This window comes from Poecile atricapillus, chromosome 2 (genome assembly GCF_030490865.1).
Source record: "Poecile atricapillus isolate bPoeAtr1 chromosome 2, bPoeAtr1.hap1, whole genome shotgun sequence".
In the NCBI taxonomy this organism is placed as follows: domain Eukaryota; kingdom Metazoa; phylum Chordata; class Aves; order Passeriformes; family Paridae; genus Poecile; species Poecile atricapillus.
Window position 1 is genome coordinate 27,080,319 of NC_081250.1, and position 256,211 is coordinate 27,336,529.

At 36.0% G+C, this 256,211-nt stretch overlaps 2 protein-coding genes across 5 annotated transcripts; one reads left to right on the forward strand and one right to left on the reverse strand.

Annotated features, from left to right (window-relative positions):
* Window positions 1-58,069: 58,069 nt before the first annotated feature.
* NDUFA4 (NDUFA4 mitochondrial complex associated) lies at window positions 58,070-62,282 on the reverse strand. The gene is made up of 4 exons (XM_058833073.1): window positions 61,871-62,282; window positions 61,135-61,223; window positions 60,749-60,809; window positions 58,070-58,290 (listed from the first exon to the last, which is right to left on the reverse strand). Exons 1-4 carry the CDS (start codon window positions 61,913-61,915, stop codon window positions 58,234-58,236), a joined length of 252 nt encoding a protein of 83 aa, XP_058689056.1. The 5' UTR covers window positions 61,916-62,282; the 3' UTR covers window positions 58,070-58,233.
* A 19,499-nt stretch (window positions 62,283-81,781) lies between these two features.
* Window positions 81,782-243,499, forward strand: PHF14 (PHD finger protein 14). 4 transcript variants are annotated; one of them, XM_058832675.1, is made up of 19 exons: window positions 81,782-81,926; window positions 82,425-82,535; window positions 94,378-95,027; window positions 99,244-99,388; window positions 108,696-108,855; window positions 114,276-114,387; window positions 116,551-116,688; window positions 118,567-118,713; window positions 121,308-121,578; window positions 122,149-122,255; window positions 123,592-123,687; window positions 125,219-125,322; window positions 126,739-126,870; window positions 135,132-135,300; window positions 149,330-149,380; window positions 149,539-149,660; window positions 189,457-189,574; window positions 210,435-210,548; window positions 243,319-243,499. In XM_058832675.1, coding segments are annotated over exons 1-19 (2,823 nt in total). In that variant the 5' UTR covers window positions 81,782-81,925; the 3' UTR covers window positions 243,394-243,499. The 4 variants fall into 4 exon arrangements, with proteins under 4 accessions (XP_058688658.1, XP_058688660.1, XP_058688661.1 ...); XM_058832677.1 differs by lacking the exon at window positions 243,319-243,499 and adding an exon at window positions 212,191-212,275; XM_058832678.1 differs by lacking the exon at window positions 210,435-210,548.
* Window positions 243,500-256,211: the final 12,712 nt, after the last annotated feature.

Below are 256,211 nucleotides of genomic sequence, written 5' to 3' on the forward strand. Positions count from 1 at the left end.
CACCCTTGATTTCATTCCAAAAAGCAAGGAGTGTGCTCTGAAGTTGCCAACCTCTTCATTAATGTTTTTGTATGACATGGTCAGGGCCACACAGCCACTAACCATCTACTCCCATCAAGCTCTGGTATCACTGGGAAAGAGGTGCCTTGTTTTATGTTGGGTCTCACAGATCAGCATGAATTCGTACTGCTGTGGGTACAGCAGCATGCAGAAGTCAGGTAACACAGAGATGAGCTGTGATAGACAATAAAGGAGGTGTTCACACCACAGAGCTGCTATTGGGCACAAATGCTGGGATCTGCCCAACAGGAGACCATGGAACAGTAAAGAATGAGACAGGACAAGGAGGAGAGGGAGAAGAGAAAAAAGAAAATATGGAGGGGAAAAAAAGAAGGGAAAAATATCCAGAAAATAGTCAGGAGATCTGGATGAGACAAACTACCTGGTGCTTAAGCTCACAGAAAATGAGAATAGGTTTCCCTAAAACAGACTTCAGCTTGGAGCTTCTCAGGCCCCTTTATTTAATACTGTTGCTAACTAGTCTGGAACTATACTGAAGAAAATAAACTTAAAGGAATTTATTTTTAATCTTTCCAGAATGAAGTTAACTTTCCCAAATTAATAAGCATGTGTTCTGTTTTGAAAGCTTTCTAAACTGTTCTCTACCTAGGGTGACTTAAACTACAGCACTATAAAATGGAATTTGCAAAGAGATTGGTGAATATAAGTAAAAGTGGAAGGCAGTGTATGTTGCATGGAGTGCTGCCATCTTTTGGTTATAACAAATTAGGATTATTTCAAGAGACCACTGCATATGTCTAAGAAAGATTAATACAGTCAGAACGCATCATATATAAACCAAGTATTATTAAATAAAATTACTATTGTTACTAAAAAGATAAAATTTTTACTACAGACTCAGTCTGAAATGTGAGATTGCACACTAAAAAATGTGTCCTTTCATTTAGACCACTGTTTTAACTTTTTGCTCTTTTAGACAACTGGGTAAGCAGAGCAATTAAGTATTTCTTCTTCTCTTGTTGCAGAAGCTGAAGCATATAACATATCAAGAATATAAAAAACAGTAGTTAACAAAAAACCCCACATCTTTTTGAAGATTTCCATCAGTTTAGTTTTGTCTTTTTCTTTCCATATAAGGATGATTCTTTTTCTTTCTGTGCCTAATTCATTTGAGTTAATGATATGCTCAAATTCCACCTTCATCAGAAACATGTCTGTGAAAATGACTATTATACTGCTCTTTTTCTATCATCTTCATAGTTTAAAAAAATGTACACATAGAGAATTTATTTAGCTTTAGAAGAGCTTAGAATTAGATGTGAGGCTGGGTTTTTTGTTTGGAAGGAAAGGACTCACTGGCCCTTGAGCACAGGATTTTAATTTTGATTTTTCATTCAATGTTTCTTTACAGTCATGTTAAATTTTTGCATTCATGGCTAATAGTAGAAGTTTGAAAATGGGATTTGAAAGGTAGGAAAGTCAAAACTCAAATAAGAGTTAAATAAAGATTATTTTCTCTGGAGCTTTTTGAATACTCAGATTTATAAATTTGCCATTTTAATGGTCTGAAAATGTATATTCTTGCCCTCAGATTTATTTGCTTCCTTGCAGCTACAATGGCAGAACAAAGAAAATTTAACAAAAAAAATTAAAATCCAAACCTACTGCCTGCTGCAGTGGCTTTCTGTGCACTTTTCCCTTTTACAGTGATATTTTCTGTGCAAAAAAGGTGCTTACTGTGTTAATAATTATATTCCCCACTTATTCTAAGTGTTTTGTTTATCTAGTAAGAGTACCAGAGGAACACCTCAGCTAAGGTTGTTTCTTCCATTCCCTTTACAAGATTCCAGCTGATTTAGTTTTCTTTCGCTTACATGAGTGTGTTTGCTTGGTGGAAAGACATTGACATTCACTATTCCACATTGTGTATGTTTTGTCGTTTTCTGGTTCTGCTGATGCAGTAATATGTTTTCTGTCAAAAGCGTTTTATAGGCACATTACCCTGCTTGACAGAAACAGTGAGCTACAAGGATTTCCTGAGGAGAAACTTCCAGATGCAGTGTGTGAGATTGCTCATCTCCCAACCACATTAATTACATTATCTCCCTGAAACAACATTCTAAATGAAATCATTCACTGAAAGTCTTACATACAGTCCAGCTGTCTGGACTTCTCTAATGTTTCTGTCATCTATAAATAATTCACAGAAAGCCAACTGGGAGACTGCATACTCATTTTCTGCTCTCTCGGTATCTGCCAGTCGTGGGTAAGGAAAGAATTTCAACCTGGCAGCTGTGGGGAGATAGAAGTCCACCAATTTCAGGTCTTCAAAAAAACCTCAAGTGTGGTTTTAATAAGAAATGAAATTGGCTTTAAAAAATAAAAGCATTTAAAATAGATTTTTTAAATATTTTATCTCTTTTATTTTGAAGTACACAGAGGTCCTATTTTCACACACTTTACTATAACCAAGAGGACAAGAATTTTAGTTTGAAAGGAAAAAAAAAAAAAAGTGATTTCTACATTGCCTCTCATCTTTGGAAGCTGGAACTTCCAAAAAAAAAAAAGATAAGGAAATCCATGAGAGCTGGAATAAAATCATGAGTATTAACAATGCTACTACAGAAAGGTTCTTAACTTGAAAAGATGGTGCAGTCTATTAGACCACAGTAATGCAATTGCTTCCATAGGCAAAAAGATCATATTGGTATTGCTGCACAGTAGTTAAATAACATGGAGGAAGTGTGATATGTACAAACCCTGAGACTATAGCAAAGAGGATTAGTTATTTTGTTTTATATCAGCTTTCATTGCACATTAATGTTTGTGGGGATGAGAATTAATTATTTCATCACTAATAATTCCAGTCAAAAGATGAGGAAGCTAAACTCGGATATGGCATAATTGAATTTGTACTTACTTTCGCCAGTTACAGGTTTGGCTCATTATTTGTATTTTTATATTGTATCAAGTGGAAAAACTACTTTTTGACCTTGTGATCAAAGGGAAAAATGCTCAAAAGTTGCCTTTGAAAGACAAATGGGACATAGCTTTATGAGTCATCTTTTTTTATAGTTACATCCTACAAACTTTGATTACAATAATGGGAATTTTGTCTGATGATTATAGTATTGGACTAATCATAGGTTTATATTAGCTCAAAATTCATGCAACTCATTGAAAACAGTTGGTTGAATCTGTTTACACCCAAACTGATTTTGCATCAGCTCCTTTGAGAGACTGTATTTCCCTTCAGCTATTAAAAACTTGTCTCCCAAAGGTAGAAACGTTATCATATCATTTGCACAAAGGAACAACATCAAATGCTGCATCCATAAGAACAGAAAATTAAGTTTTAAAAGAGCTGCATGATTCTTTCTTTAAGGACTTTGAGGAAGAAAGCATACAAGAGTGACCTTATACTCCAGTACTTATGGGATGCTCCATGGAATGAGCAGATTCCAGTCTTTCACATCTTTGCTCTCCTTACAGTAGTCAGCCAGCATCTCTTCACAAATTCTCACTTAAAACAGACCAAAAGTTGGTAGCACTTGCAATGATAGTATTGCTTCAACTTGTTCTTAAAATTGCCACAGAAAAAAGGCATCTTAGTGGTCTTTTTGAAAAAAAAAACCTCAGTATTTACTCTGTCATGTCATGGTAGACATTTTTCTGCGTCCTGAAATTGTGTGTTGGTATTTTTTGATTTCTTCTTCATTGTCTTCTGGCAGGTATTGTTTTTCTGTTTCCTGTAGAGCTGAAATGAGTAAAATGTACAAAAGAGGTGGTGGATTAGAGTGAGAATACAGCAATAATAGGAATAATAAAAGCTGAATTTCAGTTCAGAGAAAACAGAAGTTTTTCTTTGTGGTATTCTTGAGAATAGAACTGAAGAAACAAGACTAATTTACACTCTTTAGAGGGTCAATTTGCTAACAAATATCACCTTTTAGCATCTCAATGCTCTTATGGGGTAGTCTGAGAACCAGCAATTTGGTGCTTGACTCAGTGATCAGTTTCTGCATATGCATTATTGTTATTATTATTATTATTATTGGTCTCACATTGTAAAGTCTCACAATCCATTCAAAGCTAAGATTTTAATTTTTTTAATTACCATGATGAAAAGATTATTCTCAGTTAGATACAATATGTTATGAATTTTCCCCCAAATATGCCCTGATGGAACTTGATACTTAGTGGTGCACTCTTTTTAGAATATGAAGTCAGATTTGTATGTTTTATCTCTCCTGAAAGCAGGAGTAATATGTGTATTCATCAGACTTTTGAAGAATGAAGGCCTGAAATTCTTTGTCTAATATTTTTAAAGAGCATATTCAAATGCTTTATTAAGATTTATAAAGGTGAGGTTTTTCTCGAGGAGGGGGGAAAGTAGAATCTTAGTATGACTATCTATAAGTTTAATATATATTTTAGGTACCGTTGCATTTATAGTATAAAGAACATTCCAAATAGAGATTATTTATCTACTCTTTCAAACAATTCTTCCCTCTTCCTTTCTAAAAGGTGACTATAGGGAAAGCAAATTTTCTTAAGATACATGTCTCAGGATTTGGATACTCAGCTGGTCGTTCAGCCAGAGAAAATGATATGTTCTTAGAAATAACCATGTCCTTTATTGTCTCTTAGCCTCTTCTTTTTTAAGATATGTTTACATTCACTGTAGGCAGGGTTCAACAGACAAAATGTAGGTTTTTCTATCTATAAGACTCCTAAAGTAGCTATCCAAAGATAATACTGAAGAATCAGTCATGATCATCTGTCCATAACTAAGTCTGAAGTTTGAAAAGTTGGATAAAAGGAATAAAAATGGTCTCAGAAAATTCTTATCTGCATAGGTGCCATAGATACGCTCCCATCATTTTGATTTGAAGCAGTTACAAAGATTTCCATGAGTGGTGCTCCTCAGTGGCCGGTAATGGGACTGGCACATTTTTGCATTTTTGTTGGTGATATGGATGGTGTCATCCTGAACACCTTTCCTGTAAGGGAAAGGTTCAGAGTGTCAGACCTGTTTTCATCCTGGAGTAGAGAAGGGTTTGGGGACACCTTAGAGCAGCCTTACAGAGCTTAAAAGGGACTTACAAGAAGGGTGGAGAGGGACTATTCACAAGGACATATAGTGACAGGACAGGGGGGAATGGCCTCAAACTGAAAGAGAGTATGCTTAGATTAGATATTAGGGAGAAATTATTTATTATGAGGGTGGTGAGGCACCAAAACAGGTTGCCCAGGGAAGTAGTGGGGGCCCCACCCCTGTAAGTGCTCAAGACTAGGCTGGATGGAGCTCTGAGCAACCAGGTTAAGTGAAAGATTTCCTGCCTATGGCAAGGGGGTTGGAACTAGGTGATCTGTAAGATCCTTTCCAATTCAAAGCATTTATGATTCTTTAATTTTGACCAGAAAATATATTTTATTTCCTTCAGTTACTCTCAATGGCTAAACAAAATACGTTTCATTAAAAAAACCTACAAATACCAATTAAAACCCACAAGATTCTAAGCAGTATTATGACACTTGATTGACAAAATTATTCTTACACATATAATTCTTATTATACAATCCCTCAAACAACAAGTTTTTAGAACGAGCTGTTGAGCACTTGTCAAAGCACCATAGATGCTATATATAGTATTGTCTTTAAAGAATGTAAGTGCTGGGCTTCAGAAGGAAATAAAGATTTCTCTCCCAGTACTGGCAAAGTTAGCGTTTATGTCATACAAGATAAATTGTGGCATTCTTCCTTTCTCTGTCAGCATTTATGGATTTCTTCTTTCTTCTTTTGTCTCTGTTACAGTTAAAATTCTCAAGATCTATAACCAGTTACTGAGAGGAGCGTTTTCCATTCTTTTTGATATATGTTGCATAGTTAAGTATTTAGGTCAACTAGACATGATGCACAGTGATCTCACATACAGAAAGAAATAGCAATCTTAAAAATTTCCATAAAAATTATAGCAAACAAGTCTAGTAAAGCTGTAAAACATAAAATTTCTTTCCTTTTGCTGTCTCATTCTTCATTTCCTTATCATTAAGAAAAAAATTCTTCAAAGAAAGGTTTGTTAGGCATTGGAACAGGATGCCTGGGGAAATGGTTGAGTCATTGTCCCTCTAGGATTTTTTTTAAAAGTGTAGCTGTAGCACTTAGAGAGATGGTTTAGTGGTGGATATGCCAGTGCTCAGTAAATCATTAAAGATCTTTTCAAAACTAAATGATCCTATGATTCCTTGATTCTGTTCTATTATGCTTAAATATCTAAAGCTGGACAATGAAGTCTATCAGATGCAATGTAACAAGAGACACTGGATTAATTTGTTTATAATTACTGAAACAAGTGATCTAAAAAGAAGACTTTGACACCAAAAATAGTCATAACATGATTGCATTCTTGCACCATGTGCCAAAACTATGTTTCTAAAAGCTTTGTGTAATACCTTTGCATCTCACATCATCCCCAAATCTCACTAAGTAACTGGCTAGATTCAAAAGTTCTCTGGACAGTAGGATTCTGCTTTTGCACTTGCATTAAATTATTCTATTGTGGGCATCTAGATCCTGTCCAAAAGTTAAAGCTGGAAGCTTCACAGAAGGGCAGAAAAATACTTAGAGGTTTTGAGCCCATGGAAATATTCAAGGGAAACACACCACATGGTGGGTAACACCTACGCCAAAATGTAACTGTAGTAATGCTTTTGGTTAAAATACCTCTTTAAAAAATAGAGTAAAAATAAAAACACAATTTTTTATTAACAGGCAAGTTTGTTTGAAGTTAGCCTCATGAATTGCATCAGCCCCAAATCTTTCCATCAAGATTTTGAAGTCTAAATGAAACAAAATGCTATTTTTTCATCTATTTCAGTATTCAACTCTTTAATGAATATTGTATAAAAGTCAAACCTCAGACCAAGGGTTAATTCTAGGACAACAGATACTCTCCCATTTTGCTAAAAATGGTCATTGAACCTTATTCTTCTTTCCTGTCTGCCAAAAAAATCAGAATAAGTTCTCTTTTTATCTCATATCAGCAAACACAGTGAATGGCTACATGTCTTCAGTTCTATTTTCTTTTTTGTCTCCAATTTGTAAATTAACACAAATAATTTCATTTACCCTACTCACTCTTTTTCTTTGTATCATTTGCTACTGATTTCTTTATTTCCTCCTCTTTACAAGAGATTAATAAATCTCATTTTGAAAGCTTCAACCAAAGTCTCTGTATCAGATTAGCAGCAGCAGACTTCATAGTTCACATGCAGATAACATAATATGGTGCCCTAACAACACCCAAAACTGAAAATTCATCTCTTCTGCATCAAATATAATCGATTCTGTTCATCCTTTTGATGCACTATGCAAAGACAAATATGACCCATGGATTACCTGGAAATTATCTAATGCTAAACTTTCTGTTGCCACATTAATATTCAAACTTAAAATACCAGGATCTGTTATATACATCAATATGTACACATATTAATTTAAATTAAAATAAATTATGTTGTGAATTAAAAGCCTTACTATGCTGTATTTCTCTCTTTTGAAAGACAAACTTAATAAAATTACCTTATATAAAGTCTTAACTAAAAGAGGTTAATAAATTTCAGAGGTCTCTGAGGTAGCCTTAGAAATACTTTCATTGCTTTTTATCTTTAGAATCTGATTATGTATTTCATGTCTTTTGAATCTTTCTTCTTCCTTTATCTGCCTGTTCATAATTTAGATCTGATGAAATGCAGATCCAGAAAATATATACCTGTGAAATCTATATTTTTCTTCTTTACCTCATCATCACTGACCTATTATATAGATCCCTGCCTTTTCTTCCAATGCCTTCTTTTCCTTTGTTTCCAGCTTTGGATCCTGTGAATGGCTATGCAATTTCCTTGGCTATATTAAAATTTGCCTCTTTTTTCCCCCCTAGTGCAGCACAACTAAACAAAGGACAGTACAAGGACATAGAAACCATCACAAAATGCCTTTTATTTCACAGCTCTTTTCATCTGCTTAACAAATAACAGAAACCACGGTTAATCATTGCATACTTCTGGTTCCCTGGGCACTCATGGAGCTCTCCATATGGTCTGTTCAAAATGGAGGCACTTGCATATATCAGATCTAAATTATGCAAAAAATTGTAATCATGTACTGGAACAGAGTAATAATAGAGAAGATACCTACTCAAGAAAAACAGAAACCTAGCTAATAATCACTCTACATTTCAAACTCCCAGGATAGGAGAACATTGTACTAAATACATAAATCTATAATCTGACATTAATTTCATAATATTTAAAACACATTCACTCTTGAGCTTTACATACTGTTCCTTCATGCAAGAAACCCAATAGCACAATTAATTGTTTTGTTTTTTTCATTCATCTCCTCTTTTTGCCTTTCTTTTCACCTCGCTCTTGATATGACCAAGCTCTTCTAGGTCCTCTTCTTTATATTTACCTTTTGTTTTGCTTTCAATTCTTATCATTCTCTTCCTTTACTATTTTACCACTCTTTACTATTCTATCCTTTAGTATTTTACCACTTTTTTTTAATGATCATGGCCTAAGATAAGCAAGGAGTCTAAGCAAAGAGAATGGTATTTTGAACCAGGGATACTGCTGAGCAAAGAGGGCAGGCCAGGACAAGTCCATTCCTAGCTGGCAGAAGGAGACCAGGCTCATAGCTGGTGTAAAGAAGCATCCAGTCATTCTCAGTGCAACTGCACAGCTGGATACCAGGCATTGTTATCAAGGGCAACTGACAGAAGAAGTCACTGCTATAGATTAAAAAGAAATTACTATTAAAAAAAGGAACATGGAAAAATACTCTGACTGAAAATTCAGAAAGCAAGAAATGGAAAAACTAAGTTTTCTTAGTTCTATTTATTCAGCCTGTGTGTGTTGTAGTTTTGAGGCTTAGTGGTTAGTGTCAGTGCATACTTCAGCAGGTCACTTTGTAAGCTGAAAAGGTGTATAGAAATATTATATGTACCTTAATTTGGAAAGTAGCAGACTGAATTTTCCTACCGAGATAACAGAGAATATGTGTTATTATACAGTCTTAAACTGGGTAAGCACATACTATTTTCCCATGGGACCTAAACGTTATTCAAAACTTGAGATGGACAGTTGCTGTACATGAACCAGAGCTGTACAGTGGTAAGAAAAAATAAGTGAATACAGTAAACCTTGTGCCAAATCCAGCAGATGACCCAGTGTTTTGAGATTTAAAGGTCTAGAAAAAGCAAGGATAAAAACAGCAGTTCTTCAGCTACAGACTTACTGTTGAATACCTACTCTGCACTGACAAAGTGAATGCCAGAGCTGGCTGCTGACAGGATTCATTCTGATACATTTTGAAGATGTTATGTATGTGTTTTAACAGGACAGAATCTCCTATTGTGTTAGAACCAGCAAGGTTCTCACAAGCTTGTCACTTTTATCAGTGGGTTAGACCAACATTGTGCTAAACGAGACAAGGCAAATTCCCTGCTTTTCATTCCTCTGGCCTTGTAGGGAGATGCCAATCACCTGGTGAGTGGTATTAATAGTTTATGCTGCTCTACCCATTTTCAAGAACTGGGAAGGAAGTTTCTGAAATATCTCTCAAATTGGTTTTAATGCTGCTTAATTAGAAAAGATATATTAAATTTTGCATATTTGTTTTGCAATATTCATATAATTCCTTTTGTTTTAAAATTCCATGTTAGAGTTACTTACTTTAGTTTAAGTTGATCTTAGACCTGAAGCTCTAAATTATAGTGTAATTTTTTTCATAACCCAAGTTTTTTGATAATGGAAGACATGAACCTAGGGTTATGTACCATTAAATAGTAGATTTATTAAGTAGATTTATGTAGTAGCTCTGAACCCTTATATAGGCTAGAACCTATATTCAGGAAATACCCAGGTAATTTTCTTTCACTTAGACAGCTTTTAATTTGGTACTGCCTGATAAAAGTTACCTAATTGAATGCATGCATACTTTAGTCTGTGTTTTAATGGGAACTTTTGATTTCAGGAAGCTAAAATCAGTTTTGAGACTTATCTCTCACAGTATCCTATCATCCAATAGAGAGTGGAAGAAATACCCATCCTCCTTTTACATTGGATCCTGAATTTCAGCCTCTTACTGGACAACTCTAGAGCCTTGAAACGCAGATTCACTGCCCTGGAATATATTTTCATCAGCTGCACCTGTATAGTGTGTTATCTGTTTAACATGTCCAAATAATTTTGTACATGTTTAATTTTAAGCTTGACTGTCATTGGCACTAAATAGACAATTCAGTTGAGACTTTAAGAAAGTAGGTCTAAACACAGAAGGGACTTAAATAGAGGTTTTTATTTGGATTTAGCTCTTCAGCATTCAAATGAAGGTTTGAATTTCATATCCTCTGCTTGGTATAATGCACCTTTCCATCTCAGGGAAGTTTGGATTAAGTTAATTAGACAAAAAAATTGTATTCTCATGAACACCAAAGTAATGTTGTCACATTGTTCCAGTCCAAAAGTAACATATAAAGAAAAAGACTGCCTACTAGTATGGCAGGTTCTATCAGGTGTACTATTATTACAGTCTGCTAAATGAAATTATGTCTCTAGGACAAAGGATTATCTGTCTTAACCAGAAGCTAGCCTTTTTGCCTTAGAATATGACTAAAAGAACGGTATCCAGTCCTTTATGAGTTGTTTTCACTCCCATTTTCCCTATGTATGATTATCACCCTTTGTGTGTGAGCAGAGGAACCGTGTTCCATGAGTGTCTGCACACACAGACAGGCACAAGCACACACATGTATGCACACACTCCTCATGTCAACAACAAGAATGTGGAAACAGAGAGGGACCACGGGGCTCCACAGTCATTCCCCAGGTCCTCTCACTGCTGGAGCTGAAGCCCTCTTAGAGCACTATCTGTCCTCTCATCTTCCCTCTTTCTCACTTGCAAGTCTCTATCTGTTTATCTATTTGAGGTTGATTGCTTCTAAACCATTCTAGGAAATTATTTCTTTTCTTTTTCAAAAACTTCCTATTTTTCTAAAACTTCCTATGGGGATGTTCCTCTGTTCCAACACAGTAAAAACGTGGATATTGTTTCCCACCTGGTTTTAACCCTGTGACTCTCTTTTAGGGGCCCAGATGTTTCTCTGCATGAGAATAGTCTTGGAAAGACATTGATTTCCTAATTACTCTATGCATTTTTTTTCAGACTTCTGAACTGGACATGGCAATGCTAAAGTATCAGCATGGAGCTGAATTCATTAGAGATATGCTGATATATACTGACTAGGACTGCAAATTGCTACATTGGAACTGAGCAGGCATTTTAGCCAAAAAATTACTTAGAAAGGATTTTAAAGACCTTTTATTTTTTTTAATATTTTCTTTATTAACAGAACGAAGTGTGCTTTATTAGCAAAAGGAAGATAAGTCTAAGGTTCTCAGATATCTCTGTTTTACGATTGGCTATGGTTTGGAGGGGAGAAAACACAAAGAACTAATTCAAGGTGAAAAAAACCAGGCATATGGAGCCATATGGAGGATGGCCTAGATAAGAACAAGAGAAAAATTCAAAGCAATTAGTTGTGAAGCTCTGGGAGAACAGCATGGATATGAATTTATGAATGTTGCTTGTCTCAATCTCAATTTGAATTCAATTTATCCTTTATCCCCTTCTCTTCCTACTTGCTTCAGTAGTGCAGAATAATAAAAAGAAATAAATCTTCCTACTCTTTTTGTATTTTGAATAGGAATTAATCAAATCGACTGGTTGTTCTGCATAATACATTTTGTTGTGACTATTTTCGCCAACACATGCAGATTTGATGCATTGTGTGATTACTGTTTCTGCAAATCTCAGACACCTAATCATTTCTTTCCTTACATATAGTGAGAAGAGATAAGATTCAACTAGAGTCCTAAGAAAAGTATGTGAACTTGAGTATATTTGGTGCAATGCTTCAATATTATACAAACACATCATATTCATATGTGAGATGCTTCACTGGAAAAGGGACCTGAATCTTCTTGTGCTGTTAAATTGATGTCAGGGAAAGCTTTTGTTGAGCTGAATTTGAAAGAAGTTCCAAAACTTGCCTAGAGGTTATCAAAATACTCTAGTGAAATTATATGTAACCTAAGATTGAAATTCTTCGTATTGGCTTAACAAATTAATTCTGATCTAAAAAAAACCCAAGAAAGTCTATACAGATTCACATTAAAACAATTTAATCAGTTTAAATTCATGACCTTTGCAATTTTCATAATGAGTTTTACAAGCTCTAAATCTAAACACAACAAAAGCCAGGATAAATGAAGTGGAATACTACCAGGAAGAGTACAAGATCAGTTTCCAGGTATCTTAAAAACTGTGTGGTCTCAAAAATATGCATAACTATATGGTACTTTCTCAGTCAGTCCCCTGTTACCCTGAGCAATTGTGTCATTTTGTGCCTATGGCAGACCAGGTGATCAATTTTGCCTTAATTTTTATCTACATACAAACCTAAATAACCCTGTCTACAAACATGTCAAGAGGTTTAAATAATATCTGAAAATGTTTTGAGGGCCAAGATTATGGGTACTAAGAAGTCCAGAATGTTTAGGAGTTGTAATAGTGTTGTATTTATCAGTGTTTTTCTCTTGTACTTTGATCTTCACAGTAACTTTCCATTTCAAAGCAATAAAATATTGAACAATTCCCTCAGATGGTGGTTTCTGCATAAGAATTCTCAGTTCTTTCTGAGACACCCTGCATGACAGCCAGCACTGGAAAAAGAAATGGCAGATGGCTGAATTGTGAACAATCAGAATTGTATAAATGAAATTAAAAATATGACAACAGATTTCCATATGTTCCCTGTATAAAGTCACAGTTAAGAAAATAGCTTGCATTTCTCCTTACCCGAAATGGGATTTGACCAGGGGTATACAACTAAAGAGCTGCTTAATTGCTTGGCTAAGCAAGACATGAGGTATATAGCACAATAAAAGACAATAAAGCTGTACAACAACATGCCTACATTTCCCTTGGTATTTATCAGCCTCCATATAAACTTACAGTTTACCAAAGACCTCTTGTTTTTGATTCCCAGACAATGGTTGTGAAGAATTCACTAAAAGACCAAATGTCACTCGTTGTTATTACCTGTGTAGCTCCATTAATTTAAACGGACACACTTACATATGTAAGGTAGGAAGCATTTGGCCCATAAACTGCTTACATTCATTACTATAAATCTTTAAATTTCTAGGAGTGGCTCTACTAACACAGAGAAAAAAAAAAAGAGTTGTATTCAGATCTAATATTTGCAGACTATGTAATATATTTGTATATGTTCATTTTTAGCTGCATAGATAGCAAAAATGAAGATGCATGTTGCCATAACAGTGGCAGTATTGGAATATTTCTCCAGCTTGCTGCAATGTCTATATTAAAATGCAGAGGAGAAATGTCATAAGTACACTTCTTGAAATAGAATGGCGCATCAGTAACAGTTTTTAAAGAGCCTCTGTTCCAAAAATGAAATGTTCATTTCATTTACACTAAACCTGAGGTGGTTTTTGGTTGGGTTTTTTTGTTTTGTTTTATTTTGTTTTTGTTAAGAGGGAGGGGGAGAGAAGAGGGAATGTTGCCAAGTGAAGGAAGATAGGGATGGTTGCAAAGAAACATTTAGTCAGTAAAACACCATGCTTTCTCATAATGTCATGCATCTCACTCACAATAATTCTTTCTTATTAACTGCTTGGGAACAATTTATTTTCCTCTCAGGCTATGAAGGCAAGTGCAAGTGTAGCAGACTCTGGTTGGAGCTGATAAGCCATCCTATAGAAGCAACACTGCTGGCATGATGAGATTTGTTAAGAGGACAATATCCCATTGGCTCAGACAAACCACGCTGTATATCAAACCTATCAACAATAATATCTGCAAAATAATGCCTTTATGTATGTGCCAAGTGCCACAGAAAGCTCTCTGGCATTCCTTTGGATATGTGGTACGATTTTTAATTTTTTGTTTTGTTTGTGCCACTGACGTGTACAAGAGCTGAAGGCTCACTCAGACTCAAATTTTTCAGTATTTTAAAAACCCATCCTCTAAAGACACTAAGCAGAAAACTGCACTAAATAAACCAGAAAGCGATCAGTCACTGATGTAAAGAAAAATCAGTTTTTATGATAAAAACATAAACAAAAAATCCCAACATATTTGCCTTGCTAAATTATTGCTATATCACTGTTTAGAATGGTTTAACTGAATTGCATGATCTTAAAAGACCATAAATAAAATAAATAACTTTTAACCTCATGATTAAAACTCCATCTCCTTTATCATCATCGGTTTTGAAATATTATTTTTTCTTTTCAAGTGATTCTGTTTGCTATTCATAAATCTGTTTCAGATGTCAGATGTTCAAACATTGTCCTTCTTAGATTTTTTTTTTATAGTAAAGGAACATGTTCAACTGTTTCTAATGAAAATTTGTGTTGGTCAAGGTCAGTGGGGAAATACAGTTTTATTTTGGGAAAACTACTATCAAAGACAGTAGAAGTTTGATCATAGGAAGTAAATTTGCATCTCAAAGAATTATAAAAGACAAAAAAATAAAACTTAAGGTTATCTAAAACTACAGGCAGAAGATTATTTTATGTACTCAATATTCACATTCTGGCAAGAAGAATAAAGATCTCATAAAATTTCTGGGAGATTTTTTTTCTCATTAAATATGTTGGTAAGTCTCGAGTTGAACAGTTTAATAACTGTTTGAGTGGCAATGTCATGAACAATGCAGACATAAATTCTATTTCTCTATCTACTCATTCCATTACAAATATTTATAGATCAGTACTTATCTGAGTGGACTGCTCAACTTAGATCATAAATGCTGGACTCCCTGAAGAGATTAAATTGTGCAAAAATAGAATCCTTACTGCAAATTTTGCTTTCCAGTGTGAAGGGCAGCTTTCATATCTATAAAAGGGGAATAGGAGTGGTTTTGCACTGGAGGAAAGAGAGGGTGGATGTGAGAATTCAAATATTGGATATACAAAGCATTTGTCTCATCTCTTACACCAGGATGGAGTAAGAAGTAGGACTAAACCCCCTCCTAAGCTGAAATCCCATGTTGCTGGCACAACTATATCATAGCACCATCCACATATGGAACTATCTGCTCCCGTTCCTCGTCAGTGATCACTGTGGAAGCCACACTGACAAGGGCTCAGCGAAACAAGGGCTCAGAGACTGTGTGTACAAGCTGCTCTTGCACCACATATGAAGAGTACATGAATACACACATGCACAGGAGAGGAAGATGAATTAGTTCCAGTATACAGACACTGCAGCAATTTTCCTAAAAGAGAAATACTTCTTATATTCTTATTTTCTTATTTTCTTTTTCTTTCTTTCTTTTTCTTTCTTTCTTTTTCTTTCTTTCTCTTTCTTTCTTTCTCTTTCTTTCTTTCTTTCTTTCTTTCTTTCTTTCTTTCTTTCTTTCTTTCTTTCTTTCTTTCTTTCTTTCTTTCTTTCTTTCTTTCTTTCTTTCTTTCTTTCTTTCTTTCTTTCTTTCTTTCTTTCTTTCTTTCTTTCTTTCTTTCTTTCTTTCTTTCTTTCTTTCTTTCTTTCTCTCTTTTTTTTTTTTTTAATTTAATAACTGGTAGGCATCTCCATGGTTACAGTTCACTGTCAGTCATCTACCTTTAGCCTTTTGATGCAAATCCATTCAAACACTGGAAGCACCTCTAGCGCTTCCTTATTTTTCCTCCAGCTCCATGTATGCAGGGCTGTTTTAAGCAGGGAAGAGCAGCAGACATGTCTCAGCCTTGCAGAACATGATGATAGCTGCTCCCATGGAGCTTGCATGCCCACACACCCAAGCAAAATAAAGTCTGTTCTTTCCAGTGGCCCCAGACAACAGGTTTTCACCATTGGCTCAAATGGATATGATCCATTTAATCATGAGGCACTCAGCTACAACCCCATAGTGTGAAAAAGAAAAAAAAAAAAAACAAAAACAGAAGAAACAATGATCCATGAAGTTCAACATTTATGCTGGTGGTTCAAAAGCTGTTTTTTCTTGCTTCTCCGCAGATACCCAACACTCAACACATAATGGAGCATTAGGCAGCTCCACCTCCTCCTAGTGAGATCTACTTGTTGGAAACTGTTATTAAGAAGCTTTTAGCTCCCCTCAATATTTGTGCTGTGATCTGCCATCCTCTTTACATGGGCCACTCAGAGGGAAGAGGGTTTTTTTTTAACTTAATGCAGTCTTTTCCAAAAATGAAGCTTAGCTACTAATTAGCACATTTTGATTAATGCAAGCAATTTATGAAGATTATACTCACAGTGTTTAGTTGAACAAAACACTTAAACTCATGCCAAACTTCAAATTCATCTCTAGTAAAACATCTTAGGAACATAATTTCTTTCCTGTAGCAGAGCTGATACCAAGAAGGAAAAGCAAAACTCCCTCTTTTAAAGAACTCCACACTACAGGAATACTATTGATAGCAAGCAGTTTATGAGCAGATTGAAATTTATCTGTATAAAGAGATAACAAAAAGTTAACCAGCAAAATATTTTTTTTAACAATCACAGCTTGATATCACTCACTGCACTGCAGCCTAAGTTCTTAGCTGCACAAAATGGCATTGGGAGATAATGTGGAATACACATAGCTGAAATCATGTATTGAATTCCTTTCATAAAAGTACAGCCTGAAGAAAATATTATGAATATTTCTGGACCCCAAAGCTTGTCTTTTCCATTTCTTGCACTCCCGAAGAATGTTTTACACTGTCAACAAAATGTGAACTGTCCTTCCTACTGCTCCTAAAATCTTCTTTAGTTTTGACTACTTGTCCATAATACCTTTGGCATTTGTGTCAGTAAACAAAAATCCCAAAAGGCAGGCATTGACAAATTCATAACTTCATTCAAGCAATGACCCCTGCAGAAGAGATAATATTTTAGTGTCATGCTCAAGCTTTCCACCTAAATGTGTCTCCAGTTTATCCCAAGACCCAAAAAATTGGCATTCAGCACTGCTAACAGGCATACTGCCATACTGACAGATGTGTATGAGATTAACCTGCCAAAAGATGGGATATGCTCTCTAACGTTCATTTCAATTGTTGCTTTCCCAGCCAGGAATATCATATCTGCAGCTTGTTCACAGAGTTTGCACCTATGGCTAAGGGCATAAACCAGCACTAGCTCAGCTCTGAGGTATCTTCATTCAGAAAATTAATGTTTGTTGTCCCTGGCATGAGACATGATTTGAGAGATTTAGTGTTGGCTTTGTCTTTGAGTCTCTATCAATGGGTTCTGTTGACTTGTCTGGTAAAACCTATGGTATGTCAACAGCAAGTGTGAAGAAAGGTGTCCAGAAATATTAACATAAAATTGAGCTTTAAAGCAAATGTTGTTATTGATCCAAAACTTTGAATGGTAGGTACAATGCAAAATCCTTAATATGCCATCAAATCACAAGGAACCACACACAACCTTTTAGGATTGGATGGGCTTCTTGAGATCATTTAGTTCAACCTCATTGCCTAAGAAGAGTTAAGTAGAGAAGGTAGCCCAGAACCATGTCCTGACAGCTTATGACTGTCTTCATATTGTGTCTGGGCAAACTGCTCCAATGCTTGACCAGACTCACTCATTTTTTGTGCTCAGATGGAACTTCATGTTTCTTAATTTTGTCCATTGCTTCTTGTCCTGTTACTGAGAAGAGTCTGGCTTTCTCTTCTACTTTGTCTTATATCAGTTATTTTTCATATTCATAATATCCTTGAGCCTTCCCTTCTCTAGGCTAAACAATTCCAGCTTCTTCAGCTTTTCCTCACAGCTCCAGTCCTGTCATCATCTTTGTGGCACTCCACTGGATTCTCTCTAGAATATCCATGTCTCTCTTGTACCAAGGAGACCAGAACAGGAAGCAGAGCTTGGAATGTTTCCTCACCAGTTCTGAGTAAAAGGGAAAGATCGCTTCCCATGACCAGCTGGCAACACTCCTGCTGATGCAGCCCAAGGTGCTGTTGGTTTTCTTTGTCATGGCTACTCAGTGCTGCCTCACAGACAGCTTGTTGTCCACCATGATCCCAAATTCCTTCTCTGCAGAGCTGCTTTCAAGCTGGTGGCCCTAACACACAGTGGTACAGATTCTTCCACAGATGCAGAAATTTGCATTTCTCTCTGTTGAACTTCAAAAGGTTCCTGTCAGCCCATGTCTCTAGCATATTGAGGTCCCTCCAGATTGCAGCACAACTCTCTGCTGCTGCATCATCCCTTCATCCCAGATTTGCTTCTTATACAAACTTGTTCTCCCATCCTCCACATCATTGATGAAAATGTCACACAGCACTGGTCCCAGAACCATTCCCTGTGGTACACCACTAGTGCCTGGCCTCCCTGGGCCTGACCCCATTCAGCCAGGTTTCATATCTAACATCTGCATCTGCATGTTTCCAGGGAAGGATTTTAGAACCAGTTTCCTACAATCTACATAGAAATTTGTATAGTTGGGGGTTTTTCTGACTGCAGTATATGCATCTTCAGAATTTCAGCCTTACTACTGAGTACAAGCAATGCATAATAACATGATTGTGCCAAGATGTATCTTTATAGAAATAATTAATTTAATTCCTAGTTTGTAGTCATGCTAATTTTTGTTTTTTCTTCATATACAGTTGTGCCAAAGTAGGTGGTAACAGGGTGTGATTTAACTTTTCATCCACACATGAGAGTAAGCTAGAGCAACCACTTTCATCCCAGAGAATTTGGATTAGGCTGCCAAACACAAGCAGAAGATTGTGAAATGTGATTTGCTAAAACAATGTCAGTAGAAAAAGATTAATTTTATGCAAAATAAAATGTCTGATGGCTCCCACTAATTAAGTCTCTACCAAAGTGTTATTGTAGCTCCGATTAACTCATCTTTCACTTTCAAATTTAAACTGAAGTAGATAATTTAGGTGAAATTTAAGAAAATAAAATTCTTTTCACCAGGTGAATCACAGTTTAATTATAAGGACAATATGTACTCAGTAATGCTGCCATACATAGCAGTAATTTTCAAGTTACCCACCAAAATGTAAAATTTAACGCTGCTATTCTATGCTTTGGTTATGGGTTGGATTTTTGGGGTTTTTTCCCTGAAGCTGAATTCATGAATGCTCTCTGAAACAACACTGTTTTAAACTCTCTGCAGCTCTGGATCACTAGTTTAATACTCTGCACTGCTTTTATAAGAATCCACATCAAAGTGGTAAGCTTCCTTCTGCTGCACCAGACAATAGAGTTGCTAAACGTTAACAATGCCCCCTGGGAAGGAAAGGAAAACACATTCCTAAACTCTTGTAAGTCAAACCAAAATTGTAACAGTCTCTGTATTTGAAGGTGGAATAACATCAAGAAAAACTATTGGAAAGGGACTTGTCAGATACAAACACAAAATTCAAGTTATCAGGATAAGAAAAAGTTTTATCTCTATTTGTTACAATTTCAAAGTAAATAGCCCCCCAGGGTTAAGAAAAGCAGTAACTTTTAAATGGGAGAAGACCTGTATCTGGCAAGAGAGTGTATTTCTTTTTTTACATTATATTCTGTAGCCAATTTGTATACACAGTGTTACAAACACATCGATTTGTCCAATTGTATATATCAAAGCAGCCAAATAGTCCTCCACATAGGTTTGTAAAATGATAGCACATTGTAGAGTTATAGTATTTCTTAAATGTAGCAAAAGAGACTTTCCAGTATTTTTTTTTTTTCTGCTATACATTTTACTGAATGAACAGCTCTTAAATTTGGAAGAAAACCTTACAAAAGACAAAGCTGCAAGAGAAGCCACAGATTCCCATAACCCTTTGTCCATCTTTAAGCTTTCAACCCTCTATTTCTTTTTTTTTCTCAGATGAAGTGAAATGTATTAAACCCAGTTCAGTTTCTGCCTTTTAAAATACCAAAGGTGAAAAACAGGGAAGCTGTGGATAATGTGGTAAGCAAAAAAAAAAAAAGCTCTGTGAGAAGGGAATCTTTGTTCTGTATCAGCCATTGCCAGAATAGAAAAGAAGGTGTTCAAAAGAGAAATGAGAGACTACATTTTCCTTTCAAATATAAGGGACAATAAGGTCTACAAAGGTATATGTGTGATATGTACATCTGCAGTGAAAAAGGTATTGTAACAGAGGCAGGGAATAGGGATGACGGTGGTTATGGTGATAGAACAAAGGCAGAATATCGCTCAAAGATACACACATCAGTGTCAGTTGATTAGACAGTATCAAGAAAACACTTAGAAATGACATCTGAGGATAAAATATTATAGATACTTTGCTAACAAGTTAGCATTAATTAAGGCACTGGCTAAATTTTTGTTAAAATCAACTCTTCTGTGTTTGGCCACTACACTCATATTCATTTCCTGTCTCAAGGAAGGTCCCTTATTAGAGAAGACTCCCCATATGAATCTTTGCTTTGCAGCATTTGCTGCAGCCCCCTCCCCCATCAGCCTGACCTTTCCTATTGTTGGTTGCTCACATTCACTGCTTTTAGATATTGTCCTGTTCTCCATCCTGCTCTTCACTGAACAATGGGTTCAATTACCACCAGAAGACCCCATCTAAAGGCACTTATTAAACTCTTCAATATTTCAGCTAAGATGGGTTCTGGTTTTTTGGCTGTATGTGGATTTGCATAGATTTCCTATTACCTCTTGAAATAATTTTGTATTCCCTTATTGACTAAGCAGACAAAAAAATCAAGTCCTTTTTTTTTCATGTACTTGCCTGTATTTCTTTTCCTTAGTAAAATGACCAAATCCTGTTCATATTAAATACCTGGCCTGCTATAATTGAAATAGTGTCTTTCTTAGTATTTAAATAGAGCTATAATTCTCTACTGGCAGAGAAATAGAATAATTCTAGGTCTTTAGCTGTGCTTAAACTTCCTTCCTCACCAATTTTTATAAGTAATTAATAGTAATTAATATGAAACTATCTCAGTATTGAAAATGGGGGGTATGATTGTATACCTAGGCTAGCAATTAAATAAAAGAGAAATGTTTTCCCTTGTCTTTGCAGACTTTTTTGAGCCAAAAATACACAACCCCAGCAATTTAATCACTTTATTACTGCTTCTAATTTTTTTTGTAGGTCACAAGTTACTGCATGGAACCTCACTACCTGCTTCTGAGAATTATATAATGATATGTGCATATTCTGGTTATACTTTCTGTACTCAAGTAGTTATTGAATTTGAACAACTTCTGCTGGAATTCAGATTAATTTTACAGTGATATATCATATTGGCTTTCTAGGATAAAACACTCAGTGTAAAAGGACCTCGGAGAATGGCTGTTATTGAGCATAAACAGGAATGGAATACATTCCTACTTCTCCCCTTTTAACTTTCCTTCTTCAAAACTGAGTATATAGCCACTTCTTTTTGAAAAGTCCTCTGGTTTGTTTTCAAACATCCAAAAGGCATAAAATCAATGCGTAGAGAGTTTGTTTGACTTCTCCCTTTGTGTGTTTAATACTTTAGTAGAATTCAGTGGATTGATAACACTTTTTTGTTTGAACATCCCTGCTGCCTCTTGGAATTTGTCAAAATTCAGTTCCTCAACACAGAGCTCAACCAATGGCTGTTTACCCTTACTGAGCTCTTCATTACTACACTTGTCAAAACACTGCACCACCTATCTATTAGAGCATTCTGTGTAAATGTGTATTCTATTCATGTGATAATTATATTTTTGTCCTTTATCAAGCTTTTATATTTTTGATAGTCTTGCCTCCATTCAGTGGCATCCTCGTAGAATGACCTTACCTTATTAGGGTTTCATCTCCATCTGCTTTACCAAGCTAGGCAAGTGCTGTCTTTTGCATTGTTCCATCAGTCTCTTGGCATTTGTTTTATCTTGATCACATTCCTCAGCAGGAATCTGACTCCCATCCTGAACACATGCTGTTCTTACACTGTTGGCAGACAGTGTACATAATTAATCTTTTTGCCATTCAATGTTGCCCACAAAAACAGCTTCAGAAAGCATTTACTCTGCTTCCTTTTACACGTGCCCAGAGCACAGAAACCACGGCCTGGATCTCTCTGTTGACCTTCTCACACTGAGGTACCTGTCACACCGCAATAGACCAAAGTTTCATCCATCAGCCTGATCACAGAGGTTACATGGCCTTCATGAGGCACCCAGAATACAGACAATGCCTAATGTGAGTTTTATCCCTCTTTCTATTTTCAAATTTTAAGCAGAGAAGCAGCTGAGTAATTTTTGGCCAACTGTACCTTCCACAGGTATCCTTCTGCTTAACTGCAGTGCAGTTTAGAGCGGACAATAAACCCTTCATCTGCTCAGCCATAGACCTATTAAGTAACATGTTTTTCTGCTCTTCCCCAGTGTTTCTACCTAATTAGATTCTGGAGCTAAGGATGCAACATGGCTTTCTCTAAATAGAGTGTGATCTTCACACGGGATATTAAAGCAACACAGCTCTGCTGACACCACTTATGTCAGCTGAGAATCTGGCCTCTGATTCTTTATTGAGACATGTGTGTAATCACTGCCATTAATATCTTGCCAGAAGGCATTAAACCTTCTTTTACAGTTTATTGTTTTTGCAATTTTTTTCAATTGTCTTTGCTGCTGATTGGAAGAGGATGTTTGCATTACTGATTTCAATAAGGCTTAAAGGAATAAGGATGTAACAAAACAGGCTCACATGCGAACATGCTTCTGAATTTATAGTAGATTTGTTGGTTCATCTCAACTACATTTGGGAGGGTGAATTGGTCTGTAATTTGGGGTAATTCTGTGAGCCATTTTCTGCCATGCATAATTTTACCATCAGATAGTATTGTTCTATATAAAGGTAGAAAGCATCACACTCTTCTCCATTCATTTAACAGGCACAAGTGAGCAAATGGAGAAAAAATCCAAGTGAAGCAATTTTTTTTAACAGGTTATCACTCAATAAACAAGCTAACAGATTAATATTTTCTAAGCACAAGTATTGTAGAGCAACAGAAATATGCTGCTGAATAGAAAATAGTTGGTTTATGAAGAGAGTTGTATTTTGTGTTGTTCTACAGCCCCCAGCTTTAATTCTCTTTTCTTTCCTGCCTCTAATCTGACTTTCCCTCTGTGAAGGGTGGATAAGCCCCATGTTGCTTCCTTTTTTTTTTCTCTACTTTTTATTTTCTTCCAATGAAACTGAGTATGTAGCTTGATTTATCTTTATTACATGATCAGTTTTCAAGTGTAAGCACTTTTTTAATGCCTACCTTGTATCCGTACAGTGGCATTTTCAGTCTCAAACATACGAGATTGCACTTGCACTGCTATGGTTATAGTGTGAAGTAGGAAACTGATGATGACAACTCCTAAGAGCAAGATAGGAAAACCTGAAGGTTTTCACAGAATCTGTTGTCCTCAGAAGAGCTGAAATATCTGAAATTTACTCAGTTGGTATGAAAACAAGGTCCCGAGCATGCATATTTTCCTCCCCACATCCTACAGCACCCATGTTTAGAAAATATGGTACACATTTGTAATGAAGAGATGCATAAAAAGGCCAACAGTTTCAATCAGTTTGAGCTCTGGATCTCCCAAATTCCATCCACGACATGCAGATAGCTAATCAGTATCAGCAAACCAAATTTCACCACTGTGGACTATACCCAGTAATATCCAGCACAAACCACTGGTCACTGGGCACCTGGTTAAAGTACTAGGGAAAGCAATGTGTTACCTAGTCCACTTTCTTGAGGAATGCTGTGAATTCCTCTCAAAGCCAGGGAGGACTTTCACTTGTATTTAATTAATTTCTCGGTTTGGTGAAATGGGGCAAAAGTTCAATAATTCATCTGTAATTCAGCTGTTTGCAATATAAAATTGTGGAGAACTTTTCTAAAAATCATATACACAAATATATACAACACAGCAAATGACACCTGCCTAATTCATCCTCTGTGTTCTCTGCTAGGAACACCGTGCCTCTCTCCTTTGATTTAGTGGAAATTAGCTTCAGTGACGTACAGTGAAGTGGAGACACCAGGTTCTTTCTTAAATTGGGGAAAATATGAGCCCCGTTACCTTTACATTTTATGGGCTGCTTGCTCTTTAGTGTTTGGCAAGACAAATAGAGTTACATACTGTGAGTGACTCAGAACAGAACTTCACTATCAATCACCTGCCTGACTCTGCACAAATTCTGTAGGGCATTCAGGACATTTTGCTGCCTATGAATATTTCAGACAAGATGAATCCCTAACAGCTTCCTGATGGATTAATACTGGAAAGCAGGATTTTTTCTTGTTTTATAGCAGTTTTTCAAAATACTATTGCCACTAAAGCTCTGCAGCAGCATGTGTCTTTAAATGAAGAAACTAACCCAGGGGAGTATCACTGACTCCCTTTATCACAAGTCATTTGAAGAAATTATATTTAATATTTGAATATTGTATGAACTGCAGCAGCAGAAAATGGACAGTTATGGAGTTTGTTTTAGATTCTAAGCGTTTAATATGGCACTAATGAAAGTGAACTACAGCGGATGCTTTAATAAAGCCACCTCCTAGTCAGAGTCAGTCTCAGTCATCCAAAGGTGCAGGCTATGGGCCTGGATCTGCTGTAAACCTCCAAAGGTTCCCTGGTGCTATGGGAGAAGGATTACAAGAGAAAACAAGAGAAAACAAGAGAAGACTTCTTGACTATCTTTTCGTAATGACGAGCCATCTTTCACTGCCAGAAGCTCTGGATAGTGACTATTGTATATAGAGAGATGATTCTGTTAACTCCAACACACATGCTCATCATTCCAAACAGTATATCATGGAGAATTGCGCTCTGAACACATTTAGCTGCCCAAAAACCTCCAGTCACTACTGCAACAAGGCCACCAAAATATTTAAGATACCTCTACCAGTAGTGATCTTATGATAGGAAATTACCTTTTTTTTAATTGACATCTTATTATTTGAGCACTAAGATGACATCTTTGTTTTAAATACGTGTTTATTCTTTTCCTCCATGCATTCTTAAAGGACTTTTGCAAAAACAATGGAATATATTTATTCTGATTTGTGATTCTTTTCTCACATTAGGGAAGTCATAACTACCTATTAAGTGCACAATTTTTATCGAAGTAAAATTTCATTTGCATTTGATTAATTAATTATATGTCCATCTAAGTACATAGAAGGCATCTATTAGTTGTCTATTTTTCTAATCAATCTACAAAAAAATACAGTTATCATAAACCACACATATGAAATCATAATACAGTCAACAGAGGATTTGACCTAATGTCCACTGTGAACTAACCTTCTTGATTTTAGCTCATCTCCAGCCTTAATACGTGCTTCCACCTCCTGTTAAACAGCTGCTACATGCCAGTCCAAGGACAGCTGCATTTCAATTAGTGTGAAAAAATTATTTTATCTCCCATGACTACTTCTCCAGGTTGTTGTGAGTATTAATTAAATTTTGCAGAAGACTTTGAGGTATTTTGATGCCTGCAAAGTGTCATTTATTACAACCTCATGGTATAAGCAGGTATCTTCAGGCTTACACAAGTCCCAGATAAGGCCATACGTGCCTAAGCATTCTTGAACTTTGCAGTATTCACAAAAAGACATGAAATTCAGAGGTCAGGCTTACTTTCAGTCAGAATCTGAGCCTTTTCAGAACAGAAAGACGATACGCCAACTTTCCTCATTTCAGACTTTGTCAAATGACAGAATATTTTTCTTTATTAGCACAAATACTAAACATGATCTGACTAATATCACTGTACTACATCTGTTGTTGTAACAGATGTGAGTTTGCCAAGCTATTCTCTCATTTTGTTGTAGCAAGACTTAAAAGCCTAGCTCATTAACAAGAATGGGGTAAATGATCACACTTCATCATTTTCAGAGGGACTTATGGAATATGAAATAAGTTTCATGGCAGTAAAGCATCGCAGTACTGCGGGATTGTTTGAAATTGCATAGAAAAATGGACAGATACCTGCAAAGCATTTTCTTGAATTTTTGTAAATATACATATTTATATATGTCTGCATGTATATACAGATGCAAATTCATGTTTACATTTTAATACAGAAAGAGAAGGGTATTGTTTAACTTTTATTATTTATACTCATGGCCCTGTATATGTCCTTACCGGACACATACTCATCCTGTGACAAATCAAGTTGGTATAACTGTTGTTTTCATCTGCCGAGGATCTGGCCCTGCATGTCTGCATATATCTATGTCTATATATAAATACAGTTGATATAGATATAGATGCATCTACAGCTACATCTATGGAAATACATAAGGAAATCTGGAGTGAGAGCAGCTCTCCATTATGAAGTATTCTATATCCTTTTTGTATCTTCAACCTCCTTGGATGCAACATGAAAATGCCAAGAAAGCAAAGAATATTTGGGGGGAAAAAAATTAAAAAAGGAGTTTTTCTTTGAAACAACTTAACATTAATCTTTAGTTGGGTTTATTTCTTTATTTATTGAACATGGTTTAAATCAGGGTTTGTCCTGCAATGGCTGGATTCTTCATAAAACTTCAGGCTATCTTCCTAATAAATGTTCCAGAACTGGTGCCCTCATGATGTATACCAGAGATGCCATGAGCTGCTGGAAGTTGTACAATGCTTCTGGACACAAAACCAGGCTTGTTATCCTTTCAGGAAAAGTTCAGGTTTTTTAGATTTAAAGTGATAAAAGGTGTCAATTAAAGTTCTGGGCATCCTAACATATTTCTTGCAAAATTCTTGCAAAAATACAGTGAAATACTGTGAAAATATACAAAATATACAAAAATATAGTGAAATACTAACTTTCCCTTGGCACATGGTTAAAATGCCGAAACTCAGCCCAAATGGGTCACTGCTTTCAAGCTCACAGCCAAATGAGAAAAAATAGGATTGTGCAGTGCTTTGAAGGCTTTCCTTTTAGAAAACTAAAAAATAATGCTTTAAGTTCTGCTGTAAAAAATGGAGGGTTAATTTTCAAAATCACTGTTTCGTGTTTAAGAAGTGCTGAATGTGCATCTTCTGCTTCTTTATGTAAAAATCTAATGATGGCTTCATCAATTTTACATTATTTTTACATAATACTTTGTCTTTCTTCCATGCACAGCTCAGTCACACAGGAAAGGGGAATGAGGCTAACAGACACAGCTACAGTATCTTAGTGCATCCCAATTTCCATGAGCACGATTTTGCAACCTAATTTAAAATAATTTTCTCCGTAGTCTTATGTGTTCCAAAGCATAAATGCCTCTCATGACTTGCTCCTGGCTCCTCAGGGAGCAGCCAGCCCTTGCTGTGCCCTGGCAAAAGGGTATTGATAGCTGTGAAACTGGGATGGATGCCACTGGCAAAAAATCATGCTGAGCTTTAAAGGTCATCAGGGAAGAATTGCATTCAGATCCTCTTATTTGATAATCAAGGAAAATTACTTGTATTTGAGTAATTAAGGTACTTTTCAGTTAAAACTGTTACCTTTGTTCAACTCAGATTCCCATGGAACTCAATGAAAATATGGAGATTTTCAAGAAATATGGCCAAAGAAAGAAAGGGGAAAAAACTGTTATTAATAACAAATTATAATCAACACTTCAATGTGAAGATAAGAAAATTAGTAAACACCTTCGGACTACTAGAAAATAGTAAATATTTTAGACAAGTATGCATCAATTTTCAAGATGCAGACTATAATCTACCAGGTGTAAATGTGAAATGACCCACTATTTCCTCAAAATAGTAGCTATTCTTGTCTTGCTACAACAAAATGAGAGAATAGCTTGGCAAACTAAATTGCAACATACTTCATGCCCCATAATATATTTTCTAATATTTTACAAAGTAAATGTTCAAATACATATTAGTTGTAGTGTTGAAGGTGTGAAATTACTCCTCTATTCGCACATGGTTTTGATTGTTGGGGATTTAGAATATCCTGAAGCTTAGCTGGGAAAAAATTGCTACAGTTGAATATATTACTGTTCAAGTAATTATTCAACTGAAGTTGAAGTAATCCATACAGAACAAGAATAAAGTAAAATACATTTTTACAAAAATTACCATGTGAAAATAAACAATGATTTTTAAAACATTGTTTTGGGGATTCGATGGATTTTAAAGAAACCTTTGTTTCAGACACTAAACATGGTAGTGTGTTTCAGTTCTCATAGCCTCTGAGCCTCCTTCGCATTGCAAATTCCCTATAATAACAAGATTATTTTGTTTACAAAACCACAGTATTGCAAAACATTTGCATCACTAATGTAATTAAGTACTTGTGCACATGCTAATGTGTTCTACCTAATCTTAGTTTTGCAAATTTTCAATTCTGTGTAAGGGATAGAATTATAATTTTTTCCTTTCAGTAAATGCTTCGGGGTTTAATGACAAAAATTAACAGGATAGCATTAGTATATTCCAAGAGACAAAGAAAACTATGCTGCAGGAAATTATCCTGCCACAAACAAACAAAAAATTTTCCCATGTAAATTTTGTGACTAATGTTAAGCATGCATTGAGCTTTTAAGCAATTAAAATGTTGTGTTATGTTCAACCGTCATTTCATGCCCCGAACCCAGATAAAGAGAATAACTGCTGATCCAATAGTCCTAATCCAAAACTGACTGATGTCACTGGAAGCATTGTACTTATCTGGTGTCCTAGGAAAATGTAAGGAGCTCTCCAAATGCATAGGCTAAAATGTAATTCCGTTTGAAATGTTTTTCTTGAGACTAGGTGCTTTCTGTTAAAGCAAATTACTTTTAGTCATCTGTGCTACACCCTAAGGTGGAATACCTACTCATTGTTATATTAAAAGCTCATAAGTCCTAAATAGATCTTTCATTAATTACCACCTAAGAAAACAATTGGCCTGAGCCAGAGAAAATGCAGATTAATTATCACTGTTCAGTCACTCGTAGGACTGGATCCTCAATCTCAGTGTGGCTATATAATACACTTCTAATGAGGCTTAATTAGAAAACACCCTCTCATAGTCTAAATAATTTCTTTTATCACATTTATTACAAAATAAACTTTGTTTCTTTTATTTTCAGACTAAGTTCTTTCCATATTTTTACCTATGAAAATCCTAAACCTCCCATTTATTTCTGCACATTTATCTACATGTAACACTTAAAATAGCTGTCATTTACCACACACAGTCATTAAGAAGAAATTGATTACTTGTCCATATCTTCTTTGTCTTGTAACCAAGAATTTCTAGAGTAGGGACAGCAGTCATATAACTAAAACATGATAAACATATTAGCAGAAATTAGCAGAAGGGAGAAGTCTCAATTCTTTCATTATTGCCAAGATTTAATCCATGCAAGGAGTGGAGAAATAGGATTTAAAGAACAATAAACAAAACTTCAGGCCACCTCTAGTATTTCTTGTTCAACCCCCTGATCAGAATTAAGTCCCGGCTAGGCTCCTTCCCCAGTGCTTAGCACACCTGGGCTGGAGATCGAATGACTTGATTCACATCTCTAGGATATGCTAACAGAACCCGTGTAGCCAGAAGGTAACTTGGAAATCCTATTTTCTCATGGACTTACAGTCTTTTATTCATGCATTTACAGTGACAATTATTGCCACATTCACTTTTTCTGAAGAATTTTAGTGCCAGGTCCTGGCAAGGGAGCTCCTAATGATTTAATGTTTCTGAAGATGAAAGGGTTATCTGATAGTTAAATTTAGAGACTAAATATTAAAAAGCAATATTCATAAGAATTTTTGAATACTCTCAATGTCCTGAACATAACATTGACCTTTCATTAGTTGCTAGAAGTGAACACTTTGTGAACAGGTTTTTTTCCTGGTGTGTTTTCTTGCTCTTGGTACAAAGCCTCAAATCCACATTCAGATGTCATTCATGAACCAGAATAGTCTCCTAATTACTGAATACTCATTAATTGAATCTATTTTCCTTCTTGTGGTTAAAATGGTACCTGATTCAGGTGCAAAACCACTATCACTTTAGTTGTACAATTGGCTAAATTTCTAGAATGAATATTAGCAGTGTACATTACTGGACCATGTTCCATTTATTAGTAATTACTTTAATCTCCAGCAATAGATCATAATATCACTACTGACTGTTAGAAAAGGTGACTACTCAGTTGCTTAATAAGTGGCTAACAGCTGAAAGGGGGATAAATCCTGCCGCACACTGGAGTGGCTTTACTTGCAAACACTTGGCTTTATGATCTCAGCATTGTTGTCTTAACATCTTTTTTATTTTTTTTTTCTTCCTGTAGAGTTTTACAATGAAGACTCTTATTGAATATTTAGAGCTTGTCATATCCACTTAGAGCATACTTCAGGCCACAGCTATATTCCTTATGTTCTAGAAGTGGAAGATAATTACTTAAGGTTCAGTAAAGGCAAAGCATTATAAAACTGTCACTTTTAAGAAGTCCATATGAAAGGAAAAAAATTCAATATAATTTATATATTAGTTAAAACTGCTGTCATAAAATATGTATCTATTCTCATGATCTTAGTTTAAATAAAAAAATAAATTATATAATAAAATTATTTATTACCAAAGTAGAAAAATAACCCTCAAATAAGACCCAAAAATACACTACTACATCAACATCAGCATTTCACTGTTCCACTTCCCTATGCAGTGATGTTAATAAAGAGTAGATTTGTGTTCATAAAATGAAGTTCAGTATTTCTTTAGTTTCTCTATTGAATGCAGTTAACAATCAGTGCCAAATTAAGATAAGCTTCCAGCCTGGCTTTTTCCTTTGATTGCTGGAAACCAAGTCCCACTGTTATCTTTTACTGCGTCTCACTATTCAGCACAGTAGCAATTTTCCTATTTGTATCTTCACAAAAGCCATATCAAAAAAATGTCATGAAAATTTGTAATGTTTCCAAAATGAAACTCCAGTGCCCAGTTCATATTTGCTCTCCTCCCTCCTGTTGTTTTTGCTTACACTCTTCCCCATCACCCATGACTTTGGCAACTTGGTGAATGGGATCTCAGAAGCCCTTCAGGCTTCTGCCACAGCCCTTGGAAAGGTTTTCATGCCCCTGCAGAAAGGAAAAGATCTGTAAATACAGCAGACAAAAACAGCAGGATCTTGGAGGAAGGAGAGAGAAACCCAGAGAAAATGAAAGGCCACCTAGGAAGGCACTTGCACAGACACAGAGCGGGAGAAGTGTGCGCACACCGAGCGTGGCTGGTGTGGGCTGACCCTGCACCGAGCCTGGGCGTCTACATGAACAGCAACACGATGGGCACTGAAAAGGACAAATCCCCCTAATTAATGCTCTTTGCTTTAAATTTTTTGAGAACAGAAAAATATTAAATAAATGTAGAGCACTTGCTTTATGCCTCAGCTGCTATGTATGGTTTTCATTATTCACTGCAGATTGAAATTCCTGTGTCAGCCTCTTCAGGATTGTCTCTGCCTTTTAGAGAAAGAAAAAGCGACACTAGCTGTAAAAAAACTTTGGTTATTCAGAAATCCGTGTAGAAGTTGATTTATTTTTAATAGAACTGCTGTACTTTAGGTTTAAATCATATTAATGTAAAAGCATGTTTCCTAGCCCATTAAAGCTTAAATTGTGCAGATTAATATACTACATCTACTGCTGCTCTATTTTGGAAAGCAACCAAATTGAAAATGCAGTTCAGTCTGAAGCAAACATATTTTTATTATTATCTTTGATATAACTGGTCTTACTACAAACCATATATATTGCCAATGTAATTTGAGGCAATTGAAACAAATGAGAGTATAGTTATGCCAGATAAAATATAAGACCATTTCATTTCCTCTGTGAAATGTCAAAGTTTATGATTCTGATGTCTTAGAAAAGAATAGAGTTGAGATAACCACAACCCACACACCAGTTTCATTTGTGGATTGCAGACACTTCTTGATCTGTACCAACAGATTACAGTAGTATGTTTTTAGAGAGCTCATCATTTATATAAGAAGACAAGAGTTGAAATGAAAATGTGTAGATGAAAACAGCCTTCATAAAGTGAAAGAAGCCCAAGATAGCTGTAAGGTGACATAACATCTATCAGTGAAATGGAACAGCTGTCTCAGGCAAGACAGATAAAAGTAAATGACTTCAAAGCAGAGGAGGAAAGTCAGGAACAACCCTGGATTCCTCAATCCAAAGAGATATCCATAATGGAGAAGAAGGTTTGAGTATTAAACATAGGATTTTAAAACTACTCCACATCTGGCAGCGGCAGGACAAGTATTGGAGCAGATTGTACATTATTGTGGATTCAGTATGGTAATTTTTGTCATTCTTTGTGGGTTTGGTATGCATATGAAAAATCAGATTTATTAGAGAGAACTTTGAAATTTTTAAACCATCACTCAATCACATTTCAAAAGTCTCTGAAACTGTTTTCACCTAAAAAAACCCTCTGCTGGAGGCAGAACAATATGAAAAAATATTCATTATCTGTCTTAAACAACGTAAGTCATTATGAAAATTTGAAAATTACTGCTGAAATTTGAAATGTTTTAATACTACAGAGTTGTAAATATTGGTATTCCAATTAAATGAAAATTAGTGCCTGTTTCCTTAGAGTTCCCCTTGAAATTAAGCAAGTGAACAAGAACTAATGCAGTCTATTCTAGAAGGAAATACAATTTTTACTATCCTGTAGCTGATCAAGCAAAATATTCCTATTTCAAAGATAATGTCATTAGAGTTGATTGGAATGATGAGTTTTGATTGAGCAAAAAATTGCCTAACACCAAAGTTAATTATCTGTTCCAAAGGAATAAAGGAAAGAGGTTTAAAATTGTTATAGGGTGTTGGGTACTATTTTTAGATGAACTGAAAACTGCACTTACAACCATGTTTTACATTTCTCATTATGTGAAGTCGTGATTCCCTGAATTTGCATGTGAACTTACGTTTCTGACAAAGTTCTGAACACCCACTGATGAAAAGGTCCATCATAGAATGTATAAATAAAATGAAGGTGCTTCAACTCTGCATAACGGTGAGAGAAATACAATTAGAACTGCTGTGTAAAGCCCCAGGAGGAGTCTGATTGTGAGGTAATAACACAAGTATTTTTCCTGTAAACAGGCTACCAGATCATGGAAACAGTAGTTAAAGGTGAAAGATTTTGTTTACTCTCTTCTGTTCTTGCATTTGTGCTGGAGGTGCATTTTGCCAATTAAATTTGCTCACCAGCTATTCATCAATGCAAATGTGATTTGCAATGTTCATGTGGTGTGATATACTCATAAAAAGGAAATTTACTAAAACAACTCCAAGAAAAAGTACTTTAAAAGCAAGCTGCTTCAATAGCACAGCCCATTTTGCTAAACACTGTCTTGCATATGAAGAAATTATTATTTAAGACGACTGACATAGCAGTAGAAAATGGTGTCTACAAACCAAAGGCCCAAGCCAAAGGTGCTTATGTACTAGCACATGCTAGTCCTGTGACATTGCCAGTGAGGTTCAAGGGGCTTCATCTGCGAGACTGGCACCAGACAATCCCTGGGTGTTTTTCCAATCTCCACCCTTGACTGACTTGATTGGACGTTCACTTATCTGAGGAAGATGGTGATGATGATGATCATTAAAACAACTGTTCAAAAGAAGGCATCAAGAGAGCTCACTGTGAAAGGTTTACTTCAGGCAGTATGTTTGATAGACCAAGCAGCTGCTCTGCCTCCATGCTGCCAGAGTCCAAAAAATCTTGTTGGCAATCCTGCTGACGCTCCTCCAACCTCAGCATCTTCTGTGAGGAATACTGTCCCCATCAGATAAAAGACTGTATATTTGCCATCATGTTGTCTGCTAATGTCTTTGATATCCTGAAGGACAATTCATTGTTTTAATGCATGATGTAGTGCAATTCATCATGCAGCAAGAACAATGCTAATCCCTTTTCCTGTTTGCATCAGCCATCACTCTCCAGCCTCTATTGTATCTGAATCAATCTGAGCTCATTTATATTAATCATGAGGTTTTTTATAGAAAAAAGCCAGTTTCAAATTGTATGCATAGGTACCATACAGATGAGAGAGTATTAGAGAAGAAAAAAAGAGGAAATTAAAAGTGTGGTTTATTTTTTATAAAATAAAAAAAATTATAATATGTTTTATTGTTATAAAACAAATAAAAAGGTTAAGCAAAGAACATATAAACAGATATTTACATAAAAATAATATTCAGGAAATAGAACATGAAAATGCAGATAAGCTCATTTAAAGGAGAGTGAAGAAGAACACTTAAACTGCCAGAACACTTAAAATTCCCTTACAGTTTGCACTCCTGAAGAGCTGCAACACTACCACGATGCAGACACCTTCTCAAAGGTATAGTGTCTCAGGTACGGTTCTGTACCAGGTTGAATGCTTTTCACTGAGATTTACCAATCTCCTCTCCTAAATATGCAAGCTGACATTTATTTATTGTCATTTCCATTATTAAGGCTTTCTTAGGTTGTGCATCAGTGCTAGGATGAATGCAGCATGCTATTACTTGTAAAAAAGATTGGCTTTGACTCCAGTTTATAGTTAAGCCTAAATAGAATGACTTTTGCATTTATTTGTTACAAAATGCATGTATTTGTTATAAAATTGTGCCTAATTTTTGTAAAATAATTTTACATCCAAAATAGTAACATTGAAGCTAGATGTACCATCAGAATCAAACTATATTCTTAAGTAATTCTCCAATTCATAGCTATTATGCATTTCCATGGACATAATATGTCACAAGCAAGTGTATTTTAAAGCTGACAGTACAAAATATCCCTCCATAACATCTCATAGTAATATTTCTCAAGGAGTAGGACAAAACCCGGGTGAAAAGATGCTATGTCATTTAGAATTTGCTAAATCAGGATTTTTATTTTTCTCTTTAGCTTTAATGTTTATTAACCTGCCAACTTGAATGCAATTTCCATATTTCTACTAATGATTAAGAAATTTTCTTTTCTAGTCTTAAATCTTAGAATTTAAAAGCTCATACAAAGCAGTTTCAGACAAATAAAGGAATAATCCAAAAGTACATTTAAGCTACAACCATACTTTTCATATTATCAGTCCTGCTCCAAATGATCAGTTACCCCAGAGTATTCATGAAATTCTATGTGAGGTTAATGTCCATTAGATAATAGGTAACTAATGGGGGTACATAAGCAATCTTGATATCCAGGTAATATTTATCAGAAATTTAGTCTAATGTATAGCAGATTAACATTAAAATAACTTCAAAGAACAGAAGAAAGAAAAGGCACTATTTAAGTCATTGGCTCATGTTTTACTAACCAGATCTGGTCGTCGTGTCACTTTGAGTGTCATGAAGATACCTTGACTTTTTGGAGTGTTTTTTTACTAAATGGTCACGAGATACAGGTACTTCAAACATATTAAAATCTTAATTTTTTACCTGCTAATGCTCCAGTATATGATGCAAGTAAGATAAGGACTCAGACTGGGTAAACAACCAGAACCCATTCATACTGAAAAATTCCTGGTACTGCAAGAATTGTATTTTTGTGTAAACTACTTCATTATTTTTTCATTGTTTTTTTGCTTTTGGTGGTTGTTAATACCAAAAAGTAAATAAGAGGCTGTTTCATTACAGTGGTATCTGTGAGCCTGAAGAAATTACATTGTCAACTGCCCTCAAAATGAGAAAAATAAGAGTGATGTCACCAACATTGTGGTTACACTGGACTTCATCTTAGGTTGAAAGTTTCAAGAAAACAGTAATAAAGGCATTTAAGATGCAGCTACAGTCTCATCTACAGGTTTCCAGGCATGACTTATGGTAGGTAGCAGACAGTCAATTCATGCCCTGTACTTCTTCATAAAACCAAAAAATCATAAATGTTCAGGCAAAAAACTGCCTAGTCTGAAAGGTATCAGTATTGATAGGAATTATTGAACACACAGGCAAACCATTAGATTATCACAAGATATGAGAAAGTCTTTAAAGGATTCATCCATCTGAAACAGGGTCAGAAAAATATTGCTGAAGACGTACTTTTTGAGCTGGATATATGTTCTGCCATATGATTTATGGAATAGGAATTCCATCATCCTCTTTATTGTTCTGTTAGCTAAAAAAAAGTACTTTGAAATGGCAGTTTTCTTCTAAAATTAAGATTTATTGGAGAGATAATCAGAAAGATTAGACTTGTCAATGTCTGCTGGATATATGGCCTAAGCAACTCATTTTTCATTTTGCTAAACAATGCTTTAAGCTTATAACAAGTTTTCTAAAAAACACTCTTCTTTACATGAAGCCTTATTTCAGTAACGTTTTTTAAGAGAATAATGAGGCAACCACCAGGTTTCTAAGCCACCAGAAACAATCCAAGACACTTAAGTGTTCCTATGTTTCTTTCAGAATTATAACATGAAAACTTTGTCCTTATTCAGTTTTATTTCTAGTTATTCCTTTATTCAATAGCTTTATGCAAATATATATATATATATATATATATAAGAAGCCTTGATAAAATTACATGTTGTATTTTTCAAGTAGGATGAAATTCTACTGGTATCCCCACTGTTTGATGCATTGTATTAATTAATAAGTCTTGTCAAATTGTAGCAGCCCTGAAACACGACAGGATAGTAAATTCCTCATTGTAATTAGTGGAAGGGTATTTACATATTTATCCCATTTTTTCCTCTCATGTAGAAATATATTAGTGCTTTATATGAATTTTTTAGTTTACAACTTGCACATAGTGTTTCTGCCTGAATATCAGATAAAAGCTTAAAGGAAGGCTTGGTCTTTTAAAGAAAATCTCTTTTCTCACTTAGCAGCCATTCATCATCTAAGCCTAGGGCCTCCTGAAAGCTGCTGCAAAGAAAAGGGTGGATGTTCTGTTTTTTCACTTGCTTTCTGGCTGTCATTTTTTTATTAGCAGCACTATAGGGGACCAATTATATCAAGAATAAACAAGATATCTATTTGGGTTTTTCATTATTTGACTGCTGCAGTTCCTTTTCCTCCATTAGAGATTTTCAGCAGAAAACACCCCATGGTTTTGCTTATAAACAGGATTTGGGGAGCCTGCTTAGGGTAATAGTATTCACTGGTGCAGAATAAACACAATCATAATGTTAAAATTATTAAAATGTCTCTGGGTTTGTGTCTGCACAACTGCAAGCTTCAGTGTGAATTTCATTCTGGCTGCACCTTACACTGCCTTTAAAAGAATAATAGCGATGCTGCCTTGTTTCAAAAACTTTGCCAGAAAAGAACAGCTTTAGGCAGTGGTCCCCTGCAGAGCATTCAGGAGATGTACTTGAGTTAAATAATAGCTGTGCCCATTTGTGTAGGTCAATGCTGTCAAATTTACAACTTCTGTCAAAGGCAAGGCCAAGTTTTGTCTTTGCTGGCCCATATGACTTACGACTTACCTTGTATATCCTTATGGCTTTACAGTATTTGTCCTACTATAACAACCTTGGCAAAGAAGAAAATCACATAATGCACTCAGACAAAGAAAGGAGTTTATGCCACATTAAGCCACTGGCTAGTGATTGCACATGAACATTTGGAGAATGGACCACAAAAACGAGTTGTTTTTTCCTTTGACACTCAAAATACACACTGGATGCAGTCCCAAGGTTTGCTCTTACCAGATATATTTTTTATGGTTGTGCTTTCAGACAAAATTTTGTGTTAAAGCTCAAATATGTAATACCATACAGACAAAAACTGAAAATGAGGGCAACTACTCACACATCTATTCACACTAATTAACACTTACAAGATATGTGACAGCCTTTGAGTAAAACTCTTCATTCTTACTTTCATCTTTATTTTTCTTTTTCTATTAAGTTTTCCTGCTTTTAATGCATATAGGCTTCCTGAGTTCATTTATCTCAGAGCTGCCCTATGTTTCTCTAAGTCTGTGAAATACCTTCCTTGCCTCCATATGTGGATTTCTTCTAGAAGACCAAAAAAAACCACCAGCCTACTTATCATCTGAGTATTAAAAGACAATGACAACATTCATATTAAATGTCAATAACAATATGAGCAGTAGGATAAATTACTGTCCTCATTAAATGTAACTTCTTATCCCTCATGTGTATTTTATGTAGATTATAAATCTTCTGGGCATGAACCCTTACTCTATCCGAAAAAGAGTGCAGAGTTGTAGCTGCATATTTTGAATAAATGTAGGGCAGGGACAACAGTGAGGATGGGGATGTGGTCTGCACATCACATTTTTTGAGTATAACTTGAGAACTGATGGTTTTGTTATGGTGTGTATGTCAGACTGGATATATGCACACACAGAGTTGGATGCCAGAATCTGAGCTAAAAATGGTGCAGTGAGTGATCACCCTTGAGGTATTTTAGCATATTTAGCTGCTATTGAACTCTGCACTTGCTTGAAAATACCTGTTTCTTTCCAATGTATTTTAGACTATTAAAATAATATTTTTTCATAGAAGCTTCAATACAAAGAAGCATTTCTATATTATTTATTTTTTGTTAAGAAGACTTCACATTCATATTGCACAATCTCTACAATCTCTATACTTGAAAAACATGAAGGAATACAATGATTCTGCTTCAAATCCATTTGAAATCAAATCCAGCATTTAATTTTACCCAATATCACTGCCTAAGTTTATGAGTGGACTTAAGGAGTTAAAAACTGCCTGCTCATTTTACTACACGTTTGTTAAGTCTTCTCACTGACTACTTGAAAGGAGATTGTAGTAAGGTGGGTGTCTAATTCCAGATCTAAATTGAACTTTTCCCTGATGTTTTTCATTATTTCTGTAAAGAAGAAGGATCAAAAGCTCTGAGTGTTTTTGAGAATGACATTCTGGAGTCCTTCATCCTGAAAGACGTCACGTTGGGTATGTTTTATAATGTACTTAGAGAGAAGACCTCTGTACAAAAAATTAATCAGTAAATTCCCTGAACAATGACAACAAAAAATCTCTATTTGTAGGTTGGGCAGAAAGTAAACATTGATATTTTGGTAAAGGAATTAAAATAATCAAAAATCAATCATTTCAGTACTACTTTGACATGGAATAGAACACTTGGTAGCAATGATCCATTAGAATACAATAAAGAACATTTTGCTGATGTAGGAACTCTTTTTCTCTGACGAAACTCTTCAAAATATATTGGTCTGATGCCTCACAGATGGTATCATGAGTCAGTTAGAATCAGGGGTCTCCAGGAAAACAGCTAATAGATTATGAGCAGCCTAATGGTACACCAATTCCTGAAAGCTGAACCAGCGACCAGTGACTCCAGGTAAAGCCCCACTGGGACAGAAACTGTGAAATATCAATCTATTCTCCAGTATAACAATTTCCACACAGCAATATGTTTTTATTACTGTTCCTACCTTAAAATCCAAATCTAGTAGACTCTCCCCAGTGCTGAGAAGCAATTTTTTATTTATACAATGCTTAAGAAGTATTATCATGCTTGATTCAATTTAAACTGTGCCTAAATAAATAAAATCCATCTGGTAATCGATTGTGCTTTTTTCTTTCTAATCAACTTCTGAAATGAAATTAAGGTTTCTCATGAAAAATAAATTAGGACTTTGTTCCTGTATCTGCCCATCTCTTCTTCTCTACTAACATGTAGATCTGTTGATCCACTTATACAAGACTGGTTTAAGTTTCTACAATGATTACTACAAACTTCATGAAACCCATCAGCTGGAAGGAGGAGACCCAAACAAGCATCTCTGGCATGAGCGAGACAGGAACTCAGACAGAAGGAAACAGTTATTGACTGTGGCTGGAATCTGACAGACCAGCACACATCTAGGACCCTGACTAGCCACAGCACATTCTTCTGGTGCATGTCATGAGATGATGGAAAACTTAACTTCCCTTTTCTTGGAAGAGATAGGGGACAACATAAATATCTGTAGGGAATGAGTTATTAATAATCCTACAACCCACAAAATGCCTTGCTTTTATTGTGTTTATTCATGCACATGAAAGTTCAAAAATGTTAGGGAGCTTTTTATTTAAATGCTGTATTTGTTACATGTGTTTATTTTGCGTATATGTCACAAGTGAATATTTGTTACAAGTGTATAGCAAACAAAATATTCCTAAAACAAGTGGATTTCAATGGGGTACTTTCAGATTCACAGAAAAAATAATTTCTAACAGTGAGTAGAGAATTGTATTAGAGAAAAGGGATATTATTTTCCAAAAAATGAATTCTCCATCTCCTTACCTAACTGCAGAGCTTCTGACTGTAACCTTTCCCACGCTTCTTTCCCCCTAATTCATTACAAAACTCTTAACAGAGTCAGGTTGATCCTTTTGTTTGGCATAAAAGTCTTTTGAGATAAATACTGAATTAAATTAAAAAAGGGGAAAACTTTTGAGTGGCAGGTTTGCTTGACTATTATTAGTATTGTTACTACTATTACTACTCTTGTAGCTACTTTAAGCTTTCTAAGAGCTAAATAGATAGATAAGCAATTTCTGGGAAGAATACCCTATTAAACAGGGTTTTTTTTCAAATCATTAAATTATTTCTTATATGTAATATAAGAAATGCTTTTATATCACTATATATGGAACATCTGTCTACTCATATTGGACCAGGAAATTCATCTACATGCTTAATCTCTGATTTATTTCCTTTCTTCCTTCCAAAGTGCTGAGACTGGGGATGAAGCTACCACTGTGTCCCTAATGTGTTCCAGTATGATCATCCTCATGATGAGGCTATCTGACATAATTACTGAACTTCCAAGAAGTTTCTTGGGATTTAGAAACTGCTCTCGCTGCTTTTAACAAGATTACTGAGGCTCTGATGCATGCAAAGCTTTGAAAATTTAGGTAAAGCCACTAAACATTGATGGTTAGACTCAAATAAACTAAAACATGCACACAACAGTTAGACTCAAGTAAATTAAAATAATTTAAATAATATTACCATAGTGTATCACCAGAATTTTATGACAGTTTTTCAAAATAGAATGATGAAGAATAATTCATCAAGGAATTTTACTTTGTCTTTCCTTCAAATATTCTTTTTTGATGTCACCTGTCAGCCATGACAAATACACAGTAGTTCTGTTAACTCTATTGGTGCTGTAGAAATGGGTAAGCGTTCTTTTGTTTTATGTTGCTTATAGAGAATTGTGAGTATTTTAGAGCTCTTATAAGCCACTGCTTGAGTGTTTGGCACTGTGGTATTAGAGTGAGTGGTCAGTTCCAGAATATATATGCATGCATATATACACATACATACATCTTGAACTTTGAGAAGAAAGAAAAATAATTAAGGAAAAACGAAAATTAGTGAATTAGTTCTGAGAATACAATATTTGTCTTAATGTTACAATGCATTATAGGGATGGGAGTGGAAAATTGGTGGAGAAAGAGTACAATTTTTTTTTGATAAAAAGAACAAACTGGAGTGAAAAGCCACAGTATAAAAATCTTGAAAAATAAATGTCAGCCTTTACTAGGATAACTGAGAGGAGTGAAGGCCACAGCCACTAGGATGTCAGGAATCAGAGATTATGTGTGCAGGCAATGAGAATTTTGCGGCGAGAAGCACACATCTGACTGCAACATGGAATGAAGTAATGTTGATCCCAACAAAAAGCTAGCAAGGGAAGCATAAAAACAGGCTAAGTATCCATCTCTGCTCATCTCTGCCTGCTCTTTCCCCTAACATCTGTCTCTAATGTGGATACTTCCTGAGAAATCTGTAGCAATCAACTGGAAGTCTTCAGAAGTGGAGAACAGGAAACCTGCTGCAATTCCCCCATGGAAGAGGGGTACGTATGGCACTGAGGAAAACCCAAATACAGGAGAAGACCATGACTTCTATGCTGTTGTTTGGTCAGATGCTCCTCTCTCTGATGAAAGCATCATGAACTCCCATACCCCTACAAAAACTTGCACAGAAAGGACTGACATGTCTAGGATAACAAAGCAATCCAAGCTAGCAGAGTTTCCTGTGCCACTAAGTGACTGAAATGAGAATTTCACATGTAAAATAGTTGGAAGAGATTACAGTCAAACTAAATTTTCTTGGTTGACTCATCAGACATCTGGAAGGAGAAAAAACCCTGAACATCATATTATTACCCAAATATATCCTTTATCCTTCATTTTCTGAGCTCTCCTAGGAAGACATCTTAATAACACCAGTTTTTAAAATAGCTATAGCATGTGACACAGATAAAGTGCTAAAAGTTCATGTCTTGTGAAGGCTGCAATGATAGGCAGTTAGAGAAGACAGTTTTGGGTGAATAGCATGAATGAATTTCAACCATTTCCATGTTTCCATACTCAATAACCTGGTTCCCTAACCTGTAAATAACCACAAACCTCTACAAATACTTGGGGCAATGGTGGTTTGCTGCTGGGATTTATGGACTGAATGATAAATTCAGTGAATGATGGATTCACAGACTACATTGTGCTTCATGGCAAAAGACATTCCTTGTCATATGGTTATATGGAATTTGTAGCTGGAACAAGCTGCACAGAAGCCACACATCGAGAGTTTGATCCTGTGAAGATATACCCGAGCAAATAACTTGCCTATTGATTTAAGGGTGCACATTTTGGTCACAGAGAGGTTAGTCACATAAGCAAAGCTGTCCATGTTGTTTTGTATATATTAACTTGGATCTCATGTCTCAGTTACTTCTCTCTTCATGCAATATACTTAATATTCTTGAACAGTATTACTGGTTATACAAACCAAAGAAGAAGCCATTTTACAAAATAAAGGTCCCCACATATATTTTTATAACTCAGCTAATTTTCAAGTAGCTGGCTTCCCTTCCCCACTTCTGTATTTGTCATTTAAATAAGTAGACAAACTAACAAACAGAAAGCATTGCTTCTGGACTTCATTTTTCTGTAATATTTCATCTTCTAACAAGGGTGCTTATGTAGTTTGGTAGAAGCTTTGGTAAAAAGATGTTCTAATTAGTGCAGACGGATAGCCACAAAATCATCAGTTTAGCTCCAGAGCCGTCACTAAACAAAGGAGTTTATCTATAAACTGTAGTGTTTCCTCCTGAGTTAGTTTCATTCTGACATTTATTTCCATTTGTACTCATTTTGCTTCTCACTGACTAAATTATTTCCCAAATCACCTTATTTTTCCCTCATCATTCCTTATATTTAAGCACTACTACAAAATTGGTTTGTCTCAATTTACATACTAAATGCAGTAAAATGTGTTACCCCAGAAGTACATGCCTCAGAATGTGACAACCTGAAAACATGTAATTTTCTATGTTAAAGTGGGTTAAAAAAATGTGAAATGTTTCTTTTTTCTTTCATTCTTGCTAGGCAGATAAATTTGCTCTATTTCTAGTCCACTCTAGTGGACTAGAAATAGTTCTTAAAGTAATTTGTAAGCATTTATCTCACAGCAAATGTTTAATTTTATGTAAGTTAGGCTTTTAAGTTAAAGTTGTTCATCTTGGCCTAATTATGTTATTCAAAATATTCTCAGAACAAGTCAAACTAGTGAAACTGCACTAAAAAAAAAAGGAATTATGCTTTACTTTGGTAAAAAAAAAAAAATAAGTGAAAACTGTAACTTCAATACTGATTTTAATACGAGCTGCTAAGTAAAACTCCCAATGTTTCAGTACAAGTCAGCTAACTTGAGTTAAGAAAATCCACTTAGAATATATTATTAAAGTTCTTTTGATAGTGTATGTGCATCTAAGATCCTGGAGACCATTGGGCTCATCACCCCAATTTTAGGCTACTCATTCTCAGTCCACTTCATGCCAGAAGGATGTGCCTGCTCCTACTTGGTTTTAAACTGCAAGACAGGAGCCATTTAGGGCTTTAGAGTCCCTCCAAACCTTTAATGCTGGCCCTTCAGAGCACTTGTACTCCTCTAGATCCTCTAGGTCTAGGCTTATCAAAAGAAAGGTCTGAGTGTATCTGGGCAGTGTGGGCATTTGATGTGGTTGGCAGGGGAAGGAAGTTGCACTGAGACAAAACCAAGATGCAGAAGGATGGAAAATTGTCTTATACCAAGTATGAAAGATAAAAAAGAAAAAAATATATATTTCTTATTAAGGAGTTAGCAACTTCTTTTATTTATTTATCTATCCCTTCAGACAAAATTCTACTTGCTCTATCAATTTCAGGAACAGAGGATCACCTGAACCTCAGCTAACTGCACAGGGCCCCAAATGTTATATACACAGTGTATTCATGGATGGCAATATATGTGTAAATTTTTTTATACGGCATTCTGAAGAGAACATTAACAGAATCCATTCACCATTTTCACAAATGCTGTTCCTAATATCAGATGTGAAGTTAATAAAGTGAATTCCTTTCACTGATTGGACTGGCCTTGTAGGTATTGAATAGATCCAAGTTTCAAAATTTTAAGCTGCATAATGTTTTATTGAGCCACACTTAAACACTGTAAAAATACAGTGAACTGGATGGTGCTATGGCATACACACAGAAACTGACCCAGGCAGATAGGGTTCACAGGATATAGTCAAGTAATAAATATCAATAAGTTTTGGAAACCAAAAAGAATCAAAATTATTGAGTTCCTCAATAAATTGACTAATGGTTACATTTTAGTGCAACTACTATTAAAAAAAGAGCACAATTGTTTTTAGGATCTAACTATTTCAGTTTCAATCACACCTGAAACAACATATTTCTGACAATTTTGTATGTTTGTGTGTTAATATTGGCTTATTTCCTGTTTTGCCTTCTGCATGGTATAAAATGGAGTGCTAAAATCCAGCAATAACTTATCAGAAGTCTAAGTTTTAATTGCCTTAAGTTTATCAGGAAGAAGGATACCTAAAATCACTGCTTAATTAGAATTCAATTTACGATTCCTTGGGGTTTCACTTAAAGGAGTAAAAACTCACCATGAAGCTTTCAGCTTTTCCATTTCTCTCACAAAGAGAAAGAGTCATTGAACAGAAATTTATCGCATTTTTCCCCACCTTGACAGCCCCTGGAAATGGAAAGCAAGCCCTTGAGCCTGGCCAGGTATCCAACAGCTCTGCTTATCATGCAGTTTTCTCCTCAGCTCCCTCTTCCAACAGTGGATAAGGGCAAAGACTATCTGCATGCAATTACAAATTTTGGGATGTCTTACAGTGACTTTGGTTCTATGTACCTTCTTTAAGGTACAAAAGGGTGGTGGAAAAATAGTCATCTTCCTATTTCTGTTGGACCCTTGAGAAATAATTCTCAGCTTTACTGACAATTTATTACCTACTCCTGTTTATATTTTGTAAATGGTACAGACACTAGAAGAAATGTTTCGAACACTTTCTTAGCCAGAAGACCTTTTTACAACTTTGTATTCAAGGACTAGGAGTCTTTTCTATTTCTGCAATAGTAACTGGGTTTCTCTGTAATATAACAATGCAGTTCTGGTTATTGCCTGAACATTTTTTACTCAATTAGATATAATAGTTTACTTTTTCCTCACAGAAGGAGTTGCTTGGGATAAGAAATAATGCAGCACTAGAAAAGGAAGTCTGTATGAGCTTTGTACAGGACTTAACATTGTGTGGGGGTAGTACTGAGCATAACCTTCATGCAAAAGTGCTCTTCATAGTCCCAGTTTCTTAAATAGAACGTCTTTTTATTCCTCTGCAGGTCTAGAAACCTTTTTCAACATCTATGCTATCAGCTGGATGTTTGTGGTCTGGTAGTTAAGAAATTGCTTAAAATCAAGTACAAAATAAAAAATATTAATTTCTTCCTTTCCCCCCTGCCCCCACACCTTCCCCTCATTACACTTGCCTCTATATATAAATTATTTAATTTCTTTTTCCTATTCTCTTTATTCACATTATGTTCACAATGCTGAGTTTAGGGCTGAGGTAATTTTATAATGTTTATCAGTTCCAATGTTAAAATAAATTGGACCAACTTGGTGTTTTCAGCTGTCAGAGTTCAAAAGTGAGAATTATAACCATCCATGCTGGGAACCAGAGATTTGGTGAACTCTAAGCTTTTCTTCAGGCAGAGGAAGATACACTCATGCTTGTCAAGGAGATTAAGGAGAAATCTGATTGAGTCTGGAAGACTATTGCTGCACTGGATTACAAGTTTGATCTTCTCTCTTTTCAGGGATAAACAACCTCAAGGGCTAGGACACTGGCACAGAAAAGCAGATAATATCACTGGCTGTGAAGAAAAAGTGTGACCATATGGCAGGCCCAAAAAAGTGAAAGTGAAGCAATCAATTAAATAAAAGTATGGTTTGTGTGCTGTTGTACAAAATTGACACTTTTATTTTTGTATCTGTAGATTAACATGCACTCTTTCTCCAGATCCTTTCTATCTTATTTATTCAGACTGTATACTCTTTTGGAAAGGTCAGTCTAGTATTAGGACTATGCATTGGATCCTGGAGCTGCCATAGTGCAAATGTTTAAAACTGAGTCTTTGAATAATAGATTGAATAAACACAGGGACAAAGATTTATAGCTGCTGGTGAAGGGTGGAATTTCTAAAACTGCCTAGTGCACTATGTAAAAAGGAGGGAAATTAAGGAGAATTTAGTAGTTGACAAAAAATGCATGCCCTCTAACACTCTGATCTCAAGGACCACGAGTGTATTCAAAGCACAATTAACAACCAAAAGAATAATACAAAAATTGAGATTGGGATTGTAAGAACTGGACGTTTCCCTCTAGACTGCATGTGTTATTTTTTCTTTAACAGGTCTTATTTGTGTACATAAAACAAACAAAACCCCTACCAAGCAAACAACAACAAAAAATTAATGATGAAAAAACAGGATTTCAATATTTGCCTTTGTAATATTTATTATATTCAAAAGCTCTTTCAAGATAAAACATCACAAATTCATGTATGTGTACTATATATACTATATAGATACTTATGTGCAAAAATAGGGCTGTCCTAGAACAACCAGTAAGTAAAGTAAGCCACCGTAACAGCCAAGAGCATTAATTTCAGTGATAGCACATCTGCACTAAAAGCAGCTTTCTCCCTTCTCAGTGTATGCTTTCTGAGTAAGATCAAGAAAGGATTCTGATGGTTTTAACTCTATCCTAAAGGAAGATGATCACTAAATCAGATAAACTATTAATCTGTTGAAAGCTTGTTACTCCTGTTTTGCCAAGGCTGAGATGCTTTGCAGCAAAAAAAGCAGCCAGGACTCTTCCTGCCAAGAATCAGACATCTCATGCATGTTTCATAAATGTTTCTCCACTGAAAACGCAAGGATTAAGCAAACAACAGTTCAGTTTGCAAAATCTTCCACTAATGATTTTTAAATAACTCAGAAAGAAATCTTGTCCCCATTTAAAGCAACAGTAAATTTTACCTCTATCTTTTAGCCACAATACAAACGCTTTCAAATTTATATGGCATCCTAGTGCACTAAATATGCTGATAACCACTTTTGCTACACTTGTTAAACTCCTAAGTGCCTATATATATGACTTTTTTACTATTAAGTAAAATCTCCTTTAAATTTATATAGATAAATCCATATTTAGGCCTGCATTGACTGTTCATAGAAAATATTCACTTTAGGAAACTAAGGTTTTGTTATGAAGCTTTGCCATTTACAACGTAACATCACCACACCCTAAAATTTTCTGTGAAATAGACCAGCTCTCAAGTAATCACCTTTTATAGCAAGACGAAAAACATTTCAACAGAATAGCAACATTGTGTCTCAAAGAATGCTGATAAAGAGCTCTCCTTTACTTAGAAAATCATAAACTTCATGCAAGAATGGAGAAATAATAATAAACACCTTCAAGATTTGCTTTTCAAGTATGCTGGAATACCAAGATAGAATATTAAAACATGCTAAGAAATAAGCTTATCGCCTGATATGCATTATGAGCATAATCACTGTCATTGCACCTCACACACCTCGCACAACTGGGAGCTCAGTGAAGATAAAGAGAAATTTTCCTTTCCAGGCAATAAAATGGCAATAGAGCTGCTCAAAAACAGCCACTGGGTGACTGCAGTAGTCTCTGCTGCTCTAATGATGCACAGATGTAGGTGCAGCTGGAAGGGCTTGAAGGGCTGGCGCAGCACAGAGCTTGGTGGAACACTTCCAGCCCCAGCAACACAGAGCTCAGCAGGGAGATCCTGCCTTCTGCTTCCCTAACATGAGGGACTCTCCTTTAAGAACTGGTGACCCTGTAGAGATTCAGCTGCAAAAGGACACATCACTCTCATGAAGGCCGTATACCACCTAACTACCACAGGATATGTAAGCTCTGTAGTGGCTGCATGAATGTCATATTAATGTAGAACATATCACCTAAAGGGCAAATATTAAAATATATTTAATTTGTGTGTACTATATCTATATATAAGACATGCACTGTGTGCATATTTGTGCACACTTTGGCAGAAAGCATTTTATACTCACAGCTGTACAAAAAATAATCACTTACTTGTAATGAATGTTCTTTGTTCTGTTTGCATTTTGTAGTTTGCAAGCACTAAACCACGTAATTCCCATCGTTCTTCTTTCATGAAATGGTCTGAATCCCTCAGTCTTGCCCTTTAAAATCATAAAGTATGCTCCAGACCACATAAATTCACAAGACAGAGTGCACTGCAGTAATTGAGATGGGTCTCAGGAAGCCTGGACACCAGCAGCCATGGCCTTATAGCAGTATGGGGTACTTCTGCTAGCTTGAGCAGATGCCGTGTGCTATGGTCATGGCTGGACTGCTACTAGTGTGAAAACACAGGCTTGTTTGCCCAAAGTCACACACACTGCTGTGGGGCACAGGACTTTGCTGAACAAGTTTCCTTAAGGCTTAGGGAGTACTTGAAAGCAAGCCATGTGGTCCTTAAACTGACAGCATCAGCCAGAACATCCAAGTACACCTCTCACTAGAAATCAGAAGTTAATTTTTCTTCTCTGTTGGAAGTTGCATGCATTAATTAGTCCTAAGAAAATTAATATAGTCAAGATTGCTTAAAAAATGCAAGGTTTATTTGGCTTAGGAAACAGAGATAAAATGCAAAATAGTATGCATTCTACAGAATTGAAGTCACTGAGTCAAAAAATTGTGTGACAACTGAACTTGGTAATGTTAAATGTATTTGTGTGCATGTAAAAAATAGTAAATGTAAGAAGTAGCTCTAAGATTCCTCTCTGACACCTTGGATTTGTAAAGCAGCTTTTATGAACAACTTCTGCCTATCATAGTTTAACCCCAGCCGGCAACCAAGTCCCACACATCTCTCTCATTTTCCTTTGGTGGGATGGAGGAGAGAATCAGAACAAAAAACTCATGGGCTGAGATACAGATAGCTTAATAGGTAGAACAAAAGTCACAAAGAAGGAATTCATTCACTGCTTCCTTGGGCAGGTGTCGTTCTAATTGGGAACGGCAGGAAGAACGACACGGACTCTCAAGGGAGTCAGAACAGGAGAGAATCTCTAGTTTATTGTTACAGCCATGTTATATAGACTAGTTCCTCGAAAGTACAGAAAGGAAACTCTTATTGGTTAGTAAAGTACTACATTACCATCATTGGTCAGTGGGGTTTGCTACCCCCTGACCTTCTCCTGCAAGGAAAACACGGGAATCAGAAAACAGCACCTGCAGGCTGTTTTGTGTCTTTGAGGATTGTTTTGAATCCTCCCATGAATTTCCCAGGCTAGCTTCTCAGGCAGGCCTGGCAGGCCATGGGCCTACAGCCTGCTCCAAAGCTAGCCTCCATAGGCAGGCAAGTATGCCATGAGAGTAGGGCTCCATCACACCTAACCATTACGTGGGAAGATAAACATTATCTCTCCAAACATCCCACTCCTTCTGCTCTTTCCCAAGATTTACATGCTGAGTATGATGCCATATGGTGTCAAATACACCTTTGGTCAGTTCAGAGCAGCTGTCCCAGTTCTGTTCCCTCCCAATTCCTTGTGCACCCTCAGCTCGCTAGTGGGATGAGGAGCAGGAAAGGCCTCAACTGAGCAAGCCCTGCTCAGCCACAGCTAAAACATCCCTTTTATCAACATTGTTTCCAGCACAGATCCAACACACAGCTTCAGACTACCTACTACGAAGAAAATCGACTGTATCCCCACCAAACCGTACTGAAAATCCAGTCCTAAAAGGAAATGATGATCTCATTGTAAGCAATCAAAAAATTTAATTTGACTACAGTGATATGAAAATATTATAATGGTCCTTCCTTCCTTCCTTCCTTCCTTCCTTCCTTCCTTCCTTCCTTCCTTCCTTCCTTCCTTCCTTCCTTCCTTCCTTCCTTCCTTCCTTCCTTCCTTCCTTCCTTCCTTCCTTCCTTCCTTCCTTCCTTCCTTCCTTCCTTCCTTCCTTCCTTCCTTCCTTCCTTCCTTCCTTCCTTCCTTCCTTCCTTCCTTCCTTCCTTCCTTCCTTCCTTCCTTCCTTCCTTCCTTCCTTCCTTCCTTCCTTCCTTCCTTCCTTCCTTCCTTCCTTCCTTCCTTCCTTCCTTCCTTCCTTCCTTCCTTCCTTCCTTCCTTCCTTCCTTCCTTCCTTCCTTCCTTCCTTCCTTCCTTCCTTCCTTCCTTCCTTCCTTCCTTCCTTCCTTCCTTCCTTCCTTCCTTCCTGCCTGCCTTCCTGCCTTTCAGTAGAAAATAAAACAGTACAGAATACAAACACCTTTGTGTTCTTTACAGTTGCATTTTTAGGTTGAATATTTACTATATTCTTTCTCTATATATGGCACTACATTTATTTGGTATTATGTTACCAAATAACATACTCATACCACCTTGAAATAGGTAAAAATATTTTATCTATTTAATGTACAGTGATATTGTTCTGCCCAGGATATTAGATTTCTTCTTTTACAGAGATCAGGCTTCCATCAGATCATCCATTTGTTGGTAAATATTTTGGTGTCAAGTGAGGTTTCTATTTCAAATTCTATAAGTTTTACTTGGATCACTTAACTTTTCTGCTTACTTGGAAATTGGTGACACAGCTATAATGAGATGTTGATGGGGAAAGGTGCTATTTCTTTTTAACACAAAAGTAGCCAGTGATTCCAGCCTGACAGGAAATAGCATAGCCTCACAGAAGGAAAGCTCCTGACAAGAGGAAGATATATGAGTGAAGTGGATTTCTCAGGCTAGTAAGCAGAAACCCTGGCTATCTAGCTGAGGAGAGGATGAGAGAATAAAGACTGAAGACAAGAAAAATGGAGACCTTAAGCAACATACCAATACACATTTATATACTGCTGTCACTGAGCTTTTCTCATTTTCAATAAATGCAACATACAAACAAAAAAATCCATCCAATTTTCTATGTCAGAATTCATGTACAAAAACATTTCCCCGTGACAATAATTTGTAATGGAGAAATTCATTATACTTCCACTGCACATTTTACATCCTCTGCTTTGCTATGCCTGAGTGAGTAGACTGCTTGTTTCTGTCTCTCTGTTCTCCTTGCTTTGGATGTAACAAATCTCTCCTTCTGGGGTCTCCAAAAGCTCATTCTTCTTTCACATAAAAGCTCTCTGTAATGACTGAGAAACAGTAAAACACATCCAAATAGAATTTCAGATACACAACTGGACTCTTTGTTTTGCATTTGATGTGCACACAGGTAGATAATGGAATATTAGGCTTCGTTCAGAAGAGCTCCACTGTTCCTGAAGCAGACTGTTTAAGCTCCATGAGCCAGTAAATGCAGCTACACGACTCATTCAACTGCTGGGGCACCTACCCTTGAGAATTAGGAGGTCTACTGCTATGTACAATATAAATCATGTCTACTGCCTGACCACTGCATACTGTGCTTTGCAGTGGAAATAGTTATTTGGCAAAATGCTCTAAATTTGAAGATCTCATTTTAACTTTGCCCGTGATTCTTTATGCATTACCAGCCCAAGCACAGGTGAATAAACTGTAGAATTTGTAAAAGCTCAACTAATCTTTGCTTCCGCTACCAGGCCAGCTGTGAAAGATTTGCTTTGATATGGGGAACGGGAAAGGTTTGAATCACCTTTTTTATCCTCACTCTGTAAACACTGCTTGGCAGTCTAGATCACTTTTAAGTACTCAGCTGTTGTAGTCTGGGCCATTAGTCAACTCCTGACCTTATTCCCTTCTGCCAGGGATTGACAAAAGCAAACAATTGCCAGGGACCTGGATAAAAAGCAGGTCAGGTAGTTGTTCTTCACAATCCATCCATTCATCCATGAAAAAGAATACTTTCATATTTAGGTGTTCCACCACCAGCATAAAACAGCTCCTGAAAATTTTGTCTTCTTATATCGGGGAGAGTCATACCCAGCTGCCTACTTTATCTGCTACACTTCATTACAGGAAAAGTGACAGGGTATCTGCTCCAATGCTTTGAGTAACAATCTGCTGAAAAACTCTTTCTGGTGATGCAGGTTTTAATTTTCATAGATAAAAATAAAATAAGATTTAAGATGAAAGATCTTCTGAAATACAGAAGAAAAATACAAGTTTTGTTCAGAAACAATAACATAGGGTGAGACATAAAATACTGTGAACTTAAACTAATATAAATGGTTACTGAGAATTAAGTCATTAGGAGAAAGCATAAATCAAAATACATACAGTTCAGACACAATTCACATGTTTATTTTACATTGTTGGAATGTTTTAGAAACTGTGTGCCTCTGAGGCAATGCAGAAAGAAAGAATGCTATTTTCAAAATTACCCATAAAATTGTTTTTATTTTTATTTCACACTATGGCACTAATAAAAACTTGTCATTAGTAATCTAATTTCAGAAGACAGTGCACCAGACCTTCCTGTGCAGTTATTCTGCTACTGCTTCTGTATTTTGTGCAGTAATTTAAACCCATTGGAATATCACGCTTTTGTCTTTACTCAGTCTAATTCTCACTGCATCCTAATAGGGCAAGCAGTCATGGCAGGTGTAATAAACAATTTCTGCATTGCCAAATATATGCAGAAATTGAAGGACACAAACTAAGAAAGTTCCTGCACTAAATCCAAGAACTTACTGTAATTGATGTAAAACCTGATGCAGCTCTGTCTATTCCATCACGTCTGTTGCTTTTTTGTTTTCCTGCTGGAATACTTCCTGAAATTACCTGGGCTTTTATAAAGGGGTAGGAGAGAGATGACATTCATATGAAAAACAAAAGAAAAAAGAAAAAAAAGAGCTCAATGATCTCTGGTCATTTTAAGCACATTATCTTTATTGTTGGGCTGAAATTTCCTCCCCTAAGCTTCCAAGAAAGCTACAAAGCTAAATTTGTTTGACACAACATGTAGATAAGAACATCTGAATCAAATTATCTCCTTAATACTCTAACAAAATCCTAAACTATCATGAAGTGTAAGTGGAACTAGAGCAGGAAGTTTGAAACTGGGATGAAATTCCACTTTCTTCGTGTTAATAATGAGTTCTGCTATCTTCCTGCTCTCAGTGTAGGGGAAAGAAAAAAAGCTATCAGTACTGAGGAAATCTTATTAGATTCAACCCTATTTTTAAACAGCTGGGATCAAAATCTTCATTCAGACACACTGGTGCCACTCCATTAAATTCCAGCAGTGGCACCACTGGTAGAAAGAGAATGGCACTCAGATTTTTCACCATTAAGTAATCTGTTTTCATTACCTTCTCAGCAGTTTGTTTCATTTGCCTGCAGTAGAGAAACTAAAATTAGAAAACATTTCATGTTCATAGTTAGTTTGCTTCCAATGTGAAAAAAAAAAAAACAACTCTATAAATTTGTCTATTGGATTATGGCTTGTGCAGTTCTCTTGTAAAGTTGTCTTTACATTATAGTGATGAACTGTAAATGGCGTAGTGCATTATTTTGTCCAAAATAATTCAAATTAATGACCCTAGAAATATTATTTTAGGTGACTGTTATAAAGCATTGGCAATACCCATGAATATTACGAGCAGAATTTCTTTTCTTCTTTGTAATGTATGCATTGCCATGTGTTAATAAACTATTTTCAGATCATCTTCAGAACTTGCTCTCTCTTGCAGGAGTTCCACTTGCCAGTCTTGTGTCTATTCTAGTAGCAAATGAATGTCAGGTAAATGCTGATAGCAAACTATCAAAAGTTTGAATACATTTTTCTTGCCTTGCATGCTCACATTCACGTTTCACATTACCTAAAGCATCAGTGATTCTGACTGAAAATAGAAAAGAAATTGAAGTGTGGTGATCTCCTAGGTTCTTCACCTTGTAACTGTCAGCTTAGGAAGTCTAAAAATTACTTTATTTTTTCATTTAAATAAAACTTTCAAAAAGGAGAAAAACAAAAATGCAAATTATTTTTCTGATTCAGATAAACATTACTCTGGATGCTAAAAAAGGATTTGCTTCTCAAGAATGGAAGCGGTGTGTATCTTCTTGCACTGGCTCATGTCATCCTAACTACGGAAGTATTAAGCCTTACCAACTACAGATAGTAGCACTTTGAAATTATTGAAAAAAACCCCCAAACCAACCAAATCTCTTCCAAACTGCACAGCACCAGAACTAGCACACATTTGGGAAATATGCCATCATAGCAGTGTCCAGAGACAGTCTTATGAAGTTTAAAGATCAGAGGAGGATATGAAATGATTTGAGCTTCACAGAAACTTCTTATGACTAAATAGCGATGTCAAGACCAGTTCTAAGGAAAAGTGAATGGATCACAATAGGATGAAGTCCACCAACTTCTGAATTTCAAAAGAGAGTACTGATGAGTAAGTTTTCTATTAAGTAATATTAAAAACACCCTACTGTGGCAATGATGCTAGAACACCTGTTTTCTGTAGTTGTCACAGACTTGTTCTGCTTCACCTTGTCCTGAAGAAATGGTTCTGCAGCTCATCCAGCTGTCTCCATAGTAAGGCTGGCCAGTAGTAAAAACAATAACTTTGAACTTACACATCCCTAATTTTTTTCAATTAGCTCATTCAAAATACATACCAAAAATTCCTGTAATAACTTCTCAATCTTTCTCCCTGACAAAGTATTACAAGCGATTCAGCATTAAATATACATTTCTTTATTTTAAAGGTCATTCAATAGTCACGCACCAAACTAACTATAAAGGTACAGCAGAGGCTGAAAACAGACCAGAAATGTATTCCTCAGATGACATTTGCCTATAAATCCCACAAAAAAAAGAAATTATTCTTTTAATATCAGGCACACCCTTTTAATTTCTTAGAAGCAGCTAGATATTTTATACCCACAATGAGCTTTCCTTACTGCAGGCAAATAAAAATTTTTTCCACCATGCTGTATGGAGTATGTGTTCATATGCCAGAACTGCAGAAACCTGTAAATCTTTCTATCCTAGATGGGCAGAATTAATTTCAGATTTAATCACACTGCTGCATAATCAGGACCACTGATAAGGAGACACAGAGTAACTCTCTACAGAAATCTGACGTATGCACAATGCTGTAGCATGCACAATGCTTTAATGCAAAAATAAGAGATGAATCTTTTGTATATGGCTCATGAAAAGGACATGAAGACCAGGTCCACAGTGACCATTCTAAAAAAATGTGCCACAAATGGAAATTGAGCAGCTGTATCCATCTCAATTAAAACCTAAGACAGTAGAATATCAGCTTATTTGAGATAACACAACATCAGCTCAAACAAAATTATAAGCTACGGCATTAATGAAGGATTTCACTTTTCCTACTAATGATGGGAATGCATTGTTTCATAAAAGTTAATAGTCAAAGGTAAATATAAGAAGGAATCCTAAGAATCCAAACTGCAGTCACTTCTTCTTGCTGACCTCAGGGAATACCATCTTTGTCTTCATGAAGAAAGAGGTAGGTGATGGTTTTAAAGAAGCAGCTCTAAAGATCCTTGACTATTTTAATACAGATAAAATATCTGCCAAGCTGCAAAGCTGGCTCTCTTTCAAGAGTATCCTACAAAAACACAAAGAAATGTACAGAAAGAGAGAGAGAGAGAGAAAGAGAGAGAGAGAAAAAGAGAGGAGGAGAGAGAGAGAGAAAAAAGAGAGAAGGGAGAGAGAGAAAGAGAGAAGAAAGGGAGAGAGAGAGAAAGAGAGGAGGAGAGAAAGAGAGAGAGAAAGGAGGAGAGAGAGAGAGAGAGAAAGATAGAAAGATGATAGAAAGAGAGCGAGAGAAAGAGAAAGAGAAAGAGAGAGAGAGAGAAAGAGAGAGAAAGAGAAAGAGAGAGAAAGAGAGAGAGAGAGAAAGAGAGAGAAAGGGGAGGGAGGGAGGGAGGGAGGGAGGGAGGGAGGGAGGGAGGGAGGGAGGGAGGGAGGGAGGGAGGGAGGGAGGGAGGGAGGGAGGGAGGGAGGGAGGGAGGGAGGGAGGGAGGGAGGGAGGGAGGGAAGCTTGGCAAATAAGGGTGACTATTGTCCACTACAATTAACATAGGACAGTATATCCCTAAAAGAAAAAGGAGGAAGTGTCCCCTCAGGGTAATGACTCCTAGAATAATTAAACTTAGAAGACTTATAAATTTTGTGTATTTTTAGGAGCAAGTATGCTGTAATGGGTGGACAAGTAACATTCAATTAATTGCCTTTTTTTTCTAGTCTATCTGTATTTAAAGATTTAAATAGCTTAAGAACTTGTTAAATATATTTAAAATATGCATTGAAGTGCCTTTATTAAGAAAGACATGAGCCTATGCTTTCGTCAGCTGTGCATAAATGGAATAAATTTGTCTCACCCAAGAACTGGGTTTACTTCCTGGATACTGGTCTTAATGTCCAGAGAATCTGTATTTGAAGAGATGAAATCCAAACGAACAGCCAGCTACCAAGTTCTAAAACACACTTCCCCTTTTTACACAACGTACTTTTAAAACTGAAGTATTGCAACAGAATGTTCTATTTGGATCTAGACAGGAACCATTCCCCAAGGACAGCTACAGGCTTTGCCCACCTCTGTAATCGTGTCTCTCATAACACACATTTTCTTATTCAGACTTCATGAGAGCCTTTCAAACAAACAAAACCTGTGAGTGAATCCACTGGTTCAGTATATAATAAAAGGATAATTTGAACTGCTACCAAATAAACGACATCATTTCACCTGCAAGGTTTTTCCATATAAAATATGAAGTCTTTGCAAGTATCTGTTATTTTGTAATTACCACAGAATAGTCTTTCTTCTCCAAGTTCTTGCTGCTTGATTTGACTTTATTACTTGTAATAGTTGTTATAGTTATCTACATTCTTGGAGTCAACTTTAAGCAGAGTATCAAGAAAAGAACAGCTGTACTCTGTCAGATAATCCAGAATTAATACCCCTTATCCAAGGAAGTGCCAGATGTTCACAGTAAAGCACAACGAACCTACCACAAGTTACAGACTTGCAAAGATATTTTCTTTTAGTCTCAGCAAGACTCAGCCAAGTACTAAAGTGTAAGATTTTGCCCTTTCTAAAAGGTGTTTTTGTTCTTACATGAATAGCTAATTATTTTCCAAAACCTGTACCCTCTTCTGCTATGTGCTTCCCTTCTTTAAAACTGGGATTCACGGGAAATCTTGAGAATGTTTGTGGAATTTTGTTTCTTAAATACTAAATGTTGTCTTTCTGTTATTAAAAAAACGTGTTTAACTTGAAGAGAAACAAGAAAGAAAAGAAACAAAATCTTTTGGGGAGCTCAGCCTGTTTTCTTCCCTTCCCTCCAGCAGCATATGGCAACATCTGCTCCCTCCCTGATGGATAATGACTCGTTGGCATTGACTTTTCTGCAACCAAAACATCTTAAAGTGGCAAGTAAATAAATTTAGATGCAATCAAAAAATATATATATATATGCACACATATAAATGCTTTCAAATTCTTGAAGTTTGGTGTAACTGCATAAGCATGCAGTTCTTCTGAGATCAACACACTGAGCATAAAGCCCATCACAACAACTTTGCTTTCTTGTTGAGGAAACATGAATTGGCTTTTGCTTATTGACAAATCATACAGCAGAAACTGTTAATAGGAGAATACTGTCATTTTGCAAAGTGAAAGAGCACACAGTTCCAAGTTTTAAACATTTATTATGCCTCATCAAAACAGTTTTAAACACATAATCTAGTGCTGTGTGAGGCAAATTTTATTGTTTCCTGGATGATTAAGCATGACACTTGTGCGGATGGCTTCCGGAAGACCTTTCTGTGCAGCTTATGGACATGAGGGTGTTCTTAGAAGTCAGGACGGTCCTTTTTGAGTCTACTGTAGTCCATATTAACCGAGTACAACTAGGAAAGAGAAGGGAAAAAATATTAATTAAGAAGCTTGACTACACATTTTCCCTGGTATTTACTAAAAATATGCATCATTGAACTCATGTCAGGAAACTGAAATAGTATTTTGAGTCTGTGAACTGGGCACTAATAAATAAATAAAAACTTTTGATAAACCGTAACTTTTTAATATTAATTCTACACCCAGTATTAAAAGCTCTGCATTTAAAATGAGGCAATGGTTGTGTCTTCCACTGGAGAAAACCCACAATGTCTCTTCTTAATCCCCAGAATTAGAAGTCCATTCAGAGGAACTTTTTACAGTACTGCTGAGTTTATCCATTTTGCTCAAAATCTATGGCTCCTGTATAAGGCAGCAAAAGCTTGGTAAAAGCTAGCTTGCCAAGTGGCACAAAGCACAGTGTCTGTGGACAGACAGACACAAAGGTGTGCCACTTTTAAAGCAGTGCTACAAAATCCAAGTTTGGTTTACATAGCTGAATCTAGAATAGCAAAGGATGACAAGGAGGAATTAAGGTCAGAAGAGATCCTCTCACATGCTCAGTTTATACTATTATAATTGGATCCTGTTACAAGCAATCCAGAACAACCCAAACAGTGCCTGAGGACAATGAGTTTACAGACTAACTGCATAATTTGGCATCCCAGCCTGACTTGACATCAAGCATCTGATGGTACAGTTTTTCTTAAAAAAAAAAAACAGATGAAAACCATGTAATCATTAGACTGATTATTTTTAGTTATACCAAATTTTTTCATTTTTTTAAACTTTCTTATCAAAAACACAACAGCCTACAGCACATTCAAATTACAGCTTTCTGTGCAACTCCTACAGTAATGCTCACGTCTTCAACTCCTTTCTTTGGAAAAAGACTGGGGAAATTAATATGACAAAGAAAATTTACAATAGAAAAAAAAAATCGCATCAAAAGCTAAAACTTGTATAACAAGAACTTTTTACTAAAGAGTCATCCTCAAATTAGAGTGTATGTTCTTTTCACTTCCCACAGGGCAGATTTGGAAAAAAATGTCCCCGATGATACTCACACCCAAATATGGCAAACTGTGAGGCTGTGTTTGCATGTTAAGGCAGAAGGGGAATGCAACACAAGTCATGCACTCTTTAAAAGAATTTGTGCTGTGCAATATGCAGAGTTTAGATATTTACAAACCAGCAACATTCCATAATCGGCAATGAAAACAAAAAATGAAATGTTCTTCTTGTTCTTTAAGGGAACTGCAACCTGTTTTGTTTTGGAAGTGTGGGGTTTTTCTACTTATTTCAATGACTGGAATAGTAGCATACGGTACCAAACAAGACACTAGCTTTGAAAACACAGAAGGTTTGCTTTTTTTGTAGCTTGAAAATAATCTTAAAATATTTTTAACAGCATCTACTAACATAGCACTTCTGTAAAGCATGATTAAAACATGATTCATGTCCAGAGATGGGCAATGAAGCTGGTGAAGGGGACAGACAGTAAGTCAGATGAGGAGTGTCTGAGGGAGCTGTCGCTGTTCAGCCTGGAGAACAGGAAGCTCAGGAGAGGCTGTCACTCTCTACAACTCCCTGAAAAGAGGGTGTAGCCTGGTTGAGGGGTTCTCTCCTCCCAGGCAACCAGCAACAGGATGAGAGGACACAACCTGAAGCTGCATCAAGGGAGATTCAGCTTGGACATCAGGAAGAATTTCTTTACTGGAAGGATTGTCGTACATTGAAACAGATTGCCCTGGGTGGGGGTGGAGTCACCATCTCTGAAGTATGGAAGAAATGAGTGGACATGGTACTTAGTGATGTGGTCTAGTTGACAACATGGTGCTCAGTCAAAAGTTGAACTCAATAATCTTGGAGATCTTTTCCAACATAAATGATTCTATGATTTTATTATTTCCATAAACTACCAAATGTTTTACACATCTTTGCATGCCTCCTCATTAGTTCAATGAAATTAGTTTAATATTAGCTAAAGAACATTTCTATTGCATCCAGTTACTTACAAGACTTTTGTTTTCAAAAAATCAACTGCAGACCTGAACTCATGGTTATGTTAAACACTGATATTTTCGTGCAGTGCTTCTCATGAGTAAAGAGTAAAGGCCAACAGCTTAGAGCTTAAAAAAAAAATAGTAGTTCAGATCTTCTGGAGTTTTGTCCTTCTCCCTGTACTTTATTTCTGAGTATTCTGAGGCAGTAAATTCTTCCTCTCACTTACAGCCACAATAAATACGACTGCTTTCATACAGACTCCTTTCACCCTATCATCAACCATTATTATGAGAGTTTTAAACCTCAAACTCAGCCACCTCTGCTCAGAGTTCTAGAGGAAAACAAATGCTGCACAAAAGGAATACATCATTCAGCCAACTACTTTCCCATATAATCAAACATCCTAAAGCAGTAGGCTACACCTCTAATATGAGGCTTCGTAAAATTCTGTATTTCTCATTTTACCTTGTACTGGTCACTGGGAGACATTTTGTTCCAAGGTTCTGGGTTATTTTTCTTGTCCCAGCTATTGAAAGAAATGCAAGATGTGAGAGAATATTAACACTATCTTCAAAATTTAAAAGAAAAAAAAAATCTTATATGTACTGTGGTAATTAGGTCATGGAATCACCCATCCAAGCAAATTTCCACAGAAAAAGGCAATGTCCTTTGTCAGCAGTCTCTAAATACCACGGTAAACAGAGAGATCTCCAAATCAAGGAAGCCACCACACACTTAATGTCAGATGATACTGGATCAAGACATTAAGGCCTCCAGGAACATAAAAACCAAGGCAGTGGAGTGCAACATATGCAGCAAGAGGATTGGCACTGGGATTACTGAATACATACCTGACGTCAGGGTTGAACATCGCCAAACGCATGAGATACAGGCTTGCACCTACACCGCCAGATCCAATGATCACAAACAGAGGGATCAACTGGAGTAACAACACAAAAAAAGTTAAGTATCATCCTACAATACAGAAAAATAGTATTGATACATAGCACTTCTGACTGCAGCTATAGCAAGTCAAAGAACAAATCTTAAAAGTCAAAAAACAAATCTTAGACTTTGAGCCACAAATATGCGGCCCTCTAAACCCCTGGCTAAGCTCCCTGTTTGGGGGATATCCCTGGGGTCATTGAGGAACCAGCAGCTATGAAGAAGCAGGTATGAAAATAAAACATCCAGAGAAACCAAAACCAAACCAAATATTCCGTCACGTCGCGTTTCTGAGACAGACAATCGTCCTTTTACTGCCAAAAAAAGCCCCTACCGTCTATACTCGGACAACAAAACCAAAAACATGAGAGTGGGGGCGTGGGGGCAAATTGATGGGCAAGAACAACGGAAGGGCCACTTCGATCCTTGCAGCACAAGCAAGGCCGCAGAAATCGGAAGATAAAGGGGACGTGGCCGTGTCTGCTCGACCAGCTCCGGGCGGTCCAGGGGCCCGGCATGCACAGGAATGACACAAGAAATGGATGGGCGAGGAGAAGGCTAGCGGCGCGGCCGGGGGCACCGAGCGGCGGCAGAGAAGGGCGAGAGCGCGGCGGGGCCGGGTACTCGGGCTCAGGTACTCACGGCCGGATGCTTCTTCGCGTGGGTGAGGATAACGCGTAGCACCATGGCGGTGGTGCCGGGGTGGCGGCGGTTCGGCGCGTGCGGGAGAAGATCTCGCTCTCTGCAGCCTCCGCAGCGCTGCCTCCCCCTTCAACAACGGAGCCCCAATGTCACCGAGGCCCCCGCCGCGGCAGGTGCCGCCGCCGCAGCCCGGATGTAGCAGCTCTGGCGTTCGCCTGCTCGCCCTCCGCCGCCCCGCGCCGCCCCGCCGCGCCGCCGCGCCGCCCCGCGCCCGCCCCGCCGCGCTCCCCGGCCCGCGCGGGCCCCGCGGCAGAGCGGCCCCGTCCCGCGGCAGCGCAGGCAGCGCGGGCGGCAGCAGGCACCGGCACGGGCACCCCGGGGCAGCCGGGCAGCGCCGCCCCTCCCCGCCCGCTGCCGTGTGGGCAGCGCCTGCGCCCGGGCTGCCCGCGGCGGGCAAGGCCCGGGAGCCGCGGCCGTACGGCCCAGAGGGCCGCCAGGCTGCCGGCACCCTCACACAACCGACCAGGCTGGAAGGGACCTCAGTGGGTTATCTGGTCCAAACTCCCTGCCAGGCAGGGTCATCCTAGAGCACGTGGCACCAGATTGCATCTCGATGGTTCTGGAATATCTCTAGCGAGAAAGACTCCACAACCTCTCTGGACAATCTGTTCCAGAGTGTGGTCAGCTGCACAGTAAAGAACTTTTCTGTGGAATTTCCTGTGCATCAGTTTTTGCCCGTTGCTTTACATCCCATAGCTTGGCACTTCAAGGAGAGCCTGGCTCCATCCCCTTGACATCCCTTATAGATAGCAATAAAGTTCCCTTTCAGTCGTTCCCTTTCGAGGCTGAACAGGCCCAGCTCTCCCAACGTTTCTTCTTCAGAGAGATACTCCCTTAATTGTTCTCGTTAATTCTCCACAGGACCCGTTCCGGGAGCTACCTGTCTTGTACTGAGGAGCCTGAGCTGGACGCAGCAGTCCAGGTGCAGCCCTCACCAGGCCAGAGCAGAGGGGCAGGATCATCTTCCTCAACCTGTTGGCAATGGTTTTCCTAACGCACCCCAGGATACCGCTAGTCTGCTTGGCTGCATGGGCATGGTGCTGGCTCATGGACATCTTGTTGTCCACCAGGACTTTCCTGGCACTGCCCTCACACCGCCCAAGAGCTGCTGGCACCGAGACATGGGGCAGAGCCCAGCACTGCCTGCTCCCCGTGCCGTCAGGTAGCGGGGAAGGTGTGTGGCAGTGGTGGTACATGCACACCATGTCTGCCTCTCAGCTGGGCTCCCTTCACAGGGCAGGTCTGAGCGCTCACCAACCTGTGTTAGAACTCAAGGGGGTGGTTTAAAGGTGAGGCAAAAGAGTTAGAGTTTCATTGTCCTGAAAGCGACACAAGGAATGAAATTCAGCATAGAACTGCCAGCTCAATTATTTTGCTACAGTCAAGTTGGCAAAAGGTGGGTGAATACAGGGGCTTGAGACAGCCCTCTGATTTTCAAAAGTGGTTTATAATGATATATTACATGTAAGTGATTTTCCCTGTCTTCTCCACCTGGAGCACTGTGTCCAGCTTTGGGGTCTCCATTACAAGATAGACATGGACCTGCTGGAGCAAACCCAGAGGCCACAAAAGTGATCAGAGGGGTGGAGGAAAGGCTGAGAGTTGGGGTTGTTCAGCCTAGAAAAGTGTTATGGGGTGACCCATTTGCAGCCTTCTATTACATGAAGGGAACCTACAAGAAAGCAGGAAAGGGACTTTTTACAAGGACATGTAGGGATAGGACACGAGACAACAGCTCTAAACTTACAGAGGGTAAGAAGAAATTATCTACTTAGCGGGTAGTGAAGTGCTGGAAGCTTGTCCAGAGAAGCTGTAGATGCCCCATCCCTGAAAGTGTTCAAGGCCTGGTTGAATGGGGTTTTGAGCAACCTGGTCTAATGGAAGGTAGCCCTGCCCATGGCAAGAGGTTGGGTCTAAATGACCTTTGAGGTCCCTTCCAACCTGATCTATTCTATGATTCTATTTTATTTGGTCAAGGTTGCTTTAATTATTTAAATATGACTTGAATTTAATTATTTTTTCTTGTTACATAATTTTAAATAAGGAACATGGCTATTTATTGTATGGTACTATGTCCAAGAGATGTCCTATTTTTTCTCCATTACTATATATCTTATACAGAATTGGGAACCTAATGCCTATCTTTGGATAGTATCACCAGCCACTCTGAGGTGTGATTTTTTATTTCACAAAAGGTAGCCCAAAAAGTAAATTTGTCCCTAGGCATTAAAAAATTAATTATTAGGTAAAAGGATTGTTATCATGCTACTAACTTAAGACAGAAGTAGTCCTTTTCTTAGATTAGAAGCAAAAGAACTTTGTATGAATGCTCTTAATTTCTGTAGCTGTATAACAAAGTAAAGTTCTTCAGTAAAAGATAACAGAGTGGCAGAGAATAAATGTATTGAAGCAAATGTATGTCTTCTATTTCACTCCCTAGTTCTACAGACTGGCTTCTGCTTATTTTCAACCATTGTCTCAAATTGTCTTTGTTATGATAAAGTCTAAAAAAAAAAAATCATATTCCTTGCCTATAATTCAAAAAGATTTATTTTTTTTTTTTTTCAGCTTGCCAGAGCCAATTTAACCTGGATAACCGCTAAGTTCAGTAACTTGTACAGAAGTATTTCACAAGTCATTGGGTGGCACAAGAAAAAAATAGTTATAACAATGCTTTTTTTGGAGCAATTCAATCCTATTGCTTGTCTCCTTCATTTGTTTCAGAGTTGATAAACAGAAAAAAAGCATAGTTAGTGTGCTCCAGGAGTCTATTTAAGTACTCATTATGTCATGAAGACATTTTCCATTTTTTTTTTTTTTATTGAAAGAATAATTTGCCTATGTTAAAACTATGAAAAATAATACCATTGCTCTGTGAAAGAGAAATACATGAAACCTCTAAGAGTAACTTGGAAGGTTACAGTGCTCATCTTCTGGTAGAGTAGTTGAACTTTTCACCATACTTGGATTGCAGGAGATGCCAGTTGCTTAAGCAGCTGCAGGAAAACCAGGGAGCAACCAAAGGGTAGATGGATAGCCAGAAGCCATGTGGGGCTCTCCTTGAGTCTGCTCAGACTGAAACAGTCTGCTTCCTTATGGACAGGCAACATAACGACTTAGTGAAAAAAATTGGAGACTACACTGCTAAGGGAAGATCATAAGAGGTACATGATTTCCACTAGGTTATATCCTGAGCACATTTTTTTAGGAAAGACATCATGAGTTTTCACGCTTCTCAGTATAATTTTTTTTTTCACAATGATGTATAGATTTTGATGTCATCTTATGCTTTTATGAATTTAAAGAGGGGTAGTACCTGATCAATTTGCAGAATTCGTCATGCATTTCATGGGCTTTCATAAATTTTTTGTCATTTTGTACATCAGCTTTTATTGCCTGGACCTGTATGGCTCAGCTGTTTTGCTGTTCATATACACGCCTTATTATTTATAACACTTAGAATTTTGTGTATGGGAATGAATTTTGCAGACATAAAAAAAAATTAAAGTTTGAAAATAATCAGATAAAGATTTTTTCATTCTAATTTTGAAAACTGTGAGTTAATATTTTTAAATTTCACACGATGGAGCATTGCTAAAAATGCAACCCCTCACTTGCGTCACTTGGCAAAATTCTGAGTATAAACTCAAGGCACCTCATGGCACCTTGATGATGTATCCATGGTTCTGAGGAACACCTACTTAGCTGCTAAGTTTGAGTGCTTGTACTGTGCTATAATTATATAAATTATATGGGAAATGCTGTCAATATATTGCCCATACTTGAAGACTTAACAATTTTCTGTAACTTATCAACCCATTCCCAGAAAGACAGTGAACACTGGATAAAGGTAGATAATTTTTCCACTCTCTTTTCTGTCACTTAGCTACTCAAGCTGAAAGTAAACACATTTATTCCCTCTTAAGGTTTAGTGCCTTTGTGTTCACACCTGACAATTAAATTTATGATCCTTTAGTTAGACATGTCACTTCCTTTAATATGAGTAAAGTTATTTTTGTGTAGGTTTCTGCTTTTTAAATAAGTGAATGCATAAATCCTTCAGGTATTTTGGCAAGATTTTGTGATGAACTAGTTCATTAAGAACTAAGGGCTAGACTTTCAGTAGTGCTCAGCACTGCTGAAAAATCAAGTCCTCAGGTTATTCTGGTGCTTTGTCATTTATTTTTTCCTCTTGTTTTTTGTTCTCCTGTACAGCTTCACCTCGTGGCTTCTGTCTCTCACTGTCCGTCTTTGATTGTTACTGTACCTTGTTCCTGTCCTTAGGCTCATTTGAGCTTTTGATCTCAGAAACTTTTCTTCTATTCCAGATGCTTTGTTTCAGGTTTTGGTGGCCTTCCTGTTTCTAAAGTCTTTATTCCTCAAACCTTACCTGTCAATATGAATTGATTCATAGAAATCTGCAGATCTCTAATCTTTTCAACATCAGGTATGGTATGCCATACTTTTTTCTTATTTAAAACAACTAATTTTAGCCAAAAATATAATCAGATCTGATCTCATGAAGAACAAGAATCAGAAGTCATAATAAAGTCAGGTTTTTGAAGAATTGCACTCTTAAGGTTTGACAAAGTCAGTTCATAAAAAAAAAAAAAAAAGAGACAGACAAAATTATAGTAAATTTGAAGTTACATATTTTACTTGGAGGAAAATAGGAAGGAAAGATTAGTAGATTTGGAGATGTACCAACTGGTCACTGATCCAGAAACTAAACACATTGTAAATTGTCCTGTAGCATCAGGACATTTCTCTGTTAATCCAAACAGTGTATAAACTGAGGATTTTCTGTTGGTCTCACCAGATTTGGGAAAAAGGCAAGGGCTTTTAAAAACAGTTCTTAGCAGAGAAACGGACTTATAGGATAGCAAAATATATTCAAAAACCTTGAAAAAATATGTAAAAATGTAAAGCATATTTGTTGCATTACCTGCAACAAATACACAGGGATTTTTTGTGATTTTATTTTATTTTACTGTTTTTATTTTATTTCTACTGTCTGTTCTCTCTGTTTCCCTCTGTCCTTGTATTCCTTTCTCTGCACTTAGCAGGGGGCAACGGCAGAACAGGATATATGTGTGCAGACCTCTGCCAAGTCCATTGGAGTAGTTCGCTCATGTCTTCCTTAACATCTGACTTATATTTGGTTCTAACTGTGAAATGGAGTGGCTGCATATTCTATTCTTGTATCACTGGTCTAATGGACTTAAGGAGACATGGGGGACACAAGGTGGATGGATAGGGGCACTAACATTTCAATATAGCAGCTTGTGATAAAATCTGCCATTGTGTAAACATTGCAATTGTTCTGCAAAAAAAAAAAAGCCTTAAGAATTTCATAATGATAGAGTTAGTTAAGCCAAATGCTATGCTTATAGAGAAAAAAAGTAGAAAAAAAGATTAGAAACCAGTTTTGTTTTGTTTTTTAAACTGCAATAAAAATATGTCTAGCATTTAAGAAACTATGGTGAAAAGATGTAAACTACTGGAAATTTGAAATCTAACAGCACAAGGGGTATAACAAAGAAGAAATTAAAAATTAATTGTGCTGAGACATATAGTATGGAAATATTCTACTTCTCATTTATTTCTGTCAAAAATATGCATTGAGAAAGGTTTCTGTCTCTGTATATCCATTAAAAGTGCACAATAAAGGACAGAGCAAAAGCGTAACAGCCAAGAATCAAGTGCTTAAAATGAAATTAATTGTGGTCCCCCTCCCTGCTTACTTTCTGGGTTCAAAATAGTAAATAAAAACAGCTGTTGTTTATATTTAAAATATAGTTTGTTTTAAGTTATATAATCTGCCAAAACTTAGGATGCAGAAATTCAGGCCCCACACAGCTTTCACCCAACTGGATGGCTTTAATCTGACCAGAAGACCGCAAGGAATGATCCCCTTAAAAACTACACTGATCCAGTGCCCTTTTACAGATAATCTCTTTCAAGGGATTGCATCCGTAGGTGATATTTCCCTGTAGGGTGCTCTTGTGTTTGATTTTAAAAGCTATCTGAACTCCATAAATAAAAATTTAATGGATCAATAGAAATTCAAAATCTTCACTAATAATGCAAGTGGGACTGGTACCTGAAACTGTTTTGAACTTGATGCTGCTTCAACTATTCAGCAACAACTTACTGGAGACAAATTAAAGGTGCTCTGTTTCTAATGCCTGTAATTGTCTCAAGGCTTTTGATCTTTCATCTTTATTAATACAGGAGGTTAAAGTATGCTTTTTAGTTTCTACTGTGGAGTAAGGAGAAACATGCTTGAATAATAGCTCAGAACCATTCTGTGTAATTTCTTTTACATACACTGGAGAAGAAATTGATAGTTCTTATGAGTCCTCTGCTCTGATGTTCAAAATTTAAGTTAGCCTTTCACACACACACATAAAAAATATAATTGACTGTGCAACAGGAATGATACATGAGATCTCACGTTCACTAAAAAGAACAATACAGTAATAACAAAGAAACGTGAAAACTGTGCGCATTTATAAGGTATAGTCTAATTGCTGTGGCACCATCTGCAAAACCTATGCCAACAAAGGATTATGCAGTTAGAAAAGTATAAATAGATTTTTGTATTCTAATTGATTTTTCTGTATTTTTAATGCCATGGAGAAAGCCTGTATTTTAAAGGAACCACAATTTGTAAAAAGAATAAGGCTTCCAAATCAACAGTTTCAATAAGCCAAAAGTTGTTCTCATTTACGACAGTGATAGAGCCTTGGGAGTACAGGATGAGACATAATTCTGATCAAGCTATTTTCCCCAAACCTAGGCTGGAGAAAAATCTCATCTGTCTTCCACTAACAAGAGCTGTATGCTTTTGTTTTCTTTATGGAAAGGGTAACAAGGGATTCTTGCGATTTATGAACAGGAAAAATACTGGTTTTTTGGAAATAAGGATGTTATTCATGTACATTATTTGCTTCTCTTATCTGTTGTAGTATTTAGAAGAAAGTTACTATTTCCAAAGTAGAAAGGATTACTGAATAGAAATTGCAAAAGAATGTTTTTCAGGTAGTTGAGAAACTAAACAGTATGTTTTATGCATCACAGCAAGAAGAGATACATTCCAACTGCTAATACCAGATGACAGAATTATTATTGATTACTTTAAGAGACTTTGGATCATGTTGCAGATCCTGGCACTGCTGGCTAACATAGAGCCATCTGAAAAGGATGGGTGTGGAGTGTGTTTTGCACGTGTTTCAGTGAATGACAATGCACTTAGGGTAATACATTCCATAGAAGTCTAGAAATGCAAAGTTAGAAGTTTAGTTTAAGAAAGTCTTGCTTCTGAAATCAGTAGAAAGATATGGGTGGTTCCCAGAGGCAATCTAAGCTAGAGCTAAAATAAATCACTCTTTCAGAATGTCATATTTGGCCTTTGCCAAAGTCACTGGAGATAAAAGCTGATGCACAGGGATAGACTTCAGTTGCATTTGAGAAGGTGTTTCTGCGTAAATCTCATGCTTACATTACCCTTCAGAGAAAAACCAAGGTATCTGCAGTATCCTGATATGAACCTGGGGAGACTTGGAGTGCTTGTGCAGAACATCTAATAATATCTGTTTCTGGCTATTTTCACATGGTTCATGCAGTGCAAAAACGTTCATTTTGGGGTTCCTTCTATGAGGGCTATGACATCAGACACTGCAATGGCTGATGAGTTTTGTAAGTGGCCTGATTTTACAGACTGTGGCATATAACTGGGGATAAGCAATTGGTATGCTAGCAATAGTTTAAACCTTTTTGTGGCATTGCCAGATGAAGTATAATTTGGATATAAGCAAAATTGGTGTGGGAGGGCAGTGACAGGTTCTTGTAAAGAAACTCTAAGCCATTGTCCTTTTTCAGTATCGCAAATTGTCATATTTTTTTTTAATTGTTAGTACTTTATGCAGATAATTTGTAGCATAGTGTCTCCTTTCTGGGTAAATAATAAATAAATATGCTGTACTCTCTATTTGAGAGAAGGGAGATGGACCATGTTTCAGCCTGGATGCAGCTTAAAGTGCAGCATCCACACATTTTGAAGAATGACATTTTTTCTCTATGCTTTTGTCTAGATTAGTACAAAACTCAATGTTCTGATCTTAAGGATACAAAGTATCCCAATATTTCTCCTTAATAAATCACAAAAGCTTTATTAAAAAGTGCATGAAAGTATTTGTTCTGGTTATTCTTGAGTTTTGCTTACTCTTTTTTGAAACTTCTACTTGGTTAAAAGTTGTGTGATATACCACTTATCGAGAAATAGTATTCTCATGCTATCCTTTCTTTAAATACAGATTCATTTCAATGTAGGGAATTGTATTTATTATTATATTTATGGGAAAAGGATAATAACGTGCTTTAATGTGGGACTGAGCTCATCCTTTTCCTTTGAATAATGTATACAGCATATCTGTAGGATTCACATTGTGTGATTGCATGAAATATATAACTGTAATCAGACTTCTGAGCAGGAATTTATTTTATTTGAACAGCAGATTCCTGACTGAAATGAAAATTATGTGGAGGGGAAAACTACAGCATGTCTTGATATTTCTTCTTAAATATACTAAGACATAATTTTTCTTTGAGAACTGGCAGAACATAAGAGCATATTTAATTAAAAAGGAGCTTCATAGCATACTTTCCTTTTTTTTTTTTTTTTTTTTTTCTGTGAAAGGCTGTTTTCTCCTTACATTACATAAGAAATTAGATTAAAGACAACAGAATGTTTTGTTTGTTTACTTGCTGGTTTCAGAACATATGTGGTCCAAAACAGTTGACTCCTGTCTTTTTCTAACCTATTTGTCTGACAAACTTACAATCTTGTATACTTTGAGATGTTACTCCATTGATGCTGTCTTTGCCCATCTGTTTTTCCATTTTGGGACTTGCCCCAAAGAAACACCTCTTTCAGGCTGCCATCCTATTTACAGAGACATAAGCAGAACAGCAGCACTTTGTCTTAACAAACACATGTAGTACTCCTAAGGTATTCAAGCACCCAATACTCTTGTCTTTTCTCTGAGGAATGCAGAACAGATGCAGATGAAACAAATAAATTTTAAAACGGGTATCTTCTGTAAGCATAATTTAAAATGCTGGAGCTTTGAAAAATAATAACCTTGTCAAAAATATAGGGAAATACAACCACTTCACAGCAGAATCATTACTACTTAAAAAAAAAAAAAAAAAAATCATGCAAGAGGCCAAGAGGCCACTGGAGATAAACTGATTTTTTTAATACTAAAATAAATCAGTCCTTACAAGAACAATCTGTCTAATCAAACTTGAATTCAGTGTTTTTGTCTGTTGTGCAAGACAAACTTTCATTAAAAGATGGCCAAATTGAAATAACTTGTGGTTTTAAAATCAGAACATTCTGGTGCAATGAGTCTTAAAAGATCTAATCCACATTGCATTTTTAAAGAAACAAATCAGTATGGTAGGAATTTTTGCTCCTTGTCTCTTCCTCTCTGCTCTCCTATTTAATTTGGACAGGGAGGTAGAATGATTTTCAAGGTTGTATTTTTTTTTTTTTTAGATTGATTTGCTGGTATACAGTTTCATGACTGCAGAATCTGGAAGAGAAAGAAGAGTCACTTGAGGGGCAACAGAAAATACTCTGCACTGTGGATTCCACAAATCATTTTTCTTTAGAGCCACCTTGAGTCACAGAATACAAATAAATAATAGTGAGAACACAGACAGGTCTGCTTTTATTACATGGAACAGTAAAGGATGCAATGAATCGCTTAGGCCAAAGTAACACAGTCGTTTTAATTCACAGTAAGCTGAAAGTGCTGCTTGGAGATAGTTTTATCCATCCTTTGTCCTTGGGTACTCATGTTTCAGGACCAGTTCACATAAGGCTGTGCAAAAGAGATGAACAAAAAGGTTTTATCTGGACCAGTTCCAGGTCAGTGCTAATTTCAAGTGTAAAGGATGTAATTGCAGAAAACATGCAGGAGAACTGAATGGGAGGAGACGATGGGGTCATTTGTGTCACTCCAGGCCCGAGTGGTCTGCCCTTGGAGCTGCCAGCAGCTGTGTCACACCTGCTCTGACATGGGCTGCTCTCGAGCTGGGCACTCATGGCTGCTTCCCTCTCTCCCTCATGTTCCTGCCCCTCTCCCTGGCTTGCACTGGATCACTTGGTCTTAGAACCAAGAACAGGGCTTCTTGGTAGGGTAGGTTTCTGTCAGATCAGAAACTGGCTCAGTATATAGTTTGATAATTGCAAAATTTGGTATAAGTGAATGGGAGGGGGCAATGGGGTCATGTGAGAATGGAAGATGGCTGACTTCATATGAAACTGCACCCTGCTATCATTGGGACTAGGAAGACATTTTTGGCCAGATATTCTCATTTAAAGGGAAAAAAAAAAAAGTATTACTCATGCCAGTGTAATTGAAAATAACCTTTCTATTTTAATTTTTGCTGCATTTCTCAAGTCTGAGAAATAATTAAAGCAATCTGGAAATCAATTCCATTCCCTAGAATTACCACGGTTACTAAATCTGTGTAAGCATAAAAGTGATCTTTGCTATAGGATAATATTTAGTGTACAAATATCTTCATGGAAGAATGGAGTAGAATCTTATTGTTAGTCTTGTCCATGTTTGGAATTGCAGACGTTCAAGCCTCCTCAGGATTTCTGCTTTATAAACTATCATAATTACAGTAGATTTCCCCTCCATTCAACACCACTAAACCCTTTAAAACTGTGTACTGCCAAGTTAATTTCAAAAAAGAAAAAATAAGTCTTATTTTTTACATCAAATGGGTCATCACTCTTAATGTCTGGTTAAAGCAATATGACAGTATGGAAGAAAATCTGGGGTTTTTTTCAGAAGTTCTGCAGCTGCAGGATTTCATCAGAGTTTTCAAGAAAAACTTGGGACCAACCTGTAAAAATATTATTATAATAATATTTATAATAAAACGGTTGCTATTACTATTAGAGTATTATTTATCATATGCATTTATATGCTATTATTTCTTAAAAATTTACACCCTGAGAATTTTATTTCATAGTAGCACATAAAATTACTTAGAGACTTCTGAAGGTCCTGCCCTAGCATGGACTGTTCTGGGGGCTCTGCCATCACTTAGGAGGGTAAAATCTCTTTCTCTTTCACCTTCCCAGATCTGTTTTCAGGAAACTGTGCTTCTTGCCAGGCAGCTGATGGTTGCAGGCCGTAAGAGTGGCCTTCACTGTAATCTATTTTCTCCCCAGCCACAGAATGACATCAGATCTATCAGTTCTTGCTGCGTTTTCCAGGCAAGGTGCCAGTAACTTTGCCATATGCCGCCAGCAGGGAACCTTAACAAAGACATGTCTTGGCGATTGCTTTTCCTTTTTAAAAGACAAAGGGAACTGTATATGTGTCTAGATGAAGGGGCTCTAGCATAACTGAATGTATTTTCTTTTGCAATAAATTGGATCTTAAATCAGCTCAAATTCTTAAAATACAATTTTTCAAGAAAAATCTACACACTTCAGAAAAAACAGATTAAAAACAGATTAGATGCTATAAAATGTTATAGTAAAAGACATCTCCTGTGTTTGCTAAACACTGTGCTAATGAGTGATATAATGAATATTAGAAAAAGCAGCAAATTGATTCCTAAATGTCACAATTACATTTTAACAGAGGACATTAAAAGCAGTTATTTCCCTTCTTGATTGCTTAGAGGTTTTATTATTTCATTATAATTTATCATACAAATACAAACCAATCAGCTTCTTTGTTTGCAGATAATTAATAGAGTTTAAAAGGAAGCTATAGAAACCCCTTCAGTAGAATTTATTTTATAGCAATTCACAAAGATTTTTGTCAGAACAACTGAAGCATTTTTTGTCCTCAGCAAGACCAAAACAAGATTGTATTGGAAAAGCTTTATGTGAGAAGGGCCATTGGCACTCACATTCAAAGTAATTATTCTTGTAAAATTAATTAACTTTTTTTTTTAATCCAAGCCCTTAGAATACTTCCCATTAGTAACAGCAGGTCTGTGCCTTTTATGTTCATTGTGGCAGATGTTCTTTACATCCCAGATTTCCTCAGAACAACAGAATGGTTTGATGGATGAAAGACTACATCTGGAAAAAGTGTATCAGTCAGCGTCATTAAAAGCCTGAGCCAGAGCCCACTGAAATCTGTGGGAATCACTGGCTTATGTTCACATTTTTCATATCTTGTTAAGAGGGAGTAAGTCTTGACTATGAAAAAAGAATGGAATGACATCTTGACTTGCATTGCACGTAATTTCTTTCTCCAACAGTGAGGAAGAGAAAGGTTGTATTGGCAGAAGAATCTGTGATGGCACTTATGGATAGCTAGGCTTGGAATCCCATGAGACTTTGAGGTTTGGACAGTGACTACCAGCTGGCAAACACCCTTGGGGAGTCTGCAAAGGCTCCTAAGACCTGCTGGGAAGGTGTAACTGGCTGTGGTGTACCAGTACTACTGACAAAAGAGAAAAACATTTAAGCAAACAAAGAAGATAGACTCAGGTTTCTATGACAGCATTTTGGCCAGGCCAGGGTTAGTTTTTGAAGTAGCCAGGAAAAGGTATGGCTAGGACCTGAAGGTTATTCTAGAACATCTCACATAATTTTCCAGAGACTGGGAAACTCTCTTCCAGGTTGGGGGACTATGATGTGTAGCTTGGGCTCCGTGGTGAACATTTTGTATGTGAACCACTCATCTCTCTCTTGTACAATTTTATTAATATTGTTGCTGTTACTGTTCATTTTCTAGTTTCATTGTTGTTTCCAGTAAATTGTTCTTATCTCAACCCATGGTCTTTACTTCTTGTGCCTACAATTCCCCTCTCTAAAGATAGTCTCCAAGGAATTAAATTCTGGTGGGCATTTAAGCTACTGGATAACACTATACTGCAAGGACAGCATTAGTGTTATCACCTATGGAAATGGAAGAGGAATTATAAAAGGAAGCTGAAATCACTTTTCAGCAAATTAGGAAGACTACTGTGAACAGGAAGGAATCCTTCAAATTGTATTTAAAACAAGAAAATAAAAAGTATCATAAGCTTTAATTTATTAAACGTCAAAATATGATCAATTTGGCAGAATGGAAAAAGAATTTGAGAATCAACAAGATAAAAGCATCAAAATTAGTAATAAGATATATTTGAAATAGAAAAAAAATAAAAGCCAGCATTCATTGGCTCAGCAGATAGTTTGCATGAAATGTACTCAGAGAGATGAATTTTCTCCATCAGTATTTTCTATGAAAAAGAAATGAAGATGTTCTCATGCTAAAGTGCAGTCCTTTGCAGGGAGAGGGCTCAGTGGACCTCTGAATAACTTCTGAATTTGAAGTTATTGTGGAAGCAGCTACAGATAAAATACTTTAAAAAAAAAAAGATAAAATCGTTTGATAAAATACATAGAAACCAGCCCTATCATAAAAATTCTAAAAGAGTTCAGGTGTAAAATGGTTCAACTACTAATGGTGTAAATTCTTACTTGACTAGACAGTAAATAAAATAGCAGATGAAATTCAATAGAGAGAAAGGCAAAGGAAATGAAATGCAGTATAGATCATGTAAAGAAATCTATGATTCTGAAGACAAGGAATCCTAGGCTTTGCACATAAAACGATGAACTCTGAGTTGACTGTTTTGACTTAGGAGCAAGACCTTGGGATCATGATAGTTTTTTGGAAGTATCATTTCCATGCAGTCAATGTTCACTTCATGCCCTAAGAAAAAAAGAATCTTAAAAATCACATGAAAGAAATAGAGAACAAAAAATAGAGAAAAAAAGAGAAAACATTATTATTAAACTGAATAAATGCACTACTTCCCTGCATTTCAGTGCTGTCCTCTCACTACAAAAGGCTATCTATATAGATGGGAAAAGCTCACTGAAGCAAAGCAATAGTCATTGGAGGAATTGAAATCTATCTCAGATACACTATCAGAATTGACTGTGTCGGCTGGGATTCTTTAGCCTGGGAAACAGATGACTTGGGAGGTATAGTAGAACATGAGCCAGGTTCAAAGCAAACAAAACTCTGTTTTCATAGAGAAGGTAGTAGATCTGTGGAATTCTGTGTAATAATATTGAGGTATTAAAGAACTCTACATGAGTTACAAGGGAGAATGGACAAGTTCTTAGGAGAAAGACCCATTACAGGCCACTGAATGGACAAACCACAAAAGGATCAAGAAGCTCACAACACTGAAAATAACTGGAAGCTGAGAAATGACTGTATAATATCATACAAACTTGCTCTGTTCCTACTTTTCTCTGGCTGTCTACTTAGGCTAGATACATTTTAATCTGAATAAGAAAAACACCTGTATAATCTAAAATTTTCATAATACGTTGTTGTTGTTATTTAATATTCTAATTTCTTTATGCAGTGTTCCAAATTATGTGTATTTTTAAAACAAAAAGAACCTGGCTTACTGGATGAACTCATTGTCTGAAAGACAGATGATAAAATTATTAATATTCCTTTTGTAGCTTTTATGTCTGGGAGCTTTATTCATGACTCAAAATTCTGGCACAACTGATATAAATCATAGACAGAAAAACAGTACAATAATGGAAATACTTAGTCTGCCCCAAATGGTTTGGTAATACACGCGTAGAATGAGAGCTAGAAACAGAGACAGCTATAGCAGCATATACTTGCTATACTGCTACACTTGTATAATAGCTGTACAAATAAACTGAGACAACACAAGAAACAATATTCATTTGGTTGTACAAAATTTTTTGGGAGCATGGTGGTAGAAGGATATCTGCAAGGAAAAATGAAGCCAGATTGTAGGTATTTACATAAAATACATATTAATTGTGAAGAATTACTAGAAAAAAGAACACATATTTGTCTGAAAATTCAACAGCAAACTAGAGGCCAATATGTTTTGTTGAACAAATTTGTATGGCAAATTTCATCTGCTGTAAAGAAATGGTAGATGAAAGAAAGCAAAATCTGTAAAATGTACTGAAATCAAACTCAAGAAGTTTATGACAGAAGTAGCAGAGGCAAATTCACCAGAAAGTTAAAAATGGAAAAGAAACATGGTAGAAGCTGAGGAGAATCATTGCAATAGATATGGCAACATCAGAGCTGCATTTTTGAAAATCAGAGAAAGAGAAAATGGATAGAAATGAGAAGGGAAATGAGCCTAGACAAGAATTTTAGCTGAATGGGCAGATAGGAAAGCTGCATGTGAGGTATGTTTGAATGTTTCAGACATGACTCCAATGGCAGAATCTGCAGTGAGGTTTGACTTGAGGATGATGCTCTCTGTATAGGTACGAGTGACGGGGGCGTCTCATAGTGGCTAAGTAGGTTGGCATATACAGCGAGGGTAATAGTGGGAATATGTATGCAAATATATCCATATAGTTCAGAAAGCTCTTCTGCTGAAGATACTGCTGAAGATACTGATGTTTTTTACTGTTGTTTTCCACTTTTCCTGAACTCTTTTACAACATGTGTACCATGTAATCAAAAAACTCCCAAAATTAATGGACTGAGGCTGGTCATGACCTTAGGAATGTAAGAAAACTCTCAGTATCTGATGGGAACTTTCCCTGGCAGCATTTGACTCCAGTAGACCTTGTAGCAGTCTGCACTTTATTTCAAAGTTTTATTGTTCAGAGACTGTTCATACCGAATATTCTCCCCTTTGTAATTTAAAAAAGCAGGAACATCTGATTCAGTCTTTTTCTCTTTATATTTTACCATATAATACTAGACAAAAGAGATCGCTGAAAGAGTTTCCTGTAATGGCACAGATAAAGTTTAAAAGCTGTAAAATTTCTCTTTGGAAAGATATTTGAAGAGGTCGGTCTCTGTACTAAGAATGGTGATGTTTGGATAGACAAAAAAGGAGTCTGCCATTTGGATTCAGACAGGCAGGTCATGGCTTTAACTGTCTGCTCACTGACAGGAAAAAGAATAGATATAAGATTTCATACTATTATTCTCCATTTACAGTTGCTGGATAAGTTAAAAACAGACTTACTCTTGAGTTTATTCCCTATTTGAGGAAATATTGTACTTTTTATTTCGAAAACTCAGCAATTTCAATAAACTAAGAATAATTTATTTGAGTGTGACTGTATTCTCTTCTGACTTGCTATTGTGTAAGTCCTTCTAAAATGGTCTTTATCGAGCCACAACAAAGATTCCTTTTTTCTTAAGGCAAAAGTACAGGAAGAAAATACTCTTTTCTCTCCTCCAGCAATTGAACAGCAGCACTGTTCAACTGAAATTGAAATGGAGAAATTTCATTGTCTGAAATGGAGATTCTGACACCTACTCTTGCAACAGGCTGCACACTGAAGGCTCAGCCTGAAGAGAACCACTGGAATGCTGAGATAATTCCAAGACCTAAAGTGTTTGACATGACGTGAAATAGTGAAATATTTCTAGGCATTTTTTTAGGTATTATGTTAGTGATGGAGCTGCCATGACATTTTCATACTAGATATACTATTTCAGCTTTTCACAATTTTCCACTAAAAATGACCTTTTAAGATGATTCTTTGTATGTGAATGAGGGTAGTACTAGAAGGTGCTAAACTGACGACTCTTAAAATCTATTTAATGGATATAGCAATGTCAGTAGTGCCCAGCTCCCAGCAGTGTGCCAGCAATACCACATTTCTTCTGCCAAAAAGGCAACTGAACATTTCAACATCCTTGGTTTTCTGCTGAGGCTGGCAAAGGCCTTGCAGAAATAAGGAGATCAGACATTCTGAATGTTTCTTTCATTTGGAGCATGAATTCTCCCTTCTTTTTCCCTTACTTTAAATAATCTGACTCTACTAGCATCTACAAAGGGGGAATTACCTTTTAATAGATGTTTTAATAGCCAGAAACTTCCAAAGAATGATGAACAAATGATAAACTGGTAGCTCTACGTAATTTCTGTGCAGAAGTATGTTTTATTTACTTCTAATTACTACATTTGGAGGATTTGTTGGTAAGCCGTATCTTTGCAGTGCCCAGAAGGTTAGAGAAACAGTGAATAAATTTTAGGCACTTAACAGTTCTTCTAATTTTATTGATGTGGGATTTTTTCCTGTTGGGGAATGATGGAAAAGTATGCAAGCTGACTACAGAAGATAACAAAGAGTGTGTGCATGTTATTTTCAGAAGTTAAAGTGTGAATATTCCTTTGGAGAGGGAAAAAAGGAAAGGGGAAAAAAACTGGGACAAGAAAAAGTAAGAGAAGCACTAAGAGGGCTTGAGTCGTGGGACAGAGTACAAAAGAGAAAAGGAGGAAGGAGTTGTTGAGGAATGTGAGGTGCTAATGAGGAGCAGGGGCAAGTCAGAGATTAATTAACTTCTGCTTGATCACCTACTCCCGCCAGAACTATGTATGTAGAGACTGGAATAATCCTAGTATTGTAGCCTATCCAAGAGGGCTGAACTGAAAGTCAGACAGCCCATACATCTGCTTTGACATTCTTGTTTAAAGGATTCATAAATTCCTCCACTGTTCTACAGGGTGCTCCTCTCCCGTTGTCTGTGCTGAAAGCTCTCAGTCTTCGAAGCTGTCTGTGCTTCTCAGCCTGATTTTCTATTTAGGCCAAATTTGGAGGCAGTTCTTTTTACTGCTCTTTCCTGTTACATGTGATTTGGGCTGTCCTGCCAATCACTGAGTATGGGACAAGAGCACGGGCTTGTCCATTGGCAGGGAGGAGGTTCAGGAGAACTGGCTGCTGCACAAGTTACCATGGATCTGCAGAGTCTCAACGAAGGGATCTGAGCCCTGCTACTTGTCTTTTAAGACTGAAATAGTGTGTGAAGGGAAATTCAAGTAGGAAAAGTAGGATAGGGATTGCCAGTCAAAAGGAAAAAGAACAAAAACAGCCCAGGAATGAAAAGCTGACATACGCAACTCCTCATTGAACATGGAAACTGATCAGGAGCTGGAAGAAAATACTAGAGCTCATGGGCCAATCGCATATTTAGGTAGAGCTGGCAAAACCAGATTGAGGAAAAGAATTCACTTTGCAGTCACACCTCCTACATAGCCAAAGAATTGAGGGAGGAAACAGGAGCAGTCAGTGTGAACACATCAGCTATGGATGTGATAAGACACTAAAAGAACCCCAGGAAATTCAAGTACCAAATTAAAACAGAATTAAAACAGAAAGGTAAGAACACTTACCTTTGGAATTTTCTGTCCTTCCAAAATACATAAAATCAGAAACATAGAAAATTATTGTTGAAAGTATTTCAAGTGCGTAAATATATCATATACCAACCAGCTCTCTCTGTGCTCGATTAAAAAACTTACATACCTCCAACAAGCTACCCATCTTTGCAATGCCAGAAGGAGTTTTGGCTCTGATACATGCGGCGCTGTGCTAAATGTAGCGCAGGTTCTGGCCACAGAATGTATACTTGCCAAACTTTATGTCCCCTCCATTCTTCCCCATGAAAGGGAAGATGTGTGCTAATGTATTTACAAACAATTCCAGGGGTGAAGGTATGGGTGTTAACATCTTTGAAATGGGTCTTAATGTCTCTACTAACTCCAAGGAACAGGTTTGTTAGAGACCTAGACAGCTTGGCTCCTGAAACAGACAAATGGGAATTTCTGAAATTTGGGCAGCAGGTTTGTTACAGAGCCCAGACTCCTGAAACAGACAAGCAGGTCTGCAGAAACCTGGACTTTTGAACTTTGGGGTAAAATGTCAAGTTCAAGGGGGGATATGTGGTAGGTGGTTGGAAAGGCTGTAACTTCATAGTGCCTCAGCCAGCAGGGAAAGGAAGAGGGCAATGTGCAGCTGGGACCGGGAGTTTAGGGTAAAAGGAGCGCCCTCTGAACCCCTGAGAGAGAAAATCCTGCAGTCTTCTGCTCCAGTGGACTCTCTCCCTTTATTTGAATAAAGTTGCAGGACTCCTCTGTCTCCTTTATGGACACTGGATTTTCATAGTGTGATTTTCTGTTCAACCATAGAACGAGTTTGACCCTACATTTATCCATCATTAAACACACATTTGCCAATTTTAAAGCTCTTACAATCCTGTTGGAAGCTTTCCTGTTTAGCACTATTCTCAATCCTCAAGCTCATAAAGTGATACCCGTGTGCCTGAGCATCAGTTCTTTTAAAACTTGTGCAGGTGGCTCATTTTGGTGGTGGGGGAGAAGAGGCGAAGGGAACACTGGAAAAACTCTGTGTACGGAGGGGCCAGGGTCAGTCCTTGCAACCGAGGGAGAGCTGGGACTCTTCCAAAAGCAATGGCCCAGCATTGCTTTCTTTGCGGTCCATCTCTCACCATTAGGTTTTGTGCTTTTGAGCTCCCAGACTCGTGTGATGTGGTCAAGCAATAATCCCTGGGATTTGTACTGTTGTAGAATCCCAGAATGGTTTGGGGCTGAAGGGCACATTGAAGGTCACCTAGTTCCAACCGCGGGCTACACCACCTTCAATTAGACCAGGTTGCTCAGTGCCCCATCCAACCTGGCCTTAAACATTCCTTCCCTTGTTTTTTTTTCTTCCTTCACTATGCAATGGATTACTGTTCTTCAAAAGTGCAAGAATGAGTTTGACAATGCAACAGAGTCCACGAGAAACTCAGCTCTTTCGGCAGGGGTTAAATGAGAACAGCTTTTTAACACTTTCTCGTTTCCACACGGGGAAATGGAAAAGTGCCGAAGAGGTTTTTGGAGTTGTTTTTTACAGCCAGCACCCCGAATACGAGCGGTTCTGCGCTGAGACTTTGCCATCAGCGCCATTGACGGCGGCACCGCCAGGCCCCGCGGGCAGCGCCGCTCCCCGGCTTCCCCTCGCCGTGCGCACGCGCCGGGGCGGCGCCTGCGCGGCGGGGCGGGCGGCGGGGCGGGCGCGGGTCTGCATCCGGGTCGCCGCCGTGCCCATTGTCTGGGGAAGGGGCCCGGGGCTCGGCGGCGCTGCACCCGAGGGCCCCTGCCCGCCCGCCGCCCACCCGCGCAGGCTTTAGTAAGTGATCCGCAGCGGTTCTGCCGGCCCTGCCCCGCGGGGGTGCCGCTGTGCCCGCGGAGCGCTCCCGCCCCCGGGCGAGCGGGTGCATCGCCGTCCCTTGGGCGTCCCGCGGTCCCGGCTGCGGATCCCCCCCCGCGTCTGGTGGCTGGCGGATCACGCTGCGGCGCGTCCTCGGGGGATGCTGGCTGCTCCGGGGGCGTCTGGCGGCCCCAGCGCCCGCCCAGCCCTGCCGGGGCTGCGGGCAGCCCGCGGTGAGCGGTGCCGTGCGGTTCCCGGCGCCTGCAGGGAGCACCAGCGCTCCGCCGGGAGGGCGGACCCTGCCCTGCCTCACCTGTGGGAGCGGGTGTCCCCGGGACCCCGGTGCGCCGCATCTGTCGGCTGCTCTCGGGACTGCCCCTGCCTGTCACTCCCGTGCCGCCTTGTAATTTACATGCCCTTAGCGATGCTGAATTCTCTTTATGCCACCCAGTAACAGCACTGTTTTTTTCCCTGCAGTGGACCGCAGTTCGAAGAGGAGACAGGTGAAGCCTTTGGCAGCTTCGCTGCTGGAAGCTTTAGATTATGATAGCTCTGATGACAGTGATTTTAAAGTTGGAGATGCTTCAGGTAAATATGCTTTCTCATCTCCTCGGTTCAGAATTATCTCATTTTTGGTTTATGGTTGCTCATTTAATATCATATAGGAGGCAGAATGCTTGTAGTGAGTCTGCTGGGACTTGGAGCCCCTTGAAGGGAGTGATTTGATTGGATAACTGGTAATCAATAATTCAGTTGTGATTATTTTTTACAACAGAATGATTGTGAAACAAGTTTTGGTAGAAACATTTGAGTAGCTTTTCTGAAGACTTCATTAACTGTATTTATTGCTTCTGAGTTCTGCAGTGTAGGGATAATTTTTGGAATAGTCCCTGTATTTAGTACTGAAACAAGAATAATCTAAAGCCGTTTGGTTTCAAACAAGTCTAGATAATAGTTTGCTTTGGACTTAGGAACTTGACATTTTCTTGAGGTTAATTCTACTTGGTGAGTAAGAACCTAAAGCAAAAAGATAATCTGTTCTGGTTTTAATTGGTTTTTTTTTTTTACAATATACAAACTTAAGGTGTCCATTCAGATAGAAATATGCAGAAAAGTGTACACATTTCATACTAAAAGGAAGTCCTTACCATAGTCTTTTCTATATGTGCAGATTCTTATATCTGCAGTGAACATTCACAGGAACTGAAAATAGACAAGATGGCCAAAATAAAATTAGTAAATTCAAGTATATTGAAGGAAAGGAGAAGAAGAGATAGGACCATGTTAGTCAATAAACTGCACGTTGGATGTTCTGTGGCATATGCTGAGGGAAATAAACAAGAGGATGCAGGATGTTTAAGATGTGAGGGAAGCATTATGGCAGCTTATCAAATAAATTGACTTTGTTATTTGTGCACTGGGGATGCTGGTGTATGTTTTGTGTGAATGTTTAGTGCAAAAATATTCCCATTTAAAGGCTTATTCTTTTAACATTTAATGTGTTCCCCTGTACTGATGAACTTAAAAATGCTTAATAATAATTCACCCAGTGTCAGGTTTAAGATATGCCCTAGTGCTCCTTGTTTTTAGTTTGTTTTGGTTTGTTTGGTTAGTTTTGTTCTTCTCACCACCTCTTCCCCCTGACAGAGTAGGCTGCACTGGCTTAAGAGAGTAAAACTGATGTTATCAATTTAATTTAAAGACTTTTGGGGGCTTGTTTCATCTACTCTTTTAATAGTGTTCTGAGGCGTTTAGATCCTTTCTTTTGAATAAGGCTATAATTTGCCATAAAAGGAAATTATTTTTAATTACAAAAAAAAATTTCCCTGTTTTGGAGCAGTAATGTAGGCAGGATTTGAGGGAAAAGGGGGATTGGAAAGGGAGTGTGGGTGATGGACACATAATTCAGAGCAGTATATTAGTTGGTCAAAAGACAGTCATTTATTAAAAATAATGCATTCAGCTTCCTGATTCAACAGTGTGTGAGTGCAGGAGATTAATTTGTAATTGCTAACCTTTTTGACTTTTAGGATTTTGTATATATACTAGAGGGGGCTGGTCTGTATCTAGTCCTGAGTGTATTTCAAAATCAATTTAATTTTGAGGAAGTTGAATGGATTTTCCTTGAAATACGCAACACTTAATTGAAACAAGCATATGGGGAAAAATCCAAGTTCTACTTAATTTTTTTTTTTCTAATTGCTGTTTTGTGTTCCTTTATCTCATGAAGTGTTGTTTTAGCATTTCTGAACCTCGGTCTATCATTTGTAGGAGAAATTAATGTTCTGTTTAATGAAACTTAAAAATTGGTGAAAACACTTCGAAACAGCAAGAAAATTTGACATCTTATAATTTATTCAAAAATTTTCAAAAAGAAATTTGTGATGGTTTAGAGAAGTTGGGGAATAGAAAGTTACTAGAAGTGAGAATTTTTAAATATAATACAAGTTTAAATGAATAGTTGCAGGAAATCTGAAGCAGAACATTTGTACTGGTTTAAAATGAAGCTCATCTAACATACTGTTAAATTTGTTTACATTTAGTCCATTTCTGTTTGGCTGGAAGAAGTGATTAAATAAAGGGACTTTCTTATACACGCACACATATATACATATATAGGACTCTCCATTAGTAGCCTGTTGTGAATCGGTATTTAGTATTTACTTGAATTCAAAATAACATTGTATAGTTTGCTTACAAAAGGAAATAAGTGTGTCAGAAGTAAGAATCAGTTTGCATTGAATATGGGCATAAATTCTAGTATGGTAATTCCACAGCTCCATGAGATGTTTATGTTTATTCCATTCACAAATGCACATATATGTGTTTAAAATAACAAAACAAGTTGGAAAATTAGGTTAAAGGATTATTTAAATATGGAGTTAAAATAATTCTGAAGTTGTTTTCTCCCTGATGACTGTGTTGTGGCCATATGTGTGAGCTTTAGGATTTCCAGTGATATGTACTAGTAGATGATACTGTGCAAATATATGGGGACTGAACCCAGAACACCTAAATTTTTATGCAACTTCATTGTCCTGACAGATTTCTGGGAATATGAATTGCAGTAAGGATTTGAGAAGTTGCTATTAAGTGCATTTAGGAAGCAGCTGGCATTTCTGAATTTTTGTTTTCAGAGTCCTGTCACCTTGGTAATTTTTTTCATTATAAAAAATATTTCAGATCACTTTCAAATGATGATGATCCACAGGCAACACGGACTTTTACTCACAGTGTAGTTAATTTCTTTTCTTTTGGATTTAGGTCATACGAGCAGTCAGTTGGCCTTTTCTGCTTAAAAGATCTCAACATTCTGACATCTCTTAGATAAATTGATTCTGGAACAGTTACCTTGTAAATTTACTTAATGTAAATAGTTGTCAGGCCTCTGGGATTTTCATTATGTTTATACTGAACAAAGTAATTTTTAATGGCTTCTCTGTTTCTATTAGTAATGCCATATGCTAAAGTACTGTATTCTTCTGGTTTTTGTAAACATCTTGAAAAAGTTGTTCCATGAGAAAGACTTTCATATGTAATCTTAATGTGGGATCAATCAAAGAAACTGTCCCTTCAGAGTCAGAGTATACAAACATGTGACTTGAAATGATGGTGCTGCAATATACTCAACTTAAGACTTTTAAAAGTATCTTTCACAATACACATCAGTTACCTGAAGTTTTGCTTTTAAGTTAACCGAAGCATGCTTTGGGGAGTCCTTTTGTTTGTTTTATTTTCTCTGCAATGGGAGCAGCTGGAGATGCACTAATGTCAAAAATCAGAGTACGAATGTAGAGTAATTCCCAGCAGGACTCCAAAGCAAGAATTTACTTTTCTTCTCTCTCATTGGTGAACTCAGTTTTGTCAACTGGAAAATTTCAGTTTTTCAATATACTGATATTGAAATCATACAAAGGAATGTACTGGTCCCTGAAAAAGATTCGTGTGAATTTAAGGACTGGTTCCTATCACAGTGTAGCTAAGAAGAAAATAACTGAATGCTGCCTTTGAAGAACTCAATCCTGTCACTGCTGCTACTGGTCTTCTTGACTCAAATTTCTACATACATTCTTTTTAGTTTTTTTTGATGTTGAGTGTGAAGCCTGACTTGCATATATATTATGTACTATTCTTGCAGTTGAAGTCAGTAGAAGATCCGTTTAAAACAAGTAATGATCTACATAAATATCTATTCTTAAAAGCCTGTGTCTTGATCTAGAAATAAAAAGTTGCAAATATCATTATCTTTATGTAACTTGTTTCCTCTTAGCACAATGAAGATTACACTTTTGCTTTCCTGTAAAGGATATTGTAATATGCAGAAATGTTTGTGAAGGATAAAAACACTGTAGTGTTTAACAGTACTGAAATCTTGATGAAGAATCAAATGTGTTTGGTTTTTTAGACTAAACTTAAATGATAGGCAGGAGTAAAGTTGTAAGGTGTTTTAGTAGACAGTGAAGGTAAAAGAAAATATTGACTAATTAATTATTAGTAAATTATTATGTATTTTCATATTACTGTGTAGTTCCTGAGATGGGAATTCACAAGGGTTATTTATAATTGAGAAAATGGGAAATACCTGCATTATGTTCTTTTGGAGTATCTTCATCCCAGGTAAAACTTTTGACTGTACAGATGTCTTCCACCTTAAGTAAAACTTAAGTAAAACTGACAAGATTTTCAACTTCCATTTTCTTTGGTAACACTGGGATTTCTGTTATTCCAGGTGCTTGCTGACAAGCAATTGGTAGGGCACCCAATTTCATCAGTGTTCTGATGTAAATGAGGCACTTCCTAATGACTCAAGTCAAAATTGGTGATCTTTAAGTCTGAGTGGTTTGGCAGCTTGAGTAGACATCTGCTGAAATGTCATATGACATAAATATTGCTGACTTGAAAGTGGGGAAGCTGCTTACTCTATGGCTTTCTTTTGTTCCTTTTCCATCATTTTTTCTATTGAACTAAATACTTGTTTTCTAAGATGTATTATTGGGGATCAGTGGTCAGTTTCACCTCCTGCTCTGCCCAGTCTCCATCTGCAGTTAAAACATATTAGATACTTAGTTTCAAAACATTATTTAAGAAGACAGTTTCTCTCCACAGAGCTGTAGCATCTTAATCTATATTGGTTTGGTTTTGTGTGTTCTTAATAACTTTATTTTGGATAGTTCCATTTTTTTATCTGCCAGCACTGCCAGTGTTGAATTGCCGGTACTCTACCAGTGTTTAATCATCTATGCAACAAAATAGCATAGAAAGCCAGGGGTATATATCTAACTGGTGTGTTAGAGTCTCTTGGAATTATGTTGCAAGGAGGTATTGAGCCTTTAGTTCTTGCTTATAGCTTAATTGACCATAGCATAATGGACCTCTGTGTCTAATAAACAAATGTGGTCACAATTTTACCAGTTACACAACTCTGCCTTTGGTATTTAAAAAAATCTTATTTTCCAAACATGATCTAGGTTTTCCTGCCACTTTTTTTACATTTAGTTATTAAATATTGTAGCTTTCTAATCAGTTTAAGCATTTCCTTAAGGTATTATGGAGTCTTTATATATGATATTTAGATCAGATGTGTAGGAAGTACAGCTGCTGTTGCACGTTTGGTATAGCACATATGCGAAGGACTTTTTGTGGTACTGGAGCTGTTGTTCTGTAAGGAAATTCATGGAGAAAGTCTGCTGACAAACACTTTTAGTAGTGCTTTCCACGTTTCCATCCATCAGGATGCAGGCATCCTGGGTGAGGGATTGTATATGGTGCTTAACATGGTGTTTTAGCAGAGATTGCTAGGTAATTTCACATAATCGTCAAAGGCTAGTTTGCCTTGTGGTGGGGGGAGACAGAGGGTAAAGGATCAATAGATAAGATGCTGGTGGTTGAGTGACATTAACTGCACCTGCATCTCAAAAAGATGGTATTGCGAAAGCCACTCTAGCTAGGCTCTTTGTCACATGATGGGTAGATTATTATTGAATAATATTATTTAGCAATGTTAACTTGGTAGTTGCTTTCTGTGTTGTGTACTTAGCTTTTCAGTTTTCCTGGATCCTTGATTGTAGTTGTAGGTAGATTTCAGCACTTTGGGAAGACTCAACTAGATAGGATATGATGTGAATAGAAGAATTTTCTAAAATGATTCCAAATGCTTCTTGTCTACTATTTGGAATTTGTTAAGCTTTGTTCGTGGAAGAGGCAAGTCCAAAACCAAGTCCATGATTGCCTTTAACCGACTTATCCTTTAGAGTTCACTCAAAACAATCAATAAAGCTGTTTTTTAAAGAGCTGCTTATTAAGCTAAATACTGCATTGAGGAACCAGACTGTCTCCTGTGAGTGGTTGGCCAGGTACTGATGTAGTGCAGCACTTGCTCTCTGTATACATGAATTTTCTTAGAATGTTGAAAAAAAAAATAAAAATTGTGGGGTGTCATATTTAAAATTGTTTGTAAAATGGTCCTGCATAAAACCCTGGGAGGATTTTGTTGTTGTTGTTGACTCATGTAATGATGTCAGTAGGTTTACCCTGAAGTCTGGTGTATCATACATATTATACAAGACTCCACAGCTGACTGGAGTGTTTATTACTCTTTTTTTTTTTTATGTGTTAATTCTGTAGCATAATGTTCTGTACTTTTCAGAATTATCCTCTTTAGATTTGACTGCCACCTGCTGTTGTACTTAGTAGAGCTAAAGATACATGGTGTAGAGGAATAAATGATGTCTTTTTCCCAACTGTTAGCTCTCATATTTGTCCTCAATGGAACTCTGTATTCTTCACTATTTGATGATGTATCTGGCCCCATCTTTCACTTAGAGTAGCTTTACTTCTCTCCTATAGGGAATGACATGATATGGTTGCCAATTTGAAAGAGCCATTCTTTAAGCATTTCTTTCAAGGAGAAAATTGTATACTGCAGCCTCTTCCTCAGTAGAAGTGTAGTTGACAGAAGAAGACCTGCAAAAATTGCTGTTATCACAGAATAGCTCTTTCTAGAAAAACCCCTATCACAGTGGATGCATTCAGTTCAGGGAGAGATATCTCATACTGTAGATATTTGTAGTGTGTATATGAATGTATAAAGGAGAGTAGAAAGCAAAATGTGCAGGCAGAAAGCAAAGAGAAATTGAAGGAAAGAAGTGGATGAAAATAGTGTTTATTTGCTCTTTGCTTAAAATCTTGCATTGTGTAGTATTGATGTACAAGAATCAATGTTACTAAATTAGAGTGCTGTTAGAGATCAAACTATACCAAGACTAAGATCTCCTTCAAAACAAAATGAAAGCTGAAATTGGCAAGAAGTCTAAGACTGTTTAGAAATACATCAGCACAGTTAAAGCATCAAAACAAATGTCTACCATAGAATTATGGTGGGGAAATAATGAAGGCAAAGTTATAAATTTCAGTTAATTTTAACATGGCAAAATCTTGTATTACCTTATTTACAGTAAGACAAATAGTGCACACAGGCACTTGGCACCTGTGAAATGAGATACAAAATGCATTTTGCTTTGAGCATACATATGGCATTTAATCTGCGATATGTCTAGTATGAGAGTATAGCTTTAGGAATTACTTGTAAGATGTTTATGAGAACTGGGAAGTATCACAGAATTTTAGATTTGTGTAGTTTGGAAAAGACCTTTCAAGGTAGAGTCCAACTGTTACCCTAGCACTGCTAAGCCCACCACTAAGTCATGTCCCTAAGTGCCACATCGACACATGTTTTAAATATCTCCAGGGGTGGTGACTCAACTACTTCCCTGAGGAGAAGCCTTTTCTGTCAAGTTTTTCCTAATACCCTACCTAATCCCCCCCTGTTGCAACTCGAAGCTGTTTCATCTTGTTGGAACACTTGTTACATGGGAGGAGAGACTGACCCAACCCTTGCTACACCCTCCTTTCATGCAGTTGTAGTGATAAGGTCTTTCCTAAGCCTCCTTTTCTTCAGACTTCTACTCCAGACCTTTCACCAGCTCCATTGTACTTCTGTGGACACACTCCAATGTCTTTCTTGAAGTGAGGGGCTCAGAACTGGACACAGGATTTCAGGTGTGGCCTCACCAGTACTGAGTACCGGGGGACAGTCACTGCCCTGGTCCAGCTGGCCACACTATTGCTGGTACCAGGATGCCAATGGCCTTCATGGCCACTTGGGCAGATAGTGGGTGTTGTTAAGCCAAATGTCAACCAGCACCCCCCACCCTTTTCCACTGGTCAGCTTTCCAGCCCTTCTGCCCCCAGTCTGTAGTGCTCCATCATCTTGATGGCATTCCAGATGATCTGCTCCAGGGCCTTCCAGGGTTGCCTAGCAGGACTGACTGCGGTTCCCTGCATATTCCTTCTGACCCTTGCAGATGGGTATCACATTTTTTTAAATTTCTAATCTGGGACCTCCCTGGTTAGCCAGGATTGTTGGTAAATGATTGAATGTGGCTCATTTGGGCCCACAGACCTCTGTGTCTGAGATACATAGCAGATCACTGACCATTTCCCCTTGGACTTTGGGTGCTTCATTGTGCTCCCCATGTCTGCCTTCTAGTTTAAAGGGATTGGATACCCAGAGAACAATGGATCTTGCTGTTAAAGACTGAGGCAAAGAAGGCATTAAGTACCTTGGCCTTTTCCTCATTCTTTGGCACTGTTTCCTTCCTCATTCAGTAGAGGGTGGAGATTGTCTTTAGCCTTCCTTTTGTTGATTATATATTTATTATCTTTCATGGCAGTAGTCAGATTCTAAGTTCTGTCTGGTCTTTGGCCCTTATAATTTTCTCCCTGCAAAAAAAGTTTCTCCCTCATCTTGTCCCTGTAGTCCTCTTGAGTTGCCTACCCCTTCTTCCAAAAGCCTTAAATTCTCCTTGTTCTTCTGAGTTCCAGTCAAAACTCTCAGCTGTCTGTTCAGGCACATCAGTCTTTCTCACTGCTGGCTTGTCTTTCAGCACATAGCAGTGGCCTGCTCCTGTGCTTCTAAGATTTCCTTGAAGAATGTCCAGCCTTCCTGGACTACCTCCCAAGAGACTCTGCCAACCAAGCCTCTCAACAGTCCAGGATAGAAGTTCTGCTGACCCCCTTGCTTGCTTCTCTGAGAACTGAAAATTGCCATTTCAAGTTTGTTCTGCCCAAAACATCCTCCAGTCATCACATGACCTGCAACTCCTTCTCTGATCACAAATAACAAGTCCTGTGGGGTGTCTTTGCTAGTAGTTTCCCTCATTGTCTCTGTCAGGCAGTTATCTTTCACACGCTCTGGGAACATTCTGGACCAGTTCTGCTCTGCTGAATTGTGTTTTCAGCAGACATCTGGTAAATTGAAGTCCACTCTGAGAATGAGGGCTAGTGGTTGTGAGACCTGTCCCAGCTGCTCATAGACTATTTTGCTTTCCTCTTCATACTGGTTGGGTGGTCTTTAACAGACTCCCACCAATTTTGCCTTGTTGGACTTTCCCCTGAGTCTTACCCTTAAATGACAGTATTGTCATTACACTCTAGACAATCAAAACACTCCCTAGCACATGGGGCTACCCTACCACCTCTCCTTCTTTGCCTGTTCCTTGTGAAGAGTTTATAGCCATCCAATGCAGCACTTGCTGCCCATGTCTACATGGGTGGCAGCTATGTTGTAGTTTTGCTGCTGCTCAGTGGCTTTCCGCTCCTCCTGTTTGTTGCCTGTGCAGTGTACATTGGTGTAGAGACACTTCAGCTGGGCTACTCATCTCACCAACATTTTGGGGGAGCAAGCCCTAAGTCTTACCATGACTGTTTTCCATCATGTCCATGTTTTCTAACACATAATAACCCTTGTGTCTTTACTGCTGCATGGATCTCCATTCCCTACCTCCACTGAAGCAATGGACCAAAGAACCTTTCTAGCATGTTGTCCCCCATACAATGGTGTGCTGCCCCCAGACATATCTCTAGGGAACCTGGGTTTATTATTTTCCTCCTCCAAATCTAGTTCATTCTTTCAGTGAGCCCTGCTAACTCCTATGCAAAGATCCTTTTTCCCCTCTTGGTATCTGTGGTGCCCTGTCTGTTGCCAGCAGGCCTGATATCCTATAAACTAACCCATGATCAAAAAGCCTTTAAAGATAATCTGAGTCAACCCCTGCCTTAGTCAGAAACTTCTTTCAGTAGACCAGATTGCTTAAAGCTCCATCCCACTCAGCCTTGAATATTTTTGGTGATGGGGCACCAACAGGTTCCCTAAACAACCTGTTCAGTGTCTCACCATGCTCATTGAAAAGTTTCTTGTGTCTAATCTAAACCCTACCCTCTTTCATTTTAAAACTGGTTCCCTGTTTTCTGTCACCATTGGCCTTGGTAAAAAATCTCTCATAAGCTCTGTTCTCCCTGGAGCTTTCTCCAAGCTGAACTACCTCTTTGAGCCTGTCTTCATGGAGTGTTGTAGCCTTCTCACCATTTTTGTGGTCCTTCTGTGGAGGTACTGTCTCTTAACAAGGAAGGGCTGAGAGAACTAAGCCTGTTTATCCTTGAGAAAAGACCACTGAGAGGGGACCTCATCCATGTCTATCAGTATCTGAAAGGAGGGTGTTGAGGATGGACCAGGCTCTTTTCAGTGCCAAGCAATAGGACAAGAGGCAATGGGCAGAAACTGATGCACAGGAGGTTCCACTTGAATCTGAGGAAAAAGGTCTTTAGTGTGCAGGTGACTGAGCACTGGGGTAGATTGTCCAGAGATGTTGTGCAGTCTTCCTCACTGGAGATGTTCAAGAACTGTCTGGATGCAATCCTAGGCAGACCCACTGTGGTCCCTTCCAACCTTACCCATCCTGTGATTCTGTAGGCAAACACATTATTGTAACTTAAAAACGATTTTTTGGATTGCGTGTTAGTTAATACTGGTTTTATTTCTTGCGGATGCCTGACTCATGTTCTACTCTTTCAAAACTTCAGTTAATTATCTTGTACTTTGATTACTACAATTAAGGCTAGTAGGTGTAGAGAAATGACTAAATTATGTTTTTATCAAAGACTGTAAAAAGCTCATGTTTTTTCTGGATCTCTAAATGTTAGAACATATGTTGGAAACCTTTAGTTTCTATTAGCTTGTAAGGGGATGGATAGCTTTGATGTACTCAGTAACAGTAGCATGTCTGTAAAGTATATGCTTTTTTGTCAGCAGCATATAATCTCACTGAATGCTTCCACATGCAGGTATATGCAGAAGGCGGCAAAACTGACTATTTTATTGAAGTAACAACTGGATAATCATTGGCAATGTTCTTTGGGGTGGAAAAAAATGCCATATGAAATGACACACTGCACACCTTCCTCAGTGTCTGTTTATTTGGTTTAATACAGAACTGAGTGTGCAGAGAAATTCTCAGTGTAAGGTGATACTGAGTGGTGGAAATTTTTGTGTTGCAACTAAAGCAATTAAGATTTTTTTTTTTTTTAATTTGTGAGTATTGACATGTTTCATCCTTGTGTCTATATGACAGAACTTGGTGATGGCTTTGAGCAAACTGGAAACTGTAGCCACTGCCTAATTGATCTCTGCATTGGATCAAGAAACTATATATATATTTTTTAATCTTTTAAAAAATATTTTCTGAATTTTTCTTAATTAAAACAATACTATAAATGAAAAGCAGTAGGTGCATATAGGATGAGAGATAGCAAGGTGGATGCTGTTTATAAAGTTTAACAAGTTCACCTGTCATTTCTCAATATTTTTACATGTACTTTATAGTAGGAATGTCTGTTTTTTATGTAAAAATCTTTCTCTGTTCTTTTCTGTTGCTCGTGTTGGCAATTATGTGTTAATTAATGAAACAGTACACACAGGACAGTACCATATGAGTGGTGTAAGGTTAATGCATTGTAGTGCAGCTGCAGTGCTGAAAGAGGCATAGTTTATGTGGGATGAATAGGTGAACTAACCTTGGAAATTAAAAGAGCCCTCAAACCCAGAAAAACAAAGATGTATTAAAAATGATGGTGTGAGATTATCCATATTATTATTAGAACTAGTTATGTAAACTCTTCATTTTGCAATTTCAAACCTCTTCTATTGGATAGATACTTTATTTTGAAGATGTAGAAAACACCTCCAGAAATTAAAAACTGGAATGCTTTCTTTAAGATGTGACTTCACACGGAAATTACTCTGTGCTACTGCTTTTTGTTAATGAGCTGCAGTTCAAAGGAACATATAATGCTCGTTTAATAAGTTCTACCATCTTTTTTTTTTTTGGCATCTTAAAATGCACTCATGTTTAACAGATTCTCAACATAGCACTCGAAATAGCAGTATTTGGACACCAGCTGAAAAAAATAGGTGGAATACCTTATGAGGGAGGAACATGCATCATTCTTTTGTTTAACAACTTGCTTCAAGAAATTTTATTTTTGGGGGTACATTTGTGTCGGAACTTTTTTTAAATTTTCATATGCTCAACAGATTCTGAAGGAAGTGGTCATGGGAGTGAAGATGCATCTAAGGACAGTGGTGAAGGTTCCTGTACTGAGTCAGAAGAAAATATCTTGGAGGAGGAACCGGCAGAAGAGAAAGTAGAAGAGCAACAGGTGAAAACCTCCACTGAAGAAGAAGTGCCAACAGCAGACAAAGAGGTAATTAAAACTGAAAAGAAAGAGCAAGAAGATGAAGAAGAAAAGCCAAAAAAGAAGAAAGAGAAGGAGAAAGCAGCTGAACCTGATGCTGTTGCTGATGAGCAAACAAATGAACCAAAAAAATGGAATTTGCGCAGGAACCGACCTCTGCTGGATTTTGTATCGATGGAAGAACTAAATGATATGGATGACTATGACAGTGAGGATGACAATGACTGGCGGCCTACTGCTGAGAAAAAAAAAGGAAAGAACGCACTGAGAAAAGAGGGGAGTGATGGAGATAATGAAGATGATGAAGATGATGGGAGTGGAAGTGATGAGGATGACAATGATGAGGAAGGTAATGAAGAAGATAATAGCAGCACGGCTAGCGATGGAGGATCCAAGAAGAAGAAGAGTAAAGTTCTTAACAGGAATAATGCAGATGATGAGGAATTGACAAATGATAGCCTGGCTCTTTCACAAAGCAAGAGTAATGAGGTAGTGCAACCAACTTTCTATAATATATCTGTTGACAAGTGGAAACTACTCCCCAGTAGCTATTCTATTAATATTAAAAGTTAAACTGATTGGCTGGACTTGTGTTCACACGATAATAAGTGAAACAGGAAAAATTATGCTAAATAGGCACTGCATATTAAATAACCTTGCTTGGACCGTTTGACCAATCTAATGCCATTAAAGTCATTAGTGGGACTTTTCTTGGCTTTACAGAGATTGGATTAGTACTAAAACAAATAGGAGGTCCAGTATGCAAGCCAACATGTGTTAGCAAGACTCCTAGTCCTGTTTTAGTGTAAATGTTGCATATCTGTAATGTTATGAAAGTTAAAGCATCTGTGACATAATCATAAAATAGCTGAATGAGGCATTATTCTTTGCCCTTCTTTGTGACAAACATCAAAGTCTGAACAAAGTTCATTTACAGAAGAATTTTAAGTAAAAAACCATTCATGCTGGGCTTAAAATCAAATAGAATAATTATGATCATTTATGTTGGATTTGCTTATAATAGTCACAAATGAACTAACTTCTTACCATACTACATACATACACTTGGGTACTATGACTATTATATTAAATACTTTCTGATTGCAGAATGTGAGTATTATATAAGTGTTTAATAAAGTAACCTTTTTTTCCCTATGCACAATTACAGTTGCCTTGAAGATTGTGCCTGTGGAAAATTAAGATACCAGGTTGTCACTGTGGCTGACTTCATGTTCTGCAATACCAAAATTCTCAACAAAATAAAAAGAACTGCTATAAAATATTCATTCAGTTTTCAGTATATAATCACAATGTCAACATAACATTTTAGAAATGGTAGTGATATGAAATTATTTAAAGTTCTACTGTTCCCTTTAAACTTGGTTTAAACGTGGAAAATGACAGGGAACTGAACCATATTTGGATTTGGTCCATTTTAGATACTTTAATAGGTATTTTATATATATATATATATATATATATTATTGCAAGTGACCTCTGCTGTCTTGACTACTAGCAATAATTGGGATTGGAGAAAAAAACTATGATTTGTTTGTGTTTTTTTAGTTTTTTAATTTTTTGTTTAGGCATCTTCTTTCCTTGTCAAGGCTCTGTGATTCAATTACCTGCATTTTCTTGGCTCAGGAGCTGAAAGTGTTCTACCAATACTAGTGAACAGAACTTGAAACAGAGAGAGGCAATTTTCTTTCAGAGTTGCTTCCCATATCAGAATGGAGATACGTGGCTACATTCTTAGTGATCTGTTCTTCAGTTTAATTTGCACTGGCTTGTAAAACAGACCTGTTTCAGAAACCCACAGCTGTCTCTGATGTATCTTCTTCAAAGCTTCTTAGTATGCATAGATATCATATTCTGTTCTTGCCTTAGATTTAGAACAGTGATCAGAACATAAAATCAAAATTCAAAAATTTGAAGTTCAGTTTATAATTTTGTAACTGATAATTTATCTTTATAGCATGTAAAGTGCTGTACTGATCATGAGTAGGTCTTTATCAAGAAGTTTTGCAAAAGTCAGTATCTATAGACTGAATTATAGACTGTAATTTTCAGATTTCTGATACTCAATATACATTGTATTATAACAATATGCTTTCCACTGCTACAATATTTTAAGTTAGTGAAAATGGAAAAAGAGTAAAAGAAGTCTTGTCTACCAGACACATCTGGCAAAAATTTCATCACACTACAGAAATGGAGCTTTTAGAAAATGGAGTTCTTAGATGTTCAAATCCATAACAAATTTAGGAAAGAATGTCCAGGTAATTAGTTCTGAACATATAGTAGTGTCCTTTATATGAATTCTTTCTTACTTTCCTTTGCTTATTTTTGGAGGATTGAAACTGGGGGGTGTTGGGGAGGGGTTGTGTGGTTCTTGTTTCCCTTATTTGTTCACATTTGATGAAAGTACTTTGAGGTTTGCATATACATTATTTTAACATGTGCTGTAGTTATATACTACGTGCTTTTCTCTAGTATTATGCACAGAATGCAAACTGAGCTTTCTTTCCTGAGGTAATGCATCATTAGTAGGTAAATTGTGCTTTTCCGTTTTTATCATTATTACCTCTTTATAGGACTCTTCTATTCTCAGTGAGGTGGTTATTGTATTTTTTATTTTTTTCCCTTTAAAGTTAGAAGTCTGTGGGCATATGGCTTGAAAAGCTCACTTTCTTCATTAACACCGCAGAAATGGGAGTTACACAGTGATCCAGCTGAAATAGTTTCTCCCACTTTAGCAGGGAGCATGACTTGTTCAGGAGTTGCAGCAGTTATGATTATATTTAAAAGTTTCCATGTTTTGGATGAGTCTCTCAAGTGCTTACATAGACTAAAAGCAGAGGAGAGCAGCACACTTTCCAGATCACTCCCTCTCTGTGCCTGCATAAAAATATAAGTTGCTCAGCTGCTTTGTCTGAGCTGGTAGCTGTCTTCACATGAGGTGAACCTTAATGGTTAACATTAGAACAAAAATTTAGTACCCTTTCATTATTGCTTGTTTGTTCCATTTTTTTTTGGTCCATGTTTGCATATTATCTTACTGCCTAGACAGCGAGGCTCTGTATCAGTGTTATTTCGGTGTTTTTACATTTCTGTCTCTTAATTTAAAGTAATACTTTGGTTTTCTTTTTTTTTTTTTTTTAAATTACCAGACCTTGGGCTTCTATAGCAGTAGAGATTACCATTTTAAACTTATCTCAGTGAAGCCAAGTAACAGTTTAAATCAAAGGTACTGTCAGAAAAAGCAGATCTCTGTAGAATTGTGACATACACTGGTGAATTCTGTGCTGTAGCACAGTTAATCTGCCAAAGTTAGGGAGTGTCCACTGTCATTTCCTATCTGTAGGATAAGAATGGTAAGCTAAACATGGGTATTTTGAGTAATGATGGGCTGCAGTAATGTCCAAGTTTATTGCTTTCCTCAAAATGCTTTGTCCTAAAAGGAGGATGTTGGAAGAGATTGTATGTAAGTCTGAACTCTGTATCAGAGAATCTTCTAATTTTCACACTTAGTTATCTTCCTGTAAGCAAAGTGACTGTGAATGTTCTTTTCTACTTCTACATTAGCTCATGTTCCCTTAGACATAGTATTGTTGGTGCTGTATTTGATAAATAGGAGATTGGAATTAGAAAAAAAATGTTTGAGAGAGCATTTTTCACCCTAAAATTTTTTTTTTTGGATGCCACAGCAGTTTTGGAATATTTTCGCATCTTTGACATTTTGAATGGTACCATTAAGCTCTCAGCCTCTGCTTTGAAACTATTGCTGTTTCTTTGTACTGCAGTGGTTATTTTTCACTACTGTGCTTATTTTCATACTTCCTTATATGCCTTCATATTACCAGTAAAGGTAGTTCAAGCTCAAGTATAAAAATGAGTATGTATGGAGGCTGTGAAACTGGAGAAGACACAGTGACTCCATCTCACCATGAGAATAGTAAGAAGGCAGTGTTCATTAAGAAAACTAATTTGACATATAACTTTGTTTGGTTTATGAAGCATTTCTCTGTGTTTTCTTAGAAAAATTCCCCACAAAAACCCGCAATCTATTTAAGAGCCATGGTTCATAGTGTAGGTTGTCAGAACAGAGCAAATCCTTACTCCTGTATATAATCAGAAGAGCATACAGTTTTAATAAATCGTATGATTTTGCACAGATAGACATAAATTTGCATTAAAACAAAACCATACAGAGTTAATAATGTGTTATGTTATGTAAGTGAAAACCTGGCAGGCTTGTATTAGCTGTGTATTCTTGGATTTTTCAGATCCATTTGATTTTTTTAAATTTTAAGAAGATGAAGTAACTTTTCGGAATGTTGGAACATTTGAAAATCACCTTTGGCCTTTTTTTAAATTTTGATTTTAAATGGTTTCTTAGGTATTCCATTTTGTAGAATGTAAGTGGTTCAAAGACATATGTTTCTGCCTTGAGGAAATGACTCTCTGACCTCTGGATCTTAACAGGTCTATAGGCTGCATTGAGATCCATGCATCCCAGCTCTTGTATTCATGGAGGAAGTGTTTGAGCATTTTGACACCAAAGAAGCTTCTAGCCTTTTAAAAATAATGTTCCATGGTTTTTTGATTGTTGTTCAAAAATTGAGCAAATAACAGATCTTTTGCTTGTTTTAAATAAAATTGAAGTTCCTGGCATAATCCATGTGTCTCTGTTTTTCAATATTAGGACTCATTGATCCTTGAGAAGTCTCAGAATTGGAGTTCCCAGAAAATGGACCATATTTTGATTTGTTGTGTTTGTCTTGGAGATAACAGTGAAGATGCTGATGAAATAATCCAGTGTGACAACTGTGGAATAACAGTGCATGAAGGTAATACAACCCTTCATTCTCATTGCAGAGGAAGGCATATGCTTTGCTTTTAATAAAATTTTGACTTGCTTTCTTCAAACAAAACCTTTCAGTGCTGGGTGATACTTTTTTGTTATACTGCATTGATCTTTTTTAGTGGTGTAACACCCATCTTCTACTTTGGCAAGGCAAATACAAGAACCTGTGGGATGGGACATAGTGTACAGATACTGATGCAATGAATGACAGTTTGCAAATATTTGAGCTATATACTGTATTTTCAGTGCTTTAGGATATTCTATTAATGTGTTTTGTCTTATCTATTTCAGTATATGAATTTGATTGCATAATTGAGATATTATATAATGAGAACAGGAGGCCTTCTAAAAAGAAAGGTTATTTCACCTACATTTTTGCTGTACCAAAGCAGCAGAGAGAAGGGGAAGAAGAGAGGTATTCTCCATGGCATTTATTTATAAGTGAAAACAGCTAGTCTTGAGCCTCCCCATAATTTTCACTGACATTTTAAAACAGGGGAATTTTCGAGTTAGAATATACTCAAGTTGTAGTTTTGCTGATTCCTTCAAAACCTGGACTCTGTGTGTGTGTAATAAATGTAGGCAATCTGATTTTAAAGAAATACTCCAGAATAATAATTTAGATGAATGTATTGAATTTTAACAACTTTACATGGAATACGAGATTGTATTGTGTTGCTGCTATTTCTCTGCAGATTGGAAGGTAGGGGAGATACTAACACAGAGAGGCACACCTCTTTTGTTAAAACACAAAACTTTTTTTTCTCATTAATCAGGTTGGGGCTTTTTTACTCATATCCTGTACTATTTTAGGATTTCACCACTTTTTTTAAAAAGTTTTCCCAGGAAAGTGAGATTAAACTACTTCAGTTCTTGAAATAAAAAGAAAATAGGCTTTCATTCTTCATAAGTGTACAAGGCATTTATTTAATGTGACTCCTTTAATTTAATTTTTTTTTTTTTTTTGACGTGTTTAGAATGTCTTTCTAGGTAGGAAGTGTTTTTATAAATCTCTTACACTTCAGTTTTCTCATGCAAGATAGATGAGATGATGATATTCATGCATTGGGATGTAGTTCAGTTCTTTGCTTGACATCACTTAAGAAACCGAGGATGGAATTTCTGTCCTGCTGTTCAGGATGGAATTCCTGTCCTGCTGTTCATGTGCCTTACATTGTGTGGCCATGTGTACTTTTAACTCTTGAACCTGTTGTGGTCTTTTAAAGAGCTAATCCATACTGTCAGCGTTGCTTAGAGAGCAGATTAGTTGGCCTAATTTGTGATGAGCTGGATCACACTCCAAGTGCCTTTGAGGGCATTACTCAGGTCTTACTGGCTTCTAGAAGTGTTAGATTCCTAAATTTATGTGTCTTGCAGAATTCCTTCTTCTCTATCTATGAAGTTTTTTGGAAAGTAATGTGCAGAATATATTTGATTTGAGATGCAGTAACTATCTAAAAGTTAGTTTTATAGAATTGTGATCGATCTTATTTTTCCCCTAGCACTGTCTAATATTAATCCACGAGGAACAAAAAAACCTGTCTTTTGCAGATAGTTATAAATGCATACTTGAGAATTCCCCAAACATTACATCCAGTCAATACATCCAAACTCTAAAGCTGTGGAGCTCCCTGAAAGTTCTTCCATAAGATTTATTTAATGATTATAACGACTGCTAAAGTGAAGAATGATTGTGATAAAAAAATGATCCTCGGCCACTTCAGAATGAAATGATGGCAAATTTGGTTTTTATTCAAGAGGAGTACTTTAAAAATCCCCAAAAGATCAGTTCCTCATTTTACTTAGTTTATTAAACTTCTGTCCTTACAAAAGTATGATTATAGCTGGCTTTCCTCTAGAGGAAAGTAGTTCCATAGTTCAAAAGTCACTTGAATTTTAGTAGTTCAAAATCTGTTTAAAAGTAATAGCTTCTTTTTACAGCATTCCAGGCAAAGATTCCCTGTAGTCCCACTGATGCAGAGTGCAATCTGTGTTTCTTTTGTTGTCATTGCAAGAAAATAAAATAGATTAATTAAAAATATTTAATTTGGTAGTTTGCTCTGATAAGTTGTAAAGGGTGTACCAGATAATTGACTATGGATGTTGGTTAATTTTTCACATTTGTGATTGAATGTTTAGTTAGGTCTTCGCAATTCATTTTAATAACAAATACTTGAAAGTGTATATGAAGCAGTTGTGAAGTTCTGTTTGAATAGGTGAAGTCTTAGAGGAAAATAAGCAAATCATGTATGTGAAAGTAATTGATGACTGTGATAAAAATGCAAATTTCCACAGTATCCATTTGAAGCTGAACAATTTGGAATTTTACTTGACACTTAATGTGTGTGTTTCATTGCTAGATATGTATGAATATAGTTTCAATATAAATGTATATTTATTTTCCTGTGTTTTTCTGTACTTGGATATTTTATAATGGTAAGTAAGGGGAAGTGCTATTTTAAACCTAAGCTTTTTTCAGTAATTTGTTTAAATAATTGCTTGCAACAAATAAAAATATTACTGTTGTGTTTAAACCCGTCAAGCTAAACACAGCCACTCACTCCCACACCAGCAGGATCAGCAGAGAATGGGAAGGGTAAAAGCTGGAAAACTTGTGAGTTGAGTTAAAGTCAGTTTAATAAACTGCAAAAACCATGCCCACAAGTAAAACAAAACAAGGAATTAATTCACTGCATCCTATGGGCAGGTAGGTGTCAGCCATCTCCAGGAGAGCAGGGCTCCATCACACCTAACAATTACTTGGGATGACAAATGCCATCACCTTAAACATCCCCCCTTTCCTTCTCCTTCCCCTCACTTTGTATATCGAGCATGATGTCATACAGCCTGGAATATCGCTGTGGTCAGCTGGGCTCAGCTGTCCTGGCTGTGTCAGTGGGGGAAATAGAAGAGGCTTTGGCTCTGGTCATGTCATGCTCCGCAATAACAAAAACATCTCTGCATTATCATTACTGTGTTCAGTACAAATCGAAAACATAGCTACACATGAGCTGCTGTGAAGAAAATTAATTCCACCCCAGCCGAAAGCAGACAGTTAAAAAAAACAAAACAAAACAGGAACCTTTGAAGCTTTAGTTTGATTCAGTGATCTTATATATACACATATGTTCAATGACGTGGAGGTTTCTGCACTCCTGCCCAGTGGTCACTGACTGACTGTTTACTTCTGAATGCACAAGTAATACATAAAGACAGCCTGTCATTAAGAGCTTGCAGTCAAAACCAAAATGCAGTGCAAGAGTTACTTTTCGGTCCTGTTTGCCTAATCATTCGACTCGGCTGATCTCCAAATTAGATTGAAAGGTAGTTGAAAAGGTAATTACTGTGTAATCATACAAACATGGCTTGAAACCTTGAGAATTATTGTTTAATGTTAATAGAAGCAAGGTTTACTTTTAATATCATTGGCTTTGATCTGTACTTTGGAAATGTATACCCAGAACATAGACATAGACTGTATTCACAGTCATTTGTACTCTTATATGCAGCTTCTTGGTAGTTTGAAAAATAATTTCCAGTACTAAGCGAGTGTGTTTTGTAAACACGTCGAAATCCAAGAACTTGTTTTTATTTTTTCAGGTTTCTTTTACTAGGTAGATTGCTATGGCTGTGGATATCATGCAGTGTCCAGAAATTTGTTCTAATATTTGAGCTTTTGAGTTTTTCAGAGCATGGTATAGAATGAAGAGTCTCCTATTTATGAATTGGATAGAAATCAATGCAGCGATGTTTACCTCCGTTCAGGAAGAGTAATATGCCCATTTATTGCAATGTGATTTATTCTAAAATGCCTAAAGCAAGCTGGTGGAGTACCACAGGGATTTTCTCCATAGTTTTTGTATGCAGTTTCAAGTGGTATTATGAATGAGCCTGTTTTCTTTTCTCTGTAGCATGGTAAATAATTATGTGGAAGGAGTGCACTCCTTTCACATCCTACTGCTGTCCCACCCAGGATCTCACATAAGTATGGTATTGACAATCTCCCAAAGACCTTATTTTCTTCTTGTCCTTGTTGACTCTTGCAAGAACTGTTTTGCTTCATAGGGAATGGGTCTTACACCCTTGTCTTATCCTTGGTGCTCTGTTCATGGGGAAGTTTCTGTCCACCACAGAACCTTTCTGGTGACAGAAAGAGGTTTCTCTATGACAGCCACCTCTTTTAATGTGAAGTTATTCATTAACTGAGAAAATAGCTCTGAGTCAAATCTACTTCTTCTGGACACCAGGGCTCCTTCCTGGGTATTTGGTGCTACCACCTTTTCCTTTTGAGGACCTGGTGCAGCGGCTGCCTGTTCAGTTGTGACTTGTATTCCTGTTGGATTGCTTATTTGCATTAATGAGCTGTTAAATAAGGTCTTCCGTGGAAAAAAAACCCACAATAACTCATCTGGGAACAGCTCTGTCAGAGCTCATATGGAAGCAGCAACATAGTCAAGAGTTAGAGGGGAATTTTCATTCAGACCAAAAATCATGGACCCTTAATAAATACATTTACTTGACTTACTGAAGAGTTTTGAGATTGTGAGAAGTTCAGTTCACTTTCTAATACAACTGTTTACTTTCTGTTCATATCACCTGCATGGCCTGCATCAGTTTTCCAAAAGCTGTCTTTGTGCAGCAGACATGTACCCAAAAATCTGTGCTTAGTGGAGTAAATAACTGGTTTGAATTTTAGCTGCCTTTAAAACTGCATAAGTAGCATATGTGTAATGCTAATTTCATACCCATTCTTACCCAATGCATTCATCTGTTAGTTTGAAAAGCCTGTGGTTAATTCATAAGTCCATCAATTAAAAATGTGTTCTCATTTCACGTATCAGCCTATCCCTGTCATATCCTCCCTCTCCCCCCTAAAAAAAGGGGAAAAAAAAATCTTTCTTACTGAATTTATGCAGTTGCTTTTCAGAATTTTTACTTCTGTATGAAGATAATTGTCATTTCTTTTTATAAAAATCTTCTTTAGACACCAATCTGTCATTTTGGATAAATGTATTTGTTCTAAGATCTTGTAATAGCAGGACACCCCCAACTGTGTTGTCAGTTTTTTTGACATCTTGATTGCAGTGTGTCTGAAGAAGATGTCTGGCACACATCATAGCATGTGCCATACATGTAGGTAGTACACTTGCCAGTTGTTGCCCTTGGGTTAGTTGCTGTGAGTTAAATAAAAGTTCTACATTTTTTGAGCAGTTTATTTTTCACCTCCTTTCTTTGTTTCTTACTGTACTTTGATGTGTATGTCAGAGAATTAAAAATTCTCTTGCTAAAAGCAATAGTGTAGTTGCCATATGCTCTACAGTGTAGTAAAACACTTTTGCATTTTAATTTTGCCCCTTACTGTGGTCTGCTGCTGTCTGGTATAAAAATCCATTTTTCAAAATCATGTACTTTAGTACTCTCCATTTACTAAATAAAAATATTGTTCTGACTTTATGATGCATGAAATTATTAATGTATTTATTTTAAACTGTTGGTCCAATTAAGAATTGAGTGAAATATATTTTTAGTACTGTGATCTCACAGCATTTAATTTTGCTAGCATACTGTTTACCATATAGTTTGTGTTTCAGAGGGTTTATATAGATGTAGTTGGTGTATGCAGATATCCTCTTTGGCAAAAAATTACCTTCCCAGAGAAACAGAGGACCAACTGCAGCCATGACAAGAACTAGGTCTCTGTTTCTCTCAGTGGTATAAATTTCAGAAGAATTGTTTTAATGGTATTATTTTAAAGTGTGTGCAGTTTCTTTTTATTGACAATCACATGAAAATATAAGCTGTTGACAGAGTTAAATGACTTCAAAATCAGGGAACAAAAATGTTATTGTTTTTTGTATTGTCTGTATATAATGGCATACATTCAGCAGACAACTAAGCTGTAATTTTAATGTATAGATGCCATTAATGGAACAGTAAAGTGGTGTGAAAATTTTACCTTCTTGAATTTCATGTGTTTAAATTCATAGGATAGTATTATACTAATCTGGTTTTATTGTTAATGTTGTTAAACAGTGTTAAAAGAGGTGTCAGAAATGGAGTTATGATACAGTAATCTAAGAGTATACAAACATGAGGTTTTAATGAACTTAAGTTCAAAAGTAGCTCTTAGGGGTATTCTGAAGACCCAGACTTCAGAATTTTTGTGAATGTTATGGAAAGGCAGCATGCGTTTTAAGCAAAGTGTTTAAAAGTTATTTTATTTTCTTCAGTGTATTTTCCAGTCAAAGGGGCAGATGGTTGACTTAATGCCAAATAGGTCAGAGGTGCAGTGGTAGTACTTGGAACCAGACATGTCCTTTACAGGTTCTGTATCCTTCCCCCTGTTCTCCTGGGAGACCTGAAGTAGTCACTGTCTGTACAGTTGGGATACTTTTAGAGGGGACATAAAGGTTACCTCCTGATGCTTTTACTAAGTGAGCCCTTAGACTGCATTCTGTTCCAACACCAGCAATTCCCAGTAATTCATTCAGTATGGCTGGACTGAGCAACTTCAAATGGATCTTCGGTGTAGCCACTTAATACAGGATGGAATGATTTACCAAGTAGCATGTTTGTATCTGCATATCTGTGCATTTTGAAATCATGAAAATAATACTTCTTAAAATTTTTGTTAATTGGAACAAAATAATTTTTTCACCATAGCAAAAGAAGGCAGGTAGTAGTAAGTTGAACCTTTGCTATACTCAGCATTTTTAAGGATCCTAAAATGATATATTTCATTTGTATTTATGATTTATTTAGACTTTAAAGTATACTGAAATTGGCCCTTATAACAAGTCTGTCAAGAACAATTACAAAGTATCTCCTTTGAACCCTAGGTTCAGTGCCAACAAGGTTTTGCATTGCAACTTTGATTCAGCAGCTCTATTTGGCAGGGTACAGGTCAGCGGCATATAGGCTGGATTTCCTTTTCTTCAGCTTTGTGGCAGACCAGGTTGTTTTGATGTTTTTATTAGCAAGGATTAATGGTAATCTAGTCTATTTTCTCCAGCTAAAGACCACTCCTTTTGCTGGTTATAAAGGTGTGGTGTTTAGCTTTTGCTAAATGCTGGTAAAAAGAGTAAATGCCTCCTTATCTGTCAGAGATCTTAAACTCTTTAAAGCTGTCACTAAGATTTATATACAAATTAGGGCAAAAAAATGGAGTTAAAAATATGGACTTCCCCCCCCCCTTTGTAAAAGGACATATATTTGTATTGTTATAGAAATAATGTTTAATGCCAACACTCGTGATAAGTATGGAAATAATTGCAGCACATTTATGTCATTTTCTAGGAGGAAGGATAAAAAACAATCAGGTATAAATGACTGATAAGTATAATAAAGCACCTATTTCAGAATGAAGGTAAGACAGTTTGGGGAAGTCATCATTCTAATTTTAGTAGACTGATGGCACTTAGGCTAGAAAACCAACTCTGATTGCTTTCAATTGGTGAAGAAACATCAATGTTTGAAAGAAGCTGATTTTGTTTTGCCATGTGGATTGAGGACAGTATTACTGCATTTGTAATGGTAAGAAATTTTTAGTAAGTACTTTTAAGAAAATGTTAATATGTTTAGAAGTCTGAAGGAATTACTAAAAGGTTAATGATTCATCAGCTCTGAGGTATGTGTTTGCACATTAGTGTTATTGCTGAAAAGGAGATTTTCTGGCATCTATTCAAAATTGTGTTTTGTTAGAGTTAAAAAAATTACTTTGTGGAATGTTGCTTAAAGCTGATACCACATTATAAAGAAGATGGAGTGACCCTGGGCATGAGCTATTTGGTCTTGTATATCCCTAATGAAATTTGTCTGTGAACAGACTTCTGCACATTACTTGCACTTTGATTCTAGGACACTTTTTATTAGGAAAAGAAACACTCTGCCATCTTATTTTAATTCTTATTGATGAGGCTCATTCTGTAATGGAAGACTATGTTTCTTGAGTGGTTTCTGCAGTGTTGCTTATTTGCTGAATGTAGTTTCAGTGTATTATGCAGACCTTTGTTTCTGTCACAAGGGGAGTTGGAGTACTGTTGCTATTTTATTACAGCCAGCAGATAATGAAACAAAGAAAAAAATCATGTTGCTATTTAATTGCAGAATTGAGTAATTTTACTGCTCTGAAAGCACAAATTTTGACTTGATTGCTGCATTTGATAAATAGCTAAATTTAATTTTTTTAGTGAAATCTTTACTGTCTTTTAAGTGTTGACAAATAAATTTTTTTCTCTTATTGAATAGCAGCTAAATGTTCGAAATGTGTGATATGAAAAAAAAGTTTTGTGGTTATTTAGTATTTTTCTTTTTGTCATTTGCAGTAGTACTAATACAACTCCTGCTCTTGTGCAAGATTTAAATAGCAAATCACTTTAAAGGCACTGTTTTCCTAAATTTGTGGTAATAAAGCATACGTAGGCACCTTAGCAATCATAAATAATACCCTAGTTGTACTGAAGAGGAATGGAGAAACTGAATGAATGGTAGAGCCTAGCCATAATTTAAAACCAGGTACAAATGAGAATGCTTAAAATACATATATATATATATATATATATATATATATATATATATATGTTTCATCAGTCGCCAGTGTGGTGTCTCAGAATTATCATTTTGTGCTCCACAAACTTTAGTTTGGTTTTGAAGTTGCACAAGGCTTCTTAAGGCAGTCCTACAACTCATAAAGTAGGTAAATAGTGTTTTTTATTTCATGTATATTTTTTTGTAGCTGATTTGCATGCTGAATGCAAAGTGGGAAAGTGGAGTGCATGTTTGTTGACTGGATTCTATTGACATAATGAACCTCTAGAAGAAAACCCAAACATTCTTCACTTCCCTCCAAAAAATGTTAATTTTCAGGGAGAAAAGCTTGTTGCTTTTATCTTGAAATATATTTCTTTACTAAAAAAAAATGCATTGAGTTTTTTTTCATCTTTGGTTGCTTCAAGTTTTGTTTTCTTACTTTTCTTCCTAATGGATAGTCTGAAAGAGCACCAAGTGTGGCTAGAAGAATAAAGAAAAAAATCTTTTCTTCTTGTTTTTCAGTTGTAATCTAATACAATCACGAAAAACAGGTGACTTTCTAGAATTAAATTGGCTTTAAAATGTAGATTTTGCACTAACCATAATAGTTTCAAAAACGTTGTAAACTTTGAGTATCTCAGTATTTGTCAAATCGTTCCCGTGAATGTGTGTGTATGTTTCCCTCTGAAGTCATAACTGGCAAGTGGCTACTTCTACAATTTTCTCTTCTTGTATTGATCTTCCATTTGTTCTGTGTGTAGGCTGCTATGGTGTTGATGGGGAGAGTGACTCTATCATGAGTTCAGCTTCAGAAAATTCCACAGAGCCTTGGTTTTGTGATGCCTGCAAATGTGGTGTCACACCCAGCTGTGAATTGTGTCCCAACCAGGATGGGATCTTCAAGGAGACTGATGCAGGCAGGTAAGAATAAATAAGTGATGTTTTGAATTTGATGTCATCTATAAAAGGTTGGGTTTTTTTTTCCCTATACCTTGTAGAGAGACTGCTTAAGTCTATTGACTTTCAAGTAGGATGTAAGTGGGAAGAAAACTGCATGTTTTTATTTTAGTGGAGCAAAGGACTGGGTCAGTGATGCCAGGCAGTGATGGGAAAAAGCAGCATTTCAAAATTATATTGAAGGTGTGCTAAAGACAGACCTAGTATCTTATGATTATTTAGAATTATGAAGTTTATATTCTTGATTTTTGAGAATATTCTTTGCTTCTTTTTAGAATTGAATTTGGGTCTAATTTGAGAATTTATGTTCAAATGTGACAGGAATTGAAGACATCATGGGAATTAATCTGCTTATTAAGATGTACATATTAGTGATAACTAATTATCTGTACTAGAGGCAAAAGCTGCATTATCAGTGACGTGTGATTTATGTTTAATGTCATGAGATTTTGCTGCATGGTTTCATAGTTTTGTTTGGTCTTTTTGTTTTATTATTATTAATATACTTTGAAAATTAAGGTTTTTTCCCCATACAATTTATGATTGTATAAATTACAGGTATGTGGTAATAAGCAATGTTTTCAGGTGCTGAGCTTGTCATAAGCTTTTAAAATAAAGTTACACCAATGAGTCAAGGTTTATAGTGAATAATTTTGAACCTTGGAGGTAGTTGTGCTTTTATAGTACTTTTAGGGTTCAGATCCTTGTTTCTGGTCTGTAGTAGGTTCAAGAGTGTATGTGTATCTTCCATATAAAGCTTTTATATAACTAAGCAAATTGTGCTTTTCCAGTTGTTTTCTGTATTAATAAAAATGCTTCTATATGCAAGAAAATTACTTTTAAAGACTGTAAGTCAATTGTGTAACAGGAAATGTGAGAGTTGATAACACTTGGCAAATTTTATTTCAACCTTTTTATTCCTGGGTTCTGCAAACAATTTAAGCCCTATATATATGACTTTCCATATTATCCTAGTAGAAAATATAGTCAGCATTTTAATAATTGCTTAAATTTTGTCTTCTAAAGTGGTGGTATGCTTTTAGTTAAACTGGAAGTATTTTCTTTGGTTGTCTGTGCAGAAGCATGTGCCTGCCTTGCTGACAGTAGGTGTTATCACAATATTTTATTATTGTTATTGTATCTTTATTTGCTGGATAATGTGATATTACTATCCTGGATAAGTTTATTCTCTCAGATGAAGAGGTTATGTAGGAAAAAAAAATGCTGTTTACTAGTATACATTATTAATATGTGAAAATTCCTCTGCTGTCTTTTTATTATGTACTTATAAACTTGAATTCTCAAGGGTAGGTGGGCACTATAGACTAGAGGTAGGGTCCTGGGGCAGTGTCCATTATGTTTCCATTGTAATCAGTTAACTATAATCCAGTTCAGTGCTTTTCTTGATGTGTTAGCAGGAAGAGATTACTGAGTAACAGATTCCTTTAACTCACCATTGCTCTTCATCCCCTTACCACCTTTTAAAAATAAATTCATCATATGCATCAGTGCTGAAAATTACACAAACCAAACCTAGTCAGTTTTTATTCATAATCAAATTGGAATAATTTCTCTCCTTTTACATGAAAGGTGAATCGTTATAATAATGAGGTGCTTAATTTCTCAGCAGAAGCTTTTTCACATTAATTTCTCAGTTTCACAAGTATAAATGTAAATTTATTAAATTTTACTTCTCAAAATGCTATTATCCAAAAATATAAATTCTGTCCTTGTTTCAGTATGGAGTTTTTCTTCCTTCCTAATCAACATCTGTCATCATTGCTCCAAGCTAAATGGATGGTAAAGTAACAAGGAAGATTATTCTTCTTTGATTACCCAATTTGTCTTAATTACAAGCTTCTAAAACATGTGCAGCTAAATAAATGAGCAGGAAAATATTTAGAACTGGTATTAAAAGCAGCTGAAGCTGCTTCAGCTGTGAACTTGACTGACTTGTGTATGTTTTTTAATAAAGATTCAGGTCTGAGTTCACATATAGGTGATTAAAGAAATGAGGCACTTGTGTGCCAATCACACAGAAATGGCAGTTTAAATCTGTAGTACTGCAATACTTGGGTGACACGTACTGAAACATTTCGAGAAGGTCAGTATGAAGCAAGCAGCCAGCTGTTGGGTTTATCATAGATAAACTCCTACAGAGTGCAGCAGCATTAAATACACCAGTGGAGCATGAAAAAACTGTGCAAATTAAATTGAGAAAGCAGCTGCTTGTAGAAGATGTGTATCTTTATATTGAACTTCAGAGAGTATGTTTAGTAGTTTGTATTAAAATTTATTATCAAAAATCTCCAACCAGAACCTTGGGTTTTTGTTAAGAATAATAATTGTGGAGATATTTAACTTCTGTTTATAAAGATTTGTTCTGTATTACACACCTTAAATTAAAAGAAGAGTATAGAAAAGAAGCCCTACAGAATTCAGATATTTTTTATTTACTAACAAGAAGTCTGTTTATCTCAAGGTTACAGGTCTCATTCTGTGTGTCATATTTTGCTTTAAATTTTTTTTTATTTCCTTTTGAAAATAAGTACAATATGCTCATGTCAATGAGATATTTACTTTAATAAATCATTATCTTTGCTAAAATATACATTTAAGCACATACATATGCTTTCTTTAATAGAGGAACATTTCATAGAAGCATGGTAGTGATTTAGGCCAGGCTAATGCCACTCCTGGATACAGCATGGAAGGGCAGAGGTGGTACCCAGTGCTCCACTGCTCCCCTGCAGGGATATGTTGTACCTCCACTGGTTTTGTGGGGACTCAGACAGATTTACTTCTCATATACTAATGAGAAGAATCTTTTTGCATATAACATTGTTTTAAGATAGAGGGCTGTGCTGGCATGCTGGAGTGTTTATTCTGTAGTAAAACCAGGGATGAGGTTTACTCCCTTTCTGAGCAGCAAGGTGTTTGGCAGAATACTTGAGTATCTCAGCTTGTTCTCTGGTAGCTAGCAAGCCATCATATATGTACTACATTGTTTAAAGACAAGGTTGTAACTCATATTTAAATTTTCTTTGCATCTTCCTGTAGTTACAGTGCTGTGACCAAATGATTTTGTGGCTATGAAGAACACTAGTAAAATTTGTGGAGCAAAACAATGCAGTTCTTGCATAAAAATGTGTATTTGGGATATATTTTTTTCTCATTGTTTTAAGTTTACATGTTTTAAAAGGAATTTGCTACTTAGCATCCCAAACCTGAGTGATGTAACCATAGGATAAGTAATTGTTTTCAGTATGCAAGTGAAGAGTCTTGTCAGACATGATACAATGGATCAGTCAGTGTTGTGGCTTCTTCGATTTAGTGGAAAAATTCTTACAAAATTTCTTAGAGTGAAGCAATTTAATGGCTTTTAAGTACTTTCTTACTGTTACTGGGATTTTTCTGTTATCCAGTTAATATCTTTGACTGTTTTGGGGGAAAATGGTGAGTAAATAGTCTGTCCACCACTTATGTGCATTGAAAGATCATTGGTTTTTTTTTTGTAAAGACTGAAATACAGATGAATTTCTGAGCTTGCTACTGAACCTTTCATATTTTGCTTTTTCGGAATTTCTTTTCGGATATATGATTCATAAATAACATGAAACCTGATTAATCTGAGTGTGAAAAATTCCAGTATTGTAGGTTTAAGGACCATTGATGAGAAGTGTGCTGCTTTGGGAAACCAGGGCTACATGGAGCTCCTGAATAGTATAACCATAAACTTCAGTATTTCTCTCATCTCTAAGCAGCTAGTTAATAAAAGGAGCTGTTTTAAGTGCACTTAAACCCGGGATGTTATTGCTCTGTATAACTGAATTTTTTTAAATCAATTTTGTAAATTGATGTACAAAGGAAAGAGGAGGGAGAAGAGTTAGGCTAAACAATAGTAGAAGATGGGAAAAAAGGGCACAGCGGTATGGATTTGGATTTAAGCAGGTGATAACAGGTCTGTACTGAATCCCTGGTAAAAGAGACAAGGGAAGAAGTGTTTCTCACATCATCATGAGTCTTCTTGAATACAAGGAGTAGATTCTATTATTTGATTAGAACAGAAGAGAGTTTTAGTCTTCACTAGTGATACATTTACTGTTAAACAGTAATGACTGGGAAGATTGTAAAGTGCTGAATTAACACACTTGCTGAGGCTCAAACAGGATATTTCAGCTCAGTTATATGTGGAGTCTCTTCTTGTATTATATATCATGTGGGACTTTATAGGTTCAAAGTGTTAGCTACAGTCTCTGCAATTGAAAGGCCATTTTCTTGAATATCTTAAAATAACAAAAAACCAGCAATCTGGGCCCTCTGTCATGGTTTTCTCCCACCTGGTGACATAGCAAGGAGTAGCAAATACTTCCTGAATTTTGATAAAACAGTAAGATTATTTGCAGTAGTTTGTCTCAGTTAATTTGAGTCATGCATGCTATGCTGAAAAAGTTTTGAGTTTGTCAGTAACTGATGGTTTGTGACAGTGAGAGCTGGATCTTTTATTAATTCATTATGAGAACAATGTAAGAAGAGGAAGAAGAGGAGAAAAATCTGTCTTCTGCTGCAAGGCTGTTTTTGAGTAGCTGAGAGCTTCAGAAGGTTAAGAAGATGCCTGTCAAGAGCAGTGTTGAGGTTGAAGCCTTTACCACTGTGTGGCATTTGATTACTATACACTAAGGTCCAGATTAATTTTCTGCCCCTCAGGGCTGAAGATTTAGACCTCTTACTCTCTAGCCATTTTATGGCCAGTAAAGAAGGGAACAACTAAGTAACAGTCTATTTATCTGAGTTTCAGATAGGCCTTTCTTTTATACTACCCTGATATGTTTATTCCTGAATGCAAGTCCTCTCTACACTGGTTAAAACTAGTTAGTTTTGGTGATAATAATAGGTGAAACTAACAGTGCAAAGTCTGACTGATGCTGTGTTGTAAGTGCTGCACAGCGATATGCTCAAGCTCAGTGTCGCTGTGACTACCTGTATAATTTTGTTCTTTCCCTTCCTACCCCCTACCACATCATGAAAATATCTGTCTGCTTTTGCTTTATAAGTAATATCAAAATCTTCTGAACACCTTTCATATTCCTTGAAAAGTGTTTGCAGCCCTTGTGAGAGCTGTCAAAACATGAAGGTGGTGGTAGCCCAGCCCTTGATCCAGGGCAAAGCAATCCCAGTGCCGTGGAAGGATCTTACTCTATGGCTTAGTGTCTGAGCTCCTGAATTCCCAACAGGTGCTCCAACCCTGCTTTTAATGTACTTTGCTTCAAGTCTTTCAGCTAGCATCTGCAACATATACAAGGGACTTTGAAATCTCAAAACTGTAAGTATAATATAGGATCAAAATATTGATAACAGTAACCTAATTTTGTTTGCTGTTTTAGGTGGGTCCACATTGTTTGTGCCCTCTATGTTCCAGGAGTGGCATTTGGAGATATTGACAAGCTGCGGCCAGTAACACTAACAGAAATGAATTACTCCAAGTATGGTGCAAAGGTAAGTTTAGAAGAGATGTAGTGGCAAGGAGTAGCTGTATTTTATGTTTTTGCATGTAATAGAATAAAATGCATCTTCCCAACTTTATTTTTCTTTTTTATAGCAATTTTGTAGTGAGGTTCAGGACCAAAAATGAGATAAAATTTGTTAATGGTTGTTATACCTACAACCTACCTGCTCTTTCCTCCATCTTTCTACCTGTTCCCTTACCACTGTTCTCCATAATTTCTGTCACTGTTTTTGCCCAATTTCCCCGATTTTTTTACAGAGGTGCTAATTTCTTTTGAAGTCAGTGGCAGATTGACAAAATATGAATGGAAAGCTAGGATGATTTATAATATGAGAAATGGGAGGTTAATTTGATTAAAAGAAGGGCAGATGTACATTAGTAAGAATTACTTTCGAGTTTGGATGTAAGGGCTGTTCCAAAACAATGTTTACAAAAATCCACAGGACCCTCAAGTTGAACTGAAAAATAGTTCTAAAGTTAAAAGTGTTTTAGATGTAAATGTTTTCGGTCCTGATGAAAAGTAATCATGAACAAACCTTACAGGAAACCATTGCAGTGGGCAGAGGACAGCACTCATTATTTTGGTAAATATTGTTAGTATTTACAAACGGAGACAGTGTGGAGAAGCCATGTCTGTCAGGCTGTGAGGGAAGGTGGTTGGTTCTAAGTCTGCAGCTCTAAAGCGTCATTTCTGCTGCGTCACTTCTGTTTTCTTTAATGTCAATTTGTTAAATGGAATACTAAGTAAAAAAATGTGCAGTTTTAAAAATGCATACAATAAATACATAAAACAGATTAAACCACTTTGGATTGCCCATGTACAGCATACCTGTATCAGGAGCCTGGGCCTGCTGAGGGATTTAGCCTTGTTTAGAAATGTTTGTAAAAAAAGATTGGAGCAAGCACACCAGACCCTACAAACTGTTGTTGAAATTAATCATGCTCTTTTTTTAAAAAAACACGAGTGATGTATAGGATTAGGGTAAAGAATTTGGGCATCTTTTCTTGCTGTAAGGTGAAAGTGAACTGTACAGGTGAAAAAGACTCATACTGTTGCATAGCTGTAAATGCTGTTTGCTGTATGAAGTGTGGAAGTTATATCTTATTTTGCACATTCCCCCTTGAATAACTAGCTTAATGTAATAGGTTTTTTCATTTAATTTCTTACCTGTTAGGTGATGCAGCTACACAGCTAAAGGGTGCCCTTCTAGTGTAGCATATGTGATGTCTTGAGATTCTTCAGTCACTGAGTTTTCCCTACCATTCCATTCTGTTGTTTATCTTTCTGCATGGAGATATTTTCTCTAGGTGTTAGACAGCTTTGCTCTCTATTAAGCAAGTAGGAGTCTAGGAAATGTATAATTTTAGGTCATCTTTATGCAGTGGATAGCAGCACTGTTTAAGCAGCACGTGTTCCCATTTCCTGCTTATGTGCTCATTGCTCTAGATTGCTGGCACAGGAATTTGGTTTGAAATTGTGGTGAAACAGACTGAGGAATTGATCTGACTGAAAAATAAGTTAATTGTTTTTTTCCAGGTCGTATTAGGGGTTGTCAGTTTGTTGCTTTGCAAGTGACTGTGCCTAGAATGTACATATCTGAAGCCATAGTTCTTTAACTAAGTGAATCGCAACGTTCCTTACTGATGTTTATGATTTTTGAGTATTTGCTTCTGCACTGTCATGTTTACTCCTCAGTCATTGCTTATTGAAAGACATGTACATAATTATCTATGGTTTTCAGTCATTCAGAGCACTTCTCTTTTTTGTTTGTCCTCTAAACTTGTTGAACGTTTGCTGAGGAGTGGTGGTTTTTTTTATGCCATACTTACATTACTAATTGTGCTTGAATTGCTTGGATGGTATTTAGTTCTTTCACTGAAGGGAAATGCAGTACTTGGAGGTTCATATAAAACTCCATCCAACATGCTGTTTAGATTGTTTAAGCACTTCAACATTGTTGAAAATGAAATAGTGGGAGTTGAGAAAGCAGGAAGCTTTAAGTAATGTCAGCCATTGGGAACATACTTGGTTTCTGTACCAGGCAGGAGTAACCTACCAGTTTGGTTTTTATATATATGACATAAATTATCAAATATTAGGCAAAATGCACCTGAAATATTTACTGCAGCATTTTCCATTCTTCTTTATAAAGGAGTGCAGCTTTTGTGAAGATCCTCGTTTTGCCAGAACTGGTGTATGCATTAGTTGTGATGCTGGGATGTGCAGAGCTTATTTCCATGTGACCTGTGCTCAGAAGGAAGGCCTCCTCTCAGAAGCAGCAGCAGAAGAGGTAGCTATGGAAAGGATAGAATAAAAGACCTCTATTGAAAGCTTATGGAGATGACCTGAAATGGTAGTTTTTTTGTTCACAGGTCCTGAACAAAGTTTTTTTTAAGTAGATAACAAGGACTAGGCTGGGTAAAGGAACTGTACAGGGAGACCCCTTCACCAAACTGTCCAACTGAGCATCTTTTGAAACTGACTGGAAAAAAGGGTAGAAAGAGTTAACACAGAAGTTGGCTTAATAGAGTGTCAGTCAATACACACAGGAATTCTATCTCTATTTCCTGAACTTCACATAGGGTGACATACTTATCTAGCTGTTTGTGTACTACAGTAATCTCTGTTTCATACGAAATAGGAGACTTGAGAAATTAAACACACTTCTGATGCCACTTTTTCATGCGTATTTTCCAGTATTTTACTTCAATTTGTGGTACATAGATATGGCTTTCCTTGTGGTAACGTTAATCTTCGGAATCAGAATGAAAAGCAAGTATTTATAACCTCCTGATAACTTCTTAATATCTTAATAGTTTTTCCCTTTTAATATGATCTATAGCAATTCAGATTTGAAGTTACTACTTCCCAGTTAATTTTTATGATATAAGTACTTTTAGGTTGTCCAGTTTCATCCTGATACATATCATTTGGATTAAGCCAGTCATGTTCATAGCTTCACAGTTTAGCTTTTTGCCTTAGGAAGTAGCATAGGTAACACAAAAACTAGCATTACTTTCACTGTTGATCATGACACTTTTGTTTCTGAAAACAATGGACCAACAAGGAATTCATGAAGGAATCACAAAATACTTCTGTTGGACCAATAAATAGGAAGATAATACATTGTCTCATTGTTGTTGTCCTTAATAGATTATGTGTAAGGTTGAGTCTTTAAATGCCCCATGTGAATTCCCTCTGGACATATATATCTGCTGGCCTTTCTATCTTAAAATTTTGTTAGATGTTTTCTTCAGTCAAATTTTTAATCAGGGTCTCACACAATATCATTTTAGGGCACAGCTAATTTCTGAAGTAAGCTGTTGCATACTGTGAAAATCTAAATTAAAATGTGCTTATAAGGAAAGTCAGAGTAAATTTCATTAGTTTATGTTTTATAAGTGGAATAAAGGGAAATTTGATAGGTAATTTATTAATGTTTGTATTACTTTATGTAGGAAGACTGTTTTAAGTTTTTCTTAGTCTATAGATTTATGATGTTGTTGATACACTTTTGAAAATACAAAGGCAACAAAATGTATTTCTCAAACCATGTCTCCTCATGGCTCAGATATTGGTAGTCTGCTTGCAAGGTTTGCGGGTACTAAAAGTTTCTATAAACCTAGCCATGACAGTGTGCAGATATGGTGGAATGAAAAATGGGAAAAAAAGTCATCCTGGAGATGATAAACCATGGGAGAGTATAGCCACCAAAATGGTTGGAGAAACCAAATATATTGCCTTTGATAGTATTCAGAATTATTAAGTAGGATTTGATTTAAAAGGCACAGTTAATCAACAGGAAATTAATACATGTTATATGTCAAAGGGATTTGTACTTAGGAATTTATTTTGCTGGGATTTTTTTACTGGTAATGTAAATACAGTACTGAGATTGACTAGTAGAGAGTTAAATCCTTTTAACATTTTTAAAACATTTAAAAATGTTTAGGATTATGCAATGAAAAAAATGGAAAAACACCTTATATTGTAAATAACATCAACATGACAAAATTGATTTAGAAACATACTTTTTACTTGATTTTGAAAACATGCCCATTCAAACATGTGAACTGATTGCCAGAATGTTTGTGCTGTTCAGAGCCCTTTGGCCTTACTTTGTCTCACTTTATTTTTGTTCCTTCCCCTTTGTTTTTTTCTGAAACAGGATATAGCTGACCCTTTTTTTGCTTATTGTAAACAGCATGCAGACAGGTTAGACAGAAAATGGAAGCGGAAGAACTACTTGGCTTTACAATCTTACTGTAAAATGTCCTTGCAGGAAAGAGAAAAACAGCTTTCACCAGAAGCTCAGGTATTGTATTTGTGACACAAATGCCTGTGTATTAATCATCCATGTTAAACAAGACAAATGAAGAGAAAGTAAAAATGTTATTATAGTAGAGAATTAAATGTGGAATATGTTGATAGTGCATTGTCTTTTAACAGCACACTGAACTATTTATAGGGTTTGGTCACTAAGAACAATTCTGTCTGTATATGATATAGTTATATCTCATATATTATATATTTATTTCAATAAATATAAAATATCTGTGCTTGTGTGAATTGACAAATATTACTTTGGTTTTGAGTTAAAAAGTTGGTAATTACTTTTTCATTGTAATTCATAGATTTTAGTTCACATTTTCTTCAAGATTCTGAAGAAAAAATCACAAAAAATTAGGCATATTTCTATTTCTATCTAGATTTCCAATTTTGTAGGTCTAAGTGGAATTCTGTGTGCTAGGTGTTTTCAGAGTAAAGATTTCCTAGGGAAAAAAAAAGATTTATGCAAAGAAGTGAGCCTCTGCTACTGTGTGGGAGTTGTCTGAAAGCCTTAGGCAAGTCTATATCCCTGTCTAGTGACAGATCCATTTAAAACAGTTACTGTAGAAGCTCAACTGATAAATGTCCTGTTGATACAAAGGTTTCAATTTCTCTGAGGGAGTCTGCATACTTTCATGTTTCAGTGTGTGTATTTTTTTTTATTTTATTTTATTTTTTTTTCTGATTCTGAGGATTTTCTAGCACAGTTTGCTTCACTGCTTAGACAGAACTGTATTCCATGGAAAAATCACACCTGTGCAGAAAAGCAGCTTGTTACCTAAATGAAACCTGCCTAATTTATTTGTAGAAAGTAGCAGATGTAGCAAATAATGGAAATAATTTATGGGAGAGAACTATCTGCTTTTTTTCTTAAGTGAGAATTGTAGTGTAATGATAAGAAAATATTGTTTCATATCATCAAACTTTTTATTTAAAAGAATCTTGTCTTTCAAGTTCTTCAGAGATCTTTGAATAGGAGAATATTAATTTAGAATGAACTATGCTGTTGAGAATAAGCATGAGCAAACTCATACCATAGAAGAATTTTGAATAAAATATTTTTTGGGATATTAAGCTTCATGTAGTTTGATTTAAAACTGGTTTCATAATTCTTGCTGAATATACTCAGCTCTCAGTTATGTGAAATGCACCTGTGTAGTGGAGACATTACAATAATATGAATACTGACCAATATAATGGTAAGTGCTGGTTGTGCAATATCAGTTTGGATCCAGCAGGGCTTATTAGCTCTGTTTTCAGGCATGTATTATGCAGTGCTGATAATGCTGATAAATTCCCAGCATTTCCCTTTCTCTCTCCTCTTTTCCCCAAACCAAGAACCTGCAGTTTTTAAATTTAAATAATTTTAGATTAAATTTTTGGAAACTGAAGGAATGACTGCTGAAAACTGCAGGTGGAGTTGACATAGTTTCATAGGCATCTTAATACAAGTATGATAACTTGCATCCATTTTGTACAACCACATGTTTTTACTGTTGGTGGCTTTGGTATAGTGCAGCAGTGGCTGTAGGTGGACGTGTTGCCTGCTGGTGTGGGTCCAAGAGAAAAGCCATTGAGGTCAGAGCTGGCCTGTAAGGTGAATTTGCTTTGTTTCTTGGTCATTAATATTCAAGACCTGGTAAGGTATTGTGTTAAACTGTATGCAGTACTACCTTCAGTGATTGTTTGAAATCAGAGATGTTCCTTAACCATAGTGTGTATGTGTATGCATACCTTTTGCTTTTGTCTCAGGAGTATCTTACGCCATATGGTGGGGCAGTCACATTAGTTTAGTTTCTTCTTTGTGCAGGCAAGTAAACAGCTTCTAACTGATAGTCAGCTGGAGTTTTGCCTCTGAAGGTTTGTATGTTGATGTCAGTTTCTGCCAGAATTGCCACTTCACAGAGTTCCCTCAAGACAGTGTTTTCCAGCTGTCAGTAAAAGCTTGATCTTCTGGGGTGGATCTCCCAGATGGTCACAAATATACAGATGTCATCAACAATATATATTGTGAGCTTCTCTTGTCTGCTTCACTTCTGTTTGGGTTGCGTTTTTGACAAATTATAATCAGCAAGTTTAACATTCATAAAGAGAAGTGGCACTGAGAAAGGAGTTCCTAGAAAAGTATGTCAAATTTGGTAAAAATGCTCTTTATCAACTTTTGTTGCTGACATAAATACCAATTTAATGTGCATCTAAATGCATATGTGGTAGGTCGACCAAAGCTTCGACCAGTACTGAGTTTTCACAGTCCCATCAAATTACCATTATTAGAAGGGCTTGTCTCAAAGCCAGAAGTCATCTGTTGCTTTCATGAATGGGGAAATCTCATCAAGAAATGTGTACATAGCTCTAAAACCTAGTGAAAGGATAATGTCGTTTGTGTGTGCACTGAAGTAAAATGGAATTCTGTATCAACATCTGTTTCTTGAGTTGTGAGGTTCCGGACTGAAAATGGCACTGATTAGATTGTGCAGCTTTTAAAACGAAAATAAAATGCGGATGTGTTCCAAATTATAACTGGGAGCTATTTTTGAATTGTTCCTTGATGTTTTTAATTTGTGGAATCCTTGGTTGCAGGCTCGAATCAATGCCAGGCTCCAGCAGTATCGTGCCAAGGCGGAGCTGGCGCGCACCACCAGGCCCCAGGCCTGGGTTCCCAGGGAAAAGCTGCCCCGGCCGCTCACGAGCAGCGCTTCAGCCATACGGAAGCTCATGCGCAAAGCCGAGTTGATGGGAATTAGCACAGACATTTTTCCAGTGGATACTTCAGATACAAGTTCCAGTGTTGATGGAAGAAGAAAACATAAACAACCAGCTCTCACTGCTGACTTTGTGAATTATTACCTTGGTAAGGGAGAAAATGGCTTATTTTTCTCCATGAAAGGTACCACTTTGCTGCATTGTGCTATGCTGTTTCATTGGCTTTTTTATTTTGGTTGTATTTAATTGTTTATAGCAGATAAATGTGGATTGTGACTTCATTTAAGGTCAGGTATATTATTGCTTGGAGTCTCTGTTTACACAGAAAGTTATTTTTTTAAAGACACTTCAGAAAAGAATAAAACCTTTCTAATATAAACAGATTGAACTGTCATTAAGAAGCAAGTAGGTAACCTTTGGTATAATATTTCTTCCTTAAATTATCCTCCATTTCTGTGTGGAATAGCATGACTTTTTGAGTGTTTGCTAGATCCTGATCAAAGTTCATAATTTAAACAATTACTATATTTATGCAGCAAAATACAAATGTTATGACTTTTCATTCTACTCAGTCTCTGTATTAAACCTATAGAGCATAGTTTCGTGTCTTTGTATTGTTACAGTTTTTTTACTTTAGGTTGCTTCACTTTTTTATAGCGCATAAAACCTGAAAATGTGTGTTCAAGAGTGGGAAATAATGCAGTTTTCTTTTAAATAGAGAGAAATATGCGCATGATTCAAATCCAGGAGAACATGGCTGAACAGAAGAATATCAAGGATAAGTTAGAAAATGAGCAAGAAAAGCTTCATGTGGAGTATAATAAGGTACAGAAAAAGGGCTGATACACGCTTGTACCATTTTAGTATTGATGCTATTAACGTTGATAGAATTTTTCTTTCCATGGAAAAAAAATCAGATGAAAATGAAAGATGCAAACTATTGATCTTTTAAAAGTAATATTTAAAAGCATATTTCTTCTTTTAAAAATATTCAGTAGTCTGTCTTCTCCCATACAAGTAATATCAATTTCTAAAATGTGGTATGTTGACTGCACACAAGTTCTTTAACTGACCCTACTGAGAGCTCCAGTAACAAATTGCACATGGACCTGTTTGAACCTGCAGGATTCTCTGCTTGGAGCTCAACTTGATAACTGGCAATCTACAATGCTCAAGGGTGTTATTTATTTATTTGTGTCAACTAGAACTCCAGTTGGGCTTAGGTTTAATGACTTGACTAATTTTTCAGACAGAAATAATCACTATTCAGACACCTCCACAGTGTCCTCTGCATGCTTTTTAGTGTATAACAAATTTGATGCCCATAAATTATGGCTTTGCTCCCCCAAAATTTTGCTAATGTAATTTTTTTAATAACTCATCATTATGATTAAAAAAGAGCTTTTTGCATTTTTACCAAATATTCATTTTAATATTCATTTATTTTGAAAAATAGATATACTGTACCTTTTGTGACAGATGGCATGGTGCAATTCTTGCTGAATTCAGCAGTCTATTAAGTGATAGTTAATGACGACAAAATATTGTGTTGCTATTAGTTCCTAAACTGTTTGGTGTGTGCTTTAAGTGAGAACATATGGAAAATGTAGCAGCAGATTCTTGTGAACTGCCCAGACATGATAAAGGGAAAGGAAATTGTGCCTGGGGCTTTTAACCAAATTAGTAGTTACCTCTCAAAAAAAGCAACCTAAGAGTTACTTCCAGAGGAAAAAAAAACCTTTTTTTTGCTTGTGGCCTTTCATTTTAAATTTTCCTTTTCTGTGAGTGTGGCAAAAGAGAGTTTTAATTCATTTATATGTTCACTTGTTATAATCTTGCTGTGTAAGTAGTGTGTGCAGCACATAAAAGATGTGTTGCTGTATATTATTTTTCCTTTCCATTTGACTTTATTAAACTTTATTTCCATGCTGAAATACTTCAGGTCTTTACAAAAAAAGTGGTTGCTCTAGGTCTTTGTTTCACTTCTGTTAAATTACTGAATGGTTGTACTGATCTCAGTTATATTGATATAAGTTTCATTGTTTTTCTAACCCCACAATGAATTAATGCACCCTCAGTAAGAGGTTGAGTAAACTTTATTTAATGACTCTAAATGGATTTTCATTCCTGTTGCCTATTTTTTTTTTCTTTAACTTTCCAGCTGTGTGAGTCCTTAGAAGAGCTACAAAATATGAATGGAAAACTGCGAAATGAAGGGCAAGGCATTTGGGCTCTGCTGGGTAGAATCATTGGACAGGTTGGTTGGTCCTTGCCCCCCTTTACAGAAGAAAACAGCAGAAAAGGTTTTCCAAGAATAGGCCTTTTTGTTTCTGTCTGCTACTTTTATGGCTGAATAAATTTATCTAATTTGATCAGACCCAGACTTTACTCAGGGGATAATGTTTCCTGATTGAAGTACCTAGACTTCTGCAAACCACCTACTGGGAACATGTAGCTTAATTTTGTTGTTGTAATAGTGTGCTTGTTTGCAAAATTCTTTCATTTGGTATAAGTGATTGACCTGTCATTTCTGATGAACCTTAGCATGAAGAATGAGTTAATCCTACTGGTTTTGTCTCCAGTTGTCTTTAGTTACTGTAGGTTTCAAATGATAAGTTAACTCTTTATGGCTTTTATGAGATAAAAATAATTTTAAATTCAGTATGTACATAATGGTGTGTAACTAGACAGAGGAGAATATTCTGATCAGATGAATACAAATATCTCAGACAACAGAAGATTTGGGTTACTTCTTGTTGCAAGCAATTAGCTTTGTTCCTGTCGATACAGGAAAAAAAAGAGAAGATTTTTGCAGTGTTTTCATATATGTTTTATGTCAGAGGTATTAAATGTCAATGGACATTTTGGATGTGAGAGGGAGATTGCAATGTTTTCCAGTTACGATTTGAGATGGAAGAAACTGTTCACTGTGGAAATGCAGACACACAATTATTCGTAATTTTGGCATGCCATTTGTTACTGCTGAGCTTGTGTTGCTGTTCAGAAAAGGAACCTTACACTTTCTTTATGCAGTAGTAGTTCCTAAGATATGCAACCTTTTATTAGTTCCATTTGTCTGCCTACCTCCCCTACTTGCAAAGAAGAATTCTTGCATAACGTATGTTTTAAACCAAGATTATTTTTCCTTCCTTTGAGTAAGTATTCGAAAATTTATTTCCTGATGCAAATGTTACTCAATTTGAAAAAAAGAGAAAAGCTGAGTAGAATTCATTTACACAGCTTGCATGACATTTTTTTCCAGTTGGTTGAACAGATGCAGACCCATGGGGCTGCTGGGAAATGACTTTGATAGATGGTTGCTGTCTGAGAAGCCAGCATACTGCAGATAGTAGAAACCCAACGAGAGTCTCGTCTGCTTTGTGAAGGGCTTGGTCCAATAAGATAATTTTTCTAATTAACCTGTCGAGCACTAGTGTAGCTGTGATGCTGGGGAAAATAAACTGCCTCAGTATTCTGTCATTTTCACGTATCTGCCTTTGCTTGTTTCAGCTTCCTGGAGAAATGCATCCCTGTCCATCCATATATTGGAAGCTTGAAGAAAAATTCTGAAAGCTAGTCTTTCTGTATTTTTCTTATTGAATTGAAAAAATTACTGTAAGATTACTTTATATTACAGAGTCATACTGGGATAAATGTGTAGTCTGTAAAATAGTTAGCTAAGCAATTTTCCACTCATTATGTGTCTTGTTCTTCATGCATTGAGATTAGAGAAATATTCTTTAAAAGTGTCGAGACTCATGTGTACTGCATTTCTTCAAATCCAATAGAAACTGAACATCCCAGCAATTTTACGGGCTCCTAAGGAAAGGAAACCAAGTAAAAAGGAAGGAGGAACACAAAAGGCATCTACACTTCCGGCAGTACTTTATAGGCAAGTAATTATATTTTGACAGAATAGATATAGTATCTAGTAACTTCTAGTTTCAAAAAAGTGTTCTGAGAAAATTGTTGGCTTCAGTTTTTAATTAAAAGCATGCTTTAAAGTTGTCTATACATTTTACTTATTTTTGAAGGGTAAGTTGAACAGTGGTCAGTTCTTCACCCTACCACACATATGAGTAAAGTTTGGGTGTTTCTGCTAATTTGACAGCAGTGCCTTAAGGACAAAGCTAACTCCTTGAATCTGAAGTAGAAGGGTTCTTTTTTTTTCTTTTTTGATGTGAAAACTGACTGGCCACTTTGTTCTTTGAATGCATTCATGTGAGTGAATTATTTTGAGAACAGTGATGATACAGTTCAGATTCCTGGATGCACAAAACATTAGTCATATAAGAATTCTCACTTTTTGCTTATGCTAAATTTCTCTACTTCTATTTTTATTAATTCCCAAGGCTATGAAATGTATTCACTTGGTCATAGTTCCACCTTTTCCCCTCTTCTGTAAGCTGTGAAGCTGCTGACTAGGTTTTTATTAAGTGTTTAATTTTATTAATAGTGGGACACAAACTAGGATCCTAGGCTGTGACTGTGCAAAATACATGCATGTCATCTAGGATCTTCTTTTCTCACCACAGCTGAGGGGTGGCATGGTCTAGAGAGCATCCAGCCATAGCAAGTAGTGTCTTACCCAGCTAGAAGGCTAAGGGAAGAGGATGATTTACACATGCAAAAGTTAATTTTAGTGCTGCAAGAGGTAGAAATCTTGAAAACGTGGCAGTGGGCTGAGGATTTGGCAATTTCAATGTACACAAGTAATTGAGAGTCATGCTTCACCAATTCTGTTTCATTCAAGTGCACTCAGTTCCTTCCATGTTATAGTGCAATCAGTGAACACCTATCTTTTCAAAATAACTAGAATTTCAGTTCCACTAAAATAATAATAGAAAGGAAGTATAATTTCTAATGAATTATATTGCCCAGCATAGGAGCAGCATAGACCTGTTTCAAGGTGGTTACCTGCCTAAGCGTGTGATTGGTTATTAAGATTGGTACTAGCAGCATAATTTTCTGTATAAGCATTTGTTACATTTTTTTCCACTTGCTGCTGGTATATTTTGTTGAAGTATTGAGTGGTTATTAACTCATTAGAAATCCTCAAAAATTTAATTGAAAGCCATTTTTTTGCTAACTCTTATTAGGAACCTTTTACACTTTTACTGTACATAGGTAGAAACTCCTTAAACATATCTCCTCCATAATTACTCCAAAAAGTAATTATGCACTTAAATGATATGCTCAAATTGAAGTTGCCACATGTTTGTATTAAAACTGGGGAATGTACTGGGGTGTATCATTTATTCTTGATGAATATGTAATTATAATACTTTTCTGCTACGTACATGAAAAGTTGTGGAATTTGCAAGAAGAACCATGATCAACACCTGCTGCTACTGTGTGACACTTGTAAACTCCATTATCATCTTGGTTGCCTGGATCCACCTCTTACAAGGATGCCAAGGAAGACCAAGAACAGTTATTGGTAAGAACACAGTTAATGTGTTGTCCTGTATCCTTAAAGTAGGATGTAAAATGTGAACAGACTTGCAAATTCTGAGTGGATTAGATATTGCTTTAATGCAGTTTGAACAGTGTTTTTTTATTTTCAGGTTATTAGCAGTGATGCTTCAAGGTTAAAAAAAAGAAGTTATAAAGATTTTCTCATTATTAGCCACTGTGTAAAAATAGGTTATAGCTGTAATTTTCTTGAGTTTTGAATTCATCTGTGATTGTTATTGCTGCAGTATAATAGCAGTAGGAAATTATAGGCTAATACTTTTGGGAAATGAAAAACTTGGTTTTCTGTTTATGTTAGGACTCAGATAAGCAACTCTCTCTTGAGATCTTTTGGCAAATACTTGTAATATTTTTAAATAAACTTGTAAGTAGTAGCTCTGTTTATTGCAATGTGGGAAGGTTGGATTTAGTGCTGCCTTGTGACTCAAATGTACAATGGCAGAAGTATGTTCATAACTGTACTTATTGCAGTTACATTTCCATGAATTAAAGTTCTTTCATGCTTGTGGAGCAGAACAAAAGCTAAGTTGTACAATGTATAAGGTGGCAGAGATTCTGATTTCCAAACTGTTACAAAATTAGCTTGCTCTGCTCTGTAGTGTTAGCAGTCTGCGTGTTTAAACAGCTCTGAAATGTTTTAGAATTCAGAAACAGTTTGTAGCTGGCAAGAAATTAGAGCACAGCATCTCAAGGAGTCATTCATCCCATTGTCTAAATGTTAAGGTACCAAATGAGAATAGTATAAAAATTGCTTCTAAAAATACAGTGAAACTGTTTTTCTTCATATATATCTAAATTTTTTATTAAGGAACTTGTATAAAACATTTAGTTCAGCCATCTTTTTGGTTAGTTTTGAAGATTGCTTGCAGAACAAGATGGCCAGTACATGAAATGGGAGGCCTCTCTTTTTTATATCTTAACATGACAAAACCTGGATTTTACCTCAGTAAATTTGTTTAGTAAATTGTTAGAGATTTCATGTAAAATATTAAAATCTCAAAAAGGTTTTCAACATCACTAATGCTTTCCTGAACATAATTTCCCTTTAATTATTTTATATAGTGTGTTGTTAGACTTTTGGTCTCTTTGGTCAAATTTACCAAGTAGTTACTTTACGTGGAAGTGCTGGGTTATTTTGGTGGGGTTTTTTTGTTTGTTTTTTTGGGTTTTTTTTGTGGTGGTTTTTTTTGTTTGTTTGTTTTGTTTTGTTTTTAATCTTTAGGTAGCTTCTTCATTTACACAGGAGATTTGATTTTTGTTCTGCTTTTTAACAAAGTTGAAAAGGTTCACTAAAAGCTATCAGTCCAAAAGATGTAAGACTAATTCTCAGTAGGTGTTAAAGGCAGGATAGGTCAGGTTAGGTAGTAAAGCTCTTTCATTTCAAAGCTGTAACTTAGCTTTGTTGTGATTTTCATGCTTCAGTTATATCTCAGATCACAAACTTGGCTTTTACTTCTAATTAGCTCAGGCGTATTCTGGAGTGTGAGATGATAGCAGACAAATTGAGCTGCATTGATTGCATTCTTTTCATCACTGAACATTCCTTTATATATTCTTTCCAGGATCAGCAGAGAGCATATAGAAAAGACCCTTAATCCAAGTATGAGTTCAGCAGGTTTCTTGCCCTGCTGTTTTGAATAAATTTTTTATCTTTTGATTAAGATATGAAGAAAAGTTCATTTTTTTTTGGATGGGGGCCATGTACTTTTCAGATATTTGTACAGGATGTAATAGGATCGTAGCAGAAAAATAAAAGAAAATTGGTGTAGTGGGAAATTCCTTGAAACACTAGGCAGGGTGAAAGACTTTGAGTGGTTAAAACCACTTGAATTTAGTTATTTTTTAAATTGTAATCAAGAAACAATTATAAATTTTTTCTTGTTTTTTTTTCTTTCTGTTCCATTATCACTGCTAATAATTTACTCAGCGTAGCTAAATTGAGCCTTTGCCAAAGTTTTTATGATTACAGTCATGTACTTTACCAATATATGTTTGTTTAAACAATGAGTACTTTAACATGAGTTTATTCCATAAACTTCATCTTTTATATTGTGTTTGGGGACGTCAGGTGATTCAGATTATGTGTGTGATGCTACATAGACTAATTTGTAGTTATACTTTTTGTCCATTTCATTCTCAGCATGTAATAGTTTAAATTACAGTTTACCAAAAAGGGTTTTGAAGTAGTTCCATTAAATCCAGTATTACATGTTAATAGTGAGAGAAAAAGTGAAATATATTATGTATTTAAAAGCTAATTTGTTCAAGAAAGCACAAATTATATTTTGTTATCTGTGTTTCTAAAATTTAAAATGAGTTAACAGTTTTAGTCTTAGTGAAATCATAGTAAGAATTTAGACCTGGTGAGCACCAGTGTTTCACAGCTTACTAGTTTTAACTGGTTTAAAACACTTAAGAATTTCCCTTGTTTGGAGGCCTGATAGTTTTCTTCAAGGTAACAGTTATAACATCTTACACATCAGTTTGAGCCATACTAAGTTCAAAGCCTGTCCTCGTTTCAGATGTATTTGAGATGAGGAGCATAGGAACTATTTTATGTAACATTACATTACAGCATTAATTTATGCCTGTTTTGATGCTGTGCTTTCAAAGTAGAATCATAGAATATCCTGAGTTTGAAGAATCAAGTCCAACTCCTAGATAAGAAGTTTAAGCCATACAATGAAATGCTGTGCTTTATCTACATTTAAAAATTAGCCATTTTCATTAAAGAAATCCAATTGATTAAACACTTGCATATTATTTTGATTAGCATGTTATTATAATACTAAGTCTTATCATTCTTGCTGACAACTTGTGTGCTTTTATGCTTCTGGCCATTCTGGATGTATTTTCCTTGCAGAGAATGATCTTAACTGGTAGTAAGGTTTAAAAGTGTTAGCAGACAGTATAGTGAATCAAAATCTGATTGTAAAATATTGAGATTTTCTTTAAGAAAATGCTTGGAAGCTACCAACAAGGATTAGCTTCTTCTATTGGAATGACATTGCTGAAAAACAGTGATAACTGCTGGTAGCATATGAAATATTGTGGGCTGAGATGGACAAAACAAGGACTAATGGTTGTAGTAAGCTTGGTTATTTTTATTTTTGTTCTAGAAGGCCAAGTTATTTTAGTGGTGACTGCTGTGGGGAGTATTGGTCACAGGACAGAATGAGCTGTAGAGTTCCTTACCAGTAGTCCCATACTAAAGCAGTATCTTGAAATTCATTCATATTCCTGACCTCATTCATCCAGTACTGATCCAGCACTTTTTCAAATATTTTTTCATCCTGAATCACTGGATAATGATATGAATTTATTAACTTATATAAACCTGAGTGGAATATGATGTACACGTTTTAATGTATTTGTCACTTGCCCTAATTGAAGGGTTTGGGTGGTTGCAAATGGCAAATTTTCTTTTTTTGTTACACTCTGTAACTTTACACTCTATAAGATGTTCTTAGAAGCTTTTTGACAACTGCATTTGGTTTGTATATACTGTCTTTTATCTCCAGAATAAAAGCAGCCCTGAGTTTTTTCCACTTCCAGTACATGATTTACATGTGTAATTTATAGAACATAGGTGTCATCTTGAAGCTTGGTCCATGTTTCTTGAGTTCAAAGTGGCTTAATTCTTTGTAAACGTTGTGAGAGGTGACTTGTCAGAAAGCATGTGTGTGGGACCTGTGTCTTCCTTATTGAAAACAAGCCTCACTGTAAGTAACTGCGCAGTTTTCCATTTTAAACTGGACAGAACTGTTTTCTGGAAGCACTGTAGTGGTATTTGCTAAGCAATTTGAATACGCTCTTTTCCAACTCACTGCTAGTGAGTTGACAAGATGCTTGTGCGGTGGGAAGTATATCTCTGATTCTTGTATCAAGTAACATTGAAAACACAAAAAAATTGCACAATTTCTTTTTTCTTCTGTAGCTTGTTAGTGCTTAATGAAAGACTTTCTGTATGATTAAGAGATTTCAAATCAGTACTGAGATTTCTTGATGGAACAGAAACTTCCAGTAATTTTAGCAGTAGGCACATTTTTCAAGTGGGCATATTACCGCCTGCTACTGATTTTCTCTGTGGGTCTAGATTAGGCAAGTCTAGACTAAAAGCAAAACAAAACCTGTGTACTGAAAGTTGACTCCTTGGCATCATTTCTCCTGTTATTTTGCTTATGCTGCATAGCAATGCTTGCTAATTTAGAGGTAGTTGAAGTTGTTACAGTAGCTCTATAGGTGACCTGCTGTGATAGGTTCTATGTTCACTGCTTGTCCTTGAAGAGCTGAAATTAAGTGAGCATGACTGTGGCATAGCCAAAAAGAAGTCATATGGCTGTTTTCGATGACTATATTGGGATTAAAAAGCAGAATGGGAAGAGTACTTTAAATTCAAGAACTGTGTTGAAATAAACTATAAGAAGAGCTGAAAAGAGATTGTTTCCAAGTCAGAGGAGTGTAATAGTCTGTAATAGCTTTTCTGTGCCACTATGGGAGCTAACAGCCAAACTGCTTTGTAGTTGAAGCTTGTCTGTTTTGTAATAGGGATGGTGAGAAATGGTTGACTATGATAGTAGAGTCTATTCCAATAAATCAAGAGGTTGTTTGTAAGTTCATGTTTATAACTCCTTTCTCCCTTTACCTCTGATATATTTGTGAAGTTTTATGTGATTCACACAACACACCTACCCCCATCATAGTAGGATTTTGCTTTTCTTTTCTAGCTCTAGGTTTTTTGTAATTTTGGTTGCTTTCACACTTGCACAACCTGTTTCAGAGCAAGCTTGTTCATAAAAACAGAAATTTTAGGAACTTGCATGCGGTACCTCATCTTTTGGTTGAGATGTTTCATGTCTTCCTCAGTAACATAAAAGTTAAAATGCTTCATATATATATTTAAATAGGGTAATAGTGAGACTTCAGGACTTCAGTGATCTGCATGAGTATTTTCTGTAGAACTGTCTCAACATAGGTAGCAGAAAAATGGTGTCTTTCCCTTGTAATAACAGAGAAGTAACAGGAATTATTTAAATCATACATGCAGGGTGGTAGACCGAAGAAACTGGATTCCCAACTCCAAATATTGTTGTAAAACCCTATGACTATTTGTTTCTCTTATAAAAGTGCCATTTTTAGTGCAGCTCTTAAGTTATGGAAGCAATTTCTGTAATTTATACATAGGACATATTTTTTCCATAATAATGGAGAAAATAAATGCTTTGTAAGAACTGCTCATGAAATTTTTGAACATTTTCATAGATATTGCTTACATCTGCATAAACAGATCATAGTAATTTCCATTGTGCTTTCCAGTACATAAATTAATGACAGGACTGATGCTGCAGTGTTGTGGAGGGCCGTGCTCTCTGATGCTTACTAAATAGAAATTGACCTTAAAGCTTTGGGCTGGACAGCTTTAAGAATAATGCATCTTAAAAAAATAAAGAACTCAGAGTAACTTATAGCTAAGCAGACATGCAGGATTTTGAGGGAATATTGTTACTTAAAGCTTCTCTCTCCTTCATCAATGGAGTGCCTTTCTCCATAAACTCTTAAAATAATAGTTTGGACTGTGTGCCTTTATTTACTTATGTGCATGCAAATACATATTTGTGTGTGTTTATTCACACAAATTTATGTAAACATGTACCTGTAAAAAGTAGCACTATGAAAGCTGTTGTACCTTATATTTTTCTTCTAGTATCTTAAGGCCTAGAGGTGTTAACAAAGACTGTGCATGTAGCAAACTGAGGCTTGTAAATAGAAGTGTTGCTTATGTTATCAAGCACAGAGTATAAAATTCCCAAGTAAGCTACTCCCTTTTCCCTCACCCCTTCTGATAATGGAGGAGAAATAGGAAGAGATTTACTAAAATCACAATAACCACAGCAGTATTAATAACAAAAGAGAGAGAGAGGGAGAGAGTGTTTTACCCACAAAAGGGTATTCACGTCTGGGAGCAAACAAAACTTTCCCAAAAACAGTGCTGCTAGACAAAGGCTTTAAGCTGAGGAGAGCCCTTGTAGCTTCCCCTGCTCCAATGTGAAGAAACGAGCAAAGAGCTAGGCTGAAACTCTATAAGGCAGATCACTGGCATTGTGCTTCCTGCTGTTTTTCCCAGACCGCTGTGCTGGGCTGTGTTTGGCAGCATTTGCCCAACTCTATCCCATGCGACTGATGCTGGCACCACACCACCAGCTGGGGTTTTGGGCTCTGTCCGGCTGCTTCCGCTGCACCAGCTCAGGAAGGGATTTGGAATAGAGGAGGGGAGCAGCAGTGGTGGAGAGGAGGCTGGGACCAGCTGATCCCAGCACCTTCTCTCTGAAGAGGTTCAAGCAAGATGGCAAACGTTCAGTTCCTGCTGCTTGGCTCTTCCTGCTGAACCCACGCCCCCAGTGATAATCTGTGATCTATGGCATTAAACGGTGCTGAAAACTCCATCCCCCTTTTCCTCTGTAACCAGGACAAAGGGGAAGAATGCAGGACTATACTCTTCTATGCTGAACTGTTTTAAAAGTATATAAACTGATTTGTGCTTTGGCTGTTCATAAAAACTCCCATTCTTACATGAGAGAGGGGAGAAACTTATCTTTCCTGCAATCTACCCTGTTCTTCTGCTTTTCTAGACCAACAAATATTCCAAGTACTTTCACATGTCCTATTTACCCTGTCTTAAGTGCTTTTGAGATAAGAGGTGATGAATCTTTGTAACATTATAATGTAGCCACAATTATATGCAAAGGAGAAAGGTCTTGAGTTAGGGTTACATTGATCTGTTACCCAGTCCATGACGAGATTTCCTCTCATCTGACTTGGTAGCCACTGATCTGTGTAGCAAACCATGATGACTCCTGGTGTCTTTTGGTATAGCTAGGAGAGATCTGAGATTATACTGCTTGGATTACTTTGAAAGAATTAGAAAATATGGTGAAAAGTTGAAGGACTTGATACGGTGTTAGCCCTCACAGAAGTTCAGAGGAGAAGTAGAGCTATTCCTGTTGAATGTGTAAATTGGAGCAAATAGACTCAAACACAAAATGTGTATCTGACTTTGTGCTTTTGTTTATACAACATGGATATGCCTTCTTGTCATAAACATGTATTAAAATCTAACTTAAAATAGTTAAATACATGGGGTTTTTATTTTGTCTCCTTCCAAAGCCAATTTGCTCTATCATTTAGATAATTTCAGTGTGCTTTTCCCTGTTTATGCTAACTAATAGCAGAATATTATGTTGATTTTTTTTTTTTTTGGTTCGTTGGTATTACTAAAAAAATGTTTAATAGGAGGACAGGGGTGAATTGGACTTTATTTGAATGGACTTGTAGTTTTTTGAATTGGAAGTGTAGTGTGAGAAGTAATTAAAACTGGCTTGTGCAGTGAGCATAATTTTTATGTTTTCATTAACATGCTTTTAGTGAATATCTGCATTTATGACTTTGCATAAGATGATTTTTTGCAAATAAAAACAAATCCAGATGAATTCTTATCTTGTTACTTCTGTTATGGAGTTTGTTTAATGGAATTACTTTAACATCTCTTAATTTTTGAAGTTCTGATGGTGATTTTGTACTTTTTTCAGAAACTCAAGCTTTTTTTTTTTCAGTTTAGTGTTTAAAGTTTGTTAATATATGTCTCTAGCTTTTGTGTTTGTAATTTTCTCCCAGCTATTCAGACTTAAAACCCACTCCCTTAGTAAATACGTATTACATTTTATTTTCACAACAAACATGTCCTCCAAATCCCTGCCACTAAAGCATGTTCTAGTTGGAATGAATTCAGCAGCATGTCATTGTAAAGATGAACAGTCTGGTCTGGTGGAGGGTGCTCCTGCCCATGGCAGGGGGTGGGAACTAGATGATCTTTTAAGATATCTTCCAATCCAAACCACTGTATAATTCTATAATTAAACTGCAGCAGCAGCTACAGTAATTAATAGATTAGAGATCAGTGGGCAGCTTTAAAAATGAAGATGTGGTAGAATGAAAGTTATGAAATAGGGGCCATTTTTCTTGAAGATTAATTCCTACTTTCAGAATCTTGGTTTTTGAAGTTAAGTACTGCCAGGAAAATAAGAATATCTTACATGAGTTTTGCTTGGTTGCTTAAAAATGTACATTTTAGATGTCCATTTGATTTCTTGACTTTTATATTTATATTGAACACAAACACTTCTATATGTTTCTTTTTCCTGCTCAGTCTTAAAATCTTCCGCTTTGCAGGCAATGCTCGGAGTGTGACCAGGCAGGTAGCAGTGATATGGAGGCTGATATCGCCATGGAAACCTTACCAGATGGGACCAAAAGATCAAGGAGGCAAATTAAGGAACCAGTGAAATTTGTTCCTCAGGATGTGGCAACAGAACCGAAGAAAATTCCAATCAGAAACACGGTAAATGATGGTGGAGTTGATGTGCTTGAGGCTTATATTCATAATAATGTTTCAGATAACCTACATTGTGGGCATTTTGAATTGAAGGATTTAAATTAGATTGATGTTTTTTTGTTATATATTCCATTTTCTCCTTTTAGTGTTCTGTTAGTTGTGGTAAATACTGTTTTGCTAAAATAGAAAGCTGGGAAACACGGTACTTAACTGAAGAGCTGAACAGGCTTAAGGAAAAATTCAGTTTGCACTTAAACTTAGCCTGAACAGCTCTTCTTCACTGTAGCAGTAAGGACACTTGCTAGGGTAGATTTTTATATATAGCTGTAAAATAATTAGTAATTTCCTTATCTACAGGAATAATTTCCTTATCTTCAGGCAACCTGCTGAGTGACTGCACATTTTGTGACCATCCCAAGACTGTTATTTCATTTTTTTTGACTTCCTAGTCTTACTAGTCAATGTATGTTTTCTTAAACTTTCGTGGTGGATAGAATTTTGAGAAGACAAGCAAAACATCTTGCTTTCTGTACTGATGAAGTATTTAGCATCTTTCCTTCCTTTGAAAGCAGTTCTTTTTTATTAATCACTGTGCACTTTTCCTTAAATTTTGCTCTCCTAATTCTTCAGAAACAAGGCTTTTCATGTGTGATGCATCATACCACCTATAAAAAGAACATAAAAATATCAAAGGGCATTTAGGTCCAGATTACGGGATGAGTAGTGTTCCCTTATCCCTTCAGACATAAGTGGTTCATCTTCCAATATATTTCTAAATATCAGGAAATATTAAAACCTCTCACATTAGAGGTAGATAAACCTCATCTCTCATGCAGCACAACTTTATTTTCTGCACAAAGCTTTCTAGACATTTTATGATTATACTAGCAGATACCATACTAAATGTACACTGATAGGATTAAGCAAGTATTTTCCTGACCCAGTCTTAAATGTTTAATTTTGGGCCACAGCTTTCATTTACTTAACGGCTTCCCTTTCCCAGTCTGTGACTCAGAACTTGTAAGAATGACTCAAGCCAAACGGATCAATTTAGCTCAGACTATTAGGAGTGTGAGTAATCCAAAATTAAATTTTGAGAAACTTCTTCTTTCTTTTTGTCATTGAAGAAAGGGAAAGTACCATTCCTTCTTATTCATAAGAGCTCATAGAATCTTACAGCTGCGTGGGTAGGTTGTACTTACTGTTGTAATGCTGTTACTCACAAAGAAAGAAGACTTACCTGGTGTTTTACTGAACTCTTTGTATCTCGTCTCCCATTTTTTGTGTTCTTTCTCTTCTCTCTTTTTATACCTAATGTAATGCTCTTAGAGTGTGGTGAATCATGATTCTGGGACTAAAGAGAACTAAAATTATTGCGGGAAAGACATTTGTAGCTGTAATAAAAAAAGGAATAATATAAGGCATTGTTCAGAAATCCATGTGAATACAAAATTGGTTTGTTCTAAAGCCCATGTAATAACTCCCAAGGTTCTTCTCTGCAAAATGGAGAGAGGTCTGCTCTGAAGTATTCCACTCATGCTGTGACACTGTGATCTGCTGAACTGGTGCTACATTGGTGATTTAGGGCTTCATGTGTAACATAATACACACATACATACATACACACATTGTAGTATGTAATACAGAGATTAATTAACTTTCAGTGGCATACTGTGTTGTCACTGTATGGTGTTGCACTGTGGAAAAATTATGGCTACCAGTCTAAGAAAGATTTTGTTCCTCTGCTTGAATTTTCAGTCTCTCTTTCAGTTCTCTGCAGTTCTCTGCTTTTGTACAACATATAGATTTGCAAGATAACATCATTGCTGCCCTGAGAACAGGGTTTCTCTGTAAAAGAGAAGCATTGGTTCTGTTCTGACTGTTCCCCCCTCCACTGATTTGCCCTGTTCTGGATAACTCCCCCAGTTTATATACTGAGCATGATGTTCTGTGGTGTAGAATATCCCTTTTTCAGTTCAGTCAGGCTGTCATGGCTGTGCTCTCTTCCAGCTTTTTGTGCAGCTCCTCCCTGGCAGAGTATGAGACACTGAAAAGCCCTTGATTTGAGGTATGCATAACAGCAACATCTGTGTATTATCAGTATATTCTATCAGCTTTACTGAGACCAGGGTAGTTTGGCTGGTCAGAGCATGGTGCTAATAATGCCAAGGTTATGGGTTCGATCCCTGTATGGGTCATTCACTTAACAGCTTGTGGGTCCCTTCCAACTCAGAATATTCTGTGATTCTCATACTAAATCAAAAAACCGCAGCACTATGCCAGCTACTACTAAGAAATATATATCCCAGCCAAAACCAGATCATCTGGCCAGAGACCTGTGGCAATTGGAGCACACTAGTGTTCACAACTTCTATATGATTATTGGAAAGTCAATTTCCTTCTGTAATTTGGAAGTGTGAGAGAACCGGGACTGAAGCAGGTTATTCAGAGTCAGGACAGTGCTTCTCCCTTGTATAGTTAATTGTGTGCCAGAACAGTATTTTGTAACCTAATGCTTTTTAAAGAACCCTCTGAGCACTCTGCAGTATTTCTATCTCTTAACTTTCAAATACTTCACAGTGTATTTATATAGAATCATAGATTCAGAGTGTTCTGAGTTGGAAGGGGCCCGCAAGGATCACTGAAGTCTGACTCCTGGCCCTGCATGGGTCAGCTCCAAGAACCATACTACATGCCTGAGAGCGTTGTCCAAACCCTTCTGGAACTCTCTCAGGTTTCGAGCTGTGACCACTTTCCTGGGGAGCCTGTGCCAGAACCCAGCCACCCTCTAGGTGAAGACACTTTTCCTAATATCCAGCCTAAACCTCCCCTGACCCAGCTTCAGGCCATTTCCTGGCATCCTGTCACTGGTCACCAGAGAGAAGAGATCACTGCCTCCCCTCCCCTTCCCCACGTGAGGAAGCTGGAGACTGCAGTGAGGTCTCCGCTCAGTCTCCTCCAGGCTGAGCAAGCCACTCCTTGCATGTCTTCTCCTCTAGGCATTTCGCCATCTTTGTAGTCTTCCTCTGAACTCTTTCTGATAGCTCTAATAGCTTTATATCTTTTTTATATTGTGGCACTCAAAACTGCCCCCAGCACTCGAGGTGAGGCTGCCCCAGTTCAAAGCAGAGCAGGACAATCCCCTCCTGGCCTGGCTGGTGATGCTGTGCTTGATGCACCCCAGGACAGGGTTGGCCCTCCTGGCTGCCAGAGCACTGCTGGTTCATGTTCATCCTGACGTTGACCAGGACCCCCAGGTCCCTTTCTGTGCCACTGCTCTCCAGCCTCTCATTCCCCAGTCTGTCTGTACATCCAGGGTTGCCTCATCCCAGGTGCAGATTCTGGCACTTGCCCTTGTTAAGCTTGATACAGTTGGCAATTGCCCAGCCCTCTCATTTAGGACCCTCTGCAGGGCCTCTGCCTTTGAGGGAGTCAGCAGCTCTTCCCAATTTAGTATCATTGGTAAACCTCAATAGTATATCTTTGCATCCTGTGTCCAAGTGGTTTATGAAGATGCTGAGAGAACTGGGTCTCCTATGGAGTGCTGCAGTGACAAGTTGCCAGTCTGGTATCACCCCATTCACTATAACCTAAGGAAATCAAGTCTGGCAGGATGGACTTTCCTCTCATGAAGCTATGATGGCTCTTACTGATGACTTTGTTGTCCTTTGAGAGCTTTTCATATCTCCCAGAATAATCTTCATAATTTTACCAGTCACTGAAGTGAGACTGACAGGTCTGTAGTTTCTGGGGTCCTCTGTGCCCTTCTTGAAAACTGTGACTTTTGCTAGCTTCCAGTCAACTGAGACCTCTTGGATTCCCAAGACCACTCAAAAATTATCAAAAGAGGTTTTATAATCACTTGAGGCAGTTGATTATTCTCTGATGAATCCCATCAGGCCCTATAGACTTAGAGAGATCCAGCTGGAGCAGTAAATCCCACACAAACTCAGGGTTGACAGGGAATTTATCATTCTCACAACCATGGTCTTCTAGCTCAGGGCACTGGGATCCCCTTAGCCTGTTGCTGTTGTTGAAGACAGAGGCAAAGAAAGCATTAAATATCTCTGTCTTGTCTGTGTTCCTGTTTGTGAAGTGACCATCCTCATCCTGTAGCAGGCTGATGTAATTTCTGCATCATAGAGCGGCTGTTTCAAATAAATGGGAAATCAGAAAGTCCAGCCATTTGCACTTGATTATTTTGGAGACAGCAAATATAATATTGTACATTAAAATGTAACTTAAGTTTACAAGAAGACCTTTCTGATTTTAAGCTTCCTAAGAGCATGTAAGTGAATATACAAGGGTGAATTTAAATATACCGTACTTTTACTCTGAGCTGGGATCTCTACAAATGACAAATTAATGTAAATAAACAAGACATTAGGTCTTTATACTTAATTCTGTTGTATAATGGCTGCATTTGCAGACAGAATTCATTGAATTGTTTATGATTTATACATTTCAATTCATATGTAGTGACCTTTTTAAGATTCTTTGCATTTCAGTGCATAGCCTTTTAAACTAGGTTTATTTAAAATCTGTTATCTTTATAATTCCAATTTCACACCTTTATAAGCATCACAAATCATTATTTCTGCTGCTAGTTAATTTCATAGAAATTAATAGCTAACAATGAGCAAATAGCTAATAGAAATCAACAGGTAATTGCATAAACCAGAGATCTATAAACACCTTCCTTATATTTCTTATAAATCTGAATATGTTTTTTAACATTTGCTTTTCTAAACTGTACCATTTCTTTCACTATTTTTTTCATAAAGATTATAGAATAGATTATTTCTTTGGAAAATACTTTAAAGAGATGCAAATAGCATTTCTCAGCAGTAAATCGAGAGATTAATGGTTTTACTCTGCTGAGCTATGTATGTTCAGATTTTCAGAGTTTATAAAAACATAGCTTTTAAAAATCTGTTGACTTCATTTGCTATCCTGGAATAAAAAAAAATGCACAGATTATTTTTTTATCAGACATGTCATTGCTGAAATAGTTTTATTAGTTTGGTGCCTTACATTTGCAAAATAAGTTTTTCTTATGACCTTTTGAAAAAATGATCTTAAGTGTATTTTTAAAAATTTCATACACTGTGCTTTGCCTACTATATATGCTGTTGTCTGGAAGTATAATGCAGTTCCTCTGTGTCACATACATACAACATCTTCTAAAGCAATTTTGTGCTGCTGGGGCTAGCTGTGTGCTCTAAGAGATGAAGGGATGCTGGTGTTTCCTTTGAAGTTAAGTAGTGTTTATGTTGTTGAATATTCCATCATGCTGTCAGATCCTGGTACTCTTAATGAACATATTAGGGTTTTTTGCAGAGCTTGTTTTTGCAGAAATTCCATTTTTTTATTCCTTTTTATTGAGAAGCAGCTGTCTGCCCAGTGTTACAAGATGAAATTTTGCAAACTTAATTGTTGAAGCCTGTAAATTAAGTATTCTGATGCTCTGATACCAAACTTGTTTTTGTTATTTGAAACCTGAAAATCTTTTTTCTATAGTTATATTGTATGTAATCTAGAGGAACACACAGTAATTTTTCTGTTTAAGAGTAAAAAGTCTGTGTTATGGTTTTGACATACACAAGTTAAAGATCAGTTGCTGTCAATTGAACATAAATGCTCTAAAAATAAAAAATTCACTAGTCAGTCAACTTCCTGAAAGTTTCCATGATAATGAACATTGTAAAATAACTTTGTTTTCTTCCTCAATTTATAGAAAAGTTCAACTGAGTCTATGACATCATAATGTCACAAATGTCACAAATATATAAAATAATTATTTCAGCTTGCTAAATACATGGATACATGATAATATAGGACTCTTTTGGCTTCAGATCAAATTCAGAATGGAGTGAAGTAAGATCTAGCTCTTCCACAATGCTTGAAGCAAATGGAGCATATCAGAATTTTACATTTCGGGGTTTTTTTGTTTTGTTTGGAGTTTTGGGATTGTTTTAGTTGGTTGGTTTGATTTTTAAGAAAGCAAGAAGAAAAAAAAGACCTGCAGATGAAAGATCACTTGTTTTTCATGCAGCAAAGGCATGGAGAAATGGACATATTCCAAATGATATTCCAATGGTGTCAGTACTGGTATCTCTGTAAGTAAAGGTAACCGGTGTATCTATCACATCTGTAAATAAGTACTCTTTAGTTTTCCAGGAAAGAGTCACTTGTTTTAGCAACACCTGAAAACCGAGCTTTTCTGGCATTTTTTGTCTTCCTCTTTTGTTTCAGTTCTCTCAACGTGTGCTTTGGAGGATATCAGTGTTAAAAAGGATAGAAGTGAATCCTTCTCTTCCTCAAATTCTGTTACTTTTTTAAGCCAGAGAAACAGTAGTTACAAGTTAATTGATGGACTCAGTGATAGTTTTGCTTGACATCAGGAATGTTGCAAAATTTTTGATTTTCTAGGAAAAAAAAGTTGTCAAGACACTGGAAACTAAAAATATAGAGAAAAATTGTAATTCTGTGTAATTAAGCTTCATGGTTGACTTGTTTCTTTTTATAATCGTATTTTGATTTACTGCTGTTTCTTTTCATCTGACAGTTCTCTTTTTATTACTGTCATTTTTCTGGGAAATGTAATAATTATTTCAGAGATATTTTTGAATATTAGCAATATATACCATTTAAGATACTCACTTTGATCTGTACTGAACGAGTGTGCCATCTGGTGTCTACATGGCAGTCCTTACCTGTATTTGAAGTTATTTTGACTGTGTGGTGCCATCAATTGAACATTTCTTCTGCCTTTTAACAAAGCAAAGGGAGTCAAAAGGAATTTTTTCTGCAGTGTCTTTCATCATAACCTTTTCATTGTCAAAGAAAGTTTGTAATTTCTAACTTTTCGTTAGAAGTAGATGACGTCATGATTTAAAAATTGCTATCTTGGCAAAATGGTGATGGTTAATGTGTAACAGGATAGAAAACATGTTATCTGTGCAGCTTCAACCTGTATGGCTTTTTTCACAGGCTTTTGTAATCTGTTTTATGCATCCTATTGATAGTGTACTGGTTTCATTAAGTCAGTTTTTTGGTATGGAGAAAGTTTCCCCAATTCCATTTTCTCAGAGTTTTCTGTTTTGCTTGTGTTTTATATCAGTTATTCTCTGTTCTGTACTAGTGAAATTCTCTGGCATTGACCTTTTTGTTTGTAATGATTATATAGCATTCTAATGTTTACTGATTTATTTTATTTTTTTTTGTCTTTAGATTATCCTTAGCAGTATGTGATAAAGGCTGCATAAGTGAGAGAGTTGAGGGTTTGGCTGGTTTTGATATGTGTGATACATATCTATGAAACATAGTTTGATAAAAGGTAAAACAGTGGAAGTATATCATTAATTTTAGTGTGTCAGCTACAACTTTACATAAGATAGAAATGAAAATGTCTGAAGAATTTAGATAGGATCCAGAATTAAAACATGGGTTATCTTATACTGGTCCTTTTTGCTGTGCATTTCAGTGAGTGTAAAAGACAACTGTGTGTCTTTTTCAAGTAGTCACTGTAGCCACAGGTCTGTCAGGGAAACAAATCAATATGTGCTGTTATTTCTGACAAGAAATGTTAAGTTTATAGATCTCCAAAAATCAAAGCATCTGCAGTTCTTCGCATTTTGCCCTCTTAAAATTATAACACACACAGAACAACTGCTGTAGACTTTCTGCAGAGGAAAAAATTATTGTAGTACCAATAGTTTTGAAAGTCAGGTGTATCTGAAATATCATCATAGTCTAACCCCTCCTACATTTATATTTTCTTTCTTAAGGAGCATTTTGAAATTACCATGCAGAAATCATCACTGATCTTCTGAAAAACTGTGGCACAGAAGATCAAATCCAGAACCATGCTAGTTCACTTTATGTGGAGTGGACTTGAAGCCTTGCCACTGGCCACAGTTGCTTTCAGTATTTCGTATTCTTTACAATGTATTGTTAACATTGTTGACTCCTCTATATCTTCTTGTGAAAAACAAGAAATTAAATAGATGACGGTATACACTTTTATCCTCTAGGGTCACTTCAGAAAAAAGCTCATGAGGAGCATATACTTCTGACTTGAGGGAATCTTCCCTTCTGTTTTGGCTGGTTTACAAGTTCTGGATCAATCATGTTAGGTTTTTTTTTCTTCCAACTGCCAAAGCAAAAGTGCTCCAAGGGAATGTTCTGCCTTCTATTGCTGTCTTTGGATGAACTGGTTTAAAGCATAAACAGTGAATTTTAACAATGAGGTTTGGTGACAGCCACAGTGGTTTTGGGTCATGTGGGCACTTATTCTGTCCTGTTCACCATTGTGCTTTCCTTAACAGATCAACTTGTTGCATCTGCTAGTGATGGCAAACAGACAGTTTCCTTTGCTGCTTTGTTTTCTTTTGCAGTCTATAGTGTTCATCCTAGGCTTTATTTGTTCTTTACAGGTATCTTTCACTTGTCTCATGAATGGAATTTATTTTTCTGAGAATACTCAAAATCTTGTAGTCAATGCATTATCTAATCTTCTTCATTTTATGTGTTTCATATTGTCCAGTTGCTTATAAACAAAAACGCAAAATGTAAGCATTCATTTCTAGCTTTTCCAAGTTCAAAATGGATATCCCCACTTCAGTCTTTCTTCTCCCAATGTTGGGTTTGAAGCCATTGTTAATCACATTTTTCCTCAGCATATTTTCATTCAATTTTGGACAATGTTTTTTAATGTTCAGATTTTTCGAAGTGTCTTGAATTCACCATTTTCTCTCTTGCATCGCCCTATATCCCTCATTAATTTGATATATGGCACATTGTATAATTTCTTACTTCATCATTCATTATTAATTTATTGTGCTGATATTCTATTTTTTTAGCCATTTAAGTCCTGATTATTTTATTTCCATATGCCAGCATGCAGATTTCCACTCTGTAACAGCAGAGTGTTGCACAGCGTAGGTGGATACTTTTGTGACACAAAGCAAGATGGCTGAAAAAAAGCAATTTTTTTATTTAGCTTTCTCTTGGCTATGGAAGTATATGCTCTTTTTCTCCTATTTTTTTTTCCCAAGGCTTTCTCTGGCATTCTTTCTAAATTGTGTTTTACTACTTGCATTGTTTATTATAAAATGATGTGTATTTTATGGGATATTGTAATAACTGTCAACTTAGATCATTACTATTTAGACTAGACAGGAACAATCCAGTGTTGGGTGTTTTTCTACTTCTCTTTCTTCCCAGAATTGATAGCTGTTTACATGTGATGCCCACCACTGCTTCTCTCCAGGGCCTCTTGTAATGTTTTGTGTGAATTTTTAAAACAATAGGCAACAGGTAGGATTTTCTCTTTTCCAACTACTAAATGTAAAATCAGAAGTTAACGAAATAACTGAAATAGATCAAGTGGGGTACTCCTTAATAATGTGGGATGGTTCTCTAACCTCCTTAAGATAGTAAGCCATAAAGTAAAAGGCAAAAAGGACATTGTTAATCTTTAGGTTTCATTTATTTGGAGCATTGCTCTTTTCAGAGGAAGAGCATTAAAATTGCTATGAAGGCTAAACCTTTAGTAATATATTCTTGGAAAAGGTGGCTTGTTTTCACCTCAACGATTTCACTGGATCAAATGGCTTAGTTTCTTTACCCAAGGAGCATAATTTTACAGGATTTTAAAGAGTTTAATTAGCAGTGTATTTGATGAGATGTGTCTTCTCAAAATGTATTGCTAAAAAGAACTAACAAGAAGAATTTAATCTATTTTATCTTTTATAATTTTTAACTTTTCTTATCAAAGTGTTTCATTCTTGTTTAAAAATGCTTCTTTTTTTAGCCTGCATTTTAATTTTAATTCATTGACCTTTCTTGGGCTGCTCAGACTATTTTGGGATGTATTGCTGATGAAATAAGGTACTATTTTTCTCTCTCAGTTCAGTATCTTCTTTGTGATGCAGCAGCCAAGTCTTTGGACTGTTTATTTCAAATAATTATAGCTTTCAACTTGATTTCCTAATGAAAATAACTTAGTTACTTGCCTCCTTCTATAGTAGCATTGCCTTTAACATTTAGAAGACCCATTATTGCAATAGTTGATTGAGTGCTATATATGCCTAAGGTTAGTAAGTGTTGAAGTATTTTTTAGAGCAGCTGAATGGGAAGGATGAGGTCTGAGTATGGAAAAAGTTCTCACTTTAGTTGAGGAACACGTGGAGAACTTCAGGATAGGGAAGCAGGGAGTAGTGGTTTGGACACAGTAGAGAAGAAAAGGTTAAGGAGGGAAGGGAATAGAAATATTGTGGTATAGTATCAGGAGGTCAAATTTATCAATTCAAATGTTTTTTGTGTCAGTTCATTCCTTTATTTGTATTACTTCACTGCCACAATTGTGAAGGGATTAAAATGAAAAATAGTCTGCACTTGCTATGACCTTGGCATGTTTGTCTGAGTTTTTGGGGCAGTTAAGCTTATATAGAATCATATAAGCTGTAAGCATCTAATTTTAAATCTTCATCTGCCTGTGTAGTAAACAGAACTGGTGATTCCACTCCGATGCTGTGGGCTCCAGAGCTCCATGGCTGGAATCTTACTGTTGCTAGTAAGGGAAGATGTCTGAGCACATCGCACACTTCGTCCATACTGTGGTGCTCACTGAATGAATTCCAGAGGATGAGACACAACCGAAGACTTTGCAGTCAGCAGTCATTTAATGTCAACATTTCAAATAATTTTTCACAGAAATCTTTTATTTCTATACAAAGAAAATTTTATAGGTACATATTTTGAACCACTTTACATTGCTCTGTACTTTTTTTTGGAATTATCATTCTTGTTCTGAAGAATGCATCACCTTTTCACAGTTTCCATGTGTGGGTTGTATCTCTCTAATCCACACCTTGCTCTGTTTTGGTATGGACTGAGCTGTCCATCCCAAATGGTAGAAGTTTTACAGCATTTCTACCTTCTTCAGTAAAATAAAAAAGCTGCTGGGATAGCACTGGCATTAATTGGGATTTTGCTTGAGTGTTGATAACATGACTTTGCTTTCCTGATTTACGGTTTGAACACTTTAGAAATGCAGGAACAAATTTCACAAAACTGTCTTGTTTGGTTTTATGATATAGGGAAATCTTCGATTGAAGCTATCTCTGTAGTACTGAATTTTCAGGTATTTTGATTTAAAAGCAAATCACTGTCTTTATGGGCATATTTTGCTGGATTAACATAATAAATTTTAAATATGAGCACATTTATCTCAGTTGTAATATGTGCCATTTAATAGCAAGGTTCCTTTAGCTACTTTTAAATAACAAATCTTAAATTGTTTATGGCAAGTACATGCAGCACTAATATTTTGTATTTATAATCTTTGATTTTTTCATTCTGAGCTTGCTAATGAGAGAAATTATTCAAAGCAGTTTAAAATACAGTACTTTGAGGCAAACAGCAATGAATAATGACCAAAGTAATCCAGATTTACCAAATTACCAGATTCTTTCCTGTTAACCTGTAAGGTAACTTGTTAGTGACAACATATATAAAATTAAAAATGTCAAATTACTGGAGGGCTGTTGCTGAAAATGAAACAATACTCAATTTTCATTTGTTAATTTGATCTTAACTTTTCATGTTGAATGCTTGCAATAGTAAAATGATCTGAGCAGAAGAATTGAAAATATGTTTAAGTATGGAGGTCCATTTGGAAAAAAAAAAATACTAAAAATTACTATTTTAAAAGCATATAAAATATCCTTCAAATATGTGCGCTAAAAATATTGATTCTAATGTCTGTTTTCTAGGGATTATTGAACAAACTCAAGTATGTTTGAAGATTTAGAAAGCTAATGAAAACATAAAGTATAATTTGACATTACTGGTCATATATAGCATCACACATTTTATGTGCCATTTTCTTGGCAAAAGTGACTAAATTATTTATAAAGCTGGTATCTTCATTTTGCTGAAGTTTAAATGTGTTTCATTATTCCTTAAAATGGAGTTATTAATTTGCAATACTTTCTATTTAGAGTCAAAAGTAATGTCGTCATTACGTAGATTTCCAAATTATCTATCAGTTTTCAAGACAGCATTTCTCTGATGGTGCAAGGCATACACTCTTTGTCTCTTGCTGCTTAAACATGAAGAGTGAGGACCCTAATAGTGCCTTTATTGGCATGCACCATTTTACCTATTTCATTATAGTCTTTACACAGCTGGATTCAGGAGGGCCTCCATAGCTTAAAATTGTCAAAGTTTGTAAATGTTCTTAGGACTAATTCCAGAAGCTGAAAGTAGTAAAATTGGCAGTTAGTGTGATGATGTTTGATCAAACTTTTTTCGTCTAGTTTTAATTTGCAGTGACCTTGAACTGTGTAACCTGTAGTTGACATGCAGCCCATGTTACATTAATGCCTCTAATATTACATTGATAAATTCCATTATATGTAGTAAATATTTTTTTCCAAATTTTGGCACTACTGTGTGGCTTGTGGAACTCAGAACACCTCAATTAGTAAATGTATAGTAAATATTGATATGTATTAAATAGATAAGGTTTTACATTTTTTAATAAATCACTCTTAGGGAAATGTGAAAGAGAATCCTAATGCCAATTAAAGTATTTAAAGAGCCATGAAATAGACTAGCACTTTCCATTCCACTACATTCAGTGCTACTACAGTGTGAAGTCTTGTCTAAAAAAGGAGAATCTTCCCAAAAAGAATGTTATTAACGTACACAGATCAAAATCTGCATTAGTATAAAGGTTTAGATGTGTTGAAGTGGCAGGTTTATTTGCAATGTAGCAGTATTTAAATCTGTAAAACAGTTTAAGAGAACTATCTTTAATTTGAAACTAGTATAAATCACCTTCAAAGAGAATCCAAACAGGAGAAGAATTGTATTGTTAGCTTATTTGGAATTGCATTTATGACTGCTTGTGCTTCTAAACTGGTCTGAGATGGTTTTGATGAGCTGTTTTTTGCTTTTTCTGAAGTGAGCACCAGCTGCTTCAAAAAAAGTTTTGAGAAACCATAAATAAAGCAGTGATTTTCTTTATGATATGATAAATTACTTCCTAATGTGATGATTTTTCCCCCACAAAAACAAGAATTTTCATGTTTTTTTATGTATTTACGTTACTAGTGTCTGTGTGTCAGACATTTTAAGTTACTGGAATAGTCTCTGATATTTCTTATTTCCTTCCACATCCCTTCTGACATACTTTCCTTTTTAAATAAGAAGGAAAGAGTGATATTGTCAGTTTGTGGCAGTTGTATAACACAGGCAGGTTAATAATGCTGCTGTTTCAAAGATAAATTTTAGCAACTGAACTCATGCAAGTTGTATGTATTAACTTAAAAGGTGCTTGTAAACCTTTGGTGTTCTTTGTTGCAGGCATGGATACCCCTTGTCCTTCACACTGTTGGTCTTTATACTTTTTTGGCCAACTGCAATTTGGAAAAAAATTCTAGTTTTTTTGTGTAGAATCATCAGAAACATCTGGTGTGTAGCAGCCGTATGTTGGTATATGCTACAGCTTTATGAGCATTTGCCATATACACATTATATTAAGCTTCTGTTTGAAAGTTTTAATTCTTGTTACTCCTCAAAATCTGTGAGTTATTTTGCATTTCTGTTTTGGTAAAGTTCTTTAATTTTATTTTTTTTTAATCTTATCACTTGGCTTATAAATAGACCACATTTTAGTGGTCAGTGAGTTCATTTTAATACACAGTTCATATCAATTTTCAAATTACTAATTTTGGGAAGTTTGTGCAGTGTCTTTGAGATTTGTAATTCTAGTGGTGGTTTATTTAAGAATAACACTTAACATGCTCAAATGTTTATATTTACTTTTTGGCTAGTTCTATAGATTTATATTCAGAATGTGAAGCTATTGTCCTAGTGCTGATTAGTGTGGTTTCCTGGCAGTGGTTCTGTACGTAATGCTTTAAATTATTTCCTGCTATATGTTTCTGTTGTAAGGAATAATAGATAAATAGCAAAATCATTCAGTTACCTAACATTGAATTTTAAATGTATTCTCTTCTAGAGAACTAGAGGACGAAAACGAAGCTTTGTGCCTGAAGAAGAAAAACCTGAGGTTGGAATATAATGTTTTGTTTGTTTGTTTTTTTTAACAGTTTCACAAAAAATTAAACTTTGGGCTGAAGTGTTATTTTCCATGCCATAATTGAAAATATTTGCTTTCCTTCCCTTCTTTCCCCCCCATTCCTTTCTTTTTGCCTTCTGCTGTGACAGGAACGTATTCCCAGAGAACGAAGGCAACGACAGTCTGTGCTGCAAAAGAAGCCCAAGTCAGAGGATTTAAGGACTGAGTGTGCTACCTGCAAAGGCACTGGAGACAATGAAAATCTAGTCAGGTAGGTTTGAAACTCTGATCTTATGAGGAGTTAAAGTCCCATCTTTATCACTGTGTTGTGATTAAAATGAAGAAAATGTACTTTTTGAAAACACAGTAAATTTCCTCCCCTTATATATGGGTAACAACACATCAGAAATACTGACTTGATTCACTTATTGATCTGCCAAAAACACTTATATTTCAAATAACTAAGATAATCTGTTTTTCTAACACAGGAGAATTAATTTGCTCTCATCAGGGAGAATTGTCAATGTTTTAGAGCAGGTCAGAGAGATAAACCAACCTTTTAATGACATTAAAGCTACATGAGCATCCTAAAAGTAATTAAATTAAAATAATCAACGATTTTATGAGCTGAAATGTGGATTATGAAGAATTTATGTTTTTAAAAAGGTATTAATGCTACTCCATTAATGCAGATCATGAAAGGGTTTGATAATCATGTTTCTTATCTGAAACAGAAATGAAAAAAAGACCATTGAATGATGTTTTAGTAGGTGCAGAAATCTAATTAAATTGTAGAATAGCTGCTATTAAATAGATACCATTGACCACAACTTCTGTGGATTTTGACTTTATAGATCACATTGTAGTCTCTGCAAAGCTGTAAAAACTGTTCACAATTCTTGAAAGAAGAATCGTGGACCTTATCAATGAGAAGGTGGATTTTAATTGAATCTACAGAGATTTCATTAAAATGATCTTATAAGTTCAGATTTTAAAAGTGTGTTGTATTTAGGTCCTGTATGCTTCAATTAGATTTTTCTAGACAAGTTCTTCACTGTAGGTCAGATATAACTGTTGCTTTTAACTGGAAAGAGTACTCCAAAATAAGTATTTTAGTTTATTTCTGGGAGTCAGTGTTATGAGAAAGGACAGAATCGTTGGTGATATAGGCAAGCAACACATAGATTTATAATCAGGATGTGTCACAGGTACGGATACCTTGTGCTTACTCAGAATTGCTGGTGTTAGTATCAACCACAGCATGTGATTTACCATAGAAGTTGGTAACACCTCGGGGTTGTGTGCCAGTGTAGTTGTATTTCCAGACTGGGGACAGAGTGTCTGTACAAGCTCATCAGTAACTGTGTGACTCTCATACATAGACAAGCTACTGCTGCTGGGGAATCTTAGATCCTGCTCAGAACCAGACTGTGGAATAGAGGGGGGTGTTACAGGAATGGCTCGCACAGTTACACTGATGGGGGCTGGTGGCAGCAGGTTTTTATCTGCCCATGACAAGATAAAGGGCTTTCTTAAGCCCTATAGTTTACAAGAAATAAAAGATACAGAAATAACATTTTGTTTGTGAGAAGGGATCCTGGTAAAACATGTACTGTGTTTTACTGTGAAAAAGGCAGTGAATTAGTTTTTTTTTCCAGGTTTTTTCTAGAAATGTTAAAAATACCACATGGAAGGACGTATAGGATAAGATGAGAAAATGCCATGAGCAGCTGTATGTTTAAGTTGTCATTAAAAAATAAAGACAAAAAAATTCTGTTGTGTCTTGTTTTCTACAGGAAAAGATACTAGTAGTAATTTTGATGGGCCAAAAATAAACTTATTGCATGCCAAAACCCAACAGGTTCTCTTAAAAAGCACCCTCATAATTAGGCCAAGAAACTGAACAGTACTCCTGCATAGATGGAGTTTGTTACATTCTAATCCTTTGTTCATAATTCTCTGAAAATTGTTTCCTTAAATCTTATTATTTTCCATATTAATTTTTTAAAACAATTTAAATTTAAAACTTGCTTTTCTTCAGATATTTCCTATAAATAGCTTCAACTTTATCCAGTTTAAATTACCACTGCTTCTAAAGAGCTGTGGAGGCTTACTTTTGGTAATTACTGTGTTAACTCTGCAGTCTGTAGGGGACACAGAGTGTTGCAATATCTAAGAAAGTTTTCAGAAGTTTATTTTCTTTTGTGTTGTCACAAAGTGATTGCAGTGACGCTCTGTCTGCCCTGGTGCTTTTTCCTCTCTGTACCATCATGCAGGACTCCTTTGTGGTGGTAGAAATAGTGTTTTAAATGCCAGGTTGTAGGACTCCTTACAAACAAGAAAGGTTACAGAGGGAAAACAAAGTATTTTTTTCAATATGTGTTTGTTTGGCACTATGTGTTAGTAAAGCCCAAAATTTCTCAGATCTTTTATTATTATCTTTGGGGTTTACCAAAATTACTGGATTTCATTTTCCATCTTTCTAACCCATCTGTAACTAAAAAAAGGGGGGGTTGTGGTTATGTTCTACAAAAGATTTTTCTGAATATAACAGTTAATCACTAAGTTAAACAGAAGTATGCAACTGGTGAAACTGAAGATTTAAGAAATACTCTGGAAGCGCCTTCTGTCTTTTCCTGCTCTGTGTTGCCACAAACAGGGCTAGTTACATGACACTTGGACAATCTACTTTTAAAAACTGTAGGTTCTAAAATTTATTTGACCCTCACTCCAGAGTTGCTATCTGAGTAAGGATTTCAGGAAGATAAGCAATTTTTTCATATTTCAACTAATGAAGCAAAAATTTATAATTTATAATAAAAAATATTTAGCAATGAATCCTGAGCAAAAAATATAATTTAGCTAGTTACTACTGTATGACTATTGGAGGTTTTTTTAGTCTCCATTTCCGGTGCTTCTGCGTAGTGTTGGATGGTTAAGGGATTATTTGCTATATGTTATGTTCAGTGGCTTTACTTAACCTGTTGTTTGTATGGTTTAAAACCAGTAAGTAACTATGGGAGGATTTATCCTTAAAAAGTACATTTCATTCTGATGAATTAAAATCTTTACTAGCTGACTGAATTATGCCTTTGTAACTATAGTGATAAAAATTAGGGTATCTTTAATTATAAGCTTTGTCTAAAACTTACCAACATGTTGCTTTTATTTATGCTAACATTTTAGCATATGTATGTATTATAGACATGTCAAGATAGTGCTTTTTTAATCAGGGATGTTAGATAATGTAGATAGTATCTTTCAGCATAGTAGCATGCACTAGAACTGAAATTTTAAATTTTGTGGTTTTGTCCACTAGAAAGGCTCAGATTTGTGATCCTTATGTGATGTTTTCTTTTTTTATTTTTTTTTTTTTTTTAGCAATTACTGGGAACTTATTTTATAAATTCTTCTGTACATGTCTGTTAATTCTGTTGGACTAAATAAACCTGCAGTTTTAACCTTTTACAAGAATAATTGCTGGCACAGTCAAGATTTACAGATCTAACAGTGGAAACTTAATTGAAACCATTTACTGAAATAAGGCAGAGTTGGATCTGTAACTGTCATTATGAGTAAGTGAGAAAGCTATCCTGTAATTAGGGAAAAGTGTGGATTTTGAGTATCTTTTTACTCAAATGACCTGTCATTCAGTTTTGAGAGACAGAGTAGTGAAATATACTTTTAAAATATTTTATGTTTGACACAGATAGATTTGATATGAGGCAGGCATGAAGAGACAGCACTTTTTAGAGAGAGAAGAGGCGAAAGAGCTACAATGTGTGCTTGAAACGAAAGTATTGTGAAAACAAAGAGTACCTGTAAATATATACTGGCCAGTCTTAACCAGTAATCAAATGTTGGCAACATTTGCTTGAAACTGAAGATGTACAGTGAAGTATGGGTGCTTCTAAAGCTTGATTTACGTGAAAGGTAAATTTTCTGAGAAACTCAGAAAAGGTTTCATGAGTGCTTAATTACAGTCTTGCATGAATTGCTTAGAATGATAGATCTTGCAGAGGAATTGCTTTAAGTACCTTCTGTTTTGGGGTTTTTGTTTTCCTTTCAATGAGGCTGTAATTCACTGATGCAGATCTTTAAAAATAGCTCCCCAATAGTTCTCTTTAGAATGCCACTATATTTAGTAGAAACTTGGATAAAGAAGTGACTTTCAGGTGGCTCAATATGGAATAGCTAAAACTGCCCTCCATGTTGTAGCACTGTATAGATAAGGTGCTTCTAGCACTCTATTACTATATAATCTGCTTGGTAAAATAAAAATTCAAGATGAATTTATGTAATTTTGATTTGTAGAACAGTTTTGTAAAGAAGAATCCACAAGTTACTCCAGTATAAAAACTTTCAAGGGAAGACTTCTAAATTACTTCACTTCTAAAAAAGTGACCTCTTCTCAAAAAATATTCCAGTTTTCAATTGCTGCTATTAAAAAAAATAATTAAATGCAGCATCTTTTGCTTGCTTTAAGATATGCTTTGGTAATATTTTGGAATGTAGTACATTAGATCAAATTGGCATGTCAATAGTAGACTTGAGAAAATCAGAATAGATTATTGTTCTTGTATGAGCCAAAATTAGGTTAAAGAAATCTCTGAAAAACATTCAATTTCTTCATCCAACAATTTAGGGCAAGCATATTGTAGTACTTTCTTTTGTAGTTTTGTGTATTGAGTTTTTCTGCTGTATTGTCAATTAAGTTAGAATTTTCCATTTCATTTCATTTGCAGTAGCTGAGGCAAAATTTTGACTTCAGCATTACAGAGAGGGTAAAAAAGATGAAGGTCATGTATTTCAAAGAATAGAGAATAGAATTTGTTAAAAACATAGATTTGAATGCTGGTTATAAAGTATTAAAAAAAATGTGCAAAGCAAATTATCAAGAATGTATGTAGTATTTATTTTAATGCATATATTTAATAGGAAATAAGCTAAATGTAAAAGTACTTATTTTTTTCCCAGTATACTCTCTGACTTTTCAAGCAAGTCTAATGTGCTGCATGTCCAATTACTGTATCAAGGCAGACAGGGAAGATGAGGAGTAGGAAAGGAGAAAAAGAAAATATATGCAGTGTTGTATTTACTAAACAAAAAAAAACCCTATTGAGTAAAGTGAACTATTACATTGACTATAGTATGAGTTAGCCTTTCATACTATAACTTAAAATATTTAAAAGGTGTGCAGCATCTGTAATTCTGGTGCTACAAATGTATGTATCAAGTTTAGGATGATAATTTATACTGTATAAAAGATTGCATGCTTAGCTGCACACAGTGGTCAGCTTTAATTCTGCTTTTGACAGAAAGTGTCTCCTAGACAGTCTCTTTTGAATCCTCTGGAGATCATCTGTCCAAAAATCTCTCACCAGATTTCTTTAATTGTATTTGTCGTGTATAGGTTTATCTTCACATTTTCATTTCTTACATTTCTGTGCAAAGGGGCATGCCAAACTTCAACTTAAGGATTTCTTCCTTATTTGTTCAGTGGTTAGTTTTGAATCTCTTCATGAGATTCCAGAGTAAGTACATTAATTATTCATTAAATAATTTAAATGCACTGCAACAAAATTCACAGTCCATCATAGTGATTGAAAGCCAATTATTTACAGTAGAAGTTCAAGACCACTAATGCAGGGATTAATCACAAGGAAAATGTTAGTTTAGCCACAATTTGCAGCAATTTTATGTGTTACAGAGGATTACAAATGCATTATTTTATTGGAATGAACTAAGAGAATGAAAGGAAATGTAACATTCAGTTGTGTAGCTTATTTCTTCTATATACTTTGCAGGGATTAATTCTGTGAGTTAACTTTTCTAGTTGCTTCAGTTACCTGTTAGATCATTTTGTGCATATCGCCTTCTGAGAAGTGTTCCTTTTTTATTCTAGATAGCAGGATAGTACATATAATGACAAATGCACATTTTCTTCAGAGGACTTTACTCAAACTGAATTTGCATTGCATTTTACTTTCTGTAAATTCATATGCTACATCAGACACTAAAAAAAACTGTAGGCACTGTGAAGCTCTCTTGCCAAGTGCCTACAAGTCAGGCATAGGTCTGGTAGTAAGAGTTGTACTGCTGTCACTCAGGACTTCTCTAGAAGCAGACTGCTGGGTGTGTTTGGATTTGAGCTATTCAGCATGAAGCTGTTCATGCCTGGAACATTTGCAAAAAGTGCATGGCAGACCCTTGGGTTTTCTGTTAATTAGGCATCAGTCTATTTACTTGGTATCTACTGGATTTCTTTAGTATGCTTGTCTGTTACTTTCCTGAAATGAGACAGCAGAATGTGAACTGAAGCCCAGGTTACTATTTTCCCTTGATCACTTTGCTTCTTAACTCTTAGGGAAATTTAAACCATCTAAAGATAAAAGCTCAGGTCTTTGGTTATTGATTTTGTGTTTCATCTCTGGCTTGTTTCTTGATAATGTGTAGTCTTGAAGGACCTATCTTACAGGCAGTCTGTGGATGAGTGGCCCAAAACTGAAATTTTGGATGTATCGCCATGTTTAAAAGACCTGTTGCCATTCAATTCTATTATCAGAATTACAAAATTCAGGCTGGGAAACATGCACAGAACCATCTGATGTGAATTTTCTGTAAAGTTTAGCATTGAGCCTTCATTTTGCAAAGGAGAGCAAAACTGCATGAGAAGTTATCTGGCCTGCCATGCTTTCTGATCAAATGTTGCAGGTACAGCAAAGTGTGATTGCCCCCACACACTCCACAAAAGGGTTTCTTTGATTTTTTGGGGGTTATTTAATGACATTTCCTGTTAATACACTGGGAAGAATAGTGGAAAAATGCATATTTGTCTCTCTTCACTATTATGGGAGTTCTAAAACCCTGTTGGAGCATTATGGTGATGTTGAGGTTTGTTAGTGTCCCTTTGAAAAGTGAATTAGGAGAGAGCAGTGTGAGCATTCCCCAATTGTTTTTCTTCAGTTCTTTTCTGGGCTGTTTGCTGATCTGGCAGTCAAACCCTCTTGAGGTTCATACTAGACTTTAGTCTGTAGAAGCTTAGTGAACAGTAGAAGTTTATACTTTTCAGGTATAAGTGTAATTGTCCAAAGTTCATAGTATTGATATTTGAAGTATGCTGATCCAAAAAGCTTCTGTACCGGTGTCATGAACTTCAGAAATAAGCAAGAAGATAACCACTTGTAAAGAAGAGACTCTTTCTACAGGATTACTTTGTTTTCCACTAACAAAGAGTATTTTACCGTATTTTTATTATTAAACTTTTAATATATAGTTATCCTAATTTTCCCTTCAGTTACAGCTGCTTGATCAAGTCTTTGCTGCAATCATGGGTTTGTAAATTACAGCTTGAAACTATATTTTGCAATAATCTGTTTGTAATCTGTTCCCCAGACAGCTGTGTATCTCAGGATTTATTTATTATTTTTCTGCTTGCCGTAGGAAATATATGTATTAGAGACCTTTGCTCTTTCTTTTGTATGCTATAACTACTAGAATTTATAATAATTTATAAAATTCAAAAACAAAATATAGAGGTTCTTTGCTATAAGTAATAAGTGACCTCTTTAGATAAAGCAGTCACTGAATGAGGTGTTTTTTCAGGAAATTAAATTTAATGAAACAATGAACCAAGATGCAGATTTAGAAATTGCAGTTTGTGATGGAAGAGGGGAGACTCATGAAATACTAAATTATTTTCCAGTCTGGTTATCAGTAATAGGTTATGACTGCAAAGATATCTACCTGGATGGGGTCAGTAGCTTCTTATTTTTGTGGGCATTCTTAAGATTTTTTTCTTACATCAAATTGCATCAAATAATTGAATTAAGTTGGCATTTGAATGTGTCACTTATTCCTTCATTCTGGCCAAACTACTTCAGTCACTTTCAGTGCAGCGAGGTTATCACATCAGAATATTTCATAGTACAGCTTACTCAGAAAGCAAATGTCAAATTCATTACCAATTCAGTTGTTTCGCATTGTTAAACCGAGGCATTGCTGCAGAAGCCACAAGACTGAAATTTATAGTTATGAAATTTATGACATGAGAATTTTCATGTCCAGGTAATAAAATGATGTGGTAGAGGACCACGGCAGGAGACAATAACCATTTAAATGCTGTGTTGCAGCATCAGTTTTGACTTGTCACAATTAGTGTCAAAAGTTGAGCATCTGTGCATCAGTGTGCTGAATTAAATATCTCTTCACAGAAATGTAGTGTAAATTATGGACTATTAGAGTAGGAAATCTTAACATGCAAAAGAGTAATGCTTACTGTTCCATATGTTTTTTTATCATTTTGTTACTGCTGCCCAGTATTTTTTCAAGTCTTTGATCTACAGTTAGTTAATCTGTGTGAAGTTTTGATAGTAGGTGACCTGCAGTTTGGGTGCAAAACTTCATCTACGCTATTCGAAACTAATTTTGTCTTGTAACAGTGTGAGAGTATGGGGTTAATGTGTTGTGGGGTTTTTGCATTACCAAAGAAGCCCATATGTGAAAACCAGCTAGAGGTACAATGAGCTTAAGAATATTTAGTCACTTTTCTCAGCATTGAGTAGAGTTGTTCTTCACATTATTAATATGGCATATAATACCATTATATGGTATAAATTGTATTAATGGCAATAATTTCGTTAATAAATCAATACAGCACAGTCACCTACAGTCTTTTGCTACTTTGGGTGTAAATCAAGAATTTTATGATGTGTTCCCTGAGAGACTGTAGATAATTTACATGTATTTGGAATATTATTGTTCTTTTTAGTTTAATTGTGCTGAGGTATTGCAAAGCTTCTTGCTGGAGAGCATACTTTTAAACAGTTAAAAAAAGTAAAAAGAACAATAAAAAAAACTCATTTAGTCATAAAGCTTCATCGGCATTAGAATGTATTTGGTAAACATTGCTTTTTTTGGCAGTGTAAATAGCAAGAGAAATGTGGTTCTAATATTGAACTTTATTTTGAAGTGGCCGAAATAATTTGTATGTAATAACATCTAAACAGACAATTCGGGAAGTGTGACATTAATATCAGTCTTCTTATTATTTGTCTTTATTTTTTGGGAAAAGGAATAGAATTGTAGGGTTTATTTCCTGTTCTTCAACATGACTTTGATGTGCACTAGATTTGATCTACTTGTCTTACCACAGTTCCCTGCTAGTGTGGTCATTGAAATTACAGATTGCATAATCTAGACTAACGTCTACTATTACTAAAGTAATATTTTTTCTGTATGCAACATTTAGGAATTTGTAAAATAGAGTTACATATTTTTCATTCCTTTTTCTGCTTTGTTATTAGTTTTGTTCCTTTCTTTTGCATAAGTTTCCATTTTTGGTGAGTTTTTTCCAATTAATTTTTTTTCATTTGTTCCATATACAAGGTTGGATTCAGATTTTGCTTTGCTTTCAAGTAGTTAAACTGAATCTCCTTTACAACAGCTGCGACTATTACTATTACTTATACTTTGTGTCATTCCTTAACATTCTCATCTTAATGAAATTAAATTCTTGCATGTGATTTACTTCAACCTATTTAAAATGCCAAAACCAAAATTCTATACTAAGATTGGAATTCAGTGTCACTGAATATTCCAGGTAGGACTTCATTACCTCATAACAATCTCATTCTCCTTCATGAGATTTTTTCCTAAACATTTATCTTTGAATGGATTTTTTAAAATTCTTGTCATTTAAATAAATGTTTTTTGAATATTGTCTGGTGGAAATGAGAAACAGGCAGTTTAAGAATTTTGCCATGCTGTCTTGAGTAAAGTTATAGTTACAGATAAATATTTAAGCCTGTCGCAGATTTAGTCTTGAAAAAGGCCTAAAAATTCACTTAGTTCTGAGAAGAAAGGATGTGGAAAGGATATGCAAGAAAACAAAAACTTATGTTTTCTTCAATGTGACAAAGCTCTTAGCAAAGACTAATATATTTCTCTTTTTCATATCACTGGTTGTAACAATGCAAAGGTCAAGCATAAATTAATGTGCAGTGCTTTGATTAACTAGCTTAATCAATCCCATTCCCTCCTGCTCCTTTCCTTACCCAGCTGTCCATTAAACTAAGTACAGCGATGTTACTGTACTGCATGTGCACTTAATACTGAGGAACAGGAGCACTAAATCCCTCTAATTCTGACTTTGACATCTGATGTGATGTTGAATTAGAGAAATAGTCAGTAAAGTATAAACTGGCATTGGAATATGGTGTAGTAATTGACTTTTACCATTGCACATAAACAGAGTAATTATTCTAAATCATAGCATCACTTTCAGATGGATAACCACTAAAATCACTGTGCTGTGGTTTCCTGAAAATGCCACAATCCTTCAACTGCCAAATTAAGCCCAGGGAGAGCAACCATTGGTAGTGCCAGCACAGTTATGTAGAGGGATGAGCCCTGAACCAAATGAAAAGATGTTCTGGAAGAACAGTAACCTTTCCCATGATGTGCACATTTTCCATTACATTTCTGACACACAATGCTGTGAAATGATTTAATGTTGACATTTTGTTTTGCTGACTTTTTCCTTTCTTATTAAAAAGAAACAAAAGTTAGGTTAGGAGAGTAGAGGGAGGGTGGCCAAGCATTTGAATTCTAATACAGGAATCTTTGCTTTAAAGTCAAAACGAAAAGCTCTCTAAATATACATTGTTTCTGACATTGGACTATACAGATTTTGGGGGGAGAGAAATATGTATATCTCCAGCATGAATGTTGAACACCTTGATTGGTAAGGTTAATTTATGTTGCTGCTTTGCAGTAGTTACATACCAAGTAGGCTAATTCAGTAAAGTCTCGTTGCTAATTAACAGTCACAGAAATCTTACACATCAGCTATATAACACAGAGCACACATTACACTTCCTGCTTGTCATTTCTGATGTATATTGCTAGAAGTGATTGCAGAATGGAGCAAACCATAAGCAGACGTGATACAATGAAAGGTCAACACTTGTCACTTGGAGAAGGATTAAATTTTATTGAGTGAGGAAACAGAAAACAGCTCTCTATTCATGCTATACAGGAGCTTGTCTGCATCTAAAGTAATACATGTAAGAATACTTGGACAGAAGAATTACTTGTCTAAAGTGTGGTTCACGCATCCTTTGGCAGGTTTCTATTTCGTGTTTCAGAACTGATGAAAAGCCTTGCTTGTTTCTAGCACAGTATACAATTTTATCTTTGAAAAACACAGCTTTTACTTTTGTTTTCTTAAGGTTGTGTGAAGTTTTCTTGGCACCTCATTTATTTTATCCTTCTCCCATCCAATTTCAATGTGTTGGATGATGGTTTTTGTCATTGAAAGTTACTCTGTTTCCATGAGGGGGCATCTAACTATGAATAAAATATTTTAAGTGGCAGTCACTGAAATTAAAATAGAATTTTTGTCATATAGTAACTTACTTGAGAGAAAATGTGTATGTTTTCTGTCACATTATTTAAAAGGCATGCTGGCTTTAACAATTTCAAAATAGTCTTAACTTCTGGGAGAGAAACTCAGTTTATTGTAATTTAAATATTTATAACTATAAGTGAAACGCTACCAACAAACTCTCTTTTTCCTGAAAAGTAATGTGTACATTTGGATTTTAAAAGTAGGGTGTCTTGGAAAAACTGTGTGGCATCTGATAGCACTTCAGGACTTTATAAAAGCTTCAACATCCTACATATGCTAAACCCGTTTTGAGGAGGGGGTTGTGTTTGTTTGTTTGTTTTTGTTTTTGAGAGAAATCCAAAGTGGTAGTGATAGCCAAAGGTGAAAATGATACCAGTACTTAAAAGTTGAAGCATCACTCAGTTTTAGCGTGAGAAGACAGAAAAACAGAAGTAAAAACAAATATAATTCCATGATAGTTGTAGACTGGTAGTTAAATTATTAAATTTTTAAAAGTATTGCCCTAATAAAAACTAAAATAATTGCAAAAATCCTAATGGCAGTAAGCTAAACAATAGAATTTGTTGGCATTTATTTGACCATAATATGTAAACAATAATTTGAGAGCTGTTTCGTACAAAGGACTATTAAAAATGAAATAGATGTTATGAAATTGTTCTGGCAGCCTTTAGCTGTTTGCTAACAATTTAATACAGCAATAAAAGCTAGCAATAGCAGCACCAAAATTGCATAGCAGAAACTTGATTATAATTTGGTAAGAAAATATTGTATAGATTAAAGTGCTCAGTTCAGTGTAAACTGTAGCCAGAGTTTATCCTTGGGTTTAAAAATCTCATAAATTTGAATAGCTTTCTAAAATGTTCTTGTTAGTAAAAGTCAGAGACAAATTATGCCTTGTGCTGATGTTGCTGTCTAGGGTAATAGAGGAGAGGAGTTAAATCTTTTATTCTCTATGTATGCCTGTATTAAGCCTTCCCAGGACTCAAAATGGCAGAAGTCTCTTTGGAGCTTGCGATATGGACTTCTTATTTAGGTATTCTCACCTCTCTTCAACGATCCACATGAATAAAACATAAAAGCGAATGGATGGGACTCATGCCTGCATTTTTGCATCTAACTGAGAGCATGCTCATTAGCACAACCAAGTTTGAGCACAGACTTCTGGTTTATGCCTGAAGAAAGACAAATAAAATAAACAAAAAAATTAACCTCTAAACTCTGTCTTTATGAAATTGCAAAATCCATTATAATTGTGAATTTGATTCTCATTTCCTTTGTAGGGCTATTTCTGAGGGAGCAGAATCTATATGCATTTCTGAATTGTCTGTCTTTTAACTTGTATAGAAACTGACTACAGGAGGAGGTTTGTGGAAGAATTCTCTGGAAGGGAAGTGTGCTTTATAAATGCTTATTGAACTTGACACTAAGAAGATGGAACAGAATATATAGCTGATTTAATTGGCAGGAATCTGTTCAAGTCCATAGAATTTCTTACTTGAGAACCTCAACTGGTTTTGAGATTTATATTTCTTAAAGTATTTTGAGAAAAACGTGAAAGTATGGAAATGCTGCCTAAGACAGAGCTTCTGGGAAACTGAGAAAAGGAAATGACACAAAAGAAGAGCTAAGTAGTCAGAGTGTAAATGAATAATGAATAGAGGAGAAACTAGTTTGCAAATTAAGTAAACCTTGAAGTTGTGAACAAAGATCTGAAATTTCACATGAAAGCTAGAGGAGATCCAGTCTAGACCCTGCTGGGGACAGCTTCCTGGCAGTGCATAGTCATGATATAAGAATTGAGAAGAGGAGAAGTTAAGTTATTTGAGAATGGTGCAAAATGTGATGAAAAAATCAACCTTGGAAAAGAGCAGTTGATTTTTGATGATGTTCAGAAAGAATAGCAAACAAGATTCAGTAACAGCATGAGAAATAGTGATGAGGATATCCTTATTTATTCAGTTGTTTGCTTCAGGATTGGAGACCATTTCCTAATAAATGACAGGAGAAGAAGGAACTTCTACATTTTTTCCCTTAATGGAGCTTGTAACTGCCAGTGTATGAGTTTGTGGAGGGATGTTAAGAAAAGCACTTGCAGAAAAATAATTAAAATGCCCTCTTTTGAAAGAAAATTTAGTATCTATTAATATCTATCAATAAATTAAGTAAATGCATGAATAAAATCAGTAGTGCTAACTTTAGTAGTCTTACTGAGTGATGAGAACAGTAATATTTATTTGAAGTTTCTCTATGTTTTGGAAAGAATGTGCAACTACAGGTATGTAAAAACTGCAAAAGCAGCAGTTTAATATCTGAAAATGCAGAGCAGATGAAAAGAGGAGAAATAAAAGCGCTACTTTGTCATAGTAAAAATTGTTTAAATTTACATAAAAACATCCTGTCTGCTAGTATTTACTGACAGTTCTTTTAATAGCACTTGCTGTGAAAAAGAGATAAGAAGACCAGTGGGCTTTTACAACTCTAGTGGTAATCTTAGTTTTTCACATTAAAGAATAATAAGTAAACTGCAGGACTTTAATTTTCTTTAATTTTGAAAGGTTTTCTAAATGATTTCTGCTTCTATTAGAAGCAGAATTACTTTCTGAGAATGCTTGAGATTGGAAAAGACCTCTAGAGCTGGTCTAGTCTGAGCCCCTTAAATCAAAACAAATCAGGTGGAGCATGTTACTCAGAACAGTGTCTGGTTGGGTTTTGAATATCTCCAAGGGTGAAGTCTCTGCAACCTCTCTGCACAGCTTGTTCCTCCTCAGAATGAAAAAAAAATTGTTCTTGTATTTAACAGTCTCCTTTATTTCAGTTTTTCCTGTTGCCTCTTGTCCTTTCACTTGGCACCACTTAGAAATCTGGCTCTCTTTCTTTCCCCTTACAGGTATTTACTGAGAAGATTCTCACTGAGTCTTCTCCAGTCTCAATAATCTCTGGCCTTAGCCGATTCTTGTATGACAGATACTCTAGCCAGTCATCTTCATACTCCCTTTGCTGGACTTACTCCAGTATATCCATTATTTTTTTGTCCTGTGGAGCCCAGAATTGGATGCAGTGTTCTTTTTCTGGTTCCACCAGTGCTGAATCAAAAGAAAAAGTATATTTTTTGTTCTTAAAAGTAAACCATTAAAAAAAAAAAATCTTCTATTGTATATAACAGGTAAAATTTAGTTTATGATAAAAGAAACATTTTCCTGTAGTCAGTACAGCAAGTCATTAAGAGCACTACTGAAGAACGAGTAATTTTGCTTATTAAATTCCTGTCTTGGGAAAGTCATGCCATAGCTGTAGTTTGTAGTTGTAGTTTAAAAGGTGAATTAATTGAGCCACATTCTGGAATTATCAGTGCTAATGCTTACAGTTTTTGACTGAAGTTACATCTTAGGGGGAGGTTCCACCATGTAAGTTCAGGTAAGATGTCCACAGTTCAATCCCTTCCTCTGCTCTCTTTGAAAAGTGCATTTTTAAAATGCATTTCTAAATTCATTACATTGAAATATCACCCCAAAAATTGCTTTCAGGGATCACCTGTCTAATTGCATTAAAAGAGCTGTATCACCTAACCTGGCAGCAGACTGAGACGCCTAAAAACTCACAAAACTCAACTGTGATGGTCTCTTTGCCAATTCTGCCAACCCCAGAAAATAACAAGTAATGTCATAGCTAAAACTCTACACTTAGCTAAAAAGGAGTTAGAAATGCGAGGAGGGAAAATCTAGTGGTGTTGCACTAGATGGATGAGGTCCCTCATGAGGAATGGTGAACATGAGGGCAGGAGGATTTTCAGCCTTTAAGTTATCCTTTGCATCCCTTGTGGGGTACTGGAGTGCCCCACAAAGTAGGGTAGTGGGTGCAGTTTTTACACACACTTAAGAGTTAAGATTTCCACTCTTTTAATTCCAAGCAAAACTGGGAATACAGGAGCCGGCTTTCTATGGAGTGATGGAAGAGTACTAAGGGCAGGATTTTTTTCTTCTATAGATCCTGGTTCCTTAGAGACCTGATCTGAACAGTTTGTGCCATTGATTTCTAATCTATATCAAAATTGTTGTGGCCTCTTTTTCACACTGTAGGGAGAATCTACACAAGCGTGTCTGTATGTGCACGTGTGTCTGTGTTTGGAGTAGTCAGTGTGATAGCAAACATGTTAGGCATGTCCTCTGTTCGTGTTTACTGTCATTTCATAGAACCATAGAATAGCCTGAGTTAGAAGGGACCCACAAGGATCATCGAAGTCCTACTCCAGGTCCTGCACAGGGCAGCCCCAAGAGTCACACCATGTGCCTGAGAGTCTTGTCCAAACACTTCTTGAACTCTGTCAGCCTTGATGCTGTGACAACTTCCCTGGGGATACTGTTTCAGTGCTCAGCCTCCCTTTGGATGTAGAACCTTTATCTAATACCCAACCTAAAGTTCCCCTGATATAACTTCAGGCCATTCCCTTGGGTCCTGTCGCTGGGCACCGCACAGAAGAGATCAGTGTCTGTCCCTCCTCTGCCCCTCACCAGGAAGTTGTAACTGCAATGAGGTCTCCCCTCAAGGCTGAACAGACCAAGTGACCTCAGGCACTGATCGCACGGCTTCCCCTCCAGACCGTTCACCATCTTCGTATCCCTCCTTTGGATTCTTTCTCACAACTTTCTGTCTTTCTTGCAGTATGGTTCTTCACTGAAGTAATCTTCTGTATTAGGTCATAGTGGTCCATGTGATTTCTGGGTATCTGTAACAGTGTACATTTTGCATCTTGTGGGAAACAAAACATGGACTGTGTTTACAGTATATAATAATTATTAGTTAAGCTGTTGGCCTACTTCTATAGAAAACTCAGAAGGTTTTAGCTTAAAATACTTTTATATTGAAAACTTTATAATACTTTTATTTTTAGACTTCATTTAATATTATATCTATTTAATTCTATTTAAGTTGAATAAGAATTATTAAGTTCTTATTGTCTCATTCCCTTTATAAAAATACCTTAATATTTCATACAAAACTAGTTGAACGGTTTGATGGGATGCCTCAAAAAATTGCCATGCTTCTGTCATTTTTGCATTCAATTTTGTATTAAACCATATCTATGGATGGGTAATTTTTTTTTTTTTCATTATAAAGATTGATAAAATACTGAAATTAAGCAGCACAGTATTTTCAGTATAGATAATCCATGTTACAAATTTTTGAAGTAGGTTTCCTCTGACAGTTGAATGTGGAAAAGTTCACGTGAAGCTGGTGGGTTTTATAAGTTAAAGTGATAAGGTTCAAAACATAACTTTAGTCACCATCAACAAAATTTATGAGTTGACAATGAGCTTAATACATAGTCATAAATACATACTCATAATGAATAAGTTGAAGAAAAGGAAAAATATTTAATATTACTGCAGTTGTCTTTTTCATTAGCTTGAGTGTATTTGTTTTCTGCCAGGCCCAGAATTGTCAATGTTACTACAGTGTTATGTGTTTCTTTTAATTTTGCTATTTTGTGAGACATATATACACCATTTTCATTGTTCAAACTGGTAAAATATTTCCAGCTGTCTGGCCACCAGCCCTTTGGGAAAAACAGTGCTTCTGTTGGTCATTGTATTTGAGACTTCCTGTGTCTTTGTCAAAAAGGGAAAAAAATCTGGAATTAATTGAAGAAGTCATGGGTGAATGAGCTAAAAAATGCTTGGTTTTTTTTCAGGAGCACTTTCTTATGAAAGTTCGGTTCTTCTTTTAGAATATTAGATTCAGTTAATTTATTTCAAATTCAAACTGTGATTTTTCTGAATTAGAGAAATCTAGCTTCTCAGTTTCATCAAGAATGATGGATTATATGTATTCTGTACAGTATTCTATACAATGACATGTTATGGAATACTCACAGACAGCAAAAGGGGAAATGGGGAAATGATCAAGCAAAATGTCCATGACTGGAACTCAGCAAAGTTCTCTGGAAAATTCTCTGGAATTTTTTAACTAGCATTGATACAGATGAAAGTTGGCTACACTGGGCAGTGGTAATAATTGTAGTACCAGACTCCATTTTCAGTTTCTTATTGTAAAACTTTAATCACTTGGACTCAGAATTCTTCATGTCTCCCGTGTGTTTTTTAGGCTGGATGCTTTCAGGCAAAATTTTTAAGGTGAAATTTGAGTAAATGTATTGTCTTGCCCAGGTGTCCCTCACTCCATGCCTTTAAGTAGAAAAATGAATTGAAGTCTTTAATTAGTAAGTTGAATTTTGGAAAAGACCTCCCTTTCTTTCCCAAGGACAGAGAAGAAATTTATTCATGTCAATTTGGTAAAATCTTGGGAAAGGGAAGCTTTGAAGGATATTGTGAGAGAAATAGTTCCCTCATAACTATTCAAGTTATGGTATGGCAGGCTTTAGTTCATTTGTCATTGCGCTTGGAATGTGCTGTGTGCTATTTGAGTGTACTTATCCCAACAGTTGGAGTTGCTACAAGACTTGCAGGGAACAAAAATGTGGATTGAGAAGAAAGTTGTTAAGGATAGTATCAATGACTGGTAATGCTGCTATAGATGAGAAGAGAAAAATGGGGCAATGAGTGTGGAGAGGTGTGTGACTCCCCTTCTCCTGGGTCATCTTTTGTCATTCATAGAGAGATTTGAGCAGGATCTGCAGAGCTCAAGTATCCACAGCAGTCACATAGTCACTTGTGAGGAGTAGCATTTTACTAGGTTAAGCTTCAGCATGGATATCTCACCCAGTGCTGATGTCTGCTGTATCTTTGCTGGTCAGGCAGTCTTTGGTAAGGTAAAGATATTTCATCCTCTGATGCTCCTTGTACCAGGCTGATCCTTATGTAGCTGAATTGCCATCCTTGGATTCTCCACTGTATTCTCAGAGACTTTAATGTTCATGGGTTTATTTTTTGGTTGGTTTTGTTTTGTTTTTCTCTTGAGTCCGTACTCTGAACCATTTCATATCAACAGACATGATGAAATTTTTTTTACTCATCTACTGGAGTTTATCATTTGTACTATACACTTGTTTCTTCAGTAAAGCTAAGCCAAAGTCTTGCAGATGTGCTCTATGAAACAGAGCCTTGGGTTTCAGACAGACAAAGCTTAGAGCTGTGGTTGTCTGGTACAGCCCAGAATGGCGATCATGGTTGGGACTAGGGCTGTAGAAGGACCTGAGTTTGGATGGTAAATGTAAAAAAATAGAACTTAAATAGTGCGCAGAGGCAGTAAAATCCAGGCTATTTAAGCTTCAGGACTTGAGCAAAGTTGGACTGGTTATAGAAAGACACTGAAACTAGAAAACCACATGGATAATAAGTCAGAGGGGAGAGGATACCAAAACTGTTTAAAGAACCAGGATAGGAATAGAAGGGGAATCCTGTGTGAAAATGAGAAGTTTGCTATGGTCCAAAACAAGTCAGTGATGCTGAAATGGGGAGTGGGTAACTATTGGGATATGACATTTTAGTAAATTTTCAGCTATTTCATTGTTACAGGTAGAAGAAGATATTTATTATGATTGCAAAATTACAGGGTTTTTTTACTGATTAATCAAAACAAGTACACAAGTAGCAAAGAAGTATTTATTAAAAAATAAAAAAAAGTATGAATGGTAAGCATTAATGAAAAAAAACAATGCTAAAGCATTATTAGCATTATTTATATAGTTACAATTCCAATGTATTTATTTTGCATACTTCAAAACTCTTTTGTAAATGCAAAAAAATGTTGGTATATGACTTAATTAATCAGCAGCCCTTCATAAAAAGGTTGTTTTTTTCTGAATTTCCATGTTTTGCTAGGCATTTTCCTTGGTGTTACATGCTGTCATTCATCTATCTTGACCTGTTAAATAAAAAATAGATAAAATAGTCAAGTAGTTTGGAATATTTTCATTTTTCTGATTTCCTCTGGTCTCCAAAAATGAGTAGGAGAGATTTCAGTAATTAGTAAATTACAGTCACAGATTCAAGCACTTTGCAGTATTCTGAAGTCAAGTTCTTCAACGTTTTTGCATCCATCATTTTTACCTTTTGTCTGCCTGCCATTCTAATGGGCTGGTAGATTCACATTCTGAGTTATTTTCTTCTAGCGAGGGAAAATAAATGAAATGGAATATGGGGGGAAAAGGACATTTCAGAATGACTGTGATCACTAAATCTACTCTGTAGTTCCAAAGTCATGCAGGATGATAAATAATATTATTTTCTTTCATATTTTTCTCCCAAATTCAATTTTGAAGATAGAAATTGATATAGATGCATTGTTTGAAATAAGTCTGCTTTTAATTGCTTTTAAAAGTTGTTTGATTTCTGCCTGGACTAAAGAGCTGACATTTTTTAGAGGGAACCAGTGTTACTGATCTGACTGAAAGTGCCCAACAACAGCAGTAACAAAAGCTTAGGAAAATGGTAAAATTGAATATCAGATGGAATAATTTGATTCACCTTACGCCCTGCATGGTACAGAGTGAAACATCCCTTCTTCCCGCTGGTTTTGTTTGGTTTAGGTTTGTTTCACACAGATTTTACTGCCAAGACATAATATAATAAGAATATGCACGTCCAAACAAATGATTATTTTCCTATCTCCAAAAGTAGTTTTATCTCTTGATGCAGTTGAAACAACATCCATGCTTTATCTAGGCTAGGTTATTGATGTACCTGCTGAAAGTTGTATGATAATGACATTGCAAAAAATCTGCGTAATCTTTTACTTGACTCTCATTTTTGTGAGTATGAAATAATTTTCTTAAAGGTCCTTTTTTATATTATTTGAGAAAAATCTTAAGTAAGCATGTTACAAGGGACATCGGACATCATGGTATTTGATTTCACTGAAATTTTTTTAGTTCTCTTGGAAATTATTTATTTAATACTTAGCGCAGAGTTTCACAAATAGAACATCTTCTTAGTACACTGTTCCCAAAATTTTGGCATGGTCTGAAATCCTATTAATTAATAGATTTTTATATATAATACAATTTATCTTTGTTGTTGCTTTCAATATTTATGTATTATGTCTGAATTTTACTTGCATAAATTCAGCCATGGTATAGATGAACTGTGTTATAACAAATGTTTTTCTAAGCATATTGTCTAAATAGTCCTTTTCAGGAATGCTGTACAACGTTTTAGTATATAGCTTGATTATGATACAGTACAAATGAATCCATTGTTTATACCTACTGGTTAATTTCTGGCTTCTTTTGAAAAAAACTACGACTAAATTTTGCATACTTCGGGACTAGTTTAAAAGAAAATCCTAATTCCTTTTTTTGTGCATTTTTAGTACTCCATTTCCACTTAGAGATTTATTTAGAAAGTTTTAATACTGAAGACTAAAAATTAACTGTGAAATTATAATGGAATATATGAAATATTTGGTTTGTAAATTAAGTGTTTTTACATCTGTCAGTCAATTTGAGAAAATTTATTGCTGTTAAAAAAATAGTCCACTTCTTTTAAAATACAGGTATTTGTATGAACTGTTCAAGTGAATGCATTGCATTTTTCCTACTTCTGTTTTCTTACTCTTTAGTTTGTTTGTAAACATATCTGTGGAATTTTTCTTTAGGCCACTTTATTTGGAAAGCTTTTTATTGTGAAACTCTAAATATAAATGAATAATACTAGTTTTCTTTGGGATTTTTTGGCTTTTTGTTTGATTGGTTTTTTTCATTTTGGTAATCTGTTTGGGTTTTTTTGATGGCTAGCAAAAGTGCTTTAGATATGCTTCCACTTAGAAAACTTACCTGTATAAACTCTTCTGGCTTTTATTTGGTGAAATGTTTATAGTGTCTAGGTTTCAGTAGAATATAAAATCATCTGTCACTTTTAAGAAAAGGGCTTTTAGTATGACTAATACCAGTGAATTTTAATATGATATCAAGGGCACAATATTTTACTATTTGTACACAACAAGACTGATTATGAATCAGTTTCGGACACCTCTTATAGTACCCTGTTGTCTTGCATACAGTCAGATACTGTCTGTAAAAGGGCTGGGAAGGAAATTTCTTATCCCTTGTAAGTGATAGAAGTCCACTACTTACCCACACACTGGACATCACAGGATTTTATTCAGCATTGTGGCTTCCCATCCTGATCACAGGAATTGGTAATGCTTTCTGGTACTGGAAATGAAAGCTTTCAGAATATCAAGAACAAATTATTATTGCTTCTTACTTGTTTGTTCCCACAGAGCTGGGGCATAAGTACCCCTGAGCTTGCTGCGCTATTCTTGTACTGAAAAGGCAAAAGGCATCTGCTGATGTCCCCTCTAAACCTCCTAAGCTGCAGGTTCTGGCTGTGAGCCCTTGTGGTAAGAGCCCTCCCTCCCTCAGCTAAGGAGGGTTCGGTAGTGCTGTCAGCCCCAAAATCAAAGAATCACAGAATATGCTGAGCTGGAAGGGGCCCTCAAGGATCATCAAGTCCAATCCCAGCCCTGCATAGGACCACCCCCCAAGAATCACAACGTGGGTCCAAGAGTATTGTCCAGACTTTTTGAGCTCTGCCAGGTTTGGTGCTATTACCACTTCCCCAAGGAGCCTGTTCCAGTGCTCAACCCTCTGGGTGAAGAATGTTTTTCTAGTATGTAACTTAAACCTCCCACTGACACAATTTCAGGCCGTTTCCTTGGGTTCTGTCACTGGTCACCACAATGAAGAAATCAGTGCCTACCCCTCCTCTTCCCCTCATGAGGAAGTTGAAACCACAATGAGGTTTCCCTTCTGTCTCCTCCAGGCTGAAAAGACCAAGTCACCTCAGCCACTCCTCACACGGCTTCTCCTCAAGGCCCTTCACCATTTTCATTGCCTTCCTTTGGACACTCTCTAACAGTTTAATGTTGTTCTTAAAAATTGTGGCACCCGAAACTGCCCCCAGCACTCGAGGTGAGGCTGCCCCAGGGCAGAGCAGAGCCTGCTTATCCCCTCCTTATCTGGCTGGCGATGCTGTGCCTGATGCACCGATTCTGCCTCCCCCCGGCTCCCTGGGATACTGTGTTACTGGACAGCATCTAGAGCTCATGCTGTTGCCTTTTGCCCTTTGACTCCAGCTGGCTTTCAGCCTAATCATCCAGCCTTGTCTTTAAATTGATATGAAAAATGCTGTACCAGGCTGATAGAAAAGCCTTATGCTGGACACCTTTTGGTGTGTTGCAGCCGTTGCTCTTCCCTCTTTCACAGACCATATCATTAATCATTTCAAATACCGTTTCAGCTCCTCTACCCTTATTAAATCTTTGCTGAGTGCTCTCAGTTACTTTCATGTATTTGGCAATGGATTCCTTGATCTTTCCCAGCACAGGGACAAGGTTGACCAGCCCATGATTTCCTAGGTACTACTTACTGTCATTTGTTATTGTGCATGTCTCAACTCTTTTAAGATGGGCTCGTCTTAGCGTTTTTCAATTTTCAGTCCTGCCTTGGCTGTAATGGTAGATCTTACCATTAATGTAATTTAATGGTAGATCTTACACAGGAGTCTGACAGAGATAACAAACATCAGTTTCAGAGACACTGAATAATTCCTATGGACTGGAATATATCCAAATGGACCAGACCTGTACTTGCTGCTTTCCTGCTGTTGGCTGTCCTTCTCCTGTATCCCATTGCTAGGCATGGAGGTCTGAGGCCAAGTTTTCACCATGCTTGCTGATGCTTTGAGCTTAAAGGCATCATGTACATAGCCCCTTCTGCTCTATTTCTCTGAGCTCTGAGTAAAGGTTTTTTTAAAAATCATACTCCTTTCACTAGGCAACCTTCCCTTTCATGACAACTTCCTGCAGGATTCAGCTTAGCAGTGCCTTTGACAGGCCAACGTTTCCTCTTCCAAAATTGTGATACACCTTTTTGTGGTCTTCCTTATGATAAGAGAAGTAGTAAATTCTTCTGTAGTTTTAAGCCATGGTAAGAGATTGTACTTACACCTCACTTTGTTTTCTGGACTCAATATTCCAATAAGCCATAAAGTGTCAGTAGTGCCATTAATATTTTCAGTCTAATTTATAAATAAAACTGGATCATAATTGAGGAACAGGTTTTGACCTAGACTGTGATATACAGCAGCTTGATGAAGAGGTTTCCTGTGATCCTGTAGAGACTTTTGAATGTATCACAGTAGAACAGTTTTAAGGTTTCTGGGAGTGGAAGTTTTGAGAGGGAAAAAAATAAATATCTTTTAAATATCTTGAAGAGTGATTTACTTTGGATAGAGGAAAAAAAATGTCCATCTCCTAGTTCTGAATCTGTGGTTTAGACTTGTCCTTGATAAAGTAGAGCAGAGCAAGAAACCAGAATTCCTACTTTGGCTTTTTTGTAGCGTTTGTGATATTCATGCTTAGATTTTTACATATTGACATCACACAGCAGGTTCTAAATGCTTCACAGATATCAATAAACTATCAATAACTGATAGCTAACTTAAAGGCTTAGGCCTGTATTTTCACTGAAAACAGTATGAAAACAGTGCAGTCTTTGCACAAATTTTGTTTGCACAGACTTCAGTGTTGACTGTCCAATGTTGAAACTGAAACAGTGAAGTCAAGTGAAATTGAAATTTATCTGTCAGAGTTCATCCATACCCACTGATAAAGAGGCAGTCCAAAAAATTACTTAATCTACTTTTCTGGAAAAACAGTTGTAATAGTATGATATAATAATAACAACTTTAAACTTCATTTTATATACTGAAATGGAAAAAAATATCTTTCACACTATTTTTTTTTAATTTTAAAAGACTATTCAGGTTTTTTATTGCAAATCACTATTATAATTAATTTATTATATTATATGGCTCTGCTAGTTAAAATGTTTCTCAAAGTATGGTCTATAAAAAATAAAAAAATTCTGTATTTGAAGAAAGTTTAGATTTTTATTTCCAATAAAATATTTGATCTGTAAGATTAATGGCATGCTAGTATATTTATACAGTACTTAATAAGGGGTACACAGTTCTCACATTAATAAACAGTTACAATGAGTGACAGTACTCATAATACAAAGCTGTGTAATATATAAAATGTACGTATTTTTATTGAGTTTATGCTTTTGAGATTAGTGATAGATGAAGTCATAATTACTTACTGTTTTTGGAGCACGTAATTTTACAGAGAAGATACTCTGTATAAATTACTGTCAACAGAGCTGAAGCCTGGGATCAGGAAGGCAAAGTGATTGGTACTGAGGGTCAGTTGTGTTCTCTCTGGAAGTGTTTCTGCAGGCATGTCTGCTTTGCACGTTGCTTCAGAGTGGCCTGGATGTTGCTGTTGAGATAGACACCTGAAAGCTCTTAAAATCTGGAGGTCTATAGATTAGACATAAAAAGTGACATTGAGCAGAACTATCCTCTCCTGAGATACCAAAAGTTGGGAAGGCAGTGAGGGACTGGCAACTGATCTTTAAGTCCATTTTCACTGCTCATTAAATTATCAGAGGAAAGCTCACATTTTTGTCTAATCCAGTAAGTCACATGTTTTATTAGTCAAGCATGTTTTGTGTGCACAGACAGCATAAGACTAAAGCTGGGTGAATAAAAGGCTTACTTGACCTGTCAGCTACATATTGCTGGCAGCATCTATTGCCACATCCTGACTCAGTTTCATTAGCATATAATGATGATTACATTATTCATTAATACTCTTCTCAAATCTTTGTAACTCCCAACATATGGCTTTTTTTCCCCCCTAGGTTTTATGGAGTTTAAAATTAATTTAAATTGTTAGGTTCCTAATGGTATGCTTATTTTCTGTTAAAACTGTGGAAAACCATACTTTCATGGGAAGACTTGATTTCATATATAACATAACCATTTATTATGATGCTTATTGCATACCAAGCACAGTTTTTTTTCTTTTGTATGTAAGTACTCAACTGAAAATAAGTACACTCTAATACAATGTAGATTACATGATATTGTGTAGTTCGGATTGAGAATTACTTTGTATTGCTGTATGCCCTTGTGTTATGCAAACTCTAACCCAATATTTTCGTAATAGTAATGATGATAAGCATAATGCTCTATGATCTGTTTTTCTGCTTAAATAATATATATGCTGGCAGTCACAAGACTCAGTTGAATTCATGGGTTGGCACTCAGTTGAATGTGTTTTTTCTGCAGTGAGTACAGAGATTAAACTTTTGAAAATGGGCTCCTCATGCTCATTCAAAGTGATAGTAGGAGGAAGGAAGAGTTTCACTTTAAGTGGGAAGGGATAGTCACTCCTTGCAGTTAAGCACTGAATCAGATGGAGACAGCTGCAGAGGCAAGATATGCATTGCAAAAACAGATCAATTGGAATCAGTCCCATCCAAATGAAATTACATCACTCAATAACCTTCCTTTCAAGTCATTGAAGTCTTTTGGCCCAAATTTCTCTTGTCAACTCACTGAGTTTTGCCAGTGATTAAAGTATCCTGAAATTGCTTCGATAACATCAGGGACCTTGTTGTGACAAGGTCTGTAAATGCAGTCATTTAAAAGAGAAAGCTGGGTTTCATGTAGAGTATTGAGGGTATTGACTGGATATTTTTCATGGGTTCTCAGAAACTTCTATTCACAAGGACAGTACAGAATGAAGGAAAATTACATATCCCATACTAAAGATTAAATAAAATATTGGTATTATATATGTGAAATGGTTTCATTCAGTACTAAAAGTATAATTTTCCTCTGAAGTAGTTTGAAAATGTCTTGTTTTGAAGTGGGCATATAAGTACTTGGAGAACAGAATTCTGTAAATCGAGACAGTCAACATGCTTATGCAGTGACCAGTTCTAAATGTCACTGATTTTGTTCTCATATGACAGTTACTAAGATAAAGCAAGGCTCTTCTGTTCCAGTGGTACCTCAGATGCTGTGATCTTTTGTCCTGTAATTTTTTTACGGGCTAATCAGTGTGTATATTAGCAGATATAAATCTGTAACTGTTCTGGAAGAATTTATTAATATTAATCATTTGATCAATACTGAGAAAATTGAAGTAATTGGCAATGTCTAGAAGACACATTGCTCATCATTGTTTTTGGGGTCTGGTTTTTTTTGTTTCCCCTGTAAAGAGCTCAGCAGCTCTTATCCACTTAATAGAGCTGTTGGGTACAGATTAATTTCTGAGATGATGTGTACCTTGAGCAGCCTGAATTTTAAAAATGCATATTACTTACCATCTTCACCTCATTAAAGTTGTTCACAAATACCCAAATTTCTCCTTAGGCTTAGCAAACTTTACCTGGTGGGAGAGTTCTAATTTTTCAGCGTTGGTAAGGTACACTGAAGCAGCTTCCTGCCTTCAGACCCTTGAAGATAAACTGATTTACATTGTGGCTGAAAATGTATTTTTCCTTGTGCCCAGTTAGCAGCCAGAAACATTGCTTTTACATCAGTTACTTAACCTGATGAAGACAAGTATTAAAATGGCTAAAAAAGAATCAGGATCAAAACTGCTGACCTAAGCATTACGTTTGTTGTGATTTGCAATTTTCCATGTCTGTAACACAAATGAAGAGTAGGAAGTACAAAAATAACTTGTGGGGTTTCTTGTCCTATAAAGTCTTTTGAAAAGGAAATCAGCACGTACTCTTAGACACCCTCCCTATACATAATATTTAATTAAGTGTGGAAGCAGAGGCCAGCCATGTGTGATTAGGGAGGAGAGAGGTGTGTTTCTCCCTCCTTGTACCAGAATTTGAAGGGAAGTGTTTTTGTAATTTCTTTTTGTCCTGGATTGAAGGAGAGCTAGGAGAAAACAATTCTTCTGAAGGACCAAATGTGCAATTAATTTGGGAGCCTTCCTGTCCAAAGCATCTATTATGGCATTATCTTTGATGCTTTTTTCTTTCTCAGTATTTGTTGCATCTACTGGTAAAGAAAGGAAAGCTGTTCAGTTTTGCTCGCCATCCTCACTTTCGATTTTTGTGCTCAATAAATCCTTTTCCTAAGTGGGGCTATAAATACAAGTTCAGCTATTGCAGACAATTCTGGATATTTCAGTCAGCAGAAATTTGATTTGATGTACAGGAGTGGGAGCAGTTCTTTGGTTGAGGAAGTGTTGGCAAATGGTATATGTAGGGATGGAAGAAGAGCAGGAGAGACTAGAGCAGGAGAAATGTCATCAGTGCAGGTGGTCTCAGAGCAGTAGTCAGTTATCAGATGAGTTTGCTGTTGTATTTCAATAATACAATTAACTACAGTAATTACAAGCTATTGTATTTATACATTCATATTCCTTTGTCTTTTACCAATCTTTCACTTGCTAGAGCAAAAAAAAAAATCTTGTTTAAACAAAGCCAGTAGTGATTCCTTAATTAATTATATTTCAAACATGAGAGGGGTGAAGATAATCCTAGAACATGTAAAATAAATGATGTCAGATTAAATTTTTAATAGAGTAGAAATGGAAAAACGGTCCAACCATTTAAAAAATAAATTCCCTTTAATATAGGAGTAAATATTCTAATATACTTTAAAATTTTTTGATACGTTGTTACCAATAAAAATGCAATACAAAGAAATATTATAGGAATAACTAGTGCAGGTGTAGGTCACTTCATCCTTGATGGCTGTGTTCTTACAGCCTTACCTAAAGTGCTACAAAATATTAGGGTCTTTTCTCAGTAGTTTCCTCTGAGAACCTTGTTTATGCATAATTACTTTGTGAGCTTATTAAAATTTAACTGATTATTTTATTTGTTCAACCGTGAAATTGGTTCTATACATAAAAACATGTTTACATTGATAAATTTTTATATAAAAATAATCTATAAATAGAAATTTATATATGAGTACAGTTATATGTAGGTATATATACACGTATATGTATGTGTATACACATATTTACATAGTCATTCATGCATTTTGAGAAAGTGTATTTAAAGTATGTATTTGAAGTATGGATTGCTGTATTCCTGCCCAAACCTTGCTAGCCCAGATGGGACAGCCTGTCATATTCTGATGACCTGACTGAAATGGTACAGTTGCAGCTACTGGCATTGCTGTGAGAGGGTAGAGGTGGCACTGAGACCTTCAGTTTAGCTTGATTGTTTCTGATGCTGCCCTTCAAGTTTCTGCGTTTCAGTGTTGCACCCATGTCAACCTCACCCACTGAGGCTGTCAGAACAAAACTAGTTGCACTCAGTAAGGGAATGGGATTGTAATGAGATGACTATGGAGAGTATTTCTGTCTTCCAGCTAAGCTTTTCTTCAGTTTTTTTAAAAAGTTCAAAATTGTGCTGTAGCATTGCAGTTCAGGACACCCAATTTAAAATTTTAATCTTGTCTCAAGTAAGAGATGAAGTGAGAATTGGGAGTGAATTTACATAGGGTACCTTTTGCTCTACCTCTAATTCTTAGACTCAAAATCCTTATACTTAAAACTAAAATTCAGTTGCAAGGAATTTTTCTTTGAACATGTGGCAACAAAATGGCTCCTGTTCATCACACTGTTATATTTTATCAAAGTATGACAGCAGTTTCTTTTTTATTTACAATTTTACTTAAATACATTTCAAATTAAAAAAAAAAATCAAACCACAAAAAACACCAAATGGTGTGATGGAGACATTTTATCAATTTTTCTTTCAAAATGTATGTGTCTGCTCAGCTTAAAGACAACATAAATGTTTTCATAATTAAAATCTCACAATGCTCCAAGATACATTAATTTGCTGAACTTTAATTACAAGTATATACATAATTAGAAGTATATAATGCTGTACATTAATTGAAAGTTCTTTAAAGAGTTTAAATGTAGAGAATCAGCACTTTAAAATTGTATTGATTTTTTATAAAGCATTCTTGAAAAGTTTGTATGTCATGAGTGTCAAAAGACAGGAAGTACAAGTAGGAAAAAAAAATGCTGTGAAGGCTTTGGAATTATTGGCTCAAAGACATTTTTTCAGAAGTGAGTAAAGCCTTTTATGTACTGAATTATTACAATCCATTTTGAAAGAAACCCTGCCTTATTTAGTCCTTCCTAAATCCTAAGACTTGTTTTCTTTCAAATGCTATTCCATAAAATAATCATTTTTTAAGATTGTAACGTAGGTCCCATGTTTGCCCTTGTAGTCAGTCTTATAGATGCATTTCTGTGGGTTACAAATCTGAGAAAATGCTAGCTTCACAATCAAGCCTACTTGTATTAAATTGATGCTTTTATGATTTAAAAAAAAAAAAAGAAAATTATCTTCTCTATCTTGTGGTGGACTGTCTTTGTTCTTTGAGCTGTTCTGAGAAAAAGTTATAAGAGTTATAAGGATACTTATACTATATACTTAACAGTTTAATATTTTGACACTTGAAGATTCTTGAAAATTTGGTGTGGATGTCTAAGTGTTTGGATCTGAGCATACACATTGCTTAAATTTAGTGTGATGTTAAAATGTTTCATAAGACAGAGGAGAGCTGCTATGATCTTTCAATGTTAATATTTTTTTCTTATCACTTTACTGTGTAGATACCCTTCATGAGACACAACTCTGCCACAACTCATCCTCGGAGGCAATCGTGGAAACCTTTTATAATAGGATTTTTAAATGTGGATAAAGCTCTCAATAGAATACCTAAAGTAAAGGAGAACAGCTACCTTGTCTCAACTATAAGCTTATTATGACAAAACACTGAGTTTGCTTGTCAGGCTTGGATAGAATGTAATTGATTGGTTTGTTATTTGGACTGACAAGGTAGTTAATTTGCCTGCATTTTTTTGCACTATTCAGGAACATTTTGTATGTGCATCGTTGAAAAATCCCGGATAAATGTCTTGTCAGGATTGTCCTATTAAGTAATGTCTCTTTTCCCCTGTGTTTCGTTGGCAAATGATGTTATACAATGCTTGGATTCATTGAAGAGTGACAGAAGCCTGTGGGACTTAAATATTGTGTGTTCCTCTATGGTGATACTGAAAGAAATAAGCAACGGTTTGCCATCTGCCTGCCACTCTACTTATATACAGTTTAATAAGAACATTTCTATATAGAACACTGTGTTGTACATAGACCTTACTGTAAAAAGGATTGTTTCCTAAAAAAGAAATAAATGTTCAGTGATAATGAGACCTGTAAAACACTTGATACTTACTATTCTGAAGGAATAGATTTGCCATGGAAAAATTGATTTTATGCTTATTAGTATGAACTAATTGTTTCTGACTCCAGACACTTGAGTGAATAGAACTATACCTATACTTCTTTCTGAATTTATTTTTTTTCAATAAGAAAAAATTGAGTATGTGCAGGCATTTGTTTCATTTGGCTTACTTCTCTGGCAGTGTTCAGGACAAGCTTATCTCCTCCCAATACAAACACGAAATTGTTTTGTAAGTTGGGGAAGGAATGAAGAACTGATCACACAGCGTGACAGCTGAGATCTTCGTCTCCGTCCGTAAATATCCTGGTAGATACACACATAGTATTTTGATCTTCAAATGGTACAGATCCAATTCTTAAATCTACAGTATCAGAGTGCTGGCATCTTCATCGTTTTCATCTTGAACTTGCTCGGAAAAATTCTGTTCTAATGCAATCACACTTGTAACTTTATGATCTATAATCTTTGACTTTCTTGAGGTATGGTGGGTTTTGTCATCTATCAAGGCACGTTTCCATTTGAAAGTATTTTTTAAACTTAAAAAAGAAATTAAATGCTGTAATAAGTAATAGGAGAATATACAAATTTATGTATACTTATCTACGAGTCATATCTTACCAGGGCATTTCATGTTTGAATATTATATTAAATAAAATTAACCTGATGTCTAACACGTCGTTTCATTTTAAAAAGGGGGTGGGAGAATCTCAGAGTTAAGATATTTGTTGGCTCTATCAGAAATGCTTATCATTCTGTATTGGCAAGCCCACAAAGACACCTTAATAATAAAGAAATTTGCACTGGGAAGTAGACACTAATGCAGAAATTAGGTCTTGAAGGACCCATGAATCCCTTCTAGGAAGAAAAGGCCCAAGTTTATTGACCACTTGTGCAGTATTCTGAAAGTAAAAGTTGTGTCCAAGTCTTGTGTAAGCAAGGGAGAAAAAAAATCCTTGCCCATACATCATGCTGAGTTTATGAAAAAAAAAAAGAAAGTGATGTTTTCTGTGATTTATGATTGTTTATTAAACTAAAACAGTCTAGGTATTGTGGATAGGAGAGAATGATAAATGTGGCTTGTCTTGGCTTTAGTAAGACTTCAGAAATACTTCAGTGATATTCCTTTTAATAAGTTAGAGATTCTATTAATTAAGCTACAATAAAATATGTAGCTGATTAGTAAAGTCAACCAGCTACCATGGAGTCACTGTCAAATGATACTCAGCTCACTGGGTTCCACTCAAGCTCTCCTGGACACAGTATTAGGCTACTTTTGTTAATTTTTGCTTTAGCTTATTAGGTACTAAAATAAAGTGTTTGGTTACATTTGTGGGTGATGACAGTAGGATGTGAGGGAGTACAGTGTTAGAATTTAAAAGAAAATTTTAAGAAAGTATTCAGAAAAAGCATGCAGTGCAGAAAGGAAAACTCCAATCACCATTGATTGTGTGATTATGATACCAAGAGCCACTTAAAAAAAAAAAGAGATTGTGGGGGACTCTGGATCACAGGACATTGATCAAACTGATCAAACCTGGTACATACAGAAATAAGTGTTGCATTTAACTTGCATTTAAGTGCTTCTGAATATTCAGAAAATCAGTAGCTCACCCTTTGAAATGTCTCAGCTGGCATATCCTGTCCACTTTGGTAAACAGAGAAGGACCAAACAAACTGAACTGGATGATAGGAAGACCACAGGAGACATGAATAAAAATAGCTTAAAATAGTAATACTTCTTTAATTTAGTGAAGGTGAGAAATCTGTTAAAAAAGCCTAAATTAATATAGAGATGATGGAGACAGAAGTTGCTACAAAGAACGAAAAAAAAAATGGTCTTCAAAGCTGATCAGACCAAAAATAAGCGACATTGTATCGAGATGATGTAGCCAATAGAAAGTTTTTGTCTAATTATAAGAATACTTGCACTAGAGATGTTTGTTAGGGAAGTTCACTAATCTCTGCTATTGGAGGATTTTAAGGACAGACTAATGCGTGTTAAATACTATTTCAAGTATTGTTGATATTTTCCTGGGCGTGCTTGAAATCCTAAGGTGAATTCCTGCTGTATTTTTTATGTTTTTCCCCAGTTCAGCTTCCTTGTAGAATTTTGCTCTTTCTGTCTCTGTCCCTCTCTCCCTTTCTCTCTTTCTCTTTCCCATATCATTAGGTTGAAAGCCAGATGCTAACACTTGATGTTTCACCTTTTGAAAGATGTTTGGTGGCAATATTCAAAACTATAATGGACTTTTCTAGTTGTTCATAAATAGTACACCATTCAGTAGAATTAATAGTCTGAACACCTGAGAGTGGTACCATAGATGCAGTCATGAAATACTAGATGTATTTCAGAAAAACAAATCCAGCATTTGGTAATAGCTTCTTAAATTTTACACTTTTCAGTCTGTCAAAGGACTTTTTCAGTGTCTGTAATTGGTGTAGCATTACTTTAATGCATGTCTTTGAGTCATTGTCTTCACAGAAATTCTTGGTTTAAACATTAAAATGCTGTAAATATAAGTTCTATACAGTAGCTGTATATTAACAAAAGCAAACACATCTGAAATAGTGTTCATAATATTATATTCTACTTGTACATGTGGGCCATTGATGAATTTTGCAAACTGATTTAACAAAGCCATGTGTTGTGTAGTTTTGCAGTACTGAGAGAAAAGTTAATTTCTTGCTGAAAGAAAGCTGTTCACATACAGGTATAGTAAATAAAGTTTCTTTTCAGCATTCTTAGAATTCATGCTGTACATGTGAACTTAAGTTTCATAAACCAAAAAGATTTGTAGACTGTTCAGGAAAAAAACATTGGTTACGTAGGAATGACATACAACGATAACCCTTTCAGATTCTTCCTTACCCGTAAATAATCAGTGTTAGGTTTTTGGATATGAGGGGGTGTTTGATTTAGTATTAAAATAATGATTTTAATCAGTTAAATTAGTTAGGTGGCAGTTTTGGGTTTAGTGTAATAAATTTAGCTACACAGATGTCAGCCATATTAATGCTTGTTTTCTTCTGCTGTTTTGTAGTATCATTGATAGACGCTATTTGTTTTTATTAATGCCTTTGAGGTTGGACAGAAATTTAAGTAAACAGGAGATGAGACAATTTCCCATATCCAAAAGAACTTAGGCACCTTATCAGGAAACTATGCTTAGTTGAAGATCATTAAGCTCATCATGCTCTGTCAGGCTATGTGTCTCTCTTGGCCATACACTGTCTTCATCAGCAGTAGGTATAAAATAGATACAAAAATTAGGTATAAAATTAGATATAAAAAAGTAGAATTCAATAATCATCCCTCATTTGGTATAATCTCTCACCTTTGTGCAATAGCCATGCCCTCTCTCTTCCAGGCATAACAGAAGAGTGATAGTCTGCTCTGTCATCCACCACTATGTAAATAAGAGACCTCCTTTTGTGTACTTCCATTGTACTTGGCATAATACAAAGTAGAATGTGACTTCATTACTTAGTATAATACCATAGCATTATCCTTCCCAGAAAGATTATTTCATTTACCTAAATCAAAGTTATGAAAGAATTAGAATCCAGAAAGATGTAGGTTGCAGAAGTCCTTGAAGGACATCTGTTTGAGCCACCCACTCAGCGCAGGACTGACTGCAAAGTTAGATCTAACTTTGAAATTAGGTGAAGTTCCTTAGTTTAATGTGGGTGAACTTCTGGCATCTGTGACAATATAGAGTCATTCAGGATAACAGGTACCTGTGTATGAGGAAGTCATATAGTTAGGCTGTATCCAGGTTTATAATCAACAAGTTATGCGTATGTAGTCACATAAGAATTTTAGTGTAGAAATGTGTCACATTTCTGGTGGTAAAGTCACCTAAAGCTTGACTTCCCTATGTGAGAAGACTTCTTAAAACTGTTCTGTAGAGCAGAGACTGTAAGGTGACCACAGATTTTTAGTTGTTATGCCATTTATAGCCAAGGGGAAAAGTAGCAATCAGGAAGGGGAGAACCAACTTCTTCTGTTTTATACTTAATAGGGTTTTATTATTTTGTCAATTATTTTCTAAAAACAAAGGAGTTGCTATTTCAGAGTCTAAATAAAGTACTGCATCACTTCTGGTTTGTGTTTGACCTATGATATATACAGCAAAATAAAAGTAATTTGTATTGGAATTGATTGGGCTGAATTGAAGGTTTTTGGTGTAGCATGGTAGGGTAAGATACAGAATAATACCTTTGCTTACTTTCACATTGTTTCAAGAAATGTCAGAAGCAAAAGATGAGTGTTAGCCACATATTCTATAATGAAAACATGCTACAGTTTTTGGCTCCTCCTTCAGTAACTACAATAAATGTACTTTTAGGACAGTATTAATAACAGTGCACTAAATAGAGGACTATAAATTTATCTCACCATTAGGTGTTGAATTTTACTGTTTAAATAAGGGCACAGGAAAGTGCCTTCTTTGATGTGACATATAAGAGTTGCTGATGAAACCCCACCCCACAGTGTTCATTCCTGTCATCCAGAATTTATCCCTCCTGTGGTCTGGTTGCAGTAAGGTGTCACAGGAGCACTCCTCAACTGTTCCAGGCTGAAGTAATTTGTTTGGTTCCACAGTTGGAATTCACTTGAGCTACATTCATTTGCTCTGAGTTTTTGGGAATGCTTATGTGCTCCTTTCTATTTTATATCATGCAGCTGCTAATAAGAAGCCAATCTTGACAGTGACTTACGTGGTCATGGCTGATTTTAAGTTGCTCGTCTGAAATCAAAAATGTGCTGCAATTTAAAATGAACCCCAAATGCTGTCTCCATCTGTTTGCAGTTCCAGAGTGACTCAGCACTTGGACACTGCGGGATTAAAGGGGAGAGAGACTGGTGCCTGACATGAAACCTCTGTTCCTCAGATGTCTCTTCCTCAGGTGCTAAAAGCCTTTAGTCGTAGTGGGGTCTAAAACAAGCCAGCAAAGGATGATGCTTATTATCCTTAAACCATCCTTAAATCTGCCCAGGTGCTGGAGTAGCCATTGTGCTGTATGCCTTCAGCAGGTGGGTGCATGTACACACATGCATCCCACTGCAGCTCCCTTAGAGTTTAAAAGTTATGGATTAGCTTCTAATTTTTTTCTGACTAATTCTGAGTTTCTCAGAGTAAGGCTTATATGACAAATTCTCTACTTTTAATGGTGAGATATGTAACAATGTTTTATATCTTTTACTTTCCATTAAAGTAAATCTTTCCAAGCTGTTGTGACAAGTCGGGAGCAGTATTTATATTTTGGAATTTTGTATTTTGTTTACCATGGTACCTTTTGGCATGACACTGCAGGCGGTGTGCAATGATGCGTACATAAGTGAGATTTTCTGTAGTCTCGGAAGCATATTTGGAAAGTTGTATTTAAAGATTAGCTTATTAATGTTGTGTTTCAGGGACATGTAGTTAATTATTTTTACAGCTATAGATGGGTGATGCTGTCTTGTGAATGCAAAATAGGTTTCTTCGCTGTGGCTGAATCAGCTCTTTGTGGTTTTTGATGATATTAACCAGTGACTTACAAACGTGCCAGTGGCGGGCGGGTTTTGCGTTCACCGCTCCTCTGTAAATGCACAGGTCTTTTTCCCCAGTGCTTGCAGGAAGACTTCTGCAGGCCAACTGATAAGACTCCCTCCTGTGCAGGTAGATGCAATGTAATGAAATTGGATGTGTGTGCTGAGCTTTGTAAATAAAATGAGATTGACCCCAGTCATTATCTCATTTATCTCATTTACATTGTAAAATCAGTATCTGCACTATTGATTAGAGCATAATTGGTTAATTATGAACACGATAGGGCTTTAGCACTTCTAGCTGTACTACTAAAAAAACTAATAAAAACAATCCAAGGACAAGAGCAGATGGAGATCACTCTGTTAAAGAACAAAGCAAACATATTTCAGGTATGGAAATGCCTAATCAAGCTTTCTTGCAGTGAAGATGTAGCTGACATGCATTCTCCTATAAGTAAAAAAAATGTTTGGTTGGGTTTTTTTTAACTTTTAATCATAATTACTTCAGAATTCACCTTTCTTCTTCACACTCCATTTTCTCTGTATTTAGTGGGCATATATCTATCCTCATTAATTGCTGAAATGAGGAGCACAGTGATTTTTAATTTTGATGCATAAAGTAATTTCAGACTTGTTACAATGGTGATAGTAAGCAATTACCTGTCAGTTAGAGGTAATTTGGGAGGTTAGGTTAGCTTGTCTTTGTGTGGAGCTCAGCTTTTATTTCCACAAAGGTTTCAGTACAGCACCTCACCAGGCCGCTGAAGATGGCCCACCCCTTAATTACACTTGTAAATCGTGTGCTTCACCACAAAAACAGTTATACACAAATAGCAGCAGAATAAAATACCAGCTAGTTTGTTTGAACATGTGACCTTGAATGCACAAGGGTAAAAATTTCAACAACCTGAATATGGAGGAAGTGGCTTCTTTCCCTTTCTTCTCCATATCAACAGTTTTGTTTGTCCTGTTGAGCCATCTTCAGGATGGAAGTGGATGATATTCGTAAATGATGATGCCACGTGATTCCTTTCCTCTGTAAATGTCCGGGATGTGATGGATCTGTGAGTGCATTTACTGACAGTCTGCGAGACTGTCAGCATGGCATGACATCTTTTGTGACCCAACAATTTCATTCTCTGTAACTAAGTCAAAAATACTCTGTATTTGGTGTCACTGAATTTTATTTTCTGAATATGATGGTGGGATTTCTGTCATTTTTATGTTGCTGGACAAAAGAACACAGCTAATAATATACACTTGAGGGATTAATCTTGTTTTATTAGTGCCATTTTAACTTGGGTGCAATGTTTGCTTTTGGAATTAGGAATTAATAATGCCAATTTTTTTTTTTCACCGTAATGTGTGTAAGCTTCACGTTTTATCCCCAGTCAGTCTCAGCAGACGATGTTTGCCAGACAGCTAGAGCATCTTTGACCAAGGTGCAGTGTATATTCATCCATTTTCCCAGCATCAGGCTCTGGGAACTTAAGAATCCGTGAATTTCTGTTTTCCAGTACAGAATTCATATTCCAGTAAAAAGTAGTAGGAACCAAGCATTTAAAAATACTTGGTATAGCTACACTTTAATCACCATGCAGCTTTTTGGGTTTTGATATATGAAAATACTTATTTGCATTTCTTCAGCTGTGCAGATGAGGACAGAAGCTATTAGTATCTGAAAACTTTCATATAGATATTTTTAACTCATTCTAAGAAAATGCAATTTTTATTCTACCAAACTAAACAGTCTGAAGTGATAAAAATTAATGACAATAAATATTAAAAACATTGCGCTTTAGAATGGTGCCTCAAGATCCATATTTAATTTCACAATGTCATGGTTATCTCAACCCGGCTTTGTGAATTCCCTCAGCGTATTCTGACGAAACATGGCTGAAAGTGCAGTCAGGAAGTACCACATTCTAGACACAAAATGGTAAAAATGTAAGAGATGCCAAAGTGTAATTTTAAAGGGGAATCATTTTCTTTTGAACATAGAAACATACAGAGCAATACCTTCATAAAAAAAATGAAAAATCTAAATTGATACTGTTTCAATCACATACATATTTTAGGATTAACCTCTGAAAGTACTCTAAATCAGTCAGAAATAGTATGTTTCTTTATTTTCAGTTACTTAAGAGGATCCTTAAGTTTACATGAATGGAGTACTGATAAGCACTGCTCAAGTGCAAGCCCTGACATGCATAAGATTCCAGATATAGAAATAGGTTAGTAAAAATATGCTCCTTTACAGATGAGAACATTGAGGCTCAGAGGAGGCTTAATATTTTGCTGAAGGTCACATACACTGTTGGGATTTAGGAGTGTGACCTATCCCATCTCCCATTCTCAACCTTTTTATTATTTTAATACACCTTTCACAGGAAATAAAACTGGATGTATTCCTGATTTTAAGTAATATATTTCAACATTAGAACTCTTCTGTCCTTAAAAACTGAGAATGATTTTCTATTTTAAGTGTTTGCTTAAGTTAGAGTCCTGGAGTTAGATTGAGTCACTGGAGTTAGATTGAGTCACTGCTAAGCAATCCTAAGGATATCTATTGCAATATGGTATATCTCATATTCAAAAAAGTATCAAAACCATGTCAGTTGAGTGTTGAATCCTGCGAATAGTCAGATTATTGCTTTTAATTTCTATTTAGTGGAAAAAGAGTACATACTGTACCCTGACCAGTGCTCATGTGTTACCTGGGACTCCTGGCAAACAATGCCTTGGCAGCAAGGACAAAAGTATTTACTTAGGTTAAACAATCATAATCGAAAACAGTTACTTCTGTTTGTTTGCAGACTAATTTTTGGAGAAGTCAGCATTATGTTCTATTAATGCAGCAGTATGTTCCATTAGTTGAATCTGCTGTGATGCACTGTCTGTTCATTGATAAATTATATCCCTCTGTCTGTGATCTGGTGATGCCTGTGCCATGCTATTACTGCAATTTTTGGACATTTTTGTGTTTGTACATACTGTAGAGGAAAAAATGAGTGGCCAGGAAAGCAGATAAAGAGAGTGTGGGGAATTTCTTTAAGAATTTAGATTTTTAAACATTTACTCTTTCCTATTTTTTCAATAATTTATATTGGCTTTAATTCAGTGTTTAAGACTGTTTAATGAAGAGACTGTTGCAAAGTAAATTTGAAAAAAGCTTTCCTTTTCATACAAAGGAATACAGTGGGATATGCAAATTAAGAGAATTTCAGTAGGGTATATGAAAATCTCTATTATTTACTTTGAAAAAATCTCTCATTTTGAACCTATTATTGTTCTAATTTAAAAATCCCTTCATGAAACACTTGTTCTACTGTAGCATTTTTTCTATTTGTGGTACATTAAAAGTAGGTTAACAATAGCTATGCTGTATGTTTTGAGCTTTTTCTGTGGACCATGTATAGTACAGAACACTAATGAAAGGTTTATTAAAGAATATAAGTTTGTTGTGTGTACACAGAGCACTTTTATAAGTGAAAGATCACAGTGAAATCTTTTTAAATTAATGCCCTTTACAGAAAATTCAGCATGAGTGAGAAAATATTTTGTACATTTGTTTATCAATCACATAGTTCTGGTGTAAAAAATATAATTCATAGCTGTAAATTATACTTGAGTTATATGTAGGTGAATTTTTCACAAATCTTTCCTTAAAAAACTACATGTGCAAAACAATGTCTTAAAACTATGAAAAATAAATATTATCACTGTTTAAAAAGGTTAAAATTTCTGGGAAAAAAGGGCAGTGAATGACACTGAAGTATCTAAAAATTTAAGCACTTTTTTCATTAATTTGCAAGTCTTTGAAATGTTGTCATTTATATAAGATGATGACAAAGGTGATATATGAGTGTCTGCATCAGTATATTCCAGATTAAGCAGAACGTACTTGAAGTGGCTGTTTAAAATTACCCCTTATAGAAAATTGATTTTCTTTATTATGATCATGGATCAGGATATTTTCTGCTGAGAATTGCAGGGAAGCTCAATCTGAAATAGTACAGAAGTACCATTTAATATAAATACATATTTTGTTTTTCTCTTGCAGATGTGATGAATGCAGGCTTTGCTACCATTTTGGCTGTCTAGACCCTCCCTTGAAAAAGTCTCCTAAACAGACTGGCTATGGATGGATTTGTCAGGAATGTGACTCTACATCCTCCAAAGTAAGTTCATGCACCCAAAAAATAGTTGAAGTATTCTGGTTTTAAAAGTTTTACTTAGTGTCTGAAGCGTTTTATGAAATGCTGTGCATACATTTGCTCTGGTAGAAGGTCATAAAATAAATATTTCAGATTCTCTTTAAAACAGGTATTAAAAAATCCAGAGTGTATGCAAAATGGAAATATTCCTAATCAGTAAAAAAAAATTTACTATCCTAGTTAACTGCTTGTTTTTTGACATTGTGCTCTCTGTGAGAAAGGTGTGAGTACAGATGCTGTGTCAGCATTGGTAATATTACATAATACAAGAATAAGTATTTTAGGAGTACTACAGAATACAGACCTCTAAGGACAAAGAAAATGCATGTATTCTATAAAACAAGGAAGATGATTTGAATTGCTAAACCTTTTTCTTTCCCTGAAAATTCATACGAAGGTTATCAATACCTTATATTGATTGGCATACCTTGTTCAAATATAACATTGTAAAACTGGAACTACATTTTTGACATGGATTATCTCTTTAATAATATTGAAAGTAATACTATTCATTCATAGTATTGACTTAAAAAAAAAAAGATTTTGACTTTTTGGCTGCACAGAAGCTTCTTTAGCACTGGCATTCTTTTCTATCATCTCCATAATCTCTGAAGAGATGCTTTTCAATTGATTTTATAAGTGGATTTATTAATGCATCTGATACCTCCATGTAAAAATAAAAGAGCATTCTAAAAGTCTGCAAGATTTTTCAGGTTACTGCCACTTCCTTTCTATTTCTCAGATTATTTTACCTAGTAAGTGCCTCAGTATACGCAGGAACACAGCTGTGAGGAGATGTTCTCCTAAGTTACTTGTCAGCATACTTGGATACTTAAACTCTGTCATGCATTTACTTTTAAGATTGGCACATACAGAACATTCAGGGAATGGTATCATTTTTTGGCTTGCTAGTGTTCCTTTCCAATTGCAAAAATATGTTATTCAGTTTCCCCCTGGGGGATTAATCAAATTGTTCTTTTGTAAGGAGGTATGGAGACAGACACAGGAAATTAGCTGTCCACTACAGTTTGGACATCAAGCAGTCTTTCTTGAATACCACTTACATGCAATAGACATTCCAAGAGTGAATTAGAACTGTTATTGAATTTCTGTCACCTGCTTAAACTAAAATGAGGTCCTGATAACATGAGTTAAAGTCTCATGTCTCTTGTATTCTTGACTTCCAAGTAAACAGAAAAATCCAAGGGTTTGTAATTTCTAGTTATATTTTTCTGGAGATTAGTACACTGTGTATCAGATACAATTTTTTAGTTACTTTATGAGGTAAATTGATTATGACTTCATTTCTTCCAGGGTGTGTATGTATTAGTTTTAAGGTGTGTTGAAAAAAAAAATGTTTTAAAGAGTAAACAAAAATTTTCAGAAGGATTATACATTTTGTGTTGTCTTGGTGATTATTACGAATTTTAAAAATGTTCTTTTGTCTGATTTTCATTCATAAAGATTTTTAGCGAGTAAATTTAAATCAAGTCTCTTGCACTTTCAAGTACAGGCAATTAGAATTGCATTTGAGTGAGTATGTAATGAATACGAAAGATACTGAAAAAATTGTCTTATGGGGACTCCTTGTGGTTTTGTTTAGTCATTTTCACATAGCTTTTCCAGAAAGCTGTGCAGAGAAATTTCTCTGATAAAGCTGTATTGCCCTGTATGTTCCCCAAAGCCTTTTTTGGCAGCTTTTTTCTGTTTTATACTATGCAGTGTAATAAAATAAAAAATTATGGTATCAAGTTAAACTCCTTTTAGCCATAATGTGAAGCTGTTTTTTAAAGGATTAGGACTTTGTCTTGTATTTCATAAATTTCAAATTCTTTGTTCTACATGGCTTTAGGATTGTGTATTATATGTATCTGTGATTTTTCACAGCCAGGAGGATACTATATGATAAGGCTTTTTCTACCCTTCCTCAGAGAGGGAGGTCTCTCACATCTGTGCTCGGAGCTCAGAAGTGAACAAGAAGAGAAAGTTGGGTCATTTGCTGCACTCTGCTTGACCTGTGGATGAATTGAAAGCCTGAGCTACTGATTATTTCAGTCTCTCAGTCACTCACTGCATCCAATTTTTGATGTGTCACAGGGAAGTTACTAGTATGGATTATTGCAGCAAAATGGGATTGAATTTTCTGCTTTGGCCAAGGAGACTGTTGTTTAGTTCTCATTCTTTTGACTTCGTTCATCTGTTTTGGTCCAGTTTAAATCACTTATAATATGTTTTAAAATTCCCCAACAATATATGTTCATTAGCACTACAGGGCCTTGAAAATAATTGGTAGGTAAATGACACTGTTTGAAGGACAAGAGAGGTCATAGTGCTGAGCATGTAATGGCTGTTAGTTTTTACTTCTAATTATGAAATTCAATTTTAGATGTTCAGGAAAAGTTGCATTCTGCTGACAGTGAATAATGCTATTTTATTTTCAGATTTTGCCAAGCACTTGCAGGTGTCAGCAGTACAAGGCATGTAATTTAGCAGTAGTAAACATATGATTTAAATTGTTATTTAGCACAAACATTGGACATGCTACTTCCATTTTGCTCATCCTAGTCGCAGGACTCTCCAGCAATTGTGTCAGTTTTTCCACCAGCGTAGCATATTCCCATATTACCCTGCCTGTCAAATAATAGACAGACAGTGACTTTGCTGTAGGGCATGAGGGCAACAGCTTCTCTGCTGGTAATACTTGCTGTCACTTCTCTGGAATGGGTGATGCTCACTACTAAGGTCTGACAAGCTCTCTCATGTCAAAACCACTGTAGATTTTGTTACATCACATGAAAGCTGAAATAAACTTATAAGGTCTTCATTTCTGTAACACTGTCCATTCACCCTGCAAAAGGATTACAGTGCACTTTCAGGATTTCCAAACAGCACTATAAATCATGATTTTCCTGGTAGTTTTTATTAGTGGTATTTAGGCTTAATATAGACGCTTGTTTCAACTTGTTCTAGTTGAATTTAAGAAAGATAAATAGAACATAAACTAAATAATTCAATATCATGACATGGTAATATTTAGTAGGAATGAATGTGGCCTGACCATTTTTTCATTTATGTTCAATAAAATCTTACTGTGAGATCTCTTTATTTATTATTAGATGTGGGCTTCTTTCTGTTGCCTTCCAATGAAAAAGTACTGTTTGAAATAACTCCTCCAATTTTGAACTTTTGCAAGGACCAAGGCAGTGAGGAATTTAAGTATACTATCATGGTGGTTACATTGACCATGCTAGTTAAGTTTCTGTCTACTCATCTTTGTATATAATCTGTTTTGCAAAACACTGCAGAGTGTCTGTTCCAGGCCATTATTTGAGTGCTGCAGGATCAGCTGCCTCATCTCTAAACTTCTGCTTAGTTTCTTTTTATTTCATTTCTTTACTATACTTCATTTTTTCAGTGGAAATAAATTGTCAGTATATATGTCAGCATGGAATTCTCATCTAAACCCCTCAGGAAATATTTTCTGGAACTGCAAATGCACAAAACACCAACTCTGGCAAGTAATATATTTTTGTACACATTTTGTGTTCAAAATAAACCACGGATGATTTTGCTTATTAGCCAGGTAGAAGCATTTCTTTGGGTATATTTTACTTTCACACAGCAAATATGCAAATGTATTTGGACACTGTAATGTTTGAAACAATATTTAAAGTTTAAAATATTTTTTAATATGTAAAATGTATTTCAAACCTTTACATTTGGTCAGATGAAAAGAAAAAAGTGCACAATTCAATTTCTGTAGTCCATGGATTTTTTTCTAATCAAAAAAAGGGTTGGTGATCAACAAGGTCTGTGAGGAGTGCAGAAGTGTCTCATCTACTCCTGGGTTGTGCAGGTGACAATCGCATTATGGTTTATGGAATTTTTTGTTTTTCACTATGACTTTTCTCCAAACGTGGGAAGCATTTCCTCACACAACTAGTTTCACACAAGTGTGTTAAAAATTAAACAATGAACCCAAAGTTCTAATGTTAACCTCTCAAAATTTAGAAAATACTGAAGTTGAGGTGGCATGCAGTGCTTTAAGTGCTTTTTTGGCTATGTGTGGCTTTAATCACTTCATGCTATGATTTTTTAATTTTCTTTCATAGGACCCCTGCCTTCTCTGATTTAGCTGTTGGGGGTCACTAAAAGGGATTAATTTGGGTTGAGAATTAAGAGAAAGTCTGTCTTCAGGGTTTGCAAGGCATGAGAACTGAAGCGATGATTTCAGAAACGGAGAAAAAAGGAAGTTCGACCTTATGTTTGAAGTAGTTGAGTTGTTACCAACAAATTGAATTTTATCTTTGTCTCACCCCAGAGCTGCTCTGAGTGTTAGGCAAAATTAGCATTTTCAAATGTTTAGTAATTGTTCCTCCTTGTTTGCTCTTGCCCAACTTGGATCCCTTGGCCCATTCTGTAGAAATGCTGAATTCTCTGAGCTGAAGTGGGAGATAGTGTGTATTCATACACAAGAAAACCCTATTTGAATGTAACAGATGAGGCTGGCATGCAGTAGTAATATAGTACTTAATCATGCCTTAAATATGTTTTACATGTGCTTATTTTGCTGTTCAATACAATGCAGTTTTACACAATTACATCTAAAGTACATTTTTAAAAAGTACGCAAAAAAATAAAATCCATACAGGTCTTTTGAATTAATTTAAACTTGCTTCAGTTACATATTCTGACAAAGGATGGCCCTCATTTAATCACCTTAAATCACAGAGATTGTTGTGCCTTCTTTTGAGGACAGAACATAGAGACAAAGGCACTGCCATCATGGCAACCAGCACTGCAGCTGAGAAAAGATAAAAGAAGACTGCTAATAAATCTGCTTGCTGCTTCAAGCAGAACATATATAATATAATGGGAAGAAATGTTCAGTTTCTATGCAACATTTTGCAGCCAGAACTTAGGAGTATTTTAAGGTAGTTTACAGAAAAATGACATAGTGGAATTCACTAACTGCATTTGTCTTTCACACATTTGAATATAATGGTCTATGTTATGATATGGTCATAAAGAATGATAGAGTTAAACATTTTTGTGTTTATTTGTATATTTTAAAGTTTCTTGAGGAGAGTTTAACTAGCACTTTGGTTTCTTGTGTGATGTAGAAAGATATTTTTAATGTAACAACTGGATAATATGTGGTTATTTTGAAATCATTGTTGTCTTCCTAGGTTTGTGAGGAGTAGTAAATCATTGTCACTGGAGTGGTTTCCTTAAAATTGAACAAGAGAAAATAAACCAAATATGTAAGGCCATGTGAAAAATTTAGCATAAGTCCTTAAACCACTTACACCCTGTTTTAAGAACTTCAGTAGTGCCAAGCCTTGGCGCAGAAATGGATTTCGCTACCAAGATGGTCAAAGAAAAGGGTGAAATTTCAGTTTGTGGCAATATCACTTGGCTGAAGTATTGCGAAATGTATTTTATCTGCTTCCCAGGTATGATATTTAAAAAAAATGAATTGGCACAGCCTCTTATTTTCTGGCAAACAGGTATAGTACATCTATGTAATGAATAATTTATACTATAAAATGTTCCAAAAATAATCAGCCTTGAAATTAACTTAAGTTGGGACTTGATTTATGAATTGTGGATAAGTTAGTTGGTAGTAAATCTCCAAATTAATCCAAAAAATCAGATACCCTTAGTTGGCAGAAGATTCTCATTGTCTAGGTGGGAGGCTTAGGTTTTAATGAAAACAAAACAACAACCAAAAAAAAAAACAGTTAAGCACTGGAAAATATTTGTGGAACAGATGCTTACTTTTAGTATTTTGATTCTTCTCCGCATCAAAATCAATTTTACCAGTTCAAATATTTCCTCTATGCTGACTGCCAGACCCTCATCATGAGCTTCTAGTGCTTGTAATTTTTGGGTGCAGCTTAACTGTATTAAAAAAAAGTACCAGAAAATTAATAATACATTATAGCATTGTCTTTCCTATGAAAAAAACATTGTCTGAAAAGTCTCTCTTTGAAAAATGATAGTGTAACTAATACCAGCCAGATGTTTAAAGAAAGCGGAATATAGGGCTATTTTTTAAAATGAATTATTGTTGTTTCAAATGCAAAACCAAATTTCTGATTCTGAAGGATTACACTGGGATAGATCAAAAAAAGTATTGTAAGAATAAATTGCCAATTAGGAGTGCAAATTGAAATACATAATTTTTCTTTTTTTGCATTAGACTTAGACAAAAATCAGCAGTTAAAATAAATCTGCTAAGAGTCTGTTTTTCCAGTGGTATGTTCTTAGAAAATTGAGATTTAAATATGCACTGCAGTTTTAAATAAGGGTTTTTTTTGTAATAAAAAAAAAAGAAAAAAGAAAAGAGCCATTTTGCTGTCACTTGGTGCAAAAATTTTTTGGTTTACAAGTTCATTTTCTTCCCCATATTTTTTGTTATGCAGAAGAAGGAAGAAATCCCTTGCTGCTTACCTTCATTTGCTTCTTTTCATAAACAGCACAACAATATAGAGTTTTTTCCAAAGCTGAAACTTTGCACTGTTCTTTGTCTTAGTGTGAGAGCAGAAGTTCTTCACAAGCTGTTCCATCCAGCTTGTGTCCCTCTCCACGAGGTGCAGTCCTTCAGGATCAGACTGCTCCAGTGGGTTCGTAAGTCCTGCCAACACACCTGCTGTAGAGCAGGCTCCTCTCTCCATGGGGACATGGGTCCTGCCAGGAGCCTACTCCAGCACAGGATCCCACTGCTTCCCACAGGATCACAGCCTTCTTCAGGCATCCACCTGCCCTAGGGTGGGTCTCCTCCACAGGCTGCAGGTGGATCTCTGCATCCCTGTGATCCTGGCTGGGCTGCAGGGACAGAGCTGCCTCACCATGGGCTGCAGGGGAACCCCAGCTCTGGCACCTGGAGCACCTCCTATCCCTCCTTCTGCACTGTCCTGGGTGTCTGCTGTTCCTCTCACTCCTTTCTCCAGGTGCTGTTGTGCAGGTTTTCCCTGCTTCTTAAGTACGTTATCCTTGAGGCACCACCGCTGTTGCTGATGGGTCCAACCTTGAGTAGCAGTGGGTCCCTCTTGGAGCCAGGTGGCTTTGGCTCCATCCGATGTAGAAGTTTCTGGCAGCTTCTCACAGAAGCCATTCCTGCAGGCCCTCGCCCTGCTGCCAAAACCTCGCCACACAAACACAATACAAATATGAAGAAAATTAATTTTTATGAGGCTTTGTATCACACCAATCAAATTATTACTGAGGTAGTCCTGCTTTTCATAAGTTGCCTTGATCATTTTGCTTTGTTGTGATGAAAAATATTTTACTGAAGTAAAACGCTGAATGGCTGAAATTAGAAACAAACTTGGTCATTAACTACGCTTAGGTTAAAATATGCACCCGTGTCCAATTGCCAGTGGAACATTTAAGAGGTACCTGATTAATATAATACTGGAAACAAATCATAAACAGCACAGAGGTTGTACATTTTTAATGTGTGTAATCTAAACATACACAATCTAATATTTAAATGACTAAACCTCTAGTTTATGTATAATAAATATTACTCTAAGGTAGTGGCTAAGGAAGCAAAATCTCTTCATGGGCAGCTGTTCAAAATGCTGCTGCTACTCTGTACCTTCTTTAGGTTATGCTTCTAACAAAATCTGCTTACAGTTACGGTTTATCTGGGTAATAGCTCTGCTACTGAATCGTGACTTACTCTTCCTAAGCCATGACAAAATGAAATTACAGCCTACGTTGCCCGCTACTGTAGTATTGAGTGGCAAGAAATCTCTGCTGGGAGCTAGCTGCAATTGGGAAAAATCCAGAAATCAGCTAGTGCCATGATTGAAATAAAGCCACCGAATGCGGTTTTATGCTAATGCAGCGTGAGAGAATAAGAAAACAGAAGCAATTTTTGAGCTCTGAGCAGCACACCACGACAGGAAGATTTTATACATCCTCTTTGGTATGCACATATGCATATTCTCAAAGAATGTGAGAAGGTTGAAAGAGGAGTAGTGTATAGGAAGGACAGAGGAAACAAGATTGCTTGCACCTTACAGAACTCAAGGCTTTCTCTTTCTTGCATTTACAAATTGATTTCTAGATACGTACAATATTGGGAAGCATTGTGACAGTGAATTTTGCATATTGAAGATGCTGTATTGAAATGTAGGAGACACAGAAATACTGGCTTTAATGCAATTTTTTTCCACTTTACATTCCTTTTCAAGTGAAGTCAGAAAAGGAAGATACATATGTGTCACAGTTACTGTGTTACATGGTAGCTTCCAAAGCATCATAGCTTGCAGCACTGATGTACATTCATATCTACTTTGTCAATCCAGTTCTCTTCCTACTTCTGCAGTTCTTAAAAGAAGGTGCTCTTTGGGTATTGATAATTAGGGACTTTTTGCTGACAGTGGAACCATAAACAAATTTAGCAATAAATTGTAATTGACCATCATTACTTTCAGTTAATAATTGGTTTGGAAATTTAGATTATTTCATTACTTACTAGAATGTGTTGGTTTTGGAAATACATGAAGAAAAAGTATGAATGAAAAGCTTGTAACTGAATTGAATTTTTAAATCTTTTGAGTCTTGATTAAATTCTTGTGTTAAATGAGATAGGCTTCCAGAAGGGCAGTATTAAAAAAAAAAAACAACACTTTTCCATTGTACATAATCTTGTTTGATTTGAATATTCATTAAGAATTAAGCAGTCAAAAGAAAATTGCAGGGTGTGTGCTTTGCAATGACATAAACAGGGATCCTGATGTGTAAAGGTATGTCTGGAGGCTGGTGGCTTCCTGTTGCACCCTAATGTTTTAAAGTGCTGTTCTCTTGCTACCAGATTTCAGAGATAAATTTCTTAACCTAGAAATATATTTCTTGTCTTATGTTTTACATAGAACTAGAAGGTATGTAATTAAAGAAGAATTATGTATTTTAATTCCTCATTAGTCCAGCTGTATTACCCCGCAGATTATTTTAGCACATCACCTGTAATCATGTTCTATATGACAGAAGAAGAATTAGATCTTTAATTGTTAGTCTCTGTATAAGATTTGAACACATTATCATAGTTACCCAATTAAGTGCTCATGTTTACTCTAAAGGTTGATTTTATTTTCAAGTCTTTTGAAGAAATGTAGCCATACATGTCACTTGAAGTAATGTGTCACTCATCAGTATAAATTGCTGATGCTGTCTGGGAAAAATCTAATCCTATTGAACAAGGAGAGAGAAAGGTCGGGGGAGGGGAAACAAAAAAAGTGCCATTTTATGAAGTGCTAGGCAAGATTTGCTTTTCGTCATCATGTTAGATAGTCAAAGTGAGGTTCACTTGCCATTCTCAAACAGAAATTCTCTTAGTGCCAGCCACATTTAATCACATTTCGCAGAAGACATCTGGGCATCGCCAATTTGTGCTGTGTCAGCCACTTTCTCTGCAAAGGAGTGTCTCATCACTTGGATTTTAGCATTCTGTAGCAGAAAAGTTCCATCCTCTTAAAATTGGCTCAGCAGATAGCTTGTGTGGGAATATAACTGCAAGAGCAATACAATCAGTTCTACCAAGAAAGTGCACAACTATCACATGGAATTTTAAGATGGCTTTTGAAAAGATTTTCACAAAACTGTTAAAATGTATAGTGCATTGTTAAATTCTAGTAGCAATTAAGTTTATCTTAGATTTTTTAGTAAATGTGGCTTTGGCAACCGTTGAAATTTATTATCTGGTTCAGTGGTTTGAAACATCTTTGTGCGTGTTTGAAAAGTCTTAAGTGTATTTCAGCTGTGACAAACATTGCCAAAAGATTTTATATGTGGAAAACCTTGGAATCTGTAGATATCAAGATTCTTTCTAGCTACTAATCTCATGAAGACTGAAGGGCAGATGGTATCCTTTCAGATGTGATATAAATAGCTGAAGAAAAGTGTCAAAAAGGAAATAAAATAGCAAGATAACTCAATATTTACGGAAGGTACCCGCAAGTGTACTTCGAGTGAGTTAATCACATCACATCAGATACTTATTTTTGGAAATAGAAGGGTGTCAGCAGATTGATGCAGTCATTGACATAATGAATATTAAATCTGTAACCAGTCCCATGCAGTAAATAAGGATACATATGAGGTACTAATATTTAGAAGCATATTTTTTATCACATTAATATGCATTTGCCTTACCATGTTCTCATACTGCATAATATCTCCACTGCTTGTTTAAGTTGAATGTATTGCACAAGACAGAGGAATTGCTGAACACAATGGTGTTCTAAATACTTCGTTTTTTATCTTGCTGATTCTTGAAGGTCTTTAAAATGTTTGTAATGATAACTTCAAGAATCTTAAAATTTAAAAGTAATTATGAGAAAATACAAAAAGATTGTGATTTGAGTGCTGTAGTCTATTAATCTGTTAATAATTCTCTCACTGAATGAGCTATTTACCTGTCATTGTTTATGTGCTTTCTGGGTATAGCATAGACAGAGACTGAAAAGCTCCTTTATATAAAAATAGTAAAATAGTGAGAAGATAATACATGTGCTGGCTAATAGACAATGAATCATTTTACCCACTGACTCATCCGTCCATGCAAAACAACCTGCTTCAGCTAAGGAATAGTAAAATGGTCAAGGCATTCCCTTGGGAATATTATTTTGAACCCTCTTAAGAAGAGGAAGAGGGAAGCGAACTGTGATCTTCCCTGTGATATGGAATGTGTTCACCAGTTAATTTAGGACAGCATTCAAACCATTGTCTGAAGATAAGGCATAAAGAATGTCTATCTCTCTTATGTTTGGGGTTTTGTTCATTTGGTTTTTGTTGTTTGTTGTTTGTTTTGGATTTTTGTTCGTTTGTTTTGGATTTATTTTTTTTTTTATTAAATTAAAATGGAAAAATGTGGGGACAGTTCTTAAGTCCCAGGGAGCTTCCAGTGAATTTCAGGTGGAGGAAGTGGGACTGTTGATAATCCAGGATAACACTCCTGATCTCTGAATAAACTGGTATTTAAAATACCCTGTTATTTTAGAAAATCCTGTTACTAGTTTAAATGGTTCTACATTCTGGTATGTTGATTTTGATGGATTTTATCTGAGGTTTTTCAGCATATATTTACCTTAGCATTTTGGTTAAGGGTGGGAATGCCTTTTAGAAAAGAATCACTCAGTTGCCACCAGTGGCTCTGCTTTGCTTTATATTATAGAGTGGTTTTAGGAGTATGCAAGGGGCACTAAAGCCTAGGAGGTATTCTGACTGCTAATGGGCATGCTGTCTTCATGACCAAACTAGCTGTATCTTTGAAATACATGTTCTGCATCTGCCTGGCTGGTCCTCAACACCAACTGCTTTGCTCTGAAGAGCTGCTTCTGTCACACCACTGTTTCCTGGTATGAAGTGACTCTTAATGTTTACTGTATCAAAGGTATAATTGTGTTTCATCTACTGAGAGGGTTGTTTTATTCCTATTTTGATAAGATAATTTGTGGAAATGTTCCATTAGTAGTCTCAAGATCAAAATAGCGTATCAAGGTCAAAAGATTAAAAACTAATAAACCTATTATTTTTATTATATATATTAACAGTATTTTTATTATTGCTAGAGTATCAAATTTTATAGTTTTTCCGTTTGTATAAGCACTGTTTGCTTTTAACTGAAAATATCTGATCTACAGTGTTAAGGAACCATATTTAAGAGTAAGGGACTTGCTGTATGTTTTCTAATACAGATGAAAAAAAACAGAAAGGAATTTTGCCTGATAGACTGTCAAGGAAAAAAAAACCAAAACACCACCAGGAATATATGAATATGCTTCTAGGAATGGAGGCAGCAAAGTTGGCATTTTGTGTGAATTTAGCTTCATCATTCCCTGTATCATTTGCAGTGTTCTTAATTAGGGAAGAATGAGGAATTTCCAGGCCTTTATGAGGATGTTTTAAAGCTGCAGCAGTGGTTGTAACCTTTCAGTTCCTATGAGCTCAGCAAAAGATGGCTGATTAATGTCACATCTTAAACTGTGTCAAATGGGCTGTTCATTCCCTTTTTCAGTAAACATCCCGTTGTCATGTCAGTGCAGCTCAGTGTGCCAGCATAAAATATCCTAGCTGGCTACTTTCATTAATAAGAGTATGTATTTCTTTAGTATAAAGTTAAATGGAAATTTTCTTTAAGTATTCTAGTGACTAGCATGAATGAATAAATGAAGGGCACCCACAAAACAATGTCCCTGATATTTGTTTGAAGCTTCTCAAAGGATATAAAAGATATTTCTTTTAATATGGCAGATTCAGATATTAGAGAGATCTTGGAGTGTGTAGGAAACATTTTTATAGAAAGCTACTGTTAATTCATTCTTTAAAACATGTTTTTATAGTTTTGAATTAATGTTTTAATTTTCTGCTTTATCAGTTGAAAATAAATGATAGTAGTTTTTAAGCAGAGGGGGATAGGAAGAACAGGAGTGAGAAAAGCACAATTGCAAAAACAATGGGAATGCAAGAAGCGCCCTTGGCATAAAAGGAGAGCTGTAAGCACACACACATTAATAAGAATGAGAAAATTCCACTTGGAAAATACACAGAAACCCTTACAGGGGAGAATGGGGTAAATTAAGAAATAGTGTTTCAGCAAAGTGAAAAGGAGGATTTGGAGGACATAGTGAGAGCTATCCCTTGGAGAAGGGTAGAGTGCTTATAGATAACCTCTGGAAAAAACAGGTTGGTCCCATGTAAAGTTAATTAAGAGAGCTATAAAACTTATGTAATAAACTTAGACTGCAAAAAAGGATGTACTAAGAAATCCTTTTCTATTCATTTCCATTCTATTCCCTTTCTTTTTCTATTTCTTCTTGTTACTGGAAGAAAATTCTGGAAGTGGAGAGATGAAAACAAGTCTAGATTTAAAAAGTAGCCTTTGACGATTCTGTGATTCTTTTGGTGATCACACATTTTACTATAACCCTGTTTTGCATTATGTGGGGAAAATCTGGACTTTAAGGAGTTGAAAAGCAAGAATCAATGCTGATGAAGATGTAAAGAGCTAAATAAATATTACTTAAAGGACTTCTCAAAGATGAAAAAAAACCCCCACAACCCTATGAATGTGCTGACCCTGTCTTGAGAATTAAGTTAGATGGTACAATTTAAAGCTTTGTTCCAACATCTGACAGACACACTCTGCATGCTGATGCATAATATCTGAAGATTTTGTGCTTGAAAGAAAGCCTTTTCTGAGCTACATTCTATTTTTGTTAGAATAAAGCAGCTGCTTTTTGGAGCAGAGATCTTCTCAAGTGTTCAATCTTCTCATTCAAGTTAAGAATTAACCAAATATTTTGAGCAAATTTTGTGTATGCTTTCTTCCAAGCTTCTGAAGTGGACTAAAGCAAACTATTTTGACCATAAATAGTGCAAATGTGCACTATTGACCTGAAGTGACGAAAGTAAGTTTGCTGCTGTACCCTACTCCCAAGTTGTCTCTGCCTCAGTAATCCAAAAGCTCAGAAAGTTTGGAGCATTTTAAACATGGCTTGAAAAGAAATACAGCTGGGTAAAACTTTATTCTAGAGAGAATGTATGAATGGATTCTATGATCTGCCCCTGATCATTTCTGAAGGAATAAAACTTTCCTTAAGGAAGGAGACAACTGCAACCCCTAGTACTCACTAGTGGAGTGATACCAGATGACTTTGTACATCTGCTGTTTAGAAAGTTTTGTTTTAAATGTTGGGTGTAAGGTGCCCGTGTAATTTTGTAAATATGTTGAAGTCAGTGATTGCAATACTATCTAACATACATACAGCTAGCTACACAGTAAACATGTACCCAGAGTACCAGATTAATATTGCAGAGACCTACAGTGTGTGAACTGCACATCACCTATGCGAGAGACACCAGCAAAATCAGAGTCCACCCTTACTGTGGCTCTAGATGCTTGTGCTGTGTTTGAGAGTTTGTTTTGCAGCTCCTGAGGTTTGGGGTTTTTGGTTTTTTTGTTGTTTTTGTTTGTTTTTTGTATTTTGGGTTTTTTTTCATGATGGAAAAAAGGGTTGGAGACATCAGAGCTGCACCAAACAGGCACAGGGAAAATGAAATGTCCTGATCCAGCTGTAATAAATTATGTATGTATTGTCATAAAAAACTTTTGAACTAAATAAAATAGCATCTATAAACTTCGTAAAGTATAAAATTAGGACAAAAATAACTTTTTAGGTTATAGTATCTGCCTGTAATCTAATAGTACAAAAAAAATGGCAGAAAAATATTTTGGAAGGAAGCACAGTGTGGACAAAAAAAGGGAGATAGTACTGAATTACATGCACTGATAATAGCATAGTACAGCAGTCTTGCCAGTATATTAATATTCTGTAAAAGGATATTAATATAAAATCTGTTGCTCTGGTGCACCAGATAATTACCAAATTATGCAAGACATAGGACATTTAACACATACACAAAAAAAGAAAAAAAAAAAAAGATAGACATTGGGTTTTTCCCTTTAGTGAAAAAATTCTAAAAATTCTTGGTGTTGATATACATGTTCATATAGAAATTTTTGCCAGTAGCTTAAGCTGTACTATATCTGTGATCAATAGCTTTAATCCATAAGAGTAACAGAGAAGTTAATACATACAGGATGAGTTTTGTGTTTTGAGTGTTAATTAGAAGTTCGGTTCCCTTTTTTGTATTCTAATGTGATTTTATTAATTACAGCATTTTAAGAGATGGTTTTTAATACAGTTCAAAGAATTCTGGGGTCAGAAAAGGCAGCTATTGAAAGGATAGCTGAAAGAATAACTTTTGAATGTTGGGAAATAGTGAATGGTGAGAAAGTAAATGGGAAATACAATAATCCAGGAGACTTTGATTGAGAAGGTGGAAAATTCAGTCCCAAGAGAGGTAGGATTAGTACACTGAGTAATGGAAATGTAGAAAATATGTGAGCTAGAAAGGAGAAATTAATTCAGGTTCCAGAGGTCAGTGAATGATAATACCTTCAAACAGTAAAATGTTCTTCTGTTTTCTGTTTCTATTTGCATGTGATAAAGTTAGAAGAATAGATAGGAAAAACATTTTGAGAATGCTCTTTCTAGCTTTAAATATATGTAAATATTCCTTTTCTATTTGAAGAAGGCATCCAAAGAAAACAGATTATCCTGTTTCCTTCCACAGTTTAATCAAACACTTCTAGAAAATACTAACAATAATAGCATGCTTACTTTAAAGCAACAGTTAAGGTGGGAATTCACCTTTTGCACTTGGAAAGCTGGGTAGATTTCAAAGATGCAAGTATACTTTGTCAGTGCTATGGTTTATTGGAAGATAAAGGGATAATAAATTGGAACAGATGGGTATTTATTGGAAACTTGTACCCTTATTAATTCCTTCATATTGTATAAGGTATTTGAAGAAAAAAAGCAAAACTAGTGTGAGGCTAAAGAATGTAATTTAATTTCTATATTTGGAAAACAGAAGAATTAGAAAAGGTTTTTGGTTTGTTTCTGTTTCTAAAAGAAGGCAGAGGTTTTAGAGCTAGCTTAAATTTTATTACTTGAACTGAGGTGGTTTCAGAGTGAGGTGAGAAAAGAGATCATGTTGTGTTAACAGTGTATAAACATAGAAGTCATTGTCCTCTTCTCCAGAGAGAGAAAAAATAGCCAAGGACATAACAACAGTGTTGCCTCTGACTGGCAGCATAGGAGGTTAGCACATGAGTGTTAGAGGTTGCATTTGTAATTTCCTATCTTTGGAGAGGGCAGAAGAAGAGAGGAGATTGTCAGATGCTGAATAAAAGCAGCATGAAGAGAATGACAAAGGCATAATAAAGAGGGAAGGAAATTTTACGACTGTGGAGCATGACTTAAAAGTTTAAAGCCCATATTCTTGCTTCATTAACTAACACAGGGTAAAGTCTGAGGAACAGCAAAGTGATTGATCTTGCATGTGAGTAGATTGAGATAAACTCTACATTTCTCCCTGGGGATTTACTTTGGCCACCTGTGAACTGTGGAGAGCTACAGATATCTTGTCTGCAGCAGATTTTCTCAAGTTCTGGCTAAGATGTTGCAAATACTTTCAAAGTATGCCCCTGGGGTGTAAGAACAAGAACAGTAGGAGTGGTTGCTCAGTTGCTGGAGGGATGTTCCGTGGTCTGGGCTGGAGAGGCACTGTGTGTTTGACCCAGGAAGGCTTTTTCTGTGCAGCACTGGAAATGACACTCTGTGAGGCTCAGAGCACTTTAGCACTTCAATAAAAATGTGCTAATTTCATCCCATAGTGCTTCAGCTGTAAGAAGCTGTCTTCATGTTTCAGAAAGGCCTTTCTTTCCCCCTCACTTTTATAAGTCTAAAGGGGGACAAATATTTCTACTTTGTTACTGTTAGAAGTCTTTGTTAGTAACTTTGGCGTCCAATTCATTACTGCAGTCATGTTTTCACAGCCTGGTGTGAGAGATAAACCCTTTGCAAATGAAGACAGCATCCATTTTCTTTCTACCTCAGGCCACACAGAATTGATTGGGGTAATAAAATGACAGTACGATGTAATATACTGACGGCTCTTTAATTTGAAAACTAGTTCCAGGCTGATTCAAAACTTGCTTAAAGCTAATTTATGGCTTGTGTAATTCTCAACTGGACCAAGGTAAAGGATGATGTATGAAAAACGATGCAGAGTTAACATAATATATTCAAACCTTTCAGCTTGGAATCATGTATAAAGGATTTGTTTCAATCCTTTTTTAGTTTTGTTCTAAAGAGGCAATGGCAGAAAAAGTAGTGGCTGTTAGGCTGGTGTGAACACCGATGTAAGATGCTATTTTTCCATCATCATGTTTCAAATGGAAATTCTTGTGCTTTTTAAAGTATTTTATGCATACTTAAAAAATATAAAAATATACATCGGTTCTTCATTTTCTTTAAAATAAGAAGCACTGTCAGGTTTCTATTTTGTTAAGTCAGTATCTGTGCTGACAGTAACATGGACTGGTAAATACAGAATTTTGATACGGTGATATTCACTGTCTGCTTTGCCTGTATATGTATATACAGCCTACACATGTCTTTATATACATGTGTCCTATTTATATATACCATGCATACCTGTATATGTGTCTCAATCTTAAATTAAAGGTCAGGTTTTTGAAAAGCAAAATGTGAGAATAGTGAAATTCTTAAATTAAAAAATTAAAAACATAAATATCTCCCTTTGAAATCTATCACTTTCATGTGGTTTGCAAATGAAATCCAAATCTGTTCGGTATGCACTATTGATTTTTTAGCATACTGTGTCAGTGTTTCTTCTGCACAGAAAAGGGCAGAACTAAAAGTACAGTGTGTGCTCCTGTATATGGTAGAGGCAAAGAGCAAATACACCAATTGGAGTGAAGGGAAGAAGAGAACTGAATACTGCAAAAACTAGTAAGCAGATTCCATCCCAGGACTAGAATATCTTATTTGTTATGTATTTGTGTCAACATATAATTAAAATATGACTTTTTGCAGAAAACAGATTGATCAAATCTATGCAGCTGTGGTATCTTAAATTGCATGAACATTTAGGTCACAGGAAAAGAGCCATAGTTAAAAGCAGAGTTATTACTTGCATAAGCATAGCAGAATGTCTACACGTTTCATGTTTACTCTTCAAGGTTTTGTAAGTCCAAGAAGGTTCATGTTCTGAGGAGCTTTGATCAAAATCTGCATTTTTCAGGAAAAAAAATTAATTACCGAGCATTTGGAATTTATTTGTTTTATAATGGGCTTATATTTTCACAAAGTATTTCTGAATTTTGAGGAAGCTGGTAGTACCATTTAGTGGCTTTCCCCTATAATTTATTAATTAATATAACTAAATACTGTGATCCATTATAAAGCTATGTGTTAATCTGTCTGACTTGAAAGTGTGGATTTGTCATTTTTCCTGTGTAGTTTAAAAAATGTAATAGTAAGTTAATGAAGTGGGAAGGGGTTAAGCACCAGAAAAGACGTGTACTAAAATAGTTACTGTGTTAATCATATGTCCATAAACCACTATGTCCTGCTACATCGCTGCTACAGCTGAAGCTGACAGATTAATGATAATGCCACTGTCATTGTTTTCGTCATGCAGGACCTTGAAAAAATAATAAAGTGACTTAATGAAATCACTTTATTAAATAAAATTTATTTATTTTTGAAGTACATTTTCCCTTTTAATACCCCTTTGGTAAAAATACTGATTCAGGTCAGTGGCACAGATTTTTTGGTTTTCCTTTACAAGTGTAAAAGATGCTAATACTTTTTCAGGTTGTTTTACTTGGTAGAGTACAAGTGAAAATATGAGGATTTCTAATCAGAACTGTTGCTCACTTCGCCACATACTCATAACACACCTGGAAGCAGCTCCATAAAAGTTCTCATTTGCACCTTGCAGCATTTTCATTGTGGTACTGTCCATGAAAGGGTCTCATTCCACTTACCGAGTATGTCTGTTTCTGAAAGGTGTATTTGTTGCCAGACTAGCTCAGAGCAACATAGATCGCCTGTGTTACATATTTAGATCACAGAATAGTCTGGATTGAGAGGGACCCATAAGGATCATCACATGCAGCTCTTTAAGTGAATGGCCCATACTGGGATCAAATCCAGGACCTTGGTGTTACTAGCACCATGCTCTGACCAATCAACAATGTGAAAGGAGATAATAAAACCAGTGCAATTGGAAAGGGAGGCATATTTGCTTGGATTTGTTTCTGAATAATAAAGTAAATTAGGTTTCCATCCCTCCCTCTAAAAATAGAAGTATTGAATTAGCCAGCTGGTTCTTAGGAGAAAGATGGCCAAGCTGCTGGAGAAGAAGATGCTCAAGATTTGATATAAAAAGGAATCCATGGACCTGTTGAGACAAAGGAATGTAACAGGAATGTAAGCTTACCAAATTGCAGTTGCTCAGATAATTTTTGAAAAACACTGTTTATTACTTTAAAAAAGGAAGTAACTGAAAATGGTTGCCACCATTATCTGGCCACAGGTAATAACAGCATAAGAAAAGCTTGTTCAGGCACAAAATACAGGCAGAATTCAAGGAGAGAAATCTCTGAACCAACAAATTCAGACAAGTATGTAATTTTCTCCTAGCAGATGTGTCTGTTACTTTTGTTTTTGTAAGAAGTGCAGAAGAGCTTCTGGAAACATACTGAGCTGATAAATTGCATGGCGTTGATTTAACTTTCTCAAGGAGAAAACAGTACTTTCCTATACTCCGAGTTAGCTAATAATTAATTGGATCAACAAGAAGAAATATTCTCATCGTCAGTTCACTGGGACCAAACTGGGGTGGCCTTTGAGAGAGAGGATGTTTGCCTGTACAAGTCCAGGGAAATCAGTGAGCTGTCAGGATGAACATGATGCAAAGTTCCTTTTGATGTCATATGATTTCCCTATGCTATATATTGAAAATCAGAATTTTATTATCAGAATGCTTGAGATGTTTCTCCTTGCAGCTCGCTCTGCTCTGCTGATATTCTTTCAAGATATCACATTTTCTTTTTGTTCCACAGATCCAGCATTATGCCCATAAAACAGTTCAGTGCAATGGCAGTTGGACTTCACTGTTAACATTTTAATTGATGGTATTCTTTAGCCTTCACTAAAAGCTATTTTTTTCTGAAAGCTGTTTTTTTCCTAAAATGTCTTCCTCATATCAAACCTGAATTTTAAAGTGATGTGTCACAAAATGGTCCAGAATATCCTTTTTCGAAGTCACAGAGACGTGATTTAATGAGAAAGGTATAAAGAAGCTTTATTGGAAATATTTAAGCTCAGAAGGTATTTTTCCCACTTTATGCTCTTTGGGAACTCCTTCCATGTGTCAATTCTTTTACAGTATCTGGTCTCACCAGATGTGATTCTCTGTGTGATTCAGTAATGGTTGCTGGACCAGTGCTCACTTTTTCCCTTTCCATGCAATGGGCTAAACTGCAATTGCTGAATATTATCATTATGAAATTTTAATTTACTTTTTACAGGTTGTTATGTTTGAAAACTTAATAATGAGCTCTGCAGCTTGTAGTTTCCAAAAGTATAATCTTGATTTCCTTGCAATTAGTGAATGTAGGAAGAAAGTGATATATCAAAAACACATACTCTGCTTGCTAAGCGATGACATCTAAAATACCTTCTGTAATGAGCATTATGACAAGTACAGTAGAGATTGTAGTAACTAATGGATTTTTTCTCTGCATTAAAATGTCTCAGTCTATGCTGTTATCGAAACCTCTGTGTGAAGCAGTGAGGGTATTAAAGTGGTTTTTATTTTGGATTATTTAGTCACGTTGCGTGGCAAAATTAAGGCAATTTGGAAAACAGAATATAAATTACTTAAGAATTTTTATTTATTTTACTTTAATGTTAAATTTAGTAAAAGATAGCAAACTTTCTTTAACTTTACCAGGTTGTGTGCTATATTGGTTTGCACTGACTGATAAAACACATTTGTTGGGGGTTGTTCTAGCACAAAATGCAATATTCCCTTCCTTGCAGCTCAGGAGCAGGGGTAGGTATGGGCAAAAAAAACATGCTTATTCAAAATAAACTTTGCAATTCTGAAATACTGTAACTATTTAATAAGTCTCAAAATGCCCTAATGAAGAAAATATTATTAATTCAAGAGAAAAGATATGACAGATGTTTTTTACTTGAGCAAATGAAGTTGCCCAGGGTAAAAAAGAGTAGAGTTTCAGACCTCAAGTATTTTTTTATTTCTCCCTCTGTGCTTAAAGCACAGTCCCTCTGAAAAGTCTCATTTTCATGGCGTGCCACATCAACACGCTGCTGAGGGGTCTGTTTGTGTCTGTTGCCCTCAGGACTCCGAGCCGTCAAATGAGGTGGTCTCAGAGGCCCCAGGTAACGTGGTACCCTCTACCTCAAGAAGTAGCTCTGAAGAGCTGATATCGGTGGCACAGAAACGTCCAGAAGAGGTAGGACATTCTGTGTCTATTGTTTTCCAAGATTAACTGTTGGGGAATACACATTTGCCTCTGTTTTCTGTGCCCAGTGTTGTACTACTAATAACAGAGACTTTTTAAAGCTAGAACTCAGTCTTACACTCCCATATAAACAGCATGCAAGACCAAGGTAAAACTCAGGACTATAATTAATGGTTCCTACAAGTATATTCCATAATATATGCTACTTTTTAGATACTGTTTCTTATTGTCGGTAATTAGGAATTGTTTTTTTTTTTATTGTTTCTGTCTTCCACCCCATGACAGTAACAGCAGCCCTGTTAGATTCTGGTTAAATAAACACTACTACACTAAAGAGTCAGAAATAGAATCTGTACATAGGTATATAGGTAGATAGAAACTTTATCATCCTTCACAAAATTTAATTATGTCTAACTTCTGGCTTGTGCTAAGGAAAGACTCTTCCTGATGTTGGGTCTTTCTTTGTTCTCTTGGTTTTGAACAAGTGATGAAGTATAGTCATAAGTTCATACTTCATGTTGTTGTAAGCAGAGGTGCTTGTAAGATTGCTCCATAGGGTAGCCAATGACTTAAGGTGTTTTCTGTCCCTGCTGTGCATCCCTGCCATAGTACACTATAGCTGGAGGAGAGGTTGTCTGCAGAATTCAGACTCGTAACTTCATTTCATGGTGGCAATCATCTTCCCAGAGAACCATTATTATCCTTAAATTAACCTTTCCTGTGATACATAAGTCCTTCCTTTGTAGTAGTCTTAACACTTAATCTTGGCTTACTCAAACAGTTTAGTTGGTATTAATACTATTTCAAATATGTCAAGTACCAAGTAATATAAAGACTAGTCTTTGCTTTTTTTCCAAGATTTCTTTTGAGTGTAATTTTCATAGCAAAGGAGTGTATGAAGTGCTAGTCATAGGAAATACAATGTCATTTATTAGTTTAGTACAGGCCTTAGATAAATATCTTCATTTCTCTGATAGTCTTATCATTTTGTCTGAAGAAGGAAGGTCCAGAGTATGAAGCCAGGAGAATTCTTAAGAGTGACTCCTCGAGTAAGACCAAGTAGATTCACTTATTTTGGGATATCACTACATATTCCAAGATAGAAAGTCAGGTTATCACATCTAAGCAGTCTTGAGGATAGAGTAGTACAAGCTTTTAGTAATACTTTTTATGTATTCTTGAGTAGCAAATGGACCTCTAGTCTGTGGAGAGACATGGGATATTATGCCTCTTAATTCTCAGCTTCGTCAGTTTACCTCACTCGACTGGAGAAATTAAAATTGGGAGCACAGATGATGTTTAAAAATCAAAGGAGAGAAATAGTGCTGCAGAATGAGGAATAGAACATGGTTAGTAAAAGGTGACTAAGAGGAAGATGGGTATACAGTTTTTGCTTTCGTGGAACAAAAGCAGCTCAGCTGTGGGGAAGGGGAAACTTCAGAGAATCAAAAGATGGAAATACACCTTTCAAGTTTTACAAATAGTTCAGTAATAGTTCATGTTGAAGCTGTTTTACTGAGTGTGGGGTCATGTGTTTTTATAAAGGAATGAGACTTTCTCCAGTCATACTTACTGCAGTTTGTACAAAAGAGGGAGAGGTGAGTCAGAAAGAGTTTTGTGGTTGGATTTGCAGGGAACCTTGAGAGGGGAGCACCAGTATGCTGAATTTCCAAATTCAGAACCCACCATGAAACAACCCATCTAAGTTAACTCATGGGTAAGTCAGCATGATAAAAAAAACATTTGTGAATTACACCCCAAAAAACAGGTCCAAAAAGTGTTTGCAGAGGTTGACTTCAACTAATGCCTTTTTTAATTTTGTTTGAAGTCTTCTGGTACATTTTACGATATCTGCTCAATGAGTTAATATTTGGAATTGACTACTGACTGGTGCATTATTTGTGTAATTTATGTCTCATCTGAATTAAAATCATCAGTATTGGTGAGAGTTGTTAAAGAAATGCTCAAATGCAGCTTTAATAAAAGAGAAATTTGAGAGACTAAAGAAGGCAAGAAGGCTAACAGCAAAGGGTTTCAGGAAGGTGGAGAAAATCTGTGAAGGTTGTGGAAAGTGGTGCTGAAAAAGGGTCTTGAGCTTGCAAATGTGAGGACACACAACTTCTAACAGGGGAAGTATGAAAAATCCCATGAGCTGCCACATTAATTTGAATAAAGCACTTTTTTTTTCCTGCTAAAAATTTGTTTTCCTCTTACATAGGACAGTCTGAATCTAACACTTGTGTCATCAGTGGGATGATATTTGTGGGGTGTAATTTGATCACTCAAATGGGGTTTTGTTTTGCTTGTCTAGTCATTCCTCCTAATAGAAATGATGGAATATTGTGTTCTCCTCAACAGGAAGGCAGAATGGCATCCACTCCTCTTATTGCTGCCCTTCTTTCCAGTCACTTTTGATGCTTTAAAGTTAGATTAAGCTCTGTGTTGGATGAGGATTGTGCCCAGCTACAGGGCAGAGGACAAAAGCCACTGCAGAAATAATTAGTATGTAGAGTGTTTAGATCTAGACAACTGTGAATTTTCTGTTAATTTCACAGGTGTCCTGAATCACCTGTTAGTCATTCAGGAAAATGTGTGTATTCATCAGTGTATTTCACGTGCAGAAACCTTTTGTGTTATAAACTAACTGAACTGACTTTAAAGTTAGAAAGATACTTTATTGTCTCTTTCTGAAAGCTGTGCAAGCCTCTATAAAATTTAAGTTGTATAGATTTGAATGCTTGAATAATTTTGATTAGTGTCCATGCAAAAATAAGGATGTGATTGATAATATTGTATATATTTCTTGGTGTTTTTTAAGAATTGGAATTTAAAAGTGGCACTGAAAGAAGAATTCAGTGCATTTGGAAGGGTATAGATGTGTATCATCCTAATTTCAGTGTAATTTTGTTAGACCTTCCAAGCAGTTTATATCATTTCAGGAGTTTTCCTCCAATAATAATGCTTAAGATAGGATTTTTGTTCCCACAAGACTTTCAAAATTCAGAACTACATCACTGTTATGTGTTAGTATGCCCTTTTTTCTCTGATACTACAAATTCTCTACCATGAATGGATGAAAGGAAATTCTCTGGATGTTGTGATTATTCAAGGTGCAGAGTTTTAAGTGTACGAATACACATGCTTGAATAACACTGCAGCTGTTCAGTAAAGTTGAAAGGCTGGTGAATAAGCTTTCATGACCCTTTTTCTCTTTTCTGTGGTCAGCTTCACATCTGGCAGTTGCAGCATATTTGGCACATAGATTTAGGTAGGTTTTTGATGGATATACAGAGATGTTGAAGAAAATGAAGATTTGTTGCTGAGGTAGTTTTACTTTTTTTTTTTTATGTGTCTAAAGAGCAAGATGGGTGGGCTTTTTCTTGATACTATTTCTCATAAGCAGTACTTCAATCTGTGGAGAATGATGGTGTAAGTGGTTTGCTATCTAAGTAAGAAAATACTAGTTTTGACAGTTCCCTTAAATGTGAGTCTCATAAGAGGCATATTCTCTTGTTTAATTAGAAGTAAAATAGAAGTACATGAGTTATGTGTATTAATCTCCTTTGCCAATCCTGTGGCAAATTAATTAATCATGTTTTAATAGTGTAAGCCTAGAGGCTAACAGAGCTGATCTTTCTGAGTGTCTGCATTGCCAGAGCAGTACAGATAAAGAGGAAAAGATGTCCTATCCTTTCTCTTGGATAGAAAAATGAATTCAACAAGCAACCCCTACTTTCCCCTACAAAAAAAAAATATATATATATATAAAGCATGGAGCACTTTAGGGTAAAATATAAATGATGTGTTCATAGCATATGAACATGAATAGCTTATGTGTCTGTGGTGCTTTTTGGGTGCCATATTCAAACTATAAAAGCTGTGCAAATCATTGTGGTTCTTAGCTAAAGAAGGAATAAGATAGGTACCTACTAACCTGTTTCTGAGCTATTAGACATTCAGTGCTTGCAGTTTATCTGATAGAGCACAGACATCATTCCATAAGTAATGTACAGTAAGTTATAGTACTTTTTTGATAGAAAAAGATATGTCACACACTTAAGTCATCTGCCATTTGTTGTAAGTATGTTACAAGCATCCTAAAAGGATCATAGAATTCAGTTTTAACTGCATTATTTCCTATGTGAGCGAAGGAAATGTTGCTTAATTTCTGTTAATTATAGTTAACAGCTGATACTGTCTTTTGTTTCTTGATTTATCCTCATTCCTTGATCTTGGGATAAAACCTTTCCCAAAAAGTCCCTTTGACATTTCAAGTTAGTACAAAAGGAATTTTTTTTTTCAAACCCAAATCTATAAATTTCATCAGCAGTGTGTCCAGTCCATCCTTATGTTATTTTATTACACTGAGGTTTTTACTTTTTACACAAAGTATGATGTAACACATTCTGAAATAATTGAATTGGAGGTAGTTTCCTGGGAAAGTGTGTAATAATGCTTCTGTGCTGTTTTTTTTTTTCCATCTGCTATTATTAGACTATTAAATAACTGAATTTCCATCACTGACATAATTCATTTCAGAAAACAATCATCATGAAAAATAAACACCATCAAGAAGTAGAGAAATTATTTTATTTACACTCTTAGAGAACACAAGAATATATTAAATAAAATATATTTGTATATCTATGTGTATGTATAAATGCACAGCTCTTACACTCGCACATGTGAAAAGCCTGTGCATTATCTTCTAAACTTCATAGGCCTAACAATATATTCCCTCTATTCTGTGTAGTTTGTGGCTTGAATGCATTTAATAGAAAATTTGTGTGAGACAGTTGCTGCTATAAATGCATTCTTTCTGATCCATTGCTAATAAAAAAAAAGAAAAAGTAATGACTGGCATGAGTTGGACTCATACTTAGTCTGGAACACGATTTTTTTTTTGTTTAACTTCTGAGGAATTTACCCACTAACAAAAATAATTGTAAATGTCCGTGCTGTATGGACCTAACAGTCTTGTTTTCTGATGAAAAATGGTAAGTGATAACTTACTAGTGTTTTTGTATAATAGGTAAATAATTCCCCTTTATATCAATAGTGATACTGGAATGTGATTTTGGAACAGAGGTTAGGTTGTACTCTGAACCTGCTGCTATACTGAGATCTGCAAACAGACCAAACACCACAAAAAAACCCACCACAGTGCATGTGGCATACTTTAACAAAGAGAAGAAAACATTGCATCATCTGTGTCATCCATATCCTGGTAGACATAGGATGGATCTCTCCAGTGCATTTCTTAGTACTTTTTTTTCTGGTTTTAAAGCTTCTGAGCAGTGGTGGTTTTCACACTTCTGGGGTCTTCTCCTTTATTCTCCTTTACAGTAAACATTCTCTAAGGTGTTTTTTACATGATGTTTATTGCACTCCTCCTCTTTGTTTTCTCTCAGTGACAGCAGAAAAATTGCAGCAGATTACAGACCTGGAATTGAAATGCATTTCAAATACTTTCTGGACCTAAGTCAGATTCATTGTAGAAAAGAGTGATATCCACAGTTCCATGTGGAATTGCTTATGGGTGATTTGGCCCATAATCCAGCTCTTCTTGTCAGACTGTGTCTTCCAGTCATCAGACTCATTTATCAAAACTAGGGAGTTGAGTCACCTTTTCAGATCATTTGGCACTCGAGATTTGTTTGATTTTGCTTTTCGTGCTTCTACAAGTAATTATTATTATTACTGTAGTTCCCATTAATATTTCAGAACAAAAGTGATAAGCCACATGCCTAAAGAGCCTTAGAATCTAACTGTGTTAAAAGTGAATTAATAATGAACTGAGAAAACGAACATAATACCTTTGACTACTGAAGTGGTACCTCCATAAAATAAGCTGGGAAATGGTTAAGCATGAAAATGCTCTGGAGTTAGGAATTCATATTTTCCCTCTAATCTCTTCGCATAACTGTTTTATGTAATCTTCTTAATAACTAAATATAAAGGTCGCAAGATGGTTAGAAAATGCTGTCATGCAGTTCTGCTTTTGAAGTCAAAATTTATTTATGTATATTTAAGCTATAAATGGCCTTATGAAATGAGGGTTCCTCTTAGAAGAACATTATTAATTTAAAAAATGAATTAGATCTGTTGAAAATTTCCACAAATCCAAGACATTTTTCTTTATTTAACCTTTTCACAGTCTCTGCCCTTCTTTAAAGTACATTCAGTCCTATATCATCTGTTACTCAGGAAGGTATTTAATACATGACTGGGCATCATTTGCATTATACAAGAAGATTAACTTTACAAGCTCTGCTATTAATCTGAGTAGCTCTACATATTGACCTATGAAAGAACATAATTAAGTTAGCTTAATTAAGTTAGTTAATTGTTACACTCTGATGAACTTACTATTGAGAGGAAATTAAAGGCAAATAGAAAATGGCTTTCATTGGCTTGAAATCATATTTTAAAGGGTTTCACAAAGATACTTTATATATAGATGATGAAAATATCTATTGTGTAATAAGCAAAGCAGATACAATTAAAATCCCTGCAGTTTTCTCCTTTATTGCCTGACATTCATCCATGTTTCTAAAAGAAATTTTAAAAGCGTGCTAAAAATTTAGAAAGTAACTGTTTTGAGGGTTTTTTTTCCCCGCAATACCCAAAAAATTGAATTCAGAAATCCTGTCTACACATGGACTACAGAGAAAAACACACCATCAAAGTTCATTAAGTGTTATAATCTGATACCGAAGTCTCCTTTAGGGTAGAGGAAAGAATTAAAAGATCCCTCAGGGCAGCAAGGAATACCCTGTCAGGTGTACATACTCACACATCAGCATAAGAATGTCTTTCTCATGAAGAGACAGAGGGGAAAGGAGAGACACTCCTGCAATTTACTCTGTCAGCTGCATTTCTGTTGTCAGGAGTGGCCACAAGTTCACTGCAGGAAAACATTCAGGGTTTCAGCACAGATCCTGTGCATGGAGAGACCCTCCACAAGACTCCAACATCTGGGATGCATTCATCAGTCTTGATAAGCACTGATAAGTACCCTGGAGATCATCAATTCCAAGTAGCTGCAATTAATAAACAGTAGGAAAAAAATGGCCAAACATGCAAAAATCTGCTACAGTGAATGCTACCAAATGAGCAGTTTATTAATCTTTGAGATTCATTAATATTACCATGACTTTAGTTTGGAATTATTTTCTGTGAACAATAACTAGTTCTCTATTCTTTTTTTTTTTTTTTTTTAATTTCCCAGGTTTATACATTTTCTGGATGGCATTCTCAAAGATTTTAGGATTTCTGCTTCCTTTCTGTTGTAGAAATTCATATTTCAACTCAAGTGAAAACAGTATTTTCCCTGAGGTATTATTCTTTGGCATTTCCAGATCACATGAAAGGGTCATTGATCTGTGGATATATTCTCTGGAAAAATAGCAGCATTGAAATCAGGAAGGCAGTGGCATTTAGGATCACTTGTGTACAAATTTGTATTCATATTCTGAAGAGAGATAAGTTGGAATTGCATTCCTGTAAAGAGAAAAAAGTCTTTACTTAAATAATGCTTGATTCTTTTTTATTTAGAAAAAAAAATCTGAAAGAATTTTTAAAATTGATAGAATAGGAAGAAGCAATTAAATATAGCTACTGTGTATTTTATGAGGCACATTTTTCTTTAACACCTTGCTACAAATAATATTTAATTTTTGTAAATTCAATTTGAAATGAGCATGTGGTTATATTTGTCCCTTTAAAATGTTATGGAGCATTAAACAACTTGTTATGTTCTAAGAGGAAAGAACAGCTTTATTTTCAGCTTCAGTGATGTGCTTTAAATCATAATTTTATTTTTTTTAATAGAGGAAGAGAGTAGATAATTGATGGGAAAACTAGAATTAAGCAAGCTTTAGGTGGGAAAATAGCAAGAAGTTCAAGTTTAGGGCTGTTTCCCACCTACTGAGTATTTTGATGGTTGTACTGATGTCAGTGAGCTTCAGTGTACCTGTGTACACTATCTGGTCAGCTTTGACTGTGTTGCTTTGAGATGTCCGTGATGTGGCATGGTCCAATGTCATGTAAGCCACGGTTGTCATTTCCTGTGTGGCCTGTGTGATACACAATGGAAGTTCTTTCCTGGAGGAAAGAATCTTCTTTCTTCAAAATGCTATGGGCACACTCTTAATGTTCTATTTTTTGTTTCTTTCCTGAGGATTTGTTGTCTTCTCTCTTGCCTGTAATATTTAAGTGAAAAATTCAGCTAATACATTATTTGGTCATTGCATGCAGTGTAAATATTGAAGTTCACACTGCACCTTTTGTAGATGATACATAATATCAGAAATTTCCTATTTTAATATGATAGATTGAAAGTATTATCAGAATCCTTCTAAGTTATTATAGGCTTGATTTGAGATAATTTAGCTTGAACAGAGTCAAAGATTCCAAAGTCATCCTTAAGGTAGTGAAGATAAGCAGAGGTCAGTCAGTAGTCATTAATAACGTAGGTTATATAGATTTTCCCTACCCGGTTGATTCAGGGTTATCTCTAAACTGCAGTGCAATCCCAATAGTGTCCCAATGCTGCTTTGCCAAACTATTGTTGCTTTACATTTCTCTCACTGTTAAATGGAGCATTTAGACACTGGAGAGTTCATATTGCCTAAATAGTTCAGTGCAGTAGGATCAGTGATTTGTTATTTGTTAGAGTACATCTTTCTGCTATTGGTGTGTATTTTTGTGATAGTTACATTAAGTTAATTCAGATAGATACATTAATCTATCTGAATTAACAGTATTTTAAAACTAAATCTATATTAACTTCAAGCATGTATTTTCTATAGACTATCAAGTAGGTTAACACTCACTATTATCTATAATAGCTGTCATCGACCTGCTAAATCCTTCTTAAGTTAACAGTTTTCCTATAATTATTTTTTAAGTATGGCTATGTAGCTATCATAGTCTCCCAAAATCTCTAGATTACCTAAAATACCCAGAACTACATATTCTATGCTATAACTGTGGTCTTTGTTTTGCTTAGAAACAGAAGGTGTTCCTGAAAATATAGTTAAATTCAGAGAGACTTGGACTGTGAAGAGGAGTGGTATCTTTGTAAAGCTGGTTTTCTGTTATCCAGTCCTAGGGTGTTTTACTCTGGTAAGATTCTTGTTTAAATGGTTGGAATCATCAGAGGAAAATAGCACACACCTCCTGTCAATTGAGGTACTTCTGTGTCCTCTCATAATGACTGCTTTGTATTCTGTAGTTCTGCATATGCACAATAAAGATGAAGATATGCCTACTGGGACTTACCTGGGTAAAGCTATTTGCCTAAAGCCTAATAGCTAAGGCTGTTTGCCTAAAGCTCCACAGATTCTGCCAGCATTTACCAAGGAAGATACTTGCAGAAGTCTTCTCAGGGCACCTGGAAGAGGCTTTAACCTAGAGGGGTGGCTGAGGTGGGGTCTGGAGATGCTCTGCTATTCCATGGCCACCAGACCAAGCCCACACTGCTGCTGAAAGGGCAGTCTGTGTCCACAGACTGCCTGCTGCTCTTTTTGGACCAGCAGATGAGTGAGCTGGGTCAGTGGGCTATTCTGGCAGACCATGGAGTGATATCCATGGGGGTGAAGGACATGCATAACTGTGGACTGTGAGCTGCCTCTTGAGTGCCAGCATGCAGTTCCATGGTCCAGGGCTGACACTGTGATCGCGTTGTCATTTGGGTGCTCTGGAAGAAATCGGTTAAAATACTCTTCAAAATACTCACTAGTGTTTCTGGATTTATTGTATTAGCCAGTTCTGTACTTTCTGTACATTCCAAAGGAGCACTTTTTTCACATTTTACAGCCGTATCCTCGGTTTACCCCTCAAGTGTAGGCTTGTCATATTTGGGTTGTTCGGGAGGTTGACTAAATTTAAGAGCTGATGTTGTAACTCATGAAAATCCCGCTTGTTTCTGCAGATTAGGATCAATTTTTGCCTTTAAGGTGATTAGTTACACAAAATTTAGACTCCTATTTGGTATCAAAAACCACAAGGACTGGAATTCACAGTGGTGGTGCGTTTGCTTGCATCCTTGTGAAGTTTTTTGTGATAGTTATTAGGAGAAATCTTTTCCAACTGTTAGTGGACAAAGGCATATCCACACTTTACTTGTTGGAAAACTACCAGTGTTGATTTGGATTCCTCAAGGCACAGGGAACCATGTGTGTCCTGCTCTTGCTCACAACAACCCAATGCAATGGTGCAGGCTGGGTGCAGAGAGGCTGGAAAACTGCCCAGTAAAAAAACAGTCCCAGAGTGCTGGTGACAGCAGTTGAACATGAGCCAGCAGAGTGCCCAGGTGGCCAAGAAGGCCAGTGACATCCTGGATTGTAGCAGGGTTACTGTGGCCTGCAGGATCAGGAGAGTGACCATCAACCCCCGTACTTGACACTGGTGAGGCCACATCTTGAATGCTGTGTCCAGGTTTGGGCCTTTCACTGCAAGAAAGATGCTGAGATGCTGGAGTGCATCCAGGCAAGGGAATTGGGAAGGGTCCTGAGCACAAGTCCTGTGAGGAGAAACAAAGCAGTTGGGGGTGTTTAGTCTGGAGAAAAGGAAGCTTGGAGGGATCTTACTTACACTCTACAACTACATGAAAGGAGGCTGCAGTGTGGTGGGGGGTCAGTCTCTTCTCCCAAGTAACAAGTGACAGGACCAGAAGTGGACTCAAGTTGTGCCAGGGGAGGTTTAGATATGATGTTAGGAAAACATGTATTGAAATAAAGGCTCCTCAGGGAAATAATTGAGTCACTATCCCTGGAGATATTTAAAAGGCTTGTATTTCTTGCAGTTAGGGACATGGTTTACTGGTGAACTTGGCATTGGCAGGGTAATGGCAGATTGGCATTTGACTTAGGGATCTTAGAGATTTTTTCCACTTAAATGATTCCATAATTCTATGATTCAGAGTTCAAATCTAGGATTCTAACCTGAGAATTCTATCTGAAAGCAGAAAAAAATTCAAGTAGTAGCTTCTAATCTTTGGGAGACTTACAATCAAAATTCAAAAATGAGCTGCCGGTGGAGAAAGTTGCTTTAAATCTGTACAACTGACAGTAGAATCATTCCCTGTTTGTTTTCCAATCCTGTGATTGTGCTTGACTGCAGTTTCCCTCAAATTTTCAGTAGGCTTTTTGTCTTCTGTCTATAGGCACTAGCTGTAGGCAAACTCAGTTAATCCAATATTGGTCACATAGGGTCACATGGGTATTATGACAATAAATGTCCAGAGTTCAGGAGCATAAAAACATGCCTTTAGAAAATACCCATCACAGAAGTGTAAAACATTAGTCAAAATAAAGGTATAGTTATTCAAATATAGCTCTGAATCTGGGAGATGCAATGCTCAAAATGAAAGACAAGATACTAAGTGCATGAAGAAAGAAAACATAAGGAAAGGAGCAGAGATTTTTAAGGCATTTTAGATGTTTATTTTTAATCTCATTTTCTGACGGTCTTTGTTTATGTATTTACCTCTGGGGAAAAAATCTCAGTAAGTCAGCATTTAAAAATGGATTCACTCACAGAATATAATTTTTGTGTGTGTGTGTGTGCATGCCATACAAACTTAGATTTTTTTTCTGCAAAATGTTGCTTGTTTTAACAGTCTCTTTATAGTTTCAAGGGTGATATTTGAAATGGGAATTGGGGAAAAAAGATGATGGTTTTATTCAGTACATAGATAATACTCAAGTCACCATTTTTCATATTGTAGCCTGATAAGCAGCAGAGTAAAAATAACCCAGTTTTGAAGTCATGGTGTTACTTGAGAAAGCTTTTAGTGTCTGCAGAAGCACCAAAATATTCAAAAAGGGGAAACATTAAAACCTTACCAAAAAAATACATCCAATCCCTGTTACTGTAGGAAATATGAAGTAGAGGAAACTTCTTTCTTCACCACAAGCATGACTGCAGGATCTCTCTTATGCCATGACGTGAAATACACTTGATCTCTCCATCCGTGCCTCGAGATCTCATGCAAAGCACTCAAAACTCAGATAAAATTCGAAATCAACATTTATTTCAATATGTTTTAATGTTTTATCTAAGATCAAAAAGTGGAAGAGCTTGGTGTGTTCTTTAAAATACTATTCTTAAAGCTTAGGTTTTCTAAATTCTTCATATGATACTAAGTGTTTCAGTAATAATATATTTGCAGTATAATTTATATACAATTACTTTATCTCTAAAGTAATTGTATATAAGAATATTTAATTTTGGAAACTAATATGGGTAAATTTGATTTGTTTGTGCCTTCTTCTTGCAGTCTTCTATGGGGCTATTGTATTGGCAAGAAACTGGACTAGAGAAATATTTTCTGCCAACCATTGTAGCTCCTTATTTCTTTATGTCACAAGTTAACCTGCCAATGCCCATGTGTAGTGATGAAGCCAAGAAATAGTGCCCAAAATTAAAACTTTTCAGATGCCATATTGCAGATGTGCTGTGGTTCCAGGTTGAATTTTTTTTTTCATCTAAGTTAGCATCTATGAATTGTGGTTTCTAGTTCACTTTTTAATACAAACATAGCATTTTGAGAAAATATCTTAGCCAATATTCCAGAGTGTTATAACTTTATTTTTTATTTACTGAACTAACGTTACTTTATTTTCATTTAAATCAATGCATATTGAATTTAATAAGCACAAGGTCTCAACGTTATGGTCTGTGAAGCTCCCATAACACAAATTAGCAAATAATTCTGTGCAATTAAATGCTATACTTTTCTTGTGCAATCTTACTCCAAGACATTGTAATTTTGGATACATGTTTTTAGCCCCATAATTTGTATCATGAATGCATTTCAGTGTTGAAGTCATGGCTATATGGTTAAAATCACTGAATTAAAAAAATAAAAAGAAGAAAATAATTACCTCAATTATGAGGTAATTATGAAATACCTTTCATTTCTAGTATGAAACCAGACACTGTGGATTAAAAAAAAAATTAAATAACATTGTTTTAGGTCTTTTTACTGCATTTTGGCTAGAGTTTACACTTAATAGGAGAAATTGATTCTTTTTTAAGGTAAAGACTGATCATAAGGCTGATAATATTGTTTTAAATATTTGGAAATTTCACATTTTTTCCTACAGTGTTTATTACTGAGCAGGTTATAATAGCCTCTAGTTCTCTACATAATGTAGAAACTTTAATTAGTAATAGAAGCAAGATCAAAGACAGTGAACAGATCACAGAATGGAACAAATTAATTCCTAGTCTTATTAATTGGTAAACTTAAGCTTAGAGAGGTATTGCACATGTCAACCAGGAAAATGGAAGGTTGTTTGCATAACTATTTTTCCACTGTTAAAGCACGTCATTAATAGGCTTTATCACATCAGACCAAGGATCTGTATCAAGCAGCTTCATCATCCATAGAGTCATGAAGTGAATGTCATCAAAAATCACTGGGCCTAAACACTTATCAGCTAACTATGATACAATGACTGCATTTTTATTTGCACAATAACCTCAAATCCTCATATTAAAAAGTGGCAATTTTTTTTTGCCCTTTACTGTTCTAAGTGTGACACATGTAACAATTATTCATCACTCCATAATGGATCACTTTTATCAGAGTCCTGTGTCTTTGCTGTATACATAGAATAAATATTTATGTTTTCTCATTTTTCTGAGCTAGAAGATACTGATAGAATAGGTTTGAAGTGTCAACTGTAATTCATTGCATGCAAAGAAAAGCTTTATACTGATACTGTGCAAAAGGAAAAGAATATCTAAATCATTTCAGCAGCAAGCTTATAACCAAGATAATATCAGCATTTTCCTTCTTGAAAATATATATGCCATAAATTAAAGGAGGTCTTCAGTATTTTATTAAAATGCTTTGGACAAGTTTAACCCTGTCTTCAACAGGAATATATGTATGAATACGAAAACCTTTTTTGTAAAAAAAAAGTGAAGGTCAAGTCAAAGTTAAAACAATCTTGCAGTAAACTTCCTACTAGTCCTGCAAATATTTTGATTAGAAGACATTAAAAAACTATGACACATGTTTAGTGTCAATTTAAAAGTGCCCATTTTATTCTTTCAGGAAACTTAAGATACATCTAGCACTTTATTGTTTTGTACAATAGTAATGTTGTCTGGGAAAAAAAATACAAAGTATGTGTATGCTGAGTGTATTTGAATGAATTCTTAATTTAGTTAAAATTAGCCTTAGCAGTAAATGTAGTAGAGGAGAGGCACACATCACAGTATATAATTATGTTTAAATATATACATAGCAAAGTAATTGGGTTAATAGGAATGTAATATAATAATTAGAATCCAAAATACACTTGTAATGAAGTAATGAACAAATACAGTTCATATAAATACTGTGATATCTCTCCACATTTTCAGCTCTGCTTCCAGCTTCTTTAGCAAGAAAATGCAGGGGACTGTTGGTACTATTTGTAAGGAAGTAAAAACAGAAGAGAAAAGTTGTATTGATGAAATCCTGCATCTGTTTTGCAGAATTTTCAGGTGTCCCTTTATTATTATTTTAAACCCATTTAATTCATAGTACTTTAAAGTGTCATATCCCACATTTCTCTAATCTATTGAAGGGTGACTGGTTAAGTTTTGTGCTTTCTTTATGAGTGCTGTTTTCCCAAGACCTGCAGCAGCAACTTCCATATTTATGGCTACTACCTCTCTAACTGCAGCTGCAGCTTTGCAGTCTTCTGAGGGAGGTGCCCTCCGAGGTACCTAGTCAGAAGTGACATTGCTTTTGTTAGAGCCAGTCCTATCACAAAAGACCCAAGGCATCCATCAAAGCTTTTTGCAAACAAGCAGAAAGCTGCAATGAAGTCTTATTGTTTCTGATGTATGTGAGAATTTTACTTTGAACTCCAAGTATTTTCTTCCAGCAATAAATTTAACTTTAATCACTAATTAGTATCACATCACATTGATGATGAAATAAGCTGGGAGATTTAGTAAGGTCATGTATTTAATACGAAACATCAAAATATAATTTTATGGGGTATACCTAGTGTTTTGGTTTAGAACTGCTGCCTAGAAATGTGATAATTGTTTTCTTTAAAAATCAGATATTAAAGGACAATGTGACAATGAAGCTTTCTATGACAAAATCACAGAAGCAGTCCATTTTAGAAGCAGTTAGTATGTTTGGAAGGTCATTAATGTAAAGCTGTGAATTTGTCCCCACAAGTGACATGTATAAGCTAAGTGATCTTACAGTGTATGCTGTTGTCAAATTATAACTGCATTAGCATCTCAGGCATGATAAGAATGTCATTAATGTAAACCAAAAAGTAATTGCTATGATAAGGCAGTAAAGCTTGCTTAGTACTGCATGATCTGTAGCTTGAAGGAAACTTGCAATTTCAATTTTAATTCTTTCTGTAAACATTTCCAGTTCCTACAGACTCTCAATCTTTACCTTTTGAGATTATTTGCAGACAGAGTGTAATTTACTCTTGGATGGGCACTCTGTAGAACAGCTTGCCAACTGTTCTTGCCAGAATGTTTGTAGCATATGTATTAGGGAATTTTTGCATTGTTGCATCCTCAAATCAATGTGGAACATAAGGATGATGAGTTATGTTCTAGGCGTTCCTTCTACTGTCCATCAAATGCATCCTGTGAAAGCAAATTTCCAAATTTTCAAAGAGCTCAAAGGAAAGAAGAATTTGAGTCACAATAATTGAAATCAACAGTTATTCTGAACAGAAATTAATTGATTACCTTTGGTTATGCTTTGTTCAGGTCTTAAGAAGACTTTTTAACATTATGTTTTATATGTACACTCAACTCTGGTCAGCCATGTCAGAGGGCTCAAAATAACAGTACTTCAATCCAAATAGCTGGCTACATAGAGGATAAGAACCTGCTTTAACTTTCAGTTCAGAATAAAAGAGATGCAATATGGGGTATATCTGTATTGAACTGTGGGATTCTACTCTTGGAAATCAGACACTTATTTAGGCCAGCACATCCATTTGGTTTTTGGCTATGTAGATCCATGCTGGCAAATTTGTGTTCACAGAACATCTTTCAAAATATTGGCTTCTAGATAGTGTAGGAAAAGGAAAGACAAAAACTGCATTAGGCTACCAATATGTATAGTTACACATAGCATGAGGTTTTCTCATTGTGGTGAACGCAGTATCTTCAGAGATCAGATTGATCTCATTACAAGTCAGCTTTCTGTGCTTTGAAATGAAAGTACTGAGAAGTCCTTGGTTGTCTTCATCCCTTCCAGAACCATGGGTTCCTGTGTACTTTGCAGAACAAGTGTGATGTCTTCATGGCAGATGGAGCAGGCACATCAGCTCCTAAGTACCTCACTCTTTCCTGACACACATCAGTCCTTCTGAGACAAGCAAACTCCAGAATCATAAAATCTGTTAAGCTTTGATTGACTGGTGGCAGCTTCTGTATTCCAGCATGAGAATTCACATCTTCAGAATGTTTTGGAGGAGCTCACTTCTTCTATCACCAAATAACTTAATTAAGGAAGGCTGTCACTTGTCAGAAGTGAGGTCCTTTTGGTCTTTTCATGATAGCATTCTATTCAGCTGTAGAAATGGTTTAGAAATTTCAGCAAGTCAGCCAGTCTTGCATTTGAAAATGGTATTTAAGTGGCACATTCAGGAGAGATACACTTAGGGCTTTCTGAAATGAAGGTTTCCTAAGTAATAAATATATCCTTGACAGTGCCTCTCAGAGAGTATGAAAAAAAATGTTAACTGCAGAGTATCTACTGCTTGATTTTGAAGGGCTTGATAGATCACTGGTTCACAAACATTAGTGTAGAAAGCACAAGACAAGCTTTTGAGGAGGTCTGGCCTTTCATTTGTTTGGACAGGCATTTTGTTGTTAATTGACTCTTCTCATCCTGTCTTGCCATGGGTTATGAAATCATATGCCCTAAGGAAATGAAATTCAATTACGCATTTAATATTTTTGGATTAGTGGGGCACATGCATCTGGCGTGATGAAAGCAGGATGATTTTATGCATAGAAGTTAGTTTAAAAAATTGTCTTAGTTGATATAAATGTGATTGCAACCTGCTGCACTCCTGAGGGAAACCTCTAACACTTGAGACAAGAGCTGCTGTTATCACTGTTAGAATCTATTGCAGTAAGAGTATAGAAATTTGGCAGAAAATAAACACCCTTGCTTTCTAGCTAGTCTTCAGCAGTCACAGGAGCTGGGTGTGGCACGTCTCATGGAAATCCCTTTGCTGCATATCTCACAGCATATGTAATGGCTACAGGCCTCATTCCTATGGAATCTAAAGACTTTTATGAGTGATGAAAGCTTAATATGATGGGAGTTCTAAAATATTTTAATATCAGTCTTTTGAAAGTGATGACAAAAATATGTCACTGTGTCTACATGGGTGGTGGTTGCCTGGTTGGAACATAGTCCCAGAATACATTTTAGTTCTTTAGAGACAGAGACTGGTGCCTGTTTCAGTTTTTTCACTTTAATATCCTCAAATGTAAGATTAGAGGAAAAATTATGACTCAGAATCTTAAAAAAGTAATACAGCTGCCTGAAATTTCCATTCTAGGGAAATCTACTCAGCCCCCCACCTTGAACATACCTGTAAGTGGAAAGCTGTTATGTCTACCTTGTTCTTGTACCAAAATAAGATGTTCTTTTAAGGAAGTGGATGAAGAACAAAGAAAGAAGGAAGAACTTGTATCTAAAGGAAATTATACTAAGACTTTGAGCATCATCCTAAGGATCTCCAGGAACTTTCCTGGTTAAAAGATGATAGTTCTGTGAAGTAGGCTGTGAAAGCTAGAAGGAAACAAGCCTGAAGGTGGTGAAACATACACCTAAGTATGAAGTTCTACACATATTAAGAAAGCAGTTTGTGGGAGGAAAGTGGAGCAACATTGAGACATGTTATTTTCATCAGCTTTTGTCTAGTTATCAGATCAAAGCAACCAACTGGGCATGGAGAAAATACCCTTTTATTCTCTATATCAGTGGATAAGACCTTGAAAATGAAAAAATGTGTTTGGGACTTTACCCAAGGAGTAGGGGAGGGCTGTGTTGCATTTAATGAGCTATTCAGACAAAATAAAAATCTTAGCTGTCACCTCAGTTACTCAGAGTAACAACAGGAAAAAGAGAATCATGGATACAGCCTGTAATTTTACATGCAAATCCTTTTCATTAAGCAAGAAGGCTGGCTTATTACTGAGACCCAGTGCAGGAAAAATGCAGTTTGAATCATGTTGGAAAGAATATTGCCAGGGAATGCATTGTTGGGGCTTTTGGGTGTTCTTCCTCCTTCTTGCACATTTTTTTCCTTCTACCAGCCTAACCTTGAAATATCCTTTACAGACAAAACCTTATACTTTGTGAAAAGTTACAAAAATCATTAAGGAACAAATTTACCTTTCCATAAAGAAGAGTGTAAAACTGGCAAATTTGTAAGAAACTACATTAAGAATATGTTTGCTTCACAAATAGTAGAAATTTTTAATATGGGTATACACCATTTTCTTTTCCCTTCTGCTCAAGATGTGTTAAGACAGCCACCTGTATGAATAGATACTTGTTTGGCTAGGATAAAAAGGTATGTGGCACTGGTGTGATGGGAATATCTTTGTGGTGTTCTTCCATCCTGTTTAAGTTTCTTAAAGACTATTGAGTTTCTATTTTTTTATTAAAATCCCTGGTTAATTAAAGTCTGACATCATATTCACAAGCAAGCAGCCTTGTCTTGCCTTTAAGGCATGAATGGACCCAGGCCTTCTACAAGGAGAACATGGGAATGCTGGTTTTTCTGGCCAGGAAATACATGGCAGTCTGCAGGCATGTGCAAGTGTCTGTCCTTTTCAGGAAAGAAACAGTTCAAAAAATAAAAGACAAAAGTAGCAAAGTTCATTGTCTATGAAATTACTGTTTTCTGTGATGGTAAACTATGAAAAAGGTTTTTCTGAATGGTCTCCTGTCTGCTGTGGGGTGGCTGTTTAAGGTACATGTGGTGCTTTCACTTGAGAGGAGACAGTACCTAATGACAAAGCTCTTGCTCAATAGGGGGGCTTATACTTTCATGGGCTGCACCAGAAAAGTACCTAATGCTGTAATAACCTACAAATCTGAGCTATTCGACTTGGCTTGAGTGTTACAATCAAGTACTGTAGCTTTCAATAGGGTGACTGTTCCTCTTCTTGTCAGACTTAGTCCCTTACCTCCCTTGTTGAGTCATGTCTTGATATGTGAGAATTACTTCCAGTCATTCTGCTAGTGCAGAATGCTGGTTTGTATAAAGCCATTTGTGGGTTAAAAATCCCAGTTAATGAGAAATGTGCTGTGTGGGATTGGATTACCACCTGGATTAGATTTCTAATGCAATAAATTTCCAGTCATCCTCTTCCAGTATTTTCACAACACTTCAGTCTATATTATGGTGGAAATTGGATTAAAAGGACAAAGCATGAAGTCATTTGCTGAAGCAAACAGGGTGTTGGTGCCAAATTTTGTATAAAAGGATGCTGCTGAAAGGACTGCATGTCTCTCTTCTAATCCACAGAGAATCCTCTGCCTCTGAGTTTAAGGACTTCGTTTCCAAATACAATGCACAAGGGGTACATAAACCTCTGTTAAACAGTTCATTTTGTGCATTCATCTCTTGTTTGTTTATGGTATTAAAAATGTTGTTTTCAGCCTGGAACAATCCCATTCATGTGGAAATCACTTTGTAAATTTAAATACTATATTAGTGGCAGTTCTGTTCAGAGAAAGTATTTTAACATGTTGGGCAGTATCAGTAGTGATCCTCCTGTAATTAAATTTTTAAATATGTGAAAGAATATTCTGCCTTTTATTTTTCTCAATGAAATAAATATTTTCAAGAGAAAAAAATTGGTTCTATATAGAGACAATGCTTACTATGTCTGAAAATGCGATGTTTCTAGGACAGATGATTGATTGCTGTTCTTGGATGAAAGGAATATTGTGTGTGAAGCTTCCACTGTCCATTGATAGTAAAATTTGAATTCTAAGCACAAGACAGGACATAGGTTATACTTTTTAAAAATCCAAAATCAGAAGATAAATATCCAAAAGCTTCTACACCCAAAGATGTAATTCTTCATCACAGTCTTAACAATTATCTTGAAATGACACAAGGTGGCCTAAAAATGAAGGTACATTCCTGTAAAAAAAAACAAACTTGGCTAACACCAGATGACCGGTTTTCACAGAGAGACAACAGACCACCACTTAAATTCCATTAGGATGTGGTCTTCCTTGGAGAGTAGATGCTTTTCCAAAGGACAAATAGACACATCAATTTCATTTGATCCCACTGGCTGAGGTACTGACTTGGTAGTTACTTCCTCATTATATTTTAAAAATTGACTCCATTCTCTAGTCATCTTTCCAACCAGACACCTTTTTTATGCATTGCTTTCTGATTGCTCTCAAAACATCTTTCCAATTAAATAATTCCTGACAAAAAACAAGTTTATATGAAGTAAAACTGTTTTTCATGTACTTTATAGGTTGCTGCATATTATAAAATGTCATATATCATAAAATTCCCGCTATTAATGGTTGTTTACTTTTTCTAGACACAAAAAATAAGCATCAGAACTTAAAACCAGACAATTTCTTGCAATAAGTACACTCATTTTATTTCTTCTTTTCTGTCTTCAGAAAGAATGGGTGATGTTCTGTGATAGAAAAGTTAATGCTTTTAAAGTCTTCTGTACTCACTGAATGTAATAACAATGACGGCACTTAGCACTTATATAATTTTTTTCATGCATAGAGCTCCATCCTGACATTGAAAGTATTGTTATTCACATTTTACGGATAACTTCTTTAACATTCTAGCAATGAGTTCAATTTCCACACCCTCCAGGCCAAGTAAGTATTATTGTAGGGGTACAAACGTCAGAGATTTCAGCTGAGAAATTCCTCATCTGAGTCTCAGACTTTGCTTCACTATCGAGACATGCCTAGGCTTTATGCTGGTTTCTGTTGGTGACCCTCTTTAGATTAGAAGACCTGTTAAGTGCCACTTCTCCATTTCTTCTTCTTCACTGACATTTTCCAGAAATCCAGAGGTTTCCTCAGTTTTCCTATACAGGGAGTTGTCCCCTTGACCTCAACTCAGGACACCTCTACAGACTGATTCATGCCTCAGTATTGTTTTGATAAAATATCTGCAATAACTGTCTGATTTTTTGTCTGTCCTGTACAATTGGTTTATTTATTTCATTAAAAAGAAAAATTATATTTAAAATAGTTTTATATTAATTTTGATGATCACTACTTTTTAATCATTCTTCATTAGCCATACTTGGAACCAAAATATAATTAATGTACACAGCCATTATCCTGACCTACTTAGCTTCCCTGATATTTTACTTCTTGTTCTTCTCTTCTTTCATTTTGTTTTCATAACTGGTTTTATTTTTTTCGTGATCAAGCTCCCCAGATGTGTTTACATAGCATGTGGTATGATATGACTTGGACAGATTTGGATTATTTATTAATATTATAAATAAATAAATAGTATGCCTATGTATTATCATTTATCATTTTGAACAACAAAATCGTTGAAGCAGAGTTAGAGACCTTTCTATATATAGGTCTTAAAAAACATAATTTTGTGGAATTTTCAGCAGTTAGGGGAAGCACCAGCTAACAAAATTTTTCATTATTTGCTCTTTTGAGAACTTACTCCTGAAAGGTTTCCTTGAGTGCAAATGAATTGAAAATACCTAAGTCTAATTCAAATAACAAGTAATTAATGCTACTAACTTTCACTGACATTAAGGAGAGTACTGACAGACAAAGAGAAACATCAGTTAAAGTAGGAAAAGTAGGAAAAGATCCTTGATTTTTTTGTCTACCAAAGTAGATGGCATTTGGTGTATTTTCTTTAATCTTATATATAGTTAATAATCATATTTAAAAGTTAAATTGGCAGAATAAGTAGTAATTTATTTTTTTTTTCTAAATTTAAATGCTGATTTAAATGGCAGTTCTACAGGCTTCAGTGGGTCTTGATTTTTTGGTCATCTAAGTTACATGTAGAGGAGAGGAAGCAGCAAACTGGGTTGTCTTGAATATTAAGAGGCATTTGCCAAACAAGAGCATGAGCATGTTTTTCCTACATAACCTTTTTTTTTATATACTACCTGTTCAGTTTTGTGAGTAAAGGAGACATGGTAAGTTTATCTTAAATCATCAGTAAGTTTATAAATTTATCTTAAATCATCAGTAAACAGAAAATAAGGAAATAGCTATTGGCTGTTAATTCTTAGAATGATACCCAATTCCTGGAGCTCCTGCATGAAAGCTCATGCAGAAAGAGGAAAGCCAGTGAATGAAACCAAATAGTTTGCAACTAAGTAAAATAAATGAAGATGGAAGCTTTTGCTTGATCTTGTTAGGTAACACTGACAGGTACAAGAGCAACTGTTGAGCAGGAGCAGAGAGCAGCAAGTATCAAACATCACCATGGGGCCATAGCTGACCCTCCGTAAGGTGACGGATAGAAACTGTAGAGGCAGTTGAGTGGCAGCACTAGGATTTCAGCAAAGCATAGATGTCTGAAAATAGCTCAGCTTCCTCTTAAATACTTATCATTAAAATGCCCTGCTTGATTCAGGGGCTGTTTAAACTGAGTAACCATTCCAGGGAAGCGTTGTTCTATGCTCATACCTAGTCCCAGCCAATAATCAGATGAGTTGAATGTAACGATGCATGTATATGTGTTTACAGCTTGTGCCCCTTAATGGTAAAGAATATTATGGTGAAGAATACAGTCTTGGAAACACTGTGATAAAATGTAATGGGAGACAAAAAACCTTCTGAGGCATAGAGTTTAGTGAGCTTCTAAAGCAGTTTCAGTGAATGATATTAAGTGACTTCAGAGTGTTAAGGAAAAAGTACATAAACAACAATTTATAATGTAAGCTCTGTAATGAGCTCTTCTATCATAAATATGCAAAACACTAATTAGTTATAGCCAAATTTCCCTAGCTTTGGGAATCTTTTAGAATATAGCTTTTCAGTAATTGAATTACATCAAAGTATTTTTCTCTCCTACTCTTCTAAGAACGTGTGATTTATTGGAGGGTAGGCAGAGATGGGAAGCAAGCTGTTGACAAACCAAAAGATGACTTTGATGTGGTTTAGTGAAACAGTGGCTTACAAATTTATCAGAAAGAAATGCACAATGGACATATAAGAAGCCCTGTTTGCAGTGACTACTAGCACCGAGATGAGGTCTGTCAATTTCCTGAAAGGCAACTATTTTTTATTATTTTTCCCATGAAGTATATAAATATTGTTAAATATAAGGTTTTGGAAGGATTTCAGAGTATGTTTGAAGGCAGATGCTGCATTTAGAGGGCACATTTTTTGGAAGTTTCCATTTGATGATACTTGAAACATTAAAGGTTTGGACATCACATTATTTGCAATTAAAAGAATTTCATTTGATTCTGACTTTAAAAAAGCACAGTGAAGAAACATCACTATCATGCATTCCTCAGTATACCCACTAAATTAAATAACATTTGGCTTGGAATAACACTTGGAAATGGAGAGGAATGGAGATTGAGGAGATCTACTGTTAAATCTGATACCTGATTTTTTTATCTTTTATTTTCTTGTTTTTTTTTAAATTCAGAAGCTGATCACCTTGAAACTGTTAAAAACCTTGGTATATTAAATGTTACAGTTTTGATTCCAAATTGGCTATGTTTTTATTACCAATACACCCTTGATGCTTCTAAGGCATCTGATTTAAACTGTGGTATGAATCAGGACAGTTCAGGCGTGATTACAGCTCAGAAAAGGATCCTTCCAATATAGCAATGAAGTCAAAATATAAAAACAAATCTACAACACTTCCTTTGCCATCAAACCAACTGAAGTCCAACCTTTAAAGCCATAGATTTCTTGCCTTGTTAGGTTTCAAGTCCATAGCCAGATGGATGAAGGGAATCATTCTATGATTCTATGTAGTCAAACTAAAAGTATGTTTGTACATCTTGGAAAGCAATGATTTTGACTTCATTGTAGGTCTGTAATGCTTGTGTAAATTCAGATTAAATGAATGATAACAGTAGGAAAAACAGTGGCTCTTCCATGAGAGATAGAAGGGACTGCTAATATGACACTGCAGATCTGGTCTAAAATGCTCTTTTGGGGATTTTATTTAACTGAAGTTGATGAAATAATTGAAATGTTTGGTAGTTATAGTTGTTGGATTCTGAATTTAAATATCAGCATGAATTTAAATATCAGTATATTGGGGGACCTGCTGAAAGGAATTTTGGGGGTTCTTGTTGTTTTAGTTTTTTTTAAGTAAAAGTGTTTTTACTCTTTAATTACTTCAGTGGTAGTATAGGTTCTAATTGTTCTCACAGTCTAGCCTTCATCTACTTCTACAGCTTTATTAATTTCTATCTGTTTTGTTGGCAATTTCATGGATTGTGACTAAATATAGGAGTTCAGTATTAGAGCAAATGTAAAGTCATTTCTACAACATTTACTTATATCACATTTTGGAAAATAAATGACAAAATGAAGGTAATGTCATCATACTAACTCCATTGAAAGTTCCCGCTTTTATGCCTTGAACAGGAACAGAATTTCATGGCTGTACTCAGGTGAAATGTTCTGATGACATAAGAAGACAAAAGCTTTCTGAATTCTTATCTCTCACATTATAGCAGTATTTTCATGAATTCCCAAGTTATTAAATTTATAATACTGCAATAGGTTTTTCCAATTAAATGTGCATTTTCTTTTGTCATAAGGAAGGAAAAAACTTTAGTTATGCTTTTTACAGTGATTTAATTAAGCATTTCCTGTAAGTTCATTTTAGTATCTATCATGGCTCACTAAAGTTGAAATTCAGTATAGAATGGTGGATTGATTAATTGCCCTTTGTCTTTGATGAAATAAGAATTCTAAATATGCAGAGTCATGAAATTTAATCGTGTTCCTCAATTGCTTATTCAATGCTTTGGAAACCTGAATCAAGAAATACAGAAGAAGAGGGCCAAAGGTTGTTAAATGTAGCGAGTAACACAGATTTTGAACTTTACTTAATGAACCGAATGTTTATTACTATGAAATAAATGCACCATTTAAAGAATTATGGTGGAAATGTAAAACATTAAAACTCTAATTAATTCTGGTCAGAAGCATGCAATGCACTCATTTTTCCTAAAACATTTTCATTAGGCTCTGTATTTTCTCTGTTATTGAGATAAATTTATTCCTTTCATATGGTAGTGCTGTCTTTTTCTGTTATAAACATGTCCTTCAGTGATGTTTACAGAGATGTCTTTCAGCTTTGGCCAGCATGTCTCGATAGTAGCTTCCAGAAGCATTTTTGTATAACTCAGTTGTTGCATTAAAGTTTTGTTAATGCTTTTCCATTTAATGTTGTTAGTCATTTTTGAAGCACAGAATGTTCAGTCCCCTTGATAAGGGGCTATAGATATATAGAGATTATATGCAGATTATATGAATTTATTGGAGAAAGCAGTTAAAGCATGAAAAAATCATCATCTGTCATTTAGTACCTACCAAGATACATCTATAGCCTAATAATTGAGCATTTAAAAATTAAATTTGTGCTTCTTAGTTGTTGGGTTTTTTTTTTTCCATTAAATAGTACTAAGAAATAGAGCTATTAATTCCTTTTTGTTGGCCAGCGCACCTTTTGTTCTCATGTAACTATTGTAAGAAGAACACATTTTATTTCCTAGTATAAAGAATACAAACATGAATAAGGTTTGTTTCTTAAAACTTAGTAAATGTATAGTGTAAATATGGTGAGAGTTTTACCATAAATACTTAAAATTATATTCATTATAATATGCATTTCTAGGCTATGAAATATTAGTAGTAGTATTACCAGTATATATAAGGTAGAACTTTTTGTTTTAAATTTAGAATTCATAAAAATAATTATTATGTTGCTACCTAAGTAGAAACTGTTATTGTGGTTTCCATGTATGTGTTTATATATGCACAGATGTAATTATTATAATTGAAGAACAAATTTGCCTTAGAAATTATCTTATTTATGACAGTGTCAGATTTGAAAACTAGAGTGCCCTCTCACTCTGGAGTGGAAATTAGGACTTGTCCCATATGGGCACAGTACAGTCCTGTTAAAAGTGTTTTTCATCTCTTTCTTAGTTGATGTTGCAGGTTTGTGATATCTAAACATTTATAGGTGCAGTCAAATGTTCATAATCCTGAACCTTTAGGGACTCAAATTCTTGAAATATTTTCCTCTACTTTCTTCAAGGAGAGCCAGCTGAACTTGTAAAACAATGGTTGGGTTTTGAGCACCACCTGCCCTGAAGAGGATCCCAACTGTAGTGGCAGTCAGCCAAAGGGACCACTCAGTGGAATGGTTGCCTCCTGAAAAGGAGAGGAACAGATGGAAGATTTGAAATCTGGCATGAAATTCCACTTCTGTACTAAGCATTAAATAAAATTTGACTGTAAGGGCTCTTGCGATGGTACATTTATCTGTATAATCAGAATTAGCAACAAGGAAATAGAAAATACAGAACACTGACAAGCATTTCAAAAAAACTTTAAAGTTCTTGTAACAGTGTGAGTTAAAGGAAAGAGTTTGTGATAAACATGCAGCTGCTTGTAGCTTCTTAAAGAGGAGCTTTAGTGTAAAAGTCGTTCTGCTGGTCTTGCATTGCCACCTAGAGCTCAGCAGTTTGTACTGCTCGGTAAGGAAACACTGCAGCATTGCTCTTTTCACTGAACAAAGTGGGGTGGAGAGCTGCTTCCAGTTAATTGATGTCATGTTTGCTTACATTGTAATGGTTAGTTCCTTCTTAGCCTGCATTTTATAGTGTACCAGATCAGTAGAGATTGTGCTGTAGGACTTTGGTGGGCTTTGACAGTAAGAATTAATGGCAATGCGCATTAAAAGGTACAACTGTCAGATATCCAGTGGTCCCAAAGGGGGCATTTTCTTGATGGCTGCTTTAGAATTCTTCATGAAGCAAATGTCAAACTTGTCAAGGCTGTCACTATGAAAATGATCCATGTAGCAAGGGTCTCCTTTTCTTGGGAAACAAACAGCTGCCTTATCACTGCAGAGCTGTGGTGACAAAGAACTGTCACTTATCACAAGAAATTTATATTTGCTTCTAATATCCATTGGTAAAGAACCATTCCATTTGTACTTTACTTTTGCACCACTGTTCATTACAAGGGTTGTCAGTAATACCACTGAAGAAGATAACATAGGCTTTGGAATCAAAATAACTTTTGAATTTTACTGCTGGGTGCTTTCCTTTTGGTGATTTAACCGAGAGACTGTCTTAGCTCCCAGTTTTTCCCTGACACTCATTTTCTTCCAAATGTGGCCTGTGACTTTGGAAGCTTTTGCATACACAAAAGAAAGCTCTAATGTTTAATAAATTCCATTTTTTCCATGATGTATTTTTTAAGACTATTAAAAGTATTTTTATCTACTTCCAACTGGTGTTTTCATAGCTAGATTTTGTGAGGCAAGAGATGAAATGCCAGCTGGGCATCCTTAATAGTTTAGTCTCTCAGTCATATTACAGGTCTTTTGGGTTAAGATACTCTAGAAAGTGTTGGTGTCAGAATTTGGTCCTGAGTGCTTTTGAGATGCTATTTCTGGATCATGTACTAGCAGAGACATGCCTTTAGTCATTCCTCCTTATACCAGGACATTTTTGTGTTTTGCATACTTTCTTTTTATTCAGGTGATTCTTTACATAATCCTGTAATATATAGCTGTTTATTAAGTTTAGAATATTGGCAAAATATCCAGCACTGTAATGCAACTCTAGATATTACAGCTGTGGTGCAATGAACAGAATGGGAATTGATGCATGTCCTAGTACAGTTAATTAATGTGTGATCGGTTCTATTTGCAGAAGAGTGTCAGATTTCCTGTAGAGTTAAGAACTGTCTAATTCACTGTCATTTTCCAGATTTCACTTCATTAACTAATGGGGAAAATTCTCAGACATACTGAAGGAAATTTATTGGAGGGGGTAAAAAGAGAAAGGGATACTCAACCCACCATTTCTGGGCTTTTTTTGTTGTTTTGTTTTGTTTTGTTTAATTTTTAATTTTCTCATTCCAAAATTTGTCTATTCAAATATCCAGGGAATATTCTGGAATATTTACCATAAAATTAACTTTCTGTGTTTGACCCATTATTCTTTGGTCAGAGAATAATGTGCTTGACCTTAAATATGCTTTCAAAGGAGATAAAATTGTATCACAGTCCTTCTCAACTGGCAGTTCCAAACTTTAGAAATAGAATTTAAAAGTCAGACTCTTACCTTTAGTTTTTGTCACCTAAGGCTACCTGAATATCAAAGTATTTTCATTAACTTCAGCAAAGCTATTGAGTGCTTAATACTTCAATAAATCAAATGCTTAATTATGTGGCAGATTTTAGGTTCTCATTTCTAAATTCCTGGCCCCATTCTGTTGCTGTGACTCCTAAATGCTCAGCTACCAAGCAGAGACCAAACACTGTGAAAGAAGATGTGTCCATAGGACATTTGAAAACATCTGTAGAGCACCCAAAGGACCCTTTAATCCAGTACCTTGTTTCCATCAGAGAAAAGGTGGGATGCCAGTGCAAAGGTTGTATGAAAACTAATGTGGAAGTTCCATCTCTCCATCAGTGTCATCAGGATGCAGATGAGGTGTCCAGTCATTGGTGGCTTAAGGAGCTCCTGAGCTGGCATTTCAGTTCAGTGTTGGGTTTAGCAGCACTTTGTAATGCTCTTTGTACTTTTCCTTATCCCTGTTGGTTTTGTAGATCTGTAATAACATCAATTCATTCATTTCAATATTAAAATAATCTTTGGGCTCTTAAGTGCACTTTTTCAGTAGGAGTAGTACAGTCTTCAGGGATTCACCTCCCTTGGCTATTCCAAGTTACCAGATCTGTGCAGAGGCATCTTTTTGGTGAGTGTATTCACTATATGATATTTGAGTCTATGGTTGTCTGTAGTCACAAAAAATACTGTGACAAGTTTGATTTTTAGCATCCAATGGCAAGAACTACTTTAAAAGTTCATCTTGTGGCATCTGCTAGGAAAAGCTACTTTGATTTTAGGATTTTTAGAACAGAAAGCACTAGATGTTAGAGTCATAGGTGGCTGGAAGAAAAATAAATAATAATATAAAAAGGAGATGTGAGGTATTAATAAAAAAAACATGAACTGAATTTCCCTGGGCAGAAACCAGAATTCAGGATTTTGTCTGCTGTGTAGCTGCTGGTAGCAGAAACTTTGCAAACTGCCATCATGGACTGGTTTTTAACAAATAAAATGAAAATAAAAGGTTTTCCTTTGCTATTCATCAGAGTTAAAAGCATTATAATGATAATGATGGGTGGTAATTACTAAAACAAATAAATATATTTAATCTGCTCTCTGTTTTGCATAATTTATTGATAGTTAGGCTATATAGGCTGTGTAGATGAAAATTCAAACATTATTAATGACATTAGAAACTCCAGCCACTTCAGTATTCTGTGTGCAATCATCAGGCTGCCTCTTGGGCTACTAAAAAAAAGATGAAGCATTTCATAAAAATCTTGCATTGTCAGCAAAGCTGAAATAATAGTGAGTCTTCACATCTTGTAGTATGGTTAATATGTGCTCTAAATTGCCAGTTCAAATCTCCCCCAAGCATACTGGCAGTAATAGAACACTTCTTATAATTTGTAGAGATTTATGTCCTAAATTATTCTGACACTGTCACTTCTCTTCTGGCAGAGAGCTGCATGAGTGCCAAAACTGGTGGTTCATACTTTCCACTGTTCCCCAAAAATCCTTTCTGCCATCTTGTTTGTGCTGGCACTGTTGTTCATGGGGCAGTGCACAGGCCTGGGAGCTGATCTGGCTCAAGGCATGTCTAACAAAGAAGGGTTTTCTCCCCTTGATAGTTCATGTTATGAGAAAGATCAAACATCATTACTCTGAGCTTTGCACAGCAAACACCTGTGTTCAGAGATACCAAACTTCTGTTTCTGTTTCTAAATGAGGTGTGTTTCTGTTCTTGGAAAACAAGACAGAGTGAAAACCCTTGTACAAAATTAAGATGTTTTATGTGGAGCATGGTTCAATGCAATGCTAGTCAGAAAGATTTTGTGCATAAAAACACAGAAATAACAATAAATAAAAAAAAACAGCCGGGCATCTGGATGACTTGTGCAATGGAATCTGCCCACATAAGTCAAGTTTATGTTCTGGTGGTAGATTCTACCTGTTTGACTATGTTTTACTTAGTTGAACCAACAGGAAATAAACAAAGGAAAAGTATTAGTTTTGAAAAAATATCCCAAAGTTGATGCTTCCATCTGGAGTATTCAACCCAGGCAAATCCTGGAGCTGCCATTACCATCAGCCATTGTTTCTGCAGCTCAGAATACACTGATCACTGCAGCTGCTGCTGTAACTTGGGAATTCTGCCAGAGTGCAAGCATGACCTTTTGAGCACAGAATTAAATACTGCAAATTCACACAAAGCCAGAAGATTCTCTTTAAAAAACTCTCATTATTGGATAAAAACTTTTGGCATCAAAAAACTCAGGAAGCCAGTATTGAGCCTAATGTGCTTTAACCCTCTTGTAGTCCTCAGGTGAAGGTCTGGCTTTGTTCTCTCTGAAATTTCTGCATGCTTTATCTATTAGGAGAGGAAGCCCTAAGCAATATGTGAAGAGTTGTGGGAAAGAATGATAGTATAGGGTTTATATTCCTGAATGAGAGGGCACAAGTCAGGACATCAGAATAATGTCAAGTTTTGTGCTAGGGAGGTGGATTAGTTGGCGCTGAGGTCAGGTGGGATGCAACTGCCGTGGGTAGGAACCTTGCAGACATTGCAGAAACATGCAGATTTGCTGTTCTTTTATTAGCATGTTCTTCATTAAATAACCTGGCTGTTTTTCCATAGTAGCCGAAAGTTTCTGTGAGTGTTTTTTTATTCCACAGTATTCTTTTGTCACCTGTAAGCAGTAGGCTTGGTAACACCTTACTCCTTCGTTTGCTGTTCTGCCCTGTGTGTTTTCATTTAAAGTTTGATCTCTGTATGTATACTATACATTGCACACTCTTTAATATATTCTACCCTTGTAATTTCAATGACTCTTCAGTGTTTGGTTTCACACACATGCACAGACATGTTTTCTCACCTAAATGAAAGGAGCCACAGGGAGCACTGCATGTTTTAAAGGTAACTGAAGAGATGACGGTCCAGAAAGAGAAGAGAAAAAGTTTTTTGTGGTCAGTTATGTAAATATTTCTCAGTGTCTAGGCTGTCCCCAGAAGGGGGAGGATTCAGAGGCGTGATGGCTTGGGGTATCTACTACTTTAATAGAACAACTCGCTTTTCCATTTTATTACAGTTGGGCATAACATTACAAGATCACATTTTTAAATGAGATTTTCTACTGCTGTTCTATTTTGTGCTGCCCTTGTAATCTTCCTATCTATTTTCTACCTCTAAATATTGTAGTTATCCTTACAGAGCGTGCTTTGATGGTGAAAGAAGGGCTAGGATGCAAAAGGATAAAGTTATTTTCCCACAAGAATGAAAATGTTCTTTTAAATCAGGAAAATACACCTCAGGTTACTGGGTCCCACCTAAATGCCCCTGGTGTTTCCTTTCTCTCAACTGTTAGCTTGTGATGAGTACTGTTACAGCAGCCAGGATGCTTCTCCATTCCAAAATGTCTGTTCATGTCTTTTTTGTGTTATTGGAATGTGGAAGAGTCTCTGTAAATTGAATTAAAATGCAGACTAGAAAGCTGGTCATACTTTGAAATTGTGATAAAGACTGTTCCTGATGTGATGAATTGAAAGTTGCCTTATAAAACAGTTTTCTTACTCTTCCATAATTTATACTTTGGAGGTCACAATTTTGTACTGGACACAAAATAGTATCCACTCCAATGGAAACAGGCATTATGATGTCACTTCATTTTTTCAGTGAGATCCAGAGGAGCCCAAAGTGAATTATGAGCCTTACTCTTGGAGCTGAAGCTGTAGAATATTGTAAGCATGCTGCTGCCTGACATGCTCATGTTTCCTATTTTAGACCTGACTGATCTTCAGATAACATATGGTGGTACAAGTAATTGGAAAATTGGCAGACCTGTCAAGAAAATATGCTAGATGGGACAAAAATACAATGCTGCAGCACATAAAGTGTCTCTGAAGTTAAATTTATTGTCTTTTATCAAATGGTGAAGTAAACATATCTGGTCACAAAAAAATGAAACATTTTTCAATGGCAGATGCTTTTCAAAAGTAATTTTTAGTACAGTGATGAAAGTTCTTGTATTCAAAAGTAATTTAGGGAGAACCTCTGGTCAAGAACAAAGGAAAAGTGTGTAATATTGTCTGCTCTAGGCATTTGAATATGTTGTAATCCGTGTGTGATTTAATAATTTCTTTATGTAACTATCCAGTAAAATAGTCAGTAAAATATTTATTCATTAAATTATTGTTCTGCTATAAATGTAGCCAATCAGTCTTGTGCAAATTTCTTATCATTTTTATTTAAACTCTTGAGCAAAATCAATCACTTGAATAAATTACTTTTTGCTTATTTTTATGCTTATTAGCCAGGCAAAGACAGCAAAAGACTGTACAGAATTCCATACATCTGCATAAGCAGAAAAATACTTTTCAATAAATTGATTAATGTTCAGGTGTTCATTTTCTTTTACAGGAAGATGAAAATGAAGCTGAAGCAGAAAATCCATCTCAGGAGCTGAATTTGGAACAGAAAAAATCAAAAAAATAGGAGATTGCTGTCTTGTTTGAAATATTTGCAAGTTGTGTAACAGTGGTTATAGTTTCTCATTGTAAAATTAACAAAAAAGTTCTCAATAAAGTCATTGAAAATTAAATTCATGGTGCACTGGGGAATTAATTAAGTAGCTCCTGGTGATATTCTTGATTACATTAAAAGCTGAATTATCAGAACTGAGTACTATACCAATAAAATTCTGAAAGCTTTTTGAACACATTATGGAAAGCTGATGGGTTATTCATCACTTGTAGCATTTACTAAGCAAATAGGGCAATTTTATGTTTTACTCTGCAAAGCAGTGTTATCCTTAAAGGATAGTTATAACTCAGACATATTTTGGTATTTCTGAGCAAGAGCTTTGATTCTTAAAAGTTAGATAAATATGTTCTGCTAAAGGAGTTCTGAAATTTCTTCTGATCAGTGATTAAAATAAATGTTTCTGAGGAATAGATAGAGGAAAGAATTTTTTGATATGTATGGTACATTTTCAGAAGTAATTAGTTTTGCATTTGTATTGTGATTTTTAATCGGTTTCTTGCTGCATAATACTTCTCTTTCTGTAAACCTTTTCCATCTTCATGTGATCATTGTCTTTTAATGAATGTCAACCTTTTGTCTTGATTAGGCCATCTTCCCCAGGTTTAATTCCCTCATGCCAATCTTTCCATTCTAACAAAATAAAATAACTTCTTTCTGTGTCTTTAGAACTTCAAGTGAGTAATAAATATCTAAAATAACTTTTCTTCCTATAGTCCTAATTTTGTTTTCCAGTTTACCTTTGCTTTTTAGCCTGTTCAGATCACTACATGGGAACTCAGAGGCAGATTTATGGCCTGATAGTTTCACAAATTGCAATGAAAAAACAAAAAATCTCACTGATTCTCTTTTGGGTTTAAAACAACACTCACTGAAGTCTCGTCAATGAAGTTTATCTTGTTCTAGAGAAATAAATAATCTCCAGCTGAAAAAATCCACTTCTTTTCCCACTCTTCTGTACTTTTACCGTTACATTTTGCATTGAGTGTTAAATTGGATTGTAAATAGTATCCATCCCAGATTTTATCCTCTCTGTGTAAATTATATTTTCAGATATTTTAAAAACAACATGTCTGTGCTTAATATCTTTCATGAATTCTTTTCTGGTTTTTGAGGTTCAAATGTGTGTAGCTCATGAACAAATTTCAATCACAATTACTCTACAGGAGTTTAATAATACTAGATCTCATTTTAACGAATGCAGCTATCATGTAAATTAACATATAAAATAAATTCAGCATTGGTCCATTTGGTGCAGATCAAGTACTGTAGCCATCTCAGAGAGGAGAGGGAATATGATTTTCTCTTCACTGCAGTGGAAGAGACAGATTTAGGAAAAACAGAAGCAGATTTTACCATGCAGGACCTTAGGGACTGTTCTCTGTGCAGCATCATGAAGGATCACAGGGTAGGTGAAAACAAAGGGAATGCTTTTCATTTTTTCAGGCTAACCCAGGAAACTTGATACTTCTCAGAGCTTAGTTCTCATCAGGATCTGAAGAAGGGCAGGGTGTCCAGTGGAACAGGCTGAAAGGCTTCTGAACTTTGAAGGACAGAACTAGTAACATAAAAGAAAAAAAGGTAAGAGAGTGAAGTTTTACATGGAGGTTACACAAAGGAAGTGTAATGATATGGGGAGTTCCTGACTGAGATGATTTGGCCTGGACATGCCTTGGCCTTTCAGCCTGCACTTGATGCACTTGATGTTTGGGTTTAGCCTGCCTGAAATTAACAGGTAGGGCCTCAGTTCTGCAAAATATTTGTATCTTTCTATAATCTTACTTCCTTTCGGTACATGGCAGCATGTTTGTCCTTTTGCTGTGAGCTCAGGACTGTACAGGTGTGTGAGAAGGGATGTTATTTGCTGTTCAGGTTTTGCATGAAAATGCATTACTTGGCTCTCAAACACCTGAGTGAGAAAATCAGTTCAGACATTGAAAGATACCATTTGCTTCCATTTGTGCATAACTCTGATGAGCTTTAAAGGAGTATTTCCATATATTTTCTAAGTTCTTCAGAAATTTAATGTGAAAGTATTACTACATAAGCCATACTTTTAGCTAACTCCAAAGTACGTCACTAGAAGTCTACAGTTGTTAACAAGCCTCTTGATTAAGTTATTTACTTCAAAATTCAAACATAGAAATTTAGACTTTTTCACTGAAAAATACTAACCAGTACTTTTACCATGATCAGCTGGGGTGGAGATTGAGACAAATGTGGCTGAATTGAATTGCAGTCCTACATTCATCCCTGCCAGAAAAATGTAGGAAATTGATTTTAATAACTTGTTTGTAGACATGTTTACTTAACAGAGGGGGGAGGTGTTTAAGTGATAGAGATCAAATGGATCAGATAAAGGCTATACCAAATAGGTTGGTTCATTTATTTTGATTCTGTTCTAGTTAAAATTTGCAGCTGAATTGATTTTTTCATTTATGCTTGAGTTTTCAAAGTACCAGTGTGAATTACGTTTTCATCATATATTTTTTTTCCTCAGTGTCCAGAGTATTTTTTGATACAACACACTGGATAAAGCCGATGGCTGCAGCACTGCTAAATGACTCTGACATGGTGCTTCTGAGTGTTACTCTTCAGCAGAACTAAGATGTAAACGTGATGCAAAATATTGTGACTTTTATTAAAGGTGTGTCTGTGCTGCAGTCAAACAGAAGCCAGTTTGGATACTGAAAACATCCTAGGTCCTGCAGAATGAAGTTCAAAGTTTATCTGAATAAGCTCAAAGCCCAGCTAAGAGATAGGAAGAGCAAAACTTTAGACAGCTTTAATTCAGCTGATTGCAGTCACTTTTGTGGAGCAGTATATTCTTTGTATGTAAATACACACAGACACCCCTCTGTACATGTGCCCAAGCAGCCAGTTATAATGTCCTTTTTATTTCTTTTCCCCTCTATTCTATTATTTAATACTAAGAGTTACATGCTGTTCTGAAAGCCTAGATGGAGAGCTACTGATTTCCCACTGCATCCCTCTCATGCATGACAGTGATGATGCTCCCCAGTTGGGAATTGCAGTTTTCTGGATTGCATTAGTGATAGCTATTTTAGCGTGGCTTAGGGGATAATTATGTTTTCTGTGCTTGAGGATAAACTGTCATTTTCCTCATATTAAAACAAATTCACTGCTTTTGTGCAGTTAATGATGGATTTGGATTGCTGTTGGGTTTTTGTTCAGTCCTCCATGTTTGCTCTTTTCCTTCCTGTGGAGCAGTGAGCTATAGAGAATTTTTTTGACTCCAACACTGTTTTCTATTACAGACAATCACTTCATCCTCAAAGAAGAGCAAATTTCTCTTTCCACTCCCTCAAGGGAGGTATCAGAAATTTGAGGCGTGGAAATTCTTGTCAATCACTTAGTGTAATATTTCTGATTTATGAGTGTGGCTTATGTTGTATTGCAGATATATGTGCAATAGTTTGAATCTCTTTAGTACATTACCTAATTGTTGTTGTCATGTAAGGATTCTTACTCTAAATGCTGTATTCCTACATTGAACATAGGGCTCCAAATGATTGGCATGAGCTAAAAAATCAAAGCTGCTTTTGAAACAGATGCTGTTTCAAAAACTTTCCTGTTTGTTGCTTCACTGGTATTGAAATACTTGGATCTAAAATGTTGTGCAGTCATAAGGGTTCTGGACAAAAACAAATATATTTTGGTATTTTAATCCCACTGTATGTGTAACTTCTTATGACTTAATGAGAATCTAAAGTATTTTGGTTTTGTCTTAATGATACATTGAAATGTATTGGTACACCGAACATTTGGTGCTCATTTAGGATCTTTCTCCTGAACAGCAAAAATTGTAGTGCTTTATGTGCACAAAGTGTCACATACAGTGGCTAATCCTAATACAATATTCATTTTCTGCTCATTAGAAACCATTTCTATACATGTAAATTAAGAAAACTATTTAACGTGATTATTCCCTCTCAGGAGCTTCAATATTTGCACAGTAGGAATTTTTGAAGGGAGAAAACCATGCTGACAGAGAAGTATCTCACTTCAGTGCTTCTTCTTATTGGAGTCCCATAAGCAGGCTACCTCTTGGTTGGTTGCTCTGCATCACACTGCAGAAACTAACTCTCCCTGACATTAGGCTGGATAGGTTTTACACTGGTTTTACTCTGAAAAGTGAAGATTGATTAGAAACTGACTCTATTTCACGTGACATAATGAAAACAAATTTTACAATAAGCAAACAACTTCTGTCACCTATCTAGGGCTATAGCGTGAAATCATAGCAGGTAATAAATGTTTCCCCACTGTGAATTCAGTGTGGATTCTGCAGTGATGTTATCTGGGGAAGGAAGTGCAGTGCTGAAGGCAACAGCATGAAAATGCATGCAGCTATGGCATAATTCTGATTTGTTTGGAAGAACTATTAATTTCCTTGTTAGAAGCCAAGTAAGAGCAACCCTTTAAAACTGTTGAACCATGAAAGCCATTTCCTTAAGGGTTTTAAATTTGGGAACAGAGTCATGAAATTTATAGCTTTGATGAGCTATTCTTTGCCTGCAGTCAGAATGAGAGCTAGATCATTGGTTTCCCAGCATGACACCTATGTATTCTTGTGTGCAGTAGATATCATTAGACTCATAATAACACAGCTATCATCACATTAACGTCTGAAAGGTTCAGTTTTGATGCTTGGTTTAAGTCTCATTTATACCTACAGCATACAAAGCAGCTGAATAAAAGCAAAAGCTGTATCTTACCTATATTGTGCTACTGTTATGCACTTTAACCAAAAATACAGTAATTTTATGCCTGATCAAATTTTTATTTTATTTTTCTTGCCAAGTCGTGTTGTTTTGAAAGAGCTGCAGTGATGAACTAATAGCCTGCCATGAATGCAGTAGCAGATAATGGTACAGTGAGACCACTTTTTTTATGGTTCATGCCAGTAAGGACAGTCGGGAACATCATATACATATTGGCTTAATAATTGTAATTTTCAGTATATTACTGAAAATTTATGTACTATGTCTGCCATCTTATGGTAGAAGAGGAGTGTGTCAGAATAAGCTGGTAGCACCTTATTTCTTGTATTCTTTCAGGTAAAGCAGTGCAGACTGTCATGTTCTAGCAAGGTACCAGCAGTTGGAAGTCACACAAAGAAAGAAATACAACTGAAAAAACATTTGGTTTTCACTGCTCTGCTACATATTCTGTGAGTTTCTGTTGGAAAAATAAAGTATATCACTTTAAAGCATAAAGTTGTGCAGGTTTTACAGTGAATATCATACCATTTGTATCAAATGAAAATTGCACAGAGAGATGCCAAGAGAAATCATCTTTTGTTCTGCCCTGTGACTGAACAATTGGAAAGAGTTTGGGAGAGAAACATCTTTATTCTCATAATGGATAGAAGAAGTCTGGAGAAGCACCAATGTAACAAGTCTAATAACTTGTGGCAAATTACTTACTACTTTGATCTGAAAAGTTTTCCCCAGATCAGTGTCAGAACTTTCATTTCTGTACATGGGAGGGAAACCTGCGGGAGTTCTGGCAAGAGATAGTCTGCAGATCAGGGCTGTAACACTGAGTTAAAAGCAGCCAATTCCAATGGCTTGGAAAGAATAAAATACAAAGACAACTTGAATCATCAAAAGTTGGGAAGGCTACATGAGACAACATTGTGCAAGAGCTTAAAATCCTTGTGGAATAAGAAATACTAATTAGCAGCTGAAGATATGGGATTTACAAAAGATAAAGTATAGCAATAATGTTACTCAGAAGAAATGAGATGTTTTCATTTTAGTTAACATGCTATTTCTTAGTATTTATTTTAAGGATCGCTGTTTCAGTCACCAATATCTGAATATTTTTGACTCAACTCCAAACTCCTGTTTTAAGATCTTACTGTGAAAGATATGTTATGAAATACCCTTTTTTTCTTAAATATTTTAGGGATCGGTTGAATTTTTAATGTCTTTATATCTTCATACATCAAACTGTTTCAAATATTGAATCAGCTGCAGTATTAAATATTTGGCCCTGAAAAGGATTGCAATATTCATTCTTAGTTACTAGCTTAATGCCAAGTGGTTAGGTGAAAAATGCCTTTTTCAGCCCACATTTGTTCCATAAAAGTATTTTGACTCTTTTTTGAATCCAGGCATAGTGTAGATAATACATGGCATTGCTGAACCCACCCTTTAAGCTGCATCGCTCGTGTTGTGGGATTGTCTTTCATTGCTAAGTAGCTTGCCCATGTAAATCTGTGTGAAATCACACCATTGATTCCCACTTTTAGAATCTGGAGACAAAACAAAACTGAGTCTACCTTTTCTTCCTTGTAGATAAAACCTTTTATAGACCAGCCAAGGGAATTGTCACCTTTCAGAGAAGCAGGGTGAGGCAGCTGCCAGCAGGATGGGACAGCAGCACAGAGAAAAGACTCCTGTTCCCCAAAGCTTTGGTTTTTTTTCATCACAGAACACAACAGCCTGAAAAGGCAGGCTGAAGAAGTGATACAGCTTGGATCATGTTCTTTTAGCACATCCCTACATATTCAACTGTAATTTTTTGGCCTTTGTTAAGAGAGAATACAAGACTGCATTGCTGAATGCCTAATTTACTTAGTAGGCCACTGTGTTGGGTTTGCATGGCCAAGCTTTGGTAGTGGGGGGACTACAGGGGTGGTTTCTGTGAAAAGCTGCCAGAAGCTGCTTCTGTGTAAGACAGAGCCAATCCCTGGCAACTCCAAAGATGGGTATGCTGCTGGTCAAGGCTGGGCTAATTATAAATGGTGGGAAAGCCTCTGTGGTAAGAGATTTAAGAAGAAAAAAAAAAAAAAAAATATTTCACAGTTGTAATTGCAGCCAGAGAAGAGCAGGGTGAGAATATGTGAGAAGAACAACCCGGCAGACACCCAGGTCAGTAGAGAAGGAGGGGCAGGAGGTGCTCCAGGTGCCAGAGCTGGGATTTCTCTGTAGCCTGTGGTGCAGCCCATGGTGAGGCAGCTGTGTCCCTGCAGCCCAGGGACAGCCACGGGCATGTGGAGATCCATCTGCAGCCCCTGGAGGCATCCCCTCAGAGTGGGTGGATGTTTGACAGGAGGCTGTGACCCTGTGAGAGACCTGTGGAGAGAGGAGCCCATGCTGGAGCAGCCTGACCTTGAAGGACTGCATGCCATGGAAGAGTGACCCATGGCACAGGAGGTCACAGGGAGCTGTTGCTTGTGAGATGAGCTCATGTTGGAGAGGTTCACATGGAACTGTCTCTGTGCCACCCCACGGTGCAGCAGGGGAATGACTCCTCTCCCAGAGCATCAGGACAAAGGCGCAGGTGATGAACTGACCCCATCCCCTTGTGCCACTGGGGCAGGAGGTAGAGCTGGGAAGGAGGTGAGAGGAAGGTGTTCTATTTTACTTCTCATTATCCTGCTCTGATTTTGTTAGTAATAAATTCAATTATTATCTGTAATAGAGATAATAATAGATTAATAGCCTGTTTTGCCAATGGTGGTTTGTCGAGTGATCTCTGCCATTCCTTAGCGCATGAGCCCTTTGTTGTATTTTCTCTCACTTGTCCAGCTGTGGAGGGCAGTGATAAGAGAGGCTTTGGTGGGTGCTTGGCATCCAGCTAAAGTTAACCCACTACAGCCATGCTGGAGCAGGAAAGACAGACTTCCTCTCAGTCAATATGGGCCTTGGGTTCAAGCAGTTACAAAATTTCTTCTGACCAGATCATTTCCCAGGAGGAAGCTTGCAAACACTGCTTTGCTTGTTGCTACACACAGTAATTGCCTGTTGAAAAGCTGTGCAGAATCTAAGAAAGATTCTTAGGATAATCTTCTAATTTTTTTTGTAGGTCATCCCCACACAGTAATACATAACAAAGAAGTTTTCAGAGACAGACCAGATCTATTAAGTAACTTCAGCACCACCTGTGTGTAGGTACTGCTGCCTTGCAGGTGTTTTCTGAGGAGTGGGCTAGGCTGGTCTTCAGTAGCTTTGCTCTTCGCAGCCCCAGGAGCGTCTCTGGTGCCTGTGGGCAGTAACTCCTCCTGGCTCTGCAGAGCAACGTGCCACGTTGTGGCCGTGTGGTGATGGCTACTTTGTCATGCTGAACCAGGGAGTGTATGGGATGTAATGCAGCCTGCTGACCAGTGTGGTAACTCAGTGCCTCAGCCAGAGTTCAACAGTGCCTGGAGCATCAATAACTGTGAATTACCCATACCAGGGCAGGACTGATTTGATAGTGAAAGTCTGGCATCATCAGCAGAGAATTTGGCAGAAGGAATAATAGTCCCTTAAACTGAACTATCAGTTTTTTCCATTAATAACTGGCAAATAAGTCTTTAAACCCCATTTGGTCATCTCATCATTCCATTCTCAATCTGGCCAGAATGATTAGGAAGTTATGGTTTGTTAATATGGAGATCAGACCTGTTATCTTTCCACTTTTCTTCAGGGATAGAATTCTGTGTAACATTAGACCCCAAAACTGGCTGGAGCTCAAGTAAAGGTAGAGTCTCACTAAGAAGGAAAAACACACAAAGCTCCCATTCTTGGTGCTCTCTGGTATCAATTTAAATACAAATTTTGAGCACCCACACTGCTTCTGCCCTGTAGCCTGGGACTGTGCTTTTTGCAAGGATTTCCTCCTCTGGGGCATGCTGCCATTGCTGAAGTCATTCAGGCTCACTTTATTTAGGTTCCCTTACTGCAAAAGACAACAGTTCCATGTGTTTTCTGAGAGGACACTGAGGCCAAAATAATTTCCTACCTTCTTGCTGTCCAGTGCTTGTTAACCTTCAGAGATTAGCAGAGTTTTGCAGTAGGGCAAAACCCACCTTCTTTCAGGCATGAGGAAAGGCTGAAGATACAACCCTTTTAACAAGGAAAACAACTGCAACTTTGCTATTTTGAAATCTCACAGGAGCAAATCAGAAGAAGCAAGCTTCAAACATATTAGTAGAAATACCACTGCACCTCATGATCACAGCCCCTAAAAATGGAACAATTTGCTCTTTTCCCAAGGTGGCAGTGAAGAGCTAGAGAGGTACACCAATTAAATGACAGTTTTGATATCAGTGTCTTTGAAATTGTATAACTACATTTTAAAGATCTCGATTTTTTAAATACAGTTATTTTCTTAGCAGGAGCAAAGTGCCATTAGAAGTCAAGTTATAACATTTGTGAATTATACTTCACCTATAAATTGTTTTTCCTTTGCTTTTAGGAGCACTGTTTCATCTATGGCACAAGGAAACAAACTTTTTTATTTGCCTCTTTTACAATGAATTCTAATTTTACATCACAGCCCAGTCTAGTATATGCACCCCCAAAATTCTGATATTCAAGCCTTTCCTAAAATGATCAGCTGCTTTTCTAACTTTAGATATCAATTAAATATAGTATTATTTATATATACACATATATAAAAATCTGTATTTGTTTCCTTCAGTTTTACACTTTGTGCAGTCTCCATCCTTAGTAGAAAATGCCCTGAACAAACTGATCTCAAGCTGACCCATCTTTGAGCAGGAGGCTCAACTAGAGACCTCCTGAGCTGCTTTCCCATCTGAATTATTCTGTCATTCTGTGAGAAGTATTTCATGTTTATGTACTTAGCATCTTGAATGTGCAAATAGAGGAGGCAATAAAACACTTCCATTTTAAAGTCCAAGTATATCTGTTTTCCCTCTGGGAATGTGAGAGAAGACATCACTTTCCAGTGCAAGACTCTGAGTTTCACAGTGCATTCAGCTGCCTGGCTTTGAGCAGAATCCAGGCACTGCCCTGGGCTCTGTCCAGGTGAGCTCTTGGGACTCAGACAGATACTGCCTTCTAAAATATGACTTAGAGTGCAACTTTCCTGCTTCTAAAAATTAATAGCAGATTTTATAACTCCATTTCAGAGTGTGCCAGCAATTTGGGTATTTGGGTTTATTGATTCATTTTTCTATGCCTTCAGAAATATCTGATAATGGAGATAGATTTGAGGGCTTGGGTTCAGATGTTTTTTAACTTTTGTTTTCTCCTGTCCTTAAAGTTTCAACTCAAACATATACAGGCTTAGGTGGAGCTTGTGGAGCTCAAGCTGACAGAATTAAGTGTCACTAAGCTCTGGCAGTGATAAGGACTTCAAGAACTTTTTCCAGTTCTTTGTGCTTGAGTCCTGCTCTACTGACCAGCAGTTCTGTATTTTTGAGAAGTCACTGACCTCTGGACTTTATCACAAACCATACTAGCTAAAACTTGCAAGATGATACATACATGGCACTCTCCAAGCTAAACCTTGGGAGGGATTAATATTTCTGGGTTTATGAACAGTTTGCAAGAGAACAGGGTTAAAGGTTCATTTTTCTTCTATTGTTCTTTTCTTGTTTTACTTTCATCAAGATACTTATTTTTGCATCTCTTCATTTTATCTCTCACCACAAATGAAACAACTGATTAATACCAAGTTAAACAAAGAAACAAAAAGGATCAATTTATAGCAAAAAAATAGTATTTCACCTTTAGATGATCATTTATGAGATAGTTCATCCATGATGTATATAACATGTTAATAAAGACTAAGGGTGTAGTATTTATGCAAGAAGAGCAGTGTGGCATAAGGTGGTAATCCTCCAGTGAACCAGTAACTTCAGGAGCTCAAATTCATCAGAAGCTTTTTGACATCTTTCCCTTGGGGCAGGTCAATTGAAACTAAAAACATTGCAAATGTCACATACTGAGGGCTGTTGAAGACAGAAGTGACATGCATTTACAAGCCTTTGCTGGCTGGCTTATCTCAGAAGCACTATTGATTACCTCATGAGGAAGAGGCTGTATATTCTTTCCCTTCTGCCAGAGTGAGGTAAGTTATGTGGGCACAGGTAATGGAAGCAGTGAATTTGGGGGAAAAGAGATCTGTGGTGAAGTAAAGTACAATGGACATGCTGACGTCAAGAAAGGTGCTGTGATAAAAAAAAGGGGAATGATCAAACCAAGAACTCCAGTGAGGTAACCTGTGTTGGTATGCAAAGCAGCAAAGCCATTCATATGACAAATTATCATACCAGCTGTCCTGTTTTGTGTTTCTAAATTGCTCTATGCCCATATCCTTTACAAAAAGCTGATTTCCTATGTCTTTGTAAGTACATCACTATGGCAGAAGGGTGTTTTCTCATAGGCTTTACCTAGGAAACTTCTTAGTTTATTAATACAATTGTCTTTTTAGGGAAATAGAATGTGGGAAAGTTTTAGTGTTCTGCTCCTAAAGAGATGGTAACATAGACTTCTAATAGTAAGAAAAACTAGATATTTCATGACAACCTGTCCAGCCCATTAAAATTCCCATTAAAAATGGTTTAGACATTTATGTCATAAAATTAAGTTGTACTGTGATAGAACTCTAATCAAATTACAATTATTTTCATTTGGCATAAAATGACATTACAAATCCTTGCTGTTTATCAACTTAACTTTGCTAATTGAAGGAAATGGTTTGTATGTCCTTTAGAGCATATGCAAAGCACATTTGTATTGTGAAATCAGCCTTTTTGAGATTGCTGCAGAGTAGTAGCTGTTGAATGGCTACAGAATAATTCTTCTATATTTAAAAACTGCTTCCATTTATTTTCTTGTCTAAAACCTAATTTAACCTGTTCATTCAACTTTTATTTATAGCAAAGCAAGTGCATAAACCTGACAACGATTTTTTTTATGCTAATTATACAGTAATCAAAGGGGTGCGTAATTACTAAAGACAGGACATACTCTCTTTATGGTAAAGTTACGTATTTTTACTATGCCTGTCCATAGGCATTCTATATAATAATAGGACTGTTGTAATGAGAAATGAACATCAAGTTGTTGTATATAGCAAATGTCCATTTAAATTCCAAATAAATTTCAAAACTATGTGAGAACTTTGCTTGCTTGCAGTATTGGGGAAGCATTTGCAGTGTCTGTTTCTTGATGTGATTCTGATTCTTTTTAAAATTTTAATCTATAAAATTACTTCAGGCTTCTATTTTGACATTAGACATTTCTTAATTTTGCAAGTCACAACACACAAAAGAATTTTCATTCCTATGTGAGAAAATTCAGCAGAGACTGATTTTAATAGCATCAAGTATTATAACAAAACATTTTGATTTCAGTGCTGCCTTATCCCAGCAGGAAAGCTCTTATTTCTGAATTCCCCATGGACTAGCTCTTGTACTTTCTAATTGCTGTACCACTTCCCTGAAGCTTATCATCACTGAGGTCTAAGTTTCTCACAGGGAACTTGACTGGAAACAAATGCTCAAATAAAGGATATTTTCCATTAAAAACTCTTAAATTATAGTCTGCATTCTCATAATGCCTGTTATCTTGTAAATATGTACACATGTGCACCTGGAACTGCAATAGGAATGCAGTCTGGTGATGCCTTCTGACTTACCACTTGGATATTTGTTTAGTCAAGTAGCACAAAGAGCCACATTAGTCATATACAAAGTCTGTAGTCAGGTTTTGATTACTAAATGTTGAAAATGTATGCTTGCATTTGAACCCATTCCTGGGCAATCTGTTTTTAAATGAATAACATATAAAAAATCCAAACATTTTTCCTACATTGATTAATGATTAATTTCTGAGCGCTTTTACATAGGATCATGGATTTAGTACAAAATAAAAACTATTTGCATAATGAGGATGTTGTATTAAATTAGATCATGATAAGACTGTGATTGTGCCTTGAAGCCCAAGTTCTTTTATACTGAATAGCATCAAAGTCACATAATGTTGAATTTTTTGTTTCATATG

Bases quoted from the DNA above. Each gene is read 5' to 3' on its own strand.
- PHF14 (XM_058832675.1), top strand. The intron at 114,388-116,550 runs GTAAGTTTAGAA...TTCTTTATAAAG, and splicing joins ACTCCAAGTATGGTGCAAAG to GAGTGCAGCTTTTGTGAAGA. The intron at 116,689-118,566 runs GTAGCTATGGAA...TTTCTGAAACAG, and splicing joins CAGAAGCAGCAGCAGAAGAG to GATATAGCTGACCCTTTTTT.
- NDUFA4 (XM_058833073.1), bottom strand. From the start codon at position 61,915: ATGGTGCTACGCGTTATCCTCACCCACGCGAAGAAGCATCCGGCC. The intron at 61,224-61,870 runs GTGAGTACCTGA...TTGTTACTCCAG, and splicing joins ACGCGAAGAAGCATCCGGCC to TTGATCCCTCTGTTTGTGAT. The intron at 60,810-61,134 runs GTATGTATTCAG...TTCTTTCAATAG, and splicing joins ATGTTCAACCCTGACGTCAG to CTGGGACAAGAAAAATAACC.